General features: G+C 37.7%; 2 protein-coding genes and 1 long non-coding RNA gene across 9 annotated transcripts; all 3 read right to left on the reverse strand.

Annotated features, from left to right (window-relative positions):
• On the reverse strand, positions 38,990-49,549 carry LOC110394501. The gene is made up of 4 exons (XR_002435672.1): positions 49,412-49,549; positions 40,799-41,017; positions 40,201-40,287; positions 38,990-39,095 (listed from the first exon to the last, which is right to left on the reverse strand). It is a non-coding gene; the product is annotated as an uncharacterized LOC110394501 (long non-coding RNA).
• On the reverse strand, positions 58,059-180,703 carry ISPD (isoprenoid synthase domain containing). 7 transcript variants are annotated; one of them, XM_021386779.1, is made up of 11 exons: positions 174,637-180,703; positions 166,923-167,202; positions 150,037-150,186; positions 134,677-134,781; positions 127,964-128,009; positions 114,787-114,884; positions 108,592-108,681; positions 108,223-108,315; positions 103,975-104,103; positions 61,296-61,391; positions 58,059-58,414 (listed from the first exon to the last, which is right to left on the reverse strand). In XM_021386779.1, the coding sequence occupies exons 2-11, from the start codon at positions 167,145-167,147 to the stop codon at positions 58,385-58,387; spliced, it is 1,062 nt and encodes a 353-aa protein (XP_021242454.1). In that variant the 5' UTR covers positions 167,148-167,202; positions 174,637-180,703; the 3' UTR covers positions 58,059-58,384. The 7 variants fall into 7 exon arrangements, with proteins under 7 accessions (XP_021242454.1, XP_021242449.1, XP_021242452.1 ...); XM_021386774.1 differs by lacking the exon at positions 174,637-180,703 and adding an exon at positions 174,116-174,591; XM_021386777.1 differs by lacking the exon at positions 174,637-180,703 and adding an exon at positions 169,146-170,183.
• SOSTDC1 (sclerostin domain containing 1) lies at positions 180,984-191,326 on the reverse strand. The gene is made up of 2 exons (XM_021386781.1): positions 188,737-191,326; positions 180,984-186,637 (listed from the first exon to the last, which is right to left on the reverse strand). The coding sequence occupies exons 1-2, from the start codon at positions 188,939-188,941 to the stop codon at positions 186,222-186,224; spliced, it is 621 nt and encodes a 206-aa protein (XP_021242456.1). The 5' UTR covers positions 188,942-191,326; the 3' UTR covers positions 180,984-186,221.

Below are 215,431 nucleotides of genomic sequence, written 5' to 3' on the forward strand. Positions count from 1 at the left end.
TTTCTGTCCAGTAGAAATAGATCAGGCTTAGAAATGGTATGTTGTCCATTACCACAGATATGCTCAAAACACAAGGGGTCTGAACTCATGTGTACCTTCCCATTTACTTGCTATGTTATGTAATGATCTATTCTTATCAAAACAACAACAAAAAAAAACAATACAAAAAACCACAGAAGCATCAGAAAACAACACTCAGGACATGTTCCACAGCTAACACAAAGACTGTAGACTGAGAAGAAAAATAAAACGATTCCGTAAGTACTGGAGAGATGTTCTTTACATCAAAAGAAGAAGCATTTCACTTTCCAAAGTCTAAGTCATCAGCACAGGTGACAATGTCTTTCAAAGTAAAGATATTAACCCACTTCACTAAAGCTATGTAAAAACTCAGAAAGATATACTTCACATGGTTATGTATTATATACCGAAGGGAAAAGGGAGGAAGGAAGGAAGAAGAAATCTCCCCAGTCTTTTTGCAAATGTATACAATAGAAGTCATTGAAAAGCCTCTCAGTATTTTGCAGTACTGGACAGTAAATCAATGTAATCTGCATTTCTGCAGTAGCAGGAAACTTTCCAAATGATCGCTATAAATGGAGCACATGTTTTACGTATAGGTTACTATTTTTGGCAGTCCATCAAACCCCTTTGATCTCTAGACAGTGGGGTTTCATCCAGCCAGCAGGACAAGAATAAAAGGCCAATATTCTGCCTGTGCCAAGATCCTCTCAGAGCAGGAGATGGGGAGCTGGTTACGGTCACAGAACTCGGCAGCTGCTCCCATGTCAGCCTGAACCACCGCAGAACTTAGATAAGTTTATGCAGTTCAAGTACACACAAACTAATCCTAGCTTCAGTCCTCAAGATGTGCCCATTAAGAACCAAGAGTGCTCTGTTCTGCTCCTGTGGGTCTCTCCATCACTCCCTGTGCCAGCACAAGAAGAACTGGCACAAACCTGTTTATGCTGCCTCGTATGGGCTGGAAGGCTCCCTGCGTAGGGACAGTCCCCCAGTGGGAGGCAGTTAAGCCAGTGCTCTGCAGCACCTGCAGAAAACGTAGTGATGGAAACCAGTGGAGAGAGCCTGGACTGTGGGCCTCAGAATGGAAAAAAGTCAGATGGAAAAAAAAAAAAAAAACAAGACTAGGGAAACCAGGCAGCACAGGGGGATTAGAAAGAAAAGACCAGAAAAAAATAAATAAAATAAAAGGGAGCAGATCACTTCCTGACTGTAACAGAGCAGAACTTCAAAAAAGATCCACACAGCCCACAGTGTTGCTGACCAGACAGAGCATGCAGTACATGAGTGTCCCCCTGTTCTCTGGATTCTCTTTAAAGATAATGTCCATATTCATGCCTCCTCTTTCGAACAGCTCTGGGGCTTTAAACTGGACCTTGGTCTATTACAGACCCTGTAAAAAAGAGAGCAGCAAAAAAACTATTTTGCCATGTGTGAACAATTCACTACGGGACACAATTAATTGATATTCAGATTCTATAGCTCTCAGAGTTGATCCTGACACAAACGAGAAGCCAGTGTTGACAAAAAGAATTACAAATATCTAATTTGCCCACTACATTTTTTTTTCACTCTGAAATTCATTACACCCCTGGTATATATATAAAATACACTTTCATTAGCCCGTCATCAAAGCACGCAAATCTTAAAACCCCTCTGCTGTTCTGAGTGACATATTTCAGGAATAACTACTCAGGAATAACTGCTGTAGATGTGTCTGGCTGCTGAACATGAAAGTATGGGTGCTGCTGACTGCCTGGCAGCTGGCCCAGCATTTAACCCTGCTGTTTTAAAATGTCGTAAAATAAGCACAATTTAATCTTTTGAAACCTTTTGGTCAGTGACTGTGATTTCCGCAAAAAATGACTTCAAAGGAAAGACAGGCACCTTTTTTGATGCCTTTTTAAGCAGTCATGAGTTCCAAATTATTTTAAAAAAGGGAAGCAAAAACCTCAAAGTGTGTAACACCTCCTCAGGATTAGATGCTGAAGCGATATGTAAACTGGGCTGTAAAAATCGATCCTCCACTAGCGATGTGGCTCAGAAAGATATAATTAAAAGATAATGTCAATGGAAAAAGAATATCATCATAGACTAATGGGCTCCTCCTGACACATAAATGCCACAGCAAAGCCCCTTTTTTAATGAAAAAATACCACTAAGAAGCCAAGTGATTTTATTTTCAAAGCAGGATGTGTTGAAAATGTTCTATTTCTGTTGCTATATGTCTGTTTTGCCAAATGTCTGACATAGAGTTAACACTTCCACCTTGCAGTGTTCATAGAATGCACAGCATTTGTCCGTGCCTTGGACACACTGTGCTGTACCTGCACAAAATACAGCTTACTTTTGCAAATAGTGTTCCTTTATGTTAATACATTTTCATCTTAATATAGACTGAAGGTTTCCTTTCTGAACTTTAATGTGGGGAAAAAATTCCAAATTTAGTCATCTGACACAGATTCCATTCAACTTGATTCAGGGAAGGTGGACTTTCTTAGGTTCAAGTCTACCTAGGGATACGATGACAGTTTTTCATCCCTCTCAAAGCTGAGTTTTCAATGCCCTTTAAAGACATAGGAGATAAAAAGAGGCACGTGAAGATAGCTTGATAATTAAACATATTTTGAATTTACAATGCATCACTTTTCTTGTCTCCATAAAAGAAATTACCCTTTCTTCTGTTTTCAGGTTTGTTTTGGAAGCAAAGCCTTTAGGCATTTTACTGTTAAATAGAGTGATACAAAGAGCATTTGATCGATCAGTGTGCACTAGGATGCTCCAAAGGCATCTACCAGATGTGGTCTACAAAAATCTTAGGCGTCTTCTGCTTAGTTCCTGGCTTTAGACCAGTGTGAGGAAAGACACAGCTGATGAGCTGCTCAGACCAGGCTAATCTGGACATGATTTGGACAACTATTGTCACCTGCAGAAATTTAAAATCAAAAAGGGAGGTGCCTTGCAAGACTAGGCGCCTCCAGGATTAGGCAGCAGCCAAGCATGGGTTTCTGGAGAGCACTTTTGGATACTGTTCCACCTACATCCTGCCTTAGGTGCCTAAGTCCTTTACTGGAACTAGCCAGAAAGGCTGGATTCCCATTGAAGTCAAGAGAAGGATTTACATTAATTTAAGTGGATTGGTTCAGGCCTTAAAATGAGAACCATGTGTGCATCCTTATGAAGAATCTGGTCCCTTCTGTTTATGCATTATGACTTCTTGCTCTACTGAACCATTCACTTATATTAAGCCACAAATAGTAAGTCAAAAGAAGATTTGGAAAGTAAGAAGGTTTGGACTTTCGTGTCCACAGTCTATGCTGTTCTCAGTGGTTGTGGTAGCACAGCAGTCATCCTGGCTAAGTGGCCAGTCAAGTCACACGTAGTGTTCAGGTCATACATAAGCTCTAATTGTATTACTCATTTGGCTCATCAATACTTTTCCACAGTGCTGAAGGAAGGGAGGGCATATGGAATAGAGAAGCAGGAAAACTAATGAATAAGAGAATATAACTTTCAGGGTTCTGGCAATGTTTTCACATCCATTTTTGCTCCGCTCCCCTGAGGTCACGAAAGCAAATGGCATATTCATTTCCTTCCATCTGTGCTATTCTGAACAGCAAACGAGAACTAATATCTAAACTTTCCTAATAAGTAGGAGTGGGAGGAAAGCTGGGTAATAATTAGATACTGGCTAGCGATGCCTTGTAGATTATGTGACTCAGAGAAGTTCATTTTAAATGTATTTTTCTTCTTCCTTTTCCTATTTTGCAGCACAATGAACCTTTAAATTCAAAAAAAAAGTCCAAATTCTACACATCCCACACAAAGTACAGGAGCAGAACTGTGCAGAGCCAGGGCAGCTCAGTTCCCTTTTGTTTAAAAATGCATGCAACACTACAAGCATTGAGAAGGGATGGCTCACCAGGAAGGCCCAGCAGTGGCAATGGCTCCCCTTCCCCAGGGAGCCCCCTCAGCTCCAGCTGCAGCAGCCTCCTACTGGCCTGCTCAGCAAGAGTGGCTGTCAAGGTCTCCCCAACACCACGCTACCCTAGCAGCTCACACTCCCTGCCCCAGGCCACAGAAACCAGAATATAGAGATCTGGCAATGCAACAAATAAATAAATGAATAGAGCTGGAGAGGTTTCTGGAGAGGGCTGTGGGCCGTGCTTCCCCGAGTGGAGGAGAGGAAAAGAGCTTCTGTAGGCTTCTGGCTGGTTGGGTTCCTCTCAGAATGATGATTTCAATGTTACCATGATTTCACCAAGCGGAACACTGGGGCACCTAGGGTCTTGGTAAGCAAATTTTTACAACCATGGATGTAAACATGGTATTTACTTAAATAAATACTTAATTAATACTTTTTACTTAATAAATCCCCTATTATACAGAGAAAATACAAGCTGTGAGGAAGCAGCATGCCTTGCCTCTTGAGTTTGTGTATTAGGGAGCAGGATGGGCCCTGTGCAAGACTGGGCCAGTGCTGGCCAACATTTTCATTTTAAAATGTGGTTCAGGTACAATAATTCTGCAGCTGGCATGGTTAACTTTCATCAAGGCTGCTCTATGCCTTGGTTCCCAGCCTGCAGAATGGGCATAATGATTGTACCTTTATATGTGAACCAGAAACCATACTACATGATTTGAAAGTACACTAGACAGGAACCAGATTTCTGTGCGACGACAACGTGCACAATTCTGAGGGGAAATGAAGATGATTAAAATAAGAACTTGAAAACTTGAGTTATTTCTTTAACTGAAAGTCTTCTCCAAAGCAGTACTGTAGAAGAGATAACTCTTCTGAAAGAATTCATGTGAGACTATTTACTTTTTTTTCTGTGCTTCACTTGGCTTGTTTTCCAAAATACAAAGTAATTCCAAGCTAGAGAACAAGGACACTATTTTTAAAGAGAACAGAAATGGAAATTTTCAGTCAATGAAAAATTCTTCCAGAGTTTTTATGTCAAAAAATGCATCCCAACCCTCTTCTGTGGGAAGTTTCATTTTCAACCATCCAACATTTCTATAAAGATCCATTTCATTAAAAGTCTTCCACCTAGCTGGATCCAGTAGTACTACTTCGCACCTGGGCACTGCCAAACCTCTGCTGCACTTTGTGATTAAGCCCAGTGAGCTGAGGTCAACCAGGAGGCTCTTTTTGGCTCCATGGGTATCTGTCCAATCACTGATCCCTAGGAGAAAGCAGCATACCACTATGGCAGAGCCTGCTGGAATTTAAAATAAGGGTGGATCCTGACTTTGATTAGGTCACTTTTTTTTCTTTTTTTTTCTTTTTAATTTTAAAAATGTTTCCCCTTTATTTTCATGGTAAAAGGTATTTTCAATATTTTACAAGAAAATACTGAATGTCCTTATTAGCTGTAGGCCATAAATGCCACAAAACAGATTTAAAAACTGGAATAAGCCCAACATAAATGCTTACTATTGGTGAATATAAGGGCATACAAAACAGGGCAGTAAAGTCACTATACAATATCAGGAAAACCATTAAAAAAATCTGGAAAAGCATCAAGATGGCTGGCCTCTTTGTAGTTTCAGCACAAAAATTGAGCCTTATTTCTAAATATTTTCCCTAGTGGGAAATAACAGCTTGAAAATAATCCCAGATGTATTCATTTGTGTAACGTTTTGCTGCTTGAAACATATAGGCATGGAAAAATTATTGAAGGTTTCAATTCTGGACTTGTATTTTAAAAATGTCAAGCTTTTGAAAAACAGCATCATTTTTCCTTAAAAGCTATTCATTTACCTGGAATGTTGGCCAGCAGGCCTACATTATGGACTTGGTTTAGTGAAGATTGAAAAACTGCCCAAAGGCAAAGGAGAAGTAGGCAATTTTTTGTGGCTTAGACCATATACTAGCACAAAATACAGCTGAGTTGATTTTTGCACTGGCATATAAAAGTTTTGCAAGTATGGGATCTTAAAAGTGATCAAAAGCTGTATCAGGTTTTTAAAAGGCTCAAGGGTTTTTTTCTTGTTGTCTTCTCACAACCAAAATCTGTATCCTGAGGTATGGACAATTAGAAAGCCCTCGTTAAATGGCTACTGAAAACAATAAAAATCCTTGCCCATAAGTAATAATTTCCAAAGAAGAGAAGATGAAAGTATGTTTCTGTTTGCTCTACAAAATAAGTTGTTTACTAAAATGTTCCCATTTGTGGTAGATAAATATACAAACTGCACACACTCAAAGCTGCAGGAAGTTGTCTTGCTAAAGAAATGACAGTTTTCATTTGTATCGTACAATCTAGACCATTATCTTGAAAAGCTGTTTTTCTAGATAATATTTACAGCCCAGTGTTTTCTGTGACCGGTTTTCTACGTCATGCAATAAGTGGTGTTATCACAATGTATGTGGAAACAAGTTATTTTAACAGGTTGGACTTACCAGGTTTCTTTCAGGGTTTTTTAGCTTCTATGAAGTCTCTGGTCTATTTTTATTTTTTTTTTCTGTGTGCGTGTTTGTGCACATGTTAAAACAAAAATGAAGAAGAGTCAGTAGAAACTTAGGTAATTAAGTTAGTCAAGAGCCAAAGACATGGATGTGTGAACAGATACAGTGAAAAAAACAGTGGACATAAACCCTACAGTGCTAAGGGTATTCTATGTATTCTGAAAGGAGTAACAGGTACAAAAGAAACCAAGCTTGTGTTGAACTAACCAACTCTTGGACCAGACTATTGCTGTGTCAGTGCAACACTAAGTTCATTAAGTGAATGTAATTAAGTAGTGTGGACACAATGCCGTTTGTTCAGAGTTCCACTGGCTCACACAAGTCTTTCTGCACAGTACCATTATCTGGCCAGCTTGCCTGGATCCTGTCCAAGAAAGTCCCGTTAGACCCTGGGTGATGCAGTGTGTGTATGGTAAAGAGCATGATGAAGAGGGGCCTTATCATCTATCCTGTTCCCATGGGAATCATTGCCAAATCTTCTCTGATTTTCCATTTAAGAGGAATCAAGTCTTAAAGCACAAAAAAGAGGGTACCCTTCAGGAAACGTTGCCACTACATGGCTGGCAAAATTTAGCTGGCTGTTTATTCCATGAAAAGTAGTCCTCTTCCTTCTGGAGCAGCATCTTCTGCTACATTTCCAGTCTTCTTCAAATACAGAACACTAGGAAGAAGTTCAGACAACCTGAGCTCCTCTAGAATGACTCAGAGAGCTCCCGGTTCATGTCAGATTTGCCCTGACAGTGAATGCATATACTTAGGTCACATACGATACTCAAACGTGTTCCAGCGGGAAGTTCTGTAAGTGGTGTCTTTTCTTCAGTAGATGCAATATCTCATCAATGACAGCAAGAAAGAGCTATTTCTTGGGTACCTCGTGCTGTCCTTTGCATTGTCATACTAATAGCCCAGCAGCTACCAGAAACAGTGACTCAGCCCACCCACATGCTTCACGAAAGGTTTTAAATGGCCAGTAAGAGAAATTGGGAAGAGCAATTTCAGGAACAGAGATTCTGAGCGTATAATACTGAACCTAGACTATATACCAAGCCAAGATGTTTTGACATGTCTTCTAAGCACTTTTCCTCTTCATTTACAGAACCACAGCTCTGTAAGGACTCTGAAGAAAATGTGAATATGGTGATGTTTTTTGCTACTGAAATTTCCACCAGCACACAGTTAGAGAGGGACAGAATGCTGAAAAAAACACATTGAAGCAGGGAAGTCCTATCTGATGCCCAGAAGTGCAATCAGCTGCAAAACTGAGACTTGTACAAAAGCTAAGAGTCCATGGCTCCCAGCTGCAGGTAATTAGCATATCTGAAAAATCAGATCAATAAATGTGTCTTACTGCAATATAAAGAGAATTTGTGTAGACATTGTTGTCATGCCCCTGCAGAGGAGCTGCAGACGTCTTGGCAGATCAGGAGAAATCAGATATGTGGCCTCTGGTTATATTCTAAGTAAAAGTTGTTTTATTTACACATATAAATAAATTCTGGAACAGAGATAATCAAACACCTTGCTAGCAATTCCCTTGTTCCCTTCAGGAATCTCAGCTTATCACCGATACCAGGATTACAAGCAACAATTCCACCTGAAGAACAGATTTTAATACGAGATCAAAGCTAATAGCAAACTTGTCTTGTGATAACACAGCTCCCTTCGCGCAAAACTGTGTATAACCCACATTTGAAAAATTGAGTATATCTTCCTATGAAGAAATATTTATTTGCATGCTTGAATTAAAAAAAAAAAAAATCTGAGTCTGGAAGATTGAAATGGCACCACCTGGTGACACCTGCCACGCATTATGAGTGGTTGCATATTTGTATCCATGAAACTACTTTTGTTGTTTGAAGTTTTGTAGGACAGCCTGGTGTGTGACAGTAAAACCCTTTAAAAGAGAAATCTTAATCAGCCACTGCTTTTTTTTGTTGTGCTGGTATATCTTGCTGTAAAGACAAACGTAGACAGGAGTATGGATTCAGATACTTCATTTCGAAATTACCAGAGTAAATCAAGTTGTATTTGAGACTCACCTCACTCTAATTTATAGTTCAGCTCAGACCACTGAACTCCGAAGTAAAATTTATGGGGGAAGAGCTATAAATTAAATTGGATAGAAACATAATTTTAGTCCTCCAGTTACTTGTACAGTTCGATTTAACACATAAAAAATGGAGTATAATACTAACTTGTTAATAAAATGAGCACAGCGCTGACATGTAAAAACAGTTTTATAATTGGTTGGTCCACTCTGTTAGCCTTGTTGACAACACTAAATTTTCAAAACCCTACATTGGTAACATTGAGCTAACATTATAAATGCAGAAAGCTCATAAATGCATACAACAGAAATTCATTTGGCCTTTGATTTTTTTGGGGGTGTCTTTAAAGTGAAAACTGTAAAATTACCACATAATAAAAGCCAGTACGCTGAACACTAATTGCCCATTTATAAAAAGCTCTTTTCCTCCAATCACGTAGGTGTGAGGCATAAACTTCTTGGGTTTTACGGAGCTGCGATTTATATTTTCAGTCCTGTTTCTCTCTATTCCATTTCATCCTAAGCTTATAAAAGAAGCGCTGGATTTTATTAATCTGCATCAGCGTTCATTGGACATTAAATCTACGAAGATCCCTATAGGGTTTTAATTGTGGCTGAATTGCCAACAATAATTGGGCCTCCTGCTAACCATGGAGAGCAGCCCACCCTCGCTGCTGGGCACAACTGCGAGCTCCAGCATCAGCCCCGATAGCCCACTTTGTCAGCCGCCCAAAGGGAAGTTGTCAAGTCTGGGACCCTGCTGCTTTATTCCTATAACTATGTTTTAGAAACACCTCACAAGTGGAATTGTGGTTGCCTCATCCAGAAAATGTGGAAAGGATTAATGTGGCATGTAAAACAAATCACTCCTGAGCTCAGCTGAGAAAGTGGGTATTAAAAGCACTCCAGTCAAAAGAGCTTTAGTGAAAGGGTCATGGTGATATACAGTCAGCACATGTTGGGCTGGTAAAGCTGCAGGGTGTTTGGGAATGGTAATGGTCCATGGGTGTAAATTCTTTCAAGACCTCTTAAAGGCACATGTGTTTCTTGAGCGTGTTCTCCAAACAAGGACCTGTTATAGGTTAGATTCACTGGAGCTTTTAAACTTTATTGATTGGTTTGCGGTATTCCAGGTTCGCTTACTGTTTTTTTTTTAATGCTGTTGATAAACACAGGAAAAGAACCTGGTTTAATCTAACTCTTGTAAATCTATAAACCGTGTGCTTTGCAGCTTCATTGTAATATATTTCAGAATGTGTTATTTCTTTTCTTTATGCCAGTAATCACTGGATTCACAAGAGTTAAGGGTCTACCAGTATTTCTTTTATGAATGCAGGTTCGTTAAAGCATCTTTACTTTTGAGGTTAAAAAATACAAACCCTTAAATATTACATAGCATTTAGTGTGTCTTTACATATGTTTGTAACATTTGTAACATGATATTTCCTAAAGTTATTAAAAAGATGGCTCGTTACAGATCCTCTTGTAAAGCTGGGAAGACACAGTGCTTAGCGAAAGCTTTGTTTTACAAGTTGCAGTATTCCTTATTCTCTCTTTCATTAAGAATGTCATCATGATTTAGAATGGAGAATAAAAGTATGATAACACATATGTCACATATAGCTATTTTCTGCCCAAAGAAGTGCCTCTGCAAGATGGAAATATCTAGGATTAGTTTTTAAGCAGCAGATTGCCTTGACTTCAGTCAGAAACATGAGGGTTCAGTAATTTTGTAAATTAGGCCTTCTGTGTAGGGATCACTTCATTTAAATTTGACATGGAGACATTTCAGACTCGTGTGTCAGGTGTTGAGCAGAACGCAGCCACAGCTTTTTACAAGAATGCATCTAGTTGCTATAGTACTTGCCAGGATATAATTAAATTTGCTAATAACTGCTTCCAACACACACCATTTAGCTCAGAACGCATCCCTGCAGCAAGTGGCCTGCATTCAATTCTGAGGAAGCCTGTGAGAGTTTTGGACCAAATGCCAAGATTTGGCCAGCAGTATGCAGCTTTGGTTACATACACAAGAGACTGGGAGTTTTCAGTCTTTTTTCTTATTGCTGTTGTTTTTATAGAAGGCCACTGTTAATTACTTTCTGCAGTCATTTAACTTATACTCACTATAAGAGTCTTGAAAGCAGAAGCATGGATTGCAGTTACATGATGCGGTACGTGAAAATATTTGTTCTGAATAATAATATTTAATTGAAATCTGATTTAAAAACACTGAGGAGTTCTTTTCTCACAAACCCACAGGACTGTTACGAACAGAAACCATAGTTAAATGATCAAAAACATACTTAGTCAAATTAAAACAAATAAATAAAATAACGTGACCCTGGAAAAGTTTGGGTTCTATGTAGGTTCTGGTTCAGTGCCTTTGACTTTGGCTCCAGCTACAACCATGACTACAAATATTTTTTCACAGGCTTCAGCAATGACACCATTTGTTACTTTTGCTTAGTACAGCACTGGTGAAAGTCAAGATCAATCGTTCTCCTGCATCATCCATCCATAAAGAAAAGGGACACGTGGTAGATATGATGTAATTATCTGGCTTCTTCATGAAAATCAGCAAACTAGCAATACTGAACTTCAAAATTAAGTTTCCTGTACTCTTCCCCCTCCAGGAAGGTAAAATGTGACGTGCCTATAGCCTATCTTGAAACAGATGTCCTGTAGATACTTAGGTAAACAGCTGAGGTAACTGGCCAAGACACATTTCAGTGTTTTGCAAAGAGACATGTAGTCTGAAAAAAAAAATAATTGTAGACATAGATTGCTGTAATGTCATTGTTCCACACTGCAATAACGTGCAGGAAACTGGACAACACTGCAATCTGCAAACCAAGTTATTGGTGTTCTGCCCAAACATTTTAAAACCCAAACACCTGCAAAGACCAGCCAAACACTCTGAGCAGAAAACTAGCACTTCTGTGATTTTTTTTTTCTTAAAAAGAAAAAAAATTATTAAATTTGCAGCTTAGGAAAAGTTTTTCTTTAAGCATTGCAAGCTACAGAGCAGGAACAAAGATTGTTGTTTTTCTTTAATAGAATCATACTAAAATCTCAAATCATCTGTTTTGCTGAAAAATTAATTTTTATGTCTTAATACTACTGGCTTTTAAAATTAAATTCTTTATAGAACTGTCTCTAGAGTTTGGGTTTTTTTTTTTGAGAAGATCTGCTCTGACTCAGATCTGAAACTGTAGATTTAGATTCAAAGGTCTTTGTCAACAGAAATCTGCAAGTAAACTAAAATTTGAAGGATGCATGAGATGAAATAAAAAAGGAGAATATTGCAGAAGCTCTCCTTTTTTCTTTTTTTCAGTTTAGTTTTAATTTAGTATAATGCATTTAAAGCCCCAAATTTCCTTTCTGTTAGAAGACAATCCTAAAAACATCCACTAAAGTTACACAAATAGTAAATAGGCTTAATAGAATGCCACTGGTTTATGTCCTGAAGACGGTCTCTTTCTTAACACAAATCAACATTTTAGCTGTGTTAGGGCAATACCCTTCAGGTGTTGTCAGAGGAACAAAGCAACTGGGCTTTATCAGATATTTCTCCAACTGAAAAATTTAATTTGGACAGTTCTGTCCATTAAGGCAGAAAAGGAGTACAGGGTATGCAGCTAATAAGCTCTCTGTGCAACTGCTTATTCAGCTGTTCTGGTTCTGACCTCCACACTCAAAAACCAGTTTTGTTGAGGTCTAAAGCATGATGGACTCCCCAGCATATCCCTTCCTCTTACTCTGTTTTATTTCCTTGAAAAGCAGTAGGAACTAGGGTCTTGCTATGCTAGGAAATGTATGAATACTAAGAAAATGAATATAATTGCTATGAAGATTAAGTAAATGTAAGGTCTTCTAACAACAGTCAGCTTATACTCTCCTAAGTAGGAAATTAGGTGAGAAGACAAAAAAAAATGTAAAATCACAATGGTATAGGATTTTTTTCCCTCTCAAATTAGGAATAAAGTCTTGTTCTCATGTGTACCTAACAAGTTCCAACCAGTTTGTTCCGTGAGGCTTTGACATGGGCCAATCAAGCTTTAAGTTGAATTTTTGGTACGCCTGGGAGAAAAAATGATTGCTACAGGAGAAAAGGGAAAGGACAAAACAAAGAAGGGAGCATAAGAATGGGAGGGGGAAAGATGTAGCTGGATATAAAGGAAAAAAATATTTAGTAAAATTTTTCTGATTAAATCATTTACATTTGAAAAAGGGCATATTAGGAAACAAAAGTAGTCATATATTCTCCATGATAATTTTTTCTAAAAAGAAATTAAAATATTATTGCAGTGAAGGCTGGTGCTTTATTTTAAACAAATGATAGAAAAATATACAAACATTTTACACATTTCATAACTTTGAATTTTAAATCCAAGATTTTTGGTTTTACATTTCTGTTTCTGTCTCCTCAATATTTTCAAGCAGAAAAATAAAATGGTGAACATTCTGAAGTGGCAGAGAAGACTTCATCTTAAACTAAGAAACATCCTACATTCAGAAAACCATCCACTTTTTCCCCATTAACTTGAACAAACATTTTTGACTTTTGGAAAAAAATAGAAAAGTGACAAATTTTGTACGATCAAAGATGCTACAATATGCAAAACTTGTCTTACATTTTCTGCTGATGAAGGACTGTATCCAGTTCTGGGCTCCCTGGTACAAAAACAATAAGGATCTCCTGGAGAGGGTCCAGCGGAGGGCCACAGAGATGATAAAGAGCTTGGCGCACCTCCCTTATGAGGAAAGGCTGAGCGACCTGGGTCTGTTCAGTCTCAAGAAAAGAATGCTCAGAGGGGATCTTATTAATTTATAAATTTAATTATAATAATTAATTTATAAATATCTTAAGTGTGGGAATCAAAGGGACATGGCCAACCTCTTTTCAGTGGTCCGTAGGGACAGGACAAGGGGAAATGGCCATAAACTGGAGCATAGGAAGTTCTGCACCAATATGTGAAGGAACTTCTTCATGGTAAGGGTGACAGAGCACTGGAACAGGCTGCCCAGGGAGGTGGTGGTTTCAGCATCTCTGGAGACGTTCAAGACCTGCCTGGACACCTACATGTGTAGCCTGCACTAGGGGGCCTACTTTGCAGGGGGGTTGGACTCAATGATCTCTAGAGGTGCCTTCCCACCCCTGCAATTCTGTGATTCCGTGATTCTGTGACTGTCCATACGCCTGCCACTGCATGAGGGGCATGGACACTGCCCAGTGACCCTGTTCAAAGCAGAAGAGAAGAAAGGCAGGCAAGAAGGAAGCATAGCTCTTTTTTCTTTCCTCTGCTTTTGACCATAAGCTGCTGCCAGTGCTCCTTCCAGTTTGTTTTTTCTGTGTGGTCTTCTTCACACTTTCCATGCGCTTGACACATTTTACCCACAAAATCTCCATTATATTTCTCTGCAGAAGGTGTTCAATAAAGGGCATAAGCACACATCACTTTAGAAATTTAGTCTGATAATGTAAATACGCATGTACATGTGTACATGTACTAAAAACATTTATCAGAGTCTTTCTGTGGCACTATTGCTTTCTTATTCATACACACCATTAACTTCTACAGGCAAATAAAAGATTTGCAATTGAATGCTATTTTGAATTGCATTGTTTATTCATGCACTAAATGCATCAGCACATGTCATTTTCTACCTCCTATTGGCTGTATATTTTGCCATCATAAGAAACAAAAACCTAGTAAAGATTATGAAAAGTCTAACCAGATGTCTACTAAACAAAATAGAGCAGATACAGTAAGCAAGTGCCCTCCCTAACATCTTTAAACAGCAGTTTTTAGGCAAACAAAAGGAAACGCTTTTCATTACGATGCACAATTATATTATGGAACTTGTTACCACAGGATGCTGCAGAAGCCAGAAATACAACAGGGTTCAAAAGGAGATCAGACTAATTCATGAAGGATATGTCTATCAATGGCTATTAAGCACAATGATCCGGATGCACCTCTGGCAAAGGAAGTCCCTATTCCACTGACTACTGGAAGTTGGGAGGGATAATTTTCATGTTCATATATAGAAAAATATTATTTTAATTGAGCACCTTAGAGAATTGTTAAGTACACATTCTGTTCTTATTCCGGCTTGAATACTTAGATGTTTGTAACATTCTATTTAGAGTCCCATTCTCAGTAAACTGAACATTGAATTGGTCCTTTGGAGACAAAGCAATAACTTCTTTTAAGAGATTTACCTGATGTTATTTGTCCAACTTGTAGAAATCTCTCTACCTTTGTAAAGCTGCAACATCATTTCCCACAAACCTGGTAAGTATAACTGAAATAAAATGTGATATGGGCACACCTGTATAGCAGATGACTACATTAAAGTGATTAAATAGCATTTCTTTCAGTTTCTTTTAATTTGAACCTTACTCCATTATACTCCTGCTAAGAAAATGTTAGAGCCAGGATCCCTTGTGCAAACCTGTTTGCAGAAGCTTAGGATGCAGCCCTTGATTTTACAAACTAAGCACAGATAATTGTTAAACCTCAAAGAACTCATCTTGTTTCTAAGCTCTTACATTAACACTACTCTTCCACTAGCCTTCCCTTTGAAGTATGTTTGTGCCATTTATTTTAATTATAATCTAACAGAAGATACATTTGGGAGTGTAAATATCCAGATTAAATCTACCTTGAAAACTCAGACGGAATCGGGTTTATAGCCTAGAGGCAACTTGTGAATCCCATAAAGCATTGTTTGAGGGACCTGGTTAGTGTTCTGTACACCTGCTTAATGTTTTTTTTTTTCCATAGTCACAAATGTCAAACTGCTCAGTAACGCATTGGGGTTTGAATGACAGCCATGCACTTGAGTACCAGTTATGTTTTTTCACTACCAAATTGGACTATAAATGATGAAAAAGAGGTCAGAAAGGAAGTATGGAAGCATACAAATTTGAAAGGGGAAACTGCTAATAGTCATAAACCGTGTGCAATCAAAGGACTGGCAAGTCATTGTGAATTACCTGCTCCATGAATTACAGATCTAACTGCATTATGATATGGAATTTTCTAACTCCTTTCATCTGTGGTGCAATGGCTTCTAACAGCTCACAGATCAAAAGCAAGACTGCCAGTGAAACCTTGGAAAAAAACCCACAACACTGACTTTCATTATGAGCATTTATTCGTTAAACTTTTCTTAATATGTAGGCTTTGTTATTTATCGATTCACTGATTGCATGTACTGTAAGTATGTCACCTACCAAATCTGAGGAAATAGCACAAAAATGATCAGCAGTGTGACACCTAAGTACAAGTCAGAACTTGTAAGCATGTGCACATAAACACTCATAGCTATATGTTTCTCCACAGGTGGTAAAATGCCAAACAAACACTGTGTTTATATGGCCTCCCTTTTCTACTTACTCCAAATCAGACAGAATACTTTACAATTAGTTACAGGTTAGTAGTTTTACTAATTGTACGAAGTTAATGACAGAATTAGCCCGCACGTGCTGATAGCATCAAAACGAAGACCCAGTCCAACGTGAACATAAGCAGTGATAAAATGATTGATGTTTGCAGGTGCTTACATATGCCCAAAACCAAAACTGATTCTAAGATCAAGCTATGACCATACCAGTAAGGCTCAAGCCAATAAAGATAATAATGAAATCATATCACTATTTTTTTCAGTTGGATATAGACAGTATTAGGTATTAGTGTTTGAAAAAAGTTTTCAATTAATCACTTTTCAGTTGAATCACTTCTCATGAGTACTGAGAAAAAACAGGTATTCCACACCTGTTTTGCAATACGCACATCTACCTATATATATGCACATATTTTGACAGATACCTCTTTTGTTCAGTGTGTGTCTGCTGAGGCAACTCCAAGTTTGGTCAGAGATGAAATAGTGAGTTCATTTCAACATGATGACAGTCTGCACAGTGAATGTGTCCTTTTTTGTGCCTATCATAGAAAATAAACTCTTCAGGAATTTACAGCTGGGTCACAATTTCAGTGTGAATGTACTTGATACTTTCCACTTAAGATCATAGTTGTAAACATATGATGTACAAGCAAACACAAAGCAAAGACTATCATCAGGACTCCACTGTTAGATCAGCCTGGAAATTAGAATTTCTCTCCTGTGAAAAGGAGTGTTCTATAATTTTTCCTGAAGAATTCCTATTTTTGTAAAGGAAAGAAAAATTCCAAAGAAATGCTACTGCAAGGGAGCCTACCTGAGGGCAAGAGCTCCCTCTTCCATGCTTCTGTCAGCCAGCTACCCTGCACCAGCAGCTTGGCTGTGGTGTCAGAGAGCTGGGAGAGCAGCTGCCTGGGGAGCAGGCGGCCAGCTTCCTGGACAGCCCACCTGTCTGCTTTCCATTGAAACTTTCAATGGAATCAACATGTTCCTGTAAAATGTTTCAATTCTATGAAATCAGCATTTTCCAACAGAGAACTGTTCCACCAAAAAGTTTTCAGCCAGCTCTAATAAGAAGAGCATCTTTAACATCTAACACAGAGGTGAAGGGATAGGACAAGAAACATTCAGCTGAGAGACAGGCTGACAAAGTTCTATCCCCATCTGCATCCTACACCACAGCAATGTATGTCACCATACAACTGCATGTCCTTACTCAATTGTTACAACATGATTAAAACGTCTGAAGAGCAGGCACCATGAATTGAATTGAATTTGATGTGGCCAGATGTAAGGTCGTAACAAAGTCTATTTGTGAAATGCTTGGAAAATGCCAGTAAGAAAGTTTAATACCTTTAAACTACCACAGGAATCACAAAATACCATTTTCCTCTCCAGTCATGATCAGGGTTTGTCTTAAGCTCATAGATATGCTGGAGCATGTAAGTCTAAGTTTTAAAAATATCTTTTTGTGTGTGAACAAAAGTGTGATTTAGTTGATTTTAATATTTTCTGTAGGGATTGGATTCACAGACTTGACTAAAAGGTATGGATTTTATTTATATGAAGATTTTGTTCAAGAAAAATTTCAGAAGAATAACAAGAATATCCAGCAAAGCACAGAATCATTGTCACACATTAACAGTTCCTGGCAGCTGTCAGTCAAACCACTGGCTAAAAACCTCTACTGATGATCGCATCTCTCTATGTATCCTACTTTATTTCATGTGAGACATTTCAGGAGCATTTTCTATTAGGACAAGTTAAAAATTACAAAGACATAGTTCTACAAATATGAAATAAATCAAGATAAACCATTATTCAGCCAATATTTTAAAGAATTAGATCTGGATGACAGAAAACTAATGCTTGAAAGTTTTCCTTGGGTGAGCATAATGGACTCAAATATGCTTCTTTACCACTCTAAATAGTTCAACGAAAGATAAATGACATCTTTTTATGGCTGATGTTGGATCTCTAAAAGACAATGCAGAAATTATTGTCAGCAAGTGTTAATCAAACTACGTGATGGCAACCAGATCAAACCAGCTCTTCAGCTTTTCTTTTATGACTCTCATGGACCAGATTTACAGCTATTGATGTCCTTCGATTTGTTTTGTGCAGCTGTAATATTTAGGAACAAAACTCATCTCACAGCAAGTCATGCACTAGAAGCTGTGGTGACAAACTTGGGGTAAATATCTACAGTGTCAATGATTTAAGATAGGTGAGATGAAACTAACCCAATTTTCTTTTAAGATTAATTTATTCCATGAAAAATTCTGGTCAAACATAGGTTTTAGATGACTAGTACTTATATTGATTTTAAATTTTGCAAGAGTGAGTTTTAATAAGCTACATAGTGACCTCTGTGCTTTAAGATCTTGTCTTGACTGAGGAAATTTTGAACAGACCAGACTGAGGCTCAGTAAATATTTTACTAAGGAACCTCAAATGTAAGGATTAAGGATTAACCCTTACAGTAGGAAAGCAAAGGGCAAAGAGAAAATGACCAAAAAAAACCACAAAGGAAAAGGGAAAGATAGACACACACATAAAAAAAAAAAAAAAAAAAAAAAAAAAAAAAAAGGGAGGGGAGGTAGGGAAAATAATGATAAAAATAGAAATTGAAACAATCTACAGGATTTCCAGAACTTTTTGTGTCATAGGAGAACACAAATAAACCACAGCAGATAAGCATCCCATAATTACAGGAGGCTTCCCTGAAACAAGACTCCCAGTTTATAAAGCTCAGACTTTGAGACAGCTGAACCTGGATATGTGCTTTGCCTCAGGCGTGGCCCTGGATGCGGGACTGTGCCAAGCCCCCAGACACAAATATTCCCCCAGGCACAACAGGGGCACCGGGTGCCTGGACCACTTCCAACCCAGCACCAGCTTTTCCAGGCACTCCTCATCCTGCAGACACACAGGTTCTTATACACTGGAAGCCATATATCACATGCACGTCCAACATACACAGTAACTTTCCATTCAGCGTGTTTCAGGGTCTTAAATTATTTTAAATTTTATGAAATCATGCTTGCTATTCAAAAGTTTCCAGCTAATGCCTCTCAAATAGCCCCACCCCAACACTCACACAAAGTAGTAGTTGTAAATATATAAAGACTGAGAACTGCAGCAGCTTTGCTCTCCCTTGAGTGAGAGAGAAGAGCACTATGCACAGAGCTCAGGCTGTATGGTGGCTGCTGCAACCCAGTAAGATAGGTTATAGGTCTAGGAGGGAGATATTTTGGAAATATACCAAGGGCCAGCCATAGACAGTGCGAATATGTACACATGTACAGTCAATGCAGAAGTACTCATAAATATCTATTAATGTATACGTATATCTCATGCAAGCTGTGGGGAGCTTGGGAAAGATCCCAGGACACTTACACATTAATTATATGTGAGTGTTTGTGTATAAATGGAAATGCAGGCACACGTACTTCTCATGTGCCCCCCTCAATGCTTTGTATTTCTGCTATGTTGGCTTGGTAATCTCAATGCCTGATTCTAGAATAATGCACGTCACCCTCGTGGGTAACATTTTGTTATAAATCTAAGCATGCAAATATTTGTGCCTACACATGCACCCAGTTGAGAAGCTGAAATGCCTTCAAGTCATGTAGCAACTGTTTTCATTATCTCTTAAATGATGTTTCTGTTATTTTCTAACCTCTGCTTACTTTTATTGTCTTTATTCTGTTCTTAAGCTTGACCGCCTTTCTCTTCTTCACCTAACTTCTGGGTAGTGAGAAGAATGCGTAGGAGGCATCTCCAAATTTCAATACAAAGACAGCTGACAGTCTGTGTCAAAAAAGTCCCTTGCAGAGATACTCAGCATTTTCTTTGTCTACTCGAGCACTCTCAGAGAAGCCATAATGCAGCCCTAGAAGCTACCAGTGATCCTGTAGTAAGCACTTTCATTCTATTGTTACAAGGGCTTTGAACTTTAAATTATAAATGTGACGGAAGGATGAATCCCCCTGTAGTTATACATGTGGTGTAGCTGAGTATGTGTGCTGTGTCTCTGTGCTTCCCCAGTGAACTGAGGAAGTAATTGCTTGGGTAGCGATGGGTCATGGACAGCTTGGAGAGACTGTAGCTGACTGAACCTCCTCCTACCCACCACTGCAATAAAGCACTTCCAGGAGCTGTCCAGGATTGAATCTGGGGAAGTCCTGAGATCTCTGTAGGCAACTTCGGCTGTGCCCAGACCACCCGATAGACACTAGTTGTGCACTTTAAATTGTTAACTAACAATCTGGGTGGAGTGCAGCAGCAGTGACCAGACAGCACATAGGAAACATGCTTACCAGCAGTCAGTAGAAACTGCTGCCACAGAAATGCTCTGCCCCATATCATCATGGCAGTGGCTCTGCCTGGCACGGCCCAGCCCAGTGCCAGGAACACATCCATCACTCAATAACAACCAAACAACTACGTGAGATCAGCACTGTCTGAGCTGAAACTGGGACAAACTGGGACATGGGGAGGGTGCAGTGCTAACTGAAGTTATAATATATCATTTTATGGATTTTGATACATTGACTAAACACAGTCCTGTAAACAGTGAAAAATATGCAGTCTCACTTTCTCTTTTTAGAAAGGAAAGTGAGAATAGGTTTCAAGACTGCCAAAAAAAATTATCACTTTTTTTTTTTTTGTATATTTGCAACTCCATTTTCAGTCACCAAAAAAAAACATTACCTGCAAATTTTCATATGGAATATATAGAGTTGCAATCAGAGATTCAATTCAAAATATTACCATCTCTCTTTGGCCACATCTTTATGTTTTTACAAGACCTATCTCATTAGAGAAAATATCCCTTGCTTCACAATCACACATTATTGATGTCATCACTTTTTGGTAGTATGTATATTTGTGAACAACTATTTTCAAGGATAACATACAGGAAGAGTAAAACATCAAAAAATTCTGACAAACCTCTGAGAATTCACTGAGAATTGCAACCACAGCCACTGAACCAGATTGGTGTGTTATTTTCACAAAAACAAGGTCAATTTTATGTTTTTCCTGCTCTCTTTGTTATATGTTTTAAAATATATATTTAAAAATAAAATACGTTTTAGTAGTTATATACGTATACAGCCCTAAAAGCCAGTGGTATCCCAGGTTTCATCAGAAGAGGGGTGGACAGCAGAGCAAGGGAGGCGATCATCCCCCTCTATTCTGCCCTTGTGAGGGCCCAGCTGGAGTATTGAGGCCAATTCTATGGCCCTCAACATAGGAAAGATTTTGAGCTTTCGGAGAGGATCCAGAGGAGGGCCACAAAGATGATCCAAGGGCTGGAACACATCTCCTATGAAGATAGGCTGAATGAACTGGGCTTGTTCAGCTTGGAAAAGAAAAGGCTGCAGAGACCCCATTGCAGCCTTCCAATACTTACAAGGAATCTATAAACATGAGGGAAATCAACTTTTTACACAGGTAGATAGCGAGAGGACAAGGGGAATGGTTTTAAAATAAGGAAAGGGAGATTTAGATTAGATGTCAGCGGGAAGTATTTTTGCTGAGAGAGTGATGAGGTGCTGGAACAGATTGCCCAGAGAGGTTATGGATGCCCCATCCCTGGTGGTCCTTAAAGCCAGGTTGGATGAGGCCCTGGCCAATATGATCTAGTACTTGATCTAACAGCGAGCAACCCTGCCACAGGCAGGAGTTAAAACTTTATCATCCTTGAGGTCCCTTCCAACTCAAGCCATTCTATGAATTATAGTGTATATTTTATATGCAGTCCTAGAAGATTCCTCTTCACTCAACGCAGCCCAGGCAATCCAAAATATTGGATATGGTATCATATAAGGCAGAGGATATAGCTGCCACTGACCAGTTTTCAGCTCACCCAAGAAAGGCATTTGTCATAACTTGGTAATGAAAAACATAGCTTACTTGTTTCCAAGGATAAGAGCTCACTGGAAAACTCCCAGAGAAGATAATCTCCAAGCAAAGACGCTTCCCTTTCAGCTGCCAGCCCTTAAATGAGGTTAGGGAGGAGTGGACCCAAGATGGACCCAGGGTCCACACCTTCTAGTCACACAGGTGAATCGCTTGCATCTGTGCTCCCAGAGCTGGCCATGCCCCTTCTCCAGGAGCTCAATCACTGGTTCAGGCTGTAACCTAACAGTTCCCATACAGATACCCATTAAAGAGGTGTTCTGTGTAGTCTAATATAATCAGTACCAATGTATCGGGCATGTGCTGGAAGGGTCATGTAGAATCTCAGTCACTGCAGTCTGAGAATTCTCACTTGATCCAGTTGAACACATCGTCACCATCCAGACAGTAACCATCTTGTTAGAGATTCAGTTCCCCACAATAATACGATGCTAGACAAATTACCTCAAATCTTTTTTTCTCTCTTTTTTGCTCTCTCTCTCTTCTTTTAAACACAAAGTGTCTATAAGTCAATATACAACACTACTTAAATATAAGAAATCTAAAAAAGAAATACAGGAAAAGGTTTCTGGTAAGCATCTATCTACACGAAGGAACAGGAATATGTAGAATTTGCTAGAATTCAAGGAAAATAAATAAGAAATTGGCAAGACTCAAAATAAGTCCACCTGTCTAAAGATGACTTCAACTGTAAACACTTTGGGGAACTCAGGCAGTTACCACCCACAGTGAAGAGAACTGAAGGAACCAAGATGAACATCAAAACAGACCTGACCCTGACTTCCCCCTGCCCTACCACTCCCCTTGCTTACTCTGTCTTAATTCACTTTCCATTTTTTCTGAAGTCAGTCAAAGAAAAGGGCACATGACCATGGCCTACACAACTTAACTCTGCTTGCTAAAATACGAAAGAATAATAACAATAATCAGGCTTTCTTAATAAAGATTAACAAATATTAAGTTACTTGAAAGTTCGCTTAAGGTTCTTTTTCTTCAAGCTAAAGGAGCTTGTGCAGAATAGATGAGAATGGAAGGAAGAATTCTCATGTTTCTTTTTACTAACATAAATTTGAAGCAACACCATATACCTCCAAGGAATTAAACGAAGCTCACTATTTTTAAAATGAGGTAAGAATTTGGCCCATATTATGTACAGAAACAGACTCTTTTTAACAAACTGACATTAAGAAGACTCTGATCAAATAAACACAGTTCTTTAGTGAACACTGGTGGTTAAAGAAAGGATCTTCTATGAGCCTATAGAAAGAAATATTCATTCATAAATACTTATCTGTTGCAAAGTGACGGGGCAAATTGTATTTAGCCACATCAGCAGCAAAGGCTCACATAAGGAACAGGAGAAGCAATAAAGTTCACATAGCTTGCTTTCATATATATATGGGTTTCTTATACCACGTGTCACACATTCAGTTTGTAGGAATAAATATTTTAACTATGTTTTTTCTAACTGAAAACATTTTCCACATGTGAACAGACATAAAAGCACATTTAAAAAGAAGACTCAGTAATCAGATTTTAAACTTTGACTTTAAATTTGAAACAGAACTTGAAATAAGTCTTTGGGGATGTTCCTTTCTTTGAAGAAATGCACAATTCCCGTTACCAGCTTCAAGAAATGTATGGCAGCACTCAGTCACAAAAATGCAACAGAACTTCTTGGGAGTGGGAAAAGGCCATACAAGACATATTTAAACAACAAGAGTGTAAAGGCTAGCAAGATTTGGAAAAGGATTTGAAATTTTAAACAATACCCTCAGGACTTTCCTTCACTTATCAACCATTACTTGTTTCCAGAGAAAAGTTCTGTTAATTCCCATTCCCCAGCTCCCAATCAAATGAAATGGTTATTACTGAAAATAACTTCTTTCAGAAATACAGAATTGATTTTCATCAAAGATATGTCCAATGAGGCAACATGCAGAATGGATGGTGTTGATTAGTTCTGTTTGTTCAGGACTGGCAGACAACAGTACACAGTAATGGCTGAACAGTGATCAGTTACTCATCACTGTTTGTACCCTCTATTTTTATTTGAGTGTATGAAAAAGTTCTGCATGGGGCCCGCGTGGACCCAAGAAAAAGGTATGGGGAAGGAATGGAAAGAAATGAAGCAAGGAACCCTGGTCATGAGCTGGACAGAAGTACTTTTCCTCTTCTGGAGGAACACCCGTGCAGACCTGTCTACAGTAGCAGTTTTATCTCATTTTTCCTTTTCAGTGTTTAGCTTACACATTACCACCACTCCTGGCTTTTCCAAGATGCAAGAACTTTCAGGAAAATCACTGCCTGCTCACAGAAAGGTAGTAGGTAGTGCAAAAAATGCAGAATGTGCTTTGAAGAGCAACAGATGTTAGAGAAGTACTTACTACTACTAGAGCAGTAGCTTCCAATTGTAAGTATCATTCTGTTCTTTGATATGGTTTTTGTGTACTCCCTGCTGCAGAAGCCTAGCTAGCAATAGAACACCAACATAGGTAGGTCCAGCAATTATAATAAGACAGCACAGGTACATACGGTTTACAAACTGAAAGGAAGTAAGTGAAATCTTTTTCATCAGTACGTTGTTCAGACTGGCCCCTCAGAAGAAGTAACTAACTGAAAGGTAAAGAGGTCTTGGTATAGCTTTTCTAGGAAAATAAGCTGGGAAAACCAGCAGCAAATATATCAAGGACCTTATTATAGAGCTCCCATTCAGAAAGTGCCTACATGTGATAATTTACCTCTCTTTTCACACTAACCCAATCACATACTGTTGATTTTCTTTGACACTTAAGGACTGCCTCACATGAGCTCACATCAGTAGCACTGGGAAGAAGAGCACTCATTCCTCATGATAATTTCTAGAGAGGACATATCATCTTGACAAAAGAGCAAATTGTTCTACTACATTCAACTAAAGGTTTGTGTGGTCAGGAATCTTATCCGTAAATATGAATATGGAGGGAGAATAAGAACAGGAGAATAAAGTTGGGATACTTCCCATGAGACATCTTTCTTGGCTGATGTCTTTAAGGAAGAGCTAGAGTTTGTACCTCCCTGTTTCATAGCCTTAACATACTGCAACAATGAATCTTACAGACTGATGGTGAAATGAAGTGTTATTGTTTTCACTGATCCATCCCAGTCAAAATGTTATGTCACTTATTCTGCCTTCTTTGACTGAATGTCAATAGAATTAGCACTTGCTCGTTGGCCTCTAAGATAGTTATATGTTGGCAGATTTCAATGGCACACTTACAGGTACTACAGGCTTTGTGATTTCCATTTCATCCGTTCCTTCGCAAACAGAAAAGGAAGTGAGTGAAAAAAAAAACAAAACATTGCATTGGCTTTTCATACCATAGTACAATACAGATTATTATTATATACTCAATTATTTATAAAATCAGCATTAAAATAATTTTTGAATCTTTACCATGTTAACACAAAATCAAACGATTGTTGCTGTGTTTGGCTGTTATTGTTTAGTTGTTAGATTGTTTTTTTGCTGTTATTTAGGAGGAGAAGAGGAGCGGTGAAATATAGGTAACAAGCCACAAAAATTCCAGTTAATGTTTTCTTAAAGGAATTATTTATCTTGACTTCTAAGACACTTTTTTCAAAACACTGCTGAACTGCATTGCACTTCAGTGCACAAAACAGACAACCTGAATGAATGGATAACTGGGGTATAGTGAAAATTTAAATAAAGCAAATGCCCTTCGGGAATACATTCATATCGCAAACACCATAACAGCTGGCACTGGTTGATCCACTTTTGGCAGTCACTGAAGCAACATCAAAGACGCAATGTTTCAGAACAACTGATGAGTCAGCCACAAAAAGCTGAGCGATTGAGTTCAGAGAAGCCCATTTATTATATAATGAAATATTTCCGTAACATCCCATATTTGACATCCCATAAGAATACCAGTTACACACTAAGCTAATAAGACCACATATTATTGAAAATGTAATAGCATACTCAGTATCCTACCCTCTTGCCAGCTGCATTTTAGGCTTGTAAATCTTTAACCATTTGGGGCTGTAATTTTCCTTTTTTTCCTGTTTTTCTATAACCCATCTTTTCCTTTTTTTTTCTTTTTTCTTTTTCTTTTTTCTTTTTCCCAAACTAATTAAATACTGTGTTTCTTTCCAAGAAAATGTCTTGGGAGGAAAAAAGTTGTTTTGTTCCTGTGAAGTAAGGCCTAATGAATCCTTGTTAAGAATCTCTCTGACATTCATGCTTTGAAATAGGACTATGAAATTTGGGCTATAGAGAAGATTTGAGGAGGCTTTTATGCAATTCTCATTAAGGCATTTTATAATGAATCCAGCAATGGTTTGGAAATTTCAGAACCAATTCCTGACACCTGGAACATTATTTGGGCTTTACACAAAAAAATCTTTGAAAGAACACAAGCCATTTCAAAAATAGTTCCCCCCTCATTTTGGGGAAACAAACAAATTATAAAAACAGTAAGGAGTTGAAAGGTGGTAGGTAAAATGCCTACCATAACATGAAGCATATAATAAGAAAAGGAAGAAGTATTATTTCATTTTTCATTATCTCTGCAATAAAAGTGGAAAGATGTTTGATTGTGTATCACATGCAGTATGCTTCGTGTGAATGTTTCCTACCATAATACACTATGCACTATGGAAGACAGGCATGCATTCTATTGCTCTGACCTCTCAAATTTACTGCATTTTCACTGGCTAGACACTTTCAGCCCTTTTCCTAAGCTGACAATTAAAGCCTCATTTTCAGCTGTGCTCATGAAGCTGAAGCTTCCATTGTATGATTTTAGAAGGCCTGGGATTTATTTGATCTATGGAATTGTAAAATTCTGCTTTTGAGAACATAAAAAGTACATAAAATATTAAAAACATAAGAAATAACTACTGTGGCTGGACAAAACCTGTAGCCCCTCAGTGAGATGATGAACTGATGAACCAGCAAACACAAGGAAAGGAAGAGGAAGGAAAGCAATAGGGGTTTGTCCATTTCTGGAAAGTTTGGCTTGCTAGCTCAGAGTGCATGGAACAAGTTGCTGTGGAAAACGAAACTAGAGAATATGCAAAGCTGGGAGATGAGATCATCTCCCCAAAACAATTCTTCAAATTCATAGACACTTCTGGATTCATGAGGTGAGAATAAGCAGCACTGAGGACTGTAAAACTCATTTATAGCATTTGAATTTGTTAACATGCACTTGCAAGCTGTCTCCTCCTAGAAGCAGGGAGCAGGAGACGTCCTGGAAACCAAGGATGGAGAAGCATAACTGTTAAGAAAAAATTCTTAAAATAAAGGTGACAATAGTTTGCATCCAGACAGCCTCCCTGCTAACAGTCTACACCAATCCAATCAAGTGTCACAGCTACCTTTTAAGTTTTCATCAGCATATTATTTTGCAACAGCCCATTCCTGCAAATGGTTGTTCCCAAGTGCATAATTATTCACACATGGAGCCCACTGAAAACAATGGGTGTCAGTGCATGAGTAACTACCTGGAGGGCTGAGAGTCCTGAAATTGTTTCTGCACATGATAGGTAAGTTGCGTATTTGCAAGGGAATTTTCTTTCACTTGTGAATTCATGCTTTTGTTTCCAAAACGAAAATGGAGATAAGCCCACATTAAAATAACCAGACAAAACCTTCTGAACTTCGACAGTGGATAGAGGCCAAACCTACAGCAAGCTCAAAATTTTGCATGTATAGTGGCTCTTTACAGTGGGCTGGATCCAAACCTCACATTGAAAAATATCCCCAAGGCAGTGGAACTTGGATCTGTGCTTTCCGGTTTGAACCCAAACTGAAAGTGTTGCAAGAAATGTCTCATTAGTATATTCTGTAGCATTCATCTCCAGAAATCTGTCTTTGAACAAAGGCACATCAACATTTGGAAAAAAATGAGTAGTTATTTTTGGATAACCTAAAGGTCCTCTAAGTGTTGTAGCTCAATATTTTTGGAAATCACAGTCTATTGCAGAGCTGTCTTAGATCTCTCTATTGGATTATGCAGGGCTGTATTTTGCCACGAGAATATCAACATCACACTCGGGGTGGCCAAATTCAGTTTTCAAAGATAACAGAATGGATTCTCCTGCAAAGTGAAGGTAGGACAAAATGAAATTAATCAGTCAGATTTGGGGTGACTACCACCGAAAGCCATAATTCTTTCCTTTCTCTTTCTACCCTCCTTTATTTGGGATGCGGTATTCCTCTGCCCCACTGTCAGGACAGAAAGAGTCTTTCCTCTTCCTCCTGCATTGTCCATTCTCTCCTGGTCTCTGGGAGGAAAAAGGCAGGTAAGGGACTGGGATAAGGATAGGCTAAGAGGAAAAGTGTTTCCTCCACTAAATTCATCTGAAACAAAACATATAGTGAAACAATATAGGAGACATTTTCTTCAATGGATAGACCTTTGAATAGTAATTAGAATTTTCCACTAATCTCAAGAAGCTTTGGCCTTCATGTTGACCCATGGAAGTCTTAGCTTTTCTCCAGTTGTTCCCTCTCTCTATTTCCTTTTCTATTTGACTAACGTTTGTCTCCCTGATTCCTATATGGAGCCAAATTTGAGAACAAGAAACCAGAAAGGAAATGAGTCTTGAGAAATTAAACGGTATTTATCTTTTACACTGTTGTGCAATTTTTGAAGCTTACACCTTATCTTTTAGTCCAGAAATCATACTTTATGAAGGAATATATGAAGGAATGCTGTTTGGTCATACTGATTGCAGAGGGTTGGTATTCTGATTCTGAAGACACGTTGTATGAGGAGTTTATTCACTTTCTGTTTTTTTTATTTTTTTATTTTTAATTTGAAAGAGAACCTTAGAAAGATTTCCATAAAACACAAACTGCTTTTAAGTTCTGGCTAAATGCCTACAACTATTTATAGCTTGTATAAGGAAGTCATCTATCTTAACCTGTGCAGGTTTAATATATTTACCATGTTAATTGGATGCATTGGATCTGATGTGTCAATAGCAGTCTTTCATTTTAATCAGCAAAGAGATGTCTCTTTAACCTACACAATGCAAGTATACCCTACCCCCAGCTAAATGTAATGAGTTTGGAAATTATAAAATCACAGGTACTTGTTCCGAGGCACAAGAAATTCTGGATACTGGCTTTCTCCATGGATTCTCACTTGCAATAATAGAACACTAGAATTCTACAGAGTAATTATCACTAAATCATAACTGCAGTAATGGATGTGTTTAGTCACTCTAGGAAGACCAGTCCCCTGCATATAATCACCTTAAAAGGATGTATGGTTATTTTTGCTTTGACCCAGTGGAAATGTTCAAAATATCCCTGTGATTTCTGAAACAGTTATATGCAATTTTTGGTACTTTCCAGTATAGTACTGATTAACTCAGTAATAACCAAACATTTTTTAGAACATGTGCCTTTGGAATATTACTCCATGCACTCTACTTTTAAGTCATTAGCTGCCTGATGAAGGGGAATTTTTAGAAGTATTTTTGGAAGTAAAATCCCAGTGTTATCACAGCTGTTCTGAAATGTGTTGTGACAAAAATATCCACACAAAATACTTTTAAAATACATTTTCCAGTTATCAGCAAAGAAACTACTGAAGTAGTTTCCTTTGGGCCGGTACATTTCACATACCAACATGCATCTGTTACATTCCGGTATTTCCATATTTATAGACATTAGCCTTTTTCAATGCATATCTAGCATTGTGGAAATATAAACTACATGGACCCAAAACATAGCAGTCTTCTCAGAACTGCACTGTGGCAAGTGCAGTACTCAGCTCAGCAGCTCAAGAAATCCCAACACGTTGTCTTGATGTGTCTGGTGTCCCAACCTGGTCCACCTCTGGAGCAGCCAGCTGTGCCTGGCCAAGCTCAACTGTCACCAGTCCATCTGCAGCCAGCTCTCCGTCCACTCACATTGTCACTCTGGAAAGGTCAAGGCTTATCAAGCTGCAGCAGTGCCTCTAGGCAGAATTAGTGAACGTAAAATGCTGTGTCCCTGGCACACTCCACACTGACTACTACGGGTTTCCACTCAAAAGTCTTTAGGGATATGAAATAAATACTGCTTTCAAAGGCTTTCATCATAGTATATTCCTCTCCCAGTTTTTCAAAGACAGCTGGCATGTTAGTAAAGAAATCATCAAAGCAAAAGATCTCCCAATCACTTCTAAATGAGAAATCACTTATTGAAAGGAAATGGAGACAATGGAGTTTATATTAACCCATTCCAGATGCAAATAGAACTTCTCCTGGTCCTTCACACCTAGAAGTCTAATTCTCTGACACCTTTGGCTTCAGTTATTTACTGTCATTACTGCTAACTTCTGTTACTTCTATTTTATACTAGTGTGAGCCCAAAAGAGCCAGAAAAACTGAATATTCTTACCAAGGGCAGAAAACCCTTCAACAGATGGGAAAATGATCCCACTTGGCACGATTCAATGTTTGGTACTTAAAAAAAGGAAAAAGCTTTTGGATTTCAGCCACTAAATCCAGTCCCCATTCTTGGACTGTGCAGAGTAATTCCCAGAGCTCAAAAAATGTAATGTACTGTTGTGGATCATCCATTAAACTGTCTATTGAATGAGGTATAATGCTAAACAGGCTGAGGAGAGTTTATCATTCAGATTAATGCAACTCCAACTCACAAAACCTTCAGAAATGGTTTTTGTAGGCAGGGCAACTTGGTGCTAAGTAAGTTTGTTTTCTGTGAGAGCCAAAATGTTAGAGTATTAGAAGCCCAGAAGAATACAGCTATTTCTAGGGATTGAGTCATGACATAAGTATGCAACAAAATGGAAACAGAATAAACACTAGGAAACAAAGAAAACTGCATGAATTTCTACTTCAAATAAAACCTTAGCAACAACACACCATGTCTTAAAAAAATGTTGCAGGTTCTTGCTCTGAAAGCAATGTTTAAAGTGGTGCTTTTGTCCAGTCAGTGGAGACCCTCTATGGAACCCACTCTGATTCCACAACTCCTTTGGCAATAGTTTGAAATGTGTCATTTTCAGTTGCTGTCTGGACGAAGTTTTAAGCAGCCACTGAATGTGCCTCTAATATTGTCGTCACTATATGAAACATTGTACCCATAGTACCATAAAAAATACCTTAAATGAGAGTGGAGAATATGGCTTTACTTAAAAATTAAGAGAAATTGTATGTAACTCGAGTTTATTGAGCATTTAAGTACCGGAATGTTTTTATTTAAAAAGCAAACAAACAAAACAAACGAACAAAAAACACAGCAGCTTAGCATGTTGAAAGGAATAATATTTTCTCCAAAGGACTTTAACTCACTTTGATTGAAATGAAGCACTGCTGTTAGTCTGGTTACCCTCATGCTTCATTTTATAGGTGCTATAGGTATACAAATGATAAAACATTCATGACATGAGACAATTAATTAAGAGCTGCATTTCTCTATTGTTTATACTGCTCATTCCCTCAAAATAAAAATGTCTTTGTTATTAGGTGATTTATTCAAAAATTAAATTTAAGTCATACAGCTGTCAGTATACGTATAAATACTCAAAAATCATTTTTCACTTATTCTTAGATGGTGACAGTCTGTAGCTAGGGAGGAAAGAGGGACAGGGAGAAGGAAGAAGAATACATAGAACTCTTTGCATGAAATAGCTGCAGTTACTTTACGTTGAAATCTGAATTATATTCTTCTTGGTCCACAGCCATAATCTCTGACCTCATAATAGTACAATCATACCCCTCCATGGTTCTGTTGGACTTACTTGTTCAATCCCTCAATGTCATGTAGTGCCTAAAGCAGAAGAGGAAGGTGTAACGTTTGTCTCAAAGATCTGGGGCACTTCTCTGTGGTGCACTACACCACAATCATTTATTAAAATATTATTTCATGGTTATGCTTTGAAGTCAGAAACTTGTGAGGTGCAAAGACTGTATGCATATTAATTCAACAGTTTCCATGCTGGCATTTTATAGAGGCATCCAGGTATGGGCTATATATTACCTACCTCTCTCTCTCTGTACCTCATGAACATTGTCCTGTTTTAGTACAGCATAAGGTATCTGGTAATTTGGTGTTTCTAAAACGTATTGAAAATGAATGTATAGTAACAGATTTCTGGCCTTAGATTCCTTCCTTATAAAGCAAAATTGTTCTTTTTTGATAATGCTGAGAAGCATTGAGACAAAAATTAGAAAATCTGTATACCTTTGCCCTAGTTTAAGAAAATAGCATCAAAACAACCTGAACCAAACATGGACATAAGCAGCCTCAACCCCCAGTGGCAATTCAAATCAAGGTCATCTGTCAAATAAGCTGTAGTGAAGTACGTGTGCAGATTGTTTCTTATGACATATGCCCTTTTCTGGGACTGCAAATAAATGGTCTTCATCAGACTGTGGGACAATTTGTTTTAAATTGCAGCTAAAATAGATACAATGAATTTAAAGTGATTGGTCAAAAACAGAACTAAAAGGTCTTACAGGCATGATTTGTCAGTTTAGCACAGCAAAGGGCTAATATAGAGACTGTTTTTTAACCAGCATGTGGAATCACTTACTTGAGATTCAGTCGTTTGCCTGAAATGGTAAGCAGCATCCCCCAGCTTTCTGAATTATATTCAAGTAGCGAAAGCATGTGTAAAGAAAGTAATGGACAATAAATGGACAAAATCTACACCTCCTTTTTCATCAGCTTTTACGTGAATACCTACCGCTCTAGTGCAAAAAAAGGATTCTACCATTACACATTCAAACCAGAGACAAATCAGTAAAGGTAACAAGCAGGCTGTCCAGAAGCAAAGAATTTTGCCAAAAAACCTGACCCATCTCTCATGAGAGAAGTAAAGTAAAAACGGAGTTTAAGGACCACATGAATTTATATGACTGTAAAGATCCTTCTGTTAGGATTGTACTCTACTATTTTACACTGATTTCAGGAGCATAATTTTACCAGTTATGTAGGAGACACTAAGAAAAAAGATCAGGTAGTTTTTGTGCTTTTTTTGGTGGTAGTGTTTTTTTTTCCTGTAAAATGACAGTGATACAAACATTAATATTGACATTTCATGATTGCTCCTAAATACCACATTATGAGAAGCAGATCTCCAGATCTCTAACCAAGGAATACTTGGGGACCCCTAGGAGAAGATTTGAATAACAAAATACTTTATTATGTCTATGAAGACATTATTTTTTGATGTTTTCTTTTAAGAATCTTCCTCACAAGGAATTTAGGATTTCAAGTGATTTAAGCATTGCTAAAGTAAGCCTTGAATTTGTGCTCACAAAGTTCAGACTGTGCTGTATGAAACTTTCTAGCAGCTCTCCAAACAAAATAATTACCTTCTACCACTGAAAGCTACTCAACACTAAGGGAAAGAGCCTGGTTACTAAATACAGGTATCTAGTACCAATTTAACCATAAGATATCAAAGATGTCCACATCACAAGAATTCATATAGCTAAAATGGCATTAAATGCCTTTGTTTAGGTATCTGAATTGCTTCCTATATACCCTAGGTCTGATTCCTACTGAGGATTCATGATAGAGATGATTGTCTACAATCTATTTATAGTTGGTAGTGCATAGTATATTAAGGATGGACACCTTTCTGGGGTGGCATAGCTCTGCCAGGCAAAGATGCTCCCAGATGATTTGGGACTCACAAATGTGAAGATGCCACTCCTGGACCCCCATCAGAAGATGTCTGAGGAGCAACATTTCATGTCCTCCGACACATCTTTCCAGCAAAACCAGTACTGATGGTTTGAAATGGCTCAAAACTAGACTTTGATCCAGCTAGACTAAGAAACCCAAGTCAAGCCTTGCAGAGCTAGAGGAACAAGAACCTTCCGTAATGTGTTGGTAACAAACAGCTGGGGATAGTAACATTTTAAACTAACACAGCTGTCTGCAAAATGAACATCTGTCCACAGGCTAAGTATATGGCTATGTAACAAATGGAATAAAACACACACCATTACAACTTAAAAATGCAATTCTTACTAGTAGATGTTCTCTTAAATCTTACAAATTCCCAGGTATTTCTTGCATAACAAATACGGAAACCCTCATTTGCCTAGTTTGTGTCATGATTCTCTGTCAGCTTAAAGAAAAAGAAAGGAGATACAGAAATCCTACAAAGCCACTTGTGCAGGACATTGCAATCTTTAAAATCTGCATGGCCATCTGGAATGCGGCATGTTTGTCGTGTCACTGTTGAAACGCACCACCTACCACCTCACTGTGCTCACATCCACTGTCTCCATAAACATTCAGCAAGAACGTCAATGGGTACAATTTTTCCAAATGGAGGAGTTCAATTACACACCTTTGTTTCATACACACACTTTCAAGTCAGATGCCATTTTGTCAGACTGTCTCTCTGCTGCCATCTGTCACATGACAACAACATGTAATGGAATGCTGGTGAGAAAGTTCAACTGCTACTGCTATACCACACACATCCCCCTCTGACATTGTGGGCCAGTACAATAAAATAGGAGGAATTACTTTTGGAACAGCACTCTTACCTGTCCTTGAGCTAAATTCCTCTGTGTTGCTGAAACAAAATTATACTTTCTGCTTTTGTCCCCTTCTGGTTACTTAAGAAAGTTTCTACAGGATTTCCCAATCAATAACTTGTAATTTTAAAGCTATTACTCACTGGTAATAATAGTTCTTGTTAATAAAATTTCTGTCTTCAGAGCAATTTGTACATGTCAGCCCTTACATCATTGTGAAATGGTTGTTTATGGCAGACTTGGACAAACTCCCGCCTTGAAGACAGATACATGGCTTTCTGCTGCTGTGTCACAATCATTTTGCATGGCGAAGGTGCATCCTTCTCTAACTGATGTGTCCATGCAGAGGTGGATCTTCATTTTATCTCCTGTGATGGTATCAGGAGCACAGCTGGAGAGTTTCCGTCCTTCAGAGCCTTACACACAAAATATGAAGTGGCTAAACTGTCCACAGCTTTCCACATGAAGTAATGCCTCTACTAGAAAGTTACAAGCAACATCAGATGGGGTCACTTCATGTATATAATCTATTTCCTATGGCTTTTAATCTTCCCTATGCTTTGGTGAGATAAGAAGAAGCTACCTTTATGTTAAGGGTGAGAACTTAAAAATCAAAACAGATAAAATGATCTGCCTTCAAATTATTCAGAAAAACAGCAGCAAAGCGAAAGATTACACCAGGGCATCCTCTGTCCTAGTCCACTATCACATATATCAGCTATGCCAGATTAGAAATCAAAAGGGATGTTCAACAAAGTCTAAAGCCCAGATTCACAGGACTAGCTGGTGCTCCCAGGAGAAAGTATGTTTGTCCCATGATTCTGACTCCATATGTTATTTCTTCTTTTCCTAAGGTCTACAATAAGCCATTTTCTTAGGGACTTTTCACACAGGCTAGAATGACAGTGAGGGTGGTACGTAACAGTAAAGCACAGCCATTTCTCTGGCTGTCGCCTATGAGAGGCTGGTGTATTTGTAAATTACAGTATAGCCTCTACTAAAAGATTTTGCTATGCTCTGATCCAGAGCAAGTTGTATGTATTTTATCAGAATGTCCTAGTTTTTTAGCCAGTCCCTTACTGGCTCTGTCCCACTGACTTGAGCTGGCAGCAAAACTTTAATTGTGTTTTCATCTCCCAGCCACCTACTCCCCAACCTGCAGAGAGCTTTCTGCTTTTCTGGGAAAGAAGCTCTTCAAGACTGCCCTTCAGGGCCTATGGAAAATTAGCACAACTCAGCCAGAGGAAACTGCTGTCAGTACTCTGCTGTCATCTTCTCCATTTGATGCTGCCCTTCAGAATGGAGTGCTGAGTCTGGGGGGCTTCCCTTGATACAGTTTTCTTCCAGTAATACTCAGCTTTTTCAAGACATATTCACTCATACCCTTCAGCATACAGCTGTTTTGTTTTGTTTCAAATTACTCTCCGTTTTCAGATGTCTGAGGCTACCACACAGTTCCTTAAGCAGTTGTGGAATAAAAATGCATAGTTTCACTGGTGTGAGTTGCTCTCAACCTTGACAAGCAGTCATGGGAACAATCTTGACATTTGAGAGCTCTGTAGGGATTCTCATTCCTAACCCTTTGAGCAACAAGTTGAGGCTCAGAGAGCTACTCCATACAACTCTTGTTAAACCATACAGCAGGTGCCTCCTGCAACAAGGTTTCAGCTTTCAGAGTTGGTACCTACATCCTTAACTCGCCTCCAAGATCAACCTTGCAAGATGGTGAGAATTACTTTGTACAGTAGGCCTTCAGGAGAAGACAGAGTGCTTGCACTGGACAGAAAAACAGGACTGGGGACCTGTGTTTGACAAGCAAATACTTTGAGACAAGTTACTTTGTCCCTTACTGCCCAGAAAAATAAGAATTATTATTTTTCCAACAAGAAATTGTAGGGGGAGGAATAGATTCCATTATAGTTCATGAGAAATACAAAAATAGACTAAGGTGCAGGTGGCTTTCATAATGATACTCATCCTGAAGAAGTCCCATGAGATGTAGTAAGGGAGGCCAGTTACTGACAGGATCAAGCTTGGACATTTTGGTAAGAATTACTTTCTCTAAAGGAAGGGAGTGAACATTGCTAGTTTTCTTGTCAACAATTTTTTGCTATATACTTCCTCCACCTTCAGGAGCCCATGCAAGCAACTGGATAAAAAAAAAATAAGGATACAGAAATACAGAAGAAGAGTTGTTATAATTCAGCTCAGAAGTTGTTGGCCTAGTTTTCTCATCTGTTACATGTTTTTTGTTTAAATTCTGCAGCACTGGTTTTTTACTTGTGTTTGTCACAGGACCCAAGAGCAGACCTGAGTCACACCACGATAGTGATTGGAAATATCCTATGATAAATTTTCTAGTATTATATAATACATGCTTCCAGTCACATGACAGAGAAATGTTCACACAACTGAAGCATTTCTCTTCCACATCTTATCTCTAGCTTATGCATGCAGTGTAACTATATCCAACCCTAGCATCTCCTACCACTGTTTTATTTTTCCTGTTTTAAAAGCAGGACAGATCATTTCTTTTAACTTATAAGGAGACAAATAGAAAAAAAAATACAAAAGGAAAAACAAAAAAGACCAAACCTTTTGTAAACTTAGGGGACAGCCTGTGAGGAGGAAGATACTGGAAGGTAGCTGAATCCAGAAGTGGGCGACGTTGTTGTCCAGTGCTTTAGAAATTGAACTTTAAATACAATAGACTGACTGGAATGTTGCTAGGCACAGATCAAAAAGTTCAGCTGATGAAAACAAATGGTAACCAGAGATCCTTCAAATTTCTTGTAACACATAAATATGGTGGTTCAGCATACCACATTTTTGCTCTATTTAGGATTCAGCTATTGGAGAAAAACAGCAAATTATGTAATTTCACCACCAGAAAGCATTATTCATTCCATGACAAATGTTAACCACTGCCCCAGTTGTGTTTCGTTCTTTCACACTTGAGTATTATTGGTTAATCACAGGAACAGAATAATCTCTGAGTAACAGACCAAATGGTCTGAAAGTTTTTCTAGGTTTCCCAAGCATGAATCCACACCAGAAACTATAAAGAAAAATATTTACAAGCTGGGAGGTAGGAGACACCTCGGTAGAATGAAATTGATAGTGGGAATAGAAGTCTGATTTAGCCATGATTAGAGGGAAAAGTTTACCCAGAAAGTATAAATGATAAGCCATGAATAGAAACTGTGCTCTTGAGATTCATTCCATGAGTATGATAGTACAGCAAGGAAACAGCGTCAGCAATGTCAACTGGCAGCAAAACAGAAAAACAAACATCAGCAAGGTATTAGAAACTGACCCGGGAGAAAAAAATGCCTTTTGCAGGTAAGATATATTAGGTGAGATCTGTCCTGTGACTGCAATTCTTTTACACAAGGAAAAGGCTCAACCCATGAAAAGAGTGTCTGAAATCTCCAGATGCAGCTGATGGGAGATTTCATCCAGCAGCCATGAGGAAGGCTTTTGGCTGCTCCTCTAAAAGTCACTAGTGACCCCAGGCATTAAATAGGCGTCCCGTGGAGGAGGGGGCTGCAGAGCCAAACCACATGCATTTCAGACACATTGAGCAACACTGTCATCAACAGAGCACACAAGGCCTCTGGGCTATGCAAATTCTGGAAAAATCCGAAGACAAATTTGGTGCCTACAGCAGCCTGGGATAAAGGGAGTGCAGAATATGGCTAAAGCTGACTTTACCTCTCCCTTCCTTGGGTTAGAAGTTCTGCTCAATTTAGCCCAGGCTATCAGCCCTTATCTTTTCTCACTGACACTAAGATCCAAAAGGAGATGCCTTTAAATTTGAGGACAGGCACTGTTTTAAAAGAAAGAAGTATGAATCATAAAGCCGGAAGATGCACTGGTGAAGGCCTGCTCTGGTATCTCACAGGAACACTGTAGTGACCATAGTGCACATCCTTACATCCCTAAAAGATCTGAGGAACTGCTTCTGCGGGCTGAGCCCAAGCACACAGCTCCTTCCACACAGGGTGCTTCAGCCATCGGTTAGACAACACACCCTCATGGGCTTTAGAGGCTTTGGCCACAGAAAGAAAAGGAATGATTTATCCACTACCTTAAAGTCTTGTATTTTAAGACTTTGTTCGTGTCAAGTCAATTCCCGCGACCATAAAACAATGCCTAACTGGACCAAGGAGAAGGAGAAATATAAGTATATTCTTATTCTAATGAAAAAATTAGTAGGCTTGTAAGCCTGGAGGAGCACATGGGAAGATGTCATAAGCATTTCTTTTCTCTGACAAACTGCTATAACAGTGAGAGCACCAGAGTAGAGCCCATCAGTGGCTTAAACGGAAAAATCCCCAAACCGGCCACAGCATTCAAGGAAGTGTTCAGGTCTGAGTCAGCTGATAATTAGATAGTTTCACATGGCAGAAACCATTTATGGGAAGACCTGATTCTGAAAAAAAATAATTAAAAAATAATCCTATGTACTCCATCTCCATCTGGCATTATGGCAGGGCAGTGAATGTTAGATGGAAGAGAAAAAGAAGCAAAGCAAAAGCTTTAATGGTGGACAGGTAAATTTTTAACTCCTTACCATCTTTTTATTATAATTTGTCTCCTCCATTTGTTTGCAGCTTATCTGGATGCATTAGATTATGAAGTCATGCAGAATGACTTAGTCATTGAGGTGAGTAAGCTCTATCAGAAAAAGAATACAGTAGCAAATAAACTGTTTCATCAGAGATCACAACAATCACTCCCATGGTGTTGCAGGGCAGAGAATCACATGATGTAAATGGCAGTTTTGTGGTGATCATACTGTTTGAAACAAAATGCTACAAACAAAGATAAGTAGGGAGAATGGTTCTGCAGGCTTCTGATTTCAAATTTACTGCTGCTGTGTGATCTCATCATTCCAAATTACTGAATTATGTAAATAAACTTTCCTAAAATACAGTTGGTTTGATGAGTTCTTGCATTACGTTGGCTTGTATCTATTTTATTTTGTTCCCATTCAATTTGTAGAACAGAATCCCACAAGTATTTCCCAATAACTTCTAAATTTCTACAATTGCTGAGATAGTGTCTCAGACAAAGACCTATAGGTCTGAAATAAAAACAGTGAAGGGTTCAAGATGACATCATGTTTTATGAACACAAGACGTGACCACAAATAACCTACAATAACCTTTAAAATTAGTTTTTTCCTGACTTCATAAAACAATATTTTATTTGGCAGGCCCTTATTGGCAAGCGCTTTGAACAGTTCTATTTGTTTTCTGTAACCAGGAAGACACAACCAGTGTTTTCACATAGGTTTCCTCAGGACTGTGGTTTTGCCATTTTCTGCCTCTTTATAGCTGCCTGCTGATGTTGAATATTTTTCTTTGGGATGTTTATTAAGAACAAGGATATGAATTTAAAAAAATCCCAAACTTTCCTTATAGCTGTGCTAGTGAGTTTCTTCCACTGTAATATAACTGTATCAAAAACACAGAAATAGATCATGGTATCTAGAATGATCTGATTGCTTTAAGTCTGAAGTTATGTAATAACATACAGCTGGCTATATGTATATTATGAGAAACTGAAGGAAATCAGCCCATATGTCCTTTGATGCATTAACCAAGACCAAGATTTAGAAATCCACCATAACTTGTAGCACCATATGAAAAAGAGAGAAACGGGGTTAGCCAATCACTGAATTGAAGAAAAAATAAAATCTAAGTGTTTGAGTTAAAGTAAATTAGAAATGAACATCATCGAGTGCAAGAAATGTTCCTGGCCTCTTAGCAGATCTTACCTGTGATGAGTTGCTTTTTTGTGTCACCATCACCAGTTGTCCTGGCTGTGAGCCCCAGTTTGAGAGGTGTGTTTTCCATAGTGCCTCCTGCAATGAAACCAGATTGCTTGTTATGTTTTCAGCTGCTCAGAGTTTCGTTGTTTTGAATGGTGCTGTTGTGAAAAAGTGGACTACTTTCCTACCACATCTGTAGGACCGGCTATGCTGCTGCCAGTGCCAGAAGTATGTATTTTTCATTGCTGTTTTTTATTATTTGGAAAAAAATCTCCCTACGATTTTTATTCAGTATATTTTGAGCTATAAAGTACACTTAGTCACCAGTTCAAAATTCAGTAAAGCCCAACTCCTCCCCAAAAATGTTTTGTATGTTTGAGAAGGGTCATGTAATTAACAAAGATGTGCTTTCCAACTTCTGTACACAGTTCAGACTTCTTAGTAATCCCTCTTACTTCTCTACAGTATGAAGCCTGAGTGAATAAGGAAACCTCCAATAATTAAACTTGCTCTATTGACCTAACCAAAATGAACTGGCTATGCAACAATGTAGCTGTCCATGTAAAAACAGGAAGTTAGATTTCCCCAAGTAACCCTTACTCACCATGAGAAAAACAGCTGGTGCTCTCCCTTCACATGCAAGTGTGTGGGGCATGGATAAAAGATGTATACTTCTGATATCCTCTCTTTTAAAAGGGTGTTGTTGTTTTTTTGGTTTTTTGTTTTTTTCCAGTGGAGGTTTTCCAGCACTCAGTTCCTGAGAGGTAGGGCCCCAAGACAGTCTGGTCGAAATAGTTAGAATCATATCTTTGTAAGGAGAAGTCTGTGAAAATGAACAAAGAAGCCACATTAGTGTAACATGAATAATCCTCCCTGACCTCCAAAGAGAAAAATAATAAAGGATTTATTACACTTTTTTTTTCTCCCTAAGAAATAGTATTAAGAAAAATCCTCCTTACAACAACAATAACCACTGTTTCAGAATCAGAGCTTTTGTGTCACTGTTCTCCAGTAGTTACGCTACATTTCTCCCAGTACACTGCTGGGATTTTTTATTTTTTATTTTGCTACACATGCTCGCACATCTGCTCCACATGTGTGATCAGCAACTGGATTTTCTGAGCTGAACGTCCTGTTAAACGGACAGAGTGGGCAGATCATTCCTTAGAGAGCAGAGAATCTGCCTCTGGTGGATTGCCGCCAAATGCAATGGTGTAATAAAGAAAAGAAAGCTGCTCATTCGGATTGCTCTGAAATGAACTGTGTCCTCTCCTAAAATACCATCTGGTTAGGATCCCTGGAGGTGCAGTCCAACACACCTAGGTCTGGCAATCTGTATGTTTGATGGCTGCAAATGTCTCCGTGTAGGTTGAATAGGGGGAGCAAGGTCATTAAGAATCAGAAGAGGTGAAACTGTTGTGATTTCATCCCCTTTCACCCACCCAAACAAAATAGCACAAGAAGGCTGGGGAGGTGTTTGTGTTTTTGTTGCTGAAGTTGACAGCTAATCTTTAAAAAAGGTGTCTTAGGCTTTGCCTTTCTCTATGGGACAGGTTATGTCTCTTCAGCTTGGGCCTTTGGTTCATTATTCGAGGATTTAAGAGTAAATTGTGTAAGGGAGATTGAGTAAGCCCAATAGTATGTGTGCAAGGAAATCCAGCTTCCAAAAATCAAATCACACCAGGGGCTGATAACAGATGTACAAAGTTAGAGGAGAAATTAACAGATGCTTTTCAGTTTTTGCCATTATCACCAATGAAATCCAGCTCATATGGTCCATAGGTCACATTAAAGGGTCTGCTGCAGATGAATTCAGTTCTTTCCTGACACTGGCAAAATTAAGATTGCAACTGCACCATACTGCATGTATCCTAGATACAAGTTGGCTTTGTTAAAGTGCTGTCAGCGCTGCTAAAAGGATTCTTCTTGTTTATCAGTGAAGTCTGCAACCAGACAAACAAATGTTAACACACTGGATAAATCCTTCCCTGTAATGGATGTCCTGCAAACCAGGGAACATGACTGTTCCACTCTCTACAAACACAATCTTTCATTTTCGTCTCAGTCTGAATCTATCCTCATGAATGAGACAGGGCCTGGAAACATTCCTGGGCAATGGATTATGATCATCTACAATGTTAAACAGTCAGGCAAGTCCCTAGCACCCGCAGGACTGTTGCCAACTACCTCCAAACCACTCCCAGGCACAAATCAGAAGCAGGGGATTTCCAGCACCATTCCCAATCAGCAATTTGCAAGTAGACACCAGTTCTGAAGTTTAAGAGTATTTACTAGAGCTGAGCTGGCTGCTCCTCGCCTGTTGGCCTTGGTTCCTGGGAACACTGAGAATGTCTCAGAAGCCCATAGCCCTGGACAACACTTGCCAGCATGACTTTATTTTAAACAAAGGCAGAGTCTACCACTTCTTGAGGTAGAAGTTTCTTTCTGCCTGGGGAGACCATTTTCTTTGTAAACAAGCCCAAGTTACAAAACTCTGGAGTTATTTTTAGGACTTCTTTCAGCAGATACCACTTAACAGGGTTTTGTTTCTGCAACTGCCCTGGAAGCTGTTGGGTGACTGAGCCCCTGCTGTGGCAGTGGTGTTGCTGATGGGGTGGGTCTCACTGCCTCTAGCTAATGCAATCACTCTCCCCCTCTGGAACAGCCCTAAAAATGTTTTGTTTTTTTTTTTTCTTTGTTGTTTTTTTTTTTTCTCTTTCCAAAGGTGTTTTAAAATAGCTACTGATAGCTACTGCTGTTGGTTGTATTGTGAGCTCCTATTGTTCCTGTTTATCCATCTGCTTGTAATTATACTGGCTTCAGGATGATTTTTTAATTAATTTGAAATAATTAATTTGATTATTGCTTACCATCCAATGGAAAAATGAGTCAAAGTCACGATTCTGCTTTTGAGGTCTTTTCAAGATCTTGAATTCAGTTCAAATTCACATTTATTATCATTATTTTTAATTTCTTTTGAGCAAGACATTCAAAAAAATTGCTTTAGAAACAATGGCATAGAGCATATCCTAAAGAAATGACTGTCCTTTGGCTCCTGTAGCTGTTATTTTACCAACTACAAAAACTGAGAAAAACACCAGTTTCACTAGCAGCTAATGTTGGCTCTGTTGAGTCACAGCAGGTATTCCAAGGAAAGTCTTTTGTTTAACTTGTATTTTCCGGGCTTCCCTGCATGAAGCTACAATCTGTCAGGAATGTTCTGTTCCAGTCCCCGGGGGAGTTTTGACAGCCTAACGCTTCCAGGCTCAGCCCCAGGGTGCCAGGTGCAAAGAGCTGGAGTTGAGGCTGGGACCTAAGGGCTTCCAGTCAGCTGGGAATAAACTCTGGTGCCCAAACTGGTCTAGCCAGCAGCTTCCATCCCAGATCTCCAGTCCTCTGCCCCAGCAACCTTGACTTTGCACTGCTTGGGGTTTCTTGTTCAGCATTTTGGAAAGAGTGAACCAACTTTCTTTCACTGACAGTTTCTGATAGATCATTCTATTAGATAATTTCTGATGGAAATTAATGGAATAAACATAGGGTAGAAAAGAAAGCAGTGAATTGAACTGTTTATTAACTAATTAACTATTTACTGTGATTGCTAATGCTATGTAAAAAAGCTGAAGTCGTAAAACTGAGGGAAGGTTTTGCAGTTTGGGAGCTGGAGATGGCTAAGAAGCATAATTAAATATCTTTAGCCAGACTGGATTAGGTCCAGAATAAAACAGGATACGTTTAAGGAATACCTACTTGCAAAATAACACTATTTGAGTAATATAAAGACTTCTCCCCTTCTTTCAAATACAGATCCTATTATGATCAATTATTGTGTGCAAAAAGATGACTTCAAAAATAGTAAGCTGAAGTAGGACAGGAGAACCATCAATAAAACTTTTTATCTAAATCACTGTAGCAGGTTAGTAAGTAGTGATAAGGTGAAGCCATTTTGGTGATGAACTAGAAGTCTCTCAGAGCCCAACACTTAAACTGAACACATTCTGAAGTTTGGTTATCTTCAGTTAAAGGTTTTCAGTATTTTCTGGTTTTCTTCTCACTTTTCTAAGTCTTAACCATTGATCAGCCCTCTGCCCTTTTCCTGATGAGCTCACATCTCCCAGTAGTGCAGACCCCTCATTAGGGACCATGACATTATGTGGCAGTGACACAGATCTGGCCATGAGCAGATCTGCTCTACCTGTGCTACCAGGGGTCTGTGGCACCTCTGAAAGCTGAACTTGTGGTGGGGGAAAGAGGCAAAAGAGTTGTCTGGAAGTGTACATGAGAAATACAGTGTTGGTTTGAACTGAGGAAGATCCCTTTTTTTGAGACTTTTCTTATTGGCACTTTTGTCCTGCACATTAATACTTTTTCTCCTTGTAAGGAAAGAACAGAAAACTAGTGATTGCCTGTAAAAAAGACTGAATTTGAGGCCAATCATCTCTCCCACCTTGGGAACTGACCTACTGCCCTTTGAAGACCTGAAGATTTTTTCTGTTGGTTCAGGTGGCTTTGGGGATTGGGACCCTTTGTTACAATGCCCCTAACCAAATAAATAAAGCGTTGAGAAATCAAACCATCCTACACTTTGTATTTCTACTATAACATATTTAATAATAATTCAAATCTTAGCCATTCTGTAGAGGGACAGGGATATAAAAGAAGAGAAAGACATAGATTCCTGCATAGTAAATAGGTTATTTTAGCAAGCAGTGGCACAAAAGCAGAATTTTTCAGAGCCATGTAATAAGCCATGACAACTACCTTCTAGTGTACCTGGCATATGGCTTTCTAGATTTCACTGAGTTTAAGACAAGGAATCAGTCCTAGGGTGTTGTGCCATACCTTCTCACTTCACAAATACTATGGTGGCATTATGGGCTAGTTAGAGAAAAAAATAGGAAAAGAATGTTTGCTGACTTTGTTCAGTGTTGTCAACACAGTTTTTAATTGCCTCAGCAAGTTATCATTAGGTGAAAGATAACAGCCTGCCAAGTCTGGAGAGTAAACATTTCATGTTGATCCACCCACGAAGCATTCAAATAAGAAACTGGAGCTTATTCAGCGTAACTCAGGTTTAACTATCTCATTTTCAAGATAGTTAATTCTTCATGACCTTTCAGATTCTCGTCTCTTCATGTTTGTTCTCAGCCATCTGAATCTTGCTGCCTGCTCTTTCATGTTGAACATATGGTTAATCAGATATAGGTTATCATTACATTTGTGAACATGTCTGATGAAGGTGCCTCTTTTATTACTCACCTGAAGTCTGGTTTTAAATGTTACCATCTTAAATGTTGATAGGTTTTTTCTTATTCTCCAAACTGCATATTGTTTACACATGTTTCTTCTAGGCATAAAATATAGATATAAAAATGCAAACACACACACATATGAGGACTACTCCAAAAGTAATGCCTCCTTTTATATTGGCCCATGACGTCAAAGGCAGTTGTAGACAATATGGCAGTAGAGGCTGAACCTTCCTGCCAATATTCTGTTACATATTGTTGCTGTGTGACAGATGGCAGCAGAAGGGCAGTCTGACAGAATGGCGTCTGACATGGAAGTGTGTATGAAGCAAAATTGTACGATCAAATTTCTCCATGCAGAAAAAAAAAATGCATCTACCGGCATTCCTTGATGCTTGTCAAATGTTTATGGAGATCAAACAGTTGAAGTGAGCACAGTGAGGCAACTGGTGGTGCATTTCAGCAGTGGTAACAACAGTGGGTCACTTCCGCTGGTGCAGATTTTTATGAGCACGTCACGTAGGCTCTTACTCATCACTGGTGAAAATGCACAGCTAATGGCGGTGCCTATGCTGAAAAGTAATGTTTTGCGGCTGAGAATTTATTCTATCAAATAGTGTAATTGTGCTCTTTGTATCTGTTGTATTTTCCATGGGAATAAATAGGAGGCATTACTTTTGGAGAAACCCATGTATGTGTAAACTTGCATTCACGTGACATATATTGTATATGCAAATAGAATGTACAGTATATGTAATATATGCAATCTATGCATTTATATTAAAATAGCACCTATTAATGTATCAGCAAGATTGCTTAACAATCTTAATGAGAACAGCAAAGTAGCCCAGAGGCTCAGGACAGCTTGTAATTAAGCGCACTTTCCATATGCAGGTGGTAAGCAAGCTGCACCAGGTGGAAGAGGAATACATAAGAGAAAAAAATATTTGTCCCTGATATTATAGAGCAAGGATGAAAAAAATAAAGTGTGTAGAAGGCATTGCCCTAGGAAATAGAAGAGAGCGTTTCCCGAGGAGGTTTCCAGTATCATCTGGAAAATGGATCAGTGAGACTTTCAATCCAAAGAAGATAAGAAAAAGTTAATCAGGGGTAAAAAAAAAAGTCCCGGAATGGGAAAAGCACTCTTGAAGCTCATGAAAAAATGGAGCAGGAGAGGATGGATTTGCAGCTGACAACAACCTCTATATGAAGAGAAAATTTGCAGCTGGTGTAGCAGAAGGGATTTTGATCAGCACGACGTGCAGCAGAGGCTGAGATACCGTCTGGAATGTCAAAAGCTTTTACCATTCTGAGAAGAGTGTGTGAAGGTGTATGCTGCCAGTGGGTTCTGCGTTCTCTCTCTCCTTGGTAAGTACCCCAGGAACTACTGTTAGATTTTCCCCTGGAAATGTGTACAGATGTGTAGAATATGCAAACCCCTACCACATGACATGTCAACTGAAACAAACCATAAGCCTTTATCTGTAGGACCTTCTGCTTTTCTTATGCTAACCTACTTGAAGATTGCTACAGGTTGTATGTGAGACTTCAGTCCTCTCCTATTTCAGAAGACAAGAGTGCAATGTTTTTACTAAGCTGTGTACTTTCTTGATCTCCTTCCCTCAGGAGAAATCTTATAAAGTATCTTAGATGATTGGTCAAAACTTCTGCTCTTGTTATTCTTTTGCACCTGAGAAACTGGCCAAAGTTCAAGGTTTTGGGATTGCTTCAAAAGGGCGGAAAAGCTGGCACAGGAATCAATACTTCTTTCAAATAATTTTATGTATTTACAAGGAATGGATTGACCCTCTTTTCCTGAGGAGAAAAACCACAGTTATTTACCACATCAATGTTCTTCTAAGTTATCTCCCCATGAGGACTCTTTCAAGGCTTTTCAGGGTTGTGCAACCAGCTGTTGTTCAAGTGCATTTTTTGATTTCTCCTCCTTTTCCTTCTATACCATGTGGAGGAACACATTGCAGAGGGGTCACAAATAGTAGAAACTGGGCTAATAGAAGAATCAAACTAATGCTGTCACGTTAGACCTGTGTTGCACATGAGCTAATAAAATTTGCAGAAGGTAGGGCTTATAAATGCAATCCCAGTACAATATACAGGAAGTTGGTTTGTTTGGGGGATATCTTTTACTATCTCCAGAAGCTAACACCTTGAACAGTATGACTGGACCACCCTGGGTTACTGTTAGCTTGGGAATATTTAGATACGTATTCTTTTTTTCTTCCATTTATTTCTCTTGTGTATGCAGTCATTAATTCAAGCAAAACTCTTTTCATCTTTCCACCCAAAGTGTTAAGATTCCTCAGTTGCTTTCAATATGTCTTTGTTTTAATGTAGAAATCAGTGATAATCCATGAAAAATGTTTTTTAATTGAAGCCAAGCTGTCAGACCTGCCCAGCTCTAGAGCGTTTCACTATGTTGTCAATAAATGAAGTATTGGAAGAAGCTGAAGAAGTTGCAGTTCAGTAACGGTTTTCTATGAATAGTAAATAGAAAGGTATACTGTGCACTGCTTAACATTTAAATCTGTAGTTACTTTTTTATATTGAGTGTGGTCAGTATGGATTTTAGTTGGAGTATCTGGGATCCAAACTTAGTCATGCACCTAGACAAATCCTTAAACCAGCTAGGCTGTCAGTCTTCTATATAAAGTAGCCGATGAGATATTGATGGATAGAGACATCACTTGGATGGGCCTCACTGAGAGGGGGCTCACAGGAGCAAGTTGTAAGGAAAGGTGGGGTCAGAAGTGGTAGTAATTTTTGAGCATTTGCTTCTGTCTTGCAGAAGAGGTGTAATAGTATAAACTCACTGTCAAGTTTGTGGGTAAATGGAGACTAAGAAATGATGTCTCTGCAGAGTGGGAACAGCTCTCCCTAGCTACAACACGTGGCTTGCTGTCACCTTTAATGAATGTTTATAAAGTATTTGGGGACTTTTACTTGCAAAGTGTTATGCATGAGCCACTGATAATTAAATGTTTTATGTTGTACTTGTTTAAGCCAATGCTAGCAGTAACTAATGGAAAACTTCATGTCTGTGACTCAAAAAGGTCAGAATAATTGGAAAGAGATGACTGTCTGGGTGAAATGTGTGAATTCTGAAAAAAGCCTGTCTGAAGAGTGTAATGTGTTCTCACAAATGGGTGGAGAAAGGATTCTTTTTCATTTATCAGCACTTGTATTCAATTGAATATGATAGAACAAGAACACAGCAAGCTGATAGAGCCAGAATGTTTTCTGTGTATGTTGCATTGGCAGCAGGCAGCACTTAAACTGGATGCAGTATCAAAAGGATCTAGTGTCTAAATGATAATCAAACATATTACATATCAGTGGTCATTCGACAACTTTAACATCAGCAAAGGAGTCTAATCACCTTGTTGGGAGTTACGAATCTTCTCTGAATTGGGGTGAGACACTTGTTATCCACACTGCTAATACTGCTGCTTAAACCAAGAGGCAAGCAGTTGCAACAAACAGCATTAAAAAATGAAGAGGCAGAGGACAACTGAGAATAACACCAACCAGCCTTGTGTGTACAGCATAAGATTCAACACGACTGAATGTGTGTGCAGATGCAACTCACAACATGTCCTTGTGCACACATACAGTCTCTGGCCAAGCTCCTCATTCTCTGGTTAGCCCTGGCAGCAGAAGAGCTGCTCGTTGCTTCCCAAAATTACACACCAGGTGCAGCTCCCTTGGCTCAGCACTTCCATTCACAACACTACTCTGCACCCACTTGAGAAGAGCCCACACATCCTGCTAGCTTGAAAAAGTGAGAACTAGGTAACAAGTGCTTTAACACTGAACAAATGCATGTAAGAAATCTTTGCTGGCTCTCTCCCTTCACTATTAACATGTGACTCCATGACTTTATGATAATTTGTTACAATAAATTTTAGTTTTAAAAGTTCAGCGCCAGATTGGCTGAAGAACATACTCACTAGTTTCTCCACACGTTAAGCTTCTTGCAGCTACCTGTAGGCCTGGGCTGGCTGATTACCTCAGCAGGTGGAGATCTTGGGCTCACGTGCCTCAGCTGGAAGTCCACAAACTTAACCTTGGCACAAACCAGGAGGCCTTCTTTTTTTTTTTTTTTTTTTTTTCCCTGCTCCTACACTTTCACTTCGTAATATCATAAATTGTATTTCATTAGCTAAACCCATTAGCTAACCTTTACCACATACATATTACTCCTAATAAGGTTAAGTGGCTAAGTCATTCACCGGAGGAAAATTGAGCTCTGCAAATGGCAGGGCTCAGAGGAGCGGCCCGCAGGAGCCCATTCCTGGTGTTATACTCCCTCTGCAGGGCACAGAGGCTCTGCGGCCTGCTCAGGCCTCTTTCTCTCCCCCTTCCGCTCCTCTCTTTCTCCCACGGAAATTCACTTTCTACACCCTGCAATTATCCAGTGTATCCGGGGGCAAGTTACTCAGAGGAGTATCCCACAGAAAAAGCTGTTAAGTAATAAGTAGAACCTTATGTTTACCACAGGAACAGCCTTAATCCCCCTCTGTCATTTATTTTCTTTCCTCTTTCCCAGTATTTTGGAGGTTCTCCCCATCACTTCACAAAACATGGGGCTTCAAGAGATCCTGCTTTCTGCATGGCCTTGGGGGAGCCCTCTCCTTATGAGGACTTGAGGCCCTGTCCCCATGTGCACATCTCTGTCTCACTGCAGCCCTGTGGTAAGAGGTGAGGTAAAGAAATGAGGGATGCACAGGGCATTTTTTTATCTCTCTGTGAATTCTGGTACTTGAATCATTTCAACTTAATTCAAAGCCAAAAAGTGACATTTACATTTTTTCCTCAGTATGAATACTGAGAGAAAAAGGAAATTTTGAAACATCTGGTTAAGTATTTTCGATCGAAGTAAAACATAGTTCAGCATCTAAGTGCTTTGCTTGCAGTTATGCAGCTGGTTTCAAATGCTTTTTGAATAGCATTTAAATTATTATTTAAATTGCATTTTCCTATACTAGCGTATTGCCTTATGGAAGAAATATTTGTATGTTTAATGCCACATCTTTCCCTATGGCTTTGTCTTACTGGCCAAACATCTTTCACACAGAGTTGTGTGACTCTAGTACTTCGCTCTGATATTAGATAGAGGAAAACCCATGCTGCCTTGCGGAGGGATGTCAACCTGTGAGGAGCCTGGCCAGAGGACAGCCCCAGAACGGGGACAGGGCCTGAACCACTCTCCTCTGAAGTCAGTGCAGTGATGAAGAGATGCAAGACACTGGTTTCAGCGAACCCATGTGTTCCATGCTGATTTAAAAACAAACAAAAAAAAGAAATACTCCAGTTTGGTTCCTTCATGATTTCAACTTCATACACACTGTGTTCTCTTCCCAAAAATTCATTCAGGTAGAAGATTCCTATGTATGTCCTCCTCTGTGCCCCATCAAACATCAGCCTCCCCATTCTCAAACAGAGCAGATGAAGAGGAGCTGCTTCGTGAAGCATCTGGGGAAGCATTAAGAAGTGCCACCTCTGGCACCTACAGCCCTGAGCTCAGCAACTGTTTGAACCAGTTATTCATCAGACCATGCTGGGGATCGAGAAGGAGCCTTGGCCTGGGCATGGCTTCCAGGTTGCTCAGGGAAAATGTCCCACAGCACTCTCCTCACAAAGGGGTAAACCTGGCCTCCAGTGGGCCCCAGCTACCAGCAGAGGAGTCTGCTCTGGGCATGGTGGGTTTATGCACACCGTGGTCAGGTCTGCTTTCCTAGCAATGATGAGTGTGGTAAAGTAAGCAATGAAACAGATGTTATGAGAAATATCTGCTGAATTCTCAGTGGCTTGCATCTGAGAGCACAAAGAACCAGCCTGAACAACATACCCAGTCATATAATACGTTCACCATAATCCAAACCAACATCCTCAACTGTCTTATGCTGTCATCATTTGATCAACTCCATTTTCACATATCCTTTTCAAGCCACACAATTATCAGGAAAGTTTGACACAACATAAATTGAAAGACCTGTTTCCTCTATTAAATGCTTTCCAAAAAAAAAAACCAAAAAAAAAAAACAAAACAAAAAAAACCCCCAACATCCTAATTCCTAATAGGCTGGTCACATGCTAGCATGAGTGATAATTCCAGGTCTTTCACACTTCCATGTCAAATGCCATTTTGTCAAACTGCCCCTCTGCGGCCATCTGTGGCACAGCAACAAAATGTAATGGAATAGTGGCAGGAAGGTTCAACCTCTACTGCCATATCACCAACATCAGCCTCTGATATCTTGGGCTCATATAATAAAATAGGAGACATTATTTTTGGAGCAGACCTCGCAGTTTCCATGGAGATAAATAGGAGGCATTACTTTCAGATCAACCCACTTACATGCTGCAAGTCCATGCCAGAATCAGTAAGCAGATGTCACTCCTCAAAAATCTCAAAAAAAGTTGTTAGGAAAAACAACCACAAACCTTTGGTGCTTTAAAGAGCAGGTCATTCTCTTAGCACCAGTGGTCTTTTATTTCATCTATTTATTATTATTATTATTACTATTATTATTTATTCATTGGCTTAATTAAAATTCAAGACTGACCTTCTCTGACGTTGTAGGAATAAGAAAGAATATACTCCTCACACTACCTTACAGTGTAACTTCTATTTTCATGCACATTATGCACTTCCATGGATAATGAATATCACATGCTTTGTTACGTATATGCTAAAGTGCTTTGCTAGAGTAAGACCTGCAAGAAAGGAATTTGCAATCCTCCTTTTAATCTGGGTGGTCATTTATTTCATTCTATTAATTTTTTAGTGCAGTCTCAGATATTTGCCTTCAAACATAAACAGAAGGGATATGATTCACTTCATACAAAACTATGTCCAAAACTCAGATATGTCTTTGAAATCCATCATGTTATCCAGTTACAATCAGTTGAAATGGTACATTTCCTCACCTGCTTTTATAACTGTTATGAGCTTCATGTGTTTCTGTGCATAAATGTAAGCAGCAGTCTCTGAAAATGATGCAGAAAAAAGTTGCGTATAATTTATGAAGCTCATTATTGCTTTAAAGTAGTTCCTACGGTCATTTACACATTTCTACCTTACAGCAAATTTGTATGAGAATTTAAACCTGCATATATATGTTTGAATACATGTAGTGAAACATTGCGTGCACCAGCAAAGCTCTCACACATGGGTGCCCCTCTGCTTACGCTGTGCTCTCAGCTATTGCTATGAGTGGCACCATGATGAACACATAGGCTCACCGGCTTTACAGCATTGCTTGCTAGTTGTGTGAGTAATAAAAGCCACAACGTGGCCTACAGGCAACCCAGAAAAACTTCCAGTGGTATTTACTGCTTTGTTGTTTTATGATTTACCTTGGGTTGTACAGTCGAAGACAGGGAAAAACACAGTTTCAGTGCACAGATACAAAGCAGTGTTTTAACTGCAGAGGGCATGAAAGAGCTGCTGAACAGCCTGGTGTTTTGCTTACAGGGTATCATTATTTGCAGTATGATTTTCTGCAGTTAGTTTGATCTACGTTGAATAATTCTCATACTGCATTTTAGTCTTGAAATCCTCTAATGATCCATCTGCCACAATTCTTGCTTTCTTGGGGAAAAATACAAACCTGAAGAACATGGATCATCAGATTCACTGTCCAAGATATGTCTTTATGATAATCAAGGACTATAATTCATTCTGCCATGCTCACTGAGTCTAATGCCCATCACTTCTTACTGAGATTTTATTTCCCATTTTACCTCCTGCTAAAAATCTTTTTTTTTTTTTTTTAAACTTGCATACAAGGCACCTACTGCAGCATGGGCTAACAGTTATCAGTCTCCCAATTAATTACAGTTTGAAAATCCCCAATTTCTTTTAGCCATTCACTAACACTCACTGGAGTCACTGGCCATATCCAACACAGCACAGGACAGCTAGTTTTCAAAACTTTTCTGATGCTTATAAAGCATTCATCAAATTAGGCTTAAGATTTAAAATATATATATATAAGGAAGAAAAAGAACGAAAGAAATATTAAGAGGAGAGATTTTCATTACAGTATTATTTTTCATTCAATAAAGCAGTTGGAGGTTTACAATTTCAACCCAGAATTGGCCAGAACTTGCCCATTTAGGCTGTTTTTTAGGGTTTCCCTGCAAAGAGAAACAAATGGTACTTAAGGTGTGTTTTAAGAGGAATGAGAATTCTCTGCAGAAACCACCACGAGCTCCCAAGTATCCAGCCTAATGCAGGCACCTGTTGGCAGGAGCAGCCCCAGCAAAAAAGAAATGCTTTGCCATCCTCCACCCACACAATCTGATTAGCGTAATTCCCCGTTTCCATTAACCCACACACCAAGCATGTTCTTTAGCCTTCTGTTTAAGCTAGCTGCATCTTATTCTCTCGGTAGTCATTGGGGCTCATGTGGGGCGGTGGCTGTACCATTCTGTGTATGGGAATCAGTGAAGATGGAAAGCAAAACACCGGCTCTCCCTCTACTAGACGCTTGTTTCTTAGTTCACTTGAGGAAGATTCTTGATACAATATCTATGGTTACCACCAGAGGGTGCATCGCTGCCACTATAATCCTCCTTCTTACACTAAGTTATGCTGCTGTTACGAAGCTTTGGACAAATCCCGTACCTCCCACTGACGTGGAGTTGCCTACACAAAGGTGTACAGTGGAAGGCAGGATTAAACACAGAATTCAGTTGCTTTAAAGAAAAAAAAAATTAGTGAGTGGTACTATGCCTTTTGTGCTGAGCACTCAAGGCATTTTGTAGCTTTTCTTGAAATATTCTTCATAGGAGTACGTCTTTCATCTGCTGCTAGCAGCCACTCCCAGAAGGGGTGACAGACACCTTGTTTCCTTCCTTCCTGGTCTTACCCTGACCTACCCTACTGGAATGCAGTTCATCTCTGAGCATTTTTAGATGTATCATATTCAGTGAGGCTTGCACATCATAGCGCACAGACACCTCCCCACTTAATAAGTCTGCACATGACAGTCAAATAGAGGAGCCACACACAGTATTTGAACCTCCTGTACATCACCTGCCTACACGCCCTTGTTGCAGAAGAGGCATAACAGTGACAGAATAATAAATACTCACTTTGCTCAGAACACAGGGAGGACCTGAGACTGCAAAGTTAAGTAACCAGTGCCCCAGGGCTGCAGCTCAGGGTTTGTGCTGAGCTGTGCCTGCATGGCTGGGCTCTGCGTGCCCTGGGCCCATGCACTTCCCAAAAGGACTCATGACATCCCTCCTCCCCCAAATCCATCCCACCTCGCTACTCTGCAGAAAGCTAGTCACTTCTCACACAGTTACCTGCCAGAAAACAGTTTTTCATCTTTCTCTACTGACCTGCTGTACAGAAGTGCAAGCTTCAGTGCTAGTGCACAGAAAGAGGGACAAAACACTGTCCAGAAGATGCTACGACTTCTAGCTTTGCAGGCTAGCTTAAACCAAGCACAAGACCAACCTTTTAGGCTTACTGTGCAGTCTCTGGACTCAGAATGGGTCCTCAAAAAAAGATCTGAAACTTTAAAATACTGTTTAGAAGTGCCCCTGTCACCCACTTAACTATAGGCCTGTGAGTGCTTAGGCTGGAGGTTGCAACTAAACTATTTGGGATTAAATGAGACCATAATGTTCCCCCACCAAATGGTGAGGGAGTTCAGCACAACATAAATACACACTTTAAACTGCAGCACAATAAAAATAATAATAAAGAAGAAACAAGCATAACCAGCATGGTTATGTGTGGAGCTAGCTGGAGATGGCCAGAGGGAGGAGATGCCACACATTCTTGGAAGCACTGGGAGGAACTTTCAGTCCCACTGACTTCAATGGGTTTTCAGTCAGGCTGTGTTTTTGCTGTGGAAAGGAACTGCTTAACACAGCATCGTGGGGTGCCTTGGTTTTTGTCTCTGAGCAACTCCTGGCAAAGCCACTGGTTAGTAAGTGAAAACATACTTTTTTCCAGTTACCAGGATGTCAAGCTGTACCTGGATTTGGCTTCTTTTCTTTCACATTTTGCTGTTGCTGAGATTTTGATAGATTTGCAAATCTGGCTCCTTAACTTGGTGCTGACTTTACAAATCCAAGAGGGGCTCCCTGAGGCAGCGGGGCTCTGACCTTGGAGCAGATCATTTCCCCTTCAAGTGGGTCAGGGCTGCTTGCAGCTTGACGCCGGTTAATGAGCGGCATTGGGTGTCAGCCCAGCAGCTGCCATGCAGGAGGTCTGTCCCCACGGGCAGCTGCTGCTCATCTGCCTGCAACTGGCAGCGGAAGTGACATCTGTTCTTGGTCCCAGCTGTGAGCAGCATGGAGGTGCCAAAGCCCCAATGCCTCAGTTCTCGATCCAGGAGCGAGGAAGGGTTTCTGATGCCAGACCACGGCCTAGCTTTCAGGAGAAAGGAGGGGGATCATGTCCTTCTACGATGGTGGGCTGGGAGGAATGCAAAGGGAGTGACAAATAGACAGAGCAAGAACAAGTAACAGAAGTAGGGGAAAGGATGGGAGAATGGCGTGGGAGAAGACAGGAGAATGGCCGAAATGAAAACATGAAATTTAAAGTGGCAGGGCTAGTCTGAGGCAAGAAAAAAGGAAGGAGGCAGTGTAATGAAGAAGATGCAGAGCTAGTAACAAATAATTACCCAGGAGAAGCAATTGTCTGAAAAGACTGCTGAATAGGGAAGCACTTCATTAAGCTCCAATCCCAGGCACTACCAAGCCTGGGAGGCTTTCCTGCCCACAACCCTTCGTGTTTCGTGCCATTCAAGGGTCTCCCATGCAGATTTTGCCATCTGGAGGTGTTTTGGTATATTTTCTCTTGTCTCTCTGCTTCTCCATCTTATGTAAAATCACGTTACCATTCATTTTGTCCAAATCTTTTCTCTCTCTCTCTTTGTAACTATGTTATAACTCAGTGTTGTGGGATTTTAACTGAGTTACAATTTCAGTTTTTGAGTGCAGGATGAAGGGCAAGATCTGCTTCAGTCTGAAGAGTGAAAAACATACTTAAATTAATATATAGGTAAACACATTAAGAAATGTTGCTTTCCTTCTCAGGTTGGTGTAGGCAAGCCAAGTATATTCTGTCATAAAAGTATTTTCACAGCTGGGACTCTTTCCTCAGCACAGGTACTGAAATTGTGTTTTTCGGATCTCAAAATCAATTGCGTATTCCTGGAAGAAATAATCAAGGAAAATGTATATTAGACAAGTGTTTTAAAGACCTGTCAATTAAAACCAGCTTACACTGGGAAAACTGTGGTTTCAGCGATTGTTTCTTTCCCTTGGTGAAGCCAGAAACACAAGATAAGCTGAATTATGATAAACAGGTGAGTTGAGAAATGGGACAAGGAAGGCACACACCATAAAAACTTACGAACCTAACGATGAAGGGGAGGGCACTATGGGCACGAAGGCTTGAAGTCATTTGTATTCTTTGCGTAGGTATCTTACTGAGGCATACAGAGAAGGGCATTAGTCATCTAACTGGGTGTAATTACAAACTATTATAAACCAGGTGCAAAAGATCAGATTGGTTGAACGATTTGGACAGGAACAGTGAAAGCAGGGTCACATTTTTTCTTTCACGTTTCTCAGAATTCAACTCTTCAAGATCGCCTTTAAATAATATATTTACACTCGAGCATTTTATATTAAAATCCTATATTTATGTAAGATACAGATGAGATAGATTTTTATATCTAAGTATGTCATAACAGATTTTCACAATGAGAGACCTTAAGGATATTATCATTTCTTTTTTTTTTTTTTTTTTTTTAATGTTTTCTCCATTCTCTCCCCTTCTCGGTGAGAATTAGTTTTTGTTTTAGTAATCTTTGAACATAAAAAAAAAGAGGAAGTTTCTCTCAATAGTATTTTTCATTATCAACAAAAAGAGAAAAATCTACTGTTTAGCAAACCACACATCTGAATTCATCAGTCTAATAACTTAAATAGTTTGGGTGGGTTTTTTTTCAGCCATACAAAGGGTGGAGCATCTATTATATGGAGCAGAGAGAATAATCAGAAATCTTATAAAATATAAGGCCAAGACACTACTAATACTCTGAAGGGCTACATTCATCCCACAACACTGTCTTCACAACTACCAGCCATTTATTATGGCCCAGTCATCAGAGCAGTGGCCATGTAGCTCTAGCCCAGAGTTCGGTCTCCTGCAGGAACACATAACAGGAACCATCCCCGAATCCTAGAACCTTCCTTAACAGGAACAAGGGGAAAGCAGAGATGGCAGAGATGAAATGTGAATGGGGCACCATGGTTACCTTGTCCCTACCAATGGCTAAGTGGACATGCTTTACCTGACATCCTGGTGGTAACATAAGATGAACTAGCAGCTCTCAAAGTTATGGATGAAGAGGAAGGAGAAATGAGATAATAAGTGCTTTCGTCTATCTGGAAGTAAATGTGCTTTCCTTTTGAAATAAAACCTGAACAGAAAGCCATGACCAGTATACCAGGTGCCCAAGATAGAGAGAATAGAGCAAACAAATTATGACCCTTCTAGTTTTCAGTGACCTACAGACAGGAAAAGTTGTCATATCACTGGAAAGTGCTATGCGGTAATTGAGAACCAGACATTTATTTGGAAGTTTCCGTTTGGGTGGCACCTAGAACAGCACTGTGGAGATGAGAAGGCATTGGTGTTGTGTACAAATGCAAATCTGAATGCACCAGAGGCTTTAAGGCTTCCAGACATGCTTTTTGTTCTGCAGCCTGTGCTAGTTACTGAGATAAACAGAAGACTTCATATTTTGAAGTCAGCTAGATTTATGCCACTGATTACAATAGGGTCACATTCCGCTTCATTTCTTTATGTTGTTGTTTGCTTTTTTAATTCCACTGTATTCAATCCTCTTCAGTCTTTCAGCTGTTTTCACAGAACCATCAGATCATCTTTTCAAGCTAGGTAACCTGCAAAACTAAAGAAAAACAGATTGTAGCTACAAACTCTTCTATCAACCGATATAAGACAAATGAAGTAATATGTCAGACACAGCATGAAGCGAGTTAATTTCAGTATACAAATCTAATTCACTTAACTTTGCAACCATGGAAAACATTCCTAGGGCCAGATTCTGTATTCTCTTTCCTGGTGAACACTTCACTGACGGAATATTAATTAGAGTGCTTGTGGAGTAAGGTAAGCATGGCTGGCAGGGTCTGAGCTCTTATTTACTCCGTGTTATCTCTGTCCAAACGTTCAAAGCAATATGGGTGGTGAATGATTCACTAGCTAAATTCAAAACAGCATGTGTGTACAAAAAGCTGCCAAGTTTCTCATGTATATAGCTATTTGTAAGAGGCTATGTGCAGACAAAAAAACAATCAATCAGTTTCTTAATTTCATTTTATATCTTTATTCCCATTGTAAGTATTAACAATCATCCAAGAGAGCATTTAACTTTGGTTTGGATACACAATAGCATTAATCACAGTCCGGTTTCTTTCCTTTCTTTTTTTTTACTTCAGTCCTACTATTTCGTGATGTGTTTTAGTAGTTCTGCTGGTAGTGTATTTGCTTCCCACAAAATGGATTTTTCAGTGTTTGTAGATCATTTCAGATGATGGATAAAATAAAAAAAATCCATAATGTGATGATTAACAGCACATTAATGAATCTCATTACCTTTCAATGAGTTTAGTATTAAAAATGTTTGAGGACCTGAAACATACTTTTTGTTGAGCATCATTTGTTCTCTTTTCAAAAGAATTCCATAAACAATCACAATATCATTTTTCTTTGCAGCAGTTCATTGCAATAACATTTTAAATTGGATTTAAATCCTTTTAAGATAATGAGTTAAGTAAAACACAACAAAGTAAAAGGTTCTGTTTAAGCAAATGACAACTTACACAAAATCCAGTGCTAAGACTTTATCTCAATGTGTATATTAGAGTCGATGGAAAGCATAAAGAGTTTTCTAAATTTACTTGCTTATTATAATGTGGGGAAAGTACATCACAGATTGCAGTTTAGTCTTAAAACAAAGAATCAAAAAATACAGCCAAAGGAACATCTTTCACTGTGCGTTTCAGAAACCTGTGAGACTAATTCCTTCATCAAATTCATTAATGTAAAAGTGAATTCAGAAAACTTACTTTTGAAAGTTGTCCTGTTAAATTATGGATACTAATAATAAAATCTTCATTTCCTCATTTACTTGACTACTCTGCATATGAACAGGCATGAATATACATATGAATAAAACATGTCTTATTGTTTGGCCACAAACTGAACTATTATGAATGCCCACATTGTACGATGTCAGAAAAGGACAAATTATTAATCAAATTAGAGAGGAGAAAAACAAAGAAGGAAGCCAATGATGCAGGAGAATTTTGTTAGATGTGTTGGGATGATTTCTGTTTGGAAGAAAAGGTATGTTTTGGACACAGAACAGTCAGCTGCAACTACTGTAATGAAGGAAGTTTGGGATCAACATCAGCTTCTAAGAGAAATTTAAAAAGGAGTTGTCTCAGCAGCTTATTATTAAGCCATTTTTAGGCAGTTGTTTAGAGATCTGGGAATAAGGGGGGGATGAAGTCCAAGTCTGGATCATCCTGTCCTCACAGTTTTGTCCGCACATCAGAGGGACTGTAACATGGTAGGAGTGCTGGGATCTCCTTCACCCAGTGCTGGCATTGGCAACCTCTGTTGTTGAACAACAGTCAGTGCTTTTCTCCCTCTATCCTCTTGAATAGCAGAGCTACAGGAAAGAACTTGACACACCCATTGCAGGATAATGGAGAGGTAAACTTCTGAGTCAAAATCAGAAGCCTTATTTGAGATGGATTTTCAAAGGTGTATCTAACATGGAAAGGACTGATCCTGAATGGCACCGAGACTGACACTCTCCGCTTTACTTGACCTACCTATTTCCCGTTCCTGGCTAAATTATGTTCTACATCTAGGATCCACGAGGATTTTGTGAATTCTTTACAGTTTCCTCGTACCTAGATATAAGAGACTGTACTCATGAAAGCACAGCAGTAATCAGGTAGCTGATACATCTGATGTCAGAGGGAAATTTGATGGACTCAGGACAGTCAGAAGGGGAGGCTCCCTGGACACTTTCAGTGGGGATATAATATTGAAATACACAGAATACACAGAAAAGCTATTGGAGCTAGTTCTGAATGATGGCACACGGGTACTGGAAGTAGTATTAGCACTAAGGAGTGCTGCAACCAGAGCACATCTTTTCTAGAAAACTGGGCTATAGCACTTTAGTGTTCCCATGCACATCTTTTTGTTTGTTTGTTTGTTTCAAAGTTACCCTTCATCCGTGGAGGACAAGGATCTGAGCTAACAAACACTTTTTGCAATGTGCATTTCCACTGATATTAGTAAGACTATATTGTAAATTACATATTTGTTAATACATACAGCAACAAATGTTAAATAATTTCACATAAAGAACAAAAGCTGTGCTTTAGGATTAGATCATTAATGCAAAATAACACACATACATGGGTTGAAGACAGTTCTACATGAAGACTGAACAATTTGGTGTCCTCTGTGAACCTTTTTAAATGAGCAGTACCTCAGAAAAAAATGTTGCAGTATCTTTCTTCAAAGCATGTATGCACTGTATCTCAGAATTACTTTCATTTTACAATTTCTACATAATATCAGACTTGTATTTTAGGTATCAAAAATACATTATTAGAAGATCTTAGTGGTAAAACTCATAAATCCAGAGTTTTCATCAAAAATTAAATGATTCAAGACTTTTGGTAAATGAATGATGACAAAGAGACATTTCTAAAAGCAACGAATGATTTATGGTATTATGCTACCAGAAGCTGGCCAGTCAGCTCAGGGTTCCTGTCCTTTATTAGTGCCATGGTAAGAGCAGCAGCAGAATTTACTGTCTCCTGAAGTGGGAAATAGTCCTGGAAAAAAAATAAGAAGGGAGCAGGGGAATTAATACATTAAATATTTACTTTTTCCACTTACTTTTTTTAACAACAAGTATGCAATTCAAAGTATATATATATATCAAAAAATTTATTTGCACTTATTAGTTTAAAAACTTTTATAACTTCTTTTTCTAGGGAAACACAGTTTTGTAGCAATACCAATTTTCCAATCTCCATGATGACTTAAAAAGTGAAATTAATTTTATAAAGGAATATATTGTAATTGTTAGAATTAATACAAAATATCCAGAGAAAAGCAAAACAGAAGCTTGATTCACTTCCTTCATGAGTGATTTTTAAGATCTAAAAGGTAGTCAACATTTTGGGCTTGAAAACGTTGAAACAGAATGTATGATTTAATTAAGTAGCGTAGCTAAAGACCCATATTTTCAGTACATACTGAATCTCACCTCTATTTTACCACCTACTTAAAACCCACAGATTCAAAGCACTGGGACTTCAGTAGCTTACACTGAACTTCACATCCCATAACCTTAAGAAGCAGGCTAGTTTTGATACGCAAGTATAATGATCAACACAAGAAGAAAAAATAAAATGCCACTTTGATGACAGGCTTCCAACTGAGCACTCCAGCTGACATTTGAAAAAATTCCTTCATCTAATTGGCACATTTTCTTAATTGTACTGACAATAATAGGTTGGCCTCTTGCAACCAGTATCATTTTTCATTTGCACACTGGGAAAATAGCAATAGGTGTAGTCAGGCACAGACACATTCTGGGATAGAAAAAATAGAAGGCAACAATTTGTGTGAAACAACGGACAAGAAGAAAGGTCTATAAAACTCTAAGGAACATCTAGAGGAGTTTCAAATACAGAAAGTGAACCACAAAGAGAAAACAAGAGTTGTTCTCCATATCCACAGCAGATAATACTGGAAGCATCAGGCTTAGGGGAACTTGAACTGGGATATAAATTAGAAGTCAGGAGGGGAATACAAAGGAACAGATTACTGGTCAGAGCAAGAAACTCCATCATTAGGGTCTTGTAAAACAACTTGGATACATATAAAGTGGGTACAGATGGAATAGTCTGATTCCAAATTTTTCCAGCACTATTTCTCTAAGATGCTGTATCAAGGAAGAAACTGTAGTCAACATTTTGAAGAAATTTGGATTAACAGAGAAAGAGGAAATGTCTTCAACAACTTATACAAAAACATAATGTTAATTACTGCTTTTTAAGGAATAAGGGTGCTGCTGGAAGGACCTACTCTTTCAGCTAATACAAAGGGAAGCAGTAGACTCAGAAGTTGGGGCTGAAAGAAAAACTGATAGAAAAAAGGTATCTCTGGAACACTATATATTACGTAGAATTATATATTATAATGCTCTCATTAACTTTGTGCTTTATGTAAAAGCCAGTAAGCAAGCCAAAGAGGTAAATGGGTAGACTAAGAAATAACTAGTTTATACCTCTTTCATCATTCTTGGAAAAAATATTTGCATTTGACCAGATTTTTATCCTAAAAATCATCGAATAAGTAAGCAGTTACAGTTTATAATGCTGCCCCCAAAAGATTACACTCTTCACAAATTCATGTTATATATTCTAATATGCAATAAAATTAATTACTAGTGGTCTAAAAAAATTGTCTGCTCTTTACTGAGCAATGCTTTCCCTCCAAGCTATGCAGTGCAGGGGAATTCAGTGAAGCAAGGAGCACAGAAGTGTCCCTGCTTCTGCAGGACCTTTTGTCATGGACTGAAGGTACAAAGAAGAACTCTGAATCCACTATTCTCATTTGGTAGGGGTTTCCCCATCCTCATTTCCTATGGATACATGTTGTTGTTGTATTATGTACAAGGAGAGTGGAAACCATGTGCATATACCTGTTCAGGCCACAAACACTGCAATCACTGTCAAGATCTAGCAGCATATCTCTAGTTGTTCAGCAGTGTCAGCCTCTTTGCACTCCTCATCACTTTTTGTTCAGTTTGTCTTGAGAAGCAGAGCACAACTATATGATCTCTGTTTTCCAAATGGGCTTCCAGCCATCTCTGAAGTTGGCAGGAGGTGTGTATCTTTTTTCCCATTTCACAAAAAGAAAAGAAAAAAAATGCACCTGGCCAGGAATGCTCTTAATGTTTCTCCCAATAAATCTTTCCACATCCTCTGCTGGTTACTGGATTGAGTACGCATTCCTTTGCAGTAATAAATTATTTAAGTTTTTGAACATAAAAGGAAGCAAGAGAAAGAAATTTAGCTTCCACAAGAGAGATTGAAAGTGACACCATAAGATTACTTTAAACTGAAAAAAAGCTTTTTATAAATCTAAACCTAAAACTAAGGCTTTAGTGCTAACTTCTGTGTTCTGAAGGAAAGACATGAAAAGAATTATGAATAGTATTTGTAACTCAGGCAATACAGCACAGCAATGGGTAGAGAAACCAGCATGCAGAAGTTGCAATTTTTAAAAAAGGAACCAGCACAAATAAAAATACATTTACAAGTTTTAGAATAACTCCACATTGAATAATCTGGTTATAGGTACTATTAGTATCAGTCAGTAGCAGGAATAATGAATTTTCATACAGGATTGGTCCCTGTGAGGGATTTGTCCCTGGTAAGTCTGACTTTGAAAATAACCAGAGCTGTATTCTTTAAGAAAATAAATACTTACACAGGTCACTCTGCAAGTAATGCCTACTATTTATTTCCATGGAAAATACAACAGATACAAAGAGTACAATAAAACCACTTGATAGGGCAAAGTCCCCAAACCACTATTTTTCAGTGTAGGCACCACCATTAGCTCTGAATTTTCATCAGCGATGAACAAGAGCCCGCATGCCATACTCATAAAAATCTGTACCAGTGGAGATGACCCACTGTTTCACAGCTGCTATGATGGTGTCTTTGATAAGAAAATGCTGCCCACACAGTTCATCTTTCACTATGCTCACACATCCACTCTTCGGTCTCTATAAACTTTCAGCAAGTGTCGATGAATGTCAATGGGTGCCATTTTTCCTGCTCCATGGAATTCAATTCTACACCTTTGCTACATATGCACTTCCATGTCAGATGCTGGTGGTGAGGCACTGCAACAGGTTGCCCAGAGATGTGGTTGATGCCCCAACCCTGAAGGCTTTCAAGGCAAGGCTGGATCAGGCTCTTGGCAACCTGACCTAGCTGTGGATGTCCCTGTTCATTGCAGGGGAGTTGGACGAGATGACTTTTAAAGATCCTTTCCAAGTCTAAGGATTCTATGATTCTATGCAGTCCTCTGCTGCCACCTGTCACGTGGCAACAAAATGTAAAGGAATACTGGCAGGAAGGTTCAACCTCTGCTGCCATACAACAACCAATATCCACCTCTGATGTCATGGGCCAACAAAAATTAGGAGGCATTACTTTTGGGGCAGCCCTTGTATTATCCAATTTAAGATAAGAAACATAAGAGAAAATATATCCTTAACTTTTTACAGTTACAATTGATGGTTAAATTTTATAACAGACGATGTACTGAAGCTCTCAGAAGGGCAAGAATTCATCAGAAGGGTTACTACCATTTATATTTATACTGTCACTCCTTCTCTGTAACACAGTCCCACACTGGCCTCGGGGTCAGCTGTGCAATGACTGGGGTGCAGTGCCAGGCCTCCCAGCCAGCCTCGGCACTGAGGCATGCTGGTTGGTCACGCAGAGGTTAAGCACTTGCTGACCTCAGCTTGCTTGATTCTCACAGCCATCGTGTTACTGGGAAGAGGCAGTAAATAGCCTGAAGAAGTGGACTCTTCCAGGAATTTCCAGATAATCGCATAAGCTCTTTTCTTCTGAGAATCAAAACTTGCTCCCATACTAGGAATCTCTGTAGTAGTGTCTGTCATGGTCTGTGCAGTATTATTTAACTTTTGATGACCATTTCTATTCTCTACAATCATCAGAAAGCAAACAGGAAAAGAAATTTTAGCAACTGAAAGAGAAAACATTGTTCAAAGTAAAGGGGAAAGACTTCCTGAGGCAATAGTCAAGTCGCATCTTCATTATTCTTTCCTCTCCTTTGAATCCAGCGAAGAATGTATTTCATTTTTAGGCCATTACAGTGCATTTAAGCAGACATTTTCAATGATATTTCACCTTTTCCTAAGTAGTTACAGGTAATTCGGAAGCCAGCAGTGTTTAGAAAGAATACAGAAAGACTTTAGATGACAGGATTAAACAACCCAGGAAAGAAAAAGAATATTGTGGATCTTTATTAATCTACACTTAAACAAATATGTGAATACTTAAAGTCTCCTGGCTGTACCCTTATAACACCCATGTTTCTGACACTTCAGTGTTATTTCTGGCAATGGTGATGATTACACCTGATGGTGCCTACAGGGAGGCTTCAATAGGGATGCCAGGACAAATTTAATCTACCACACCTAACCCCACTGCACATACAGGCCTCCAAGCCTCTTTTATATTCAATGGCATAGTACTAAATCTTTCAAAAACCTCATTATTAGTTGCAGGAAGTCAAATAATCAAGCAGAACCAGGTCTTCACATGTCTAATTGCCTGACGTGTTCAGATATATTGTAACCACGATAAAAAGCAGGATGTAAGAAAAGAAGGAGCAATACAAACCCTCATGTAGCCCACAAGAGCACTCACATTATTGCCCACCCACTGCTCAGTTTGGCGAACTCCACGAGGAGAACATACTTCAGCACACTACTCAGCGAGTGCATATCCGTGCACGCACTGGATGGATCAAACACGAATAGTTCTTTCACTCATCAAGGGAATCTTTAAAAAAAGACTGTGACCTTTAAATAAGACTCGGAGGCAGCAACAATTTTGATGACTGAAGTTCTGCATGATCAACTAATGTGCTATGATCCCCCCTAAACCATTGTGATATTCACTGTCTATTCATCTCATCCATTTGACTTAAATGAATCTCTCGTAAAAAAGGAAAACCAAAAACCCCTAACGTTTCTTGGCCATTAATAAATAGAATTTTTTTTATTGTTTGAACAGATGATTAACTACATTTATAAGCTAAAAACAAAACTTTTACCACTTTATATTTATGTACTTTGGAATAGAGAGTACTCAGAAACACTGCCAACCTTATAAACCATAAATCCACATAACAGCACTTTGATTCCAAAATAAAATATCCACTTTGTCTGTTATTAAATAGTAAAAGTATTCCAACATAACCATATTGTATGATGGTTGTAACTCACATTCAGAATTTATTTGATGTACAGTAGGGGTTTTCTGGTCGGCAGAATAAGACTGGAAATGGATACAGGGACAGACTTAAAGTTGTGTTTGGAACACGCAACGTGATACTTTACAAATGTGCATTTATTTAAGAAACTGTGAGGGTATCTGCGTATTTATTGACATTCTCCTCACGATTCATTTCCTTGCTTCATTCTGTTTAGGATTTTTTTTCCAGCTGTAACTTCATATACACACATTTCAATTTACATACGTACTAGTTCAATTTAAGCATAGCTCAAAAAACACACACTCCTCTTTTTAGCTCCAAAAATATCTAGGTAGGTATTACCTCTGCCTTCTACTGTACCACTCCAAAAGAATAAAACAGCTGTATTCCATTAGTTGCACTCCGTTATGCTGCAATGTTGTTTGACTTTACCGTTAAAACACTTTTTACAAATGAATAGGACTGCAATGTTAGCCCTGATCACACAGCTGATAGGAAACCTGAAAACATGACTTAAAGATCGGGCTAAACTTAGGGCACATCAGTGTGAATACAGCTGCATCTGCACCAGGAGAGGCAAGGGGAACAGAGCATTGCTGGCGCTGGCGTGCCCTCGCCCTTGCTGTTCCATTGTGAGACAGCTCCCTGGCACAGTTTAGGCTCCCACCAGCTAGCATGTTCCCAGACAATGGCTGGGCATGGTTCAGGGGACAGCACAGGCCAGGAACGCCTCCCACGAGGCAGGCTGAATGAGGCCACCCTCTTTTGGGAAAAAGAGAGCTTCGCCATATGGGCATGAGACATGCTGCGTCTCTTAGCCCTAGGACACGACAACCATCCCTGGCCTGCCATTACAGATGTGTCCTAGGCAGTACTGTAAAGTAACAGCTGTGCCTTTCTCTCTCAACCCAAATGCATCAAGAATACATAGACCTACAAGGAAATCTACCCCCGAGAACACAGAGCAAACACCACGTAGCTACCACATAAACACACTCACTTAAATTTAAAAACAAAAACAAAGAAAAAACATGAACTGCTCTACAGAAATCTTTCCCTCTCAACAACTTCAGCATGACAAAGGGAGAGACAAACCACACTGCAAGATGGCACTCGTGCTGTATCTCACATTCCTGCCATTGTATGGAATACGCAGGAATCCAGGCAGAGGATGGCTCCATGAGGCATGCCCACTTGTCCCCTTCTACTCATGCCCTATGGTGCATGAGTAGAAAAGAAAATGGCTTAAAGGGTCTGTGTTCCGGCAAGTGTATTGCAATACCCACTCTGGCAGTGCCAGAGGAGCTGCTGGTAATGTAAATACCCAGTGCTGCAAGTCACACTCAGGCCAAACCAGCTGTGTCCAAAAACTTGACTCATGCCACAGACCAACATTGTTTTATCTAGAGAGAAACCAAGCAGAAAAACTTGCCTCAAAAACCTCATTGACATTTTCTTCTTCTTCTTCTTCTTCTTTTTTTTAATCTAAAATATGATCTGGGAGGATTTATGGCATTTTTCACAATATAAAATGGTTTGGTGTTTATTCAAATCTCAGCAGAGATTCATGAAGAAGCATTTTTTTCTACTCAAGATATGTAGTGGCATGCATCCACAAATGACGGCAATTTCCATTTGTGTAACAGTACAAATTAATCCCCTTCTTTTTCAAGTGCTCCCACATCAGATTTTTTAGTCCATGGGCCAAAGAATCTATTGATAAGTGCTATCTCAAACATAATATCAATGCAACAATTTACCTCAATAAGCAGACAGCTATGCAGATCATTCTGAAAGATAAGAAAACTATTTCTCTGAATATTTTTAGCTTTCCTTTCAAGTAACACATAAATAAGCTAGCATTTGAGTTCAGATAGGTAGCCGGGTTCAAACTTACTGCAGCAGGTTCACAACTCAGCCTTTGTATCTACAGCCTTGTTTCTGAACTAAGAAAATGCAATGGATTCTTCATCAGTGGACAGAAACAGAAATAATTCTGAAATCTAAGAGCACTGCATGCAGTGGAGAACTGAGAAGTGAGTAGCACTGGAAGAACCAAGCTGTGCGCTAATGGGGCCAAGTAAATAATGCACCTAATAGGATAAACTCTGCCATGTCTGAGTGAGTTCACTGCAGTTAAACCGTTGCATATGCATACTACAGTTTAGCTAAATCCAAATAAATTGTACATAGATGTGTGAGACTGCACCATATCTCCCACTCTGTCCTGCACTACTCATTAACCATGCCTCCGATATTATATCACAAGAAAACAGAAAGCCATCAACACATAAAATGACTGTATGGATACACTGAGGATAGACAGTGTTTTAAATCTTCTGGAGTCTGTAAGGAGTCTGTTCCCAGTGCTACCGCATGTTTTTTCACCTACGATTCACAGATTTAAAATTGAAGGTAAATGACACTCTTGTTTAAAACAAACAAAAGCACAGCATGGACAAAACAAATTAATTACTTTCTCAAGTATAAACAGAATACACAGAATTCTCCTAAATAAGCAGTTTTAAAACATCTCCATTGTCATGTTCTGCAACATATAGGTGACCAAGGTTCAGTTCCCTTCTTTGTGTGATTAGTCCATCTCTCCCCACTCACACTTTTGGTGGGCTGGGGTTAAAATTCTTGTGGAGAGTGACCCATTTTTGGTATATTTTTAGTATGCCTCAAGAGAAAGATGACAAAATTCCAGCCTAGATGCTAGTCCAGGTGCCTGAGGGGCAACTGAGAGCTGCCTGCTCTAAACCCTTCCTTGGTTTTATTCTTTTCAAGTAAAAGAGTGGATCAGTCTTGGAGCAGACACAAGCCAGGTGCCAATGCCTCCGTCATTTGTCAACCTAGGCAACGTTTTCCCATGTTCTTGTCCTCTCTGTGGACTCTTTTTTTCCTGTAAGAAAAATTGTTAGTGGGATCATACTAAATAATCAACAAAATTCCTGGACCAAAAATTCTCTGAAAAGGTTGCTATGAAGAGCAGTTTCAGAATATTTAGTCCTCACACCTTGTGCAAGCTTTCATTCAGCACTTACTTACTATCTGATCTGAGCTGTTGGCAATGGCAAGCAAGCCAGCAGTGATAGCACAGCCAGCTATCAACCACCTTCCCTCTATGCTGTTCAAAAAGCTACTTGATGCTTGAACTGGCAGCCAATTCTGCCACCTGCATGTGACTGGGAGAAAAATAAGTCATTTAGCACATGTGGTTGTCTGCAAATTTGGAAGTATATTACGTGTTTGAGGTTTCTTAGAGGTGGTCTCTTAACACAGTATGACACCAAATAAGACTATAATATGAAATGTATTAATGTTATTGAACGTTACTCTTCTACCTAACAGGTCCTATGAGATACCACTCTGGTAACCTTGTAAAACCTACCATAAAAGTTTTTAGGGGGAAGGGATAATTGCTTCTTACTATCAACACAGGAAAAACAAAATGCTCCTAGTGCACAGAAAACTGTCACTCTCCTCTGAGAATCACCACTGCAAGCTGCTGAAAAGCTGTGTGAAGTTGACTGAAGCAGTGGCCAAGTCTTTCCTCTCATTTCAGTAAGCTCTGGAACAATCCAATAGCACTGACGAATTAATGTGGGAGTGCGATGCGAGTCTTCTTCCACACAGCAGCAGCAGCATATAACAGCATTTCTTTCTGTGTGTATGCAGTGGATTTTCTACTGCCTGTTGCACTGCAAGAATCCCTAAATACATATTGTGATAGGCTGTGGCAATCAACCCTGCAGATGGCCAGGAATACATAGTATACCCACCACACACACATACAGAGAATCAGGTTGAGTAGTGCCGGCCTTCTGCAAACCATAACACTCTAGTCATGCAAATCACTTGCAGACTGTTGGAGTGCACCAGCCACCAACCAAGAGTGGAGTAACTGCATCGTGTATGAATGGATTTGATAGATGGGGTAGAAGCAGAGTGAAAGAAGAGTTTAAGCAGACTTTAAGCCATTTTTATCCTACTAAAAGCTGAGAGATACAGCACTTCTAAGCTAAGTGTCACTAGATGAGCAGCCCTAGAGAAGCTACAGGAAATCAGCAGTACTAGGAAGGCAAAAATGTAGCTGTAGAAAAATCTGAGAGAAGTGGTGGGGAACAAGCAAGGAGAAGGGGAAGAAGAAACAGCAGAGGTGAAAGCAAGTGTCCGACACTTCCTTCTTTGGAGAGTTTTTCCTTTAAGTTCAGCAATGCTTATATTTTGATACTTCAGTAGTCCACATTAAGATATTTTTCTCTTTCTTTCTAACTAACCTAAGGCAATTCCATGAAAAGTTCTTCCTTTCCTAGGTACTTTTGAAGGCACGGAATGACATCACGTTACTCGAATTAAACTACAAAAATGTTCCAGACATTTTCTAATGCATGATTCATTTTCATACGCATCATCCTTGACCTCTTTCTCAGTAATCATGCTACCACAGAGAGAAAATAAACTTATACTATTACAGCAATAACACAGTAGTAAGCACACAATAGTACTAGAATGAAAGAAAATACCTCTAGATGAATTCTGATTTCAGATAATTTACAATTTGTTTGGTCAGTGCAGACCCCTGCCTCTTCTTCTTGACCTTCTGTTAGGATAACCCAGCACGTTTCATCCAAAGCCTGTTCAGCAGTTTCTTCAGACTAAGTACACAACTATCACAGCCCTCAAAAGATATGCCATTGCTAAAGATCAGGAGATATTACTATTGATGCCAGAGGCTCTACCTGACAGGAAAATTGTGTCATATACAGCAGGTTAAAAAAAAAAAAAAAAGGCTTCACAGAACCTAACAGCACATTTCTACCCAGTGAGATCTGAGGTGATCGATGTAATCATAAAATTATAATCACAGAATCATAAAATCATATCAGTTGGAAGGTACACTTAAAGGTCATCTAGTCCAACTCCCCGGCAATGAACAGGGACACCTACAGCTAGATAAGGCTGCCCAGAGCCCGGTCTAGCCTGACCTTGAATGTCTCCAGGGATGGCTCATCCCATGGACATCACACATCTGAGTGCTTCTCTTTACTGTTAGAGCACTATGCTATCCTTACTAACAAAAAACACCTAATAGGGAGAGAGAAAGGAATACAATACTTCTTCATATTAATTTCTAATAAGAGCAAAAAGTAAATGGTTAATTTAACACAGTACATTTCAAAATCATAAGCTTTTCCTTTCTATCCCATCTAATATTGAAAACATAGATTGTAGCTTCTTTCAAGAAAAAAAAAAAAGAACATAGTAGTTTCCAAACATCTAAGATGCAGCACAACACATTAAATGTTTTAGCCATCACAGACAATAAATTTCTGCATACAAATACGCAGGATGGGGTTTTACATAATTTGTAACATACTGTTTGACATACAGTTTGTGACTGTGGTTAACAGAGATATAAAGACTGGGCAAATTTTAATTGCTGTGACTGCAACAAAATGGGAAGGTCTTCAGAAAGAATGAGTGATGCAGTTGAATCCCTGAAGAGTGCTGAAAATCAGCGCAGAGGAAATCTAAGCATTTTTTCCATTCACTCAGTCGTAAGCACATTTTTCCTCCTCTTCTAGGTGCTAACTTCATACAGAAAATCATGCATAATAGATATCCTGCCTCCAAAAGAAGCAGGGGCATGATTAGATCCATTTCAATGTAAGTGTTCTGTTCAGTCATTAAAATCCTCATTCTACAACTCCTACAGAGTGTGAATAATCTGAAATGCAAGCGCATGGCTGCAGTAACTATTGATTGGAAAGATTTCTCTTGATTACAGGTAATTAATTTGAGATGATTCAGAAGAAAAACTCTATAGTCTATTAAAAAACAAAATTAAAACTTCTCCTTTGGGGGAAGAAATAAAAACCAAGAGATTATGAGGGTGTAAGTATGCGTACACATGTGCTGCGCTATTGTTCGCATCCCAGCCTTGTGGCTTCCAGACTTTTCAGATGATAATATCAGTTCAGTGGGGTGAAGGCCACATTCCATTTTATGGTTACAGAAAAATAAACCAAGGGAACTACAGTATCAGTAACCCAGTGACTTTACAAAGATTGAAACTCAACTTTAGACTCTGCATTTTGCTCTAGATATCCTAATATGTGATTGCTTTTGAAATTCTCAGAGATCAGTTTAAAAGCAGCTTTAAAGCAATGCAAATGACAGTGTTTGTAGTGAGACACAGTGAGAAGGATCGGCTGTACAGTTCACTGACAGCATATTTCCCTAATCTGATTTTCTTCATCAAACCTACCAAGCTGCTTGCAAGAGGTTCTCAGGTTGCATCATCTCATCATTTTTTGAGGGACTTAAACAATTTCATTTTTAAGTTACATACTGAAATTTGAAAATATTCTTGAATTATATCTTAACACACAGAATTGAATATCCATCCCATATATTTCAACTCAGCACTCAAATTCTACTTCTTTGAGAATATTCAAGTGACCTTTAGGTATGGCTCGTGTCTCATCTCTATTTTCTCTTCCTGGCTACCGCTGAGGTACAGGGATATGAACTGAATACCAACCTGTAACGTGTAAGGAAATAATTTCTAAAATATGTTACCTGCTCTAAATTCTCAATTTCTCCATTCTCTAGTTCTTTGTCTGTCCTCCAAAGCTCATGACCTAAAGCCAGTACATAAAGAGCATCTGCCTGTGTTAAAGTGTTCAGCTAAGCAATGTGCCAAGCACTTAAATTTTGAAAAACTAATCCTAGAGTAAAGATGGTACCCGCAGTCTGGTGTAAACAGAAGTACCAGGCTCAGGAAGCATCTGCAAATATCCAGTGTCAAATCCAGCAGATAGGTCAGAGGAGAATCATAAAAACGTACCAGGAGACCACTGTGGCAAAAGTGCTCCTGCACGCTGGGAGGACTGGAGAGCCCACAGGGGTATCAGGACACAGGGTGAGAGGACACAGGGTATCTTTTCATGGAATAATGAATAATAAATAAAGATGGGCAGGGCTTAGGGGAATAGCATGACTTTTAACAATACAATTAGAGAGCCCTCAAGTTAGCTAACTTGCTGGAAGTTTGACCGGGACAGCACAAAACATCAGCAAAGATTGATCACATGCACTTCCTCACTTTTCTCATGTGGTTTCTGCAGTCCATACGTATTTTGCACCACAAATACAGACCTTACAGATGTTCTCTTACATAGAAGACAGGGTATGTCAAGACAGGCTTCTCGCTCTTTTTGTCTGCTAATAGAAGTGCAAAGCACGTAACACAATAGCCTCCCTATACACAAACAAAGGCGCTCAAAATGAAAATGTATCCAAGTGATAAAAGTCTTGTGAAGTAAAAATTTAGTTTTGTGCTTTTAGAAAAAAAAGCTATTTTAAAGCCAGTCTCTAATTTCCTTATCTCTTGCTTAAAGACACAAAGGAACACAACCAGTGTTGCTTTAGTATAACGATTAATGGTACTCCATAACTAAGACATTTTATTAAAAATTAAAGAGATGAAATACTTTGGTAGCTATGAACACATCTCTTTTTATGAGAAAGGACTCAAGGTTGTCCTTCAGGTATCTGGCATCCTGAGTTGCATAACAGAACAGTCTGATTTACCACCTTCAAGACGTTCAATTAAATTATTACCAAAGCTTCCTTTCCAAAAATCCTAAGACCATCTTGTGCATACTTGCAACTTCAAATATGTCTCTGACTGTCTGTAAAGATAAGTTCAGAACTCCCTCATACTTTCTCATGATAGGCATTTGATTAAGGAACTTTATTGAAGTTTTTATGGGCATGACTAAACATGATGTTACCACATCACTCACATCACTTACTCCTCACTTAAAAATCTGGATCATCCGTGCTACTTCCATGGTAAAGGACACTAGTATTTCTCATAAAAAAAGGTGACTGACATTCTTCAAGACAGAAGACTAAAAGAGGCAATGTTAGTGCCTTGTACACTGCCTGCATGTGCAGTGCTTCTATTTTTTGGCGTTCCTTAAAAGAAAGATAAATATTCAGCTAGATAATACTATTGCTATTATATACAAGTGATGAAAGAATCACCAAATGGGATATTAAATAAATATCTGTATAACTCACTTGCAATATCTCTAAAGCATTTTTAAACTATGAGCTGGTAATAATATTAAAAACAGTCTCAGGAATATTTTAGAGAGCTCAACCAAATTTTTTGAACTATTTTCTAAATATAACTGTCAACAATGAAAGGGAGTAGAACATTTGTTTTCATCCTAATAGTAATTTTGACAGCAGTTAATCATTATAGATCTTGGATGTAAATGTCAAGACTACAAAGGATTTTTAAACTGATTTTTAAAAGTCAGTGCTTTCGCAAAAAGTTTTGTAATAACATTTATGTTTAAGGGAGATGTAGCTTAATTTTGTTGGGTTCCAGTCTTTTTATTTGTATCTACAGAAGAATTAACTTTCCTGAAATGGTAGAGTTGCTCAAATGAGAACACTGAATTGTACAGAAAGCTTCCCCAGTATGATTCTGAAGAAGCACTGTATGAGCTCAGATCTTGCAGGCTATAGAATTGCAATGATACAGCTTTATCTGTTTAAAGTGAAAAGGAACACAGCTCTTTTTAAGCCCTATCCAGATTTAAATACTAGCTTAGCTGCTCAAGGAAATTAGGCATTTGCTAAGAACAAACTTCTGGGTGCTTCAGCTGGAAAGCACAACTTTTACTTTTTCTCTCTTACTCACTTTTTTCCTTCCAGCGTCAGTATTTGCTTCCACTTTCACAGCTGCATTTTTAACTTCATGTATCTTTATACGCAAGCAATTATTTCACATTGTTCATCTCCTCAGCCTGTACTGATCAGATGACTGTGTGGTTTAGCTCTTTGTGCCCATGCTCTAAAACCTCTGAACAAAAGAAGCAATCTCAAACTTCATTTCCACTAATTCCTTTTTTCACTCATTATCTCTTTTGTCTTCAACAAACTGTATTCCCTTGTGCCTACTCTTGGCCTCAGCTTTTATTCCATATGCTCTAGTTCCATAAACCCACTGTCTATTCAGTAAGCAGAACTGTGTCTACAGCATTACGCACATGCCACATCCTTGTCTCTTAACACTCCTGGTGTCCTCAGTCACAATGTCTCCTTCACATTAACTACAAAGATTAACTTCGTATTATGGTCTTGAAGTTTACCCTTTAGGAACTTTTGTGAGAACTTTTGCTACCGACTACCCTTTGAAAGACTCAAATGGCATTCCAGTCCAACAACTGTAAGAGAGTTATGCATTCTCTTCAAGGTTCATTAACAAAACACAAGCTGTCTTTTACATGAGAACATCTATGGACTAGCTTCAGTTCAATGACGGACTTAAAAACCCTAACTCTCTCAGTTACTGCTTTTTGATTATTTCCCACTGGTTTCCATATATCCTTTCCTTTAACCAAATCTGATGCTAGCAGAAAAGATTTCCTGATTTTTTTAAACCTAATCTTTGTGTGATTAAGTATTCTTGTCTTCAAGCCTCAGTTATTTCCTTTGTTTTATAATCTTGATGCTTAGCACATACTTTTATGTAAACTGTAATAGAAACATATGTTAGAAAAAAAACTTCTGAGAGAGCTGGGGCTCTCTGGAAAAGAGGCTGGAAAAGAGAAGGCTGTGGGGAAATCTGATAGTGGCCTTTCAGTATCTAAAGGGGACATTAAGAAAGAAGGGGACAGACATTTTCACAAGGTCTGTTGTGACGGGACACAGGGAAATTATTTCAAACAAAAACAGGGGAGATTTAGATTGGATATAAGGAAGAAGTATTTTATAATAATGGTGGTGAGGCACTGACGCAGGTTGTCCAGAGAGGTGGTGGAAGATCCATCCCTGGAGGCATTCAAGGCCATTCTGGACAGGGCTCTGAGCAGCTCGATCTAGCTGAAGGTGCCCCTGTTCACTGCAGGGGGGTTGGACTAGATGACCTTAAATGTTCCTTCCAACTCAAATGATTCTATGACTAAGTAAGGACATTATCAACATTCACTAGAATTTGTTAAAATAAACTCAAAAGAATAAATGTGGTTGTATAAAATGGTAGCAAAAATTGCAGTTTCCATTTGTATATCATAAATATCAATTGTGGTAATATTAATGATTTTGCAGTAGCATTTAGAATTAATCAGGAAGTCTTTTTCTTTAAAAATTCAAATCAATTACTTGGAAGAACATATTTTAAAATGCAGACTGATTCATTAGAAAAAATGTAATTAGGCCAAAATCATCCATCCAAAAACATTTCTAGATCACTCTGTGTAATTATTAGAATTCATTTAGGAAAGTAATGAATATAAAGAGCTTTGTATAAGAATCCCTATTTCTTCAGCTGTAGAATTAAATATATTGAGTAAATATATGTGGCAACCAAAATAGGCGTGTAATTCATATTCTGCCATCGGTAAATACCAGAAGCTCTAAAGCCAAGTCAGTCAAACAATCCTTTAATGTGGTTAATTGATAACATTCTAAGAAAGCTGCCATGGATCATATGATTTTCTAAGCCCAAGAGTTGACCACTGTAATGTTACTTTCTACTGCGACTTCAGTATGTGTTTAAAGGAACCAATACTGTATTTACACAATAGATAATACATAAACTTTAATTGGTTATGACAAGCATTGTATTTCAAGACAATTAAAAATTGCCTCTAGTAGGCATGAGACTAAATACCTACTGAGTTTTACCACCCAAGAAGTACTGTTTTGAACAAAAATGCCTGGATTATATTATGGATATAAAACAAAAAATAAACTTAGAAATGAAGAAAACAAGGCTACATATTTATTTGTGAATGATTTCATTGCACACCAACTCCAGCATGCTAATTTTATCAGGATCCCTGAAGCTATTTGTAATGGCAATTGCTATCAGTTTGCTTTCAATTTCTTAACCTTTTAGACAAACAAAAGCACAGTTCAGATAAAAACAGCTATGATTCTCATAAACATTAAAAAGCAAAACTGCTGCATAATTATGAAATTCTCCCGGCACCCATACTTATACAGCATGCATCTATATTATCTCAATTATATTTGAAAAAAACATTTCAAAAAGTTCAAAATTACAAAACAGTGCTAATTTATGATCAAAAGATCAAAATTCAAGATGGATATTCACATGGATTCATTAAAAAGCTAGTCTCTGAATTTTTATATCTAACAGGACTTTACTAGGTACTACAAAGTATTGTGTACGTAGGTCTCTCTGAAAGTAATGCCTCCTATTTATTTCCATGGAAACTACAACAGATACAAACAGCACAAAAACACCATTTAATAGAGCAAATCTTCAGCAACTAAACATTATTTTTCAACATAGTCACCACCACGAGCTCTGCAATTTTGCCAGCAATAAGCAAGAGCCTGCATGCTGCACTCATATAAATCTACACCAGTAGAGGTGACCCACTGTTTCACCGCAGCTATGATGGCATCACTGCTAAGAAAATGTTGTCCACGTAGTCCAGCTTCCACTACACTCACATCCAGTGTTTGGTCTCCATAAGCGTTCAGTAAGTGACAATGAGTGTCAGTGGGTACACAGTTTTATACACGAAGGATTTCAGTTACACACCTTTGCTTTATACACACTTCCAAATCAGACGCCACTTTGTCAGACTGCTCCTCTGCTGCCATCTGTCACACAGCAACAAAACATAAAAGAATACTGGTGGGAATGTTAAAGCTCTACTGCCACACCACTAACATCTGCCTCTGACATTATGGACCAACCTAATAAAATAGGAATTACTTTTGGAGAAAACCTCATTGTTTGCTATTCTTTTTTACGTTTATTTGTTTTGTTTTTCACCAAAAACCTCTAATTGCTGCATAGGCTATTTTAATTGTGTAACTGAAACACTCAAGGGAGCTAAACATTCAACAGAGTGAATCAACTTGAGTTAATATATCTGAAAGTACTCAAGCAGCTAACAGCTTTATGTTTAAGAAGTGTCTGGCACTAGGCACAGAAAAATAAGGATATTTACAGATAGAAATGACTAGGTTTTTGCTATTTCTGTTTGCCTTCTAACAACCTGGCTCACTGAACTATAAAATCCAGCAATCACTTGCTGCTTTTGGCTTGAATGTTTTCAGAACAACATCTCAAGATTTTATTAGCTTTTAAATTCTTCTCTCCCATCACTAAGACAAAGTGGAATTTCAAGAAAGTGGTAGCATACCTGTAAACCCACTTACCCTGCAGCACACAGGTAAAGGTGCTTTATTTACCAAATGGATTACCTTTCATAAAGAACACAAAATCCTACCGCTGGCACAGAGCTCATAGGCATCCCACATGTGGAATAAGCAAAGTCACAAAGACTAAGTGCAAAGCAAAGTAAAATTAAAGACAAGCTAAGAATGAACAAAATTCATTAATCTTTCATTTTCCCTTCAATCTATGTTACAACTGGGTATTTCCAATCTACGTCAGCTGGCAGCAATGCTTTTGGAACACAAATGTCAAAGGCAAGGTCAGGGAGGACAAGGCCTTGTTCTCTTTTTGCTATTGAGTCAGGAAGTGAATAAATTGCAAAAATGATACTTCAGGTGACTCCCAACTACTAAGAAGATCCCAACCTGTGCAGAAAATTAACAGGTGATTTTGATTCCCTTCTCGTAAGACAGACCAGAAAATGATATTGTCTGGCATATTTTTGACATTTTATCTTTGAGGCTCTGAGTTTTAACTACACGCAATGAGGGTCAGTGAATTAACAATCTTCTATTTGAATAAATAATCAGGAATGAGAGAAAACAGAGCAATGAGAGTACAAGCCTTCTGGCTACTGACCGTGTTCTCTTGGCATCCAGTTGCGCATTTCTTCAACTTCCAGCTTTCCTTTCCTGATGTTTATTTGTCTCTGTTCTAACACAGATGGCTTTTTGATGGCTAATTGAATTAAGTACTTTTAAATAAAGGCTAATTTCTATCTGATTGTATTATGAAAGATGAAAAGCATCCTCAGATTTTCTGTCACAAGTTGCATACAGAGAAATGCACATCCTGTTATGAACTAAAACATAGAAAACCGGATTAACACAATCCACAGGAAATGAAGAGTTGCAAGACCAGGCAATGAGAGAACAGTTCTTTATCTAGCTACTAAAATTCACCTTTAAAACAGATGACAGGTTCCAAAAACAGTTGAGATTCGGACACAGATTTGTAGAAGGGCTTGACTTTCAGTCAATCTTGAAAAGGAAAACAGTGCCCCAGTCCGCAGGCATAACTTTCAGCATTCAAAGACGCTGACAAGTGGTGCATGCATTTTTAACACCATGGTCTTCAGATATTCTGCTTAGGCATCAAACTGCTAAAAAGTAGGATCTTTAGGCCTAAAACCTGCTAAATCTCTCTATGTGCTTTCTCTAAGTTGTCTGGTTTACTCCACCCCAACAATACATGCAAAAACTGTTAATCAGGATTTCTGTTTCTCCTTCATTCCCTTTACAGGTATAAAGGAATCTCTTCTTTCCTATGAAGCGATTTAGATCAGGAGCCAACACCTTGTTTGAGCATTATAGTTGGATGTCCCAATCAGTCGAATGTAGTATGGAAAGGAATGCACTGTGTTTTGTATGGTTTCAGATTCCATACAGCATTTTACATTTGCCACACAAATTCATTTACCTGAGAAAAATTCTTGTGTGGGGGACAGGCATTTAAAAAAAATCTCTTCTAAAGGAGAAAATAACTTGATGTGATATATAAGCAGTACGACACTAAATGAAGACTCATGGATTTTTATTTTTCATAAATCACCACATAATCTGCTTTTGGTAATGAAAGATAACTTGTGAAATTATTACTTGAATCATCATTGAAACAATGTATTGAAAAAAATATTGTTCTATTAATAAACTATGTAATTCTGTACTTGCATTGATTGTCTCCCCATGCACTGAGAATTACAATATAACTTGATAGATTTAAATTGTTATAAATTATATCTAAAAAGAGAGGGTTTTATTTTACCTCTGAAGAATTATGACAGCTTCTCACAGAAGGAAGTTTCTCTTTTCTGTATCTTCCTCAACTCACTTCACATCTTGCAGGTTTGTTTTTAATTTACTTTTACTTAGCTTTTTTACTTACTTAGGGCAAAAGTGCTATGGGTAAGTAACACATTTTCTTAAAGACTTTAAGAAAAGTCTTCATTTGTCTTTGATTTAATTTTTACGTTTTGAAATTTTCCACATTGAGCAAACCCAAGGAAATATTGTATGCCAGGCTACCTTCTTCCAAGGGCATTTCATTGTCACAAGGAAAGTTCTGCAAAATGAAGTGATAAATTTAAATATACAGTGGTCCATTATATCCAAAAATGAGCATTCTTATAGAGAATTTTGTATTTTTACAGTGATATTCTATTGTATTATTTTTGCAAAATCTATAGACTAACAATATACAGAATTTTTTTAAATTCTGACATTTCATATCAAGCACAGTCCTGCTTGTTTACATTGAGGTGTATATGTTATTTAAACATGATATGTTCAGTGCAAATCAGTGGAAATACAGTATGCCGCTGAACCATCAGCCTTTGGTATTCTCATTCTATAATGCCACACAAAGATGCTAATCTTGCCCCAATTAGTTTTTTCTGTCTGTGATCATGTAAACATCATATACTCCCAAAAATGTTGTTTCAGATGCTATTGGGGTGGAGCAATAAGTGCCAAAGGCTTTGGCACTAGCAGCTCCCACTGCAAGCTGGCATTCAACACGAAAATAACATTTTGGCTTTCCTGAAATAGCTGGCAGTGTGCTTAACCTGGGCACAGTAATTTTTTGTAAGGTATTTGCACACAACATTGTGGTAGTAACTTAATATTGCAGAAATAAATCTTGTTCTGGCTAGATTTAAAACTAATATTATACCACTGTTACACAGTTTTCTACTGGTCATATATTGCTGAAGGTATGGGATCAAGCCCAAGGTCTCGAAGTTGCTGTTACTATTTGATGCACTTTAAAACTCTGTGCAGTGCTCTCTAAACAATGGCATATATAATGTATAAAACTATTCAGAATCGCTGCCCTCCTTATAACTCTCCTAGCAACCACACCGCAGATACCCACTAGGCAGCTTGGGTCTGTGTAGGTTGCTTGGCTCAGTGTAGAAGAATGTGAGCAGGGCTGAAACAGCCCCCAGCTCTGCTTTGGATCACGCTACTCCTGGGTACGCTGTAGAATGGCTCCAGCTACCACATGTACTCACTGGAGAGCACTTAGTGCACTTTGGGAAATGTCAGGAAGTATTTCTAATTATCAATATTTGAGCAATGCTACCTGTTCAGGCCAGCCTGCTCAGAATTTAGCACTGCTGATATTCTCTTTTGATGAAGGACATGAACAAAACAACATCTGGAGATATTTAACTGTCCCCCCACCCCTTAATAAATGAATGTCTGAGTCGATGATTCACTGCTGCAATTTTTCTAGTAACTGGCAACTTTCTGTTGCCAATTATTTAAATATCAAAATAATATATTTGCCTGAAGCAATGAAAAAAAAAAAGAGCTGGCAGTTATTTCTTACATTATAAAAAGCTTGATTCAAACAGTTCATCCAATTAGCAAAAGAGTAAATTAGCTAAAAGATACACTATGCAAAGTGTTTAATTCTGTTTTCATTTACAGCCTGTTTTGCTTTCCAGTCCAAAATAGCTACTAGCAAGAGAGAGAAGGATTCAGTTCACAAATCCTTCCATCTGGCACAGCATCTCTTGGAAGAGTAACTCTTCAAGCACCAAATGCTTTTAAGGGAGAGAGACTACATCTGTGAGGGGCACAGAGGGCAAAGGAACAATCAGATGTGGACTTTACTGGTGAGGCACTGGAACAGGTTGCCCAGAGGAGCTGTGGATGCCCCACCCCGGAGGTGTTCCAGGTACTCAAAGTCAGGCTGGATGGGGCCCTGGGCAGACTGATCTAGTAGGTGGCAACCCTGCCAACAGCAAGGGAGTTGGACCTGAATGATCTTTAAGGTCCCTTCCAACAGAAGCCATTCTAAAATTCTATGATTTTTAATGGACTGGAAGATGTCTTCTCCCAGGAACAACCTCTGGACTAGCAGGATCAAAGCTTTTTAGATTTCACACAACACTCATTCCAGCCACCCTCTACTCAGTACCAGTAGCCCACAGGCACAGCAGTTCAATGGGATTTTCTGAGTGGGAAAAAGACAGAAAAGGAAATGAGTATAATTCAGAGTAAATAATAGGAGGTAACAGATGGTTCCACTGCTGAATGGATCAAGGGAAAGGGACTATTTGCCTATCAGAGGGACAATGCTGCTGCCTTTCAAGGTGGGAGAGCCCATGGATGCACGAAGCTCACGTGTGCATGAAGCCCATGTGTTGGAAGACTTGGGTTGATATTTTGACAGAAAAAGAATACTTTTTGGGGTTTCCTAAAGCCAGATTTCTTCACTAAGTAGGTCAGCACAATAGGAACAGGTCAACAGAACAATGCAGTTGCTGCTGAGGACCTTGCAATCACACACTGCATATTTTGGGCATTATAATTCAGACCACTTCAAATCTGAGCCCCAGATCAAGCACTCTTACTTCAGCGGTTCAGAGGACAGCTATCTCACAAATCTTTGATTTTCAGACAGCAGGTACTTCACTTGTATACTCTCAGAGGAACCACATCATCCTCTTGTCTGTCACATACGATAATGCCATGTGGCAGAGGCAGGGATACGTGTTCCCCTTAAAGGCCTTGTATCAGGAGTCAAAGCCCTATTTTTGTTTCTCTTCCTACTTCTGCTCTGCATCTTTCTGTCTTTGCTTGCATACAAGTGCCATCATGATGCTTCCAGGAACATCCTCTCACAGTCTCTTTGCAACACTGTAAATGACCAGTATGGAAAGAATTGCAGCACTACTTCTCCAGACATGGTTTTTACTCCATGAGGATACCACCCCAGATGAACTGACTTCAGACTTCTTGAAGGCACTTCAAGAAGTATGTAATATGACTTCTAACAGTCTCTACCAGCACTGCTGCTTTGTCTCCAGTTTAGCACCATCTGGAGGTGCCAGAAATATCTTTGGACATGCGATGGCAGATATGGCATGCACAGAGGTTTTGGATGCAGAGAGACACAGTCAAGGCCTTCCGCCATGAGCTTGCTTCAGGACTTCACCATACTACGATATACCAATATTACTGACCCTCTATGATACGTCACACTGGTTATTCTGTTATAAAACTACAATTTTGCTGTAAAAATGTCTAGGGAATTCCTATGGGAATATGCACTGCTTCTTATACTTTTCAGCAAATCTACACATTTAGTTTAACGCAGCTGGAGTTTTATAATCTTGCTTCACAATTTTAAAGGAGTGAATAGCCCCATCAGTGCTTTATTTCACTTTAACAATCTTGCATCAAAATGTTACTACTACTAACAAACTCTCTACTGTCTTCCAAATTAAGAGCTTTACTTTGCTAATCTGACTTTTGCAGCATTATCAACCTGTCTTCAAAAGCACAGGAAGTTCTCCTTTTGAATAGAATATATCAGCATCACTGCAGAATTTCGTTAATTGACACCAAGATTTTTTCCCTTAGCATCTCAGATAATAATTAGGTCTCCACTGACCATCTTCATCAGTAACTGAGAAACACCTTTTAACAAGCATACTCTGTGAAGTACGATGAGCAGACCAGCACAACCATTTTCATAATTGAGTAGCGGTTAGGAATTCATTTTCTTAATCAGAAACATAAAACTAGAGGAAATCTCCATGATCCTCGAGTCCAAAGTCTTCCTGCTGAAAGAACAGATATGACAATGCTCAATGCCATTCACAAATAGATGAAGCTTTTAAAACATAAATTGAATTTCTTCCTTCTACGTTCCCATTGGCAGAATGTTTCAGAAGGTCAATCCTGTCATTTTAATAGTGAAAATGAAACCACAGGTTGGTTTGTTACCTTTTATCCCTGTGTTTTAATATGGCACTGAATTTAGACATTTTAAGTAGTTCTTTTTCCTCAGTTATCCACACAACTCTTTTCAAAACTCATTACTACTTTTGCTCTCAGGTTCTATTTCTTCCTCACTAGATGAATCAAACTCCTTAAAATAAGCTCTACCATAACACAGCTTTACTAGAGCTATGCACAGACAAGCTTCTCGAAATACTGAAGTACAATTACTACAGCAACATGGACCTTAACACTGACTAAACACACGGCTTCTCCCAGCCAAACCCAAAGGCAAACCCTTCACTCTTCCACATTCCAAGCTCCTACCCAGTCTAATTTGAATTTAGCTTTCTTCCATATAATTAACTGAAAGTCACATGGTTTACATACACTCATACTGACTAGAATAAAGTTCCAAAATCAATTCTGAAATACTACAGAATTACTCTGCATGTTACAGAAGAGAATGCATTTTCAAATAAATGTTTTCTTAAAGACTGTGATTGCAATATATCAAAATTATGCAGTACATCTAAATAATACATTTAAACCAAACAAAAAAAACCTGTAAAAAAAAACTACTCAGCCTAAAGTCAGAAAATATAGAACATTTCCTCTATTTCAAGCTCAAGATGAAGAATTCTCCACCACTTTTTCTTTCTTCCAAATCTGATCATTTGTGTTCACTCCTCCCATGTCTTTTAACAAAAGATGATAGAGGCCAAGATTTGTATCTTCAGATCTGGCCAGACACAGCGTTCCCCCACACAGCGCACAGCATCAGTGGTCCTGTCATCAATCACAGATGCAGAGAAAGGAATACGAATACTTTCTAAACCTAATAGCTTGATGGTACTTGAAAAGAGATAAATCACTCTACGAGTATCTCATAAATATCATTCACTTGCAATGAAAGCAATGATAATTCCAATAGTGTACATAAAAAGCCAAATAGAAGGCTGTTTATCTACCACAGGTTATGGGCAGAACAAAAACACAGAATGACCAGTTAAAAACCTCTGGAACAAAATTAGTAGATAGGCGAAATAAACTTAAAAGCTATAAAACAGTGTTGGAGAAAAATGCAGAATCACACTAAGATCTTGTGAACTAAAGCTGTGAATCTGCATGCATTTCATTCCTGCAGACACTTGCCCTAGGCTACTATATTTCTGAGAGAGCATCTGTGTAAAGATTTACAAATTAATTTCACTTGAGTTTCAAGAACTGTTACTCATTATTGTATCTTGTTGTCAATGAGGACAGTCAAAAAACTTTAAATGGTTCATCTGAAGATGCTAAATATTTGCTAACTTGACACTAATGTTGATTCCAGGGTGGAGAAAATACCAAAAATTAAGGACAGCGGTAGGCCAGTTTCATGAGAATTTTGAAGAGAAAACTATTTCTTTTCTAACTTTTAAAACTCCTTTCTGCCACTTGAATTTTTATTAGTGCTCTTTCTGTCTATTTGGTTGTACTAAAAATATTGCATCCCAGTTTCTTCACTACTGAAGGATGCTGATAATCTCCAGCTAGTGGGGGAAAAAAAAGCACAACTAGAACATAACCTGCATCACTGCTACTTCTATTTATATCTGACAGCTATGGCAACAAAGAATAATTTTCCAGTTGCTTCCACTTTACCCTTCAATACATCATAATGAAGTGACACCATAGACAATAATTAAATATTTAATCCACCTAGGAAATAGCCATAGTTGAAAAGTGAAAAGCCTGATGAATTTAAGAAATAGTCTGAACACACTGTGTTTCCTCGACACAGTAAGCATTTCTAGCTCTTGGAAGGCCCTGAGTGCCCCTACACGCATGAGCATGCGTAGGAATGTTTTGTTTCAAAATAAACATTAGAAACTTGGGCAATAAATATATAATTATAATCTGGATAAAATCAGATGCCTAAAATTCTATTGCCTCTGAGTATAATTACAGTAATAAAAATATCGCTGACTGATGAAGAAACTTACTATTTATGCTGCAGGGATTGCAAATCAACACTTTTTTTTATACCCAGCCATTAAAAAAAATGCTGTCTTCATTATAAAACTTCACTGATACATAAAACAATTCATCTCTTCTGGCTTTCTTCTTCCTGTGTTATCTTTCTGCTATGATTTATGCTATTGTCATGATAATAAATTCATCAGTTCAACATAGTACTTGATGTTTACTGGATAAAACATGTTTATATGAAATGCATGTCCACTGTCCTAAATCATATTCTTAAAATACATTTTATATGTACTAAAACATTATCTCAGTAGATTAAAGCAAATATTTCTAAACATGTCTACAAAGCACAGCTCTCAGAATGATCCTATCTTATTTTAAAATCACATCTTTAATCTTATTTTGCTCATATATCCCTGGAGTGAATATTAAAAAGGCCTATTTTACAATTGCCAAGTGGAGATACATCATCTGAACTGCATATTTAAATTTAAATGCTTTAGATCTTCCAGAAAGATTAAAACGCGACTAGTGTTTTCATCTATATTTATGAAGTACTTATTGATAGTTTCCAAGTTTTCACAGGAGGGGTAGGAGTGCTCCTCTCGCATTCAGAGACTGTGTGGATATTGTAGTATCTTTCCTATTCTCAGTGGAAAACTTGTGGGCACTAGTCTATATTTGATTGAGTCACCTCATGATTACTTTACATTACATCACTGATCAAGTAAAGAGGATGAAATATACTGTGTGCTGTATGAATTTTCTGTTTTAAAATCCAAACATTTAATTGAAGTGGCAGAACTCCAACAAGTAAGGTTCCTCTGCTGACACTGTTTTAGGTGCCTTCTGCATAAAGTGCATTCATACCATTGATGATTCACTTTTTCACCCCACAGGACCTATTCGAGACAGCACAGCACTGACAAATCAGATCACTTACCTAGTGCTGCAGGCTACTGCGACTGGTAAAATGATTGTGGACTCCATGACCTACTCCACCTATGTGAGACTCATAAAAAGTTATGTTCATTGCTGCTGTTCTACTCCAGCTTTTGTCTGTTTCCTGCAACTCTCAGTCCTGCCTTGCCTTTATTCTCCATCTTCCAATAAAAATTTGTTTACTCCTTATTCTCCTTTCTTGATACCAGATGTACAAGCTGAGGTGGATTGCACTGGAAATCTGCTCCCTCTCAGCTATTTACATAATGTATAGCATAGCAACACCAAGTGCATAGAATTAGCTGGAATTGTGTTCCCTGGGATTAAGAAAAGAAAAAAAAAAGGCTGGGTGGAGTCTATTTAAGGGTGTGCGGAAGTGACAGCCATAGGGAAACCCAGAACCTACGAACAAGAAAGTATGATCATCGCACAGGATTGTACGAAGATCTGGGGGCTGTATCTTCACTAGCATGAACAGTATAAGTACAATAGAATGTATATATAGATGCATCACTTGGCTAAACCTGGATTAATATTTACAGGAAAAGATACCCCTCCAAGCTGGTAACCCCTTTGCCAGGATGCAGTTTACTTTCAATATTAAGAAGAAAAAAAGGAGGCAAAGATTTTAAAAGAAAGTTTTCTGCATTTACTGTATCTTCCAATCAATTTCCCAGCTCACAGGTCAGACTGGAGGGCATGCACTCTATATTAAGGATCCCTATGAAAGGACAGAAGTTAGGAAGCTGGGACACTTCAGAGCAGCTGCAAAAGTGGCAGTGTTTACCTAACACATAAGAAACTACACTTAATGAATGTAAAAACGGGATTTTGCTCATTTTCTATTAAACAGTGTTAGGACAGGTTACAAGAATTTCCTAAGTCAGCGAACAAGCCACACAGCTGAATACACTGCATATTTTAAATCTACTTTCATCTGCTCTGAGAAGCATGCAAATAAGAATATTCCTTTCCTAATTAGAGAACTGTCATTATGCTTAGCTTGAGTACTGTTCCGAAAGGTAAAGTTTATCAGTCTGTTTCGGACAGTTACTATTTTAGTAAGATTTTGTTGGGAACCTCGAAGGTTTACTAAGTAGACACAATATTTTCACAGACTCAGAATTTCCCTGAAAAAAAAAACAGAAATGGTCATACAGGTGCCTCCCTCTATCATCCCGAAATGAACTGTAACTAGGAAAGTACACAAACAGAATAAGCACTGACGTCAGTAGTGAAATCTTTATGGTTCAGGTAAAATGCCTGCTGAGAATGAGGCAGCAGGGCTGGAGTTCAAAGAACAGCTCTCTAACCAAAAAGCCACCAAAGTAAGTCAGTAAAAAGTGCCCGAAAGACTTAAGTCTTTGTCCTCAAAACTTAAATAATCAACTTCATTTTGAAGTGCATACCCAAAGCTGAATATCTTTTGCATCTGTGAGCCCTGTGATTTCTCCTAAATTTTAAAATACATATATGTATATTTTTTCTGTCAAAAAGAATTCATTGGCTTCAACTGGAGTGACTTCAATGGAGTGACAGAAATGCAAATTCAAATCTGATTTAGAAGAGAGAATTTTGTTCACATATTCTAAGGTGGTATTTAATTGCTTAAGTTCTTTCTTCAGCTAGAAAGCAATTTCAGAGTACATACCATCAAGGCTGCTTTCTGCCTCCTATTTCATGAAGCTTTTGGAGCATACCTGCTGCTGTTGGTATAGATTGTCAAAGACAATTCTTTAGAGCCATGACAATTACATAACACTGCATGCAATTTCTTGTACATAGGGAATTCTTGATAGCAGGTCTGACATAATTAGTTTTCAATAGGGCTATGTATAATCAAAAATTACTTTGACTAAAGCAGATGAAGTTTTACAGAAAGGAAAAAAAGAAAAAGAAAATATTAGGAAAAGTCAAATAAATTCATTACTAAGCTGAAGAGATCAGTAATGAACTAATAAGAAGTTAGCTCTTTGAACTAACAAGAAGTTATTAGTAGCAAGGTATTTATTTCTTTGAGCTTAAGGATGCCTCTCAATAGCCTTGCCAAGAGGTGCCCAACAGTGTAGTTTAGGAAATCCATAATGCAGTCCTAACTATCTTTGTTCCAATCAGCCACTTAGCTCATTCGCACCTATAGTCCATTCTTGCACATTAAAAAAGAGGTGGTTACTCTGACCTTAGAGAGTTTTCCCTAATCTTACCCAACATGATCATTCTATATTTAAGTGAGAGTTTTGGTCAGTTTTACAAGTATTTAGTTTAGTTACCAAACAAAGTTGAAAGCAGAGATGACATAAATTGAAACTAAATGCAACATATAAGGATATCAACTTGCTTACAGAGCACCCTAAAGCTTACAGAAATAATAAACATGCTGCTACTAATGATAAAATCATAGTAACAAAAAGAGCATATTGGATCAACATCATAGGGCTGTACTAGCCAAGACTAATTAACACTAAAGTAGTCAGTGATAAAGCTCATGCTATAAATTAGCACCCTCAGAGCTATTTTGTCCAACATTCCTATCCCAAGTGAAACTGATCTTTCACATGCCTAATTATGCTGGCAAGTACTATCTTAAACACAGCTATTCTGCTTCTAGAAAACCGTTCATACATGCAACTCTTACATATCCACAGCACCTGGCTTACAGCTGTGGTTACAACCCTTTGATGGCTTCATCAGTGCTACTACACATTTTTAGGAAAAACTCTATTTTGAAATAAATGCCCTCTTCATTTTTTTTCTGTAAACAAAAAGCTGTCTTAAGTGTGCCACGTTGCAGCACTTTAGTCAGTGATGGACTTTGAGCTGAATCAAGAGAGTCATTTTCAAAACACAACATGAAGAAAGATCTTGATCTGTGAAACAACATGTAATTGAACATTAGTGAGATTCAGGCAGACAACTGGAGCGAAAATGACAGGTTGCTTTTTAATAAAACCCTGAACATTTCAGTATGTCTCAGTACGTATTTGAAAAGATACTGCTTATGTCCCTATTAACTGGAAATACGTAGGCGATAATTAGGCGCTGAGCCACTCAGCCTCCAAGCAGTTTCTCTTAACTTTGTAATATTAATTAGTACACAATATATGCACTTGCTAAATAGAAGGGGAGAATGGCCTAGTTCGCAGCAGAAGGAGTTAGATGAGGAAAAATATCCAGTTATTTACGTAATGTTTCTTTGACAACAACAAAAAATCAGAAACAGATTCATATACAAAAAAAATATGTGTTTTGGACAAGCTGTATCTTGTCACTTTTGCAAGATGGACGAGAGTACTAAAACAGAAGGAGGGCAAAGACAATAATGTTCACTTAAACTAATAATTCTGCATGTAGAGTGCAGATGATGAATTACATTTTTTTCTCACTTTAATTTCTAACATTCTATATATATTAGCCACTGATTTTGTTCAGCACTAAAATATCAAATCAAGCTCTTTTAGAACATACCAATTCCAGGCTCTCATAGATAAATAATAAGGAGCTGCTGGCACATTAAATCATACCTGCTCTTCTACTATATACACAAGCCCTACTAACAAAATAAGTAGCGCTGACAGAACTAATAACTAGCTAAAACAGGGACACCTCTGCTATTTCTGTTTCTGACACAACCTGTGAAAAGCTCTGTTAGAATAGTTAGGAATTTTCCTAAAGCAGCTGCTTTCCTATGTTCACTGAATTTTATCCCCATTCTCATTCTTGCCATCAGTCATTTCAGCAAACAGATGATACTGGTTGGTAAAATGGCTTTATGCACGTGACAGAAAGGCGTGGTTTTTTTTTCAATTTGTGCCTAGTTGTGAATCTGTTAAATGTTAACTCTCAGTTCAAAACTAAGCAACTATCAGTTACAGATGGCAACTTTCTGAGCATGTCCAAGAATTGCACATTGGTGACTTTCACATAAACTGCATCTTTGTTCCCAAAATGAGCTTCTGAACTGCACGCCTATCACAGTATGAAAGTAATTACAAACAATCTACTTATTTTATGCTCATAGGAAAACGCATAGTTTCTATTGGACCAGACTTGCCCTGCCAGAAATAAGTATGGAAACTGAAGTGTCCTACAGCCTCCCACAGCAACTGACCTAAAACCATGCTATTTAGAGTTGCATTTAATTCAGGCTCTCCTGTGGGATTAAATATGTAAGTACAAATTTACCAGAATATACATATAGCATTAATAATCTGCTTTATCTAACTTTGCTTTCTTTAAAATGTGCACACAAAAAATAGCACCTGGTACACTCAATTTCTTCTAAAAATGTGGTTTCAAGACAGCACAACAAAACAAACAAGTAGTTTGGGAGAAAACATGCAACAAAATTCTTGCCTAAACGCATCTCCCCTATTAGACCTCTATTCTGTAATAGGATTCTAATAACAGTAAGAATCTTTCCTGTTGGATGATGTAATATTCACGCACATAAGGAATGTTTAAATAATGTTTTCAGCATAAAATATTTTATCTGGAAGTAATATACTATGCTATGCTAATATAACTATATTCATAATGTAGTTATCCACATAACATTATATAACTATGCTAATATTAATATGCTAATATATATAATATTATATAATATAATTTTTCAAGCTATTTTAAATTTATTCAATTTTTGAATTGAAACTTTTCACTAGAACCTTTTTCCATTCAAATTTTCAGATAATTAGTCTCTTCACACCAATTACTGTCAAACAGATTCTGAAATAACAAAATCAGCAAGGTTTATCTGTGGTTGTATGCATTTATTTGAACCTCGATATTTCAATCTCTTTGAATGAATGTAATTATTTTAGGCCATAATCATTGCAGTATGCCAACTATTTTTTCAGGAACAAAAATAAGAGTTAAATTCCTGTCTAATGAAAGCATCTGGAGCATTTTATGGATGGCTTTAAAAATTCAAGAAATGAATGCAGACTCTGAAATGTCACACATTTGCTTCAACTTTTCTTCTGCCCAAACACCAAGTACAAATGGCAAACTCCCCTGCATTCTATCACAGAAACAGATTCAGGAAATACCATCTCTGGGCTACTACGTCATGTTTTGTCCAGTTATCCCATGTCATACATAACAGTAACTTAAACCTCCAAGAGTTACACCGCTATGCAACATATATATATAACTGGCAGAGGAGGGGAATCCTTTCCATTAATATTTCTTACCAACAGAATTAGAAAAAAGTGCCCAAGAACAGTATCTTCACTGCTATTCTGACAGGGTGGTCCTGAAAAGAAATAATTCACATCATGCAGAAGGAACTGACGTCTTTTCTTTCAACAGCAGAATCGAAAGAGAGAGGAAGATTACTCACAGCATCAGAGAGAAAAATGCAAATGATGTCCCTTTTGACAAGAGCAACAATTTTAATTCCCAAACTCCATGAGCTTCTAAAGACAGTCATGACATAATTCCACAGACTGATCTTTGTGCTTTAAACTCTGCAAGCACAAAGCATGGTTTGAGGAGAAAAATCAAGAACTGAACTATGGCACTGGAATGTGACCTAGCTCTAAAGTCAGTTTCTCTCATTTTGGATAATGAAAGATCTTGCAGAACAGGAACAAACTTCTAAGGCTGCCAAATTGGGGACATAAAAGTTTTAGTGCAATCAGGCTTAAAAAGCATACTTCAATTTACTGCTTCTTACGTAGGAATCATACATTATTTCTCTCTCAGATGTTTTGCTAAAAATTTTGCCTACATAATTCAACACCTGGACTGAAAAGTAAAAGAACTGAACACTGGAATTAACCACACAAGTCAGAGATACTTGAGCATGTGTTCCCCTTGAAATGGAAAAACTGAGTCAGTGACAAAGCTGAAGGCAGAGGGTCTGCTAAAAATGAGCATTCACACTGCTGCCAGCACCACACAGGTCAAATCAAACTCAAATGTAAACAGTCACATTTTTTACAAGATTCTGCTTGGTAGAATCTTCAGGGATCAAAACAGTTATAAATCAAGCACATTTATTTAGTACATTGTGAAGTAATGGGCCTCTGCCTCTCAAAAGAAAGTACGGCTTTTCTGAGCTGGTGGGAAATTACACTTGTAAGGTTTATAATATAGCTAAAATATTATTTAGAAGGATGAATAAAAGTTAGCTGAGGAAAATAACTGTTCAAAGACTGTTTTAAAACCAAATTTAATTAGCTCAGACTGCAAATGTTGGAGATTATATATAACAGTGACATTTTCCACCGCTTTTTAATCCAAGAAAATGATAGGAAAATAAGCTTCAGAAAATACTTTGCAAAAAAACTGAAATGAAAATTAATATCCATAGATATTTTCCTGTGATCTTTCTCTGAATGACAGGGTTTTTTAATGAGATACATCAGGACCTCATTCTACTTGTTAACCCTACCAAAATTCCTGCACCTCCATGTTTTAACAGAATTTTCACAGCAGAGTTTAATCTAATTTCAAATGCTATGCATCTCAGACTGTCTTGAGATATGAACATATCTCCATGCCCAGATGTTTCAAAACCTACTTAGATGAAAGACAGAAATGTTTGGAGACTTCACATTAGTGAGATGAAGATGCCACAAGGTTTGATTCTGTTATCTCTAAATGTTAAAAAGTAAATAGCTCACAGCAACCAGAAGCAGAATGCGCTCAGAACTGGTTTTGGCCTTATCCTTGGTGAAGAGAAACAATATGTATTTCTGGGCTGCAAGTAAATTTTTTTGCTTGTCTCTTGGTGGTTGGTTGGTTTAGATGCTGCTTGAAAATTTCGTGAGCTGCTTAGTGTGAATGTGGACAAACAGTATTTGCACATTTAAACACAGTAACGCAATAGACAATGTAAGGCAAATGGCTAAGTGAGAACCCATGGCCAACAAGGGCATATAGGTATGCTAGGAGCCATTCATTGACAGTAAGGAAGCTTCCCTTAGAATTTTCCCCTGCCATTTCTCCATAAAGATAGAAATTTGTAGGAGAGAAAAATAATAATCATGTAGCAAAAAGAAATGCATACAGATCCACATTGTGCTAGAAATCTCAGAAGGCAAGCTTCAGGAAGGACATGAGATTGAAGAAAATTGAAAAATCCTGTCTAAAGAAAAAATTTGCAAATATCTGCTGAAAAACAAGTCCAGGGTGAGAGGCCACAAGAGGACCACAATGACGCAGAGATAGAGTACAAAAAAAGAGAAAGAAAGAAAGAAAAAAAGATAATATAAATATTTGATGTCAGAAATATTTTGGGATCTTCAAGACTTTCAAAAAAGTTCCTTGTCAAATGTTTTTATAAAAACTGAGATACCACAATGTAAGACAGAAGTCCTGGCACGGATACGAGCTTAAAACATGGAAGAGAGAGGACAGGAGTAAACGATATTCCCAGACCAGTATCCAGGCAGAACAGGTCAGATCTGTTACAGGATCTACACTGTTCAACATATCCATAAATAAATGAAATGTAAAAATGAGTAAGCAATAACATGAGTTTGCTGATGATACAACGTTTGTTAATGTACAGCTGACAAATAAAATGTAGAAATATCTCAAAAAAAATTATGGTTTCTTTAGAAGACAGTACAAAACAGGTGGTGGGAAAGATCTAAAGAGTACCATAAGCAGGTTTAGCATTTCCTATTGTTTTTATCAGTAACTCTGGGTAAACAATATTTTAAAAAAGCTGTGGAAGTTACTGATATCCTGATGCTTTTATTCCAAAATCTTGATACGTATTATTTCTGTCTTTCCAAACAATGTTAAAAAGTTCACCGACACCTGAAGGCAGTGCACAAGGAGTAAAGTGCACTTTTCATTCTCGATTTTATAGGGCTTTTGCCACCAAGAGTAATATCATATGTTATTTTTTACACACTTCAGCACTCAGTAAGTTCCATAATGGATGAATTTCATATGATCAATCTGATTTAAGCAGAAAACATGACTTCGGGCTTAGTAACTCAAACATAAATAGAAATCTCAAGTGCTGTTTCCAACCATTGTAAAGAAATACCCAAAAGTCAGCTCGAGGCAGGATTTCTTGATTCCTGCTTGTAAGAAGAGGGAGGGTGAAAGTGGAAATTAATACTCCAATGTAGACTTAACAGCCATTGCCCTTACTGCACAAATTTTAAGAGCTACCATACCTTGACAACTGCAGCAAAAGACACAAAATGGCTTCAGTTACTAACAATGTACAGTTTTATGGGAATTTCTTTTGGAGTTTAAATGGCTGAAGAACTTCAAAAGCTTTCCCGGTCAAATATAGTAACAAAAACCCTTATGGTACAGACTGTGTTGTGGGTTAATCCCCAGAAAGCAGACAAGCATCACACAGCTGCTCACTTGCTCCCCCCCTCCCCTAGGACCCACCCGTAAGGCACATGGGAAGAGGAAAAGATGAGCAAAAGCAAAAAAAAAAAAAAAGCTGTGGTTTGAGATACAAATTGTTTAATAAACAAAAGAGAAGTGAAAGAGAAGCAAATGATGCAAAGGTAGTTACTCACCATCTCCCATGGGTAGACAGATCTTCAGTCAGTTCCCAAGAGAAAGACAGCTAACCTCCCCAAACTCCTTTCTCTCCCTTTTTATTGCTAAGCATGAGGTTATGTGGCATGCAATATCTCTTTAGTTAGCTGGGGACAGCTGTCCTGACTGTGTTCCTTCCCAGATTCCTGAATCCCCCCTGAGCCTACTTGGTGGTGGACACTGTGCAAACACTGTTCAGCAATAACTAAAACACGGGTGTGTTATCAGCATTGTTTTTGTCACAAATATAAAACAGCTCACTATTTGAGCTGCTCTGAAGAAACTTAACTCCATTCCAGCCAGACCAACTACACTGAGGAAGTTAGATAGTGGAAGTTTACATGGCACAGTCAAAAATTCCAAAGCATAACTGATATATGCTTTATATATATATATATTGGATACAAGTAATATATATATATTGGATACAAGTAAATGAAGGGAGCAAAGATTATAGATCTTTGCCTGTAGAAAATGTGGGAATGCTTGACATCTTTGCCATATGATTAAATACAAAACCTGGAAGAGAACACATCTGTCAGAGAAGATGACTACAGTAAAATACTGGAACAGTATCAATATTACTAGCTGAGCTAGCATTAACTCCATAAAATCCTATTCATTTTGTCCTTCAGTTATAAAAACTAAACTTTGCATTGAAATAATGAGGTCTCAGGGAAACAATATAGTGACCTTCCAATAAAGATGAAAACAGACTCTTTATCAGGGAATGTAGAGATAGGACACTCAGAGAGTGGTGAGATCCAGTTGTCCAGAGAACCTGTGGATGCCCCATCCCTGAAGGCATTCAAGGCCAGGTTGGATGGGGCCCCAGGCAGCCTGATTTAGTGGGTGGCAGCCCTGCCCACAGCAGGGGGTTGGAATGAGATAATCTTTAAGGTCCCTTCCAAACCAAACCATTCTACAAAATTGGGAATAGAAAAAAAAAAGTTATACGAAAAAATTCTGCCATTTTTTTCCTTAGAGAAAGTACAACCTAATAGAAAAAAATCATGAGGAAACTAACACAATAGCAAGCTTGTAACATTTTCAAAATGCCTCTTAAGCATACCTAGCAATTTTAATAAAAGAGCAACAAAAAAAGAAGCTCATGTATTCACAGCTGAAGCCAAACAAAGCAGATGCATTCATCTCTATAGGTATTTTGGGTACCTGCTAAGTGATGCCTTTGGGGGATAGTATGTAAGAAAGGTGAGATGAATAACTTTTGATGCTCCTGGTCTGATGCCCAGCTTACTGTCAAGGAGTAAGAATATAAGCATCGCTTTCAGCTAGGAATTGCAGCACTGTTCACAAACAAATGCAATGGACTTCACAGGTTTTTATTAAGCAAGTCAGCAATGGAAAAAAAGCAAGTTAAAAGCAGCTTGTTTGCAAACAAAGCTTTATGTCAATATTCTTTCTTTTTAAATGTTTATATGTTTCTACTAAGAGATAGCAGCTCAACATCAAAGTTTTCTTAATATGGAAAAAATGTCAGATAACAGATAACTAATAACAGATTTGAAGATCAAACTCAGATTTGATACTTATTTGTTTTTGCAAATGGTTCCAATTCAGTGTTTATTCCCTGTCACATTGAAGTATCTAACATAATTAAAACACACAAAATAGCAAGTTAGAAAAGTGTGTATCTCCCTTCCCCCAGGAGGACTTGTCATTTCACCTTTCGAAACCATTTGTTCCCCAAAATTCTACTCCATGCTCTTAAGCTATTTTAGAATAGTATTATTTTATACAATTAAAGTATCCCCAAAAAGAAACAATCAAGAGCCATTATTGACCAACATTTCCAGAATGGCTGAATTGGACTATGAAATCAAGGAAGTTTAAAGTCCATTTTCATGAAGACCAGATTTTTAAGAATGAGTCTAAGTGACCTAATCACTTTGGCTGGCATGGTGATGTCCAATTAAAAGTTCAGTAGTGAAGTCTAAAAGGTCATGTGTAAAAGGCATAAGACATTCATCTTGTCATTTTCTGTGCAGCTTGTTAAAATCCTAGAAGCTCTAAGAGCGGAGACAGATAAAGCAAGTTTCCAACCTTTCCCTGATAAAAACCCAGACAATTGTTTAATGAAAACCCAAAAGATTACCAATTATTTTTCTAAAAAGCTCTTCTTTTTCACACTGGGAATTTAGTATTGCACTGCAAAGTTAGCTTGTGGAAATGCTTTGAGTGCTTTTAATAAAGTTGCACAGTTGTACTAAATCCATTAATTTATTACCTATTTTTGCTAGGGGAAGATGAAGACTTGAGGGGAAACAAGGAAAAGAGAGAAATGACAGAGAAAGGTAGTGAGAGAAGCTGAGCAAGCAAATGTAAGAGCATCTATGCACCAATTCAAGGTGGATAGACTTATTAATATCCTGAAAATCACAATGACAATTTGTTGACCAGTATGATAATACATCAGGCTTCAGGTACCTATGAAAATCAGTAGCATGCAGCTTTGGTTCCTGCAATAGTACACACATGAACATTTAAAGCAAAAGTAAGACTTCCAGCCTTTCTGTTAAATAATTTAACACAAGTGTTTATATCCCTTCCTGACTCAAAGAATTTATTTGGAACTATGCAACCTTCTGTTTTGCAAGCATTAAATTTGGAACTGATTTTCTGTAAATAAATAACATAAATATTTCAATGACAGAAACAAATTTTCATCTAGTTTGATAATACACTGCTATTTCAAAGAGTAAGTCAGTTTTAAAGCTGAACTTTTTCTGGGAGTTCTTCTAAATTTGTTTTTATGCGAGCAAGCCTGAGAGACAAAAAATTCTGATGACCAAATCAACAAAATTGACTGATGTTTGTGATCATATACTTTCTGAACAAAGTCCACTCAGCTGGGTCTGCAATTTTTCATGTGAGTAAAAATACCGATGGAGTGCAATGATTCTCCATCATGTAAGTATTATCTTTTTCATCAAAGCAAATGAATCCTTTTCAAAAAATCTCCAATGAACTAAAAAATTCTGATTTGAAGATAAGTTAAATGTCACAGACATTAACTATTTCTGTGTGAGCCATTCCCAAGGTAAATGGGTAGTTTCATTTTTGATTTCTTGAGTATCACCTTAAGGTGATAAAGCAGCATCCCAATTGTTCTAATTAGATTGCAATCATCTGACCAAATTCTATATTGATTGTGAAATGAAATAAGAAGGGAACCATGTAGGACATGGTTCAGCGAGTTATCAGCAACTTGCAGGTGATTTTAATTCATCTGCCCCTCAGGTTCATTACTTCACTTACAGTTGCCAAAGCATCTTCTGCAATGCCATTTGGATGGTCTCATTTGTGTTTGCGCTTCTTGTTTCGGGAACAACTGCCTGAATGCCTACATATAACACTGTTTTTAAGAGATCTTTTTTGCCTTTTCAGTTTTACCAAACCAGACAAAAAAAACACATTTTGCATGTGAAGTGCTTCCTGTTACCAAGCACACTGTGGATGGACCTCTTGTTTTCAGAAGTCTTCAACAAATACTTAAAAGACTACAACAAATGTGCAGTATGTTTGCAAAAGAAATTACTCGCACTTCAGTTTATTTTGGTTTCAAACAACTTCATAACAACTATTCTATTACACCATTTGTGTTTTTGCAAGGTGCGGACTGTGATTTTTCTGGCTATCTCAGTGAATAGTTTGTTTGCCTTAACCAAACAGCTAATTCAGAGACAAAAGTATTTGAGGCCAACTTGCCTACCCCAGGCAAGTCTTAGCATGTATCCACTGTACTCAGACGACATTCTGTCTGTGCCTCTCTAAAGAAAGATTCCTTAAAACTAACATAGTACTATAATCATCTTTCACATTTTTTAAAGCTTTTTGTAGCTTCCTGTGTCCATCCATACACATAATTTGCTTCAGATTATATTATTTTATTCTGTGTGAAAAGTAACAAAAGTGTTACTGAAATTTTTAGACCAAAACTCTATTTACCGCAACCTTATAAATTTGTATTTCCATATGAAGAAACTCTGCTTATCCATTTGTTATTTTTTTTTGACACAAAGATCAGTGTGTTGACTATTTTCTGTTATTCAGTCATGAGAGATTATTACTTTAATAGAAAGAATAGTAATGTAAGGACTAGTTAGTATTTTTAAAAATTTAACTGACATATTTGAATATAAAATCATTAGCGACATAGTACATTATAAAAAAAATTATAATAATGCAATTAAGCTTTTGTGATATCAAGGCTTCAGTTCAATATTATTCCATTGTTCAGAACACAGAACTATCACCTGCAATCAAGGTTCCCTCTGAAATCCTGGTGTTTGGATGACATAAATCAGACATGGATACAATATCTTGACATTACCTATTGTATTCTCCGGTTCAATAGAATTCTTCTAAGTAAAACTGTGTTTACTCAAGACTAACTTGGCTTCTTTTTACAGTTCTTCCTCCTTGTTTGCAGAATAACCTGTTATGCATTAGATTAGACTGCTATTACAGAAGAATATTCTGATATGATATGTAACGATACCATACCAATCAATGTTATTTTCAGGCTGAAATACTTGTACTATATCAACTCATTTGGAACTTTGTTAACCTTGTCACCACCACAGATTACTAATACCTTCTATTAAAACTGGATTTGTCTTTCTCTTTTTAACTCACTTTATCACCTATTTCCTTTAACTCACCTGAAAAATCCTCAAAAATTTACTCCATGAGTTCAGACTGGAATTTTCTCTGAATACTGATTTCTTCCTCTGCCTTTTAAAAATGCAAACCATTTTTAAACTTTATAGAATTTCCTTAGAGAAGAACTTTCTTTAAAAATCCTTTAATAAAGGAAATTTAAAGAATGCTCTTTTCACCATACAATCTAGAGCTGTTATAAAGTGGATCCAATGCCTGTATCAGTATGAGTATTTTGGTGTTCCATGCATAATGTTTATGAGAGAAATAACTATTTGTGTACAGACTGTGAAATGCATTCACTTTCAGCAAATGGAAAGTAGAAAGTGGCTCATTTGAACACCATATTAAAGCTTTTTCCTTCAATTTTCCTAACTCCTTGGAGTACAAAATACTCATAAAATTATTAAGTATCTTTTTCTAAATATCAAATAACCACTGCATTTAAGAAACAAAAATGAAGACATACTTTATCTTAGAACATCGTATTACTTCCAATATCATGAAAAATGTACTCCTTGGTTCCAAAAGCATTTCACTTCCATTTCCAAAACATTATATATATACAAATATATAAAAAATATTTATCTCAAAAGGGTATACATATCTCAAAAAGGATTTACTTCAACAACTCTACTTTTCTAATGTAGAACTTAACCAGTGCCCTCATATTCTTTTATTTCTCTCATATCAACATGTCATCACACCTACTTATCATATACATTCCTTACAAATGTTAAATAATTTCACCTCAATATTTCCACAGTAATATGTCTCAATAAATTATTTGTCCATTATATTTTGCTCATATTTAAGAACTAGTAAAAGTGTATATCAACCGTGCACGTAGTGATGATTCAGTGATGAGATAACCCGTCAGCTAGAGGGAAGCTCCATGAAGAAATCTGTCATCATTCTTCTTCCAAAATAATCCATATATTTTAGCGACTTCAACATAGTGGATACCGACAGAAGTTGCAACAACTGGCCAAGCATTCTGCATTACAGAAGCTGGTGCTTTTTGTGATTCCACCTCCTATGGACTCCCCATCACATCAATACTAAATTCACTATTCCATTCTCAAGCATACATCTCCTGTAAGTGTGACAGCAGCCACTCTAGCTAGCAAGCAGTGACCAATGCCATATCTAAAAGGATTGATGTTTGCAATTACAAGAGTTTGCTGGAGAGTCAGATTCTTGATTATCTAAATGTGACATGCATGAACCTTCACTTCAGTAAAGACAGAGGACTGACCTACTACCTAATGGGTTGTAATTAAAGTTAAATACCTCGGTGACTTCTCAAATCATGCACTGAAGTATGATTTGAAGTCTTTGTGAGCAGGACACATTTTCAAGCAGGCGTCCAACCTCCAGCACCCAGGCCACATGAGAGCAAGTAATGTGGCTCCATAAGATCATAAACTTTTAACATTTAATGTGATTTTTAGTGATATTTTTCATGACTCAACTGCATGTAGCTCAAGCCCGGACTGTATAGGTGATAATGGAATGCTGTGTAGGGGAGGGCAAAGTGAAGTGCTAACACTGCCTCTCATAGTTGCCGCACATACTCGGTTGAATCGAAACTCACGTGTATTGCACATTACATACGCTTTTGCTATTTGGCAAGGAAAGCGCAGTGATTGCCAATTATGATATTTCAGCCTACTTACACGTGTGCATGCCTGTGAAGACATATGCTTTTATATTAAATAGACATGTAAGTTCTCTTATTGATTAAACTTGTGCTTGCGTTATTAAATAAGTAATTTAATAAATTATTAATACAGAATTAACACAGAAGAAATAACCGGAATACTCATGTGGTTCTTAGAAATTTTGTAATTTTCAACTTCTCAAAAAGCTCAAAAATGTATAAAATAATTTGTGATATGTCTTTTTGGTGGATTTGACTGCTAAACACGTATCTGGGTGGTGTGATCTAGTGGGTGGCAACCCTGTCCATGGCAGAGGGTTGGAACCAGATAATCTTTGAAGTCCCCTCCAACCTAAGCCATTCTATACTTCTATGATTATAAAAGATTTTCCATTCAATCAGCTTTATTAACTGCTGTTATGAGCTTGTGTGCATTTGGTCCATCTGCATATAAAACATAATACACTCCATTAAGTTTAAAAGGAAAAAAATATACATACACTCAAGTCATATTTGTAATGTTAAATTATGACCATGATAAAGTGCTTATATGACCTCTTAAAGCTACATTTCAACAGTTATTCAAATGACTTTTGTCATAGGAAGATAGAATCCACCCTGGAAAAACTGGATTTAGGTAGCACCAGAAAGAAGTCTGAAAACAGATGTATGCCCTTTTACGTTAAATGAACAAGAGAGGAACTACTATCATGTAATAACATCAGTCCCATATAAAATATTATGTTGGCACCAGAAGTCTGTGAAAGCATAAATTAATAGATATTGAAACTCCTATCTCTTAATAAAGCCAGTAGAATTTAGGAGAAAATCTTGGTATACCAGGCAAAAATATATCTAACTATAGACAGTTTTAGTCAATTACACATAAAATCAAAAACACTTAGTCAATTACATATTAAAAAAAAAAAAGTTAAGATTACATTTATCCTACTCTACTACAATTTCAATTGAACATCTGACTTATTTCCTTGTTCATTGTTTACTAAGTTATAAAGCTCTCTACATAAGCAGCAAAAAGTGTATCTACACCGGACTGAAGGCAGTCTATCTTTCTGGTTGGCAGAACACATTTCTCAATCTAAATGGTTTACTTCAAATAGCTTCTATGAGCACAAAAGATGCCGGAGTACTAACTCTTTTTGCCTGCAGCTGAAGCAACTGGCTGTTACTGGAGACATGGATAGTGTTCGTTTCACCACCTTTGCTGTGCCCTTACTGTCACCTGAATTCAAAGCACTGTCTCAATGGGGAGAATAAAATTCATCAGAATCACTGATCAAAAATGTTTTCACTATTTTTTACAGATTTCAAAGCAAAAAAGGAAAAAGAAAGAAGAGCTGTGACATTTTCACAATTTAAAAAAGTGTTTGCCATTTATTCCTCTCTAATCAAAATGCATACATTTATGCCTGTAACTACAGATCTTTCTGAATTTTGAGCAAGAACAGGCAAGAATCTTTCCTATAAATCTTTTCATGTCCTAATTAATCCCCTTTGATTGTTTTAGATGAAGACTCTATCATTAATCATATAAATCACAAACGTAGATATTTTGCAGAAAGAGAATTACATACCTTATACTGGAGAAGAAGACCATAAACCAAAATATTTTTCCTTTTCACTTCCCTTGCAAATTTCTTCATTCTAGTTAGTTCTTCCAAATCAATGCTGAAAGAAGTATTTTCTGAACTATTCAAGTGCACCTGAAAAAGAACAAGTTTGAAAAAAATCCACTTTTTCAAATTGTATTATTTTAGACTACCAGTTTTTAATATCTCACACCATTGTTACACACACACAAGAACACAGGCAAACCAAGGTTTCTCTTAGAGGTAGCTTGAAAGAGCTGTGATTGCAAAACTTACTTCAAGTTCCCTTTGTACCTTATGTTCACTTTATCCTGACAGATAATATGCTACATACATACATGCAGATAATCTTGCTACGTTTTTTAAAAAACTGTTTATTATGTGCATATTCATAAGTAGCAAAGCTGTCCTCTTCTAATTCACAGGCAGAGATTAATTTCCAAACACTCATAATTTTGTTAAGGTTACTCTTCACAAGAAACAAAGCTTCGTATTGCTCCTCTATGGATATTTACAAGAAAATTTTAAGCCTGCTGTTTTGAAACAACATGATCCAACACGTATTTATCATTATCCTGTTCCAGAGCATTAAATAGAGACTTCCCTCACATTTACTTTGGTACTGAAGTGCAAATGCTAGCAACTGAGAGCTGAAGTACTGGAATTCCTTTATTTCTGCACTACCAAAAACTGAATAAGATCAGTTACATATTCAGTTACATACTTGCATCTACAAACGTGCATAAATTATTAAGAAAAGTAATATCAGTTTAAGAATGCAATTATTATGGGTATAGCAGAGTTGGATTGGATACTGGTGTGCTGCAGACAAAGAGGTAAAGTAACTGCATAAAATTTATCTCTGCACTTCCTATTTCTCCTATGACCAGATAAAATAGTCCAATTGTTGCTCCAGCCTACAGATGCTACAGAAAGCTCTCTTAATAACACCCGTCATTTTTACAACCAAAAAAGCCAAACACTAGAAGGAAAAATAAAACCGGTTCTCAATTATCAGAATGTTACAAAAAAGTTAGAAGTGATCTGAAATCAAAAACAGACAAGAACTTTCTGACTCTGGAAGAGTCTAAATCAGACTGTTCTTTAGGCTGAAAACAAAATGTTACTGGTTGCAAGGATAGAATGGAAACAGTGAGCTGCTTTCTTTGTTTATCTTTTCAATTCTTCATGACAAGGAACAGTTTTACTCTTGAGAGTAGATGAGAACAGTGCTTCCAGTACAGATAGTACCTAAAATGAATGCATATAAATGTCATTATATTGTATTGCTTAAACTTCTGAGTCACTTTGTCTGAGAAATATTTATGTGCCCTTCTACAGCAAAAGAGAAGCAGGTCATTAACAGTACATTCAGGTTCTATATTAAATGAAGTATGTGACAAAAAATAAAGCTGAGAATCCCACTCATAAGCCTTACTGAAGAGGACAGCCAACACTGACTCTAATTAAACACCGCTGAAAGAAGTTTCTATCTCCCAGATATAACATCTGCAATGAGTTTTAGAGATCATAAGTTTAAAGAACTTAAATAGTTCCCAGTGATTAATATGAGACAAAGATTTGTTTAGCTAATATTTTAGATATTTAAAACATACTTTCCAGTCCACCTTCAATCTTTTCTTTCAAAAAGATAGCACATCACTGTACAAAATGGGAAAGTGTAGTACAAAATGCCTTTTTATAGATATGATACTTCACTGTTTAGAGTCAATATTTACAAATACACATATCTGTGTTTTAAATGTTATCAGCTTCTTCCACCTAGTTGTAAAACTTTTCTCCCACTGCCCAGTTTTGGGAAATTTCCAGTGCTTGTTAGGAACAACTGAAGGATTAATTATATCATCTGGACAACAGTAAAGGAACTAAATATATCATATCATTTCCTCCCACAGAATCATTAAGGTTAGAAAAGACTACAAAGATCATCTAGTCCAACCATCAACCCATCACCATCTTGTCCCTAAGTCTACACTTTCCTTGGAAACCTCCAGGGACAGTGAATTGAGGCTATCCTAAAAGATGTTCAGTTAAGTAAGTTGTGCACACAGCAGACTGCTCTAACAAGTACACTTTCGTTAAAAATGGTGCTGGATACTACAATGACTTTGAGATCTACTACTTTAGGGATAAAACCTGAGTTTCACAGTGAAACCATTATTTGCATCCAAGTTTACTTCTCCTGAAATATTACGCCCAGAATATTACAGCTGCAATCATTTAAATCAAGTTCCCACATTCCACAGGGAAAAAAAAATAACTTAATTCAAGGTCCAGGGTAGAGATCAGCTAGGAGTTTGACAGAAAATAATCATGTTTTTAACACTGCAGTATTACTCAATTTTGATGAATGTATGAAAGGACCTATTACAGCAGGTCCAGAGGAGGGTCACAAAGATGATCAGGAAGCTGAAACATCTCTTCCGTGAACACAGGCATACAGAGTTGGGGTTGTTCAGCCTGGATAAGAGAAGGCTCCAGAGTGACCATATTGCAGCACTGCAGTACATAAAGGGGGCCTACAAGATGGAGAGAAAAACTCTTCATCAGGGTGTGTAGTGACGAGACAAGGAGTAATGGTTTTAAACTAAAAGAAAGGGAATTTAGATTAGATATTAGTAGGAAATTCTTTACTCAGAGCGCGATGAGCCACTCGAACAGGTTGCCCAGTGAAGTCATGGATGCTCCATCTCTGGAGGCATTCTGGAGGCCAGGGTGGATGGATCCTAGGCAGCCTGATCTGGTAGTTGGCAACCCTGCCCATGACAAGGGGGTTGGAATCAGATAATTTTTAAGGTCCCTTCCAGCCCAAACCAATCTATGATTCTATCATTCTAATTGATTAACAATTCTAACTTTCTCTGCACACCCCCAACATTTAACAAAGAGAAATGCTTTTTGACGTTCCCGATGAAGGGCTAATGAAAAAATTCTCAGTCCAGTACATTCTGCATATTTACTAGGGAAAAATAATTGAAGGCATGTCACTGAAAACTCAGTAAAATTAAAAGCTCCATGCTGAACTTCTTCAGAAAAAAGGTCAGAAAAATAAAGAACTATAGAAATAAAGTTCTGAATTTTAATGTCCATGGAATCACAGTATCTCAGTATATGAGGTAATATACAGTCAAAGACAATATCAGTTTTTCATTTTGAAAAATACTTGATCTTCATTATTTCTCATTTATTTATTGGTCCAGTAATAAAATTTCATCACTTAAATCTCGAATTAAGCCTAAAATTCAGAAGTAAACTCTCAGTTTTTGCTCCAGATCACTTGACTATGAGCTTTGGAAACCATTAAGACTGCATGTTAAATTAGTTATCTGTTTTTCAAGGCTGTTGTACAAGAAATTAACTATAAAATCACAATAGATTACTATACATTGTTGCTGGATAATGTAATAAATATAGTCTAGAGGTATACTCCTTGGTGAGATATGGCATTAATGGTACTCATTCAGCCCAATATTTCTTATCTCTATTTATTAAGCCAGAAAATATAATGACAGAATTGTAACTGGTTAGACTGCACAGAGACATTCAAATCTACCCCTAGTTTCTCCTTTTTAACAGACTAAGTAAAATAAAATCCATGTACCCCTTCAGCCAATGTCTACATGAAATGTTAAAATTATTCTGGCAAAAATATTCAAAGAATTTCAGCCAAGAATATACTCCAGAACTTTTGCCACATACTAGAATACATACTTCAGTCTTACAACATTTTGAAAGTATGTTAAACTCCTATGTATTTCACAGTTCATTTTTAATACTAGAACCAAAAAACCTTTGAAGAACTACATACCATAGAAAAATAACTTTAAAGAAACTACATAACATAGAAAATTAAACGGCTTTATTTTTCTTTCTATTGAGCATTCTAGCGGAGTACATCATTTGCAGCATCCCCAGAAGAGATGGAGCACAGCAGTACAGCAGGAGTTAACAGGTCAATATGAACAGCCATAATAAATCTTTTACAGAACTATATAATTAATAATTTGCCTTTTGCTTGTGTCGCTTTATTTTCTGCCAGAACGCACTACATTTGCTGAAGTGCAAATGACACTCTTCACAGCTTAATTTACAGTTCAAATTTAAAACTTTATTCAGACATAGCAGTGTCTCTCAAAATAGTCTAAACACAGAGAAATGGTTAAATAACACTTTATTAGATACTTTCTACAGGGAATTATAGGAGTTACCTACCGAAATAAGAACAACTGGATGTAAGAGAGGAATATCTGATTTTTCTAACATATCCACTAGCTGCTGGATTTCTTCAGTGGCATACTTTTTATCCTAAATGAACAAAAATGTTTAGAATTACTGAAAATTTTAAAGAATTATTTCATTCAAATCAAATTTAAAGATCCATTATTTACCAAAAAATATATACATGTTTTTTTGTTTGTTTTATATATTTTAATGCTTTTGTCAGGTAAATAACAGTTGTTTGAAAAAATCTGAGACTAAGAATATTACCTTTAAGAAATATATACAGCAAATTTAAGGATCTGTTGCTATTACTAGTAAGCTTAAGCACAAACAATAAAAGCATACATCCTTCCTACTTACATTTATGCAAACAAAATTGTAGCACTGTCCTGAAAAGATGTTCTGTAGATGGCTATCACGTTTGCTTAGAGATACTGATATGCCTTCAACCTGATTAAAAAATATATATTATTATTTCATGAATTAGACTTTTGTCTTTTATCTGTGAAAGCTTCTACAATCATCAAAAAAAGTTGTTAATTCAAATGGCATAAAACTGGCAAATATTATTTCCAATATAAGAATTAAATAATGCTCAGATTTTTAGGTAACTCAACAGTGAAGCACGGAGTCCAACACCCTGCAGAGGTTTTTGAAAATTTTTCCTGAAACGTGCTGCTAGAGGGAACCATTCCAAAATCAGCCCTAGAAGTATCACAGACACTACAGCTACTGCCTGAGTTAGGATGTCCAGCAGTTACAGAGATGAAAGGCTGGTAATACGGTCAAAACAACCAAATGACTTTAGATCTCTGATTCTGAGCAAATCTTTATAAACTTCAACAAATACATATATATTGTCTTCATGCAACTAAAACTAAAATAAATGAAAAACCACATACGAAAGATCTGTTGCACAGGTACACTATAATTTTGTTTACAATAATCATGTAGAATTTCTCCTGAAAAGCATTTCTGTGATGAATATTTTAAAATATCACTTTAATCACATAGGTTTATTTTTTAACACCAACTAAGAAATTGAACTTCTGCTGAAGTAGAATCAGAAATTCCAGGTGTCTTCACAACCTTCTACATAATGAAATGAACAGGAGCCTACTCTGCAAGAACTTTCAGAAGGTAAATGGAACATGACCCAAAGAAATAGTCCTATGTTTCCCCTAACATACAGGAATGCACACTGTTTAAGCATTCCAAAACATTCAAAAATAATTAAGTGTATCATTTTTCATTTTACTTGAACAATTTGATAAAGTAGTACACTTGTTTTACAGCTATATTATTCAGGAAAAATAATCAGAGAGGAATCAGATTCCTCTCTTGGAAAAGTAAGCATAAGTAGGACTATATTCTGTAAGGGGTGGAATCTCAAAATGGTACCAAGACAAACATATACGAGCAGTATATGCATATACACACATCTCCTTCTATTGGTGGGTTGATCAGCTGAACAGCTTCTCAAATCTTTGTAAACATGCAATACCTGTTAGCTTCTAAAAGAACCCCTTCACCACACGAGATGCCAAATTGTGCCCCTTTCCTTGTATGATTTCACTGAAACTATGTACGTGTTCTCAAATGAGCACAGGCTCACATAGCACACATACTCCCCTAGTAACACGCAAACAAGAACGTGAGTAGCTATATTCACGAGGAGAAAATCCTCATTTTACCTATCACTGCACACATGTAATTTTTTTGGTAAAGTAAACTAAGCAAATTTCAAACTAGTAAAGTAAGTTTAAATTCTGTGAACTGAACAACCTGTGCGTCATCAGTTTTGACTTCATTCTATTCAAATACTAGAAAACAAATTAGTTGAACATGCCATTCTGCAAACAAATAAAAAAAGAATTCTTAAACAAGAATTTTTACATTCAACTCAAAAGAAAGACTAAAAAAAAAGGAAGAAAGCACATCTCTGAGAAGGCTCTTAGTGGAGCTATGTATCAATTTATTTGTTAAAAAGCAGATTCTAGAACAGCTGAGGTTGTTCTACACAGTGTCTTTCCAAAGTTAGGAAAAGTTACGAAAAATCAAATAATCATAACATGTGTGCTATTATTTTTATTTCTCAGATCATTTCCAAACATGGCTATGTGTTTTTTTTTTCTAATGATGTGTAGAGTCAGTACTTTTCATGCAGCGTTTTGAAAGACTCATAGATCATTTCTGCCTTTTCCAGTTTTATCCCTGGTTTCTTGTTTAAAAGTTTTCAAGCCATAGAAGACATATTATCACAATGATGATAACCCATGCTTTTATTCATCTCATTTAAATAATAACATAAATATCATTAAGCAATGATTTGACCCCTGATAAAACAGTCCTCCAAACTGGTCTCCAACACTTTCATAATCTGTATTTTCAGACTTCTTACCTGTAACATCCAATTCTATGAGAAACTGACTTAATTTCTGAGTAATGTATCATGCAGCATATGGGAATTTGCTTAATTACTTCTGGTTGTTTTAGTAATCAATATTCAGGTAGTGTAATGAAGCAAATATGGGGTTAGTGGATTTTTTTTTAACATTACAATAGGAATAATAAATGTTTCCTTTAATGTTTTTCTAATTATTAGATGTCCTTTAAAAATGTTTCAACTTTATTCAACATTCATAGAAGTTCAAATTCATAGAATTCCAGAATCAGTCCAGAATCAAAGTGAAGAGAAAACTATATGACCAAATAGAATCATAGAATCATTAAGGTTGGAAAAGATCACTCACATCTGCTAGTCCAACCATCAACTCATCACCAGCATGCCCACTAAGCATGTCCCTTAGTGCCACATTCACACGTTTCTTAGAAACCTGCAGGGATGGTGACTCCACCACCTCCTTGGGCAGCCTGCTTCAATGCATTACCACTCTTTCTGAGAAGAAATTTTTCCTAATGTCCAACCTGAACCTCCCCTGGCCCAGCTTAAGACCATTACCTCTAGTCCTATTGCTAGTCACTTGGTAGAAGAGGCTGATCCCTACCTCATCACAACGTCCTTTCAGGTCATTGTACAGAGCAATAAGGTCTCCCTCGAGCCTCCTCTTCTCTAGACTGAACAATCCCAGTTCCCTCAGCTGCTCCTCATCAGACTCGTGCTCCAGGAACCTCACCAGCATTGTTGCCCTTCACTGGACAAGCTCCAGGGCCTCAGTGTCTTCCTTGTAGTGAGGGGGCCCAAAATTGAGCACAGTATTCGAGGTGCAGCTTCATCAGAGCTGAGTACAGAGGGACTATCACCTCCCTGCTGACTGCACTATTTCTGATCTAAGCCAGGATGCCACTGGCCTTCTTGGCCACCTGGGCACACTGCTGGCTCATGTTCAGCTGGCTGTCAACTAACAACCCCAGATCTTTTTCTGCTGTGCAGCTTTCCAGCCACTCTGCCCCAAGCCTATAGAGAGAAATGGGGTTTTTGTAACCAAAATGCAGGACTCAGCACTTGGTCTTATTAAAACTCATGCAACCGAAGTGAGCCCATTGATTCAGCCTATCCAGACCACTCTGTAGGGCCTTCATACCCTCAGGCAGATCCAACGCTTCCTCCAAAATTAGTGTAATCTTCAAATTTACTGAGGGTACACTTAATTCCCTCATCCAGATAGTCCATAAGGATATTAAACAGGGCCACCCGCAGTACTGACCCCTGAGGAATACCACTAGTGACTGGTCGCCAGCTGGATTTAACTTCATTTACCACCTCTCTCTGGGCTAGGCCCTCCATTCAATTCTTTACTCAACAAAGACTATATGCGTCCAAGCCACGGGCTGCCAGCTTCTCCAGGAGAACACTGTGGGAGACAGTATCAAAGGTTTTACTAAAGTCTGGGGAGATTACATCCACAGCCTTTCCCTCATCCACTAGGCTGGTCACCTGGTCATAGAAGGCGATTAGGTTGGTCAACCAGGACCTGCTTTTCATGAATGCATACTGGATAGACCTGATCCCCTGGTTGTCCTGTGCATGCCACATGATTGAAGTCAAGATTATTGTGGGGAGTTTATTCTGCTCCCCACCCCCAGACTTCCAGCTCAGGGGGCTGAGTAACCCAAGGACAACTGGCCTGACTACTAAAGACAGAAGCAAAGATGGCATTGAGAACCTCAGTCTTTTCTTTGTCCTCAGTGATAACGTTCCCCACTGTGTCCAATAAAGGCAAGAGATTCTCTTTGGCCCTCCTCTTGCTCTTAATTTATTTGTAAAAACATTTTTTATTATCTTTAACAGTTGTGGCCAGATTAAGTTCCTGCTGGGCTTTTGTCTTTCTAATCTTCCCTCTGCACACCCTATAGATATCTTTTTGTAGAGTTGCCTGACCCTTCTTCCAAAGACCATAAGCTCTCTTTTTTCTTCCCAGAGTCTCAGCAAAAGTTCCCTGTTTAGCCAGGTCTGTCTTCTTTCCTGCCAGCTCATCTTCCGGCACAGGGGAACAGCCTGTTGCCTATTCCTGTGCCTTTAAGATTTCCTTCTTGAGCAGTGTCCAGCTTTCCAGGATCCCTATGCCCTTCGGGACTGACACCTAAGAGATTATCTCAACCAACATTCTAAACAGTCCAAAGCCATCCTCTGGAAGTCCAGGGTAGCAGTTTTGCTGACCCCATTCCTGACTTACCAAGAATAGAAAACTCAATCATTTCATGGTGATTATGACCAAGACAGCTTTCAATCACCATGTGTCTGACCATTACTTCTCTGTTCATAAACAGCAGACCTAATGAGATGCTTACCCTGGTAAGCTCTCTTAAAAGCTGTGTCAGGAAGTCATCTTCCACACACTCCAGAAACCTCCCGGAACCTGCTTCCTCTCAGTTGTACCAGCAGATGTCAGTTGACATTGAAGTCCCCCAGAAGAACCATGGCTAAAGACCATGTGAATTCTGCCAGCTACCTATAGAATACTTCATCTGGTTGAGCAGTCTATAACAGACTTTCAGCAGGATGTTAGCCTCACTGGCCTTCCCCTTGATTCTCACTAATAACGACTCAATGTTATCATTCTCAGTATTGATCTCTATAGAGTCAAAACTATCCCTAACAGAGTCAACCCGCCACCTCTCCTTCCTTGTCTATCCCACCGGAAGTGTTAGAAGTCATCAGTTAAACTGATTTAATAGAGTCATCAAAAAGATTCAGTCTCATATCAGTATTCACTGACAGTATTCACTTTATTCTTTCATTATCTTGTTTGTGGTAATTTTATGTACGGTTTATTCAAATGCCCCGTAGGATCAGATGCTTGACCCACCCAACAGCTAGTCATTTCTGCAATGAAAAGATCCAAAGATGTTGCAGATTTTAATCAATTTCCACACCAATGCGACTTGAAGTTATTAAATTTGGCTTCATAAATTTGATTGTTCAAACAAATTCTTTCCTTTTTCTTACTGGCTTGGAAGTGCTTCTTATGGCATTTTTGTGTTTAAAAGCAAAAGTAATAGACAGATACATAAAAGTGTGTGCTTAAGTCAGTGTTTAAAGATTGGATTTTTTTTCTTAATATGGGAAAGTGATGTCTTCCTACCAATTGCAGAATCTTTTTAAGAGAGAAAAAAAGGCAAACTAGTAATGGATGTAGTATCAGTGAAGTGGAAAAAGACTTCTGCCCCATCACACAGCTACTCAGCCAAGAAAAAAATCTTATTCAACTCTGCTAATGTTTTACATTTTAAAATGTGGATATGCAATTGATAAAAACCAATGATATTCCCTCATAAATACAATTATTTCCAAATAAAAGCTGAAAGTGCAATGTCAAGATTCATTTCAAAACGGAGATCAGCCAGTTCAATATACGATAACATACTATATGACTACAAAAGCAGATCAACAGACGTGAACAAAAAACATTATAAAACTACAATTATGCAAATTGGGAAACCAGTCTTGGACAGTTATTCCTGCTCTGTTTCTCTGTGTAAAAGAAAGATGTGATCTCATCACATAATACATAAATAAGAATTACTCCATTATCAGTCAAGATATATCTAATTACCAAACATTAATCATTTTTGGGAAATGAAAATATGCGATAGTTCCATTAGTGGGAATAATGAACAAGGAAAAGATAGTTAACTGTCAGTGGAAAAATCCATCAATATTCAGCAATGCTTCAATAAGCATTCACTGTGAGAGAAAAGCACCCCCATATCTCTCTGCCAAAAGGCTGAACTTTGCATTCACAGTTATACAGGAATACAACTTGTTCCTTAATTGGTTTAGACTTTAATTCAGACTTCAAAGTAACAGAAGCATTTCTTCTGTAACATATTTGTAACAATTTGGGCTTACTGAACTCATAAAATCTAAAGAAAATGGCCTCTCTGCAGTCTGGATCCAATTTCTCCTCTAATTTAGTAAATATCTTTTAAAGAGCATCGTAAGATCTCTCTCTACAGCATAATTAGGCAGATGATTCTTGGTAACTTCCACACTTGATGTTAATCCTTTTTATTAAATACTCAGGTGACACAGGAGGTCTGAGTCTGTATTCAGAATGTAGATGATTTGTTATAACAAGAAATTATACTTACTTTTAGTTGGCTTCTTAGAGATTCATGAAGGAGAAAACCTACTTGCACAACAGCTTCCTTCACATCAGTAATAATACAAATTTGTTGTGATAAGTTGTCTGTAATCAAGAAAAAACACATTTGTTCATGCAAAAAATAAATCAATTACTTATCTGTTAAACATTACCTTCAATACATATAGTGCTGACTCCTAGTAGAATCTTTTCAACAGCTGTAAAGTCAATTTTAAGAAGACTTATTTTAAGGTACAATTAAAATAAGTACACAATTAATATATACATCAAACTTAAAATTCATTTTATATTTTGTGATTTTTTCCATTAGCACGTTTAAATAATGGATTTCCATGAAAGAATATTTGCTCAGATCCACATTACTGACATTAGATGACCACCAAGAAAATGACCTTCAAATATCCATGCTGCTTATCAATTCAATGGATCACTGAATGCAGTATTAGCACCTTTGCCAGGAAGTTGCTATTACAAATTAAACAAAAAAAAAAGTCCAGAAGACACCAGACAGAATAAATCTTCTTCCTCACATAGTATTCTACACACTCATATCAGCAATCAAAGATATACTGAAGACACAGTTTGGGGGGACAGCTCTTCACCTCAATATCAAAGAGCTTGTAGAAGCAATAAAAATGATCTTGCCAGGGGGAACTTCTTAGAGATTATAATGATGTGGAGAAAAATATTGCAGTATTTTCAAGTTATTGGCTGATCTGCTCCATAAGGGAAATACTTAAAAAATCTGGTATTCTTGCTTGTTCTTGTCTATAGTTTCTAGATTCAGGGAGCTTTTTTCTTTTTTTAAAGAAACATAAAAACAATCGAAGTTTGGAACATTCAATTCTAATTCAAGCTCTTATCCTTTAGATGTTGAATTAATATACATATTGAAACATAACTGTGTCTGGGGTAGTCATTCTGTAAGTAGCTAAACAATTAATAACTGTGAATGAAGTCTAATTATATTTAAATATAATATACTTCAATAAGACTTCAGGGACAAACAAATACTGAATACCATCACAAAATTAACTAGAAATGAAAGATGTAAAAGAAATTATGAAACTACAGCCTTAGAAACAAGTTTCCATATAAATATATAAATTTGTTGCAAGTGGAAAGTTGTTTGTTTGCTTTTACATACCACATGATAAATTCAATCAAATGCATTTCAGGTTATTTAAGTAAACCTCTCACATTTTATCGTAAACTCAAAGACCTTAAAACAACAGATACATAGGCCTAAAAATTAATTTTAAAACTGATGCAGAGTTAGCATTACTGAAAAATGATTTGTGCTTTTTAAACAATTATTCTGAGCAGAAACAGTGAATTAACCAATGAGCATCCCATAAGATAACTAGAATGATTCTATGAATCACGGACGCTTATTATGGCCAATATTTATAAAAAGACTATAAAAATAATGGTAGTGACTCTCATGTATTATGTTAGCAAGAAAACGAAACAGCGACCAATAAACATCTGCATAAAAATCATCACAACCAGATGAAAGTGAGGAAAAAAATGCACAACCATTTTTCACAGGACAGTAAATCACAGGATGTCACAACTGTGGGAGAAATCTTCCCATAGATTTAATGGGCAAAAAAAATATACTGAAGATAAATCAAAGTTCACTTCTACTTAATACAGAATAACTGTATCATCTAAAAAATGGGTCAGTGGGAAAACCATACTGAATTAATTTCTTATGAGTAGAAAGCAACCAGTGGGTAGATTGAAATCAAAGAGCACAACCCACTTGAATTTAGTACTGGACATGGAATGCAGATAAAAGATGGACGTACATGATAAAACAGACTGGCATTTCAGATTTCTAAAACCCAGATTCACAGGATTGCAGGGGTTGGAAGGGACCTCTAGAGATCATTGAGTACAACCCTCTGCAAAGCAGGCTCCCTGCAGCAGATTCTTTGGAGCTAATTTAATGAAGAAAGTAAGATTGGAGCTACTACAAAAATCCACACGTGGAAGAAGGCTGTGGAATCCAAAAAGGCACCATAACTTAGACTGAGACAGTTAGTTTAAAAAAAGAAGTCAGCCATCAGCAAGCAGTGTCAAATGTATCCAGCAAGAGGCTGCTGTAAGTCTGCAACTATAAAAGCCCATCTCACTTCCAGCCCCCTAAACCTCTAACTTCCTGTAACATACATGAGAAAGAAGACAAGAACAAAAAGGGTAATTAAGAGCTGCAGCTCGAGTTTAAAAAAAAAATGAAAACAGAATAAAGTATGAACACATTTTTTTAAATTGGAGGAGGAATGTAATGCTGGAGTATGAAAAAATAAAAGTAAATGAAAATGTACACATTAGAAAAATACTGCACGCTTTTAAATGATCAAGAAAAACATATAAAGGAAGTCTGGGAAGTCTTTGTTTACAAAATCAATCTAGCAAAGCAACAGTTCTGCTCTAGTTAAAGTTTAAAACTCACTTTCATTTTAAATATCAACTCTATCAAGTGGTAAAAAAAAAAAAAAAATCTGTATGTCACCTTAGATGGTATGCACTTTTGCTGTATTATGAGAAGGAAGGGTGAGCACACTCTTTCCCTTCCAGATGGCCTGCGTGCCAGCTCTGGTAAGTTGATCCATCTAGCTGTTGCACAGCATAACCACAGTGAGCACAGGATGGCAGCGAGAGCACTGGCTACAGCTCCTTCTGACTTCAGGAAGTCTGCTGGCTGAGGATGAACTAACTACATGCAGCATTTCACTCCTGGTTTTCAGAAGTCTGTGTCTAGGTGAATCAAATTATTTTGTTCTGGAGAGCCATGTTACAGCCATGTCATCCATAATATTAATATTCAGCTAACAACATATGTATCTCGTCATACTGGAAGGGACCTCATTTGGTCTCCGTTTCAACCTCCTGCTCAAAGCCCATGAGGACAGGCCTGGTTGCACAGTCACTTAACCCCATGGATCTTGAAATTCTCTGAGGATGGAGCCTTCACAACCTCTCCAGGCAACATGCTCACTGCTTCACTGTCCTCATGTTCCTTTTATTGAACTGGAACTTCCTTGTTCTAATTTTTTCTTGTTACCTCTTGTCTACACACCGATATACTTTTCTTCCCTTCTTTCATGACCTACCTTCCTTTTCATCTGTCCAGCCTTAACCCCTCACTATTGTATTACCTATCAAAATCTCTCTCGCTTTGGCTTCTTCTTCCTCTATTATTTCAAACTTATTTTCCTGGAAACCTTCTCTTCCCAACACCTGCCTCCCATTTTCCTGTAACTTCTTCCCAGCTGTACCTGATTATAGAGTAACCCTCCCAACACTGTCACACATTTAACATATAGTTAGAGCATATTTTGGCATAAAGTTAAAAATAGTTAAACTCTTTCACACTGCAAAATTCTGATCAATAAGGGATTCAATATGGTGGTCATCATTTGAGGAACATTGTTATTCCCCGGCAACAACTGTTTATTGAATTCCCACATTCCACTAAAGCTCATGACATTAAAAAAAAAAGAATTCATGTGCAGACATCTGTATTTATATAATGCCATTAAATATTTAAATTACATACTCAATATACTGATACAGAATAAAATTACAGGCACATATATTAAAAATTCCCCTTTCCTAACAACCCTGCAAAAATGCCATTAACAGACTATGCATTAGAAGTTTTGCTTGTATCACCTGAATATTCAGCTTAGATACAGGCCTTCTGGTTTCTATGCCACAGTTACATTGATTGATATTAAGAAAATCTATAATAGAAAACTATTTCATACATTGCTCAGAGAAACTGTGGATTCTCCATCCCTGGAGGTGTCCAAGGCCGGGCTGGATGGGGCTCTTGGCAACCTGATCTAGGGCCTGATTTAGTGGTTGGCAGCCCGGCCCACAGCAGAGGGTTGGAGCTCAATGATCTGTAAGGTTCCTTTCAACTCAAGCCATTGTATGATTATTCCAGTACAATGAGTGAAGATAGGTTCCACCAGACTCATTTTTAAAGTGCCACAAAAAGATCTATGTAACCTCTGTTTTTGCTAAGAGCAAAGCAATAAACAACATATCTTGAAAAAGAGTTTTCTAAAATCTTCAGAATTTTATAATAAATATGAGAATTTCAGCTAGGAAATGTAAACATTTTAAGCTTTTGGAAATAAAAATGGAGAAAATATGCTTTAGCTTAAATGTATATTTTAACTTTAAAGACAAAATTCTCTTAGACCAGAAACATGCTAGATTAAATCTGCAACCTATTTTTAAATTATTCTATGCCTTGTTTTGTCTATTTACAATACTACAATACAATACTGTTTTAGGTCACATTATTATTCAGTAACACCCGTTGCAGTCTTTATCCTAGTGTCTCACCCAAAATTATACATTAAAATGTGTCTATGTTTATGGAATTATCTTAGTAATTAAAAACCCTTAGTTCAGGGTAAGCAAATTACTTAGCTTACCCTGAAAAGCATGCCACAAACAAAGAGCAATTATAATACCACTGTTCAAATACAGTATATATGATATATATGATATATGATATATGATATATGATATATGATATATAAATATCATATCCTACTGATTTAATAGCATAAGAATAAAAATGCATCTGAATGGCATATAGGTTTCAGCCTAGAGACATTTTTTTTCTATTAATTGCACACTTTGTATATGCATATGCTTCTTTTTGTAAACATATTTACATATCATTCCCATTCTCTCTCTGTCATTATAATTCCTATTGCTTTGGAAGTATATCCTGTTCACCAAATAGTTTTAAATTTTGCAGTGAATTCAAAATAGGAAACCAGTTTATCAGAACTCCATTTTCATTTCCTACACAGAAATGGCTTGACTGCTCTGGAAGTTCTCCCTGGCATTTCCAGTCTGTCATAATAGATTTATATCTACCACTGTAAACACAAGAAAAATGAATTAAGTACTGCCAATTATCTAGTTCATTCACGTTCAACATGAGTTGAAACTTATTTGTACAACACAGGTAACCAAAAATATCTAATAATTTTTGTTTACCCATTCCACATTTCTTTGTAGCCACAAAAACCAAAAGCAAACTTAATGCTGCACCTATCAATTTTAACATATGAAAACAAGAGGAATATTCAGTGGTAGAAGATGAGGAAGAGAGTTGTTTTCATCCAGCAATAACTATTTTGAGGAATACCTCTTCACCTGTCAGTCTATTTCTTTGCTGCACTGTGAAGAAGAGCCACTGGCTAATGGGTGCTACAGTGTACTCATAAGACCGCAGCCTTTAGGATGTTCTTTTTTTTTAATCACACAGGCTCTTCGTATAACACAAAACATTGTAAGTAGCTGTAGCAGTTATAAAATGTTCAAATGTATGAAGGCTGCTCTGAAAGTAATGCTTCCTATTTTATAATGCTGGCCCATGATGTCAGAGGCAGATGTTGGTGGTATGGCAGTAGAGGTCAAACCTTCCCACCAATATTCCTTTACATTGCATTGCCGTGTGACAGATGGCAGCAGAGGGGCAGTCTGACAAAGTGGCATGTGACATGGAAGTGCATATGAAGGAAAGTTGTGTCACTGAATTCCCCCATGCAGGAAAAATGGCATCCATTGACATTCACTGAAGCTTGCTGAATGTTTACGGAGATGAAATGGTGGATGTGAGCACAGTGAAATTTGGCCTTTGTGGGCAACATTTTCCTAGCAGTGATGCCCTCATAGCAGCTGTGAAACAGTGGGTCACCTCCTCTGGTGTGGATTTTTACAAGCACGGTATGCAGGCTCTTGTTGATTGCTGGCGAAAACACATAGCTAAGAGTGGTGACTACGTTGAAAAATAGTGTTTTGTAGCTAGGAATTTGCTCTGTGAAATAGTGTTATTGTGCTTTTTATATCTGTTGTAGTTTCCATGGAAATAAATAAGAAGCATTATTTGCAGTGACCTACTTTTCTTTCTACTTGCAAAATTAAATTGTGTGTACATCCATGGAAGCAGATATTCATACAGCCAAATATGAAGGCAAAGTGTACAATCTGCGAGTGCACGTCTGTTCAAAAGTCATTGCAGAATAAGGGCTCTTAAGAAAAACAAGGAGGAAAGAGTCAAACTCTAAATTACTTTTCAGTTTTACTGAGAAGTGACATTTAAAGTTTACATGTTGGAACTAGAGTTCAAAGATACTTGCCCTGAAGGCAGTAGTCGTAATGGAAATATTTTTAGGATGTTTTGTATTACCCTGATCTTAACTGCATTTCTAGATGAGTCACGTTTATTGTAAGATGATGTTTTCTTACTTCAAGACTATTAAAAGTAGGCATGTGCCACCTTGTCTGCATACTCTACAAGTTCATACCTGCTTAACTAAAGAAGAGCACTAAGTTTTAAAAAAACATTAGGACTCTGAGATTTTCATAATGTGGTTGTTTAAAATAAACTAGAGGAAATAAGCAAATTGCTAAGACATTTTATGAAAACAGTCTCTAAAGATAAATAACAGTCCATTTACATTATTGAAGTGTTTAACTGTATTGCCTTGAATGTAAATGATATATTTACTTATAAATATAAATCTGTAAAGTACAATGTATGTATGCATGTACGTTTTTCTTATTTCTACTTGAGTCAAGTTTAACAAGCTGAAATTTGTCCATTATTACATCTAATTAGGCTAGCAGTTAAAAAGCTGGCTATGCTTCTGTAAAACACTTGGGACTTGCTACTTTTTGTAATTCAGCTGACTGAAAAAACAGTCATAGACACATGATTAATTGTATTTTTTCAGACATTTAATTGCCAGGTACTTGTTACCATAATCATTTTTCCTGTATTTGGTTAATTCAATAATTATAATTTAATATATGGACAAAGAAATGCAAAAGTACCTCAAAGGAAACAGAATAGCAAATAGTAGTTCAAACTGAACAACAAATAACATATTCCTTAGCAAAACTGTCCACAGGCACAAGTGCAACCTTAATATTCTAGCACAAAAATGTAAACATTTAAAGATCAGTTGATCTAAGCTTAAAATTCAAGTCACTAAAACCAGAAAGTGAACAGTTGGCTGAAGAATTCTCAACAAACAAGTACTTTAAATGTAGCTTAAAATGATTTTCTAAATAAAACAATCATGTTAACAAAAAAGATAACGCATTCTCTGAAGTTGAAGGAAATCGTAGTTTCAAGTCACTATTAAGTATAAATGTAAATGATATGAAATTTGGAGCACTAATACCAAAGTTAAATATGTATATACAAACACTCTTCATCATTCCTAAATTCCTCGTGTGACAAAATATGTATCCAGCAAAGCAAATTGGATCACTTACCAATAAAAAAATGAGTTGTGAAGACTCCCCAGCAGTGGGAAGCCAGTGTGAGGCCAGTGCACTTAGTGCCCTCCATCCCGCCAGCCCACCCATTTAGCTTTAGGGACTCCTCCAGAAGACTTTAACATCATACTATGTGGCACGCTGAGATCTAATACTTTGCAACCCAGCCTGACAGCATCATACAGAATTGTCCCTTCAGGCATTCCACACGGTCTGAACCTGGAGCCTGAATCCACCCAAGTACGTGATACAGGCCTGCGTCCTCACCAAAAACTCAGCTCAAAGAACCACCACCACGTAGATCACCATCCCAAAGGTAACACCATTCATGCCCAAACTGATATTTAGTATCAGGAACTGGCATCCTCTTCTCCATATAAACAGGGAAATCCTAGCAGTACAGTGCTTCTGAGGCCTACCAAACCAAACACAAAGATTCTGCTAGCTATGCTCAGCAAGGTTACAGACAAAACAGGAGCCAACCTCAAGCAAAAGCTTTTAGCAAGGCAGGATAATGCTCACTAGGTCTAAAACTAAAATCTTCCCTTAAATATATTTTCACTTCATTGTTGCACAAACTGTTAATAAAATGCTTACCTAATTTTAATCTACATGGCTCAATTCTCTGCTATAAAATTAAGTTCTATTGTATCAGCTGAAGATCTGGTATTTGAAACATTTTCAAGGGCACAGAAAAGATAAGGCACAGCTCTCAAAATGCAGACGTGGACATTAGCACCGTCTACGCAAACCCTCATTAAAGATATTTAATTAAGATAAATCTGTTGGAGAGTGTTCTCATTAGCTAAGGGCTCTTATTATGCTATTTGCATAAAAAGAACATGAGGTTTCCCCTTCCTTAACTCATGCAACACTGCAAAAGCAAATCTAAACTTTAAGGAACTTCATTTTTTCATACAGACCAGGCACAATAAAATACTATTGCGGTTACTGAAGCAAATATACTAAATAGTGCCACAGTAACAAAACGTATGAGTGAAGATCAAGCAAGAGATTAGCCTGATTTACCACTGTGCAGGTCTTCATTTCTACTTTAAACCACATAAATCTTTTATCATATCCAACAGCTGAAAAAGATTGTACCAGCTTTTGTGAAAGTAAAAAATGTGACAACATGATGAAATACACATGTAAAATACATAACCATGAACAGTATGAAGAAAATCAGCAGTCATTTACAGCATTCTTACCCCAGTTATAAATGCATGGGTCCAGCCAAAAGTAACACCTCCTTTTATTTCTAAGGAAACTACAACAGATGAACATGGTTCTACTCAATCTAGTAATGACTGAGTCTCAGTATTCAACCGCAAAGTAAATATGAAAGATATGTAGGAAAAAGGAAAATGAGATCAAAATTAGCTGAGAAATATGAGTTTGCTTAGATTCTTCCAAGTTGAATACTGAACTTCTGCCAAGATATGATCAACATTTTACATGCATTCAGTTGACTCATTGCTTGCATCATTTTATGCTGATATGAATGGCTTCAACAGGCTTGAATAACAAAAACACAATTCTTGCTACAGTAAATATTTTCAAATATTGTAATCAAACAGTAAATTCAAACAACTGTACCAGATTCCATATTTCCTTACTAATATCACCATTAGAAAGAATTTTCTTTTAAAGTCTCTACTATATAGACAAATTTTTTAAGAATATAGATAATACCTCAAATTTTAAAAGCCTGTACTGTAAATGCATGCATAAACTATCTGAGTTAGGAATTCACTAAGAACTATCATACAGGTATAGACAAATTAGTATATTGCTAGATAAAACAAACTGGATGCTGTTGGTAAAAATAGGATCTCAGAAGATTTTCTTAATATTTAACTACTCTTATAGCTTAGTACTGACAACAAAAACTGATGATTTAACTGAAGTTAAGTCAATGGAACAAATCAGATCATTAGTTATGGACAAGCATAATGACGAGTGGAATGGATCTATATTTAGACTGGAAAAAAAAGAATTTTTTTTTAATATAATTACTTTTGCAATTGTCAAAGATTGGAAGCTTCCCTCTGTTCCTCTGAACCATTATTAAAGTATTACTTCTAATTCCTATTCATCAATGAAATAAAAATCATTGCTTGATTCTATATCATACTGTACCACAAAATCCCCGCTTTCCACATTGATTTGTTCTATCAACTGTTTTTTTCTTGCAAGTCATTTCACTTATGTGACAGGTATAGTAACAGTATGCAAGCTTTTAAAATTTATAATCAAACTGAACTGTTTTATCCAAAGAAAGATCAGTTAAAGTTAAGTGAAAACTACTACATACTATTCCAAGAGCACATTGATTTCAGAACATTATTACATGCCTTGATAATCACTAGGTCAAGCCAAGAACTTCTGTATTTTATTTGCAAAAACCTCTTACTGGCAGAAAGAATTCTGATTGTATATTTTAAATATCCAATACCGTCTGCAGATATATATAAAAAAAAAAAGTGGACAAATTGCAGAAACAGCATATTTTGAGGACATTTTCTATTTTAAGTCAGACCACATCCCTGTTTTCAAAGCTTCCCATAAGTTAAAAATACTGTTTGGGAAATATTAAGTAATTTATCTAACTCAGTAAGAGCTGATGATCTGAACAGGCTGGATTGCTGGGCTGAGGTTGGGATGTTGGGATGAAGTTCAACAAGAACAAGTGCCAGGTCCTGCACTTTGGCCACAACTCCAGGCAATACTATAGGCTCAGGGCAGAGTGGCTGGAAGACTGTGTGAAAGAAATGGTTCTGGGGGTGCTGATCAATGCTCAGCTAAACATGAGCCAGCAATGTGCCCAGGTAGCCAAGAAGGCCAAGGGCATCTTGGCTTGTATCAGAAATAGTGTTGTGAGCAGAACTAGGGAGGAGACTGTCCTTCTGTACTCAGCTCTGGTAAGGTTGCACCTTGAGTACTGTGTTCAGTTTTTGGCTCCTCACTACAAGAAAGACATTGAGGCCCTGGAGTGCATCCAGAGAGGTGCAATGATGCTAGTGAGAGGTCTAAAGCACTAGTCTAATGAAGAGCAGCTGAGGGAACTGAGATTGTTTATTCTGGAGAAGAGGAGGCTCAGGGGAGACCTTATTGCACCCTACAGTTTCCTGAAAGGAGGTTATGGCGAGGTGGGAGTTGGCCTCTTCTCCTGCATAACTAGCAACAGGACAAAAGAGAATGGCCTCAAGTTGTTCCAAGGAAGGTTCAGGTTGGATATTAGGAAAAATTTCTTCTCCAAAAGAGTGGTCATGTGCTGGAATGGGCTGCCCAGGGAGGTGGTTGAGTCACTGTCCTGGGAGGTGTTCAAGAAATGTGTAGGCGTTGTACTAAGGGACATAGTTTAGTGGGGAAATATTGCTGGTAGGTAGACAGTTGGACTGGATGGTAGTCGCCCTTGGAGGTCTTTTCCAACCTTGGTGATTCTATGATTCTGTGAAAATGGCATTTAAAAGTTCTGTATGCCAAGAGAAACATATTAACAAACTCAGCTGAACAAATGATTCCTAGGAAATCATGGACAGTCTCCATTCCAGCCTCCCAATGTTGTAATTCAAAAACTGAGAATCCTAAAAATTCCCAGGCATTCCAGACGTTTAAATGGAATTTTCCATATTTCAGTTCAATATCATTGCCTGCTGTCTTTTTTTGCTGAACACTGAGGAAAAGTCTGGCTCCATCTTCTTTACTTCACCTCCATCAGGTATTCATACACAGATATGATCCCACGAGTCTTCTTTTCTTTAGGTTGAACAGTTCAAGCGCTCTCAGCTTCTCCTTATGAAAGACGCTCCACTATCTTCATCACCTTCGTGGCCTTGTTCCAGTATGTTCATGTATGTCCTGCATTGAGGGGCTCAAAACTGGACCCAGCACTCCATGTGTCTCACCAGGGCTGAGTAGAGAGGAAAAATCACCTCCCTCAACTTGCTGGAAGTGCTCTACCTAATGCAGTCCAGGGGACTGTCAGATCTTCTTTGTTGCAAGGGTGCATTGCTGGCTCCTGTTCAATTGGTTGTTCACAAGGAACTACAGGTCATTTTCCGCAAAGCTGCTTTCCAGCTGGTCATGCTCTAGATTGTACTGTTGTGTGAGGTTATTTCTTTCCCTGTTTGTGAGTTTGCATTTGCATTGCTGAATTTCATTAAGTTGTTCACCCATTTCTCCAACCTGTCAGTATCCTTTTGAAATGGCAGCACAACTATCTGGTTTATTAATCACTCTTCTCAATTTTACACCATCTGCAGTTTTTCTGAGGGTATGCTCTGTCCTACCATCTGGATCATTAGTGAAGTTAACCAGTACTGACTCCTGAGGTAGAACATTATAGAGTCCTACCTGTAAGAAGGGTCCACTAGCCAGAACTCACTCTCAGAGCTTGGCAGTTCAGACAGTTATCAGTCCTCTACACTGTCTACATTCCTAATCTGTACTTCATCAGTTTTTCAGTGAGGATGTTATGGGACACAGTGTCAAAAGCCTTCCTGAAATCAAGATAAGCAATAGTCACTGACCTCCTCTCAGCCACATAACTAATCTTCTACCATGAAATGACCATCAGAATGGTCAGCTATAATTTTGCCTTTGAAAACTCATGCTGACTACTCCTAGTCACATTCTTGGCTTTAAAATGCTTGGAAATCTTAAATTTGAAAGCTAGAGGAGTCCGGTACCTCTAAGAATCCTACTCAAAATAAAGCATCAAGGATTCTAAGCTGCCAGCTGTGGAGACAAGAGACAAGTCCCTTCCAAAACCAGAATTTCCTATCTCCATGATATGCTCCTTAGTTCCAGCAATTCGTATACTAAAATAGGCAATATTTATTTGTAATAGCCAGAAATTTTAAATTTGTTGTATTCAAGGAGGTATAGAGAAGCAATGTGCAGAATACCACAGAAACATCTGAGCTATGTTTAGGCTTTCTTGCTTGTCTACAGTGGCTGAGCTGTGCTCAGCATATACTGTTTTACTCAAGTCAGCAGCTAAACCAGTTATTTTAACAACACTCAATCCATCAAAGTGACTCACCATATTCCTTTCTCTGGAAAGATATTTTTAATCTGAAGTCCCCCCTTCTTTATTAGTTTCTGGGCTTTTATTCCTCAGTTCTCAACAAAAAGTCAAACAAGAGTCACCTGAATCAGTGTCTCTCAGTTTAAAATAACCAGTGTGTTCACTATGAAGTACTTACAACTTCTTCCTTTCTAGATTGTGCTAAATCTAGTTTTTAGACTGCTATTAAACCATTACATCAGCATAGGAAAAAGTTAAAATCAAGTCAAAGTGTGTATATAGACGTGTGTGTATTTATATACATTTAAAAACACTTATTTAAGTGCATACATATATAACGTATCTATAATAGAAATATATATATGATTAAGTATATATAATAGAAATATACCTACTTACTGGAATATCTCAAGATCATATCATTGCTATGAGAAAACAGTAAAAAGAACTGAAGAGTTAATAGATGTTTCTGCCTACTACTTACAAAGATGGGACATATTCAGAATTGAACTCGAAAACAAACAAATATTTGTTTATTGCTTATAAAGTCTTTCAAAATTAATCTCTATTTGCTATATACACAGCTTTTTATAAGATTCTCAGAATATTCTAAGAGTAGTAAATAATACAGGTCAATAATGCATAATTTAAAATATCCCAGAAAACTAGGTAGAAGTTGCCTAAGCACATTTTGCTCATCATAAAACTTTTCTTAAAGACATTTAAAACAACAGCATACATAAAAACTACAACAGACCCAGGAATATGCAAACTGGCAGCCGTAAGAACAAATACATACCCTTAATAATTGATTCAGCTGCATACAGATCCCGCTTGTAGGTCACCTAAAGGACAGACAAACCCCATTAGATTTAACACAGCAGGGAGGAATGCAAAACCAATAAAACAACACCTTGAAGGCAATTCCTTACATTTGAAATACCATAAAGAAATGATATTGTCAATTTCTTAATTATGATAAAATATCACTAGCAACTCATGAGAAGTTGCAGAAATTACTGGAGACCTAAAACATTTTTTAAAATACTTAGACCTACTTAGAATTCATTTGAAAACACACCTACTTTTAACCCTTTAAAGAATTGTTAAACTATGATACTGCACCGATTTTCATACATTCTGCTTCATAATTCCTTAAAAAACTGTACTTTTACTCTGTAATTTAACCATGAAATAGATTCATTTTGAAAGGACTCGTGGACATAAAAACCAGCCAGGTAGAAGCCTAGTGAGTTCTTTTACTGATATAGGTGAACTTTTTCAGTCCTGTAAAACTATTACTATTAATGAGAGCGTTGTTTCTTGTTTCCATATCCATGGCTGGCACAAGGTATTTTTGCCTACAATAAAAGCTTGCCAGCTACTGTTACCCCTACAGCACTTTCAAAGTCTCTGCCTTCCTAGAACAATTCTACAGGCATGGACTACGTTGGGTTTTTTTGCGTGTGTTTCTAAACATACTTCTTTACAGTTGGCCGCAATGAAATGCATGCCTTTTGCTTACATCAGTTTACCAAATAAAAAGTAATTTACTTTTCATACTTTGCTTCTGATCAATTATCCTTTTATTTGTAACTCCATAAAACTTTGTGTCCTTTGCAAACTTTATCGGTAAAAATGTATCAGCTCAGTGTTAGAGACTAAACAGCTTCTGCCAGTGGTGAAAATTACCTTTTCAAAAATATCAGTTATTTAATTTTTAATCTATTTAATGACTAAAACAATTATAGTCATTCTTTTTTTTAATTAAGATGCCATGTAGCAGAAGTGAAATTTCTGCCAACCAAGTACTACATCAACACTAACATCTTATGAGCCAAGACTATAATCTTGTAAAATAGGCTTGAAGTCAATTTCACAAAATAAATACATTCCATGCTGGTTGATATTAATTACATTAGTCCAACTAACTCTTTGATAATCAAACACTGCCTATAGCAGTGTACTCCTTATATTGTTGATCAACATCAAATTCACATACTTCTAAGTACTCAGATATTATATTTTCATGTGACAACATTAATTTTCATTTAGTCCACTCAAACATCCAGCATTTCAAGAAATTTTGAATGCAACTGTTGCAATACAGAAAATCGCTATATCAAATATTAACAGCAATAACTCACGACTGCAGAATATGAAACCTACACCTGTTTATTCCCCAAAGGCAGAATAGTCTTAATTAGTAAACATCTCTCCACCTTTTTGTATTGTAAACAAACGATTGTATCTATCTAGTAAAGGTATTCTATTACATGAAATCCATTAATATCTGCTATATTTGAAAAACCTCAAAATTGTTGGACAGGTGTTTGTTTGTTTTTTGATTCTGTGATACTAAACATTCTACCAGAGTATTGTTGTTTCAAGAAAATAATAAATACACACAGAAATAACTTTCTCCAACAGCTTTGAGTTATTTAACACTATGCAGATTGTGCACCTAATATATGAAGGCTGATCCAAAAGTAATGCTTCCTATTTTATTATGTTGGCCCATGACTTATGGCAGCCGAGGTTGAACCTTCCTGCCAATATTCCATTGCAATTTGTCACTGTGCAACAGTTGACAGCAGAGGGGCAGTCTGACAAAATGGTGTCTAAGATGGACGTGCAATGAAGCAAAGGTGCATCACTGAATTCCTCCATGAGGAAAAAATGCACCCACTGATATTCACTGACACTTGTTGAACATTTATGGAGACCAAACAGCAGATGAGAGTACAGTGAGGAGGTGGGTGAGGAGTTTCAGCAGTGGGAACAGAGATGTGAAAGACCAGTCACATTCCAAACAGCCATACACAGCTGTCATATCACAAAATAAAGAGCATCTCAATCAGTTCATCTGTGTGAATCAGGAGATTACAACCAGAGAACCATGTATGGAGCTGAATATCAGCTTCAATGCATTGGAAACAATGGCAGCAACATTGGAATATCACAAAGTTTGCACCAGGTGGGTCCCACAAATGCTCACACAGGAATAGAAAGACCATATACAAGTTTGTCAGAACCTACTGAACCAATACAAGGCTAAAGGTGACAGTTTCCTGGACTGAATCCTTACCAGTGATGAGACACGGTGTCATCACTATGAGCCAGAGTCCAAACAGCAGTCCATGGAGTGGTGACATGTGGATTCCCCATCAATGAAAAAGCTCAAGGCACAGCCCTCAGAGGGCACAGTGATGTGCATTGTCTTTTGGGATAGGAAAGGAGTGATTCTTCTGTTTTTCCTGGAACCCAGGCAACCATCACGTATGACCACTACATTGCAACACTGACTGAACTGAAGGCTGAAATTTCCAGAGTCAGGACAGAGAAGAAGACAACCTTTCTCTTGCAACACAATAACATCAGGCCCCATGCCAGTTTGAAGACTGTGGAGCATGTTGACAGTCTTGGCTAGACTATCCTACCACATCCAGTAATTAGTCTGTATTTGGAGCGTTTTGACTTCCATCTGTTTGGACCAATTGAAGATGGACTCCGTGGACATCATTTTCCTAGCAATGACACCGTCACAGCAGATGTGAGACGGTGGGTCACATGAAAATAAATAAAAAGCATTGCTTTCAGAGTGACGTATGTACAAACAGAATTCTTATAAATACCAGATGTGTTCTTTAAAGATGCAAGGTCCACACAAAATGAAAATTTTTATAATATTTGAAATACACAAACTCTTCTCTACCTGTTAATTGACTGCAGTTTTTCTGTTACACATACTCTGAAACCTCTGAGGTTTCAGAAAAAGATCTTTGAGGAATTATTACTTCAGTTCTCATCTGTCTGGATGGAATATCCTGTTTCTTCTCACTGAAAAAAGAAGACTGAGGCCATCGGAACAACATCAGTTCTTGGCATATATAGTATGATGTATCTCAGGATCGAAAAACTTCATAGAAAAGGAACAACAACATATTATAAATCATGTAATGATAACACCTATAGAAAAACAATCTTGCTTCTGAAGGATGGTCAGTAACAAACAGCAACAGCTCCTAACTATTTCATAGGCACAAATAAATTGAGAAAACTGGCAATCCTCTGAATTTCATCAAACTTCAGAAACTGAGAATTGTTCCCATCTTTAATGGTACTGCCTCAATTCACCTGCCAAACACCCTGGCATAGAATGGCTAAACAGCATGGTATAGAGTGACCAACACAAGGGTGCTATTCAGGCAGGAAGGAGCTATATTCCTCTGCAGCTTCTATAATTTACATGCATTTGCTGCAGAAACAACTTGTTATTTTACAAATCTCATCATTTTTATGACTTCGAATGCTCTGACAAGCTTTACAAGTGTCACTGACTCTTCAGTACAAAGATAGGGAATAGGATGTTAGTATGTATGGGTACTTTAAAGATATGGCACCAGTATATTTGCATACACTATGTAAAACAGATTGGCTGCTGTGCAGCAGGTGCAACACAGTATTTGCACATAAATAGGCACTGTTGTTATTGTCATGCACTACACACTACTGTCAACACTGAAATTCTTTTCATCTGGTCCACAATATTTTCATCTTTTTGGGCAGAATCTCCTTCTCCATGATATACCCAGGTATGTCACTAGCTAACAAACTTCTCCATCCAAAATCTGTGTGGAGTACACTGAGGAGTCCAATCAACTGGGCTGTAATAAACTAGATGGAACATAAATTGAAGTAATTATTTCCCTGTACTTGGTACTGTTGAGAATACACCTGAGTGCTGTTTCCAGTTTTGGACTCTCCAGTATCAAGCACTGGCAAACTGGAGCAAGTCCAGCAGAGGACTGCGAAGAACTTGGCTTGGTCAGCCCATAGAACAGAAGGCTAAATGTGGGAATGGATCATATTACTGGTCATAGGGTAAACTAAGCTTTTCTTGCAGGCTTTTACTGTTCTCCTCTCATCCTTTCCCACTGCAAAAGGCAGCAAGGGAAATGCTGATCAGATCTTATGAAAATACAAGTCTGTACGTAAGGATGGGTAAGCACTGGAATTGTTTTTGAAGAGATTACATGAAATTTCTGTTCTTGGATAGAGTGAAAATTCATATGGATGAAGCCCTCTCTGCACAGCCAGATTAATCTAACTAACCTGGCCCCTACATGACATCCAGTTGTTTCTTTCTATCTTAATTATTCTGTAATTCTAGATCAAAAGACTACATGCTATCTACTGGGCACTAGTAGCATCTACAGATAATAAAGAATCATAGAATGGCCTGGGTTGAAAAGGGCCTTAAAGATCATCTAGTTTCAACCCCCTGCTGTGGGCAGGGAACTAAATAAACACTACAACAAATGAATTAAATGTTATGGATCTATTTTGTTACTCTTCACATAAGCATTATGATTTACAATGAGAACAATGAAACCCTCCAAAAAGTAGTAACACACATACTGCATGACAGAATCTGTCCTTTAGAAGACCAAAAAGGAAAGCAGACAATAATCTGTTTCAGAAAGATTATCTCCACAGAAAAATACTGAAAAAAGTTACTGCAGGCAACCGATGTATAAGTAAATTTTGCTGCTAAATGGGACAGGAAATTTGCACTGCAGATTCAGGAAATTACCTTTCTGTTCAAGATTTATGTTCATATTATTACAAATCATGTCCCAGTGGAGGAAAACTACTGTCAGAGACAGATGGAGTGATTTGAGCTGCTTCCAGATCCCTCAACATGGTAATGAATTTAAAAAAAAAAAAAAGGAACACTTACTAATTGCATGACACAACAGCTACTGACAAAGAATAATGTACTACAATCCAAAACAATTAAATGATAGACTTACTTAAAAACTACAGGGACATATTGTTTGGCACCTGAATACACACCTGCTTTGTCAGTTGTTAGGAACCCATAGACTGTCAGACGTTGATATTTAAAAAAAAAAAAAAAAAAAAAGCTTGTTTGAAGAGGTCTTAAACTCCCTAGGGTTTTTGAATATTATGAACTGTTCAAAAATCAAACTGTTTCTCGCCAGGTATTTGACATCAGAGAACAAGCAATGTTAGCATAGAAAAAGTAGAGGAAAACAGGCAAAGGATTTAGAGGAAGCAGGAAAAAGTTAATTTCATAAAAGAATATTCTTAATTTTACAGATACACATATATAGTTTTACAGATTCTCAAACTATTAAAGTGCCTAGATTGTTTTCCTAGTTCCAGATACATGTTGTCTTCATTAATTATCTTGGATAACATCTGCCCAAGTCTGTCTAAAATGATGACCCCAAAACAGCTCATGATAATCCAAGACCAAAATGAACTTAGTAGGAATTTCAAAGTTATTATTAGAACAATCTATGGTATGAAGGCAAGAGGGAGAGAAGACAACATGAATCAATAACTGACATTTTAATGACAATTATCAGAAATTTTAATAATATTAATAGCGAATAATACATTACTTCATGCTATCATTTTTTTACATAAAATTCCAGAATAATTTAGCATGAGTAGTGATTATTTTATGGATAAAGAAATGATGGGAGGTTAAATAGGCAAACCACCCAACCAAATTCACCCAACAGGTAAGGGAAGAGGCACTAACATAATCCAACTCAAGGTCAGAAGACTAAGTAAAGAAACAGATTTTTTTCAACCCTATATTTTGTAAAACTAGCTTTATTTCTTTCCAGAAGCTACAATATAATATTAGAGTTTGGGACAGATGCTCTTCTTTTTGCATCCTGAAACCCAAGTAAGCATGTGAAGCTGCTACCAGAAACTTAATCCACGCTTCTAGCAATTTAGTCTTGTGACATGTCCTCCAACTGCATAGATGGATTTAAGAGAATATTAATTCCACAGCCATTATCAGCTACTGGCTGAAGTATTCATTAAAAAAAATCCATTATTCTCTCAATATATTAAATTTCAGAATAACCTCCATATTTCTACCTGAAAATAGCTTTCCAAAGAGTAGCTATTAATCCTTTTGTTACTGCAACATGAGAGTTCTGAATTTACAATACTGGGAGCAGTCACAAATAACTCATCTATAACTAGAACTCTTCAAAGTATCTTGCAAATCTAGTCTCCCTCTCCCAATTCTGAAAGATTATCATAGACTCTATTATATTTCTTATTACCTGGTTTAGCACTGAATGCTGCAAAGGTTGAGAATCTCCATTCATCTGATCTTAATCAGTGCTCTGATCTTTTAAAATTGGTTTCTAATATTCAAGACAGTAAGGCTACTACCAATCTGTACAAAGAATGCTTATCAATGGGCAGACGTATGAGGAACCTTTACCTTCATCAGCTCTTGAAAGTACACATTTTATTTCTTTGAATATTTACAAGAAGAAAATTGACTTCTTGTCAGAGAACATTCTTTTATTTTCAAAATTCTGAAATTTGAGAGAAAAAACTTTACACTTCATACACATTTGCATTTTCATGGTTTTATGAAATCTATCTGAAATGTTGACTTTATTAATTTCAACAGATGTATAAGAAAATAGAAATATTTACACTCTTTACCTTCCAGAGGTCAGCTGTTCCTTCAACAAGTTTAGCATTTATTTGACAGTATTTCAGAGCCAGATGCAAACATTCTGTTCCATAGTCCAGATCATAGTCTGTACACTGTTATAATTAAAAAGAATATTTTATTAGTCTTAAAGAAATTATGCTTTTAAGTAATAGAACATCTTTCTCAGCAGTACAATCCACAATAATGTGTGCTATAGGTTCAGAATGTATCAGAAGTAAAACATATATAAGTTTATGCCTAACTCAAAATATTCAGCAATTGTTACAGAAACTGGAACACATGAAGAACATAAAAACTTTTTTACTTTGAGGGTGACAGAGCACTGGAACAACTTACCCAGAGAAGTTGTGGAGTCTCCTACTCGTGATATTCAAAATCCGCCTGGACACTTTCCTGTGCAACCTACTATAGGGAACCCACTTTAGCAGGAGGTTGGACTAGATGATCTTCAGAGGTCACTTCCAACCCCTGAGACTATGCAATTATATAAACACTTTATATAAACAGTGTTTTATAAAAGTGCAAAAGAATGCAACCAGGTGCTGCAAGTATCTTTCTATGGCTGACTAAATCAGTGAGAAGTTACAAGCTATGGTCTGTCATAATAATAAATGTATTTGGTAAGGTAGCCACAGGCTAGCTAGTTAGCATCCAGCATGCAATAGAGGCTGATAATCAAGGATATGTACATGAGACAATACCTTGTTACATTCACCGTATACTCCATTGGCCTCATACAAAGCTATTACCCAGCCTTAGGAAACCCTTAAAGAAAGAAGTCCTTGAGGAGCACGTTGAACCAGAAGCGACTGCTGGAATAGTCCTCAGTGACAAATGAATCCTGAATTTACCCAGTTACTTTTTAAATAGTAGTACATTTTTAGCACCTCCACCAGCAAGTACCATAGCTTAAGCCACACACTGCAATACAAGATCTCCTTCCTTTTTTTGTTGTTGTTTCCATCCTTTTAATCTCATGCTCTATTGTTCTGACAGAACAGGAAGCGCAAAACCACCTTCCCTGCCCTTTACGGCACTCACCACATCTCTTCTTGGTTATTTCTTTCAATGGATAGAGAACAAAAGATTTAGTCAGTCAATTCATATGCAGAAGCTACTTTACAACTTTGATCAACACTTCTGCCCTTCTTTAAAACACTTCCAGCTCTAACACAACTCTTCTTTTGTAGAAAAATTAGAACTGTCCATAATAACAAAGAAACAAGACTTAACATTGCATGATAATGATTTTCCTTCCAGTCTCCCTTTCTTCCCTACTTATTCTTAATGTTTAGTTTGCCATTTGATCACGTCTGAACAATTAACTAACTTTTCCTTAGAAATGGATATTAGAAGTCCAGGTACCAACTGAAGGTGGTAATAAACAGGTGAGTTTCCATCCTTTTATGAACAGTATACTACTCTATCTACATTTACCTATCAATTTCATCTTTCCTTATAAACACTCAGTCCATAACATTTCTTAATCATCTCTACCTCGAAAAAAAAATCACAAAATCACAGAATAGTAGGACTTGGAAGGGACCTCAAGAGATTAAGTCCAACCCCTCTGCTAAAGCAGGTACCCTACAACAGGTCACACAGGTAAGCATCCAGATGGGTCTTGAATACCTCCACATAATACTCCACATCCTCTCTGGGCAGCCCGTTCCAGCGCTCCATCACTCTCACTATAAAGAAGTTGTTCCACGCGTTAATATGGAACTTCCTATGTTCAAGTTTTAGACCATTACTCCTTGTCCTATCGTTACTCGTTTACTCAAATAAATCCTTTCCTCTTATTCCAAATCCATTCAGCTTCATTATCAAGCCCTTGGTAAAACATCATCAATACATAAGCATCATTCAGAGTGTCCTCCAGGATTCAAAGTTGTTAAGAATGGAACAGTCAAAGTGAGTTAAAGATTCAAATAAGAGTGCTACAATACAACTCACCTTTTTTTTCCTTTTCAATTTGCAAAAGATGTCTAATAAAAATGCAATACAAAAAAACACATTTAGTTTCTGTTCTTGCTTTATAATGTACTAGTGAAATTTAAAGAATTAACCAACATTATACATCCACATTTTGTTATTATTATGGAGAGAAGTCTTAGAAAAATCATAGTTGTCATTTCTGTATTATTTAAACTAGAAATTTCTGTCATTTTAGATCATTGTCATGACTGCAATCAAACAAGGACCCTTTTATACAATCCAGTTTGAAAGAAAAGTAATTTAGCCGTTATAAACCTTTATAGTGGTTTTTAAGAGATTTTAGTACCAAATAAAAATACGAATTAAAAAAAAAAAGATGAAGTAATTTGAAAAGTAAGGAAATTTATTTTAGAACACTGAAGGAAAAAGTGAAACAAAAAGAATATTTCTAAATTATGCATAAATTATTTGTATTCTTTAAATACTCCGGGGTTTTTTTGTTTTGTTTTGCTTTTTTTTTTAGGAAAGTTTTAAAGTAAAATGGAAAATATTTTCTACTAAAGTGAATAACGTAAATTGGAAAGTGCTTTTCCCTTGCCTTATAATTGAAGAAAGTTTCAGAAAAGCTGTTTATCTTTGAAATAGATTAGTGTTAATTAAAATTAAGTTACAGTTTTAAAAATACATGAATTACTAGGACAAGACCAAGCAACTCTAGCTTATTAGCTTAGTATTAATTACACATAATTAGTTGGGAGTGGAAAATTTCCATAAATGAGATTAAGCATCGTAAGGACATTGCTGACTTCAAGGAAAGAAATATGACACAAAGCAAAGTAATAATTAAAAACATATTTTGCTAATGCTTGTACATCGTGACATTTACTACTCTAATTATTGGTAATTGTTTAAACCTAAACATATTGGTACAGCGTACTCTCCTGCAAGCTAATATACTGATGTCAGAGGAAAACAATGAAATAGAACTATCAACTCAAGACCACCTTAATTTATATTTTATCCATACATCAAATCTCCACACATGAAACTTAAATCCATGTTTAAGATGCACAATTTGAAAGCTTCTATATTGCTCTAAGAAACTGAGTTACTGAATTTAAGCACTGTCAGGGAACACCTATACTAAAGAATGGTAGAATATCAATTTTTACCCACTCGGGGCATGCAAAAATTAGCAACCTAAATCTTCTGTATTTATTTCATTGTACATGCAGAGCTAATTTACATTGCAATCACCTCTTTGAAAATATTACTATTCCTAAACTCTTGTTTTGACTGAAACATTTTTTAACAAATTTTGACACAGTGCAGTTAACCATACTTGTCATGTACACATAGCTTTGTGAAACAATGGACATAGTTTAAGCTTCAGACCACAAATTCAAAATGGTGGGAAAAGCACAAAATATTGGCACAAAACATATACACAAAGAAAAAAAAAACAGATTAACTTAGCTCTGTAAATGACACAGAAGAAAATATGTTACTTAAAAATGCTTTTAATCTGTTGAATATTCAAAGGCATTCTGATAGGTAGTTTGGGGGACTGACTTTTTTGTGGGTGCTTTTTTTATTTGTTTTCCATGGGTGGATGTTTGAATTAAGTGCTATGCAGAGACTGAGATCCAGATTTTCACATTGCATCAATTTTTCTTACCTCCACTCCCCAGATTAGTTTAGAAATATTTTGATAAATAATATTACTGCTTAAGAATGAAGCTACGCTGTGGTTGCTGATCATAAAAAATGGAACATAACCTCAGAGAAAAGAGCAGCAATGTAGGACAGTACTGGGACACACTGAAAGTCCACAAGCTAACTTGTTTCCAATGTAAGTCTTTGAACAGCTAAAATCATAAAGAAGCAGTATTTATAATAAAAATTTATTTAACTGTTTAAATTAAGATTATTTTACTGAGTACTTAATTGATAAAAGACTTTGGATACATGAGATCTGACAACCATAAACCAGAACTAAAACAGAGGCAATACAATTTTTCATTACAGCTTTGTCATTTTCTTACCATTTCATAATTCTCGAGTTGTTATGTGCCTACAAATTAAAGGAACAAAATTAATAATCTTCATGTATTAACTGAAAGAAGATCTTCAGTCTTGCTCTATTATGTACATGCCTTAAAAGTGTGCATTAAATTGGCCTGGCTTCTGTAAGTACTGTCTGTATCATCTTTGGTACTTTCTCCCTTTTCAGCAGCAGTTAGTGTCCATACACTACACCATAAATTGACTGCTGCTCAACATCCAGCACATCTTACTACGTTTGCACACTTGCTGAATCTGAATTTATTTCTTTTTTTGATCACACTTATCATGTTCATTACCGTGGAATCCAGAAGTTGCCAAATTTAAACAGCCAACTTCATATACTATACACAAGAACTATATGAGAATGGAAGCAGCAAACAAAAGGAGGAACCAGGTGAATAAGGAAGAAGTGCAATAAAGTTGTGTTGAACTAAGTTCATCCCTGAAACATTTTCTACTGAAGTTAATTATTAGAACTGCTGCTCCACACATCCAGTAGCAGTGGGTCACAGTAGATAAAATCCCAATCCCACTGTGACAAAGCCCACACAAACTAACACAATGGAAAAGAGAATACAAAGTTGGTGAGAATGCACAGTGGATATTGCTATGAGGATTAAATACCTTATGCAACTAAGAACTAGTTATTAATCAGACTGACTTCATAAAACAAGGTCCAGAGTAACCAGGAGACAGTATTGACTTTTCTGATATCAAGAAAGGACACAGAAGTTACTTCAAGCACTCAGCTGAACATGGAATTTCAGACCTCATGTGCCATTTCAGCTTTTTAAAAGGTCATATTCCCATTTGAAATGTCAAGAAAAAAGAAAAAAAAAATGTTAGTATTCTATGTGGTAACCATAGTGGTCAAAACAGTGAGTTAGGATTTAAAAAATTAAAATGAAAAAATATTGCAAATTGTAAAAATACTTGGAAGAGAGCTATGTGATCAAGGCAAAGACAAAACAAAAACCGCACAACGTCAAAAGTTACAGATTACTAAGGTTACTCTAAGAAAATGTAAAGAAGTGATGATTCACAGTCTCACAATTAAGGAGATTTTTAAATAGATACCAAATTCTAAAATTAAGAAATCAACAACAGAATTTGATCAGGCTTAAAAACCAAAGTGCGTCAAATTCCGAATAACGTAAAGTGCATACTTTATTATTAAATAATTTGTACAGAGAAGATTATTCACTCTTAAAACAATTTACATAGAGAATCACATCTTGAAATTATGCATGATCATAAGTAGTCCTTTTCCTTGCCTTTGGATACACTAAATTGTCAGTAGCTGAGATGAAAAGCTTTAACATCACTACATTGTATTCTTCTTAGCTCTCTGAAGAGTAGATTACAATTCAGATGGGTGGTCTTCTGTCTGTTCCATACGGTGACTCTCATTCAGTATTTAGCATTTTCTGAGTCTGTGTCAAATGGATGATTCTTATGGATACAATATTTTTATCAGGGTAAATACAGTAACACTTCAAACAACGCTCATAATCCAGTTTAATTTCCAATTTTAATAATGGCTGTATGTCTCCCTAACATACTCCACCAAGTAATATCTTTCACTACTATAGAGGTGCCAGATTTCACCCAGGCTGTGGCAGCTTTGCAGTGCTGCATCAAGGCTGTAAGAGTTTACATGTGAATTTGTAATACTTTGTGATTCTAAAGCATGAAGAGTGCCATAAAATGGAAGCAATTATCCCATTAGCAATTTTTTTTTTTTAGAATTAGAATTTCTCCAAACATTCTTGTGGCAGAAATTAATTAGGGCAAGTGGGAGTTCATACAATATCGTGGCTCTACCATTATGCCAAAGAACTAATCAAGTACAGCGCTATCTAAGCTAGCATAGTTTTCTCAACAGACCACCGATCTAGCTGCAGGTTTTGAATAGATGAATGCACTGCTGAACAAAATTCATGAAGTACATTTAATCTGAAAATAATTAAGTGGGTTTTATGGATAGGAAAACAGGAAAAATAAAATACTTCCTCTAAATCTCATGACTAAGCTGTCAGGATAAGAAGATGCCAGATGAAGTAGCTGTAAAATCTCCATGGAAAACATCTTAGAAATACGATCTACAGACTGTACAAATTTGGAAATTCATGTATGTGAGGTTGACAACCGTGTATTTAAGCAGTAGTCTGAGTGCATCAGCCTGAAGTTGAACGGAAAAAAGCAAATCAAACTTTTTTGCAAAACTTCATTACAAATTAGTTCAGTGAAAATTTTACATTAAAACTAAAAAAATTAGCAATTTTCATCAGGAATTAAATGCAAAAGAACTAAGATACTACTGAAGTTCAAGCAGTCTTTTTGTCATTGTTTTTTTTAATGGGACTAAAACCAGACATAAGTCCAAGTAGAAATGGACCACGGCAGTGAAAAGGATGTTGTTAAACTAAAAACTTTTTCTGTAAGGAGAAACAACATATTAAATTATCTTTCATCATTGAGGGGATACACAGACTTCCTTGTCAGACAATTGAATCTAAAATCCTAATGATCTACAGGTAAATCAGTAGAAAGGCTTCCTTTGTTATTTCACAAGTCGAAACTGCAAATTTAAAAATTTAAAGTTATTCTCCATCTTGATACTATTATATGGCTAATTAAAATCTATACTGGTATAACATCAAAGGAATTAATAGTTGGAATTTTAACAAGTTGAAATAATCCACGCTACTTCAGCCAAATACATTGCCTAGGACCAACCAAAGTAGGTGACAATGTTAAAAGTATAATTATCTATTGCATTTTATAGGTAGATGGAAGTATACTATTTTTAGGACTCCATATGAAGAAAGGATTTGGCTTGTAGTACTGTCCTCAAACAATTTAAAAATGTAGCAGATTACTGCTTTTTGTTTTAGCTAGTTCATCTAAAATTACGTATCACATTTTGCTTCAGTATTTCAGAATACAGTTGATGAGAAGGAAGAAAAGCTTTAGAAAGAAACTGAAACACAGAACTAGAAAAACCACAACAGTACAATGGTATATGGTTTATATTTAGAAGACCTGAACATAAAATGCAGCTAAGTAATGCAGGTAAGCAAAGCTGAAGAATGAGGTAAAGTTACCTTCACAACAAAACACAATAAAAGATGTCTGGCTTTTTTTAAAGAAGACGAAGGCCAAGACACAATCCATTAGAGGTTATGATAGAATCTACATACCTTACCTACTTTTTGCCATTTGTTAAAAACAATTGTGATATATTTTTCAGTGTCTTTGTAGTACAAAAGCAAAACACTTCTAACCCATATCACCAAATCATCATTTACTGGTATCAGGTAAAGATTTATATATCTTTTTTCCTCTGAGTGGGCAACAACTTCAATGCCTTGGTATACACAAAGTTTAATATCTACTCAATGTTAAGAAAGTTCTAATGCCCTGAAGATTCAAGTATCTTTAGTCTTAGGAGGTAGGTGTTATTTTTTTTTTTGTTTCGTGTTTTTTTTAAGGATTTCAGTGTTAGACTGAAACGGACAAATTCTGCCTCACTTGCATTTTGACCTTATAGTCCTTCTGAGTCTGACCCTTGCTCCCTAAGTTACCAAGGCTTTAGTTAACAATTTGTCTGCTACTGTTCACTTAATCGTATGTTGCTTCTGGCAATTGTTAATTTGAATGACACTGATTTCTTTAACAAAGAATGAACCCACAGGAAAATCCCCACATCAGTCTAGACGTTTTGCCTCGAAGGACTCGCCTGACCTATGCCAAAATATTACTAAACTGCTACTGCTGACTCCACTTCCCTGCTACAGAGGATACTGAAATGTTTCACACATGTTTGAAGAAGAGTCCTAGTAATCTTGTGCTCTTCAAAAAGCACTTGAGAAGTTTACAAAATCCACATGGAATACACTCCCTATTATTTACATACAGAAAAGACAATGCTTTGAGCAAATACTTCTACAATGGGCCTAACAATAGCCAACTTCCTTTCTTATTCTGACAAAATGCTCCTTGAACATTCTCAGAAGTTTGTTAGACCAGAACAATTTGGGGATTTCATGACTTTTGAAAAAATGAAGACTTTTTCTTCTACTGAGGATCTGTTCGGACAGTTTGCAAAATATCTCTTCTTACCATCTCAGTCCCATCTTGAAATGATTTTTTGGGAGTGGAAGAACATCTGCCTCCCAGAATTTAGCATCAAAGTATTTCCATGATTCTCCCCAACACACTATTATTTTGTTTCTTGTCATTACTATGCTTATATATAACAGATCTCTCCCATGCAGGCAGATGCTATAAACCCTCATAAGCAAAAGTGACTCCTTATTATCCAAGAAGTGGGTAAAGTTAGCTACAAACAGATGTATTAATGCGGTGTCATCCCAGAAACTACTATACTCTACCTAGTCTCAGCAGAATTTAGATAGAAACCCTAAGGTTTGCATCTTTCTTGTGGGTATTTGTAAAGTACTTTAAATAAGCAGAGAAAAATCTCTAAATACCCTGAAGCTTAGCCTCCTTTAATGAATATTCCTGCATTCTCTTATTATTATTTCTGCTTCATTGCATTGACTAGCTGAATATAAACTTCCATAATCTACAAAAGGTTCAACAGATTATCAACAGATTAATAAACTAACTATGTATACCCATCATTGATGCTGACAATTTTCTAACAATATATCCTCCTCCCTAGGCTTTAGGTTACATCTCCAACACAGAAGCTATTCAGGGTCCTCTACATACCTCTCTTCTGCTTCCATTTTCAATTGTTTCTCTGACAGATCAGGAAACATTCCCGCTACCTTCCTTACACCGGCTGATGCATTTAAAATATATTGTGATTTCTTGAAAACTTCAGCTACTCTATATCATGGCTGCCTTACTTTGTGCACTAATGTGACATGACATAACAAGATGATTTGTACTGAAGACAAAGGATACCTGTGCATTCCACAGTATGTCAGAAATAGGTATCAGAGAAATCAGCCTTGGCCCACACTGACTAGAGAAAAAAAAGGTAGTCTACCTGACTTCCTGATACTCTTAATTCCTCATAAGATACTGCTCCAGGGGAACATTTGACTTCTAGTAAGTTTTCCCCCCACCCTCCTCCTCTTCCCAGACTTACAAGATCCAACTTTGCATTTGCTCATATTTAATATAAAAAGATGAACAGAAACATGAGACTATGTTAAGAAAAAAAAAAAGTCTGGTCTAAAGAATTCATCCTTTATTTGTTCTATTTGGAAAGGGTGAATGTTCAGCTAGCACTTAAACTTCAGTGATATCCTCAGGGGCTGATGAGAATAGGAAAAAAATGTTTCCAAAGAACAGAAATTTAATTCTTGTTAGTCAAAAAAAAAAAAAAAGAGAGAGAGTAAGAGACAGAAAAACAACTGGCTGGTTTCCGTACCGGGTAGCTAGGTGTGATTTTACCTCCTTTCCACAAGTTTCACTAGTTATTAGAGATTTGTATTTTTTGATTTAGAATACTACTAACATTTGCTGAAGGTTAGTGATACAGTTAATTTCATTTTACAGGAAAGACAAACTCACAAACTAAGGCATACCAGAACTAGGACGACACAGTATGTTAAGTTTATCCCCTTAACACATATATAAGGCCTTTTAACCACCATCATAGGGAAAATCCTAAAGCATCATATTACTGCCTGTGTGGTATCACATACATTATATATAAAGTTCCTACTCCTCTTGCAATTCTTTGTATCTTATGCTTGTCCACTTTTGCTTAGCACACATTATACCAAATAAAAACTTATGTAACTTTAAGAGAACATAAGTAGTGTGGTATTTCATAAGGATACGAGCTGAGGAGGCATATGCATGATAAATAACATCACAGGCATATGTAATTCATCAATCTCTCTCTTCAGAACCATTTCAATGCCAAAATTTACAGTCCTATTACAATGCAGAGGCATCAGAATACTTTACTGTACCAGAAGTAAACAGCCATTTTCTTATGATTCATATAACCAACAGAACAGAGACTTGCAACAGAAAGCATTAGGCTGCATGAAATATAACAGTAGGTGCCTCTATCTGCCAAAATCCCATTATACCTATTAATTTATTATAACTAGTGCTCAATCTAATGACACAAAAATCACAGTAATGAGGCCTTTTAAGATCAAGATGCCATTTTAGCTCCACTATTATGGGTTCTCCTTAGTTTCAATATTGGCTTTAAATGTTTTTAGTGCACCAATTATATATCGGATATGCAGCCAATGAAGAAGGCATGTTCTAATGAGCTCTCAGTCATTAAAAATAAAAGTGCATGTAATTTTTGTGCAATTAAATTTAGAAGGTTCCAACAGCACTACTATAAGTTGCAAAGTTAATATTTGTGATGTCAGAAGTCTTGACATTGTCAGAGTTACATTAGAAAACAATGTATATCTGAGCACAAAAGATCTGTTTGGAATAGGTGTATTTTAGGCTACACAAAAGATACAAAAGAGTGAAAAATAAGCTGAGATTCAGCATATAAAAATGAGATGCAACACACACACACACATACACACAAAATACGCATGCAAACAACCTGGACAAATGTCCTCAAAAACCTGTGTTTGTTTTTTAGCATCACAGGTAAAGGGAATTCACTGCAATATACATTTATTTTAAGAAATACTACAAGTCTTCCGAAGGGCAGACTTTGGCCTCTTTCAGAGCATGGTTGAGAGAGTCCCCTGGGAGGTAGTTCTGGAGGGCATGAGAGCCCAGGACAGTTGGGAATACTTTAAGGAAGTTATTTTAATGGTGCAGGAGCTGACCATCTCCAAGTCATGGAAGACGAGCCATTGGGGTAGAACACTGGTCTGGCTGAACAGAGACCTTAAACTGGAACTCAGGATCAAGAGGAAAGTTTATGGTCTTTGGAAGAGGGGGCAAGCAACTTATGAGGATTACAAGTACATAGTAAAGCTGTGCAGGGAGAAAATTAGAAAAGCCAAAGCCCAGCTAGAACTGAACTTGGCCACTAAGGTGAAGAACAAAAATAAATATTTCTATAAATACATCAACAGTAAAAGGAGGGCTAGGGAGAATCTCCATCCCTTGTTGCATGCTGAGGGCAACACGGTGACCAAGGATCAGGATAAGGCTGAGGTACTTAATGCCTTCTTCGCCTCAGTCTTTAATAGTAAGACTAGCTGTGCCCTGGGCACACAGCCCCTTGAGCTGGCAGATGGGGAACAGAATAGGCCATGCACAATCCATGATGAGACAGTTTTGGACCTGCTCCGAAAGCTGGACACTCACAAGCCCATGGGGCCAGATGGATTGCACCATAGAGTGCTGAGGGAGTTGGCAGATGTGGTTGCTAGGCCACTCTCCACCACCTTTCAACAGTCCTGGCTAACCGAGGATGTTCCAGTTGACTAGAGACTAGCAAATGTGACTCCCATCTTCAAGAAGGGCGGAAAAATGACCCTGGTAGCTATAGTCCTATCAGTCTCACCTCGGTGCCAGGGAAGGTATGGAATGGATAATCTCAGGAGACATCATGGATCAGTTAAAGGTCAACCAGGGGATCAGGCCCAGTCAGCATGGGTTTATGAATGGTAGATCCTGTTTGACAAACCTGATTTCATTTTACGACAAAGTGACCCGCTTAGTGGATGAAGGTAAGGCTGTAGATGTGGTCTACCTGGACTTCGGTAAGACCTCTGACACTGTCCCCCACAGCATCCTTGTGGAGAAGCTGGCCCATGGTTTAGACGGGCATACGCTCTGCTGGGTGAAACACTGGCTGGATGGCCGGGCCCAGAGAGTTGTGGTCAATGGAGTTAAATCCACTCGGCAGCCAGTCACGAGTGGTGTCCCCCAGGGCTCGGTGCTGGGGCCTCTTCTAATCAACATCTTTATCAATGATCTTGATGAGGGGATTGAGTGCACCCTCAGTAAGTTTGCAGACGACACCAAGTTGGGAGGGAGTGCTGATCTGCTGGAGGGTAGAAAGGCACTACAGAGGGACCTGGATAGACTGCATCAATGGGCCAAAGTATACCGTATGAGTTTCAATAGGGCCAAGTGTTGAGTCCTGCACTTTGGTCGCAACAACCTCAGGCAACCCTACAGGCTTGGGGAGGAGTGGCTGGAAAGCTGCCTGATGGAAAAGGACCCTGGTGTGCTGATGGACAGTTGGCTGAATATGAGCCAGCAGTGTGCCCAGGTGACCAAGAAGGCCAATGGCATCCTGGCTTGTATCAGGAATGGTGTGGTGAGCAGGACTAGGGAAGTCATCCTTCCCTTGTACCTGAGTACAGGCATTGGTGAGGGCTCACCTTGAATACTGTGTTCAGTTTTGGGCGCCTCAGTACAGAAAGGACATGGAGGTGCTGGAGCAGGTCCAAAGAAGGGCAACAAGGCTGGCGAAGGGCTTGGAGAACATGCCCTATGAGGAGAGACTAGAGGAACTGGGGCTGTTTAGTGTGGGGAAGAGGCTGAGGGGAGACCTTATTGTTCTCTTCAAATACCTGAAAGGTGATTGCAGTGAGAGCGGGGTTGGTCTCTTCTCAGTGGTGACAGGTGACATGACAAGGGGAAATGGCCGCAAGTTGCGCCGGGGAGGTTTAGGTTGGATATCAGGAAAAACTTCTTTACAGAAAGGGTTGTTAAGCACTGGAACAGGCTCCCCAGGGAGGTGGTTGAGTCACCATCTCTGAATGTGTTTAAAAACCATTTGGGTGTGGTGCTCGGGGACATGATTTAGTGGTGGGTTGTTAGAGTAGTATGGTTAGGTTGCAGTTGGACTTGATGATTTTTGAAGGTCCTTTCCAACCTGAGCAATTCTATGATTCTAAATCTTTGGCATCTGTTATATCAAACTTCAACAAACTTTATGTACAAGGCATGTATTGCTCCCCAAATCATCATTGTCTTTTTTTAATCAAGCAAGAAATGGAAAAATTATTCTTAAGTAGTGATTTTTAGTTTAAGAAAGATGAAGAGCATACAAAAGTAAAAAGGTAAACCAGTCTGCTCTGCTCAGACCTGTGTAAAACAAGAAAATCGGAAAGGACTGTAAATAGGTAGCCTGTAAGGACAAGAGAACTGACATTTAATTGAATGTTGTAGTTTAGTGGTTAAGATTCCCAGAGATCCTAAATTTATGAAAAAGAACAAATCTGGAAGCAAACTCTCTAAATCTACTTACTCACACCAGATGATGTATTTAAATAGAAAGAATTTTAAAGTGGTATTCCATTTCACCCTCAATGCAATGTTATTTAAAGCAAAAATTCAAATGCCTGTCTTTCTAAGAAATGCATGTTTGACTGCTGCTTTTCTCCCACTGTTGTTGCAAAAAGATCACATCTGTATAAAATGCATGGGATCATGGTCATGAATTAAATGAGCCAAACTGAATTAATCCATTCCCAGCTTTGTGAGGGACTTCCAATATGGACAGTAACATTATATTTTTATTCATCTATACGACACTTGCCTACTTTACCATGATGTTGTCGGAACTAATTATGGGCCTACTAATATCTACAAAGCACCATAAGCTGCACCCATTCCTATAAAAATCTGTCCTATAGAAGCTTTACTAAGTTCTTAAGGACAGCGATTATCTATCTTTTTTTTTGTTTGTAGCAGAACAATAGGGTTTTAATCCTTGACTTGGACAGCTAGGCACCATTGAAACATAAATAATTAGCAAACAATATGAGTTGAGAGGTTTAGCGAAGTGTTATCCGTCCCAGAGCTCCAAGGCACAGAGCATTTTAATGACCAGAATTTAGCCAACGCAAAGGGAACTGGGGACAAGAAACCATAGCCTTGGTTGCTTGCTAACAACTTTGGTGGCTTGTCTTTGAAAGAGCAGGGATACAAAAAGACAACTGATGGAATTAATATGTGAGAAGATAGCACTATTCAGAGGAGCATAGGGATTGCAAATATAGTTGCCTTTTGAGTAAGGCATTGAGAAGCAAAAGCTTCTAATGTTTTTGCCAGCTCTACTGTATCTGCAAACTAAGAGCAAACGCAGTAGGAAAAAATAGAGGGGCCTTTTTTTTTTTTTTGAGAAAACGAAAAAGAAATAAATGGTTGCATAGCCAACATTCACTGTTGTCTTTTGATGTGTGTTCTATTTTTGTTTAACACTGCTTTATCACAGGTATTCTCACTACATTCAAGCTAGAGACTTTCATTTAGAAGCCATGTACACCATGAACATCTCCCTGCCTCACATTAGAAGCAAAATGGCTGGAGCTAGTCCAATCGTTTGAGTAGTTCTTCATCTTGGACAGCACTCCATCTTCAGCATCTACGAACAGCTTCAGGTGTCACACATAAAGGTTATGACACAGAAGTTCTGCCAACATTTCAAAGTATTCTTCATTGCTTGTCCATGCATTTGTTCTGTTCTTCGTGACTTCAAAGCTGTGTACTCTCTGAAGGTGACTATCAATAATTTGGTCATGTTTACTCTAAAAATGAAAGACTGATGGGAAGCATAACTGTCAGCATTAGCGGAGTGAAAAATAATTCCTTCCAAGAGACAAATGAAGAAATGCTCCACTTCCAGTCAATCTGGAAAATACCTGGAGGACAGGCAATTTCCACAAGGTGATGAATGAAAAGGAAATAGAGCGCTGAGACAAAAGCCTGGAGTGCTTCCAGTAAACTGTGAATGCAGGGTGTGGCAAAGGAAAGCACTCCTCAGGAGGGATAAAGGGAAAAAAGTCAGGTTATACTATATTACCCACATTTTTTTTTCTTAAATGAAGGTGAAGTTAACACCATGTATTTGAAAAATAATGAATAATACAAGACACAATGTAAAATATTATTTTCACTAATCTAAGTATGTACATTACGATCATTTATTATAATATAAGCAATACAAAACACTTTAAACATTTACCTGGATATACAAAGGTAATATTATCCAAATACTGCAAAATAGCTTGGATCTTATCATATTCTTACATAATGCCATTACTACACTATGTATGCAAAAATCTACTTGAAACTCTTTCAACAAAACATACCTAATGAATACCCAACTTTAAGAACATTAGCCTCCTCACTTAAGTAATAAATTAAATGTGCAATAAAAATGGAATCAGTCTTGCCAGTAGTTTAGACCCCTTACCTACCACCTTGTATTTGTCAGTTTGATACTGCAAAACACTTAAATATATGAGAATGATAAACCACTGTCATCAAAATACCACAGAGAAACAATGCAAATACAATTCAATGTGATTCAAAATAGATGCTGAATCGCTATTTTTGATTGTTTTGTTTTTAAACACTAAAATCAAGGTAAAACAGTCTAATAAGAAAACTCGAAGTCTTACCTGTTGGTATGCTTGATAGATTATGTCAAATAAGAAAGCCTGAGGCATTTCACTTGCTCTGTACCTGGCACGTTCCAATGAGTGGTCTAAACATCCATCTGCACCAGAGGCAATAACAGTAGAAACTAGAGGACGAATTGCTCCTGCTGCCTATGAAACAAAACACAAAGAAACCTAACTGTTAATACTAATGTATATCAGCTAGCCGCATTCAAAAGAAAAAAAAAATCTTTAAAATTAGTTTTAAAGGAAGTTTTCTACTTATTTATAATTCTCATAATACGTTAAGTCATACTCTTTATTCTGCATTAAGACTTTTCACATCAATACAGCCATGGAGGACTATATTCAGTACATAATGAGGGCCAATTTAAAAACATGCACACACAAATTATAAATCCTTCATAAACATCTATTGCAAAATGTGTGCAGATCTGAGATGTCCTTTTTTCAGACCTAGTTCTACATACATATCAGGAGGTGGCTGTGAGCACAGACCTAATCTGATTCAGATTTAAAACAGCAGGAGACAAACATGGAAGACCTTAACAATCCACAACATCTCACAACATCTATTGCTTTAACAGGTTTCAATTTGGCTAAACTGCTCAGAAATAAGCAACAAGAAAAAATTCAGAAGACTGAGCTCATTCCTCCACACTGAATTCAAGCTGTGAAATACTGAGTATCCACACTTACCAGCAAAGTCACTGAGAACATGGTATAATCAGAAAGCATTCCATGTCCAGCATCACCGTGCCTTAGAATAGATACTGAAAGGTTTATACTTCAATTTTGTACTTGCTTAGATTTGAAATCAATCAAAAAAATTCCCTCGATGTTTTTATCAACTTATAACATTAAAGATCCCTGATATTTCTGAAACAGAGCTGTTATAGCAGTTTTGGATGATTTTGAAACAAGAAGTTATCCACACTTCATCAGTCACTTAAGCAACTGGAACAAGAGAAATCCATGCAATTTATTCAAGAAGAGAAAGATGCAGGAGCAGAACACTGCTTATCAAGTCACCTGGAGAAAAGGATGCTTTCTAACAATGCCAAGCAGTGACAATGGTGTGTTTATTACCTATTTTGAAGAATAACTTTAAAAATAAATGATGTTGTTCTAAAATACTTCAAATTACCAAGCATCTTTGATCAGTATACATAGAAAATCACATCCAAGGTTGAATTCTGGCACTTCACTGCAATCAAACCACAGATCTTCAGAGGCCTGGTAAACTTTGCCATAAAGGAAGTTAAGTATCTTACAACAAAAAATAAAAACACGGTTATCTATCTATCTATATATTTTTGCAACCCATGTCCTTTCTCAGTTGAGTCTTGTCATCTTTCACAGCATTTCTGACCTCAAATAAGCATACAGTGGCAAAAAGAGAACCCTAAGTTTTCTTCCGCTTCTGAGAGAAAGAACTACAGTTGTGTTCCCTCCTCTTTTCACACTACTGAACAATAAAACAGAGAGCTACAGTCAGTGTGTTGAGCAGTTTACGAGTTCTAAAACGTAGCTTCTGAGTTCATTGTTTTGTATAATGAGGACAGGGATGTTAATCAACTTCCCATGCCCTAAGTGCTGTGATATGCATGAGCTACCTGGGCATGGAGCAGAGCAAAGGGAGAAAAGATTCAAAAGATTCATATGACAGAAATACCTGAACCATTTTCTCAAAATCTTCTAAGTACTTCTTTCTAATAAAAGTAAGAAGATATCTATATTAATACTGTATGGAGGAAATGACAGTATCTTATGTCATCCAAAGGCAAAACATAAAACCCAAAAAGGCAAAAATCATGAAATCACAGAAAAACTGTCTGCAAAGGATTTTAAGCAGTCATCTAGGCAGGATGTATTTTATTTCTGTCATAGAAGAGACAAATTGACAAAACTAAATTTTAATTTTAGTAATAAAACAATTATTTAAATGAGAAGTAAAACTTGACGCATGTACTTTGAGTAAAATCTGAGTGCAAGCAGGAGTACAAGGACTAAACTATCTGTAACCTGTCCCCTCTCTATTTTTGTATGATTCCAGGCTATGGATTATTACCTCCCCATCTCAGCTGCTGGACATTTGCATTAAGTTATTTTGCTCTGCTATCATGTTTTAATTGGTCACACACAAAAAAAATTATAAAATTAGAAGGTCATGGGAAAAGAGAGAGAGCAGCACGCTAGTCACAGCTTTTCTGTAATTAGTTATGTCTTTTTTTTTTCCGAAACAGTTACCATTGCAGAAAACCAGTTAGAAAAAGGATTTCTTAGGCTGATCCAATATTTTATTACAGTTTTTAACAATTGTGTCATGTTGCATTTTAAGCATAAAACAGGCCAACAGAATACAATGTGACTTGCATAACTAAATCTCACAAGTGAAACACGCACTCCGAGGAACAAAAAACCAAACTGCTATTCTAAATAAAATTGAAATACTCAAAACAATATTCTTAAAAGAGCTCTGAAACATATTGTTTTCTTGACATCTGGTTTATTGCTCAATAAAAATTCATCAATGCCTCTATCTTTGTGACAACAATGAACCACATCTCCTGCTTTGCTTAGGCCTAGCTCTTCCAGAAAACTCAGGAAGATCTCATTTCTAATAAATCCAAACACATCATTTTTTTCATTTTTTAAAGCCCCCAGTTAACTTTCAAGTACTTTAGATGTTTTACAGCTCTTGAATTTTAACAAATGGAATTTTTTAACAATTACAATTTTGCTTTATGTTACCCCAGAACTGAGTCCGGTGTGTCAGGCTGAGGGTTTCTCAGCTGCCTTCCATTTGTTTTCTGCAGCAGGTCCTCTCAAACTATCCCTGACAATAACTGAAAACATGAAGTTTAAAACGAAGAATAGAATTTATGACTAACTTTGTTTTCCTCAGTACTGGCTCACCTATTTGCAAGTCCTTCCTCTTCCTCAGCAAACATGCACGTGGTCCCTCAACCAGACGCTGTGACCCTACACTGCTGCGTTTACCATTTCAGTGACACACTGACTGTAGCTGTTCCTAAGGCCATTTTCAGAATGGGAGAAACAAGGATCAAGCAAGGGAAAATCTGACCTATGTATGTCCCACATCATTTTCTTATGGGACAAGAGGGTTGAGCCCCTAGCACAGGAAGTCCTGCATCTGAAATACTTCTGGTAACATTCACCAGTTGGCATATGCTGACACAGCTGCCAAACATAGAACTCACCACACATTTCTGGTTCCAAAATTGGCTCACAGGTATCTTCATTCAAGGTCTAAACATAGTATTTGGCACTACAAACAGAAGAACTGAGTTATGAATGTTGTTCTCAAATACAGGCCTCTCCTAGCAGTCTTTCAATGAATGGAACAGGGAATTTAGGTACGTAGGATAGGCCTATAGATAATATTTTTCAGTTCAGAAATCTGAACATTAGAGTATATCATGGCCAAGCATTTTTGTACTTGAAGGACCTTTTGCCCCTTATGACTGTGGGATGCAAGTGAAGCACAATCATCCAGAAGCATGTGTCCATTCCATCACAACACCAAATATTTTATTCTGAGGACTTTCCATGTTGGTTTTTCAGTTACAAATCCATAACAGCAGAACTCTTTCTATGTTAGTAAAAAGTATATACATTAAATGTGAATCCTATTTGTTCTCATTTGAGAGGCTTTGACTTGCTATTTATGTCAGGAATGTACAGGTACTTGGTGCAGCTCTCAGGTAAGGGATTCAGACATGAGTTTGAAAAACAAAAGCATAACCCAAAACATCTGGCCTTGTTTAAAATTATAAATACTTATTAATATGGCACGATAGTTTTACAGATTTTTTTAAACTTTGTATTAGCCTACCGCAAAATCATCTGAATCTGAAGGAAGTGCCCAAATCTAAACACTAATATTACCCTCCGCAGAGATCCCACCTCCAGTTCCTAATCATTTTGACCCAGACCTCAAGTGGATCATACATAAAATGCATGATACACAGTTCCTACATGTGAAGTGGATAGTTAATGGACAGCAAAACAATCTCTTTAAACATCCACTTTACAGCCTTCAAGCCACTCCACACTGAAGACAAGTCAAGCACTAGATCTGCCATGAACAGGAAATGCATATACTTCTTCCTTCCCCCACATATTTTGTTATATAGATTTGATAAAGTAGCAAAATACCTGGGTAAGCTCCTAAAGAATCCTTCTGAGCATAAGAGACATTGAAACAAATATTGAGATGCTGAAACTCTGCTAATGAAATATGAAATACTGCTAATGGTAAATTTTCTTGCAGACAAAATAATGGGAGAAAAAAAAAAACAAATCCACATCCATTTAAACTCAGTTATTTCTTTAAAACTACCTTAAAATGTCACAGTACACAATTCTATCAACTTCAGTGGAAGTGATAAAGCAGTGTCTGCCAGAAACAAGCTCCTTCATGCATCTGCTGGAAACTGACACCATCTTCAGATAGTTTTAGAAACAGGATGCGTCTCTCATGGCTTATTTTAAACAGCACAAATGAAAAATGTTTATGAACAAGTTCTCCATTTTGTATCCAGCTTTTTGCTTAACTCCATACAGCATAGAATACAGTCAAGATTTAAAGAATTCATGACGACTGAAAAAAAGGTATAGAACGAAGGGCATCACGTCAGTCAGTAGCACAGTACCTTAAGTATTATCAGTAGATTCAAGGCATACTAGTCCATCTTTCCAGTTTAAAGCAGCACTGTATCATTCTCATTTTTATCATACTTTTATTCTGAACAGAGATGATTTAGATGGATGTAATCGGTGAATATTCACCCAGAGTGAGATTAGGGATCAGACAATTAAAGGACAGTAAAATCCAAGCAGTACTCATGATACCTTTAATTACAAAATAAACTACGAATGTTCAGGCCACAGAAGCCTACATACATAATCGCAAATTGGCTAACACAAATTCTTCTTGAATAATCAAAAAGACTGAAAAACCTCATGCTACTTAAAAAAAAAAAATCAGAACCCACTGAAATTTCAAAAAGGCCTGTGTGGGATGGGGCAGGCGAAGCTTATATGACAGGCAAGAAATTGTCCAGGTTACAGATTTCCCTGATACTGCATTCAACCAAGACCAACACTCCACATCTAGAATACGACTTGCCAAGAACAAGTTATCAGAGTCAGAAGCTCCAAAGCAGCATGGAAAGCAACACATTTGTATCACTGTTCTATGCCTTTTTGGTAACAAGAGATGAAATAGAACAAGAGAAAATAATTCCAAAACTCAGCAATTAATGACATGAACTAGGAAGAGAAAAAAAAAAACAACAAAACTCAGTGCCACAAAATCCTTACCAAAAATACTGCAACAGCAATTACTGTTATTTTACAGCAGCGGGGTAACAAGGTCAGACCACAGGTACTGCAAGTTGACATACTAAAAAGAAGAATGCTATGCCTTTGCACACCCCTTCCCCCAGCTGACCCCGAATATTAATGCAGACCCACAAAGTTCACTTACATGGCCAATTCACAACCCCGAGCTTTAGGTGAGAAATAATCACAGCCTTAAACCTTCAGAAGTTAGTCCAAAATGATCAGACTCTCCCATTCCTCCCTTCTACTTTTGAATTACACCATCACTAATTTTCTTCTCCATTCATAGCTTCTCACTCCACTGAAGCTCATTTTTGTCTACGCTTTCCACCTCCCCAGCTGTCTAGTAGTATAAAGCAAATGTACATCCTATACAGCATTAAATTTAATGTTTTAAAATTACTTACAAATATGTCTGATATCAAATACCTACAAAGCTTACGAGTGCCGTCTTCAAAAGAATATCCCATTCCGATGTTTTTACATGGTTTCTCAATGTTCTTATTTCTTAATTCTAATTCTTTAAGCAAAGTTGTTGCCATGGCAAACAAAACAGCACTGAACCAAGACTAAATCAAATGATTTAATCACACTGCCTTATTAAAAGTGTCTTGTTTATATACACTGGACGTAGAAATATGTTTTTATCACTTCAAGGTAGCTGATTTCTTTGAAACTATATGCTGGTGATTGAGGGGTTAGTCACACTTAGAAAGATGAATACATCCACTCTGGAGCTTCATTAAAGACAATTTTGTAGAGGTGAATTTGGTAAACACACAAACAATTTTATCTTGCACTTCCACAAAGACAAGGTTAGGATTAAAACACTGTTCAACTACATAATAACAACAACAAATAACAATCTATGCTAACTTAGACAAGCTAGGCATCGAATGGCTTGAAAATATGTCCTGGAATGTTATTTATTAAGTGAAAGATTATTTATGTGTTACCAAACATGACCATCGCCGTAAGAATTCCAGTCTAAATTAGGTCTGGCTATGAACCAGCAAAAGAAGCTCAGAACAACTATGATTAATTTCCTCTCACTTTCTTCCATCAAACCGTTTCCACATGTTACTACAGAGTAAGTATTCTTATACACAAATCCAATTACTTGCCATGAAGGGCATTCACAGCCATCTACAGTATGAAAAAAATCAGAAGTAAACACAGTATATGTGATGCATAAAACTGGTAGAAACATGCACTTCTATTCAGACATCTGCAGTCAAGCTAATTGTATCTATCATAATGAACAAACATGCTTCAGCCATCCTCAGTAATTGCCATTTAAATTAGCAGAATTGTCTTTACTGAAAGATTTCCCATTTCAAAGTTACCAAACAAAACTCTCAAAGAAAAATAAAACAAAAACTCAGTTACAAGATTAAAACATTTCACGTATTTAAGTGGACCTTCTTTTCACATTTTTTATATTGTAAATCTGAACTGGGGAATACCTAACAAAGTCATAGAACTATCTGAAGTTTTTTCCAATGTTCATTCAAAGTAATTCATGGAAATATGAAACATCACATTATTTTTTTTTCTCCTTTTCTACATTTTATATCCAGTTGTTGTCTAGGGCTACAATTTACCTTCTCTGTTAAAGTTGTAATCTATGAGAAACCTCTGGAGCCCACAGCAGAGATGGAAGACTGAGTATTTCTTCATATCCGTTCCACTTATGCTACCTGGCACAAAAATTCAATTTGGATGACAAAGACTGGACAAAGCTATGACACAAACTATAAGCTACCACTCCTATATGGAGGAACAGCTGCAAACTATGGTTCAGCTCCACCTATACAGTTTTTGAAAACTTGTTCAAGTTTTTTTAAAACATGTTCAAGTCCAAGCCAGCCAAACTTCCAAACAAGTCTGTACCCAGTGCCCAGAGTTCTGAGCCTCATTCTGAACCTAGAACCCATCTACTTGCTGCACAGCAAGACAAGGCAGCAGCCTGGCTGCATGAATTCAAGTCAATAAACAAAACAAAACTCCTTCTGTTAACATCACATTCATAAGATCCCCATAAAACAGTGCCTCATCTGCACACTCTTCCCTTAAGCGCTAGATGTGGCATGAAGATAAGACTATAGTACATCCAGGGTGACTGAGTAAAGAATAGGAGGCCACAATAAACACTGAAGTACTCTCATGACCATTAGGAAACACAAATTCAAGTTCAGGGTCTATCACACTTACACACACGCTCACACTAAGACTTTACTATGCAGCACGAACATAATTTGTGTGGCAATTCTGCAGTTGGGACAGGAGTTCTACCAACAAGTACAATTCATAATTTGGGTTGCAAACCCATTACAGACTAAGGCTTGCTGGATTATCGAAGAGCAAGAGTAAATCTTAATTACTTTATTTAGAATTTTATTGAAAAAAATATTCAAATTGAAGTTACCATGAGCACACCATCTCTTTGATTCTCCTTAATGAGAGACACGCTGAAGTTCCTTCAGTGCAGATAGTATCACCAAACAGACCAATTCCAGTTGCCTCCACATGTTTGTACTGGCAGATTTTAATTGCCTAAGGATAGCACTGGTCGAAATGTTAAACAAGCCTGGTGTAACACAGATACTAAACTTCATCATCAGCCAGACAAAAAGAAAGCTAATTTGAACATGTGTGTTGAACACTATGAAAAGGGCTTGTATGCTTAACTTCACTTAATTTCCTTAAAGTCTGTTTTCCCAGCTGGCTAGGAATAACAGCAGAACTCACGAAATTTGGACACGTTAATCTTAAACCAACAGCAGGAAGGAAGAAGTTATAATTGTGTTTATTCCTAGCTGCAAAAGACGGGATGTTTAATCGGAAATTTAATATATACTTTGAACCAATGTTAATGAGCTGACACTATATTGTACATTGAACTGACTTCAAAGAGACAGGATTCCTTAAACAAATGTAATGTATATTTATGACACTCCTTAAGAAAAAGAAAACATTTCTCCTAATGAGGTCACCTTTATCAGTACACATTATCTGAGTAACTGGGGATAGTACATGTATATCAGGACATGTCAGAGCCACAATTAGCTATAAAAAAATGAAGTTACTGATAGCTGAAACTGTTCCTCAGAAATTAAGATTGCACATGTTAATTTCCATTCTTTCATATTTAAAGCATTTACCTTTACAAATGCCAGTAAATATTGCTTTTATCCAATCAACAATATGCTGAATTCCAAACATTATTCTGTGGGAAAAAGTAAGATTTCTCAAAGAAAAACAAAGAGATTCCCTTGAAAAAGACAGAACAAGGGGAATATCCTACTGAAATTACACAATTTCTTGGAAACAGAAGGATAACCACAGAACTAGTCCAGGAAATTATTACAGCACATGAAACAGGTCATCTTGACTTTCAGAAACTTCATTTAAAATGCAGGGCAGGCAATGCCCTTCCATCAACCATCCAGATAGTGAACTTGACCAAAAGCGCAGCTGGGGACACGTTTGGATAAAAACTCAGTATTTGGGGAAAAACAGAAAAATCTGGAGAGGTGTGCATGCCTAGCCCTTATCAAGGGCTGAGAATCTCTTTCAGAGTCTGCCACATATAATTGGCCAGAATGATCGCTTTTCAAGTGCTTATTTTGATGATATGAACAGGACAATTACAGATCACTTAGACAAGACAGACCCCAATAGACTGATAAATTGATATGCTGATAAAACAGAAGCTCCAGACAGAATCCTTCCCAATAGATGATTCCCAGAACCATCATAAAATAAATTCCTGACATTTCCTACCTACTAATCTAGCTTATGCAGAATGAAAGATAAAAGCAAAAGGGATTTAGAACGCTGATTTTATTATTAATTAAATCAGCAGAAACACCTCAAACAGTAGTATCATTACTTAACTACCTGCTTTAAGATTGACATCATATAACCATTTGGCTAGTTTTACATTAAATTTGGTATTTCCTTTTGCTAATCAGGACGCTTGGACTAGCTGATCTTAGTGGCCTTTTCCAACCCTAATGATTCTATGATGTGGCAACTATATATTTTATGCACTCAGATTCTTCATTTTCAACACTGTTGAGTGCAATTTATACATATAAACATATGAACAATATGTATATGAAATACATAAATAGATAATTTTTTAAAATATAGAAATACAGAGATACCCTATCTTGTTTTAATGAAAAAATGAATATTTATACCTTCATGGTAAAAGAAAATGATCTAAAATAATCTAGATAGCTTTATGAAGCCATCTTGCATTTAAAATAGGCCTAAACAAAAGGATGGATCTATATTTAATGAAATTATCTCTTCCATTCAACACAGAATCTTTGAGTATATCTGACAGGATTAGATCAGTTTTCTAATTACTATTGTTGGTTGTTTTATTACATTTTTAATCTTATACGAATTTCTTAAATGAAATAGTTGTGGAAGTGAACAAGTTGACATTTTTCTTACTGAAAATTACACTAATAGATTAAGAAGCTGTAATTTTCATCTTGTATCTGAATGGCAACCCCCTTGTAAAAGATTACACTATTCAAACTTCTAGACGTCAGATTATTCCAGACTCCAGTCTCCTCAAGGAATAAGGTAAAACGTAATCAATTTAACTGATCACAAATGATAGGCAAGAATACAGAACAATGATTATTACTTTTTCACTTTCTCCTCCTCCATTTATTCTTCTATATATCTTTCACAAACTCACTATTCAGAGACTGTGTGCTCCTTTTGAAGGAAAAAAAAAAACAAGTAATGTATATTCCACCTTCTACTCTGTTCAATTTTACAGAAATTCATTTCACATGTCATTTTGAAGTGAACCATGAAAAGGTTCTAAGTTGTAACTGTAATTCACCACGAGCAGATTTTTCTTTTTTTTTTTTTAACATTGAAGTCAATTGAACAGAACTATAAAAGCTACTATAAAAAGCAAACAGTTCACCTACAGTTAATTATAATGAACAGTTATTCTGCCATATGCTCCAGTCTTCATTTTTTCCAGCAGCCACAAAACATCCATACTCCCTTCATAAATGCCAGCTCACCAACCAAGCATTCAAGCCTCTTCTTGTGCCAAGCTCTTGGCACACACTCTGCTAAGGGAAATTCAGGGGAGGCCTTAACTCAGCTCCTCATGCATATGTGACCAGCTGAGATCCCCCTGCTCAGACTCTATTATAGACACTTGAGGTCCATTCCCCTGTCATTAGTCTCAGATCAGCAACAGTGGCACATACACATCTCTAAATGTAAAGGAGGTACACGTTATAGATGTCACATGAAAGTGATCTCAACAACCATTCAAGTAGAGAAAGTTACGCTAGAAATTTATTTCCAGGATAACTTAATCCTACATAAAAGAAAGTAAGGTAGAAATTACTGTAGTCTTTCAGAAGCTAAAAACTATGGGATTAAATCACCTTCTTTAAAAAGTATTAAATATTAATGGTGTTAGGCACAGTTATTTGGGCTGTGTTAGTACAATACAGAAAGGTAACAAAGAAAGGGAGGTGGCAATTTATGTTCCTGACTATGATTCATGTATTTGAGCTGCTTGAGCTGCACTCTTCCTAATGAATGCAACAACTCATCTAAGTCATTGAAATTGCAACTGGGAAATGATAGTTGCAAAAATACCAGTGCTTTCCCACTGCCAAACACTACAGCCTGCTGGAACAAAGACTTTGAGTAATCTGCTAACAATGCATTAGTCCTCCATTCAGCAGAGAAAACAAATAAAGGCTTTACTGAGACGGTTCTAACTTTCTATGGGGTCAATAATGCCAAAAGCAATGGAAACATTAGTATGTTTCTGATAGTTATCCATTACTACAGACTTGAAAAAAGAATACATTGTAGAACTATTTTCCATACAGCAGCAAAACCACACTAAGAATAGCTAGGAAAAAAAAGATCCAAATGGCTTAAGAATAAACACGGTGTCATCATTTCAAGACGAGGACGAAGACATTAACCTTGTGAGACTGTTGTGATTTCATGAAGACTACCTGTAAGCTTGTGGCTCCAGATCATTGTATCACTTACATGTAGGAGACTGAGATTCGTGCATTCTGCCTTTTAACAAATTTATATCATCTGCACCCTTGCTGAGGGCACACTCAACTTCAAGGAGAAGTGAAAAGCCCTGCCCCTGAGGAGGAACAAACCTACAAACCAAGGCATGCTAGGGGCCACCAGTTGGAAAGCAGATTTGCAGAAGAGGACCAAGTTGGTCACCAAGTTGAATGTGAGCCAGAAATGTGCCCTTGCAGCAAAGAAAACTAACAGTATCTTGGGCTGTATTAAGAGTACTGCCAGCAGGTCAAGAGGTGATCCTTCCCCTCTATTGAGGACTGATGAGTCCACACTTGGTGTGCTGTGTTAGCTCTGGGCTCCCCAGTGCAAGAGAGAAATGGACATACTGGATAGGGTCAAGAGAAGGACCACAGATGATCAAGGTACTGAAGCATCTCTCCTACACAGAAAAGCTAAGAAAGCTGGGACTGCCTCAGGAAGAAAAGGCTCAAGGATGATCTCATCAATTTATATAAATACATGACTGGAGGATGTACAGAAGACAGAGTCAGGCTTTCTTCAGTGGTGCCCAGTGCCAGGACAAAAGGCAACAGGCACATATTGTCACGCAGGAGGTTCTCTCTGAATATTAGGAAGCACAACTGTACTGTGTCAGTGTCTCAGCACTGGCACAAGCTGCCCAGAGAGGTTGTGGAGCTCTTTCCCCTTAAAGATCTTCAATAGCTCTACCATTACGTGGTTCAGTATGTGTAAACCCTAACCTAAAAATATGCCACCTTCACTCAGAAACACTTCTGACAACTAGTACTAATCCCATTAAATGGTGAGAAATATTTCATTCTCATTTTCCATTAGTTCCTGAAGACAGCTTTCCAAATCTAAATATTTTTTTGATAGAATTAGGTATGTACACTCTGAACGGTTTCCTTTATATTCTGCAGTTGTATCTCAAAATCTCTTAATATTTTTGTACAATAAATGAGGATTCAGGCACACAGATTCTGTAGCAAGTTCATACTTAAGAGTCTTACATTTGGAAATAGCCAATTATTCTATAATCAAATCCTAGTTCTTCAACTGCTAAGAATGCACTTATTGTAATCATATTGATTATATCCATCCACATGTCCATCTTTCAACAGGAAAGTTCTCCTTGCATAAAGACCTGGACATTTTAAAGAACGCTGTTACATATTTGATATGTTTAGCCTAAAAAAAACATTTCAAGTTTTTACATGTAGAGGGTATTATGAATTTATTTTGAAAACACAGATTGCCAATAAAAAGAGTATAACTAAGTAAGTAACTCCTCAAATAATAAACTGTAGCTTCTAATAATTTACACAAATGACATGGCAGAAATTTACATCTTTATAATCAGTTTGTCTCATCACATCTTCTTAATATTTCCTCACATTTTCTTAAAAGATTTTGACAGTTGAAGAATATGCTTGTTCCTTTTTTCTACCTGTGAAGAGGGATCAGATTCCAATGCTAGTTTCTGGACATCAGAATGTATAACAGCAAAAACGTGGACTCACAGAATGCCAGAGGTTGGAAGGGACCTCTGGCGGTCATCTGGTCCAACTCCCTTGCTCAAGCAGGGCTCCTACAGCTCAGGAGCATATCCAGATGGCTTCCAAATATCTCCAAGGAGGGAAACAAACTCAGAAAGCTGCTCTCAATCACTAACTAAACCAAACAGGAAAAGAAAAACGTGTATTGAAAGCAATAATATATACCATAAAAATATCTTGAAAACTAAGCAATGTTTTGGATTATCTGAGATGGGAGATGTGTATGAGGAATAAGATATAAGGTCACCTTTAGACAAGACTGGATCTAAGTCCTTTATTGCACTACGTACACAGACAATTAATTCATGATTCTCAAACATGAAAAAAATCACACTACCTTGCACTAAGGGGTTTCCAAAGCTCACTGACTTGAGGGAAATAAAGGCAACTGAATCTGTCAAACCTAATAATTTTACAAGTGTCACCAGACTGTGCCTTGATTTTTTTCACACATTCAGAAGAGTTTCAGGGCTACTGAACATATTTTGATCTTCATAATAACCAAGCTCTTCAAAAGTTGTTTCCTTCTAAAATTTCTATATAACATATCTAATATTCATTAATAAACACTTTTTTACTGGTATGAGTCAGAGGTTCCTAAACTAAAGAATTCACTCCACCAATGGAATATAAATCACATCAAAATGTTAATATGATGTCATCAGTTCTTGATTCTCCTTTTGCACAAGTACCTGACAGGACAGAAAGAGTACAAAGAACAAATGAAAGCAGAAACCTGAGAAAAACACAGACAGACAATGACTTCAGATGCCCTAGCATGTAAATATGATTCAAATACAGTGCATCAAATACTGATGCAGCCTTTAGAGGTGGATAAAACTAGTCTTTGATTACAAAACAAGAAGGACAAACTGTGTGTAAAATATTCCATATGAGATGAAGACTGAGTAGATAACAGGAAAACAAAAAGATTATTGCTTTTAAAAGAACAAAGGAAGAACAGAGCAGAACTACTCCAGCAGCGCATTCCTAACATAAGTATACTAGACTAGATCAGCCTCGCTACTTATTCATGCGCTCCTTTATTTTCAGTGGAGAAAAAGCTGTGTTTCTTGGTTTGCCTCTCACCATACTTTCCTAATGCAAATTTTATTTTGCTGTCTAACTGGGTGAAAGACAAGCATGTGTATTTTCTACTCCAGTCTTTCAATACATCAAGACTGATAACCACAGCACTCACGTGAGTAAACTCAGAGGCAAGAAGGCATTGAGCACATAAGTGGCGTCCTTTAAACAGAGAATGTATATTACCTGATTGTGTATGTGAATGAGAGTCCATGAGACTGAGTAGCACTGTACATTTGTAGTGGGATTTATGCTTTGTTCAGATCGTTCCTAAACCTGAGGATAATGACATTCAATAGTTTCCAGAATCCATATTTTAAGAATGTCACTTTGATTCAGTCCTTTCATTCAAGTAAGTGAACTATACTTCTATACTTTCAAATATAGTTTGTTAAATACAGTCTTTGACTCAGTCTTTTTGTTTTAAACTCTCAATAGCAGGACTGACAGGTTCCTGCCTTCCTGTTGTTTTTTTTCTTGTAAGCACTTTTTTTAGTTATGTTGTTTAAAATGCAACGTTGGCAATGAGATATTGCTAGAGGCTTTGGACTGATGCCTTCTGAAGCTTCCACTTTCCTCAACTTCTACTAGCAATAAAAATTTTTTTTTCTAGAAACATTTAATTTTAATTACAAAATTACCCAAAAACATAAAGGGAATTTAATTGGTTACAAAGTAATATTTTCAAATTATCAAGGAGTTGTTTGGGGTATTTAAGGCATAATTTATTAGTTCTGGATAGGTTGCACATTTGAATTCCTACAGGCAAATAACAAACTGATTAGTAAGCATAATAAAGCAATTTATTTGTCTGACAATTGGCAGCTAGAAGCACAATAATTTACTTGATCAATTGCCATTTTCAAGAACATTAAAGCTTCTCATAATTATGTTATCTATATGGTATGCAGAGGAACAACAATACAGCATTATCCCTATTACATTAGTGATTTAATGTGATGCTTCTGCCAGGTTTTGTACGTTTTCCACATAAAGCAAAAGGAAGTAATTACTTTTTGTACTGAAAGATTGAGGAATTTATCCTTTCCTAGACATGCAAAGAATTTGATTATAGAAAGAACTAAAGATGATAACTTCCCTTCATCAAAATCTTTCTGATATTCAGAACCATGCATGGCAGTTTGGAGAAAGAATCTTAGCTTTCCGGTTGTTTAATTCTTCAAAATCCTATACTTGTCAAGCGAAGATAACCACCTCATTCTCTGATGGGAAGCTTTGCCTTTTTTTTTTTTTTTTTTTTAACATAAGATGAAGTTCTCCTCATGCTCCCCAGTTCAATTACTCTACTGGGTAACATCAGCAGCTAACAGATTATGGAGTCCAGTTCTCTGAAAGCCTACCTTCACAGAATTCAGCGGCTCTAAGCCAGCACAGGAAGCCATGGCAGAGCCAGTAAATACTACACACATTTCTAACACTGTACAATGGAAGATTATGAACAATATATAAGATCACCTTTATAAGATAAGCGATACTTCAGTGATCTAGGTGAGCAAATATTTATTAGCCAGAAGTTCAGATGTGTTGGAATACATTGCCTTGAGAATGTCAATTGAGATTGCCTTGGTTCCCTATTGTTTTACCAAAAATGTCTTATACCCAATTAAGAAGAAAAACAGGGAAAAAATATTATATTAAAATTACAAGTTCAAGAAAAAAAATTATATTTTTATAGTTCCCACTAAAAACTTAAAAAAACACAATGCTTAATGGGATATCATATACCATACATGCATAAAGACACCTAACCACATACACAATCAGAAAATAGTTATTTCAACTCAGCATCAGTAAAATTAACCCTGTTCTACTACTCAAGAATCTCATTTAAAACAGATTTACAAAGAGGATCTATGTATTATGTACTCTATGACAGATAATTCTGGAAAGCTATTTTGTGCTAAATGAGAAAGGTCAAAAACTTTGTTAAGACTCTAACAACTTTTTAATGACTGAAGACTTATATTTTATATTGTTGGAAATTATAAAGTAGAGTTTCTATTTTATTTACATTTCTAATGAAGCCAACTTACAAAAGTACAAGCCAACTGCTAATAATATATTTAGATTTCTATGTTCTGTGAGACCTTACGTAATTTAATTTTCGTAACAAATATTTTAACAAGTGGTACTTTCCCCTTTTACACTACGAGCTTTCAGAAAAAAACTTTACTGCCAATGCTGCAAATCACTTGTCAACTTATCTTTTATCTCACTTCCTGAAAGAGACTAGCACTGGTAGATTTCCATACCTTTCTAATACTCAAACGCTTTTACCTCATTTATTTATTTTAAATCATTTCAGTTGGAAGGGACATTTAAAGGTCATCTAGTCCAACTCCCCTCCAATGTACAGGGGCACCTACAGCTAGTTTAGTTGCTCAGAGCCCTGCTGAGCCTGAACTTGGAAGTCTCCAGGGATGGGGCTTCCACCACCTCTCAGGGCAATCTGTTCCAGTGCCTCACCACCCTTACTGTAAAAAACCTCTTCTTTACATCCAATCTAAATCTCTCCTGTTTCGGTTTGAAACCATTTCCCTTTGTCCTACCACAACAGACCTTGAGATAGAGGTCTGAACCATGACAGGTAATCTTTGAGGCATTTAAAAAATGTCACCCGCTCCCCATCTTCTCTCTCTGCATAACAAAGATTCTGAATCTAAAAATCAACATAATACATTAATGCAATTCCAAGAGAAATCCTTGTTTTACTATCATGAGTTTATGCTGTATATTACGTAAGAGCCTTGCAGAGTTGCTCTGCTGTATAGTACATACCCCGTGTTCTTTAGCAGCCATCACCACTTTTAGAAGAATATCCTCTTCAACAAATGGTCTCACAGCATCATGGATAATCACTACTTCCGGTTTCTGGAGCAGATGGTTGGAAAACCCATTCTCTGAAAATAATTTCAGTCCATTGAAAATCGATCGGTGACGAGTTATTCCACCTTCTGCTACCGTAACTCTTTTGTGGCCATATTTTTCAATGATAGACTTCATTGTTTCAATATTTTCAGGAGAGACCACCACAATAATGTCAGATATCCAGCTCACCCTAGATGAAACAGTATAAAAAGAGAGAATTAATGACTAAAGACATCTCCATGAGATAAAGAAATTCAAATTGAAGGAAACTGAAGCTGGCTAAATAATCTCTCAATATCCTCAAGTACATATTTTTTGTGTATTAGCATACTACCCCTAAAGAGAGAGCAGAGCTACATGAGAGGGCCTCTACTGATACATGGATGTCAACCAAAGTAAGGGGAATTCTAGGGAGAGACTTCCTTTCAAAAAGCAGTTTGCAGAAATAAAAACTTAAGACAACTCTTCGGAAAGACTTCAAATCAGTTCTCATTCAAGCCTCATTCCCAGCTTCAAGTTTTAATTCTAAATCAATCAATCACCTACAGTCTATTACTTTAGTTCCCTCTAAAATACAGTCTCCAACCAATTGGTACATCCTGGGATTTGGAATACTCTGAGTTCATGAGTTCTGAGCATTATGCTGAGTACACTATTTACAACTGAATAAGAGGAAGGCAGCAAGAGGTTCACAAAAACCTCTGAAACGTCACTATAAAGATGTCACTATAAAGACAGGAATGTCACTATAAAGACAGGAATGTCACTATAAAGACAGGAATGTCACTATAAAGACAGGAATCAGGAATAGATTGCAAATAATCAAAATTCTAACACTTGAGTATTGACACAAAACATACTGGTAGTTTGAAAATATGTATATGTACAAATATATATGTACAAAGGTTTCTACATTAAGGAAACTACCAAAATGTGTAAACAGTTATGTAAGATACCACTATGATAATATAAAAGCATGTTTTCAAGAACTACAAGCTTCTAAGGGTAGCATCGGCTTAGCTCTAAATTGTGCGTGAGGAGTGAAGAATCCACAAGATTAAAACCAATCATAAGTGAAGTTAGGCTGAAATCAGACTTGTGTCAGAGCACCAAAGAATACAAAGTAAAGTCACATGCATCATATCATACATCAAAATAATGCCAATATCACCATTCAAATGCAGCTGACTGTTTTACATACTAAATACTGTGTAGAAGGCATCAAAAAAGGATTTCAAATTATTTCTGTCTCCACAAAGAACAAGGTATGTTTTTGTTGGTTGTTTTTTTTTTTCATCATGACTGACTCATCAGGTGAACAGTGATTTCAAAAACAATTTACTATTTACAACACTTATGGGAAGCCTACACATTCAGCTCTGAAGGAATAGAAACAGTTATGGTATATTCTTACAAGTAAAAGTAGTAAACCTATTGAAATTAATTTTGCAGACACGAGATCCACTAAAGTACTAAATACTTGTGGAATTTAACAATAGTGAAAAAAGTACTGTTCAGGAATACAAATGCTCAATCTATTGTTTTCTGCAGTAATGCATAAGAAGGGAATACCTAGGAACTACTCTTACTCCAAAAGCAAAGTCATCCATGATACAAACCACTTTCCTGGAACCAGTGAAAAAACACAGCTTCTTCAACCTTTTGTATATTTTGTGGGGGTTTTTGTTACTAATAGAATTTCATAAAAAATTATTTCAATGAATTTGAAAATAACTACTAAAAATAAAATAAATCGCAGCGTCGTTACACTTTTTTAAAAGAAAAGTATTTGTCCTTATGTTCATTTTATTATAACAAAGGCAGAAAATACAGCCAAACCAACATATTCTCAGCATTTCTTAAGTACTGAAGTTGTGTAAATGTAAAACACGAAGTCATCTGGTTTCAACTTTCATTTCAACTTGTCACTCACCACAGGTTCATCAAAAGGTTTGCAACTCTCTGAAATGAATACTGGCACAGTCCTACACTTAGCCACAAAATTTAATGCTTCTGCATGACTTTAACTCAAAACTAGGGCAAACTAACTGGATTCATCTCAGTTCTTCTTTTGAATATTGAGAATCAGGAATTTAAATATAGCAAACTCAAGAAGAGCTATTTCGCACTAACCAAAAATCAGAGCTCCGTGCTCCTCTTTGCAGAACAGCCACAGAACAGCCGAGTAGAGTAGGCATTCTGCACATTCACCAAGTGACTGTAGAAGAACACCGACATTTCCATTTTGGACTCAAACAGAACAGACTGTAATGCAGCTGAGTAGTACACAGCACCTTCTGAGAACTATGAAGTACTGGCCAGCCTGTGATAGATAAATCTGTGCCCAAAGGGGCTGGAATGGCTCAAGGGCTCCAGTGGTACAGTACGCTGGGAAGTGACAGGATGCGGTCATAGCTCCACCCTGTGTCTGGATAAACACATTCATAAACCCAAGCCTGTCCTCAAATTCATTCTGGACTAATGTCCTATCATTAGAGCTAGGATTTAGAGATGCAACATATTCCTCTACAATTATACATGTATCTTCTGGATTAATCAGACAGAAGAACAGCTTATGCTTCAAAGCCTGAAGTGTCCCATCAGAACTGATTTAAAAAATTCATGAAACATACTAATACAGTAAGATATGCCAGAAATTTCACATGAATGAGAATTGTTTACCACAAAGATGTTTATATTTTTCCAGATATGCTTATGAAAATGTTGGAAAGTGATTTAATGAAGTAGAAAGACATCAGTACAGAGCTAATCTGACAGCAAAAAGGCCTTTCTTCCCATTAATTTCACACCACTTTCTTTAGAAAGATTTCATACTAAAATAACAAGCTCAAAACCTGCTGAAAAAGTTAAAAATAGTAAACACCTTTTCTGTCTTATAACGGTAATATAAAAGTATGAAAAAATCTGCAGCATGATAACACAAGCTTTAAAGACAATCAGCACAAGGCATGGAAGAGATCAGAATAATGGACCCATGAACAAATAACAGAGGACTGTAATGCCTCTATACAGCATAAGCTGTACTTTTAAAATGGAAAACTGCATCTCAGCAAATGAAACGAAAGCAACAACTTCAGTTACAACCACTTTACCACTGTCTTGAGAGGACCTCAACATTACTAGAAGAAAAAAAAAACAGAAGCAAAAAGGGACTTATGTTTCTTTCCTGAGTCTGTCCTTCTGGTCATCACCTACTGAAGTCTAAAGATCAGCCATGCCAGCTGCTTAGTGTGAAAAGAGTATTGCTTCAGAAAATTGCAAAGTACATATATTCATACTAGCTGATCTAGAACTCAAACTAAAGGAGCTCTTTAACTCAGCAACAGATTGAGCTATTACACGGTTTTGCAACAGTCCACAAAAGAAATAAGCACTGAGTTATTCTATAAACAGCAGGCTCGGGTACAAATGTGACTTTGAGGTTTAACGTTTTATTAATTTACTCAGATACAAATCAATGCTGAGAGCCTTAAATCCTCAACGTTACTGGAACTCCAGACAGTAGCAACTCACTTCACACCGAACCTTCCCAGGTCAGCAGCTGTGTCATAGAAACAAGGCCAGAGCCAGGCAGTCTCTGTTAACATGATTCTAGGAGTTAGAATACGATCTTTCACTACAATAAAAACTCTTCAAATGCGGAAGACAATTATTATGTTACTTTTGCTGATCTTTCTTACTATTTAAGCATCAAATGAGAAAAAAGAACTTTTAGGAATAAAACAAACACAGAATGCAAGCACCATTTTTCTTTCTTTTTCTGGCTCTTTCCCGCCATCTCCATAAGTTTTATTATAACTTTACTGATAAAGGAAAAATATGTGTATTTCTACAGTCCAAAATGGAAGCAGGAAAAACTTCTAATCATGAGAAGTTTCATGGATACATGAAGAAAATTCTGAGCATCTTGTATAAATATGATATCCATTTTTCCTGAAGGACTAAACACACATTCCTTATTGATCAGAAAAGACAACGACGACATGTTCATAGAAGTTAAACAACTAGATTATTTGCTATCATTATTTTTTGTTCATAAGCAGTTTCAAGAGTAACTTGAACAGAGCCATCAAGCTAGATATATTTAACAAAAAATGTAGCTGTGTGACCTGGAGAGACAGGGAGCATACACCAGCCAAGCAGAAAAAAAATACTTGGCAAACAAAACTATAGAAGACACTTCCGAAGAGGTGATTATCTTGAAGCTTCCCTCAGGTGATGTTTTTTTGACATTAAGCCACCTGTTTTATGAGACTACATTGCAACAAACAAAGCTGTCTGAAACCCTCATGGAAAAATTTTATTCTGCCAGTAAATATGTTAACTCTGCTTTCCTCTTTCATAACTTCTCACTGTTACTTCCAGTGACTGGTGAAATATGAGCACAGTAAGAATAGCAGCTTATTTGTCCCACAGTTTTATATCAACCTTTACCTTACTCTTTTTTCTTCTCTGTAGCTTTAGTAAAATTCTTTAACAGTGCACACACAGAGCACTGAGATTCCTCCCTGCATCAGGAAAGGAATTGGGAATGTTCTACTCCAAAAAAAAACATCCACAAGAGAATTAAAACAAAGGAAGAATCTATACAGAAGCAAAAAGGAGGGCTATAGTCCTGTTGGACTTGATGCAAAAGCCTTGCGTATTTCAACAAAATCAGAAATAAATTCAATGGGAAAAAAAGACATTTCCCTAATATACTTTATTTTTCACCCTCAGGGTAGGACCTTACCTTCCTATCAATGCCACTGTATTGGTTAATCAAAAACAATCCTTTCTCCTTACATGATTTTTTCTCTTCTCCTCTTCCCAAGGGCATTATCTTTGATTATTATTGGCAAGCCAACCTTTTACATTCCATCATCCTATGCAACAGGAAGCAATACTTATTCACTCATGCCTGCTCTTGTCTCGTCTGACAATTTTTCTACATCAATACTTAAGATGCTTTCTCCCTTTAGCTGTATAAAAACCTCTTTTCTCCTCATTTTTAAAAGAGGTGTGAAAATCAGCTGTGAACTCTTGGTTTGCTCATGTATTTCTGTTTGTACACTGTTGTATTTTTTCAAATAAAAAAAGTTTAAAAATAGCTACAGTAGCTCAGATAACCGGAAGTTCAATAAAAGTTATTATATGTTAATGAGTAAATGATTTATTCAATTACAGCAGGTAAACAATAGACAACAGAAGACAGCATCAAGCTAAACACAGAATATCTGCCACTTCTGGGCTATGTGAAAAACTGCATTTCCTCAGTGTTACATTTTGTGCTCACAGTCAGAGAGTGAGAAAAAAGTACCTCTTTGGCAGTTTCAGAGTCAGAAACAACTGAGCAGAAAATGAGTCACTCCAAACTTTAGATTTTATCTGTTCTCAACCCCCCATACACACGCATACCATTCAACATGCTAATTCAGTGCAGAGATGGCAGAAAGCTCTGCCTGAGACAGGACTGGCACCAGTTACTATGCTCCTAAAGTTAGGAGAAAGCACTAGGCTGCTACTCGCACAATCAAGTTTGGATCACGCTCCTAGTTAGACTGTACAACTTGAATTCACTCTTTTATGTCCTCAAGCTGCAAAAAATTAAATGTTGCTCCAAGAATTGTTATTTTCCCAGAGCTTACGGGCAGCAAAAACTAAAAGGGTTTTTTTTTTTTTTAAATGGATGGTTTATCTTCCTATGAATACCGTTTCCTTCCCAAACCACACTCTGTTCTCTCTTCCAGGTTGCCAGTATACTGAGTGAGGGTATTCTTCTTCTCTGTAGATTTCTATGGCATTCTGGCAGAAGGTACAGCCGTGACAAGCTTTGGACTGGAAGTTTTGCTTTGTGATGTGTTTAGCTTCGTGACTGAGTGCTATTGAAAATTAAAGAAAACAAGCAATATTTCTTTCATAAAGTAACAAGTGACCCAAGGGAAGCCACCCTGTGTGGGAATGGAAAAAAAGTCCCAGCTTTTATGTTCCACAAGTTTCCACGAGTTTGTAACTTTGGGAGATGTTGGCAATTCCGTTTCTTTTCACCACCTTCCCCTCCTCCCTGTTTCTTCTCTCTGAAAAACTGAAGGTTTGTTTTTCTACAAGTTCCTGTAAAGCATCCACAATACATCTGACACTCCACTATCTGCAATGTTTCAAATGACTCTAGATACATGACTTATACTAGGTTAACATTTGAAAATAATATATTAACTGTCAGTTGCATGCCTCGAACTCAGTCTTAACAAAAAGAAATACCTGACTGCTGAGATATCCTACTGCTTAAAATCACTGCTCCAGTGTAAACTGAAAAAAGTCACATATGCAGCCTCATACTATGGGTACCCGCTTTTAGTCTGGTAACCGTAACTTAAAGCCAAAGATGCAGTTAAGTTCCTGCTGGTCAGGGCATTGCAATATGGAATGTAATGGTGAAGTGTGGTGACATAAGCAATGATCTATATATAGGTTTGTCCCACTGTGAAAAACTGATCTTTCCTCAAGGCCTTTGGATCATATTGATCCCACCTCCAACAGATGAAGTAAGCGAGACCTTTTGTTGAGGCTCTTGAAAGCACTAAGACTATCTCCAAGTCCCATGGCAGGTTTGTAAGCCATCAAACTGGCTGATACAGTTGCAGAACTCAAGCTTCAAGGCTGACGGCCTTAAACAGATTCTTCAGCAGAAGAAAAAGGCTGTGCAACTTCAAGGAAGTGAGGATGCAGGGGAAGACAAAACCCTACTGGACTCCAGTTCAGGAGCCCCACTGGGCCTCGGGAAGCACACAGCTCTCCTCAGGTGAGCCTGCTCACTGTCAGCTCTGAACAGCCACACGGACTCTGGTGTATGCTAGGCCTGGGTGCTTTCAGCCACCCTATAAGTTACTGCACATTTTAGCAGGACAAGGAGGGAGGCAGATACTACCGAAACGCAAAAGCAAAGCCACCAAGGGGCAGACCCCGGGGAAACTGGCTGTCCACTGCCGCCCGCTGAAGGCCAGGAAGAGCCAGCGGTCAGGCCTCAAGGGAGGGGGCCGGGGGGAAGGAAGGAGAAGGCCCGCGGGGCGCGGGAGGGGACGGCGCTGCGCCTGCCTCATTACCTCTCCATGGCCCGCACCGTGTAGCTGACGAGCGGCCTCCCCTGCACGGTGCAGAACTGCTTGGGGGTGGCACCGCCCAGGCGCTCACCGCTCCCTCCCGCCGGCAGCACCGCCGCTACCGCCTTCACCGCGGGCCCGACCTCGCGGCCGCCGGGCTCCATCGCCGCTCCTCTCCTCGCCCCTTCGCCCGCCCCCCAGCAGCGAGAGCTCGGCCGGCACGGCGCAACCGCCCGCGTCGTTTATTTGTCCGCGACGCCCGCAATCCAAAGAATCTAGCGCGCGCCCGCCCGCCTCCAGCGGCAACCAGGCCCTAATCCTCGCCCACCCCGCGCCACGCGAGGCTCCGCGGAGCTGTGCAGGCCCTCGGGCGCGGTGCAAGGGGAAGCAGAGAAGGCGCCTGCCCGCACCGGGCACACTGACAAAGTGCGAACAGCACAAGACAGGCACAGTGGCCGGTACCCCTTAAATGCGCAGCGAGAGGGTAAGTCCCGGCAGCGCATGCGCGGCCGGGCTGCTCCCACCTGCGGCGGGCCCCGTTGGGCGGTGCTGGCCGCAGGGAGCGCGCCTGGCCTGTGGGCGTTAGGCGGTGCGGCTGCGCGGTGTGGGCATCTCAGCCCAGGCCGAGTGCTTCAGTTTGGCTGCCTTATACGGGGCGGCCTGAGTGGGAGCTAGCTGTTCTTCTTCCAGGGGCTTTTCGTGTTTCTCTCAGTTGTGTCAAGAGGAACCGAAGTAGAACATATATGGAGACTTGTGTGAGAAAAGTCAGTCTGAACAGTCTGAAAAAAAAAAGCAGCACGAAAGGCAGATTGTTATGTGCCAGCTGGGCTGCTTTGCCAGGGTCAGATGTGAACTGAGGTAAAATGATCATATGAGATTGCAGAGGCGTTGTAAGCAGGAGTCGTTCAATGGAAGTGAAGTGATGCCTGCCAGCAAAAGTAGAATTTTTGGTACCTACAGTACTAGGGAGGTCATGAAAAATTGTGCAATGCGATGCAGACATAACGCACTTTGCATGCATAGCTGTTTTGACAGTTGAAACAATGACCAGAAATCACACCAACTAGCACCATGCAATGGAGCATGGGAGAGACTGATGGCAAACAAAGGAAATGGACATATAAAAGAAGGGATCTGTGTGCTGAAGAACTTCTGGAACAGAAACCCCTTGCACCCCTGAAAACATTAACTGAAAACTGAACTGACAACTTTTGGTCTTATTGTCTTCGTGTTACTCATGGGGAATTTTTCTTAGAAAATCCTTAGCTGAGGAACTGTAATCACCGTTGCTTTTCACTTTCGGTGGGTCTTATATTTTCTCTTCTTGGAAAGTGTCTTTCTCTACAGCTACTTCCAAAGTGATTACACCAGTTTGTATGTTTTCTCTTTTCAGAACTTCGGAATTTTCTTTGACTCTTCTCCTCTGTGCAGCTTGCCATGCATTCAGCATCACTTCTTTGTTATCAGATAGACAAAATGAAATTTTCTTCTTAAGGCAGGCTCATCCAGTATTTACGCTCATCACATAGATTGCATTATTATGAATTCTTTTATTGCAGCCATTCTATGAAAACACATTTATGGCAGGTTTTTATGCAGCGTTCCCACTTTTCTCTTTTTTTTTCTTTTTAGCAGACATTCTGAATTCCTGACCCAGGTCTTCATACCTCAGTTCATGAAGAGCACAGTCGTTACTCCTGACAAGTGTAGCTTATCTGGCACACTTTTCTTCTTGTTTACATTGCTGATTACAGTAAGCTCTTTCTTGTTCCCATGACTCCTCCCACTGCACATTAGTTCTGAGGAGTAAGTAGGACTTTCCCTAACAGAATCTCTTCAGAATTATTTTCCCCTTCTTGACATTCTGTTTTTGCACTTCTTCCTCTATTCCAGCAGTCTGTTTTATCTTGTTCTGCCCAGGTAGTTTTCCCCATTTTGTTTCTTTCGTGTGTATTAATTTCTTCTGTGAAAGTTAAGGAGCCAATAGAAATTCAGGATAGAAGACCGTATGGAGAAGTTGGTTCTGTTCTTGTTCTGAAGCCTATTTTCCTTATTATGTTAGGTAGATGAGGCTTGATCTGTCCTGAAGAAATTACCTCTTGTGCTGGGCAAGAGTTTATATGTGCATTTTCTAATGTGTATTTTTTAATTGACTTCTCTAGGTAGCTTGTTAAGCATGAAATCTCTCTGCTTCAACCTTTCAAACTTGCACACAATGGAGCTACTCTAGTAGTAAAAAAACCTTTTCTTCTCAGCCTTGTCTCAGGAAGAGTTGTGACAAAGATCATCTCCCTTAGATGTAATGTTGTAAGTGTAGGAGATGGAAATGCTAAATAGGTTATTGCCTTGGATGTTGGCTTTGACATTCTGGTCTGAGAGGTATCTCAGATTTTTTTGTAATCAGGTATCAGTGCTCTTGTTCTGGGTTGATAGCAGCTAATATTTCTTCAGTAAACACTTTGGTACTTAGATTCCCATGGTCTTGATTAGACCAAGCATTTTACTGCTATTTCTCCTTGAATTTTCTGTTTTCTTAGACAGGAAAAGAGGGAAGAGTTTATTTGATATCCTTATCAATTTATACTGCCCTAACAAGAGTTAAGAAAATTTAAATTTTAGTTTTTACGTGTTTTTAATACTCATTTGATAGTAACATGCAAGGAAACACAATGGTGTTTTGTGATTACACAGTTTACTTCAGTGCCATTCCCTCTTAGATTTTTTTTTTTATTTAATTTAATCGTATGATTACTGTGTCCAATGCAGGCTCGTATGTAAGCATCTAAATTGGGATAAAAGGTAAGTTGGCAGATATTGACAGAACAATTTTACACATTTTTTATTTGATAAGGAGATATGAAGGCAACCTTTTTGACTCAAAGCAAGTAAAGAGCAGTTTAATCTGGGCAGGAGTATAACAGCTGAGACAACAATGCTAGTTTGCAGTTATGTAGTAAATTTGCCATTTATTTGAAGTTTTTTTTCCTTTTCTACTGAAGAAAGAAAATACATGCAAGTTGGAATGAAATGATGGAGGAGAAATTTGCTTGAAAATGTGAAAATATTTCTGTGACTGAAAATCATAGTAGTGTTCATGGGGGACATTAAGTGAGAATTAAATTGTTGGACTGATAGAACTATTTTTTTTTAATAAGAAATGAAGTTCAATTTCTTGATTAAAAACTGCAATTGAGTCCTATGTAGATGTGGTATAAATTAACTGAAAAATTGTCTTTCCCTTTTCTAAAGTCATTTTTTAGCTCTTAAAGCATTTTGTTTTTAATGCAGGCCAAGTTGGATGAATTTACCTTTTCTTCACCAGCAGCAAATTTCACAATTGTGTGTTTCAAGGGGAATGCGTGCAGTCAGGGAACATTTGGCAAGTTAAAGTAAATTGTGAAAGCAAAATTATGAAAAACCCCACAACATTATAAAAAAAGATACTAGTATAGAAGTGCAAGATTTATAAAAGACAACATAAAGCTAAAAATACTTAAATTCTGAGGCCCATTCTTGCAGCAAACTTGTTATCTGCAGCATTCTAAGCAGTGAGTAGTGGAGGATTTTAGCCAGAACCTTGTGTTTGCCCAATTGTATTTCACTGATTTTATACATATATGTAGCAGTTATTACTTTTATGGTGGCTTGCCATAAAATACAAATTCAGAAGTGTAAGTAAGCAAGCAAGTTCTCTCTATTGAGCTCTTCTATTTAAGAAGGATAGCTATCTTAGGCTTCTTTAAGTCACTTGTAACTGTCTGCAATTGTTGGAGCCGCTGTTCACAGAGACAAGACTGTTTTTTTTTCATATCTGGAGAGATTAGAACAACATTAGAAAGAAATGACAGTATTTCTGGGTTTATCTTGTGTGCGTATTGATATCTGTAGCACTTTACACCAGATCTCAAACAGTTACAGCTTCATCATCATTTCTATATCTGTATATGGGGGAAAAAAAAAAGAGAATATACAGCATCTGGGCAGGCATTTTGTTTCCAGATATTGCATTTCAGTTCTGTTTGATCACTATAAAAAATAATCATGTAAAAGTTGTCTTTTATGATGTCCTTCACAATCTAATGCTTGCTGCTTGCAGCTGAGGCCTAATCAGCCCTCAGGGTTATCCTTTTGAACTGACTTGCTCCTTCACTGTTTCGGTCTTCATTGCTTATCAAGTGTCTCAGAGTGTTTTTTCTGGGGTGACAGTGCTTCCCAAGTCATAATGTCACAGGGAGCATTGTGCTTGAGGCAGTGCAACAGAGAGGGAAATGTTGAAAAAGGCAAAGAATTCTTGCTCTGAGATTCTTTGGTGAAAGGTGCTATAGATGGACAGAATATTTTCATAAACTTTGTGCTGTTTATTTGCTCCTATTGCTCTGTGGAGTAGAGATCAGAACAACATCTATTCAGCAAAACAGTTACACATGTACATAACTTGAATGACGTAAATAGTTGGCTATCAAATATCAAAGACTGCTTATATGCCTAATATACAGTGTGCATAGAATTACCTGTAGATCAGATCTGTAAAGGAAATTATAAGTGCTATTGCCTTCAGATCTGTGGGGGAAATTTTGAGTGCCATTGCCTTCATGCACAGGTCTGCAAAGTGTTATTGATATATGGTTTGATTTTTCACAAGATGGTGTAATGAGCTGTAAGTTTTAGTTGATGAGGTAAAAGTGCTCTGTGATCTTTAAACTGTTAGTCATTGAAGCATTTGTAGAGAATATGAGTGCCGTGAATGTAAAGAAAATGTGGTTTCTGCACACAGTGGAGTGTTTCCATACTTGCACTTCATTGTAAGTAATTGTTGAAAAGCATATTTTGAGTTTCACCTGTCGTATTATGTATGTTTTATGTCACACTTTTGGCACTGTTTTACATGATTTGGGTAGATACATTTCTTCTAGAGCCTATGAATATTTGATACACAGAGAAAGCACAGCAGTATGTTCTGAGCAAGTGCTAGAGGAAAAAAAAATGGCCGGGATTTAATTTGATATTAGACGCAAATTTTAAAGCTTCAGTCTAAGATATTGTATTTCCAGTGGCATGTTTGTCTCTTCTCTACTGAATAATCCTTTAGGCTTTTTCTTTGGAATATGGAAAGTTAATTCAGGAGCTAAGCTCAAGTACATTGTGTATGCAAAGTAAAAGAATTTAAACAGAAGAGAATTATCCTGTAGTATCTAATCTAATAATTCGCAAGAGAGTCCCTGACTGCAGTGGTTTTTATGAAATTCATAATGATGAAAGGACTTCAAGAAAGTCTTCTACTGCCTTTGGGAGTGCTGTAGCAAGTAGCTGATGAGGTGGAAGCCTCATGTAATTTTTTGTTAGAAATTATTCTCTCTAGTCTTAAATGCTTGGCTCCGGGATGGTCTTTGTGGCTTCTAAGTACTTTGGTCAGATGCTAAGTAATGCCAAGCCTGGGTGAGCTTAAATTCTCAGCTTCAGCATCACCGTTGTACTTGTACTAACTTACAGAACTTGCGTACTGGGGTGTCATACCACCTGAGTGCAGTGTATGGTGACTCTAACAAAGGTGAAGATATGGAAATTGAGGGACAGAAAATCCAGAGACTGTTTCCCACCATCACTGTGACTTAACAGCTGGCACCAGTCATTAAAACAGTGTCTTATCATCTTGGTTAAAAAAAGTAAAGTTTTATTTATTCTTTTTTCAGCAGGCTTCCAGTCATGACAGAACTCAAGATGTTCAAGGCCAGGTTGTATGGGGGCCTGGGCAACCTGATCTTCTGCCTGATTTTGTGATTGGCAACCATGCTCATGGCAGGGGGCTGGAACTAGATAATCTTTGAGGTCATTTCCAACACAAGCTATTCTATGATTCTATGACCAGAGAAACAGGTACTTCTAAGGAAAGACTGATGGCAGTTTCCTTTTTGCAAAACAATTCACAGTAGAGATAATCTGTGGAACTGGTTAAATATGTAATATTAAGCCACAGATACCAGTAATACAGAATGATGTAGAGGAACGTTTGAGAATCTGAAGTGGGTTGGGATTTTCATTTCTCGAAATCTTTAGTTTAATTTTGATGTCTCATGCTATGTTTTATTATTTTTATCATGTTCTGCATTATCTCCATGGAATGCTTATGAAGGGATGTGAAACTATTCACCAAGCTTAAAGTAATGAGGAGAATCAAATAGCACGAATGAAAATTTGTTGATTTGATGTGAACAGGAATGCAAGCTTTAGTATTTATTGCTACACTTAGTATTGATTCTGTGTCTCTTATTATATTAATAATGGTCCTAGCCCTTAGCATGCCAGGAGTGTTCTTCATTAGTCCCATGTGTGAAACACATAGATGAGGAGAAACTATTCCATGTAGAAGAGGTCATGTGAGAGGGATTCCATCTTTGTAAGATTGTACTTAGCAAATGAAAACTGGTCCTGACTTTACTGTCATGGACTGAAATCACAGTTTCTGAGCACCTAAAAGAGTTTTTATGTATAACTCTGTCATGGTTTTATGATTTTTGGTTATTGGTATTCCACATCATAACATCATGTAGTGTAAGTACCTGGTTCTCAGAAAAGAAGAACTACTACATTCCCCAGGGGACTTTGCTGCTCTGTTACCGTTTTCCAGTCAGAGGGAAAAGATAAAAACTCGCGCATTACGAGACCTTGCTCTCTTTCCGCCCGTCTCTTGTCCCGGCAGCATCTTGCTCCCCAGCCATCTCACCGTTGGTATTAGAGTAAGGCCTACCTTAATTTTGGACACTCTCTCTCATTTTATCAGATTTATTAGCTTAAATTGTAATTATATTGTATTATAGTGTGTTATTTTGCATTCCGATATCTTATTTAGTAAATTAGTTTGTTTCTCCTCAGACTGTTGCCGCTGTTTTGTTCTTAGGCACATCTCCTTACTTTTTTTCCCTTTTCCCTTTCCTGGGGCATGGGCCCGTGGGTCCTCTGCCCCATTCGTCATGGAACCAGGCCGAACCTGCCCGTGAACCATTGACAAACTCACTGACTTTATTCATAATAGTCTCATTCAGAAAACCAGATTAATCTCATTGTATGAGGGAAGCACTGGGAGGGGGTGCTTCTACTGACAGATTTTATATAGGTTGTAAGCAGGATTTTGAGCAAAATTCTTCAACAAGAAGTTATGTTGTATGGCGGACTTACAGCTTTCTAAGAACATAACATAAACATAACTAAACATACCCAGATTCAGGTACTTCAGATTCAGAGATTTCAATATCTGAAAACAAAAGATGCACTGCAGTAATACAACCTATTCCACTCTGCTATGAGCTATTCTGGCTACCATCCCAAAAATTGCAATAAAGATGTACAAAAGCAAAGGTTTCAGCAGGCTTTTCCAGTGGGGGAAAAAAAATTACAGCTTTACATTTTAGAAATAGTCAGACCTCTGTTCTTCATCCCAGTTTAATGGCCATAGGGAATCTAGAAGAGCTTTCTTCAACCCATCCAAAAAAAAAATGAATAAATAAGTAAGTAAATAAATAAAATAATGATGTAACAGGCAACAGATGTTTAAACTTGCTTCAGCTGCAATTAAAACAGTCTTTGTGCTACAGAATCTGTTTTAAAACTTTGCATAATCCCACCATTTCTCAGAGTCTGATCATGTGTTAGGGCTGGACATGTACTTCCTCTTCTTCTTAGGCTCCCTCCCTGAACTCTCCTCTGTTTTATATAAAAGAACTTTAGTGAATGTGACTGGTTAGCTCTTCTTTGCTTCACCAAAGCATCAGATTTTACCAGCTGCTCTCTGCTTTTATTATGTTTGGGTTTTTTTGTTTTGCAATTTCCCTGCTAAGTAACTTCTCAGCAAGTCTACCAAAACAAATCAAATGTGGAAGTCCTACATCAAGTCAGAGCATGAATTTTCCTCTGAGTAGTCAAAAATAACATATTATTGTCTCACTATTAAAACCGTTAGCTGTTTTGAACTATATTTACACCAGCACAGTTGCTTTTTGATATATAAATATTTTCAATCTCTTTTTGGAATGCCTGGATGCATTAGTTTTTAATTTTGACTACTATAAACAAAGCAAGGGACAAAAAATTGACAAAGTATTCAACAAAACATTTTTAGATGACTTATTATTTTTTTATTTACTTTCACTTCTCAATAGCATATGTTGTCTTTGAGGTTTACTAAACAGAACTTCATTATTTTTACTGTAAATTCTGATTTAGACCTCTTTTCCAGGGATCTGATTTATTAAATTTTCCTGTATGTTCATGAAGTACCATATTCCACAAACAGCCAGAGTAAGCAGTCCTGATTTTCATTTATATTAAGAAGTCCTCTGTATTTCTCTTTTATTGTTTTATTGCATTAGGGAGGCAATTAGTAGAGACTAATTTTCATGGCATCTAGCTTGACCATTAAGAAAGAGAGGTATTTACTTGTCATGGAAGTACTGAGGAGGGTAGCTGTTTGCATGTTAATCAATGGTAGGCAATATCACTTGTAAATCACTCTTTTCTAGTGTGTCAATCCACATAACTCATACGACAAGCGAAATGAAAGTCTGGATACCTTTCAGAAAGATGCAGGGCCAGGCTTTTTATTGTGAGGGGAACATTCAGGCAAAATTAACAAATCCAGTGATAGAATGTCTATTTATCTCATAAATCTCTAGAGAAAATTCAGTTTTAGCCTGGAGCGGTGTTTATACGTATGTCAACAAAATTAGAATCAAAGCCCCTTGCCCGGCCTAAGGGAAAGGAAATGCATCATGAGAATAGGACACTTTCCAGCACTAAGGATTCCTTATAATTTTCCAGTGAACACCTCCAGGTTAATATTGTTGCAACAAGATTCCCACAGTGGAATGCTGAACAGTCCTTTCTTGATAAGTGCTACACTTCTAAAGGGAGGATATAAAGGTCAGGGTTAGGAGGACTACAGTGATTTACTAGCAGAAATCTGTTAGGTGTTTTGAAGGGGATGTTATTCAAATGTCTGCTTTATTTCCAAGCAATTAACTGAACTCCACTGGATGTTTTTGATTCCAAGGTTGCTGGAAGGAAGAGAGCAACAGATTTGTTACTGTTGCTAAAAAACTGAATGAATAAACTTCTCAAAGGGCTTTTCTAGTTTGAACTTCAAATGCCAAGCCATTCTGACCTCCACAATTCAATAATGCCTTAATGACACCTGCTATCTACCACTGCCTCTTTACAGGGTGCTTCTGAGTGCTATCATGCTAGCAAAACAGTCAGCATCAGCCAAGTTTGTATCTAGTGATATCTACAGAGAATTGATTTCTATTCATTATAAAACAATTTACCCCTTAGCTAGGGGCAATTTCAGCAAATGGTAAGTAAAGAAATAATGATGGCAGGCTAATAGACTATCTCTAACGTATTCACTTTTAGTTTTCTAAAGCAGGTATGAGAATTTATAAAACTACTGGGTTCTTTTTAAGATGCTTAACTTCAAATATACATTTTAAAAAAATGTTTATTTTCTCAAATGCTAAATTGCAGAAAATCCACTTTTTGTGGAAGTGGAGATTATCTTCCTTTGTTTTGAGACTGGTTGTCCATCTTCCAAGAAGGGTGACACACGTATTTGCTTCCTTGTTGAAAATGAGGCAGTAACATGAATGAGCTTAATCTACATTGCAGGATAAAGTTACAATCACTATTAAGAAATTCTTGTTTAAGAATCCCCTGGATTTGGTGCTCTTCTCATCAGATAGGATATTATCGGAGAAGTCAACTTCTGTATACTCTTATTGTAATAAATCTAGACTAGTTAATGATCTAATCTGTTCAAATTCTAGCTACCTGATCTGCCTCTACAATGTACTTTTCAAAATATTTGCATGCTTATTGCATCTATTTGGCTTCATATTTTAGGTGAAAACTAAGACAAATCTAGCATGTCGTTCCTTTTTAACTCTGATGCAAACATAAGAAGGTATATCATATGCTTAATTATTTTGGTTTAAACAGTACTGTTTTTCTCATTGAATCTTTGAGAAACTGGCGAGATTCTCTACTGTAGACACAAGAGCAATGGTCTACATAGTACTGACAACTTTACATGTTGGAGACTCTCCACATAGAAAAAACTAGTTGGATATTCTTATATAATGCCTTTTTTCTGCATCCTTGGATAGACCCATGTGAATTCATATGTAACAGGATGAAATAGAAGGCAAATTGTATAGGAGATGAGTGACAAGGCGCCACCTCTTAATACCTTAAGAAAATTCATCAAGACCAACCTCTTTCTGACACTGCTTTCCTGTTTATCTCCCATGCAAAAGGCCAAAGTCCTGCCTGAAGACCACAGCTACCTCAGGTGGCACTTTGAAGTTAAATCACTGTGAATGGATAAGGCTTCTACTGGCTTCCCTATAGAGAATTCTTGAGGAAAAATCGTTAAATTTTGTCAATAAAAGTTAGGATTCAGTAAACCAAGCAGTAGCAATGGTTTCCAAACAGTTTCTGTTGACACAACCAAGGAGCATCTCAGCTGAGAACTTCACAATGAATCTTTTGAAAGTAAAATGTGAAATGGAATGAGAACATGAAGAGGAGGTTAAAGAGAGCTTGTGTGACGCCTTAGTAGGCAAGGCTTCTCTATTACTCTGTTCTTGTCTTATCTTTGGGTGCAAATAGGGTATAAAAGTTAATAATTTAGGAACAACAGTGTTCCTTGATGAAATCTTATCCATATTATCTCAACATACTTTGAAAGATTAACACATGATTCATGGACTTTGTGCTGGGAGGTAGGTTGTCTCAATTTCCAAACATGTCCTGTAATAATCTGTAGATAATGCTCAAGACTATATTGGCTGTACTGGAAAGATTAAATGGGCTGCTATTTTTACCTTTTTTTTTGTATTGATCATCATCTTTATTGTAAAGAAAACAGTGATGTTTTACTGGCTTGTAAAGCTTCCCAAATACACGCTTCTTCTGCAATATACACCTTGAGAATTGTTTCATATGAACCTAGCTTGGACTGTTATTAAGCACCATCTGTTAAGCCATCATATAAGATTTTTACATCTAGAAAGAATCTGCAGAAATATTATTCAATGTTAAATCTCATGGAGAGATATTTTGGACTAAATAATGATTGTTCACCCACTTTTTAAGATTAAGTGTTGTGACTGATTACAATGCGTATATTTTTATACATAGAGACAGACAATACAGTTTCTTAGCAGTGTTTATTTTTGTACAAAAAAAAAAGAAACCAATGATCTGAAAGGAAGTCATATCTGTCTTTTGATTGCACACTTTTAAACAAAAATAATACAAAGTGGAGAATGAAAAAAACAATTTTTAAATTGGTAGTTCAAAATAACACCTAAGTCTATTAATGTTCAAAATGAAAATATGTATACCAAGAATGCTAGAACATCTATTTTACATTATCTACAAAATGTACGTTCTAATCCAGCCACAAATCATAGCAGAATACTTTGATACATGAGAAAAGCTATAAACATAAGAACATTTTGGAGGGAAATGACACGTACAAAAGCTCATTAAATAATTACAACAACAAATAAATAGTTTGTTCGGCTTTACTTTTTGATTGCTGCCATGCATATTTTAATTTTTGGTGTACTGAGACAGGAGAAAGATCAGCATGCAAGGCATTCTTTTTTTTAGAATGAATCTGAAAGCAGATGCTTGGTGTTGCATTTGTAAGCTGTTGTCAGAAGTTCATAAAACATGACAGAGAAGGCAATAGGCGTGATAGTTAGCTGTTCTTGGGAAGACATACAACAAAGCATCATTTTACAAAACAGACTTCTGTGAATATTCATGGCAACTTTTCTTTGCCTCCATGGCTGGAGGAAATGTAAAACTTTGAAGTGAGGGTTTAGAAGGCTTGTGTTACTTCCCATCTTGAACGTTTGGAAAATCACCCAAAAAGGTCCACGTGCTGAGAACGCCCCTTTTGATTTTGGTCAAAACAATAAGCGTGCAGTATCATCTGAGAACAAAGCAATGGCAGACTTGTCTTTAGGCAGTCAGAACTGTAAAGCAAATGGTTACAGGTGAGTTCAGTTTTGGCAGAAGGAGCAGGAGAGGAGAGAACGTCTGACTTCTAACTTGTACTAAGTTTGCTGGATTTACTGGCTCTTTTTCTCTCTTTGTGATGCTGAACAGGCTTTGCTTGAGAGGTTCCCTCAAAGTTGTGGCTGGACTCATTGTGCTGCCTGGTGTATCGCTTGCACTTGCATGCTGTGACCACAGTTATTTTGTAGGTTCTTATACTTCCATCCTGGCACTGAAGCTGGATCCTCTGGGTGCGAGTTTTGTCATTGACACATCTCCACTCTTGCGAGCTCCGTCTGCTCCAGTACTTGGTTCCATAACCTCCTCCAATCCAGTTGGGCAGAAGCGGCAAAGGGAGACATTCACCAGCACACACCAGCTCCTTCAGGGGGTTGATGCTGGTGCACTGGCCATCTGAAATGTACTTGGTGGATCGCAGTTCCCGGCAGCCGACTTGAACGCGATCTGCAGAATGCACACAATAATAAACAGTGAGATTTGGAATACAAAGACTTCCTTAACCAATCGTTTTCCCCCTAACAAGCTACATTTTGCAATAGTTAAAGTAGGCTGGGATATCTTTTCACTGTTGTGACCCCCAACACAAGGGCCTTGAGCACTGATGGTATCTCTGGGTATTACCACAGTATAAAGAAATGGTAATGGTATGCACTTCAGCAGTTGTGGTAGAAGAGGCAATTTTATTCTCTGTTCTTCTCAGGGACATACCTTTTGGAAGAGAAAAAATGCCCCAAGGGAAGAAATGTTTCCTGCTTGTTCTCAGTCTAGGGAACTTGCTCTGTGATGTTTACAACAATTATGTTGTATCATTAGCAAGTGGGAAACATTGCTTTGGAAACTGTTTATATGCTTTTCAGTTAATTTTGAATAGTGCTTCTTCTCATTCCGCAGTTTCAGCAGACTGAGTCTCCTGTGAGCACTGCTGCTCTGAAAGCAGATACCGTAGAAGTGACAACAGCTGAAGTTACCGGGGAATGGTGCTTTGCATACAGTTTGAATGGTTAGCAGCAGCGATTTCAGAGTGACCAATTTGCCCTCAGGGCAGTACCATCCTTCTATCTGTAGTAGTCTTTTTATTATAGGTAACATAGAGGATCCTGCAAATTCTCTCAGGCAACTGACGGGGAAGCAAAATGCAGAGCTTCTAATACAGGCAAGTTTGTACCCGTCTGTATGTGCAGCTCTGCACCCTGCAATAAACACAACTGTTTATTTCAGTAATTACACTTTGAAATAAACGCCCACAGTGCGCTTAATTGTAATAAGCAATTTTTACTGGCTATGCTCTCCCTCTTTCTGAAGGACAATTACAGCACAGATTCTACACACAATGCAATTAACTAACGCCTTTAAAATAGGAGTAATTACTAGAAGCATTTCAGAGTGAATCATAAAAGGCTTTGAAGGTACATCTACATATCACTGCTACAGGCTGCTTTGTTTCTACTTGGATTTTTGTAAGCAGGTTCTGAACTGGGACACAGAGCTGGGGTTATGAGTTTACTTTAGCCTGGCCCATATCTCGGGGTGGGCAGACAATGGGGACTGCAGACTGCGGGCTGAGCTGAGGGGCCATTTACAGCAGTGGTCTCCTATCTGACTCACAGGAGAAACTCACGCTTGCCTTCCTGCAGCTGCACTCAGGAATGTACCTGGAAGCAGCCAGTAACAGATTTGAGTTTGTGTCTCTTGTTTTTATGCCTTTCCTGGCTCAGCCTTTCTCTAGTGACAGCTCATTGACAGTGAATGCCTACTGGGCTGCTCCAGTAATCTCATAATGATGAGATGTTTCCTGTGCACTTAAACCCTTAGCATTCATAGAAGCTGACACACCTGGCTTAGCTGAAAGGTATCCGTGTCACTTTTTACCTTCACTTTCCAGGGATGACGCTATTTTTAATCGAATCGTTGTGGGTGGGTTGGGGTGTGTGTGTGTGTGTGTGTGTGTGTGTGTCTGCTTGGATTTCTTTCATTCGAAGGAGGCGGGCAGGGAAGGGAACAGAAAACAGAATGTTTCCAGATCCGCATGTATCTAACATACAGACATAAAACTCATCGGGAAAAGACCAGATGCAAAAAGGCAAGTTAAAGCAGAGCTCCTAGATAAATGATGAGCTGATTTGTTTACTTTTGCTGGAGGTGTTAAGCAGTGAGTGCTACAGCAGGAAGTAAAACTAAACAGCGGGAACAAAATTCAGAGTTTTTTTTATTGCATTTGAAAAGTAGCCCAGACACCTCCCCTGCCCGCAGCGGGAGGGCGAGTTAGAAAAGCGAGCGCTTTGGAAGTGCCTCTCGCTCCTTTCCCTTTCTTTCTGCTCCCTGCTGGATAACCCACCAAACCTGGCTGAACTTCCCTCAGGAAGCAACCTGCCCGAGAGAGCCGGTCCTACAGGACTTGCAGGGGGCGGCGTGCTCGGGGGCGAGACGGAGCAGAGCCACTGGCAGCAGCATCTTCCCTCGGACCCGCTCCGCGGGGCGCTGCGCTCGGGGGGCCGGGGACCAAAGGCCGCGGTGGAGGGGCCGCCGGTGGGACGGATACTCACTGTTACGGTCGGAGCCCGTACCGGCGTAGTGCCTGCCTCCGTTCCTGGCTTGATTCAACGTGCTGTTGCTGCTTGGGCTCGCAGAGGCAGGTTTAACGACGTGGGAATAAAGTATCTCAGTGGCATCGTTCTTGAAAGCCGAGTAGCTTCTCGTGAAGACGCAAGCTAGGAGAAAGCCGTAGAAGTGAATGGCGGGGAGAAGCATGGTTGGTTCGGTCTCTGTCTGACGGAGCCGGGTGAAATGTTTTTCTTCTGCTGCTTCTCGGTAACTCTGAAATTGCTCTTCAAGGTTTCCTTTATATATTCAGAGAGGCTTGGCATTCATTCAGGTGTAAAGTTGTGGATAGCTTCAGAATGAAAACCCACAAAAGGGGTGGGATCCGCACATGAGCCTGGAAGACCTCTTACCAATGGGAGAGAAGCTTGCAGTAAAGGAGGAGTTAGATGCGCTAATTGCAGGATTCCTGCTTGGGGCTGTTGAGGGTATCGGGAGGCTGTCGCGAACCTCGCGGCAGCGCTGGCTCTGGGACAGAGAGGCTGTGCCCCGCCGTTCCGTGTCGCCCTGCATGCACAGCGTGGCGGTGCGATGTGACTAACACGAAGTGGCAGAATGGGTCCCTTCGGCTACTGTTGTGCAAAGTGACTTCCCCTCTTTTCGAATGTGCCTTTCAGAAAACTCGCCAGTTCTGTAAGGTTGCAGAAGTTTACAGAACTTACAGGAAACTGCTGGTAACCCAGAAGCTGTCTGCTATATGCCAAGATCATTTACAAAAAATGTATTGTGAATAATTTAAAGTTGCCTCTAGATGCTTTAAATTATGCAGCTTTGATCAACAAGGAACACTACTAGAGAAACTCCTTGTTTTAAGGGAATATTCTTTCCCTGGTGTGCAGCGTGCACAGTTGCAAGTATGTAGTTCTGTATCACCACGCATAAAAAGCATCTCCTCTAGGCTCTAGTACAAACATATCCATATTCATAGCCTCGCGCTATGCTCATTCACCAAACTCGTCTTTTTTTCGTTTTGTACATTGCCCAGAGCATTGTTGTATTTTAAATGTATTATTTCATGTAAAAAAAAAAAAAAAAAAAGGAAAACAAAGAGGAAAGAATAGTCCTTATTTTGACATATGATTTTACTGTGTCACACACTTATTTGATTTTCTATAAAATTACATGGCCCAAATCCAAAGACTGGTGTAAGCTGAGATGCTGCCAGTAGGCCTGTGCTTGTTTGCTTGTTTGCATCAGTGGTGAATGCTCTATAGATTTTCATTATAAATAAAACAACTGTGATCAACAGGGAAAGCTGTAGTGTTCTAAATAAATGGAAACTTTTATCTTTGCAAAAAGCACAACTGTGCAGGAGTCAACATCATGTAAAGATTAGCCTCTAATCTCACTGCTATCTGAAGAGTCATCCAGTATTTTATTTGCTGTAACGAAAGCAGAACTGGAACACAGATCAGTTACCTCTACTGCCAGAGTCAAAACCCCAGAAATTCAAAGACAAGTGTGTTTCATCCTAGTCGCAAGCAAACATTCATCTGTATCAGCACCGCATTCCTCTTGCATCACTATGAAAGTTACCATGGCTTTTGTCAGGAGTAAGGACAGATCCAGTCAGTACCAAATTGATAGCCTTTGCTTTGAAGACACAGGAAAAACAGGAGTGTTGCATGGTAAAGTGAGTTTTACTGGTGGAGCTGTGTGTGGGGAAGTGAGCTGATTGCCTGCATCTATTATGCCCAACCCAGTTCTGGAATAACAAGAATGTTGCAAGGCAGAGATCCTTCAGCAGGGCAGCGTGTGGAGGAATGGGATCAGTGCTAACCCCCAACAAAGCTCTAGTCTCATGGAACATCTTGTTTAACCACAAAAGTGAAGGTCTAAATGTTACCTTCCCTCTGAATTAAGTAGAAAATGAAAAACTCCTTAAACAAATTGTCAAAGAATTACGTTGCAGAACCATTCATATTTGATCATTATTTATCTTCAACAGCAGCTAACCAAAGATCTGCTCTATGTTCACATCCTACTTCATTTTTTTGTCACGTTCACAGAGCTTCACATATGTCACCTTCTCTGCAGGATAGTCTCTGTGCTGAACTGACCCAATACAATTAAAAACATGGAACTCATTTTCCAGTTTTTGCAGTACCTGTGGATACCAGCCAGGGGACCTATTCCTAGTTAGAAAGATTTTCCCACGTTATACAGGACTTGGGAAAGTCAGAAGTTTCCTTGAGAGATGTGTGTTCTTTGAAATAAGGCATATAATCTTCTTCCAGGAAAAAAAGTATGGGAACTTGGATTGCCTGTAGGACTGCATCTGCAAGGAGCTTGCTGAGCCTCAACATTTTTAGCTTTCAGTGAAAGCTAAAATTCATTCTTTCAGACTTGGGCTATATGAAAGCATCAAGTATGTCACATGCTTCTCTTGTTCTTATTACTTAGAGAAGGGAGACCTCAAGACAGCCTTTGTAAAAGGCATTTGTCTGTGCACAAGTTGGCTGCAGATATTATTTTAATTTCTTCTGTATTTTCCACTTACTGCAAATATTGTACTAAATCTCATGATTTCACTACCCATATCAGTAGTGTCAGCCTCCCTCTGAGAGGTGAGCAAGCTCATGAGGAGTTTGTCATTTCACTGACTTTAAACGTTGTGTTGCCAAACCTAGAGTTTGGAGTCCTTCACTTTGTTTTCCTGAAGGAGATCAAAAGTCATATGAGGGGAAGGAATGCTGTCCAGTCAAATTGTAATGTTCTTCTGTAGCGAAACCTAAATCAAAAGGTGTTTCTTAATGTTCAGCTGAGAAATGGTTCCTAGACTATCTTTATTTAGATAATTGTGATGAGGTAAAGGCTCTATGTTGCCTATGCCTTTGTAGCCTCTGGAAAAAAAAAATAAAAAAAAAATAATAAAAAAAAAGACTAATACAATGGATAGTCTGTCCTTATTCCAGTCAGATTCAAATGGCTTGTGTAGAACATTGCTGTGTGCTTAATCTGTAATATTGGCCATGAGGAATATATTACACAAGGTCTTTGAAGTCTGTACTGGCTTCCTTTTTGCCTTTGGGCATAACTCAGGATGTTCTTATTGATCTATAAAACCCTATATGCTTTGAGTCCTAGGCAATAAATTCTCTCTTCTTTATCTACCATTATGACACTTAAGATCAGCCAGGGCACAGTGACTGTATCTGCATCAGGAGGGGTGAATGCTCAGGGTGAAGGGCACAGAGTTCTGTATTTCACTGCTCTTAAGGATCCAGGAGAGCTCGCTTCTGCTGCTTGGCGTGGCGTAAAGCCTGGTGCTTACTCAGATCCTGGAAAGGTGGCTGTGGGGAAGGCTTCCCACCTGCTAACTGCATTAATGTAAATGTTTGTACATGTACCAGGGAGAAAGAGGTACGTCTTAACTATGTGGGGTTTTTTTTTCTGCTTAACTGCTTCTTGTATCTTAACAGCCTTGCTTCTAATGGACCTGAATATAGCGGTAAAACTATCGCTTTTTACAGAGAATGATATCCAGAGTTATCCACACCTTAAATCTTGCTTTTGTCATTTTCTGTGATGGAAAAACACATACTTACACATACTCCACTTACGTAGAATACAGAACATAGAATACATATGTTCTGTTAACGTACCCAAAGAGAATTCCCTTCTGCACAGATGACTCCATGGTCATTTGTAAGCCTGACAGGGTGCTATCCTCCACGTTTCTTAGGCACTGTAATGATGTCTGAAGGGCAAAGTTTTGTGCAGAGTGCACACACCTGTCTGGCAGCACAGAAGAGCCACAGGGAATAGCAGAGGATGCACTGACATGACAAATGACTACCAGAGAGCCTTGTCTTTGCAACCAGTGTGATCACTGAACAGGCACAAAAGAAGAAGGATTTCCCATTTTTTCATAAATTTGGACCTGCCCTGTGCTAACAATGGCATGAAATGGCCAGGATTAGAATGAAAGCTGCATGGGAAAAAAGGAATAAAATTCATTTTTGCATTTTTATCATTAAACCCACAGAGGAGACAATTAGAGCATTGCAATTCTGACTTGTTTCCAAAATACAGGCTCAAAAAACAGACTGACATTTATTATTTTGCACCTTAAAACAGAAATGACTGTCAGGCTATTTTCTGTTAAGCAATAAGCATATTAGTAACATACTTCAAAGCAGCATAAAATGTGATTTGGAGCATGATAAGAGAGCTTGTCTGAAAGTGAGGTAAAATTGTAATAAATGTAACTGTTGAGAACTTGTAAGCTGTTGTGCAACAAGTTAGCATACTTTTAAAGCTCACGCAGAAAACACGTTAGAGGAGGAGAACCCCCGCAAATTCCCAAACCAAAGATTTTTTGAATACTGACTTTTTTCAAAATTAAATGGCTCTGTTTTAATTTTCTCAGTAAATTACGTTTGAGAGATTCAACAGAAAGCACAACATATATTTTCATTAATGAGAGTGGTTAATTAGTTCTGATTTATGTCTTTTTCCTCTCCATAAGATTTTATATTTCAGTTTTATTTATTTCCACTTTCTCTTATACATAATGTAGACAGAATAATTTAGGTCAGGCTTTGGCTTCAAAGGAAGCAATTCATCACTTCTATCAAAAAAAGATGTTAAATATAGACTGAAAAGGGAACATATTTGAGTTTATTTTGAAATTATCAGAAAATGTAAAGTAGATTTTAATACCAGACTGAAGACAGTGTGGCTTACTGTTACCCAAAGCATGTTTTATGATTTTCTGCCTACACTGAGGAGGAAATAAAAACAAAACAGGGTTTTACAAGTGTAAAGCTATGAGAACAACAACTTGTTTATTTAAGGTAACATTTTTGGAAACTCAGGTGGCATTGACATGTAATGCTTTTTTTGAAAAAAAAATATTTGAGGCAGTAAGGTGATATTTTTTTGATATACATAGGCATTGAAGTAAACTGGACTTTGGTGTCTACATACTTTCTAAAATGTTGCCCTAAGGAATAAAAGTCCTATAGATTTTCACTGAGCCAGTCACTTAAATGCTTTTGAAAATTTTACCCTCAGGTTAAAATTCTAAACTCCTACTCAGTGTAAAGCAGGCAAAGTCCCATCAACATGCCCCAGTTGCAAATAAAATAGCAACTGCGTAAAGGTTTTGAAGTCTATCCTATTTCTTTATATGTAATTAACTGAACTCTTAATATATCACTACATTTCAGTAAACTGCTTTGTGTTTCTAATTACGTGGTCTGAAATGATTACAGTGTATTTTAAAAATGCACACTCTACAACAATCCAGCAAAGAAAACCTGGCATAGTTTCAGGATTCGCTAAGCAAACACTTGCCAAACCTGTTGTTAGATCCGAAGCCGTAATTTAAAAACAAGCCTACAAGGGATCTGGAAGAAGATCCCTCTTTCCTTCCTTCTGCTCCATCTCCCACTCCCTTACAAGGAAATCACTTTACCTTATCAAAACAGAACAGTTACTGACATTTGTCTCCTGGTAAGAATCCTATCCCTGCTGTATTCAGATTTCAGATTTGGCTAGTGCATATTCTTGTGAAAGAATAAAAGAATGTTAATGTCCAAATTCTTCAATCAGATAAATATGCACAACTCCTCCTGAAATTAAGGAAGTACCTGAGGGCAAAACCTGGCCCCAAATTAGAATTTTAATAATTGTAATACTGTGTAATCCGTTCCCTGCCAAGAGACAGAAATGGCCCATCCTGCACAACACATTCACAGACTTACCACGCATGTGGTAACAGGGTTTTGCTCAAAACACACAAGCCAGAAAATAACTGAATGGAGTATATGCCACTTATTTTATTAAAATGAGCCCATTCAACATCCCAGTGCATTTGTACAATATTGAAAATGTCTATTAGTTGCACTTGTAGGAGCTTCCATAATCTGGAGAATGTTTCCCCAATTTTACCCCAAACACTTTTTTAAACACTTGGAACCTTAGGTAAACTGGGTTTAACTGAGGGTTTAATTTTGTCTCTCTCTTAAAGAATCTATAAGAATGTCATTTCAGCACATTGGTTTTTTTACTCTCAGTTACTGATAATGTCCTTCCTACCTGAAGTTGGTTTCAGTCACCTCATTCTGTTTAAGTCCCAAACTGTTCCATCCAATGAATGGGTGGGTCAGGCTGAATGAAATTAAGACACAATTAAGTATCCTTTGTCTACACAGACACTACAACCCATTCTAGATTTCCTTTCCAGCAATTTTAAGGGTCCTGAGTTCACAAGTAAAAGAAAATCTAACAGAAATAGCAAATAGAACACTCCCGGTAGAAGATCTGTACTCTGAAACACTCTAGATCTGTCTTAAAGAAATGAAATTACATTTTTACTGAAGTGTGACTACAGCGCAGCCCTAGCTAATGAAGTGGCAGAATCCACACCGAGAGTCAAGATTACAAAATCTTGGGCTAAAATGCATAACAGTTTTTTAGGCTTTTTTTTAGGTGAGAACATTTTGTTGTTGCTGTTGACTCACATACACAAACAGGATGTACAGAAACACATACACACTCCATTTGGTTAGGAGTGTTGAAAATGCTATTGCCGTAAAGTTGAGAGATGGGAATCAATATTCAATACATTCCACCCATTCTCTGCATTGCATATAAAATCTTATATCAAAACTCTTCAGGGAAGGACAAAGCATGGAAATACTTTGCAGCAGTAGGTGTCGAGATTTCAAAATCTTTTTTTTTTTCAACCCAAGTCAGAAAAAAAAAACCCGTATCTTTCTGAGCCTCCTTACGGAAGAAATTTCAAAGAAAAAATCTTACCAGATGTTACTGCTCAGTTGTGATTTTTCCTTTGATTAATCTTGACTTTTTGAATTTAATATAATGGCGGTTTAACAGCAGCAAGATAATCCCTGCCTTAAGCATGACATTAGGTTTTAAAGGATTATTTATCTTATCTAAGCCTAGAAGTCTCTCAGTATATCTTTATGGTAATAAACAGATATTAGCTGTACTTGCCTAATCACAGAGTTTTAAGCAAAATCATCCTCTAGCCTGAAGTGCAGTGGGTTGTTCAGTCTTCAGCTAATGCTCCTTATGTATCTATATGATCACAATAGATTAGCATTTAGAATTAAAGTGTAGTTAAAGTAATACAGTTACAAAACAACAATGAGGTCCCTGTCAGCAGAGATAATCAGCAGTGGCGAATTTAAAATGGCTGCTTCTCCAAAGATCAAGCTTTGTCCATGCTGACCATAACAGCAGTTCTTGTCTCTATTAGTGCACATGACATCAGCAATAAGAAAGCAAATAGGCTCCATAACATGTGTTACCCTGATTTAAGGCCCTGCCACTGTTTATGGCTGTAATCTTAAGGCAATTAAGACATTAATTTTCCAAAGCAAGACGTGGTTGTTCTGAGGGAGATTTGTTTGGGGATTTCAGTCTTCGGTCCATTTGGAATTACAAGCTGGTTTAAATAATACACTTACATTATTCAAAAAAGGAAATGTCAGAACATTCTGTTTGCTCACTTGGCCTTTCTTCAATTCCTCAAAGCTTTTTGCAGGGTCGCTTTTCTAAAATGTATCCTCTCATGGAAACATTGTACAAATAAAGCTTTCATAACTGTCGACATCTGAATCTGTTTTCCAGGAGGAGTATTTCCAATACATTTTCACTCTGAGAAAAAACAGAGTAGTGTCCTCCCTTCTGGTAGTTTTCATTTAAAATGTAGCTCTCATCTCACACACTCGTGCCTGCCTAGTTAGAACAACACAATAGTTTTTCCTGTAGATGGAAAATCCTGCAGGTGAAAATCCCAGGCATGATTCTTTCCTGGTGGATACCAGAGTTGCCTCCTGCAAGTCCAGGGGATACATGTTTCCTTCTTAAGGCTGGATGTAGCATCCAGCTTTGTATCAAGCATCCAGTATAAGATGGTGTTTTAGTATCTGCTTCTGACTTGAATAATTTTTGTTTTTTTTTCTCTTGCTCTGTTACATCTTGTAAATGGCTGGGTGGACAGCACCATAAAATCCTGCCTTGCAGGTTCCCTTCAGAGTTTTGCATCACAGATGCTCATTTCCATCCACATGTTATATAGCATCCCATACTGACTCCCTCCTTTGTCCATTGCAGGCTACTGGAATGTAAGAGGTGTGATGACTGCCAGGCATTTCCATGTCTGTCTGCTTGGCTCCTCTGCACAGTAAGCACCTTTAGCAATGAAGAAACAGCAATAAACAGTATTTTGAGGGCTTATCTCCTGAGATTTGATTTGATTTGATTTTTGGCATAGTTGAAGCTTCAGACTGGAAGTTATTTCAAGAGAGAAAAAGTATTTGAGATACTCACCAAGGATGTGAACTTGGATATCATCATAAGGAGCTATTAGGTCAGACAGGTCCAGGAGGCAATCTGAGGACAAATTTTGTAAGACTGGTTTCTGAGGAGATTCTGTTAGGCAGTTGATAGCAATGCATTTTGCATCCATTCATGTTAAATGTGTGGAAAAGAATTCAGTTATCTTTATGACATGCAAATTAAGCATTGCTGTAGAGCTCTTTAAAATACTGAAGACCGATATCTGTGAGGTTTTTTCACCTTTAAAGAATACTAAAAATATTTCTATTAATCAGAAGTTCTAAAATAATTCCTTTTTTATCATAGGGAATGTTGATGAATGCTGTTAAATCTAAAATGCCTACGTGAACGTTTATGTTGTGCCCACCCCGATGTTTCTTACGTGAACTGTACAGCATTTACATATGTATAATGTTATAAATTTTGCATAGAATAGGTATTTTGTGTTCCTTCTAAAAAATAATGTGGACAAAGGGCATCATACTCAGAATATGATATTTGTCCTGGGGAACCTCATATATAATTTTGGTCAACAGTCAGCATTATTATAAGGTCTGTTAAAAAGGCACAAAAATGGAACTACTGGAACTAATTTTATAATAAGGCTTTCTGTTCTTAAATGAAGTGAGGAAAGTGGTTATTTTATTACTATTAATTTAGTCAACAAGTATAAAAAAATGAATGAATATGGTGGATATGATGGGCAGTGGTATATATGGCCATGAAATACTTCCTTTCATTTTATGTTCTACTTAACTTGCCGTAGAGAAGTGTTTGCCAATGAACTGTTAAGATAGATAGATCTTTTATATATATAAATAATCAAGAGGAAGAACAATGCATGCTTTTCCTACAGCATTAACTTAGGGTCAAATTCAAAACTCGTTGAAGTCAATGGAAATCTTTCAATTGTCTAAAAGGGAATTGGATTTTGAGTCTCCATGCAGTAAAACAATCACAGAGACTTGCTGGCAGTGTGCCTGTAATCTGTGTTCACAGTGTGCACATTAAATTAACTTAAAACATCTGTCCAGTAGGTGGCATATGAGATCTCATAGTCTGGAAAGTAATAAAGCAATGGCATGTCACCGCCAACGCAGGAAAATGATATTTCATCAGTTACGCCTAAAAGGCCAATACAAACTCTAAGAGTCTATATGCAGAAACCAATGTGGTCTTTTTATTAGCTTTTATTTAATTTGCGTTATTAGATTCACATTTCCATGTTAAAAAGAACTTGTCACATTTATGAATAGCAGTTATAAAATATTTGATTTATCCGCCTAGTTAGAAATAGTTCACATTTTTCAGTTTCTCCATTACTTAATGTTTATTACTAATGTCAGCACACTTATGCTTATAATATGGTGGCAGTCCTTCCGAAATCTTTGTTCCAAACATATAATGGAGGACTGGAACAGGCTCCCTAAAGCAGTGGTCATAGCTCCAAGCCTGCCAGAGTTCAAGCAGTGTTTGGACAATGCTTTCAGACACATGGTTTGAATTTTGGGTGGTCCTATACGGAGCCAGGAGTTGGGCTCTATGATCCTTTTGGGTCTCTTCCAGCTCAGGATATCCCATCCTATCCTATCCTATCCTATCCTATCCTATCCTATCCTATCCTATCCTATCCTATCCTATCCTATCCTATCCTATCCTATCCTATCCTATCCTATCCNCTATCCTATCCTATCCTATCCTATCCTATCCTATCCTATCCTATCCTATCCTATCCTATCCTATCCTATCCTATCCTATCCTATCCTATCCTACCCTATCCTATCCTATCCTATCCTATCCTATCCTATCCTATCCTATCCTATCCTATCCTATCCTACCCTATCCTAAACTTTTTCTCATTCCTCCTGACAAAAAGGTTAGTCTGCTTAGATATTATTAGTGAATGCGGTCCCTTTTTTCCTAGGAGCCCCTTTCCTCTCCAAGATGCACTGCTTCCCATGGACATTCAGCACCAAGACTCTGATTTCAATCTTATGCCATGCAGTAATGCCAATGTAAAAAATCTGAGGGCTTCCTTGAAAAGGAGACTTGGGAATCCTCCAGTCCCATTTCATTCCTTTTTGTATCACTAACCATTCTTTATTTTGATACAATAGGTAATGTAACAGTGACTTGATACCACATCACCACATAAGACTTAACACCACTTTGTGAAACTACAATACCTGAAAGAACTTCAAAATATTTTAATTATCCCACACACAAAGATTAAAGGAAGGAAGAAATACAGAGGCTGCTTAATGTAATCATACTTCAGGATTACTCTTGGTTATTAAGGTCTTTTTTGGTGAGGGACTTTGCAGAGGATTGAAGTCACTCATAGTTTGCTTTATTACCTTCAGCAAAACATCTGAGAAGAAGGAGCACTGTTTGCCCCTCAAATTCAGCTTTCAGCTTTGTGGTGCACATAATCTTCACATGGTAAAAGTTCAGGCCATATCCCAAACCTTAATTGGTTTGGGCCCCAGCATCAAAAGTTGGTGGTGTGCTTGAAAACATCTCATTAATCTAATCTTGTGACTTTAGGGCCATTACGATGGTTTTTATGTCTAGGATTTGCATTTGTACTGTTAAGCATGTGTGGATCTCAGAATATTCTCAAGACCTAACTCTCCCACAATTCACACCACAAACCCTTAAACTAATAGCAAGGCATTATTTTAGCATAAGTGCCAGGAGGTGGGAAAACACTTAGGATACTCAGAAACACTGATTACACTCAGTGGTTTTGTGTGGGCCAGGCTTTTGTTCAGGCAAGCTGTCTGGACTTCACCCAGGCAAAATCAATCATAATAGTGGTTCATCAGTTAGTATTGGGAGGTTGTTTTTCCTTACAATGTAGATTATTTAAAACCAAGCTGTGAGTGGGCTATGTACAAATGTACAGATGGAAAATTTGTGGGACGAGTGGCTGAGTGTGCGCATGTCTGCAGTCAAACCCACTTTTCAGTTTGTAGTCTAGACATGGCCTTATGGCTTGGATTTGGAAACACTGAACCTCACAGAGATGAAAGTAGGGTTTGATACCCTAAGGCAGATGACTTGGAATGTGGAGAAAGCCTAATAATGCAGGTTACTTTAAAGTCTGAAGTATGACTGTGGTCAATCCTGCTCTTTTGAATGGGGAGGGGGGAGTTTCATCTCATCAAAATTTGGCAGGTACAATTGAAGATAAATAGTTTGAATCTCTAGTGACTGTGGTTTGGAAACAAAATTAAACTTGTAATAAATTTCTGTAAATGTTCTTTCTGAATATTCTGCTTAACACAACTTCTCTCTTGGAGGCAGTTGTAATAATACAATATTTTATATTTATAAAGTGCTTTTCATCCTGAAAAATCCCAACGGGCTTTGCAGTCTGCATTCATTCACCATCACCTCAATGTGACTGAACTGCATGGGGATCAGCAGCCAGACATGGAGGTACATTGCACACTATGGGCTATGGAAGTTTTGGCTGAAAACACTGTATGAAAATCCCATCACCGTTGAAAAGCCTACATCTTTTTATCTGCATGAAATGTGCAGGACCCTGAATTTTTGTAAACTTCTCCAGTCCATGAAGTACTTGGGAAGGTAAAAACATTTAAGTGATTTGGTTGGGACTGGAATAGTTATAGACAGGGTGTCTTAAAACTACTGCATTAAGCTTTCCTTGTCAGATATATCTGGATATTGGTTCCAGCTCCTTATGTTGATGCATGCAGATGAGTTAGTTTTCAGGTACAAAGCTTTAGTGAGGCTGCAGGCAATCAAAAGCACTTCCCTGCAAGAAAACAACAGACTGAAAGTTACCAGCAGTACCTGTTTGCCAGACTGGCAGGCTTCTTTAAAAATAGAGAACACTACACATAGCAGTAATTTAGTAAGAAAAGAACTGCGTGCAAGCAACTAATGCAAGTAATATATTAGATGAATGTTTGTGTTAAGAACATGGGCTTCTTCATTACAGTGGAAAGAAAATGGAGGATATAGTGAACGCTCATTTTGTTAGCTTACAAAACTGTCGTATAGCACTATGTCTTGGCATTTAGCATGTTGAAAGAAAGATCCATAAATGCTCAGTACAAGTTAGAACTCAATTGTCTACTTTTTTTTAAAAGAAAGAGCGCTCATAGAGCTTAACTGAAACTTGCCTATGTGAGGTGGGATCTAGCTTGTTGAAGAGTAGCTGTATCATTCACTAAAATGCAGTTATTAAAGACTGGGAAAAATAGATTTTCCCTTGTAAATGTACAGGCATACTAGATATCAGTAATCTCTAAGTCTTCTTTTACTTCTCTCTTCTTTATCACCATTCAGTCTCTCAAAGAGCTCCCAAGCTACTCAGCAGAACACAAAGGAGTTATTTTTGCCTCTAAGAATATGGTAGAAGGCCTACTGCATACAGAGTACAAAACATCAACGTATCCATGACAAAAATCTAATTTAAGAACAGTGCTGTCAACTTCTCAGCAGTATCAAAGTGAATCATTGCTTAATAATAACAGTTACATGTGCACCCACCTTTTCCAAGCTTTGCCTTATCATGCAGATACATTCTGCTGGAAACTTACTTACTTGGTTAAGGGGGAACCCAACCTCCCTTGCCCCTGTTTTTTGAAAGTTACCTGTAATAAAGTTTATATAACAAGAAACGTTCCCTTTTCAGGATGGTTGATGACTTTGCATTGGATGCTGGCCATTTGTGTCTGCTCGATCCAATTATGCATTCTCTCTGGAAAGATCTTACAGCAGAAATTCCAGAGTCTTTACATTGATTTTGCTGAAATGTACTGGTTTATGAAAAAATAATACAGAAGTTGTCTTCGATTCATAGAAGACTTTAAAAAAAATGAGTCTAAAGCTAGACATAAATCAGGAGGCTGGTGCTTTCATGGACATGTAACTAATGTGTTCCTTGAACTTGTGGGTTGAAGGCTAGTGACATTTGATATGAACTGAGGTTAAATGTTTGGGTGAGTACAACATTTACAGACCTAAATTTCCATTCCCTAGAAGTACGTTCCTTATGTATTCCATCAGGGCAAACCCTTGTATCTGCAGAAGGCCTTAGAAATTACATGGATACTCCACACTGCAGTGGAGTGCTACAGCCCAGGTGCATACCACAGAATAAAAGTAGTAAAATGTTGACATTTTAAGCTACCTAGGGGTACATATATTTCTAATGTTGTGGCTTTCCATTTCTTTTAGTCTGTCATGTTTCCTTTCCCTATTGTTACTACAGACTCCATGGGATACCAGAAGTGAAAATTCACCAAAATTCTCCATTGTAAGATATTTCTTTTGTGCTGACTTTTGTCCTGGCAGGATATCAAGCATCTCTTTCAGTTTTTCTGGGACACAGATGGGTATGGGCAAATTTTTTCAACAACAGAGTCATTAATCAAAAAGATCAACTTTTTCTGCTTTCTAGTAGTCTCCTTCTTAGAAAATTTTGATATTTAGTAGATGGTTGAATATTTTCTATTTATGTGCACACAATCTTTTCCCAAACCAGCCCAAATAGACTAGTTTAGTGTCAATATTCTCTTAATCATGTAGGTTTCTTATACTTTGAATACTACATATGGCTACTTAACAGCTTTCTCCCTCTGTGGCTCACTGAAAGATAAAAATGATCAAAATGTATTGCAATATTAAAGAGTGATTTTTTGTAGATATGGCATTTGGATAAAATGTAATATTTGCTCTTGAACATTCAAGTTTTGAAAGATATTTATGAATTCCACAAATCCGTTGGTGGTAACTGTGGAACCATTCCTCATTATTTCATGCAGCTCCTGAACATTATGTTGTGGGACACCATCTGGTGGATAAATGTAGCTAAAGCAAATATTTATAATTGCAAACAAGTTGATTTTTTTGTTCCATAAAGTTCATATTTTCTCAGATACCCTGCAATTTCCTTAGCCTTATCCAATCTCTTAATAAAGGGAAGTTAAAGAACTATTCAGATGCAAATCCTTAAAAAAGATCAGTACAGTTTTAACACATTTACTCTTAGAAAAGGCACTCCAGAAAAGGCCAGAAAAGACCAGCATGGTGTGTTCAAAAAGCAGCACAGACTATGAAAAAGCTTTGTGCTTTATGTACTGAATTCTGACACATTTTGAATGTCGAGATACCCATGGGTGCATTTTGGCATCAGCATTTTAGCATGTACTTCTGGAGTGAGTTACTGTGCTTTTATTCACATCAAGGAGCATTCCCAAAGCAGAGAAACTAGATTCCTTTAGTATGAGATTAAACTAGAAGATATGCTCCAAAAGTACACTTAATGCTTTCCAGCCACAGGACCAGGCTAGAAATACCCCTTTTTGTGATATGGATGTTGAGCTCTCAGCACAAACTCTTTTATGCCACAAATCCTTCCTTATTAGCTTACACTACTTGCTAATGTAGATGTAGTTCACGTGTCTCACCAGAACCTACCTACAGAACAGAGCCTATAAAGATAGGCTTTGTTTTTTCTGATGCATGAGGATGAATTTATTGAGAGATTTCCTTTGAATCAGGGGTTGTTTTACTGAATTTCTTATTATTTGGAAGATAACATCACTGATACATGTTACATACTCGGTTGAGAAATATACTTGTTTATATTTTATATTTTTATGTATTTTTTTAACATTTCTCAGGAAGCAACCAAATTATAAGAGGGAGCATCTTTACTCAGAGTAAAAATAGTAGAGGAAGAAAGAGAAAGAATCGCATCTGTGAATTATGATGGCTGATGTGCTAAAAATGTACTGATCTTTTTAAAGTTTATCTTCAGCAAAACCTCACACAATCACTCCATTTTTATGCCAAAAACCCACATATTTTACAGCCTGGACTTCTCTACATCATAAATATAAAAATAAAGTAATGTATTATTGATGGTAAATATTATTTGCACAAACTATATTTCTGATGAGCTGTAATAAATGTATGCTAGTTACTAGGTTAAAGCTGGCTGTAAATTTGTAAGTGTGTGTAACCATGTAGTATTTCACCTTCTGTGATATAATATAGAACATTAAAATATACAAGCCATATATTTAAAATGAAGTAAGCACAAATTCTTAAAATTAAGAAATCAGCAGTATTTCTGTAAAGGGGGGACATAATTCACTGGGGTAGTTTTACTAGTCATACCTAGTTGTGACATTTATGAGGCCAAGATAAGTAATGTAGAATTATGAAGAAAGTTATTTTAAGAATTAATTTAACTATTCAAGCTTTACACTCACCTTTAGGATTAGCAATGCCTATCAGATTGGTGCTTGTATTTCCATAGATCTCTTAATTTATACTAAGAATGTAAGAAAGACTTGACTGGGTCAGTCCAATGGTTTGGCCAGCTCAGTTTTCAATCTTCAGCACTAAATGTAGGAGAGTTTTTTCACAGAGAATAACAATCCCCATGGTTTTTAGTGGTGTATTCCTCATCACTTCCCATTATAGTGTTGAGGACTCAAGAGATAAATCCCCACCCTATGGCAATGTCCATTTATTTCTATTTTGAACCTGCTGTTACAGTTTGATTCTTCAGTCTCATATGATAGCAAGTTCCAGAAGCCCACTATCTGATGTTTAAAGAAATGCTTCATTTTTTTTCTTTTAAGCTCCCTTCTATTATTTTTATCAAATTTTCATGTTACAGGATACAGTGAACCAAAGTTCTGCTTTCACCTCATCCAGTGTTTCCATCAGTTTTCTCCCCAGCCTTCTTCTTTCCCTGCTGAGTCCCAACTTTTTAGTGTTCCTCAGAAGACAGCAGCTCAATTCATTATTCATTTCAGCTGCCCTTAGAACTGTATCCATTGTCATACAGAATGCCAATACACTTTTAGTATTTTTGAGAAATTTTCAGTGTATTTCAGGATCCAGTTGTTATATTGCTGAAAAGAATACTGACAATTTCCATATTATCAATGTGATATTTGCTTTCTAGTAGGAGAGGTTACTTTTCTCTACTGCTTATTCACAAGGGTTGACGTGAGTTTATTATGAGGAGTATAGTTTGATTTTCTCCTTACTATTTTCAAGCTACTATTTTATATTCAATGCTAGTAATTAACTTTAAAATTAAAATTTTGAGAAGTACCTTATTTTTCCTGTAGCAAGCTAATATATTTTGCTGTGATTCAGTAACATGCTTTCCTCTAACATGCTATTTGGTTATTCCTTTAAAGTATTTATCTTTCTAAAGCACTTTAAATTATGTTAGGCTCTTCTGGAATGTCTTTAAAGTTCTCCTCAAAGACGGTAAATCTGCCTTTTCTGATACTCAGTATCTCTCCTGCTCTAAAAACTTATGCTGAACACCAGTTTTGAAAATTTTCATTTTCCCTTTCATTTGAGAGATGTTTTTTCAACGTTATATGTTAAAGAGTTAGTTCTGCGTATTATCTAGAAGTGCAGAAGCTTATGGCCACAGATAACTACCTTCTTTTCTTCCAGGAGAAAAATACAAGCGTTGCATTGGCTGTTTTTGATTTATAGAATACAGAGACCTCATTCATTCTGATTTCAAGGTCATCACTATGTGATCTTCTTGACAAGTTTGAACAACTTGCAGATAAGCATCAAGAAGTCCTCGTGAATAACACTGACTAAACTGTCAAGATAGTAGTAGTATGGTTGAAGGGAGCATCCTCTAAATGCAATACATAGTAAGGAATGTGGAGAAAACTTCAAAGCCTTACTGCTGTGATGAAATGGCATGTGCCATTTTTAATGTAATGGTGAACTGGATTACTGACTGGAATCAAGAATTAAATAATCTGGCTTATTTAGCCAAGAAGAGAGGGATTTTTACCATTCTGTATAAAGCAGAATGATGTGTAGGAAGCTCAGAGAATATGCCAAGGCCTTTTACGTGGTCCCCAACAACATCTTTTTCTCTAAATTGGAGATATGTGGATTTGAAGGGTGGACTGTTCAGTGGACGAAAAATTGATTGGATGATCACAGCCAGAGGGTTGTGGTCAATGGATCTATGTCCAGGTAGAGGCTGGTGACGAGTGGTGTCCCCCACGGGTCTGTCATGGAACCAGTGCTCTTCAGCATCTTAATCAATGACACAGACAATAGGATTGAGTGAACCCTCACCAAGTTTGCAGATGACACCAGGCTAAGTGGCGCGGTTGATACAGTAGAAGGAAGGGATGCCATCTTGCGAGGCTTGAAAAGTGGGCCCATGTAAATGTAACTAGGTTCAACAAGGCCAATTGCCAGATGTTGCACTTGGTTTGAGGCAATCCCAGATATGTGTACAGACTGGGAAAGGAACTCACTGGAAGCAGCCCTGCAGAGAAGGACTTGGGAGTCCTGATAGATGAAAAGCTCGACATAAGCCAACAGTGTGTACTTGCAACTCGGAAGGTCAACAGTATCCTGGGCTGCATCAAAAGGAAGATGGCCAGCAGGATGAGGGAGGTGACTGTTCCCCTCTACTCACTCTGCCCTTGTGAGACTTCCTCTGGAGTAATACATCCAGGCCTGGGGCCCCCAACAAAAGAAAGACATGGAGCTGCTGGAGCATGTCCGGAGGAAGGCCACAAGGACGATCAAAGGGCTGGAGCACTTCTCCTATAAAGAAAGGCTGAGGGAGCTGGGCTTGTTCAGCCTGGAGAAGATAAGGCTCCAGGGAGACCTCCTTGCAGCCTTCCAGTGCTTGAGGGGAACTTTATAATGAGGAGGGAAACCGAATTTTTACATGGTCTGATAATGATATGACAAGGGGGAATGGTTTTTGGCTAAAAGAGAGGAGATTTAGATTAGATGTTAGGAGGAAAATTTTCACTCAGAGGGTGGTGAGGCACTGAACAGGCTGCACAGAGAAGTTGTGATACTCCATTTCTGGAGATGTTCAAGGCCAGATTGGATGGGGCCATGGGCAGCCTGATGTAATGGGTAATCGGCAACTCTGCCCATGGCAGGGGGTTTGGAAGGGTCTTAAAGGTCCCCTACAACCCAAGCCATTCTATAATTATATCATTCTATAATTTTATGATATCTTTCTCTGACTCTATTTGTCCTCTATGGGAGGCCACTTTACAGCACTCAAGAAAATTCCTTGATGCTGCTGAGTTCCATTTGAGGAGACTGACAGGATGCAGAATTTGGCACAATTGTCTTTTTTCTGATCAGGATTATAAATAACAGTGGTGGCAAAGATCCAAACTGACCTATGCTGACAAAATAATTCAAGTAATTCTCCAGGGAATCTGACCACAAACACATTTAGTCCTTTACTTTCATGTGGAGTTCAAAACGCTGCAAAAACCCCATCGTATGCTGGTTTTATGGTTTTCATCGATATTCCACATCATAACATCATGCAGTGCACTGGGAGTTAAAGAGTTCATGCTGCAGTTCCATACATTGTCGATATTTCCAGTCTCTTGGTCTCAGAAGAGAAGTATGAACTACAGCTCTCAGAAGACTTCATTTTTCCATTTCTGTTTTCCATTCGGAGGGAAAGAAAAAACTGACTGGGAGTCACGAGACTTCCCTCTCTTGCTCCCTGGCCATTTCACCTACAGCACTAGAGTAAGGACTTTGGTTTTGGAAACTCTCTCTTTAGCATTCTATTTGATTTATTAGCTTCAATTACAATCGTATTATATTATCTCACATTCTGCTGCTATTTTTAGTAAACAGAGTTTTTCCCTTAGCTTGTTGCTGCTGTTTCCCTCGTCTAGGCCCATCTCCCTACCTTTTTTTCTTTCCCCCTCACCCCCCACCTTCCCAGGGTGTGGATCCATGGGCCCCTTCATCCCCTTCTCACAGAACCAGGCCAAACCAGGCTTAACCATGACAGCTGTGCAGTTGTGAGTTCTGTGCTATACACATTCATTAATACCTTGGTGTGGTACCACATGAGCCTGAGACAAGCAGATACATACAACAAGGTTCTAAAGAGTGCTAGATAAACTGGACTTATTTCATTCCTAAATAAATTTCATAGAAGTAGGACACGTGAAAATTGAGTGGTAAAGATTCCCATGCCCAGTGTGACTAGGGATGCCATGTATGTTAATTAAGCAAACAGAAACAAGAAAATAGTTTGTATGTATTCTGAGGTGCATACAATTCACAATATAACAGGTTTACAGTCTCAGTGCCAGATTAACCTAGCCAAAAAGGATAATTGATTGGTTTTATGCATCATTGCACAGCGTCTAAAGGCACTCATAATCCATGGTTGACTGCATTTTGAGTATTACCAAAATGAATACAATCCCTTCACTGTTGAATAAGATCATAATATTTATATTGACAATTGAGAAGTTTGAATAATACACAGTCCCATCTTGTCTCTTCTATAAATTAAGATTCTTTTATGTCCAAAATCAGAAACAGATTGCACAACCAAAATAGATAGGATCTTGTTGGCATTCTTCAATTAAAACTGCTTATTTGTCTAAGCTGTGTCTTTATAATATAGATATGAAAATATATTCTTACAGTATGGACTTGGATTTAATTCAACTCAGTCTTTTTTGTATGTGCCGTCTCAAAATGAGATATAAAGGATGTAAGGAAATTGTCTTTTTACTCTCTGAGGCTGAGAAAATGCAGCAATTCAAAAATTGTCTCAAAAGGTAGTAACAAACATGTAGACATCTATCAAGAATGACCAGATTCACTTTGACCAACAACAGCCTGAATCTCAAGAGTTCCAGAACTGTAGGGGTTGGAAAGGACTTCTACAGATCACTGAGTCCAACCCCCTGCTAAAGCAGGTTCCATACAGCGGGTTGCACAGACAGGCACCCAGATGAGTCTTGAATATCTCCAGAGAAGGAGACTGCACAACCTCCCTGGGCAGCCCATTCCAGTGCTCCGTCACTGTGACAGTAAAGTAGTTCTTCCTTGTGTTAGTATGGAACTACTCTGTCTGAAAACCAGAGAGCCAAAATTTGGAATAAAACGGTATTTAAAATTTTCTGATGGAACACGTGAATATCTCTGTCAAGCCAGAATGTAGGAGAACTTTTACCAGACTAATTTTCAGGCACTGAATTTTTTCTTCAAAAAATTCTGCTCAAGATTCATTGATTGCATTGACATATTTTAAAGGTTTATAAAGGCACATTATTAAGATTTCTCTAAATCATTTTTCTTTCTGCTTGCAGGGAGCCCTGTTATTTGGGCATAGAATTGAGAGTTAGTAGACATTAATTTTGTTTCTGTTACTGCCATTCTGTGGTTTTAGAATTTTGTGCTTTGAATTCTCCACGAGTAAAACAAGGATAAAAATAATTTCCTTTGTATAAAGCTTCAGGATTTATTGATGAAAGCATCTTTTCAAACAAAGTATGAGGTTAATTTGGTTGCTGGGCTTATAGAAATCTGTAAGGCACCCAGGTGCCATAGAACAACTGGGAGAAGGGAACAGTGTTGTGAAATTTTACTTAAGTGGAAAAGCCCATTTCAGTGGACAGTTATGTTACACTCATTGAAGGTCATTATTTAAATTCCTGAAGCAAACTGGGCAGTGGAGTGATTGGGAGCCTTCTGCAGTCATTGGATTTGGGGTATAGAAAGAAGACCTTCTCAAGATTAAGTGCAGACAGAAAGAACAATGCTACTGGCATGCTGTGGTGATGCTGAATGGTCTCAGGGGCAGAAGGAGAGCGCCTCTGGCCAGAAATTATCTCTGAAAGTTCTCTTCTTCATTCCTTGCAGGAAGAGGAAAAGAGCACCAGGCTGGTTTGGGTACTTCTCTCCCACAGAAGTCACAGCTACAAATTCCATTTTCTGTTGCCTAGCTGAGTTTACACTCTTCCCTGCAAACCGATCTCAATTAATCCTCTCCCATATCCCTATTTTTTTCCAAAGCTTTGTGCGTAACAAACTCACTGGAAATTCTGAACTTTTCTCTGAGCGAGTGTGGTTTCCAGAAGTCGGGCATAGCATTACAAAGTTTCATTACTCACATACCGCCCTTTTAAATCTAGCCCAAGGTCTTCTGCTTGTGAGTGTTAAATAAAAAGGACAGAATCTTTCCTGGGTGAAAAATGGCACTGAAGCAAAGCCTTCCTTTCCTCTTGCTTTCACAGAGTTTGACTGTTAAGAGTTTCACAGAGTTTGATGAAATTGTTAAGAGAGGAGCACTTATTTCTCATTTTTGTCTTAGCCCTATGTTTCTGTGATTCCTCATCTTAAATTTTTCTTACCTCTTGTCTACCATCCCTCCACTATTCTTATGACACAAAATGCCAGGGGCTGTACAGCGGAAGTGATACTGGATCACTGATACAAATGCATCTGCTGAGCCACAGCATAACGAGAAGCTGCACAGTTAAGAGCAACAGCAAGGTCTTGAAGGTGATCAGAGCATTGAAGATACAGGTAGCCAGCTGTGTTACTGGCAGGATAGCCTCAAAGGCACTTGTCCATACTGGCACTATTTTTCTAAGAAGGAAACAAACTAATGAGAGCCTGAGGAAATATAAATACAGTAAGTGGACTGCAAATTTGTATTTTTAAAGAAGTGATAGATATGTTCCATAAAATGTACCTACAGGCCTTGAAAGGAACTGTCTTCTTAGAGCTCTTCTATCTTCTTACAGTTTGGTGTACAAACACTATTTTCATCCATAATACAGCTTTCTCCTCTTCTAAATATATTTGGTAATTGTTCCATCACCACAGTAAGCTTAACTTCTGGCAGCTATGGCTTTTTATATTAGAGAAAAAGTAGTATTTCATGACTGGACAATTTCTGAGCACTAGCTGAAGTATTTGCAGTCCGCTTACTGTATTTGTATTTCCCCAGGCTCCCAGTAGTTTGATTCTTTCTTAGAAAAAAAATTGTGCTATTTTCATTCTTCCATGCTTCACTGGAGGCTGTACTGCAGAACACACACACCAGCATGCAAAATGGTCACAGAACAAAGTAGAACCATAAAATCATAGAATGGGTTGGAAAGGACCTTAAAGATTATCAAGTTTCAACCCAACTGCCATGGGCAGGGTTGCCACCTACTAGAGCAGGCTTCCCAGGGGAAGAGTAAAGTAAAGAGTTAGTATGTTGAAATGAGTGATATATCCCAGTTTTGCTGATAGAGAAGTAATGCTGAAGCAGTGTATTTGTTGGAACACTTGTCCATGAGGCCTGTCACACTTGTTCTGGTGGTCTTTATTCTCCAGAGAAGAATTCAGATGTCAAGTCAGGTTGAAGCTGGCTTTGAAGGTGCTAGTTCATGCACATCATGCAGGTTTCCAGAACTATTCTGCCTAAGCCTGCGCGTGGACTGTTTTGCTTTATTCCCTTAACATTGTGCAATACATATAAATTTATATGCACATAATACTAGAAAAACAAACAAACAAACAAACAGATTTCTTGTTTCCCAGGCAATAGTCTATCCATTCAAGTTAATCACTACTTTCAAATTGAAAATAGCCTGAGTTTGCACTGCACTGAACCCTCCCCCTGTCCTGGTTTCAGCCCAGACAGTGTTAATAGCACACCGATAGTTTAATTGCTGCTGAGTGATGGCTGTGTGCCTGGGCCCCTTGGCAGGGGGCAGGCTGCATTACAAGCTGTGTTGGGCCACATGTGGCCCGTGGGCCACAGGTTGGACATGCCTCCTCTAGCTGGATCATATTGCAAAGCACTGTGTCCAAATTCTATAATTTTGACAAAAAACTTTCCATCCTTCTTTCATAGACTTTTGTTGAGAACTATGGCAATATCTGGTTCTAAATGAGAGACATTTTTAACCAAACACTAGCATTTCCAGCTTTGTTCATTTTTTCTCATTTGTTAGACATGTGCGTGTTTTGTTGTTGTTGTTGTTTTTCTTAAAGCCATAGCACCGGAGTTGAGCAATTTCATGGAAATCCCAGTTGCCATTTGGAAAAATAGGAGATAATTGCTGGCACTCAGGGCACTCGAGCAAGTCCTGAGGACACAAAACTGACAAGAAAAGAAAGAAAGAAGGGGAAAAAAAGCATTATGTATATTTATTTTTTCAAATGGCCAGAGGGGAATAGGGAATTTTAACAAAAGCAAGGGCCAGATTCTGCACTAGGGAAGGGGTAACCCTGGCTATACACATAGACTGGAGGATAAGACACTGGAGAGCAGCCCTGCTGAAAGAGATTTGGAGGTTTTGGTTCACAGAAAGTTACATGTGAATCAATGGTGTGCCCAGACTGCCAGGAAGGCCAAGGGTATCCTGGGGTGCATCAAGCATGGCATGGCTAGCCAGTCAAGGGAAGGGATTGTTCCACTCTACACTGCACTGGTGCAGCCTCACCTTGAGTACTGTGTGTAGATTTGGTACACAGTACACAGTAATGATGAGTACTACTCAGCTGAATAACATAATTGTTTGTACCTTTCAAATAAAATGCTGTATGCATTCATATTCACTCATGCAACATATAGCAGCTACCAGTAGTTTTTCTCTCAGTAAAGAAGTGGCTTTGCTTTATATTTATTATTCCTTAGTAGTAAAGAATTGTTAATAGCTTCCTTGCCAGATGTTGTTTATGGATCTGAAGAAACTCCATTGTTCTCCTCCTGTTTTTCACCGTAACAAAGATCAAATGCATTTACCTGATCTCTCAGCTTACACAATTTCAGGAGCTACAGTATCACATTTGGAAACTGTGCTATGCTTTTTCTGCCTTTCTACATATTTACTTAATTCCATGCATAGTTCTTTGAGACAGTTTCGTATATTTTAAAATTGATGAGCACTGGACTCTTAGCCTGTCCCTCACTATAAACACTGTTTCTTCCCAAATTAATCTGACCTTCAGTTCTTCAAGAAACAGTATCTTGCACCCAGCACTTCTTTAAGAGTTTCCTGTAAATGAATAAATCGCTTATTTTTTTTCTTGCTTTGAACATCTGAGATGTGAGATCCTCACATCTCATTCCTTGGAACTAATCTTGTGTTCCAAAATGTTCTACTAATTAATTTAGTGATGGAGCCCTATTTACTTTCTTAAAGAAACACTGACATGTAACAAACCTAGCAGAAACACTTAATGCATTGAAACTGGGTAGCTGAATTTCTGTGTGTAGACTGCAAACTTGCAATCAACTTTCTCTGTAACGTCTTTCACAGACTTAAAAATATGATGCTGTTTTTTGGACTCTTTATTCCAAATTGTTCCTCTCAATCTGATGAAAAAGGCAAGCAGGAAAGGAAAAAATCCCTAAGGAGATGCTCAAAAAGTAAGCACTACTTGCTTTATTTGTTAGCCATGAGTAGCAGTAAATTTTCAGTTGTGAAAAAAAGACATAATTCACAGAGCTCTGAAGGCATAAGGGGGAAGCATCAAGAAAATAGCTGGTGAAAACTGACTGTCAAATTATAGAAAACCCTTTGTAAAGAAATATAGGAACTGAAACTTTCAGCGTGTTTGAGTACAGAAAGACAAGCATTGGGTTAGTTGGCATTAGTGCATCTAGGAAGATTTCTCTTACCTTTTGGATTTGCCTTGAATAGGATTTCAAAATCTAACACTTAATTACTATTAAATACTTAATTACAGCTCAGATCTGAGTTGTCTAGAAGTAGTCGAGATAAAATAGTTTTTAATTTCAGACTAACTAATCTGAACTCTGAAGACACAGCTCAGTTGGCTAGAACCAAACTAGGTACAGCAACCCCAATTGCTTTCTCAATAACACAGAGACTTTTTTTGAAAAAAATTTCTCATAAAAGCAGACTGAGAGGTAGATGTTCATCTCCCAGTGTGCCTGAGATATGGTCTGTCTGGAGGTAGCAGCAAGTTGAGCATGAAGTCAACAGTGTGCCTAGGCAGCCAGGAAAGCCAACTGTGTCTTGTGGTGCATCAAAGAAGGCATGGCTAGGTGGTTGAGGGAAGGGATTGTCCCACCCTACACTGCACTGGTGCGGCCTAACCTTGAGTACTGTGTGCAGTTTTGGGTGCCACAGTACAAAAAGGATGTAAAACTATCTAAAGGAGGGCTACAAAGAAGGTGAAGGGTCTAGAGGGGAAGACGTATGAGGAGCAGCTGAGGTCCTTTCATTTGTTCAGCCCAGAGAAGGGGACGCTGAGGAGACACCTCATGGCAGCTGCTGCTCCTCAAGAGGGGAGTGGAGGGGCAGCACTGATCTTTGCTCTCTGGTGACAGCAACAGGACCTGAGGGAATGGCATGGAGCTGCAATGGGGAGGCTGAGATTGTATATCAGGAAAAGGTTCTTCACCAGGGGGTGGTCAGGCACTGCAACAGGCTGCCCAGGGCAGTGGTCATGGTACCAAACTGCCAGAGTTCAAGAAGCGTCTGGACAGCGCTCTCAGACATACGGTCTGATTTTTGGGTGGTCGTGTGTGGAGCCAGGAGTTGGACTCAATGATCCTTGTGGATCCCTTCCAATTTGGGATTAACCCTAATTCCATATTTCTGTTAACTTTTTAAATATAGGGTTAAGCTCGTAGTATTTATTGAAAAATAATTGTTCTCCCACAATTCTGCTTCCGAACTTAAGGTCACTGAGATGTCATCAGTGCTATCAGTAAGATTAATAGTGTGATTCAAATCACACAAATGCCTGAATGCTTTAGGTAGTGTGGAGTATCTAAAACATCTGCACAGGGCTTGCAGCTACTGGGCTTGCGGGAGACCTGTGCTTTTCTGGAGCTATAGCTGGAATGCAGGTGGGATATCCTAGTGATCTTTCCTCAGGCTTCTAGGTTTCACCTGACAAACACTGATAAAATATTTCCGGTAACAAGAAGAAAAAAGGAAATATACATTAATCTACAATATATTGCATTTACTTCACACCTTTCAAGTTAAACTTTTTTACAACCTCAAAAGCAATTTAATTGTATTAGTCCCTGCATAGCATTGCTGTAACATGGACAATTTTAAATTTGTCCCAATTACTGAATAGCAGATAATTTTCTTATTTTTTATGGATGTTCTATTAATATACAGAACTGTACAAATGTGGGACTGAAATATAGGATCTGCTTTGACTGGGGAGTTGGATTATATGAACTCAAGATCACTTTCAACAAAACTTACTTGATTCTATAAAATGCATATGCAATTTTATAAAATATATTTTGTGAAAAAGCCATACAGCACAGTACCTTTGATAATAAGTATTTAATTGTAGAAGACAGTAAATGAAAGAACTGTGCAAGCACTGTAGTATAATGATGTATGTTGTACTGATTTATTTTAAAAAGTGGTGAGTGCAATCTTACTATTTTATTCTTCAGTATTTATTTTTGCACTAAAATACATTGTAAAAAGGCAGCTTCACCAGGGAGATGTAATGAAACATACTCAACATTAAATC

This window comes from Numida meleagris, chromosome 2 (genome assembly GCF_002078875.1).
Source record: "Numida meleagris isolate 19003 breed g44 Domestic line chromosome 2, NumMel1.0, whole genome shotgun sequence".
NCBI classification, from domain to species: Eukaryota; Metazoa; Chordata; class Aves; order Galliformes; family Numididae; genus Numida; species Numida meleagris.

Bases quoted from the DNA above. Each gene is read 5' to 3' on its own strand.
- SOSTDC1 (XM_021386781.1), bottom strand. From the start codon at position 188,941: ATGCTTCTCCCCGCCATTCACTTCTACGGCTTTCTCCTAGCTTGCGTC. The intron at 186,638-188,736 runs GTGAGTATCCGT...TGCATTCTGCAG, and splicing joins TACGGGCTCCGACCGTAACA to ATCGCGTTCAAGTCGGCTGC.
- ISPD (XM_021386774.1), bottom strand. From the start codon at position 174,276: ATGGAGCCCGGCGGCCGCGAGGTCGGGCCCGCGGTGAAGGCGGTAGCG. The intron at 114,885-127,963 runs GTATGTATTTGT...TCTTGATTACAG, and splicing joins AGCTGAATCAATTATTAAGG to ACAACTTATCACAACAAATT. The intron at 58,415-61,295 runs GTAGCATAATAC...GTTTTTCTTTAG, and splicing joins AGCTGACTGGCCAGCTTCTG to TTTTGCAGGTTACCTAGCTT.